The 281,340-nt window shown below is 48.6% G+C and overlaps 9 protein-coding genes, 2 long non-coding RNA genes and 1 other non-coding gene across 19 annotated transcripts; 6 read left to right on the top strand and 6 right to left on the bottom strand.

Annotated features, from left to right (window-relative positions):
- Positions 1-1,528: 1,528 nt before the first annotated feature.
- On the bottom strand, positions 1,529-27,680 carry FLNA (filamin A). Of its 3 annotated transcripts, none has more exons than XM_045538230.1 (48): positions 27,597-27,680; positions 23,250-23,739; positions 20,008-20,256; positions 19,809-19,906; positions 19,561-19,708; positions 18,791-18,909; positions 18,620-18,697; positions 18,365-18,527; positions 18,081-18,281; positions 17,416-17,553; positions 17,210-17,333; positions 16,947-17,083; positions 16,652-16,845; positions 16,405-16,518; positions 16,170-16,313; positions 15,469-15,592; positions 15,226-15,386; positions 15,050-15,140; positions 14,801-14,970; positions 14,458-14,575; positions 14,076-14,338; positions 13,211-13,808; positions 12,944-13,117; positions 12,703-12,865; positions 12,462-12,622; positions 12,200-12,370; positions 11,697-11,820; positions 11,451-11,607; positions 10,612-10,801; positions 10,430-10,453; positions 7,954-8,201; positions 7,746-7,841; positions 7,491-7,593; positions 7,263-7,403; positions 7,031-7,159; positions 6,680-6,853; positions 6,418-6,579; positions 6,123-6,326; positions 5,894-6,046; positions 5,655-5,777; positions 5,284-5,550; positions 5,003-5,140; positions 4,638-4,753; positions 3,960-4,092; positions 2,999-3,175; positions 2,616-2,834; positions 2,325-2,528; positions 1,529-2,014 (listed from the first exon to the last, which is right to left on the bottom strand). In XM_045538230.1, the coding sequence occupies exons 2-48, from the start codon at positions 23,620-23,622 to the stop codon at positions 1,827-1,829; spliced, it is 7,944 nt and encodes a 2,647-aa protein (XP_045394186.1). In that variant the 5' UTR covers positions 23,623-23,739; positions 27,597-27,680; the 3' UTR covers positions 1,529-1,826. The 3 variants fall into 3 exon arrangements, with proteins under 3 accessions (XP_045394186.1, XP_045394185.1, XP_045394187.1); XM_045538229.1 differs by lacking the exon at positions 27,597-27,680 and adding an exon at positions 26,914-27,002; XM_045538231.1 differs by lacking the exons at positions 10,430-10,453; positions 27,597-27,680 and adding an exon at positions 26,914-27,002.
- Positions 27,681-31,304: 3,624 nt separating this feature from the next.
- On the top strand, positions 31,305-33,730 carry EMD (emerin). The gene is made up of 6 exons (XM_045538233.1): positions 31,305-31,558; positions 31,704-31,808; positions 31,964-32,041; positions 32,245-32,378; positions 32,856-32,905; positions 32,982-33,730. The coding sequence occupies exons 1-6, from the start codon at positions 31,477-31,479 to the stop codon at positions 33,313-33,315; spliced, it is 783 nt and encodes a 260-aa protein (XP_045394189.1). The 5' UTR covers positions 31,305-31,476; the 3' UTR covers positions 33,316-33,730.
- A 9,131-nt stretch (positions 33,731-42,861) lies between these two features.
- On the top strand, positions 42,862-46,919 carry LOC123628482. 2 transcript variants are annotated; one of them, XR_006731655.1, is made up of 5 exons: positions 42,862-43,378; positions 43,916-44,271; positions 45,903-45,999; positions 46,400-46,624; positions 46,770-46,919. It is a non-coding gene; the product is annotated as an uncharacterized LOC123628482 (long non-coding RNA). The 2 variants fall into 2 exon arrangements; XR_006731654.1 differs by having other exon boundaries at positions 43,916-44,404.
- Positions 46,920-49,835: 2,916 nt separating this feature from the next.
- LOC123628481 lies at positions 49,836-53,415 on the top strand. Its single transcript, XR_006731653.1, has 4 exons — positions 49,836-49,885; positions 52,348-52,529; positions 52,795-52,887; positions 52,963-53,415. It is a non-coding gene; the product is annotated as an uncharacterized LOC123628481 (long non-coding RNA).
- On the bottom strand, positions 52,715-85,364 carry TKTL1 (transketolase like 1). 2 transcript variants are annotated; one of them, XM_045538227.1, is made up of 13 exons: positions 85,268-85,364; positions 84,881-84,990; positions 81,290-81,405; positions 80,338-80,529; positions 80,126-80,253; positions 75,508-75,701; positions 67,123-67,287; positions 62,314-62,470; positions 60,866-60,996; positions 58,091-58,174; positions 54,944-55,040; positions 54,669-54,788; positions 52,715-53,069 (listed from the first exon to the last, which is right to left on the bottom strand). In XM_045538227.1, exons 1-13 carry the CDS (start codon positions 85,347-85,349, stop codon positions 52,897-52,899), a joined length of 1,749 nt encoding a protein of 582 aa, XP_045394183.1. In that variant the 5' UTR covers positions 85,350-85,364; the 3' UTR covers positions 52,715-52,896. The 2 variants fall into 2 exon arrangements, with proteins under 2 accessions (XP_045394183.1, XP_045394184.1); XM_045538228.1 differs by lacking the exon at positions 84,881-84,990 and having other exon boundaries at positions 81,290-81,387; positions 85,266-85,364.
- An 11,717-nt stretch (positions 85,365-97,081) lies between these two features.
- Positions 97,082-111,909, top strand: TEX28 (testis expressed 28). Its single transcript, XM_045538226.1, has 3 exons — positions 97,082-97,797; positions 110,714-110,849; positions 111,553-111,909. The coding sequence occupies exons 1-3, from the start codon at positions 97,082-97,084 to the stop codon at positions 111,907-111,909; spliced, it is 1,209 nt and encodes a 402-aa protein (XP_045394182.1).
- Positions 111,910-112,202: 293 nt separating this feature from the next.
- LOC123628478 (long-wave-sensitive opsin 1) lies at positions 112,203-125,614 on the bottom strand. Its single transcript, XM_045538225.1, has 6 exons — positions 125,429-125,614; positions 120,853-121,149; positions 118,063-118,231; positions 117,228-117,393; positions 114,880-115,119; positions 112,203-112,413 (listed from the first exon to the last, which is right to left on the bottom strand). Exons 1-6 carry the CDS (start codon positions 125,583-125,585, stop codon positions 112,303-112,305), a joined length of 1,140 nt encoding a protein of 379 aa, XP_045394181.1. The 5' UTR covers positions 125,586-125,614; the 3' UTR covers positions 112,203-112,302.
- A 19,030-nt stretch (positions 125,615-144,644) lies between these two features.
- LOC123628939 lies at positions 144,645-144,751 on the bottom strand. Its single transcript, XR_006731818.1, has one exon. It is a non-coding gene; the product is annotated as a U6 spliceosomal RNA (small nuclear RNA).
- A 23,935-nt stretch (positions 144,752-168,686) lies between these two features.
- MECP2 (methyl-CpG binding protein 2) lies at positions 168,687-227,285 on the top strand. Of its 3 annotated transcripts, none has more exons than XM_045538220.1 (4): positions 168,687-168,815; positions 173,475-173,598; positions 224,602-224,952; positions 226,066-227,285. In XM_045538220.1, exons 2-4 carry the CDS (start codon positions 173,573-173,575, stop codon positions 227,150-227,152), a joined length of 1,464 nt encoding a protein of 487 aa, XP_045394176.1. In that variant the 5' UTR covers positions 168,687-168,815; positions 173,475-173,572; the 3' UTR covers positions 227,153-227,285. The 3 variants fall into 3 exon arrangements, with proteins under 3 accessions (XP_045394176.1, XP_045394175.1, XP_045394179.1); XM_045538219.1 differs by lacking the exons at positions 168,687-168,815; positions 173,475-173,598 and adding exons at positions 205,079-205,094; positions 208,467-208,714; XM_045538223.1 differs by lacking the exons at positions 168,687-168,815; positions 173,475-173,598 and having other exon boundaries at positions 224,924-224,952; positions 226,066-226,120; positions 226,230-227,285.
- Positions 196,953-197,411, bottom strand: LOC123628477 (60S ribosomal protein L39-like). Its single transcript, XM_045538224.1, has one exon. The coding sequence runs from the start codon at positions 197,304-197,306 to the stop codon at positions 197,151-197,153; it is 156 nt and encodes a 51-aa protein (XP_045394180.1). The 5' UTR covers positions 197,307-197,411; the 3' UTR covers positions 196,953-197,150.
- An 11,268-nt stretch (positions 227,286-238,553) lies between the features above and the next one.
- IRAK1 (interleukin 1 receptor associated kinase 1) lies at positions 238,554-247,432 on the top strand. Its single transcript, XM_045538216.1, has 14 exons — positions 238,554-238,780; positions 238,864-239,031; positions 239,150-239,281; positions 239,409-239,506; positions 239,694-239,882; positions 240,108-240,172; positions 240,394-240,508; positions 241,293-241,411; positions 241,784-241,991; positions 242,425-242,490; positions 243,802-244,038; positions 244,774-245,164; positions 245,640-245,786; positions 246,264-247,432. The coding sequence occupies exons 1-14, from the start codon at positions 238,645-238,647 to the stop codon at positions 246,323-246,325; spliced, it is 2,133 nt and encodes a 710-aa protein (XP_045394172.1). The 5' UTR covers positions 238,554-238,644; the 3' UTR covers positions 246,326-247,432.
- A 29,337-nt stretch (positions 247,433-276,769) lies between these two features.
- Positions 276,770-280,887, bottom strand: TMEM187 (transmembrane protein 187). Of its 2 annotated transcripts, none has more exons than XM_045538218.1 (2): positions 280,615-280,887; positions 276,770-278,143 (listed from the first exon to the last, which is right to left on the bottom strand). In XM_045538218.1, the coding sequence occupies exon 2, from the start codon at positions 277,909-277,911 to the stop codon at positions 277,111-277,113; it is 801 nt and encodes a 266-aa protein (XP_045394174.1). In that variant the 5' UTR covers positions 277,912-278,143; positions 280,615-280,887; the 3' UTR covers positions 276,770-277,110. The 2 variants fall into 2 exon arrangements, with proteins under 2 accessions (XP_045394174.1, XP_045394173.1); XM_045538217.1 differs by having other exon boundaries at positions 280,589-280,659.
- Between the last annotated feature and the right edge of the window lie 453 nt (positions 280,888-281,340).

The raw sequence follows: 281,340 nt of genomic DNA, 5'->3' as shown, positions 1-281,340 counted from the left end.
GAGGGGAGGGGAGGGGACGGGCCCTCCTGGATAGTCCAGCTCAGCCCAGGGCTGGTTCCCCCTGGGGTCCCTGCCAGGTGGGGGCTTGGGAGAGCATGTGCGGCAATCCCCTCTCCTCTAGGTGGCGCTGGCACAGGGAAGGGGGCAGTGGGCTGTGGGTGACTCAGGGCAGGAGGGGGTGCCCCAAGGGTGCAGAGTCCTGGGTACCCTGTGGGCTGGGGGGAGGGGGTGGGGCCTCAGGGGCACCTCCCAGCCTCCCCACTGGCACTGGACATTTCTGGTCCTGGCTCTGCTGCCTCCTGCCCCCTCTCCAGGTGCCTTCTGGAGGCATCCAGAGAGGGCCTGCCTCCCTTCCCCTCTGGGGCCATTGACGGCAGCAGGAGCAGTAGAGGGACCGTGGGGTGGGGGTAGGAGTTTATCCAGCTTTGTCCTGCCTGCTCCCTGGGGAGTGTCTCCCTGTGACTGGCCACCCAAGCCTAGGGCAGCAGGACAGCCCCAGGTGGAGATAGAAATGAGGATCCTGCCACAACTGAGGCTGTGCCCGCTCCCTGTGCGCACACCAGGGCAGGGAGGAGAGTAGGGTGCTGATCCTCAGGAGGCCAGATTTGGCATGTGCAGCTCCGAGTCAGCCTGTCCTCTCCCTCTCCCCTCCCCTTTGTGTGCCTGTCCAGGGGCCGTGGCTTCATGCTGACTCCGAGGCATTTTCCAGCAAAGGCATGGCTGGAGTGTCAGGCACTGAGGAGCTGGCCTCAAAGCTGAGCTTTGGCCCAGACTTGGTTCCTGGCCCTCTGCACGTTTCTGGGGTGCTGGTGGCATCCTTGGAAGGAGTTTGGGCAAGGGCCAAAGCTGCCTGCAGCCATTGGCTGGGGGCTGCAGGCAGTTTTGTGGGCTGATGAGGGGACATCTGAACTGTGCAGGTGGTATCAGGAGCCAGGAGGGCTTGGGATAGTGTGTTTTGGGTTGACTTTTAGGGTGTGAGACGCGCGGGCTGGTATGGTAGTCCTTGGGCAGGGAGACAGAGGCAGGAGTGTTCAGCAAGGGGCCGAGATAGCTCTAGTGCACTAATGGCAAGAGAGTTGTGGCAAGGTCTGTCCAGGGAGGGAGGACAGGACAAGCAAGGACACCTGAGGCCAGGGTGTCATGTTTCCCCGGGATTCCCCTTGACTATGTGGTCACCTGCATCAGGGAGCCTTCCTGAGCCTACCCTACGCAGTAATGGGCCCTCCCTCCCAGCGCTTTGCATCCCTACGCCTGGCCTTCTCCTAGGCCCTGTTCTGGGGTCCACATATACCCCTGTCCTCACATTGGTGTGAACCCAGGGAGGAAGAGAGGAGGCAAGTACAGATGGAACTTTCTGGAGTCAGGGGTAAGGTGAAGCAGGAGCCCCTGGGCACTTGGTCAGCAGGAGGGGCCACCTGGAGGTGCAGCAGCCTGTGCATGGCCCATACTTTTATCTGCCCAGTTGGCACCCTTGCCAGGTTGGCCTTGACCTAGCCCCCTGCCCCCAAAAGGCTGCAGCCACCCAGAGGACAATGGAAGCAAAACTTTATTTCTCTTGGCTAGGGAAGAGAACCAGTGGATAGTCATGCACAGGACCCCCATCCCTCACTCCTCCCAAAACCAAAGAAGACAGGCGGCGCCACCAAATGGCTTCCTCTGCCCAAGTGAAGGCCAAGAGGCCAGAGGCTGCCGGGAGAGGCAGGTGAGCACAGCGCAGGGCGGGCGGCCACAGTGAGGGGGTGGCTGGGGGGGGGCTGCTTGGGTAGTGGGGCAGGCATGGGGACACGTCTTGTCATGCGAGCTGCTGGCTGGCATGGGCACCAGGCTCAGGGCACCACAACTCGGTAGGGGCTGCCTGGGATATGCTCGTCACCCCACTTGACCACCAGCGTGTACTCCCCCTTGTCCTTGAGCAGGTAGGAGACGCTGTAGAGCCGGCTGCCCACGTGCTTCACCAGGATCTCCTCGCAGGGTGTTCTCGGGCCATGGACTCCCACCAGCAGCATGTTGTTGCCTGAGGCGGGAAGGAGCCTCAGTCACAGGCCCAGCCCCCTTCCTTTGGCTGTGACTGGGCGAACCCCTCCTCCCCAGCCTGTTCGAGGGTGACAGCCCTTCCTAAAGAGCTGCCAGTGCTCTCCCCTACCCAAGCCAGCATAGGAAACTCCAGCTCCTCCAGGGCATTTTCTTGAGAGGCAAAGGAGATGGCAGGGAGGAGGAGTGTTAGCCATGCCCCCAAAGGTTCCCACTCCGGCCAGACGCTGGCCATCCTGTTATTTTTGGCCTTCTCTTTCTGGAAGGCCAGGACGGGGGTCTGTGCTGCCCACCTGCTTTGCTGCAGTCTACTGTGAAGCTGCTCTTCTGGCCTATGTAGGCCTTGCTCAGCCCCAGGCCCTTGGCCACCACCTTGCTGGCATCACTAGGACTTGGGCCTGGGGTCCCATGCTGAGGGGCACCAGCAGCTTTGGTCAGGGAGTCCACAAACACTGATGACGTCTCATGGAGGCTGTGGTTGCTGACGAGACGGGGGCCTACAGAGCAGAGTAGGTAGGGCTAAGAGCTGGCTGGAGTGCCAGGCATTGGGTGGGCAGGAACCAGCAGCCTGGCCCTAGGCTCACCTGTGACTTTGGCCTTGAAGGGGCTGCCCCCAATGTGGTAGGGGCCACCATACTTGATGGAGATGAGGTAGCTGCCAGGTGCCATGGGAGTATAGGTGACACGATAGCCCTCAGGGCACTCCTGGCAATCCATCTTCACCTTGGAGGGGCCGTCGATGGTCACTGACAAGGCACCAGCTCCCGCATTGCTCGTGTTCACAATAAACTCAGCTGGGCTCCCTGAGAGCATGGGAGGTCAGGGAGAGAGCCAGCCTGGCCTGCCTCCCTGTCCTCAGCCACCCAGTGCAGGCTTGTCACCTCCAGGACCTCCTGTTGTCACCAAGAGCTTGGAGACAAGGCCCTAGCAGCTGCATCCACACCTGAATCTGTGCCCAGGGACCTACCTGTGACACCACCTTCTAGGCCTGCTCCATAGGCAGACACCAGGCCTGGGTCCCCTCCATGCCCAGGCTCCCCAACTCGGATCTTGAAGGGGCTTCCAGGGATGTGGGTGCCATTGAACTTGACATCAATCAGGTAAATGCCATTCTCCCGTGGGATAAAGCGCACAGCATACTTATCTGAGGAGCAGAAGGGTACACTGTGGGCCTGAGGTCCCTCCTCTGTAACCAGCAAATGGAATCTTAGAGGAACAGCCTCAGCCCTGACCCTTCCTGTTTTCTTCACCCAGTGGCTCCTTGGGGCCCACTCTGCTGCTTCCAGGGCCATGCTGGACACCCACAACCTGCAGCACAGACCTCCTGAAGGCCGAGGGCTGAAGCTTTAGACACTCGAGCAGCCGCTGTTGAGGCTCATTTGGACAGAATTTTTTTACAAGCAAGACACACTCCTCATTGCCTCCTCAGAAAGGTTGCCGTGAACACCACATCCCTGGTGTGTTAACTGGGGCTCAGAGCCACGCAGGAACTTGCTTCAGGTCATGCGGCTGGGAAGGGGCATGACGAGACTGTGCAGCCAGTGACACAGCCCACTGGTTCCTCCTGTCTCCAGAGCTGCCGCAGGCCTGTCCTGTCAGCGCCAGGCCCCTGGCTGTAGGGCTGGGCAGCCCTGTGGCTGCACTTTGGGCCGCTCCCTCTAGAGACTGCATGGTACTGCATGCAGAAGGCCTTCCCAGTGGCTGTGGCCGGCAAGTCAGATCCCCAGGGGCTTGGGTCACCAGTTGAGGAAGGGTTGCTTGGCTGAGGGGGCCCAGGAGTTGGGGCCCCGTCTTGGCTGCTTACAGAATCTGTACCTTCCTTTTGTACTCAGCCTGCTTCCAGCCAGCTGGGCAAGGCTTGGGGAGGTCTGCTGCCCCAGCGGGGCCGGGGCAGATGGCTGGGTGGCCGGGCAGGGACAGGGCCTCACCTTGGTCAATCTCTGTGACATAGCACTCCTCCAGGGCTCCCGAGGGGCTGTGTACCTTGGCATCGATTGCCCCCTTGGCCCCATTCAGGCTGACTGCAAAAGAGGCTGGCTGGTTGACCTTTAGCCCTGACTCCTGGAAGCACAGCAGATGCGGTTAGAGGGGTAGCTGGGGCAAGGGAGGAGGGCAGGGCCCCAGAAGCAGGAGGCCCATGGCTGGCACTTACCCATCTGGCATCCAACTTGGTTTAAAGAGGGAGAGCCACTGATTTGCAAGGGACAGCAAGCCATGGGCACACCCCGCCTCCCGAGCTCCCATCCCCTAGGCCCACGTTGTACAATCATATACACCCAGGTGGCTGGAAGGGAGGGTGGCCCCACACCGTGGGCAGCACCCAGCCCTGGCAGGCTGTCCCTCTTTAAACCTCAGCCCTGGTGCTCAAGGGGCACAGGCTTCTGTTCAAAGCCTTTAGACCTGAGACACGAGAAAAACTCCACGCGGTGGGCAGGGTACTGCCTGCCAACCCCAAGTGTGGGCTGCACCTGGCCAGAGCAGAGGCCTGGTGCCCAGAGCTGGGTCAGGCAGGTCACTCAACACAGGGCCGAGGCCTGCTCTTTGTGGTGGCTCTGGTCTGGCCAGGCCCAGGGGCCCCAGGCGGGCGGTTTCTCTCAGTGCCTCACCTGAAGACTAGAAACAGTAAGGCGGCGGGCATCGCCAGACGGAGAAGCCACGGGCACCACGAAGGGGCTGTCAGGGATGTGCTCCTCGTTGAACTTGACTGAGACCTCGTAGTCACCTGGGCGGAGAAAGAGCACAAGGCTGCTGGGGGCACCACATACATATCCCCAAGGGCCACCCAAGGAGAGCACACTGGAAAGCCCCAGCTCATGAGCATTTGGGCCTTCTACCTCCCACAAACCTGCCCGGGTGGCTCTGGGACCTCGAGGTGGAGGGTAGGAGCCAGGAAGGGCTGTCTGTGCATCCCCAGGGACCAGCACCCACACTCGGGCCCCACCTCCTCCAACCCCAGCCAGGCTGTCAGTACCTGGCTCCTGGACCACATAGGCCACACCACAGGAGCCATCCTTGCGGTCCTCAAAGGAAATCTCAGCCTTGCTGGGACCCTCAACGGCAATGGCCAGGCCGCCGGCACCAGCTTCCCTGGTCCAGATACTGAATTCGGCTATGGGAGAAAGTGTGTTCCCATGGAGAGTTACTCCCTGCCCTCAGCCCCCTCTAAGCATGGCCAAGATCGACGTGGCTGCCGCCACTTCCCCCGCCCGCCCCACCCAGGAGAGCGAGAGCTCAGTGGGTAAGCAGGCCCACCTGGCACTCCAGCTTCGGCCCTCTCTAGGCCAGGGCCCCCAGCGCGGACCTTGTGGGCTCCTCCTTCCCCCAGGGGCCCCACAGTGAACTGGAAGGGGCTCCCTGGTACATGCTGGCCCTTGTACTTGACGCTGACTGTGTGTGTGCCCATCTCGGCAGGCACAAAGCGGATACAGTAGGTGTGGTTCTCCCCTTCCACGATCTCGGCCTCGTGGCTCTTGCCTGATGGACTGGTCACCTGGGCTGTCATGTCCTGGATGCTAATTTCTGCAGGTGGGGGACAGCCTGGTGAGCAAGAGCCCTGGGAACTGCCGCTCTGCTTGGGGCTGCTTGAGCCCCAGGACCCCTCCCCAGGTCCCTACAGCCCCTACCAGGGATCTTCAGGCTGAGGTCACAGTGACTGCCAACGTTAGCCACTGAAGGGGCCCGTCGCCTGCGTGTGATGCTCTCTTTCACCCTGCCCTCGCCTGTCACCTTCACAGAGAAGGGGCTGCCTGTAGGAAGAAAATGCAGTCCATGCCCCACACAGGTTATACACCACAGGTGGCCCTGAGGGTGTGACAAGGAGGGCTGCCAAGTGGCAGGGAAGGCACATGGCTACTGAACTCACCAGGTACATGCTGGTCAGCAAACTTGATGTTGATGATGTAGTTGCCAGGCTCTGTGGGGCAGTAGGTGACCCTGCAGGTGCCATCCTCCAGGTCCTCTGTGTTGATGTCCACCTTGCTGGGGCCCTCAATGGACAGGCTGAGCCCACCATAGCCTGGGGGATGGACACTCCTGAGCCAGGGTGTCAAGCACAGTGGTCCCACCCCAGCTGGCAGGCAGCCACCACCTACCTGCATCTCGAGTGTCAATGATGAACTCCGCAGGCTCAAAGGTGTGGCCTTCACGGAGGCCCTGGCCCGAGACCCGGACGCGGCTGGCATCCCCGATCTCTGACTGGCTGATCACCACTGGGATGGGGCTGCTTGCCACGTGCTGGCCATTCTTCTTCACATGCACAAGGTGCTCCCCTGTCTCCTTGGGCACGAACGAAATCCCTGGGCAAGGGCAGGGCTGTCAGCTGGGGAAGGTGTGGGCCCCACAGGCTCCCCCCGTTCCGAAAGAGACCTGGCACCCTTGGCCTCTCACCCACGTGGCCGTTACGCAGCCGCTTCAGCAGACAGGGCTCCTCCCGGCCTGAGGGCGGCACCACGGTGGCGGTCAGCAGGCTGAGGTCTGTCTCTGAGATGTTGATGGGGATGTCAGCAGCAGAGCCCACCTTCAGGTGGGACATTCGCATCGATTCGTCACCTAGTGGGGGGCAGACCATCCGTCACTGTGCATCCAGCCACAGGAGACTGTCTCCGCCCTGTCACCTGTTTCCATCACATCACTACTCAGTGCCACCCACCTGTGACCCTGGCAGTGAAGGGGCTGCCTGGGATGTGCTGCTCGTTGTACTTGACAAGGATGCTGTAGTCACCAGGCAGCACGGGCAGATAGGAAACACTGCATGTCCCATCCTGGTTGTCAGTGCAGCTGATTTCTGCTTTGGATGGACCCTCGATGGCCAGTGACAGGCCCCCTGGAGAGAGTTGTGGGACACCCTGCTAGGCCTGCATGGGTGAGGAGCCCTGATGGCCAAGCAGAGGCCAGGGCAGCAGGCCAGGGAGCGCCATTTGGGAATGGCTTCTGAATTTAGCCCTTGGCTGGGTCAGGGCCTCCTGGGCACATAGCAGATCGCAAGAGAGCCATTGCTCACCTTCTCCTGCATCCTTGGTGTTGACGGTGAAGGTGGCAGGCTTGTTGACCACTCCATGGGTGAGGCCGGGCCCATAGGCAGTGACATGGCCACAGTTGACGTAATCCACATAGAACTGCAAGGGGCTCCCTGAGACAGGAAGAAGGACCTCATGGAACGGCAGCCTTGTGTCTCTCCCACCCTCGTCTCTCTGTGAGGTGGGGCGGGGTGGGCAGAGGCAGGGCGAGCCCACCTGGAATATGCATGTTGTCATAGCGGATGTCCATCTCATGCAGGCCGGCCTCGCTTGGTGCGTACCGCACAGTCACAGTGCCATCCTTGTTGTCGGTTATGGCGGGCTGTGCCACCTTTCCAGAGGGCATTCGGACCTCCCCTGCAGGGCAGCAGGGCCGAGGTCAGGGCAGCCCGCCAGCACACCCCGGCCTCCTCAGCTCCTGAGCTCCTTCCCGGTCCCACTCACCGGTGATCTCTCCCTTCTTGATGGTGAAGGGGATGACGAGGTCAAAGGGCCTCAGGCTTGTCACATCCAGCCCGTTGACACCCACCAGGGGCCTCTCTGGGGCCTGCAGTGGAGACAGAGGGCCTGGGTGAGGGGCCGGGGGATCTGGGGGTCCCCCTCACATGTAGTGAAGCAGGGCTTCACAGAACACCAAGCTGGCCAGCCCCAGAGTCCCCCTGGGCTGGGCATGCTGGGAGGAGGCGGGCCAGGCCATACCCAGGTCTGCTGGCCACCCTGGGCGTAGGTGTACTGTGGGGCCAGCTGCTGAGACCGTAATGGGGGCTGCGTCGTGGGCTGGTCCCCAGCCAGAGCCTGCAGGGCAAAGCAAGAGAGCTGGAGACTATGCCGCCACATAGGGGCCCCAGGGGGACAGGCCAGGACCTGCCCAGACCCCCCTGCTGATCCATCCCCGGCCCCTCCTCACCGTCACTTGGAAGGGACTGTTGGGCACATGTTCACCACCAAAGCGCACACAGATGACATATTTGCCCGGCTGAGGGGCTGTGTAGAAGATGTCAAAGGTGCCATCTTCATTCTCCACCACATCCACGTCTACCTCTGAGCCATCAGGGGTACACACGGTGCAAGTCACCTTGCCTTTGCCCGCTGCCTTTGTGTCCACAGTGATCACCGTCTCCTCCCCAATCTGGATGGTGGGGCCAATGCCAGCACCTGGTGGGGCAGGGTGGGTCCCCAAAGGGGGGCCAGAGCATGAGCTTGGATTCAGGCTGCTCCTGTCTGTCTGCCACCCACACGGGCCTCTTACTGCCACCACCAAGCACAGCCAGGCCTCCCACCCCACCCTGACCAAGCTGGGATGGCGAGTGGTTTCTCAGAAGGCAGGAAGGGTTCTCCTGACCACCTCAAGTGCCCATGTGGGAAAGGCCCGATGGGGGGCACCCAGGTGCCTGGGAGGAAAATGAAGGGCCCACCCCGGCACAAGTATTGACTACCACCTCCCTTGCCAGCTCAGCCTCAGCAGGCACCGTGGCCCACACTGAGGAACGCCAGTGCTCTGGCTGGGTCTGTGGCTGCCTGCACCCTTGTGGCCTGGCCCCGGCCCCCAGTGCTGTGTGTGGATGCGGTGAGGCAGAGTCCTGCTGCAGCGTGGGGGGGATGTGACACTCGCCTCCCTACCCCCCAGGCCTGAAGGTGAAACTGGAGTTTCCTGACAACTGAGAATGCTCACTCAACCAGAGGCTCGCGGTGAGAAGCAGCCTGGCGCAGGCGGGGGCAGGGAAGCAGGGAGGCAGTGGGGTTAGCACCCGAGTAACGCAGCACAGCAGGCTTGGTAGAGTTGTGGCAGCACCCAGGGGGACAGGGGACAGGAGGCCCAAGCCACAGCCACCATTGCTAGGTTGCAAGGGCGGAGCAACTGAGCAGCGTCCAGGGCCCCAGAGTGCCCGAGGAAAGGGGAGGGACAGTGACGTTATGATCTGGGGCTGAGCCGTGGAGGCTTGGGGGGCCGTGGGCTGTGAGGCCTGGCAGTGAGAGCATTTTTTGTAGCCTGGCCTCCCTCCAGGGAAGCAGCTGGGAGCATAAAACCCACTTGAGGGCCAAGTTCAAGGGGACCTGCCACCAAGTCCCCCTATCTACCAACGGTTCCTGCTGCACTAGGCTGCATGCTGGCCTTCCACAGCCCAGGTGGCTCTCCTGAGCTCTAGACCTGGCTGCCTGCTACTCATGCAGCCCTGGGAGGCCTCGCTCATGCCTGCCCCACATCATCTAGCTAGTGGCATGGGCCCCAACCTCACTGGTACCCCGGCTCCCCCCATTCCCCGCCCAGCCCCCAGACCATCAGCAGGTCTTGGCCACTCCATCTTCAAAGTATACCTCCTAATTTGGCTCCCCCATGAAGCCCCATAGCCACCAGCCTGGCCCAAGCCAGCCCTCTGGCTTACCCAAGAGCAATGTCAGCCCTGCAGCTGGGCTCTCTGCCTCTATTCTGCACACAGCTAGGGGGACTGAGGTCACTCTGAGTCTTGCTCCCGCTCCCCTGGTCCCCAAAGCCTGTAATCAGCACCCCCTCCTAGTATCCCCTGCTCCCCTGCCCTATACACACACACCTGTCATCTCAGATCCCATTGCCTGCTCTACAAAGTCATCTAGCTCCTGCCACAAGACCGTAGCCACTCTCTAACCCTCTCTCTGGCCACTTTGCCCGAGTGCCAGGCCTATAGCCTTTGGAGGCCCTTGAATAATTGTAGCCTTCTATCAGCATCCCTGGGGTGGCCCTGGCTGGGACAGGTAAACCTCCATGCCTAGTTGGACACTGAATAACGTCACTGCTGTGGGGACAGGGGAAGGGAGGGAAGGAGGAAGATGGGTCAAAGAGTGCACTTTGGGGCTCTGAGGCTGGGCCAGGCCCCGCCATGCTGGCCGCCCAAGCAGTCGACACTGGCGCTACTGCACTACCAGCCAGTCCCACCCGCTCATGCACCTCCCCCGGCCCGGGACACAGAGGCCCCTGGGAGGTGGGGATGGGGGTCTGTGGATCTGGCCAGGTCTGGGGACTTCCATTGAGTGGGGCAGACCCTTTGTCCCCTCAGCCCACGCAGGAGCCCTGTGCTTCCCTGGGGTGCCAAGATCCCCAGACCCCAGAGTCCCCAGTGGGGTGCCTCTCAGGATGCACCTCACCCCAAAGCTCTCAGCTGCAACCCGAGTTCTCAGATGGGGGAATAAAGGCCCAGAGAGGGGAAGGGCTAGAACGTTCATGCTCAGCTCCGGAAGCCTCCCTGGGCCCTAACCCTCCAGCCCATGGCCTTGTCTTGTGTGCCCCCCCCACGCTGTCCCTGCCTAGAGCTGCAGCTGGAACTGTCCTGGGAATTAGCCCCGAGAGGAAAGGAAGCTGCCCCTCTGAGCAGGAGGGGCATTGGGAGTGGCCCCAGCAAGCAGCTTACCTAGCCCGTGACCTCCGATTGACACTGAGGTGAGAGGGCAGAGAGCAAGGAGAAAGGTCAGGTGAGTCACTCAGGGGGGCGGCCCCCACTCCCACACGCCGCCCCAAGCAGCGAGCCCTTGCATACAGGCACACCCAAGCCCCGTGCGGAGCGCCACGGTGGCCACTGGTGGGCTGGCTCACCTGTGACCGTGCATTTGCTGGCGTCCCCAGTGGGCACAGCACGTACGCGGTATGGGGAGAAAGGGATCTCGTCACCACCATACTTGATGAGGATCGTATAGCGGCCTGTGACATCTGGCACATAGGCCACTGTGTATGTGCCATCATGGTTGTCTTGGATGTGCGTCTTCTTGGGCTTGCCTTCTGGGTCCTGAGTGGCAGAGCACAGGGGAGGTGGTTGGCCCAAGCCTAACCAGGCCTAGGCCTGCCTCAGGCCCTCCCGAAGGAGTGCCAAGTACCACTGCCACAGGGAGAGCTTCCGGGCTTCTCAACTGCTGTGGCCCCAAATGGCCGCCTGCACTTGGCATTGTCCTTTATTTCCCCAGGGGCAGAGTCCAGAATGGAAACCATAAAATACCCAACATTCCCCACATGACAACAGACGTGGCCAGGGAGCTTGGTGCCCATCCTGCTTTACCCAAATCCCTGTGACATTTCTTGGCTCCCATCCTCGGCCCCAGGGCCTGCTTAGGAGCTCACCCGAGAGATCTCAGGGTTCTCTCCTGATACCTGCCCCATGAGAATATTGCAGGTGTGGAAATGGAGGCACGAAAGGCTTCGGTAATGTGCTCAAAGGCGGCGGTGAGCAAGTGTGTGTGTAAGCCTGTGCCTGTCACCTCCATTCTAAGGTACTCACAGCTTTAACGCAGCAAAGGCAGAGGACCTGCCCTTCTCCACCGTCCCTGGTGCAGTTCCCCAGGAGACGAGACCCGAACTGGCCCAGCTTCCCCGCCCTCCAGCCCCCCAGGCCTGGGCCCCTTGCCTCCCTTTCCCGCTCCTGCAGCTGCAGGCCAGCTCACCGTGATCTGGACAGCCAGCAGGCCTTCCCCCGCGTCCTTTGCATCAATGGTGAACTCCACGGGCAGGCTGGCGGGCACACCGGTGGTGTTGAGCCCAGGGCCGCTGGCCTTTACCTTGCTTGCGTCGTGTGTAGGCAACACCTTTACCTTGAAGGGGCTGTGGGGCCGGGGTGTCATAAGTAGTCAGACAGGCTCTTTGCACCCAGCCTGGGCCTCTCCCGATGGGTGATGGGTCCTGCCTCTTACCTCCGAGGCACCTCCTCTTCTCCATACAGCACTGAGATGCTGTAGGGCCCTTCTCGGCTGGGCACGTAGTTGACAGTCTGGGTGCCATCAGCGTTGTCCACCACGTCCACCGGCTCCACCAGGCCTGGCCCCAGTCCCAGGGACAGAACCTCAGCCAGTCCCCTGGGCCCCCACCCCTACTCCCACCACACTGGATGGCCAGGCTCAGCCCCAGGCCGAGACCCCACCTCATCATCAGCTGCCTAACCCTGGGAATGGCCTGGAGCCCCTGTGGCACAAAAGACACCAATGTGGAGGTCATCTTGGACCCTTGCCTGCCTTCCCTCTCACCACATCTGCTCAATAGCCACATCCTTTCTGTTCCACCACCTCCTGGTCTCCCCCCCACTGGCTCCACTGTCACCCGAGGCTCTTCTGCCAACTACCTGCACACCTGCCAGTGTCTTTCCCCAGCCTCCTCAAAGAGGACCCTGCTCCTGGCTCCCAGGTATGTGAAGACTCACCTTTGGGCCCTTGCACTTTGACCTGCAGAGGGGCCACACCAGCCTTGCTCGTGTCTACTTGGAAGGACTGCGGGAGGTTGGCGCGGACCATGCCTGGACTCAGGCCAGGCCCAGAGCACTTGACCTTGGATGCATCAGTCACATCGTGTACAGGGACCTTGAAAGGACTGCCTGGGGGTTGGGATAGGGGGATGGCAGCTGCATAAGACAGAGTGGGGATGAGTGGACAGTCCCAGCCACGCCCTGGCCACCACCTCCTCACCTGGCACTTGATGGCCACCATAGGTGACGTTAAGGCTATAGGTGCCGGCCTCATAGGGGATGTACTCGACTGAACAGCTGCCATCCTTGTTATCCATGCAGGACATCTTGGCCTCAGAGGGGCCCTCTACAGCCAGGCCCAGGCCCCCTGTGCCAGCTCCCCTGGGCCAGATAGATAGCTTGTCATCCTCTGGTGTTCCCAGGCCCATCAGCCGCCCCTGCCTCCCGGGCAGCTCACTCACCTGGTCTCCACAGTGAACTTGTTGGGCTTGTTCGTGGTGCCGCTTTGGATGCCCGGCCCATGGACACGCACCCGAGAGGGATCGCAGCCCTCCGTCACGGGCACCTGGAAGGGGCTGCTGGGCACCGGGCTCCCATCGTAGGTCACATCCACAGAGTGGAGGCCTGGAGGAGGGCAGGCCAGGTCAGGAGGAGCCTGGGCTGGCCCTGCCTGCCCCTGCCCAAGGGAGCCTCAGCACGTACCCTCCTCATAAGGTGTGTACTCCACTTTGTACGTTCCATCGCCACAGTCCTGCACGTAGGTCTCAGTCAGGTTGCCTGAGGGATTGGCCACACGAGCCTTGACGTGAGGCCCTCCTGTCTGTGTCAGAGCCCGGGCATCCACACTGAACTCGGTGGTGGCCTCACGGAAGACACCTACAAAGGGACACAGGGAGGAGGCATAGGGGTCTAGGGGCCTGGCTCCCCACGTGCACCGTCCCCCACATATCCCATGGTGGGTACCCTCACCTTGGCCCTCAATCCCAGGCCCATAGCACTGGACGCCTGAGGTGTCCACTGCAGGCTCCACCTGCAGCTTGCTGGGGAAATTGGGCACGGGCTGGCCACCGTACTTGATGGTGACGGTATAGGCCCCGGGGCAGAGAGGAATGTAGGTGATGGTGTGCGTGCCATCGCCGTGGTCCTGGATGTACACCTCGGCCGGCAGGCCCGCCTCCGAGCAGATCTCGATGGTCAGCTCCGCGCTGCCGGCGCTTGAACAATCCACTTGAAACTGGCCCACCTCGCCAGCAGTAGCCCGCTCCAGCCCAGGGCCAGAGCACTTGACCTTGGATGCATCAAAGCAAGGAACTATGTGCGCCTTGAATGGGGAGCCAGGGATGTGGGTGTCAGCGAAGAGGATGTTGATGTTGTAGTCCCCAGGCTCAGTGGGTACGTAGGACACAGAGCATGTGCCATCCCCGTTGTCCAGGCACTCGAGCTGTGCCTCACAGGGGCCCTCCACTGTCAGGCCCAGGCCACCTGTACCAGCGCCCTTGGTGTCGATGGTGAAGCGGGCAGGGGAGCCTGCGCTGCCCCCTTGTAGCCCCGGGCCAAACGCCTTCACCTGAGGGAAGGGGGTGTCAGGAACCAAAGCCACCTCCCTGACCCCAGACCTCCCGTCTGACCCTCCATCCACCTCCTTTGGCCCCGGCTTCCCACCCCCACCAAACAGGGACACAGGCAGGCCTGGGCTGCCTGCCAGTTGGGCCATCCATCAGTCGTAAGGACAATAGAGAAAGGGCAAGGACGAGTCTGGAGAAGATGGGGTGCCCCCTGGGCCCTCCGAGAGTGTACTTGACTCTGCCCTCAGGGCCCCCCACATCCCAATTACCTTGCTAGGCTTGGTGGGGGCCACGGCTTCCAGAGGAAAGGGGCTGCCAGGCACGGGCATGCCATCATAGGTCACCTCCACCTCATAGGGCCCCTCCTCACGGGGCACGAAGCGCACCACACTGTTGTCAGCCCCCAGGCCTGGCTCCACCTTGCAAGGCACTGCTGTACCAGAGGGGCCCACAATCTTGGATGCTACTTTGCCTTGACCACCGGCACCTTTTGACTTGACTGTGAACTCCTGGTCTTTTCCAATATCCACCTCTGTTGAGATGATGAAAGGAGGGAGAGAAAGAACTGTGAGATCCAGCTCAGGCACCCCCTGGGGTGACACTCTGGCTGGGAGGTCCTCAGTGACCATGACAAGGGCCCCAACTACTTACTTTCTCCCAGGCCAGACACCTTGATCTTGCTGAGGTCCAGGCTTGGAGATACTCCCACTGAGAAAGGGCTCTTGGGGATGGGATCACCTCCGTAAGTGACATTGACACCTACAGGACCCTGGGAGGGGTACAGAAGTCATGGGTCAGGGCCCTGGTTTCTCTGGCCTGCAGTGGCCCCACCTGGGCTGTGCTCCCCAACACCCCTCCTGGCCCTCCGTGCCTCTCCTCTCCCAGGTGGGAAACAGAGGGGGCAGTAAGCGCCCTGCAGCGGCCCACCTAGGCCGCCATGTAGGGTCAACGACCGCAGTGGAGGGGTGTGGCTGAAGGGGGGCCAGATGGCTACCTGCTGCACAGGAGTGTACTTGACCGTGTAAGTGTTGTCATGATGGTCAATGACATCCACGTCTCGCACTGCATCCCCTTTGGCAAGCCCTGAGAACTGGACATCCAGCTTGCCCTTGCCAGCGGCTTTGGCATTGACCGTGAAGTGGGTGGGTTTGCCAAGCTCCACACCTGAGGAGACACAGTGACCATGTCCCAAGCCCTCCCACCCTCAATGCCCCCCAACCTCCCACAGGGTACTTGTCCTCACCTGTGCGACTGAGACCAGGGCCCTCGGCCTTCACCTTGCTGGCATCATGGGAGGGCTCCACTTTGACCCGGATGGGGCTGGTGGGGGTGGCCTGCAAGTGGTGGGAGGAGAAGGGCTGAGAGGAGAACAGCCCCTTACACTCTGCAGTCGTAGGAGCTGGGAGCAGCAGCACCTACCTGGTCAGCAAAGAGGACCATAATGGTGTAGCTGCCAGCTCCACGGGGTGTGTACTTGACTGTGAAGGTGTCGTTGTCATTGCGGATGATGTCAAAGTCAATGTCGGCCTCAGCGGGGCCCACCACTCCAGGGGCACACTTGATGCCGATGCTGACATCCCCTGCAGTGGGGGAAGGAGCGGAGGCTGGGACCTCACAGGGATACCCCGCCCACCTGCCCTCCTGCCCACGGCCAGGCCTTACCCTGGCCAGCTTCTGTGCAGTCCACAGTGAAATAGGTGGGCTCATGGGCCTTGAGCCCTGTCTTGGCCACTCCCGGGCCATATACCTTGACCTTGTTTGGGTGGCTGCCAGCTCCCACATTCACCTGCAGGGCACAGGGGCAAGTGTAAGGGTTTGGAGGAAACGCAGAGGCTCCCTTAGCCACCGCTGACTGCTGACAGGCATGCAAAATGCTACAGCCGCCTCAGGAAGCGTGTGGCAGTTCCTCAAATGATTAAACAGAGTGACCATAGGATGCTGCAGTTCCACTCCTAGGTAACTACATGTCCACACAAACACCTGCACCCAGGTGTTTATAGCAGCACTATTCACAATAACCCGAAGGTAAAAACACCCTAAGTATCCATCAGCAAGTGAATGGACAAACAAAATGTGGTCTTCCGTGCAATGGCGTGTTATTCAGCCACGAAAATGAATGAAGCGCTGATCCCTGCAAATGCAGAGATGGAAAGCAGGCCAGGTGCTGGGGGAGCGGGAGTTGGGAGGGCGGGAGGTTCTGTTTAGGATAATGACAAGTCCTAAACTTATTAATAGATTGTAGTGATGGCCACTCAACTCTGAATGTACTAGAAACCAGAGTTGTCTGCTTTGCACAGATGAATCGTGTGCTATGTGAATTTTATCTGTGGAGATGGGCTAAAAGCCCATGAGGTCCAGCTCACCCTGAAGGGGCTGTTGGGGATGCTGACACCTCCCCAGGACACCATGGCTGTGTGCTTCACCGGCTTCCTGGGCACATAGGAGCAGCTGTAAGTGCCGTTGCCGTTGTCCTTGACTGATGCCTCCACAGGGCAGCCCTCATTGTCCTGCAAGGAAGGCAGGAGCAAGGGGCCCACTGGTCAATGCCCAGGCCTGGGTGCCCAGCAGTGCTACCCCCAAGATGAACGGGCACTTCACCTGGACTTGGACCCGGAGAGGGGCCTTGCCACCATGCTTGGCATCCACTGTGAACTCCGCTGGCTTGTTGATGGCCACGCCTGTTTTCTCCAATCCAGGCCCACGTGCCTTCACCTGATAGGAGACCACCCAGATTTCAGGGGACCAAGTCAAGGCCACCAAAGCCACAAACCAGGCAGGGTAGCCAGAGGGACAGAGTAACAGAAGCAGGAGGCCAAGACTCAGGCCATTGCTATGTGCCCTTTACCCTGTCTGGGTGGAAGTCCTGGGGTGCGTCGCGGATGTCAGCCATGAAGGGGCTGAGGCGGATGTCCTCGCTGTTGCACAGCACATGAACAGCATATTCACCAGCCTCCTGGGGCCAGTAGCGCACGTCACAGGAGCCATCACCCTTGTCGTCACATTCGATCTTGGCCTGTGAGGGGCCTTCCACCGAGAAACCTGACAAGAGCCACCAGTCCCCTCAGTGCCCTGGAGCCTCAGGGTGGGCTGCCCTTGCCACCCTCTGTCCCCAGGTGCCCACGCCGCAGCCTCCAACTTACCGAGGGTGCCTACATCGTCCCCAATGGCCTCCACCACAAAGTCTGCTGACTTGCCAACGACACCGCCCTCCAGCCCAGGGCCCCAGGCCCGCACCTTCTGATTGCCACACTCAGTGCCCACCTTCACCTCGAAGGGACTGAAAATGGGAGAACCACACAGGGGAATGCTGAGGGCACTGCCCTGCGGACCGGGCAGGAAGGTGGGGACAGGAGGGAGGATGTGGAGTGAGCAAAGCAGGGAGAGAAATGCCCAGGGGCCTCACCTGCGCCCGATGTTCTGACCACCCCACGTGATGGTGACTGTGTATGTCCCGGGAACCGTGGGGTAATACTCGAAGCCATAAGTGCCATCGCCCAGGTCCTTCTGCTTCACACGCTCCTCACCCTCTGCCAGACAAGGAAGACCTCAGGCCTACCCAGCAGCAAACCCCGAGTCTACTGCCACCCACCCCAGCCCCGGCCAACTTACTGGGGCCCTTCACGGTGACCTTCAGCTCCCCACTGCCAGCACCCTTCGTGTACACCTTGAAGTCAGCTGTCTCCTTCACCCGCACACCTTTGGGCTGAAGGCCCCGGCCAACGGCCCTGCAGGCGCCGGGGTTACAGGCTGTGGGCAGAGGGGCCGGCTGAGCTGGTGGGAGCTGGGGCTGGGCCTCCCCCTCCCTTGCCCCCACAGGACCAGGCCATCAGGACTGGAGGGTCCCTCAGAGCTTGGCTGGTGAGGGACATGCGAGAAAGAACTGGAGTAACAGGACCCCAGGACATGGCAGGCCTCCTCCCACCTGCTCCACACCAGCCCGGAGTTCCACCCAGCCCTCCCTTCCAAGAAGAAGACAGATTCAAGTACCGTTGACCCTGTGGGCAGAGCAGAGAGCAGCAGGTTTCTAGACAGCTGGAGCGAGCTCTTCCGAAGGTGAAAGCATGGAGAGGAGAGAGATGGAGAGCGGCGAGGAAGAGGAGGAGGAGGAAGGGTCCCAGCAAGGGAAGAAAGACAGCGCGTGCCCAGACAGTGGAAGCTCAGAGACCAGGGGCACCCGGGCAGGGCTGCGGCGGGAGCAGCCCCTACGGGCTCCCTCTCCTGTGGGAGGCTCAGGCTGCAGTGCCACAGAGGAGGGTGGCCAGGGCCAGGCCTACCTTGGCCAACGGTGACAGTGTAGGGGCTACGAGGGATGGGCACACCAGCGAACGTGACGTGCACTGTGTGGACGCCCTCCATGGTGGGCTGGTAGCTGCAGCGATACGTGCTGTCACCCCGAGCCTCTAGCTGAGGCTCCACTGTGCCTTTCTGTCCTGCAGGGTCCTGGATCACGACCTCCACCTCGCCCGTGCCAGCTCCTGCCACAAGGCACCAGCTCAGCTCCTGGGCCCCAGGGTGACCCTCCCCATAGACCAGCCAGGCCTCAGCAGCCTCCCCTCACCTGCTGTGAAGATCTCAAAGTAGGTGGTCTTGTTGGCGATGTTGCCACTGGGCTCCAGGCCGGGACCTTGGGCAGTCACTTTGCTGGCATCACCCTGTGACTTATCCACATACACCTCAAAGGGGCTCTTGGCGATATGCTGGCCAGCAAAGAGCACAGTGACCTGTTCCCAGGAGGGGCAGACCATGAGGGCAGGGGCAGGGTTCTCTAGCCACTGTCTGTAGCCACCAGCCTCCCCACTAGCCAAGGGCTCACCTTATGAGTCCCCGTCACCTCGGGGACATACCAGACAGAGAAGGTACGGTTCTTGTCGTTGTTGGCAGTCACTTTTGCCTGTTGTGGACAGGAGCCCATGAGCCTTTGCTATCACCGGCCCCACCCAAAGCGGGCACTACCGGGCCCTCCCCTGCCAACAGGTGGCCCTACTTCCTCCTGGTGTCCAGCTGGGTCCTCCACATACACCAGCACCTCGCCCTGGCCGGCACTTCTGGTCTCCACGGTGAACTCTGCCCGTTTCTTCACCATATTGCCCGTGGGCTCGATGCCTGCCGGCGGAGGGTGAACAAGCCATGGGCCAGCTACTATGGCCACAGCCGTGCCCCCCGCTGTCTTCCCCAGACACCAAGGCAGGCAGGCAGCCAGAGCCCCTGGCCCTTCAGAAGTACCAAGGGAGGCAGCACTAAAGGCTCCGTGGCCCTGCCTGCCGGCTGCCCAGTGGGTACATTGCAAACTGGGCGAGTGAGTTCAGCATAAACCCGCACACCGAGGCTAGCCTCTGGACCCGGCGCTGCTCCTGCTGCCGGGACAGGCCTGTGCCTGTTTTCTGGAATGCTCAGGTTTGCTGCGCTGGTGTGGCTGCCCAACCCTTTGCCCGGGCCCCTGCTCCCGTGTGATCCCCTGACTGGGTTTCAGGTCCCTGCTACCACAACCTGGTTCATTTCCATTTACAGTGAAATGGATCTTCCCTGTGGCTTCACCACAGGTTTAAGTCACTTGAAGAACTTACCAGCACTCTCTTGTCTAGTCAAGTGACCAGTTTTAACCGGTCCTAACCCACTCCTGTCTGACTCTTGGGTAGTGTTTCATCACCTAGCCACTATGTGACCCAAGATCCCTTAGGACCTCGAAGTTGAGAGACCACTGTCCCATGGGGAGGACAGCAGTACACAAGTGCACCCCCGGCTGGGCTCCCTCACCTGGCCCGTAGGCTCGAGCTTTCTTTGGGTTCAGTTTGGGCCGCAGCGGAGCCCCTGGCTTCAGCTTGGCTTTGGGGAACTGGGACAGGTAGGTCATGACAGAATGCTCATCCACATTTGGGTCCACGATCTCCTCAGGGGTGATCACCTGACATAAGCAGAAACCAAGAGCCACTGGGCCTCTGAGTCTCTCCCCATGGCAAACATGGCCCCCCAAAATCCTCGGGCCGGGCCGGGTGGGGGCGTACCTGTGGGATGCCCAGCCAGTCGTCCGCCTGCTGCATGGCTTCCCGCGCGTTGTTCACAGGCTTGCTGGCGTCCCAGGAGTCCCAGTCAGGACACAGGCCTGTGGCACAAAGCAGGTTGAGTCTGGGGGCTGCAGGACCCCCTCGCAGGCTGCCCACGGACAGCCCCAGCCCCATCTTCCCCACCCCCGTGCCCCCTCACCCGGAGCACAGCTATCCACAAGGGCACCCAGGGCCCGGCCACTCTGCCAGTCCCGACTGAAATTGGTGATGGGCAGCTGCGGCAACTTGTTCTGGATCCAGCCCAGGAGCCGCTGCTTGGGTGTCTGCTTTTTGGCCTCCTCATCCTCCTCCTCATCCCACATGGGCATGGAGATGGAGTAGTGCAGGATCAGGGTCCAGATGAGGCCTAGGATCAGCTTCAGGTTCCCATCCACGATGGCCTTGCTGTCTGTGAGGCAAAGGAGCGCAGTGCTGGGCAGGCAGAGCCAGGCTGGCGTTCCTACCCTATCCCCACAGTCTTGGAGGGGCCAGACAAGGGCTGTGGGGTCAGGGAGAAAGGGGAGTCCCCCTCCAAGCCAGGGGCAGGGTGTGGATCAGGCCCTCTCTGCCCAGGGCCCCTATGAGGGGTCTTCAGAGGGAAGGAGACTTCTGGGGAGACATAGACACACAATGATAACGCAGTACAATAAGGGGCCATTGCTGGCAGCCCCAGGGCCCAGAGGGAGGGCGGAAAACAGATCTATTCTGTACACAGCTGCCAAAGTGGGGGTCCACCACCCATCTCCAGGGGCCTATGGGGAACCAGGAGTAGTCCAGCCCCAGCTGGCCCAGAAGCCAGGGCCCTGACCTCAACAGCTGGGCTGGGGCCGAGGAAGAGGAAGACTGGCTGGCACAGGGTAATTGGGAAATATAATTGCTGCTCCGGGGTGGGTGGGTGGTGTGAGGCAGGGGAAGTAGAAGAGTTGGGCAAGGACCCTTTGGGTGAAGGGGTTGAACCCCACCCCTCCCCACTTCCTCTCCACCCTGGAGCCAAGCTGGGGGTCAGGAGGCTGCAGGGGGTGGCTATGGGCCTGGCTTGGGGGAGGGGCCAGGAGCCCAAAGGAACGAGTGGCTGGACCACATGGCCCTGACTCACTGGGACCCATTGGGAAATGCTGGGGTGATGGTCAGGAGACATTGTAGGGGCCCCATCACCCAGCCAGAGGAGGAGGGAGTGGGCTGGGTTGGGCACTAAGGGCCCTGCTTGTGAGCTTGGGTGGCAGAGGCCTTGGGTGGAGTACCCATGTCCCGCTGCCTCAGCACAGCCCACTTGCTGCCGCCTACTGTCTGCCCCACTTGCCACCAAACGGTCCCCTGTGCCTCAGGCAGCCGCCATGCTCACCACAGGGGAAGTGGTTAGGGCGGGCACCCTGCACCCCCATCATCATGGCAACCCCTCTGGGCTCCACCCAAGGCCACCCCTGGGTCTCAGCCTTCTGAAGGGGGGTGGCTGAGGCTTTCTAAGAGTTCATCTTTGGAAACCCTGTTGGCCTGCCCCATAATCAGAGAAAATACTTGTCTGGTGAGTCAACTCATGTGGGCAGGGGTGGGCCTGTGAGAAGGGGATGGACACCATCAAAAGGGCCATCAATGGCAGGTGGCCTCCCAATCCAGGCAGTACCTGGGGGAGCAGCTGAGCTGCTTAAAGCAGAGCAGCTTCCCCTGTTCCCAGGTTGGTCCTGGCCCCCAACAGCTGCCTTTCGCTGTCCCCAAATGGCAGGAGGGAGAGTGGGGAGGGGGATTCAAGAGAGAAGACCAAGGGCACAAGGCCAGGACGCAAAGCCAGCCAAGGCTTTCCACCAGGCCCTGACCCCGCAAAGCCAGCCAAGGCTTCCCACCAGGCCCTGACCCCGAGAGTCCTGGGTCCAGTACAAGAGCCCACAGTGACCTGCATGAGCAAAGCAAGGCCTGGCCCCCCAGCCCTGGTAGGTAGAGCTGGGCCCTCCCCCTGGTCCATATTAGGCCAACCTATGCTGGGCCCATCCCCCTCCCAAGAGAGGGTGGGAAGGACCAGGGCCCACAGCGGGGAGACAGCCTGGCTGGATGGCCCCGCCCCATCCCACCCCCTTTCCCTAGCCCAGGGCCAGCCGGCCCCCTCCCTCCCCTAATCACTGCTGCTTTCCAACATTTTTTTGCCTTATATGGCAAAGCTCTGGGAACCAGGCCTGCTCCAGCCAGCTCACAAGGAGGAGGGGAGAAGGGAGGAGGGAGGAGACCCCCCCCAAAAGAGCTGGGGTGTGGCCCGCCTCCCCACATCCGGTTGCCCCCCCCACCCAGGACTCAGAGATGACTCAGCTTGGCTAGACAGAGGCTGGAACTGGGGGGTGGGCCTCCGCCTTGCCTCAGCTGGCATTCCAAAGAAAGAACTTCGGCTCTTAGGACCTACTCTCTGAGTGGCTAGAGGAACCCAAGTCTTGGTCCCTCACTTTCTTGGGCTCAGCAAAGACCATTCCAGAGCCATACGGATAACTGGAAGGTCCCTTTCAATTCTGAAGAAAAGCGGGTTCATTCCTCTCCCTGTTCCACATTCCCTCGAAGTCACCAGTTCTGCTGCCTGTCCCTGACCAGCCCCCATCTTGAGACAGGCCTGGGATGCTGCAGTAGGCCTGATCAATGCCAGCCTCTCCAGCCCAGTGACACAGACGCTGGGCTAGCAACGGGCCAGTGCACACTGGAGCATCTCCCAACAAACTCCTGCATTCTAGATGCAGAAAACCAAGGCCTACATGGAAGCAACAGTTGACGCAAGATGAACAGCAAAGTTGGTGTCCAAGAAGACTACCAGCCAGGTCCCTCACTCAACCACGCCCAACTCACCTCCGGTGCAGTTTTGCTAGCTATGCCTCTCTCTGGCCCCCAAGTTCCCCGGGGGTCAGGGGGATCTAAACTGGAATTTGGAGCCATCTCCAATGGGTGACCCATGTTCCAGGGACCGAAGAAGCCCAGAGCCATAGACAATGGGACCCACAAGCTCCAGTCTCCACTTTGGAACCACAGGGGCTCCTGAAGGCTAGAGGGCCTTCTCTAAACTGCTGTAGGGGGACAACCCAGGCCTCTTCCTCCTTGGGGATGGGGCGCGGGGTGCAGGGGCAGGAGCCTGGCCAGTGCCCGTCCCCCAGGCCCTCTCTCACCACGGCCGCAGCGGCGGGGGCGCGGCCTGCGGAGGATGTGAGCTCAGCCTGGGCGCGGGCCAGCCGGGGCGCAGCGGGCGGGGGCACGTAGCGGTTCGCACACCCGGCCGGCCAGCCCGCCCGCGCGCCTTTGTTCTCGAGGCCCGCGTGGAGCAGGGGAGTCCGGGGGCCCAGGGCGCTGCGCTGCAGCCAGGGAGGGGGGATTTGGAGGGGCCCGGGGGGGATGGAAGGACGCACGGAGTCCCCGTCCCCGCCCGCCCGGCGCCCTCACCTATGGACACGAGCTTGATGCTCTCGCGGTCCAGGAACTCGAGCGCCACGGACACATTCTCCAGCTGCATCTGGCGGAAGGTGGGCCGCTGGTTGTGCTTGCGGTGCATCTTCTTCTGGCTGAGCACCTCGAGCAGCGCGATGAGCCTCAGCCCGTCGCTCAGGTCCGTCTGAAGGTTGGCGATGCGCTTGCTCACGCACTTAAGGTGCTCGTTGCACCAGCGCGTGAACGTGTTCTGCTGGATCTTCTTCCACGGCGCGTCCTCCGCCAGGTCCTTCTCGGTGGCCGGCATCTCGGCGTCCCGCGTGTCGGCTCCGCCGCCCGGAGCCGCGCCCGCCGCGCTCTGGCCAACCCGGGAGTGGGAGCTACTCATTTTGAGGCGCGAGGAGCCGGGGGGCGGTGCTGTAGCCTCTGTGAGGGGACGGCCCTTCAATTAAAGTCGCAGGCACCTCGGCGCGCACACGAGGCGAGGCAGAGAGCGGACGTTGAGCTGCGGAGAGAGCGAGCCCTTTAAATGCGGGCGGAGGGCGGGGCCAGGAGGCGGACCTCCTGCGGGGCGGGGCCGTGGGGTGGGGTTTCGGGGCCGCGCCCGCCCCACCCCGCCCCGCCCGTTGGAATGCCCCCACTGGGCCCCCGCTCCCACCGATGCGACCCGAACGTCAAGCGTGGAAGAAGGTCGATGGGCCCCGAAAGGGGCAAAGATGTTCCCAGGCCCCAAAGCCTCGCTCCAGCCCTGTAGAAAACGCGCCCCAGAGCAAGAAAAGGCCGAGCAGCGTCTGGCACAGGACCGCTTGGCCTCCAGTCGGCACGCCTTACAGGGACTTTCCTTCCCCAAGGCCCCTGCGGGGGATGGGGTGGCTGTGGTCCCTGAGTCACTTGGGCTCCGCCCCGTCCCTGCACCCCACTCGCGCCCCCTGCGGTCGTCCCCCTCCCCCGAGCTCCCGGCTGCCCAGGCAGCAGCGGGCAGGGGCGAGATCCTAAGAGCGAAGCCTTGGAGAGCGCCGGCCCCAGCAGGCACCGCTGGGAGCGCTTTGCGTGCGCAAAGCCAGGGAAGCGGCTGCCCAGCTGGGTCCCACAGAGCCTCTGCCCCAGGCCCGCCCTTCCCGTCTGCACGGCCCTCGCCTGCGCACCTGCACCCGCTGCTTCCCGCCGCCTCCCTCTCCCCTTCCTTCCCTCTCCCCATCTCTCCCTCACTCCTCCCTCGCTCCACCCGGGAGGAAATGGGGCACTGGGCCAGGAGGCCGCCAGCACTCCAGGAGCAAGCAGCCTTCGAAGGGGCCCGCGCAAGCCAATGGGCACGGGCAGAGGGCGCCGTGTCATGCGTGCAGAGGCAGCGTAGTGTGTCTGCCTAACTTTCCATGCTGTTCACCTGGGGGCGAGGGGGGGGGACTTTCTTCTTCAGTCAGAATGGCCCCTAGCCCAGCGTCACCCTGGCCCAGAGTGGCTGGGTAGGGGGCTGAGGGAAATGGCCTTCCAGACCCAGAGGACCTGCTCAAGGGTTCTCATAAGGCTGAGGCTGGGTCTCGGTGGGCTTCAGGTGTGGTGGCAGGTACAGACGGGGCCCAAGGACAAGGAGGCCAGAGGACCAGGGGTAGGGGGAGTATGAAACATGTTGCCAAAGCTTGCTAAGAAGCCTGGATTGTGTCCCCAGAGCAGTGGGAAGCTATTCACTCAAAATGAACTTTCTGGTAGATAACTGGAGATGGTGCAGAGGCTGCTTTGCTGAGACGGAGACCAGCAAAAGTACAGGGGCAAGGGCACTGTTGGGGACACTCACTGCCACTCTCTTCAGTCAAGAGAAGCCAGCCTACCTATGGCTTCTTCCCCAGAGTAGACTCTTCCTCTCAGTCCTGTATACCTCCCCTCTCTAGGATGTTCCCTTCTCTATGTCTTTTTTCTAGAAAGGAAGGTCTCTTTCCATACTGCTTGATTCTAGTAATAATTAATTAATCTGCTAAAGACCAGTGGGAGAAGGAAGCCCTGGGTTGGCCAGCATGTCATGCCCAAATATGGTTGGCTCTCCCATAGCCTTGGTGGTGCAGTTGCAAGCCCAGCCAGCATCTCCCCTGCCTATCAACACGTGGACTTCGGGGCTGCCTGTAATCCCACTGTTTTTTCCCACCAGTGGTGGTTGGGGGGGAGCCAAATGGCATTTTTCTAAGTACTGAGACCCACCCCCTGTACACTCTCTCCTCTCCTGACCACTTTCAGACACACCTACACAAAACGCACCACGCTGTTGTGTCTGGGAGCTGGGGAGGTGGGAGGGAGAGCTGTGAAGGCAGACCCCATGCAGATCCCTCCCTACCAGGCTCCTTTCAAGACAGACTTGAAGTTGTCCTTCTGATCCCCGTGCCCCACTGAGAAACAAGTTCCCAGGGCTGGAATTACATCAAAAATTGATTCTCTCTCCACTAAGTGCCATCCAGTTGGGTCATCTGGGTTCATTCCTTAATATTCAGGGAGCAGGGAAACTGAGTCAGAGTAACTGACCAGTACTCAGTTCCAGCAGAAAGGGTGTCAGAAGGTGGGTGTCCTGGCTTCCAGCCCTAGGTTTTCCCTATTTAGAGAAAACAAGGAATGGGAGTGTAGAGGGTTCTTCTCCAGGGGGGGACACAGTATCACCACCAGATGTCGCCCGATCCCAAAGCCCCCAGATCGGACAGTCCTGGGAAGTCAAAATCCAGCTCTTTCATATTTTCCCTTATTTGGAGTAGATTCTTGGACGTTAGACACACCCCGCCCACCATACCACCCCTGGCCCTCAGACCCCAGGCCAGGCCCTCCCACGGGGAGCTATAGCCCCAAGGCCAGGGGCTGTTCAGCGGGGATCCTTTAGGAGTCCTTTCCAGGCCTTTGTAGCCAGGGGGCGCCAGGAGGGAAGGAAACAGAAGATTGGCAAGGAGAGAAGAGACCTGGGCTGGTGCGGCAGATGAGGGGCCCCATTTTCCAAGCTCCCACTTTGACAGTGCAGCCTGCAGCACTTACAAATGGGCCTGCCAGCGGATTTCACCTAATTTCCTGGCCCAGGTGGCATGGGAAACTGGGGACTCTGCTGCTTACATCTTGGCTGGCAGTGAGCATCCAGCCCAGAGCCAACCTGGGACAAGGCCCAGGGCCCAGGGCCCAGGGCCCAACAGAGGAATCTAGCCTGGCCACACCCCTGCTATGGCTCCACCGCAGTCCCAGAACCAGCTCTCCTGTGTCCAAAGCAGCTGTGGACTTGCACCAGCAAGGGACCCACCCTCCCAGCCGGACACACTGGCTTAGAAGTGCCTTTCCAGGGAGGGGCCGCTCACCCTCAGCCTATGCAAGGTCCTTGTGTCCTGGGGTCTTTCCCACACAGGCATGCAGTGGTCGGTTCATGGGCAACTGCGCAGGCGCCAGTCTCCTGCCAAAGGCCCAGACACCCTCTCTCTCTCAGGGACCCCCATGGCTTTGGGCTCCCACACTCGTGGGACAGACACTGCCCATGGGCAAATTACGGAAAGCAGTGCCCGCACACTCACTCCCCGACGTCAGGGGCGCCTCCATCGTGCTAGTGCACCCCAGCCGAACCTGGCCTAGGCCTGGGCGCGAGCCGACGCCTGTATTCTCGGACCTCTCCGCCCGCCTTCTCCACCCTCGTCCTGGCCAGCGCGGAGCCGAGCTGCGGAGGCCTCACCTGCTGTCCCTGCGGGCGGCCGGCGACCGCGGGGTGGCGCTCAGCTTGCCTTTGCGCGGGTGCCAGGCGCCTCAGGGCTCCGCGGGCGTCCGCTGCGCGCCGCGCGCCTCCACGCGAATGGGCCACCGCCACCCGCCTTCTTGTTGGCCGCACCCCCGCCCCGCGCCCGCCCCGCGCCCAGCCCGGCCCGGCGAGAAAGCCTTAATTGGTAAAATCGCCCAGGAGCCGGGGACGGGGATGGGGGCGGGGGCGGGGACGCGCCGTGAGCTCCAGCGACCCGGCCGCCTGGCGTCGCCGCCCCCCATGAGCTCACCGCCCCTCGAGGGCCGCCAGGCCCCAGGGAGGGGTCTCGCCTCCAGCGCCCGCAGGGTCTGCAGGGCCCACATAGGCCCAACTGCAATGACGCTGCATGGCTGAGTTTGGGGGAGCCAAGTGATCCCCAGCTGGAAAGGCCCAGCCCCAAGGCCACCTCCTCCAGGAAGCCACCCACAGTTACAGTCCCCTGTCTCTTCCCCAAGCCTGGGCTGGCCAGGCAGGTCGGATTCTGTCCCCCAGGATGGGGGACAGTAGGCTGTTGCAGGTGTTCACTGAGCACCTACCACCGCAAGGCTGGACCAGGGACCGGAGCCCTGTGATGAACAAGCTGGGCCTGGGGCTGTGCTGGAGACAGCAGCAGAACTTACTGAATTTCCAGGGGCAGATTCCATGCAGTCCCAAAGCCTGGGAGTGCGCAGCAGGGTGCGGCCGGAGGGCCAAGTGTCTGTGAAGCTGGTGGGCACAGCCACACCCTGGCACTGCCAGCCTCTCTCTTCCTCTTCTACGTGCCCATTTCCTGGTAGCTTCAGATTCAGCTCAAATGTCACTTCCTTGGGGAAAGCCACATAAAGCAGTGTCATTTTAACATTTTGCCCAGAACCCCGAAGAAGAATTATTTTACATTTTGAGCCAGCACACAGACACAAACGCAGACATAGGTAACTGAAACAGACGTTTCACAAAACAGTACTTCCCCTTACTACCTGTAAAGTAGTACCTGTAAAGTACTCTGATATTTTTCTATTCCATTCTACTTCACTTAAAAAGAGAAAGAAGGAAGGCAGGCAGGGAGGGAAGGAGCTTGGTCACACTTGCCAAGTGAACTCGGCAATACCCAGTTTAACACTAATAGCAAGGTGCTGGCCATCTTCTGGGCCTCACTGCATCTGCTGCTGCCTTTGCTAGCTCTGCTGCTGCTGACGTTTCTCACCTTGACTCACCATGGAAACCTCCAACAGTCCCAGGGTCTCTGCCTGCCGCTGCTCCATCCAGTGGGAGGCCCCTGCTGGGGGGGGGGGGCGGCGGCGGCAGTGAATTATCTTCACTTGCTGGATGAGAAGCCTGAACTCAGGCCCATGAAGTGGCTGTGCTGGGGTTCACAGCCAAGGCTGTCCTTTGAGGGGGGAACCCCACCTACCCACAGGCACCACAATCCAAGCCAGGGGTACAACAGGTGGGGGGAGCACAGAAGAGGTGGTGGATGCTTGGCTGAGTCTCAGGACCCCCTCTGTATTTGAGCCCTCTCTTTACACTACTGTCCTCCTCCCACTCTAAACACAAGCAGTTCCTTGTCTCTACTTTTCCAGGTCTGGGGAGGGAGAAATGAAGGTTTGTACTGCACCAGCTGTTCCCTGGTGAGGATCATAATAAAGATATTTTCTTCCTGTGTTGAAGATGTCGGAAAGCTGCTAGAATTGGCTCCATTCCTGCTGCAAAGCCAGTCTGAATCTCCAACCAGCCATGCCAACAGTAGTAACAAGATGAACCGATGTGTGTTCTAGGGCTTGAAAGCAAGGCTTCTGGTTAGCTAACCATTCACCGTTTTCCTTGGTTTTCACAGTCTTCAACACATTAATGTCACAGTAATCATTGTCTTATAACTTTTGTTACCATCTGAGCAAATATTTCAAAGCATTTTAATACAAGTTAAAAACCCAAAAATCTTTAAAATCTTTGCAGAGAAAAGTTAAATATTGTTTACTATTAAGATTCTGAGCTTAAGGAATATGCGAACAACTCAATGAACAATCATCTCTTTGTACACAGATACTGAAAAATATTTTCATGTTGATATTTTTTCAGCTTTCAATCTTGCTAGGCTTGCAAGTTATACAATACTGTATACTGCTCAGAAGCCATTCCCCATCCTTAAAGGGGCAGCTCAGTTTTCTTATTCTTGACCTAGAATTGGCTGTACGCCAATGTCTCCTCTGCCTGCCCTTCCCAGAAGAACCCCCTGTAGCCCTCAGATTTCCCCGTACACCCTTCCCAGCTCCTCTGACAACTGCAACCCCCCACCAGGGAGCTCTGAAGCCATGTCATCCCTCTGAGGACCAGGTCCTGGCCAGGGGAATGGTCCATGAATGAATTGCTGTACTCAGGGCCCTGGACAAGTCTCCTCTGACCTGAGATCCTGATTCTTCCTAAGATTGGGGGGGGTCGTGTAGAGCCTCTCAGCCCTGATGGCCAAGATCTCCCCGGGCTTCTAGGGGTCTGGGATGGAGCTGCACTGCAATGGAGCTGGACGTAGGCTTTAGGTACCCACAGGGTGGGTGCAGGGGGACCATTACAGTTGTTTCCTGGTGCTGTCTGTGGTGGGACTTCATTGTGGGGCAACCGGTTTGGGGGCATAAAAGGCAGAATGCTGAGGCAGGTGCGGGTGGGGGGTGTTCCTTAGGGAGAAGGCAAACCTAGAATTCCTTGACCTCATAAGGAAACAGCTTGGATCTGTGTGGGGAGGGGTGGCATGGGGGAGGACTGAGCAAGCACTCTGTACACACAGGCCTCTGGGAGAGGGGCCAGCATTGCAGAAGGTTTTGAGAGGTGCTGGGGAATCTGATTCTGTCAAAACTAAAAAATCCATGAGGCAGCCCCTGAGTGGCCTGGAGTGCAAAATGCCAGCCCCTGCCCAAGGCTCCTCTGCCTCATGCTGCCACACATGGTGTCTTCGAAGACTCACATGTCACCTCCTCCCACATTGCTGGGGACAGACCAGAGCCTTGCTTTTACTCTAAAACCTAGCCACAGGCAACTGTTCTTCATTAAGGTCTTAGTCTGTGGCGAAAACAGGGCCCCATCTCCTCCCCTCTCTATGAGCAAACCTCCATGTACAAATGATATGTGACCCTCACCAGCTGGGCCAGCCAGTCTGTATCTGACCAGAGACCTCCCTCTTCTGTCACCACCCCTCATTTGTGAGACCAGGATGGCACCTCTTCATGCTCCCAGTTCTGGGCCTCCCAGTGAGGGACACCCTGGTTGGTCCCACACTCCATTAGCTGGCGTTGTTTACAACGTGACCATCACCCTCTATCCAGTCTGCACGGGGCAGCCCTTTTCTGATGAAGGCCCTGGCTGACTTGTAGCCACAGTCCAGACTCCTGCGCAAGCCACAGCAGCTTCCCATGGTTCGCCCGCCCCGTGGCTGGCCATGCGGGGCCATTCTGACTTAAGAGGAAAGCCCCCTCCCCCACTCTGCCCAGGCCCCAGGTGAACAGCATGGAAAGTTAGGCAGACACACTACGCTGCCTCTGCACGCATGACACGGCGCCCTCTGCCCGTGCCCATTGGCTTGCGCGGGCCCCTTCGAAGGCTGCTTGCTCCTGGAGTGCTGGCGGCCTCCTGGCCCAGTGCCCCATTTCCTCCCGGGTGGAGCGAGGGAGGAGTGAGGGAGAGATGGGGAGAGGGAAGGAAGGGGAGAGGGAGGCGGCGGGAAGCAGCGGGTGCAGGTGCGCAGGCGAGGGCCGTGCAGACGGGAAGGGCGGGCCTGGGGCAGAGGCTCTGTGGGACCCAGCTGGGCAGCCGCTTCCCTGGCTTTGCGCACGCAAAGCGCTCCCAGCGGTGCCTGCTGGGGCCGGCGCTCTCCAAGGCTTCGCTCTTAGGATCTCGCCCCTGCCCGCTGCTGCCTGGGCAGCCGGGAGCTCGGGGGAGGGGGACGACCGCAGGGGGCGCGAGTGGGGTGCAGGGACGGGGCGGAGCCCAAGTGACTCAGGGACCACAGCCACCCCAAGAGCGCCGACTCTGTCCGCTCCCACGCCCAGGCGGATCTTTGCTTGTTCCCCTCGCGCGCGGACCCCGCCCATCTCTCAGGTCTGGCCCAAACGCGCCGGCGTGTGACATCTGGCTGGCTGGCCGCAACCCTCCCCGGGCGCTCAGCCCGGCCGGCTCCTGAAGCTAGAGGAGTCTGCGCCACCTCTACTCCCCGGCAGGCCCCGCCCCCTTCCACCCCTAGCCAATCCGGTCGGCCTGTGACGTATGTGGTCGCCAGGCCCGCCCCCCAATGCGCGGCCCCGCCCACTCTCCAGGCCAGACCGGTCTGCGCCAGCGGCTCCACGCGATTTGGCTCCGCCCTGCGCAGCGCGCGCAGCCTGCGGTGCCCGCGGCCGTGAAGCGAGGATGACGCAGGCGTGACGCGAGCGCGGCCGCTCCCGAGGCGCTCGCGCTATCCCCGCCGCGCTTCGAGGCAGTCGTTGCTTGGCCTGTTTCGCCAGGCCCGGGCCAACCTCAGGCCTTGCCACCCCGCCCGCCATGGACGACTACGCAGTTCTGTCGGACGCCGAGCTGGCTGCCGTGCTGCGCCAGTACAACATCCCGCACGGGCCCGTCGTGGGTACGCGGCGGCTGGCGGGACCCCTCCCGGAACCCGCTCCCCGCGCTCCGCCCGGCGCCTCCCCCGTCCCCTCCTCGCGTCCCCCACCCCCGCGCTCTCCCCCCGGCTCGCGACCCGCGCCCCTCACCGTCCCGTATCTGGCCAGGCTCCACTCGCAAGCTCTACGAAAAGAAAATCTTCGAGTACGAGACCCAGAGGCGGAGGCTCTCGCCCCCCAACTCGTCCGCCTCGTTCTCCTTTCGGTACTCAGGTGAGACCCCCTCCTGGCTGCCTCTGGGGATGGGGCTTGGGAGACAGGAAGGATGGGGTAGCGAGTGCGTAGCAGAGCGCTAGTCCCGAGGGGCACTGGGGGGAAGGAAGGGAAACCTAAGGGGCAAGTGGTTCTGTCTCTTCTCTTCAATTTAGACTCGGATTCAGCGTCGGTGGATTCAGATATGTACGACCTGCCCAAGAAAGAAGACGCCTTGCTTTATCAGAGCAAGGGTAAGGCAGGGTGGGGTGGGCACCTTGGCAGCTTCATCCCACTATGTCACGGACTGTGGTCACAGGGAGACCCTGAGACCTCAACCCCCACCACTCTTCAGCCCTAGAGGGGAAAAGGCCGTGAAATGGGATTCAGATTAGGGCCATCTGGCCAGGTGGGGGACACCAATGCCCCCTCTGCTATCACTGCCCCCCTTCCCAAGGCTATAATGACGACTACTATGAGGAGAGTTACTTGACCACCAGGACTTATGGGGAGCCCGAGTCTATGAGCACGTCCAAGGGCTTCCGCCAGCTTGTGACTCCACTCTCAGATGCTGACACCTTCCACCACCAGGTGAGCTGGTTGGCAGGCACCCTGTACTTGGGTATAACCTAGAGGATCATGGCTGGGTTTGGATAAATCGAGGGGACCACTGGGTGCAAATGTTGTCTCCTAGGCCTCTAGGGAGAGTTAGGGTCAGCAGACACCTGTTTGTTCAGGGCCCCAGTTTGGTGAACCATCAGAGCTATTTGACTAGAGCACATGGGATGTACTTTGCACCCTGGTCTGGGATCTAGGTTTGAGCTCTTTCTGAGCATCCTGGGGGAGAAAGGAGGATGCTGGGGCATGGACAGCCAGGACAGTCACTGAACACGGGTGGTAAGACCCCATAGACCAAAGGCCGAGAACCCAGAACCGTTGAGGGGTGGAGTGGGCTTGGCCTTTAAGCAGTGGTCAGAGTGGGCTAGCTGGGGAAGCTTGGACTGAGGGGCACAGCAGGGCCATATTGGACCTGCCAGCCAGTCCCCTCACCCCGATTCTCTTCTGCAGGTGCGTGATGACAATCTTTTTTCTTTTCCTGAAAAGGAAGGCAAGGATAGGTGAGTAGTAGAGAGGCCCAGGGGCTGGTTCTGGACTCAGGCTCCCTGGCCCACCTGCTCCCCTCTTTTACCACAGGGAACGCCGCATGTATGACCGGGACAGTGCCTACCAGAGCATTGCGCACTACCGCCCTGTTTCCAACATCTCCAGGAGCTCCCTGGGCTTATCCTATTATCCTACATCCTCCTCTGCTTCTTCTGTGTCCTCATCTTCATCTGCCCCTCCTTCATGGCTCGCCCGCCGTGCCATCCGGCCTGAAAAGCAAGCTCCTGGGGCAGGTCTGGGCCAGGATCGCCAGGTCCCGCTCTGGGGGCAGCTGCTCCTTTTCCTGGTCTTTGCTGCCTTCCTGCTCTTTGTTTACTACTCCATGCAGGCTGAGGAAGGCAACCCCTTCTGGATGGAGCCCTGAGGGTCTCAGCTTTAGAGCCAGGTCTTCTCAGAAGTCCTGGCCGACTGCCTTAGCAGTGTTTGCTGGGGGTGGGGGGTGGGGGGTGGGAGCTTATCTGTGTTCTAACTTGCAGGGGTGGGCCTAGCCCGGGGCAGTGCTTATTTCCCCTGCTTTGTCCTGCCAGGGAGGCAGCACACTCAGGCCCTCCTGGGTATGTTGGACCTGGGTGTCCCTTCCTCTGGAGCCTCCTGGCCCTGCTTCCTCTGACCCTTACAGCCTGGGAGAGCAAGACCTCACTCCTACAGAGGAGACTGTCGTGGTGGTGGTAGTTGTCATGCATGCCTCCTGTTCATTGTCAGCTTGTTGGGGGGATTAACCAAAGGCCACCCTGACTTTGTTTTCGTGGACACACAATAAAAAGACCATTTATTTTTAACGTGTTGGCTCTTCCTGCTGGGGTAGGGGTTGGGGTCCCATGGCACAGGCACTGGGGCTTAGGTCTCAAGGATCACTGTCTGGTTTTGTTGGTTCTGCATTTTCACTTTGGTCTGGTGGTAGTGGTCAACTGCTACCCATAGATGTTTGTGTTTTGTTTGTGAGTTTTATTCCCTGACTCATTCCCCAAAGCACTTGTTAACAACTTATAACTATGGCACAACAGTGTGTAGAGAGAACCCACTTGGAAGTGCAGGTAAAGCTAAACGTACAATACCAGTAATCTGCCAGTGTTGTCACTGGGAAAAGCTGCCGTCAGGCTCCATGTCCAAGGGCGTGGGGATGGAAAGCAAGCATCTCGGTAACGGGTGGTTCCTCAGCTCTTGGAACTACTGCATGTTTAGTGACGTGGGCAAAGCTCCAAAGACTGAAATGCCCGATCATCTCTGCATACTCAAATTCTTCACCTGTCTATATTCTCACTTATCTCCCAGGTTTTCTGCCTTAGGTATGTATTTCAGTCTCCACAGTTTACATACATATTTCTTAAACTGGAAAGCAAGTGCTGAAGAAACCCAGGATAGAACGCCACGTGATGCCTTAAACGCCTGGTTCCAGCTGCCAGCAGAAGGCAGGGAAGCAGACAGGCAGGTGTCTGCTCTGGAAGCAGGCCCTCACCTGTCATCTCCCTGCTGTGGGCAGCAGGACTCACCCTGGCCTCCCACCTGGCACAGGACCCATGCAGTGCCTATGTATGCACCCATGGGCCCCTGAGCCTTCAGGGGCTCTTGGCTGTCTATGGGTACACAGTTTGTGGCAGGACTGGGACCCTAGCTGCTCCTGACCTCTTTGCTGCACTCTAGTCTGTCCCTCCCCACCATTTTTTGTGTGTGATTCTAAAAGTAATACCTGCATGATTCTGTGCATTTAAAATACCCAGAAAAGAATGAATCACTTCTAATTTTCTTACTACTCACACAGTCTTAGCCTCCCTTGTTTGACTGCTGAAAGCCCCTCCCACCAGTGCCCAGCCACTAGCTGCATGGACTCCCCGTGCCCCTGCCCCTCACCATCCCAGTCCCAATACAAGGTCCTGAAAGCTGGCCCTGCAGCTAGCCTGAGGCCTGGATTACCTATGGTGGGTGGTAGGCATGGGCAGAGGATGCTATCTTGACGATAGGACCTGATGGTGTCATCAATGAGCCTGTATACATGGGGGACAAAATAAGCAGGATGCCTCCAGGACCTGAAAAGGACACAGTGACATCCTTCTGTTTCAGCAGCTGATCACAAATCAAGTACATTGAGAGGAACAACGAACCTCACCTGTGAGTACAGTCCCCCAGCAAGCACTCACTACCTGGAGCTGCTGTTGGATGGCAGCCCAGTGAGGGAGGGGCAGAGACACAGGTGGAGCCCAGCAGGAACCCACGTGGGGCCTGGGCTGGTGGAAAGGTTGACATCCCAAAGCTCAGGAGTAGCAGCTGGGGTGGAGAGGAACAGGCGCAGGGTTTGGGGCATCCCAAGGAGGGGAAAAGAGATGTCCAGGTTTTAGGACAAAATGGCCTTCTCTGGGCCTCAGACCCTGGACCTGCAGCAGGTGGGGAGGATGGGGCAGCTGGACGTACTTGGCACCACTGTGACATGTAGCAATGAGGGAAGGTGGAAGGAAGGAAACAGTCACCACCTGTGTAACATAGTCTCTCCCTTTTTCTTCATTCCAAAACGGCTCCTAAGACTGGATCAAAGACAGAGGGGGCAGGAGGCAGCAGAGCCAGGACCAGAAATGTCCAGTGCCAGTGGGGAGGCTGGGAGGTGCCCCTGAGGCCCCACCCCCTCCCCCCAGCCCACAGGGTACCCAGGACTCTGCACCCTTGGGGCACCCCCTCCTGCCCTGAGTCACCCACAGCCCACTGCCCCCTTCCCTGTGCCAGCGCCACCTAGAGGAGAGGGGATTGCCGCACATGCTCTCCCAAGCCCCCACCTGGCAGGGACCCCAGGGGGAACCAGCCCTGGGCTGAGCTGGACTATCCAGGAGGGCCCGTCCCCTCCCCTCCCCTCCCCTCCCCTCCCATCATGCCCGGGTGGCAGGGACACAAGTGGGCGGCAAAGGCAGAAGACACTGAACTTGGGGGAACAGGCCCCTGGGGACAGCCCCGGTGAGAGGCCACAGGCCAGACCAGGCAGTGAGCTGGAGGCCACCCAGAGAGGCAGGAGGGAGGGAGACCAAGCAGATGAGACCAACAAAAGGAGCACTGGGGACCCCCACCCTAATGGGGGCAGATGGCCTGGTGACCCACCCACACTGAGGAAAGCCCGGGGGGCCCCAGCAGGCTACTGGGGGAGACGGAGGGTACACAGGCTCAGCCCCCTCAGCCAGGCTCTCATACCGGGTACTTGGTCGAGACCCGGTGGGGGTGGTGGCGAAGCCCCATCAGGCCCCAGGCCCGAGCCCTGCCGGCCAACAGGTGTCCGCAGCAGAGGGGAGATCCGGGCCACACACCCTCCCCAGCCTGGCCACATCTCACCTGCTGAGACCAAGGAGGGGAGGGGACGGGCTGCTTGCGCCCAGGTGGGCACAGCCCTCAGAAGCTGCAGGTTTTGCCTCAGCTGAGTCCAGGGAGGGGCGGGCAGGGCAGGAAAGGGGATGGCCCAGCTGCCCGCCCCTGCCCCCAGCCACACCTTGCACCTCAGCTCTCCCTTCTGCCTCCCACAGCCCAATCCTCCGCTCCCCGAGGACCAGGATGCAGGGAGGGGACCCGGGAGAGGAAAGGAAAGCAATGGGCCCTCAGGGCGGCGCTCCCACCCACCCTGCAGCAAGGGAGGCCCGGCACTTGGATGACAATGGGAACGCTGGCCAGGAGTCCCTCGGGGTCCCCGCGGGGACCCCAGCACAGGGAGGTCTGGGCTCCACTCTAGGGCTGTGGGCTCCTCTGGGTGCACCTGGGAACGTGAGGGGGAAGCTTAGGGGACAGGCCTGGGGGACAGGGACAGGCTGGGCATAGGGCAGACAGGGCGCCGGCCCCACCTGGGGCTGAGGACAGGAGTGAGTGACTATGGGAACACTGCCGCCACCACCCACCCCAACTCAGGAACACGCTGACACACAGAGGCACCCAGACAGCCGCGTGGGGGTGCCCTCAAACATCAAGGGAGGGACCTGGTGGTCCGGGCACAAGGGCAGGCAGTAGGGATGCAACTGAGGAGCAGACAGCGTCGGTGGCTGGCGGAAGGTGCCCGACCAGGGTCCCAGGCACAAGGCAGAGGGCCCCAGCTCCGGGCAGGATCCCTCCGAGCAGGTGCCGTACCCACTGAGGAATCCCAGAGATGCTGCGTGCCCTCCCCAACCCCCGCCTGGGCCCCCAACAAAAGGTCAGCGTGTGTCCTACCCTGACGTGGTGTCCAGGGCGGGGCACTCACAGGCTGGGACACCCCCGAGACCAAAGAGGACCCCCAGCCCCAGCTGACAGCGGCCTGGGGTCTACGGGAGGCAAGCAGGAGGCAGGGCACCAGCCAAAGAGGGCACCATGCCAGGGCATTCTCCAGTTGCCACCAGGACCCAGTTCCCCACAGGTACCAGGTCTCCTGGAAGGCAGCATCTTGATCCGGAGGTCCCAGACCAGGGACGGCCGGTGAGGTCCTGGGTGGCCCTGGGTACCGGTGCCAAGGGGCGGCTGCCCTGTCCCGAGAAGCCCCTGGGTCCTGCCTGGGCCAGCAGCAACTGCTGGGGGTCCGGTGCTTCGGGGCTCCGGCCAGGGTGCTCTGGGGACCTCGATGGAGCCAGTGGGCCGGGCTGGCGGGCCACTAAGTCAAGGTGGGTGTGTGGGTCAGGACGGGGTTTGGCTGCTGTGGTGACCGTCCCATCTGCAGAAAAGGCCACTAGGAGGGCACCCCGGGCAAGGGTGCCGTGCAGTTAGGGGGAGGGAGGACCCTGCCCCCACCCAGGCCCCCCGAGGCCCTCACGCCAGGGGAAGCTGGGGCCCCCCACGCTCTCCCTCCCAGCAGAGCCACAGGACGGGAAGGTGGCACGGCTCAGTCAGAGGAGGGAAGGAAAGAGCAGGCAGGCAACAAGCGGTCAGATGCCCCAGGAGTGTAGGGGCACTGGGCCAGACCGTGTCCTGAGGCTCCTCAGGACCCCTCGGGCTGACCCCACGGGCCACAAACACATTCCTCGATGGAAGGCCCAGCAACCTGCTGTCCTGGGCTGCAAGGAGTGCAGGGTGGCTTTGGAAGGTTCCCAGAGCTCTCACCAAGGGCCTCGGTGTTGCCCAGGGACAGGAGCCAACAGGAAAAGCACTTACCACCCACAGAATCTCTGTGACAAATTCAGAGGCACTAAAAGCGTCATCAGGAAGTCACCTCTGAGTCCCAGCCAGGAAGGATGGGGCACGTCTCCATGGAAACGAGACACAAAGGGCCTCCCTCGGCCACAGCAGGAAGCTCCTTCCAGACCCCTAGGCCAGCAACCATCCCCACCTGGGCCACCAGAGCCCAGTGCCAGGCGACCTGACATTGTCATTGAAGAAAAGGACACCATGACAACGTGCCACACAACTCTGTACCCCCCGGCCCCTCCCCTTCACCACTGCAAGGGAGGGGGAGAGGCCTGCCTGTCTGCAGAGAGAGGTCGCAGCCACCTGGGGCAGAGAGGGGGCGGGGTACTCAGAGGCCGAGGAAGGGGCTGCTGTGAGGAGAAAGGACCTCTTGCCCGTTCCCAGGGCTGTAGAACCTAACGCCTAACCCTCCAGGGCTGGCAAAGGCTTCCTGTGAGAGGGCCAGAGAGCACATACTGCAGACCCCGCGGGCCTCAGGGAGTCTCTGCGGCATACTCGCCTCTCTTTGGGTTTCCTGTGATTTGTTTTGCAACCCTTTAAAGATGGAGAAGCTGGTAGGGCATCATGGCTCACGCCTGTAATCCTAGCACTCTGGGAGGCCGAGGCGGGAGGATCACTTGAGGTCAGGAGTTTGTGACCCGCCTGAGCAAGAGTAAGAAAGACCCCATCTCTGCTAAAAAAAAAAAAAAAAGAAAGAAAGAAAGAAAAAAATGAGCCGGAAACAGTAGCACGCACCTGTAGTCCCAGCTACTCGGGAGGCTGAGGCAGGAGGACAGCTTGAGCCCAGGAGTTTGAGGCTGCAGCGAGCTATGATGAAGCCACTGCACTCTAGCTGGAGTGGCAGAGTGAGATTCTATCGAAAGAAGAAAAAAGAAAAGAACAGAACAGAACAGAAAAGAAAAGAGAAGAGAAAAGAAAAGAAAAGCAGGCAAGCAAAGAGAAGACAAAGAAGTAGAAGCTGCTCTCCGCCCTTTCAAACACGGGCCCCATCCAGTCTTGGCCCTGGCTTACACCGAGGACACATAAGGGAGGCGGACCTGCTCAGGACCTGCAGCGACACATCATGGTCCTCGTGCAAGGGTGACCCTCGAATCCTTCTTCGGGAACTTCTGACCTTGTGCCTGTCGTCTCCCCTACCACCGATACAGGTTTGACCTCTGAGATCTATAAAGAATACAGCGTTTAGGAGATGAAGTTATAAAAAGTCTGTGACTTGGTCTTGGGGACGCTCTCTCCCACCTGTGTCCCAGGGGAAGCCCAGCCCTGAGCAGCCATACAGAGAAGCCCCGTGGGGAGGAACTCAGGCCTCCTGCCCACAGCCACGGGAGCCAGCTCAGACCAGACAGCAGGGACCCTGGCTGACGCCGGGCCCTGGGCCTGGGACTGACCCTGAGCCAGAACGACTGGATCCCAAGAAGCCCCTCTCTCACAGCCTGTCCCTCAGAGACGTGGCAGATAAGGAGCATTTGTTGTGGAAAGGAGCTAAGTTTGGTGTAATTCCTCACGCAGCGGTCGGGAACTAGGACACGACTTTAAATGGAGACCACTGCTCCACGTGAGCCAGGAGCAAACAAACCGACGAGCAAGCCCAGAAGCCAGTAGGAAGAGCCTGGAAATTTTGATGATGCAAAAACTAAAGTGCTCTGCCCAACCAAACACGACCCTCAAACCACAAGTCAAGAGGCAAGCGATAACACGGGGGAAAATAGCAGCAAGATGTGACTAAGGGCTCACATCGTTCACATACAGACAGCTGGGACACGTGGACAAGCAAAAGCCCAAGACCCAAGAGCAAACGGGAGAGAAGACGAAGGGAAACTGACAGGCAAAATGCTTCTCCACTGGGATGCAATTCTTTGGGAGACAATCTGATCGACTGCACAGCAATGAGATGAGATGCTCAGTCCCCAGAGCTGCCCTCCAACTAGATGACAGGCCGTCCTGGAGCCAAAGACCAACCAGGGCAAAGGCTGGGCAAAGGCAGCTGTTGTCTGGGGTGGGTGGGGTGCCAGGCGCTGAGGGGCGTGTACATCGCCCATGCGCTGGGTCCCCCTTGGTGAGGGAAGTGTGGCCGGAAAGGGGAGGCTTCTCCAGAAACTCTGGGCTACAACCAGCGGGAGGGAGGGATGGCTCCTGCTTGCAGCCACTTCCAGAGAAGCCACCCATCTTCTCCATGGGGCTCCCACTGACCTACCTCCCCCAGGAGACAGTCAGGCTGAGAACTGAAAGGGCCCCAGCCGCAGCCCAGGCATGTGCCCTCCTCGGTGGGCCACACCTCTCTAGTGACACGCTGAAGGCTTTCTCGTGGTACCACCCCCCACCTCCACAAACCTGGAGACACCTCTGACCAACCACCACCTTGCCCCCAGGACTCGCCTGCCAGCTCTGCCCACCTCTTCCTGGGGGGTGCGTGTGTGTGTGTGTGTGTGTGTGTGTGGAGGGGTGTCCGTGCACCCCCCGAGCCCCCAGACACGCTCAGAGGCGCGTTCTAGACACAGTGGAGTGGGAAGGAGGGGCCCTGGGACGGCAGAAGCTCACAGAAGGCGCAAGAGAGCTCGGAGGCCAGGACCCGGGAGTGGCCCGAGATGGAATGGCCAAGGTCCCTCAGCAGCCGGCTGGGGTCGCCACCCTCCTTCCACCCTTCTCCAAATCACCCTGGGGAGCACAACGTCTCCTTCCCGGCCCTTCTAGAAGGCCAGACTGGCCCTCAGGGGCGGCACGGAAACAACGCTGCCCACAGCCCCGCCCGGGTCCGGCTCTCGGCGAAGGCTTCCCCCTCGGCCTGTTCCCGGGGGAGGACGCAGACACCACGGGCTTCGGGAAAGGCGGACTCGGCGCGTCCCCTGCACGGCCGGGCCCAGGAGCAGGGAGGCGCGGAAGGCGGTGCCGAGGCGCCCGGGGCGGGCCCGCGCCCTACTCCGCCTCCCCTCTTCACGTCCCGGCAGCGCGCCCGCCGGAAGCACCGCCTCGCCTTCCTGGCCGTTTCCGCCTGACTCCGCCAATGATCTCGCTCGGCTCGGGAGGAAGCCCCGCCCCCGCGGCCGACTGGCGCTCCCTCGTCCCGTCAGATCCACCGCGCCGCGCGCGCGCCCCTGAGGACGCCCTGGGCGCGGCGCGCTCCTTTGGCCCGCCTGGGCGTCCGCGAGGCGAGGGCCCGGGCGCTGGCTGCCGCTGGGGTCGCGCGCGACTTGCCAGCTGTGCGCGCGGAGCGCTGCGGCGCCGCGGTTTGGGTGTGGACTGGTTCCGTTCCCATCGTTAGAGTCACGGGAAGTTTCTGGTTGTCGAGGGACGTTTAGGAGGCCGCTAGCCTCTCCCCGCAGGTCCCCCAGCGTGGGCATCTTGCGCAACTGAGGTGCAGTCTCAGGGCCCAGACGCGGCCTCGGTACCATCTGAGAGCTGCTCCAGATGTCGCCCGCGGTGCGTGCACTCGTGCGCGCCTGTGTACCCGCGCGTCTCTGGGCATTGCCTCACCTGCCTAGGTCCCTGGCCCTATCGCCACAGCCTGTAAACCGCCCTGTTCAGTCTCGAGGGTCTCTCCTGTTGACCTTGGATAGACCCAGCCTCCTCCCCCCTCCTCCCAGTCCTTGACAGGCAGTAATCTGTTGTACCTGGCCATAATTTCCTCATGCTAAATGCAACCACACAGCACGTAGCCTTCTGGGGTGGGCTTCTGTTCACTGGGACGAATGCCCCGGAGATGCTTCCGAGTTGTGTCCGGTGCTGATAATTGTTCCTCTTTACTGCTGTGTTTTCATTTAGTGCACGCTTGGGGGAAGCACGGTTTGTTTGAGCATCTGCCCTTTGAAGGACAAGTTTCTTCTTTCCAGTTTTAGCTACAAATACACCAGCTGCGATTGTTTCCACTGGCGTCTTCAACGCCTGAGGGTGCAGTGGCTGGGTCCTTGGGAAGTGGCTGTGTAGTTTTAACAGAAACGGCCAAAGTGTCCTCCAGAGCGGCTGAACCAGTTAACTTCACCACCCTGCACATTTTTAGAGCAAATCGTGAGAAAATTTTTATGAAACAACGTTATTTTAAGCAACACTGTTTTGTTGCCCTCTTTGATCCTTCTGTGCAGTCACCAACGTGGGCATTCACAGTTTTTAAAACCCATAATGCTATACCCTTTTGTGGTGGTTTTCTTTTCACTTGGAACAATTCTTTGAGATCCTTCCGTGTCAGCACACAATCCTCTAGCTAGCTCATTTTTCTCTTGGCTGTGTGGTATTTGATAGGATCCCTGAACTATTATGCCATTTACATAATGAATCCTCATTTGATGTGCTTTTAATTAAGCCATCGTCATGTTTATTTTGCCTCTGCTATGAATGCTGCACCCAACAGCCTTGAACACGTGTCGCGTCAGTCTCTCTCTAGGATAATTACCTCTCGGTGGGACTACCGGGTCAAAACATAACGTGTGCTTAAAACTTTTAACAGACATTGAGGAATTGCCTCCCCCAAAGACCCTGGCATCCTACGTCATCCTGCCTCACGTTGTACCCACAGTGTTTATCCACGGCCTGAGTGACACCTTTTGGGTGAACAACTTTTTATAGTGTCCGGAAATTGGATGGGAGAACCACAGCTTTTTATTCTTCCCTTCTTGCCTTCCCGCTCCCGTGCCCGTCCCTACCAAGGAGTCACTAGGATGCCTCCTCCAGCCTTAAATGTCCACGCATCCTTGGTAAACATGCAGTGCCATTTGGAAATACCTGTACGTCCTCGTGCACCATATCTGTCACCGTGCTCTAGTCTCATTCTGCTGACTGCTTTTGTCATTCACCAGGGCATCTCAGCTCCCTCCCTGTGGCCCTGGAGACAGGTGGGTGATGTTCGCGCTCCTGCACAGCATTTCATCCCTGGATCCAGCATATCCGATCATCCCCACCCCGAGAACGAACCCCTAGTGCTTCAGCCCCTGCTGTGCACAGCCCATGTCACCTTAGCGACCTGAGAGTTTCTCTTGGTGACATACCAAGGGGTGGGATTGCTGGGTGAACGGGCATGGACACACTTTATTCCAATAAATGCCACCCCTCGGCTTTCCAGACCGGCTGTGGGGTTCACATCCCACAGGCACTAGCCGAGAACGCTCCTCCTCCCACGGCACCCTCGGAATTATCCACCTTCTGATGTTTGCTATTCCGCTGGGCATAAGGTGGTATCACGTTTTCTTTGATTTTGCATTTCTCCGCTGCACCCTGGGCATGAGCATCTCTTCACGAAGTCATCACCCATCTGGGATTCTGAGTCTGGGAACCACCCGTGCCCTGCAGGAGGCTGTCATACACCACGGCTATCCGTCCTTTGTCACGTAGGTTGCAGATCTTTTCTCTCAGCCTGTGTCGTCAGAACCGCTCTGCTGGTTGTTTCTGGCTGTCAAGGAGCTATACGTTTGTATATGATCAAATTTATTGAAGTACTGGTTTATGATTTCTGGGTTAGGTATCTTTCATGGTGCCCACCCCCGAAAACATCATAACACTGGTCTGTATTTTCTTCTCTAATTTTCACAGTAGTGATTTTGCTCGTAGCCATTTCACCATGTAGACTTTACACTGTGGCTGTGGTGTGAAGGAGGGTTTGGGGCAGACCCTGGGGGGCTTTGCGAACACCTCGTGGGGTCGTTCAGCCCTTTCTTCCCCTGCCTCGGTAGGGCCATGGGTTCCAGGTGGCCGAGTCACAGAGCGGCCTGAATCCTGAGCCATCTCTTGCCACAGAGGTGGTTTGGAAGAAAACCAAGGGTGGCTTCTGACTGTGGCAGGAGCCATGAGATGGCAGGGTCTGGGGGTCTCAGCAGCGGGCTTCAACAGCAGTGGCTAATAACGGTCTGCCTTCCTACTCTCTGCAGGACAGCCAGTCACCTCCAAACCATTATTCACACACTAGCCTCTTCCCGACGATCGTCGCTGCCACATTCACACTAAATGCCCATGCATCCGTGGACGTGCATCTCAGCCAATTCCCTGCAGTGAGCATTTGCACCTTGTCATACCTAGTGGATCTGCCGGCTCCCTCATTATGATGCTTCAGACGGTTTCTGTCATCCTTGGGCATTTTGTTCTCTGAGTGAACCTCCCCGTCAGCTTGTCTGGGACCACGAGACACCCACGTGCCTCGCTTCTTGGGACTCTGGCAGCAAGACGGGAAGTGCCCGATTCGATTCTCAGCATTGCTTTGCTCCAGAAGACCTTGGACTTAGTCCAGGTAGGAGGAATCAATTTCCTCTGCTGGCTGCAGCTTTGCTGCCAAGCACTTCCTGCGGTGCCGGTGCGGAGCTGGGCCGGGAGCGAGGAGCACCGGACACAGTCTCTTACCTCTGGAACCTTCCTTCCCATGGGTGAGACATGGCCAAACAGCTCCTTCCACGGTGCTGTGCGCCAGGGTGGGACCGTTGCCCAGGTCCGGAGAAGAGATGATGGAGCGTAGGGTAGTGGCAGTGGAGAAACCCGCTTGCATTTGCTTGCGCAAAAGGGACGTCTATTGGAAGGCTCCAAGGGTGGCTCCCAGGCAGGAAGGACAGGAGCGAGGCGTCCCTGGGAGCCGAGCCCGCAGGTGGAAAGCGGCAGTTCCCCTCTCCTTGCCGTCTAGGGTTGCCAGATTCCTGGGCGCCTGTCTGGGCTCCAGGGCCCCCATGAGTCCCTGCAGGCCTGTATGCGATTAGCAAAAGGCACCCGCCCTCTTGGCAGGTATGCGGCTGGAAGCGAGGACAAGGAAGGGATTTCAGCAGTCCCCTCACTCCCAAGGAAGGTGTCCTTGTGTGGGAAACAGCCTGTGCAACTTTCTGGGGGACCTGGGCCTCTGCCTGCCGCATCTTCCCTCCGCCTGAAGTGGCCCGGAAAATTCAGAGAGTGAGGACACTCTAGGCAGGATTTCTGGGTGCCTGTTGCGAATTCCAGGTGGACCTAAGCTGGGCGGGTCGGCCCCACCGACCCAGTGCAGCTGTGGCCGGGGGTCTAGGTCACAGGAGCCAGTGCTGACTAGGCAGGGACCCAGGGTGGCGCCTCTCAGGCACCCAGCAGCGCCTGTCCTCTTGGCCGGGGGCTGGGGGGCTGGGGAAGTGGTGTGTGTGTGTCCCCAGTCCAGGTTTCTTTAGTTTTTTTCTTTTTTTATTAAAAAATATTTTATCGGCCGGGCGCAGTGGCTCACGCCTGTAATCCTCGCACTCTGGGAGGCCGAGGCTAGCGGATTATTTGAGCTCAGGAGTTGGAGACCAGCCTGAGCAAGTCGTCTCTACCAAAAAAATAGAAAGAAATTAGCTGGACAACTAAAAATATATATAAAATTTAGCCGGGCATGGTGGCACATGCCTGTAGTCCCAGCTACTCGGGAGGCTGAGGCAGGAGGATCGCTTGAGCCCAGGAGTTTGAGGTTGCTGTGAGCCAGGCTGAGGCCACGGCACTCACTCTAGCCTGGGCAACAGAGTGAGATTCTGTCTCAAAAAAAATATATAGGCTGGGCGCAGTGGCTCACGCCTGTAATCTTAGCACTCTGGGAGGCTGAGGCGAGTGGGTCGCTCAAGGTCAGGAGTTCGAGACCAGCCTCAGCAAGAGCGAGACCCCGTCTCTACTAAAAAAATAGAAAGAAATTAGCTGGACAACTAAAAATATATATAAAATTTAGCCGGGCATGGTGGCACATGCCTGTAGTCCCAGCTACTCGGGAGGCTGAGGCAGGAGGATCGCTTGAGCCCAGGAGTTTGAGGTTGCTGTGAGCCAGGCTGAGGCCACCGCACTCACTCTAGCCCGGGCAACAAAGTGAGACTCTGTGTCAAAAAAAAAATATATATATATGTATATTTTATCTACTCTTTATTATTATTATTATTTATAAACCAGTAGACCCCCAGGAGCCCAGTCCAGTTTGGAAGAAAGCACGGAAAGGAGCAATTATAGGACTGTGGGTTGCATCATTTCGAGGGTACCTGGGCCACAGGTGAGTGAGGGCAGTCCCTGGGCGGGGCGGGGGGGACAAAGGGCAGTGAGGACACAGAGGGCTGAGCAGGTGCCGAGGCGGGGCTGCACAGGAGCAACAGGCTGTGCCTGCCTGTCTGGGCACGTGAGTCTTGCCGGCCTGGCCTCGGGGACAGGAGGCCTTGTGCCCTGGGACGCTGAGCCAGTGGAACTGAGCTCCCCACCTGCATCCAGAGTTCCTGAAGCATGACCTCTGGGGCCAAAAGGAAGAGGGGGCTGCACCTTGCCCCTCAGCACAGGGGCCCAAAAGCCAGCAGGTCCATCCCAGCTCGGGTCTGAGCGAGCAAGCGAGGAAGACTGCCTGTCTTTTTTTCTCTTTTTCCATTTTATTTATTTATTTATTTATTTTGTTTTTATTACAGCCCAGTAGTTCAAGAGGTAGAACTGCCTGTCTTGCAATAGGTGCCCTGGGCATTCGCGGGCAGGGCCTGCCTTCCCATGGCCTGCCTTCCCGGCAGAGCAAACCCGCCCTCCCTAGAGGGGACACTTCACCCCAGGATTGCCACACGGGACTCCCAGAGGTAAAGCTGAAGATGGCCAGCAGCCTCACGTTGACCGCGCCGGCCACCATGCTCGACGTGCAGCAGGTAGGTCAAAGAGCAAGGGTAGACCGGCCTGTGGCACTGCACGGAGACCTGCTGACACGATTCTCGGCGCCGGCCGAGCGTGTTTGCTCCGAGCCGGGCCGCTGCCAAGCGCCTCAGCAGTGCTCATCCCCCCCCATCCTCACAGCAGCCCGCGGAGCTGGCTACCAGTGTTAGTCACCCCCATGTTCCAGATGAGGACACGAGAGAAGCATGACACAGAAGGCTGAAGTCGCTTGTTCAGAATCACTACATGGCAAGTAGCAGAGGCAGGATATGGACCAAGGACATTGGCCTCCAGGGCCTGATCGTTTTCCTGACTATGCTCCACTGCCTCGGGCTCCCCCTTCCCTCCCTCCGAGGTTCCCAGGGTGTGTGTGTGTGTGTGTGTGTGTGTGTGTGTGTGTGTGTGTGTGTGTGTGTAAGGAGTGGGAGGTGAGCCTGGCTGAATATCCCCCAGGCCTTGGGCCATCATATGAGAAAGGGAGGAGGGTATGAAGAGAACCAGTGCTCTCTTGTCAAGCTCGACTGGGTAAATTTTGCAAACAGAGATTCACACTGCCTTTGAATTCTCATGAGATCAGAGAGCAGGTCTCATGGACTTTTACAAATTGTGTGCATAACTGTGATGTCAAGCTACTCGGACTCCTCAGGTTTTTATGTAAAACAAAATTTTTTTTTAGACACAAGGTCTCTGTTGTGCCACCCAGGCTGGAGTACAGTGGCAAGATCATAGCTCGTGGCAGCCTCAAACTCCTGGGCTCAAGCGACCCTCCTGCCTCAGCCACCGGAGTAGCTGGGACCACAGGCAAGCGCCACCACACCCGGGTAATCTTTTAATTTTTTTGTAGAGATGGGGTCTCGCTGTTTTGTCCAGTCTGGCCTCAAACTCCTGGCCTCAAGCAATCCCTCTGCCTTGGCTTCCCAAAGTGCTGGGATTACAGGTGTGAGCTACTGCGCCCAGCCCCTCCGCGAGTCTTTAATAATCTCTGAGACACAAGAGTATAAAGATAGAAAGGAAGGAACAATAAAAGGTATAAATAAGTTTAAATGTGCAGGCAGATTTGAAAAAGAAGTGAAAAGAACTTTTAGAAGTCAAAAAGCATAGTCATCCTGTAGCCCCAGCTACTTGGGAGGCTGAGGTAGGAGGATTGCTTGAGCCCAGGAGTTTGAGGTTGCTGTGAGCTAGGCTGATGCCACGGCACTCTAGCCAGGGCAAGAGAGAGAGTCTGTCTCAAAAAAAAAAAAAAAAGTTAAAATAGAAATTAAAATTTAAAAAAAGCGTAGTCATTGCAGTGAAAATCTCGACCAATGGGGTCAACAACACATAGATGCCACTGAAGAGAGAATTAGTGATCTGGAAGATGATACCAAAGAGATTTCCTCCTGGTCTGTTCTCCTTCATAGCTGATGATACTGCTTCCTCCTTCCCTGAGAAATGGCAGCAGCCCTTCCTCAGAGATCTGAGCCCTAGGTCTTCAGTGCTCCTCATGCTTGTTTATAGGCTCTTGATAACCCCAACATCTTCCCCTGCCCCTTGATCTGGAAGTGGTAGCTTCTTCCTTTATCCAGTTCAGTATCCCTTTTCGCATGTTCAGCCCTCAAAACCCCGAGTAAACAATCCCTTAAATTAAGTCCCCTGTCTTGAGAGTCTCGGTATGTTTTTGTGTCTCCTGAGTGGTCCATGATTAACCCTGAACTGGTCCTGGGGGAGGTTCCAGAAGACAGGCCTACGTACGTGGAGGTTTGGATGGGTCTGCTCATGCCTTTGGGCTGGAGTGCAGGGCTCAGCATTTTGCCAATGGGGAGCGGGGCGCTAGTCATCCATGGCCTGCAGCAGCTTCACAATTAATCCAGCTGCCACTGTTGGCTGACGGGGATCAAGGGCCAACACAAGCCAGTGCCTGGGGAGCTCGAGTCACTGCTGCACCCGACTGTCATGGCGGCCATGGAGGGCTGTGAGGACTGGTGTGGGATGACTTCTGGGGCTGGACCTGACTGTGTACAGCAAAGACGTGCTGACCTCGGGTTCCTTAACTCTCAGCTCAAGTCACAGGAAGAGAACCAGAGGGCTTCCAGGACAGCCCTAAACATTCTCTTACTCCTTGTACCTGCAGGGCTGACGGTTCTGACACTCACACACGAAGTTGAATTGTGTGAGCGCCAGAATCCCAATGTGTTGAACCCCCAGCCTCGCCACATTTCTCATGTGTAACGTAAGCAGTGGTTGGGGAGGATTCGGCAATGGAACCTGGAATGGGGACATCTTGTTGGCTTCAACTGAAGCTGAGACTCGGGAAGCTGCCACTCCCTCTGAGCCTCCCTTGCCAGTGGAAGTGGCTTGACCTCTTGTGTCTGGGGGACTGGTGTTCCTTTGCTGGAGAACTGTCACAACTTTGGACAGGAGCCTTGTAAGGGGAGACGTGTTACCCACGAGACCCTCCATAACTACAACCTGTTGCCCTCAGACCGTCACGTCAGGTGCAATCTGCCGTGCTCCAGGTGCGCACTAATGGGGGGAGGGCATATCATGCCTGCCCCTATATAGCACCAGGTCCACACTATAGCACTTTCATGCCCTGACTAGTTTGTAATTCTGCTTGCCTGTTTTCCTCGCCCAAATAGGGAATCACGTGGAGATCATTTCACATTTCCTGAATGCAAAAGCCAGAGATTTTGTAATCCCAAACTCAGCCTGGAAGGGCAAGGTAGCATAGTGGGGCGGTAGAAGGAACCTCTCACAATGTTCCCTAGTAAGTCAGGGCACCCCAGGGTGTTGTTGCTTGGGTATGCGTGCCATGCTGGGAGAATTCAGTCCCGAGAGCTCAGTTGCTTTAGAGCTCTGAGCGTGACGAATTCACTGCTCTCCATGGCTTCCCTTCCGCTTTCGGAGTCCAGCAGGGCCTGGGTTGCACACTCCACCCCCACCCCACCTGCACCTCCATCCCCTTCTCCACCCGCCTCGGGCGTCCCTTCGCTCTGGCCATACCTCTGCCCTGCACCGCCATTCAGCCTGCCGTTAGGTGCAGTGCCCGCCAGGTAGCGCCCGAGTGGCTCGGCTCCCCAGCGGCGCAGGGACCTCACTGCCGGTCCAGCTTAAGCCCCTTCCCGCGGGACGCGGGCGACGCTGATTGGCTGTGGGTCAGCGAGTGACGGGACAAAACCCTATGGCGTGACCCGGCCGCTGCCCACGTGTGGTTTGGTCCCGGTCGCCCGCAGCGGGGCGGCGCAGCAGGCGCGGGCGGGAGCGAGGCAGCATCAATGGTGGGTATCCAGGCGGCTGGGGCGGGACAGGCGAGCAGCCAGGGCTGCAGAGGAGGAGGAGGGCTGGCAAGGGAGAGGACAGGCGGGTCGGAGTCGCTGCCAACCCCAATATAATCCCAGTGATGCTGGGAAGGAGCGTGCAGGTGGGACAGCCGGTATCCGCGGCCCAGGGTGTGGCCGCGAAGTAGGAACCTGCGAGGTAGGCAGGGTAGGCCTAAATGGGGACATTTCGACAGCATTTCTAAAATTCTCACCGCAGCCCTGTTAGATAGTATCACCATCATCAGCACCATCATCCCCTTTTGCAGATGAAAAAACTGAGGCAAAAAGGATTCCCTGGCTACCTAAGGCCCCACAGCCAACAAGTAGCAGGTTTGGGGATTAAAGCCAGCCATGGGACACCACCTGGGCACCTGAGTCCCTGCTGGTTGGCTGTTCCATGGGAGGGAATCAGAGCAGTACGTAGATGTAAGTCTCAGGGGTGAGGAGGCTGGCTCCAGAGGCCAGGGTCCATGGCATCTTTCAGGGAGTGTTCCTGAGTATTCTCACGACAAGTTTGCAATGTCCCTGCCCGCATCACTGTAGTGTAACACCTTGGCTACTCAGAAGCTACACCCAGGCCAAGCTGGCAAGAGGGCTCCCTCTCCTCCGGTGATCATGGCTCCCACGCCCCATTACTTTTCACTTTTCTACTGTTTCTGCTCAGAACCTTCTAGGGGCCTGAGTTGAGGCTTTTGGACCCTTTCCTGCATTTTCGGATTGCACTTTTGTCATGGATATTTGTTGCTCCATTTAGGCTGCCACAGTGCATTTGTGTGCACTGTTTCTGTTGTAGATATCACTAAATTTGGCATTTTACAAGCAAGCACAGCCACCCACGTTCTGGTTTGTCTGTTAATAATGGCTTACCTTATAGTACACGACACTTTACCCATCACAGATCACCTTCACAGTCATTGCCTCGTTTACTCCTCACAAAACTTTAGACACCCCCCACAGGCACTCAAAAGGGTAAACTGAATTGCCATATGACCCAAGAGCAGTGAAAATCTACATCTACCCACAAACTTGTATGTATGAATATTCACAACAGCACTATCCACAAGAGACAAAGTGGAAACAACCCAAATGTCTACCAACTGATGAACAGCTAAAATGTGCTAGATCCATACGATGGAACATATGTGGCCAGAAAAAGGAATGAGGTTCTGAACCTCAAATGCACGCTGCTAAGTGGTATGAGTCCCTTTACACGAACTATGCAGAAGAGGTCAATCCATGGGGACTGAATATAGATCAGTAAGTGCCAGGGGCTTGAGCGGGGGAGGGAGAATGGGCAGTGACTAATAATGGGCACGGGGTTTCTTTTTGGGGTGATAAAAATGTTCTAAAATTGAATGTGATGGTTGCACTCCTAAAAACCACTGAACTGTACACGTTAAATGAGTGAATTGTATAGAGTGTGGGAAACTGATTACCTCAAAATAAATTTTTTGCTTATTTGCATTTTCCCAATTTTCTACACTCAGTGTCAACTATTTTTACAAAATAATTTTTGAAATCTTATGAAATAAGCAGAGCAATTATGCTCATTTTACAAGCCAGGACACCAGTAACTTAAATAGGGCAGGAGTAGAATACGTAGGCCCTGAGGACTCCCAAGTCCCAGGGTAGTTCTTCCATCTCTATACCACACATTCTAGAATTCCTGAGACAAACTGGTCATGGCTCCAAAGAACCCTGATGACCACTTAATTAAGGCAATAAAAAGGAATGTGACATATCAGGCACATTTAGTATGATTTTCTTTTTTGAAACACAGTCTCACTGTCACCTGTGGCATCAGCCCACCACCACCTCAAACTCCTGGGCTCAAGTGATCCTCCTGCCTCAGCCCCTACCCCAGTAGCTGGGACTACAGGTGAATGGGCCACCACACCTGGCTAATTTTTTTCTATTTTTGGTAGAGACCGGGGTCTCACTCTTGCTTAGGCTGGTCTTGAACTCCTGAGCTCTAGCGATCCTCCCACCTTGGCCTCCCAGGGTGCTAGGATTACAGGCGTGAGCCACTGTGCCCAGCCTCCAGTGTAATTCTAAATTTAGTTTCAAAGCTCAGGTCCACCTTTATCTGTCTGGTACTTTTCTTGTATTCCAGCCACACAATTTATGTGCTCAGATGACAGGAAGGAGTTGGCTCGGGGTTAGCTTTTCGGGCCGTACACTGTTGTCTAGTGAGTGCTCCCTCTGCAGCCCATTATCCTTGTCCAGGCTTACTGCTGGGGCCGTGGCTCTTTGCTTCTGGTTTAGATAGGAGCCCCTTCCCTGTTTTGGACTTTACCGCAGAGAAACTGAATTGCACAGAAGGCACAGACTGAACAAAGTGCCTGGTTTTGAGATGCTTTATTAACACTCAACAGTACAGTGTGTAGACTACAACTAGTTGTGCGCTCATCTCTTCACAGAACGGTCACCACAGGCAGCACGGGACATCCTAACAGCTTTCACTGCTGCCTCACAGCCTCCGAACCGTGGAGGGGAGATGAGGGCAAACATCGAAGGAAATTCCAGGGCAACTGCAGGCACACATTACCCAGGAAGCTGAAGGCAGGAAGGCAACGCATGGAATCTCAAACTCAGAACAGCAGTATGTATCATGGCGCTATAGCGCTGTAAAAGTTACGTTTTCTCTGCTTGCAAGGGAAACACACATTTAAGAAACTAGTACTCTACACTGATCCCTGAACCAGTTACCTGTAGTCTCGTCAGAAAATTTAATATCAGGTGGTTGCTTTGTTACCTATTTTGTCACTTAAAATCTTATTACTCACTCTAATGATAAGAAAATGATAACATTTGTATATGCAGTTACAGTTTAAAAGAAAAGTAGTTAACTTGAATTTCTGAATTAGGAATGAAGAAAGGTGTTACCTGGCTTTGCTTTTGAAAAGAACAAAACAGTATGTGTTTACAAATGATGGTTTTGGAACAAGAATAGATGTAAGGTAAACATTTCAGTTTATTACAATGCGTTTCACGGCCGCGGTAATGTGTCTGGCACTGATTCCAAACATATCCAGCAGCTCATCCGGCTTCCCATTACGAGGCACTCCTGACACCGCCAGCTGATGAACCAGGATGTCAGGCTCCTTGGAGACGGCTGCACACACAGCTTCCCCAATGCCGCCTGGGGAAGCAAGAGACACTGGGATCTTTTCTGGAAGTGGCTAGTTAGCCTTAAAGCCCCATCATATAGAGGCTTTTGAATTTGCTGGTTCCCAGGGGAAAATTTTTTTTACTAGTCATTGATCATGTAAACAGTCATTCTCAGACAGGCTGGAAGAGTTCTTCCTCTAAAGTTCAAGTCTCCAAATTGCTCCCACCGCCCCCCTACCTACAGCAGCCGCTGCTCTCTACCTGGGCTCCATGGATGGGGAGCTTAGGTTCTTAAAGCTGTCAGGGATCTGAAAAGGATTAACACACTGCCACACTAGAAAAAAAATGTTTTTCCTTGGGGCCATGGTGTTGTATTGTGAAAAGAGAATAAAAACTTTGAAAACAAAATGATCCTTTCTAATTTAATGAAAAAATTTGTTATTTTTTAGTTTTCTGTGCATGAGTTATATGCAACTTGAAAAATAATTCTTGAGATTCCTAAGGTGAAGAGACGTGTGAGTTACATATACTTCACGAGGCCCCACGCTCAAAACTAGCATGTTAAATACAACTCACATGGCAATTAATGTGTTAAAACCAACAAATGAACTGTGCAGGAGAGAGTCACTAGCAGGCCTGAGGCCGCTGGCTCGCAAGGTTGGCCCTTGGCTGGTGCAAGTTCCCTCCACTGCTGTGACACTTTCCCTACTGATGAGGGCGGGCCCTGCACCTGGAATGTTTGTACAAACAATGTGGTTTATGCCAAACACCTGCTTTCTTGCTGGGAGTTGGGAATTTTTGGTCCGTGCCTGGCCAAAGCTGCCAACATGACCAGACCCTGATAAAAACCTGGGGTGCTGAGTGTCTAGTGGGCATCCCTGGGCATAACACAGTCCACGTGGGATGTGTTTTTGTTGTGCCACTCATGTGGGAGGGGGAGGGATGGGGAAGCCTAAGGCAGGGCTTCTCCAAACTCCACCTGCGGCTCCTGCCCTGACAGGTCCTGCCACATGCCCTTTCTCTGTGACCGACCTTAGCTATGGTGTAACTGTGTGCCAGGTCCTGTGAGTCCTTCCAGAGAATCACACACCGTCAGTGCAGTCCTGGGGCCCATGACACAGGATGAAGTTCCTCATTGCGTCACACTGTCTGCCCTGCTTAACTTTCTTGGGCCCAAACATCACCTAGCTCCCTCTCCCTGGCATCCTCTTTTCCTGTGTTTGCCGTGTTCTCTGCTTGTAAGGCACTATTCCCACTTTTTTTGGTGGGGGCAAACTATTAATCATTCAAAACTCAAACTGTAAAGCTTTTCATGACTCCTTCCTACCCACAATGCTGACTTAGCCACTCCTCTGTGTTGCCACTGACCCCCCCCCCATGCCCCGGGCACCCCCTTGGTGACCAGGCACTGTGCAGTCTGCCGGGGACACACAAATGCATATGAGCACGCACGGCTCCACACTTAGGGAACCAGTTCAGGCAGGTGCAGAGAGACCCCTAGATCGCTACTCCTGCAGAAAGCAACAATGAAGGGATGCTGTCTGAGGGGTAGGGCCACCGCAGGTGATGCCCGAGAGAGCAGGGCACATCTCCAATCAAGGGAAACACCATGCCTGATGCCCACACACACCTTCTGGGTAATGATCCTCCACTGTGATGACCCGGCCGCCTGTGGCTTTTGCATTGGAAATGATGGTGGCAGCATCCAGGGGTTTGATGGTAAACAGGTCGATGACACGGATAGAAATATCTGGAGAATAGCAATAACTAGCTTAGTATATGATGCAAACTTAGAATAAAGAATACACAGGGATAAAAATAAAAGGATCGATCGAGGCACACAAGGTAGCTGAAGTCCGACCTCTCCCCAGCTTGAATTTTAATGTTCAGACATAACCAACTCACCTTGTTTAGAAAGATCATCAGCAGCTGCTAAGGCTTCGTGCAGAGTAACTCCAGCTCCAATAACTGTGACTTTGTCGTTGTCACTGTGGCGGACAACCTGGTGTAGCACCAGCAAAACAAAATGCTGTGGTTACTACCTGCTTCATACAGAGTGCATCTCAAACTAGGGGGCATGGTGCTCTGCTATACTGCTCTTCCCCAATACTAACAATTTCATCCCTTAATAATTCACTATTAAAAAAATCATGTCGGGTGCAGTGGCCCATGCCTGTAATCCTAGCACTCTGGGAGGCCAAGGAGGGAGGATCACTTGAACCCAGGAGTTTGAGGTTGCAGTGAGGTATGATCATACCACTGCACTCTAGCCTGAGTGACAGAGCAAATCCTGTCTCTGAAAAAAAAATCATATGCATTTAAAAGCCAGGACACTCTTTTTTATAAGACCTATTTTACATCTGCTTTACAAATTCATCTGCCTTTCCTCTTGCTTTAGAGTGAGTTCGAGATTAAATTTTTTTTTTTGAGACAGAGTCTTGCTCTGTTGCCCAGGCTAGAGTGCCATGGCATCAGTCTAGCTCACAGCAACCTCAAACTCCTGGGCTCAAGGGATCTTCCTGCCTCAGCTTCCCAAGTAGCTGGGACTACAGGCATGTGCCACCATGCCCTGCTAATTTTTTCTGTATATATTTTTAGTCGTACAGATAATGTATTTCTATTTTTAATAGAGATGGGGTCTCGCTCTTGCTCAGGCTGGTCTTGAACTCCTGACCTTGAGTGATCCTCCTGCCTCGGCCTCCCAGAGTGCTAGGATTACAGGCGTGAGCCACTAAATTCTTATATAATACAAACACAAAATGACCCTTTAACAAAGAAGGTGGATTTCAAACTAGGCTCTAAAACGCAGAGGGCCAGAAGCAATCGTACCACCCATCTGCCCTGGAGCACAGATAAGTACCCTGCCTCACACCCACCAAGGGGTCTCGGAAATGTACAGCCTCTGGACTGGTTTGAGAGCTTACTGCAACATGCACACAGTTTGGACCCCAACAACTAACAAGTTAATGGAGAACATGCTGGGCATTTGCAGCGTGCTGTGTGCTAAGCGTCTTGCATGCCTAAGTTCTGAGAACCCTCAGTCTCCCTGTAAAATCTATCAGTAGTAGGACCATTCTGTAGCTGAGAAAAGTGAATCTCAGAGCAGGAGGAACTGGCCCAGGATAGGGCTGATGTCAAAGCCCTTGCTCTCAACAACTTACTATTCTGCGAACAAAGACAGTTCCCAGGCTTATTTCATACAGTTTTGTTGTCTCCAAAGCCACCCTGAAGGCATATGGAATTATTCTTCATTTTATCTCTCTCAATAGGTTTCCCTGTAGCTTAAGAACCATTGCTGATAGTATAAACAGTTGGGGTTTCTAAGCCTCTCCACTCTTTGAAGATGTTGTTGCCTTTAAAAATAAATGTAAATGCACATAGACATACACACACATCTATGTCCCCTTTGCAAAACCCAGTCCTTAATTATCCATGCCATGCACATTATCACACACATTGGAACTCACATCCTTGACATCATCATGAAATTTACTTGTTTTTTCAGGAGAAGGAAAATATGAGGAAAAAGAAGACAGGAGAGAAATGAAAAAGCTCTGCAAACCATATAAATGTCAAGACACTCTCCCCACGAAATAGAACTTGTAGTTAACACTAAAGGTGAACACTAAAGCTTTTGCATTCAGTGTTATTTTCTAGTTACCTAATGGCACACAGTGGACAGTTCCAGAAAATACCTGCTTTTTTGTGGCACTATAGCCATTCAGAGCCACTAGTGACTATGAATTCTGGAGCAGCCTGCCCCTTAGCAATCAAGTTGGATGTTGACTGCTGACTTCTTCAAGACTAGCTATCGGTATTTCACATATTTAAGAAGAATATTAATGGCATTATAAAATGCTTTTAAGATAAAAGCAGGACTTGTATAAAACATACATAAATGCCTAGGAAAAGGCAGGAGGGAAAACATGCCAAAATGTCTGTAAGTCCCACTCTCTACGTGGTGAGTCGAGTCATTTATTTTCTCCATAGACTTTTCTGGCTTTCCCTACATACGGCCCTGACAAGCAGGCAGAGCAGGAGGGGGACGGTTTGGTGGGCAGGCCCAGAGAGGCTAGGCTCACTACCTGGGCCTGAATCCAGGTTTTGGTGCTCACAAGCTGTAAACCCTTGAGCGAGCTGCTTACCTTCTCTGATCCACACCTACAGGCCAGGCTGATAATACAAGCTTCTCACCAGAGCTTGCAAGAGCCCAGCAACGCCAGCTTTTATCAGCAGGCCTGCAGGCGAGTCTATATCCTATGTGCAAGACCAACCTCAGGGCCACAGAATTTCCAGTAGAAAGATGGTCCATGTTCCCTTTTCTGCCTGGCCTTAGATCTGCAAAATCTGAACCTAAGGGATCTTTTATTCATTGAAAACAGCTATGATACATTACAGCCACCAAGATACTCAACTGGCTTCATGTTGTTATTATTTATCTTTAAGAGTTCAACAAAGGCCAGGCGCAGTGGCTCACGCCTATAATCCTAGCACTCCGGGAGGCTGAGGCGGGTGTATCGTTTGAGTTCAGGAGTTCGAGACCAGCCTGAGCAAGAGCAAGACCCCGTCTCTTCTAAAAATAGAAAGAAATTAGCTGGACAACTAAAAATATATACAGAAAAAATCAGGTGGGCATGGTGGCACCTGCCTGTAGTCCCAGCTACTTGGGAGGCTGAGACAGGAAGATTGGTTGAGCCCAGGAGTTTGAGGTTGCTGTGAGCTAGGCTGGCGACATGGTACTCTAGCCTGGGCAATAGAGTGAGACTCTGTCTCAAAAAAAAAAAAAAGAAAGAAAGAAAAAAGGAAAAAAAAAGAGTTCAACAAAAAGCGACTCCATTTGGAAAGAAGAAAAGTTCAGGCCAAGATGAAATTGGGAGAATGTTCCTTCCTGAGGAAAAGCAAATAAAGGTCACAGTTTATTTTACTTTTTTAAAAAAGCAGAGCAAAGAATGGACAACACCTCAACTGTGGAGATACCTTCACTAGGATATTTAGAACAGTTCTGTTCGCGTGAAATGATACCGAACAACACTGGAGGACTGAAGCCCTTACCTTGGCCTGTCCGATCTCAAAGGTTTCTCGTGGGTTGTAAATAACTGCCGTCTTGGGGCGGGTGGTCCGAATGAAGCACATTCCCTAGGGTAGAAATGAAAACCAGAGCCACAGTTTAGAAAATCAAACTATAGGCCAGGCGCGGTGGCTCACGCCTGTAATCCTAGCACTCTGGGAGGCCGAGGCGGGTGGATCGTTTGAGCTCAGGAGTTCGAGACCAGCCTGAGCAAGAGCGAGACCCTGTCTCTACTAAAAACAGAAAGAAACTATATGGACAGCTAAAAATATATATAGAAAAATTAGCCGGGCATGGTGGCACATGCCTGTAGTCCCAGCTACTCGGGAGGCTGAGGCAGGAGGATTGATTGAGCCCAGGAGTTTGAGGTTGCTGTGAGCTAGGCTGATGCCACGGTACTCTAGCCCAGGCAACAGAGCGAGACTCTGTCTCAAAATTTTTAAAAATATAATTAAAAAAAAAGAATCAAACTATAAATTTCCAGCTAAAGGACCTTTAAACAAGTGGGGGAAAGGAGGACTGAATAGTTCTTTTTACTAAAAACAAAGTGTACACCTTGGAGCAAAGGACAAGCATCTACAACCACCGGCAAACAGGTCACACGTCATCTGATCATGCCAGGCGAAGCCCAAGCAGGACCCTAGCAGATGCCCTCAGTGCGAAGCGCACCGCACTACTGTGTCTATTGCCCCGGGAAAGACTTCCCACGTACACACCCACCTGTTCTGTCTCCACAGGACACAACGTCAGGGCAGGAGCACTGACTCATGTTGACTAGAAAGCCCAGAACACAATGTTTAAAAATCAATTTTTACCACAGTGCCCTGTTGTAATGGTTTATCTTTAGAAAGACTTTAAATATCTGAATACGAAATGACTCGCCCTTTTCCCAATGAGAAGATGTAAATACATTTTGTTATCAACTTGAACACAGACACTTAGTATAAAAGAATATTCAGGTCATATGTGCAGCACTTCATAAACTCTGACAAAGGCATCACCACGTCATTATCACCCAAGCCCAGAAGCCTCTTTCAGTCACTGGCCACCCCTAAGGAGCAATGTGTACTCTCATTTCTATATCGTAGTCTTTATTTACCTCCTTTGATCTTTCTAGAAATGAAATCCTGTGGCATGTATCATAAAACAGAACAAACTCCAAGATGTAGTAAGTAAAAAAGCAAGTACAGAATAATGAGTACAGTTTGAACCTACTCGTAAAACAAATCAAAGAAACATCTGTCCGTATGTGTTGCAAATGCTTAGGTTGGGAACTCACAAGATCTGCCCCAACTGTACCCAGGGTTACCTGCGCAGGGGCACGGGTAAGGCACAGGGGTGGCGAGGGCGGCATGGCAAATGTTAGCTGGAGAGGCTGGAAAGGTAAAGACTGTGCTCGCTTGTCCCCTGCAGCTAAGTTCTGGATAGGAATTTAATTCTGTGCCTCTGATGCCCTTGTGTGAGATCTCAGGAGTAAAAGCAAGGCTGAGGCCACACTCTTTCCCTTCTCAGCTGTTTCTGAGGGCGAGCTAGGGCCCGGGCCTCGGCTTTGGCTGCAGTAGCGTCCTGCCACCCACTCTCCAGCTCCCTGGATGTCAAAAGGCAGTGCCGGCCGGGCGCGGTGGCTCACGCCTGTAATCCTTGCCCTGTGGGAGGCCGAGGCGAGTGGATCGCTCGAGGTCAGGAGTTCAAGACCAGCCTGAGCAAGACCACCGTCTCTACTAAAAATAGAAATAAAAATTATCTGGACAACTAAAAATATATATAGAAAAAATTAGCCGGGCATGGTGGCGCATGCCTGTAGTCCCAGCTACTCGGGAGGCTGAGGCAGTAGGATGGCTTAAGCCCAGGAGTTTGAGGTTGCTGTGAGCTAGGCTGATGCCACGGCACTCACTCTAGCCTGGGCAACAAAGTGAGACTCTATCTCAAAAAAAAAAAAAAAAGGCAGTGGCAACAGTGGCTTCTTTATCCCTGGCTACAGCAACCAGGGTGTGTCTTAAGTCCAACAGGCCCAGCAGTGGCCTCAAAAGTGGCTTTTCCACTGCTGGGTTAACACTTTATAGTTTGGGATCCTGCCTGTAGCCCACTACTGTGACTTCATAAGCAACATTTGCTAAACCTCTTCTGGTTTAGAATACCCAGAGTGGTCCCTGTTTCTTGTGCTGAGCCCAGATACAGGCTGTCAGTTTTGTTCAGTATCCTTCTGCTTGAAAGTACTGTTTGATACAAAGCAAATGTGTTTGTGTGCATAATCACCTGTTTTTGCAATGGTTGCATTTTTAAAAAGAATCCTAATGCCAAATTTTCCATAATGCATTCACTTTTTTTTTTTTTTTGAGACAGAGTGTCGCTTTGTTGCCCTGGCTAGAGTGAGTGCCGTGGCGTCAGCCTAGCTCACAGCAACCTCAAACTCCTGGGCTTAAGTGATCCTACTGCCTCAGCCTCCTGAGTAGCTGGGACTACAGGCATGCGCCACCATGCCCGGCTAATTTTTTCCATATATATTTTAGCTGGCCAGATAATTTCTTTCTATTTTTAGTAGAGACGGGGTCTCTCTCTTGCTCAGGCTGGTCTCGAACTCCTGACCTCGAGCAATCCACCAGCCTCGGCCTCCCAGAGTGCTAGGATTACAGGTGTGAACCACCGCGCCCGGCCATGAATTCACTTTTGTGCTAAGAAAAAAATCCAATCATTGCTATCAAACTAGTATCAGAGCCCAGAAGCATTTTCTATCTTAACCAGTGTCCCCTTAAAAATACCTTGGCATTGGCCGCCAGATAAAGAGCGTGCTCCATTGAGACAGCATCACTTGGATAGAAAATAATGCAGTTGGGAATGGCTCGGAACATGGCCATATCCTCCAGTGCCATCTGGGACGGGCTGTCTTCACCTGAGAAAGGCACAGTCCAACAAAAACATGAGCATAAACCTACCAGGAACCTGCCCTCCATCTCCCACTCACTCTTGAGAAGCAGTAACTCTTACTGCTGTGGGTGTCCCCAACCAAGGCACAGTCCTCCGATACAGTCCAATTGTGGTGCCTATTGAGCTGGTTATAATTCATACTGAGCTTTCGCAGGCCTACTTCCCTTGAGATCGTACCGTAACACCTCAGGTTAGGCTCCTAATTGACCTTTCAGATCCCTCAGTGCTACTATCCAAGTTCACTGAGCACTGGTGGCCTGAGTCGGCCCTGCTGGGCCGCTGGCCCTGCCCTCCTTTGGAGGGTCCACTCAGGCTTTGGCCTTCCTTCTCTGCTCTCCATCAAGAGACCGGGCTTTGCAGATCCAAGTGGTCTCTTTCATTTCTCCAGGCCTTCAAAGTAGTTGAACATAACACCCCTTTGGGTGCCTTCAGCTTGACCCAGATGGCCGTGGCTCCCTCATGTGCACTTGCAGCATTCCAACAGCAGGCGTAAGCGGCCATGTCTGCCCAGCTGATCTGCCTACCACAGGCCCGCCAGACGGCTCATCTTTCCCATGTCCTCACTGCTGTCACTCATGAACTCAACTCCCTGACATTTCCCAGGTGAGAAAACCCCTGAGACCTGTTTTTGGCTTTTCAGGGCCCTCCATCTGCTAGCGACATGCACTTCTTCCGTCAGACTCTCTCAGGTCAACCCTGGACTTTCTGCCCTGCTGCTGCCACACACCTTTCCACCCTCTCCCTGGCCTCCCTACTTCCTGTGCTTCTCTTCTAGCCTGCCCATCAGGTTAGCATTCCTGAACAGTGCTGCTGTTGGCCTTATTTCCCTTGCATCATGCTCCCCAAGGGTTCCCACTGCCCAAAGCAGGAAGGCACTGGCAGTCACCCTCGCCCCCATGCCATCCGAGCAGGCCCCACACCAGCTGGAATCCTCCTCTCTTCCCTCCGCCCATGCTGCCCACCCCCAGTTAGACTGCGACCAAAGTGAGGGCGGGAGGGGCTGCTGCCCTCATCATCCCCTATACATGGCCCAGTACATAAAGACACTCGGGGCAGACTACTTCTCAGTGCAAGGGAGGCACTCTACAGCAGCACCAAAAGATTCACTTCAAAAGCTTCCCAGAGCATCTGACCTTTTAAAATATAACATGGCTTTTGTAAAAGAAGTCATTAACAATCAAACTTTATGGAACCGTAAGAAATTCATGGTTCCACCAACCACATTCGAATCCTTCCTTGTAAAGGCGGAAGGCTATCAAGAGATGGCCCACAGAACTCCTACCGACAGATACTCCACAGTGGGAACCAATGAGGTTGACGTTGGTTTGAGAGATGACTCCCATCCGGATCTGATCAAATGCTCGGGTCAAAAAGGCACCAAAAGTGTTAGCAAAAGCAATGGTCCGACCACGGGTGGCACAGCCCAGTGCCATGCTCACCTGTAACACAAAGAACATGGATCAGAAAAGCCCTGGGCCCTGCCCACCCCCTGGTTTAGACTACACGGTCCCCATGATAATAACCCCTGCTCTGCACTGCCACACCGCTCTGCAGCTCCAGTGTGCCTCCCTGCCATTCTCTTTTCTCAAGCCCTCTGTACCCCTTCCTGCCCCCTCCTGCTCAGATGGTACCCTCGCCTCTTATCTCCTGGGGATGGAGTCTCGCCCATCTGCCCCTGTCCACTCCTGACCTGCACTCCCTGCACCTCCCTAAGCCCAATGTGCCCACTGACCACCCTGAATCTCATCCATCCTCTTGCTTTCTCAAAGTTATCTGCAATCGTGCAGTCCTCCTTCCCCTCTCGTATCAACTTGGTTTTCTCCCTTTCTCTTGGATCCTTCTGTTACCATTTAAATACACGCCAGTACCTTTCATCTGCATTCTCCCACCGCTACCTTACCCTTCTTCCAGAGACTGCCCCGCATCTACATTCTCTTTCACAGAAAACTTCCTGTTAAGCTGTCTATAGTCATCGTCCTTGCTTTCTCATCCTCCACTCTCTCCCCAGCCTGCTTCATCTAGGCTGCCACCCCATGACGGACCTCAAAGCTGCCAGGCGCAAGAGGTTACCTGACCTCAGCTGGCATCTTATTTGACCTCTCAGCAGCAGTAAGCACAATAATTCACTCCTTTATTCTCAAAGCATCTGCTTCTCCAGGTTTCCATGACATTGCAACAGTCTAGTCCTGCTGTCTCACTGGATTTGCTGGACCGCGTGCCTCTTCCCAACAGGCCTTTGGGGTGGGCCCTCAGGGCTCCACGCTCACACTCTTCCCCATTTGCCCTCTGGCTCTGCAAAGCCAAATCTGGCCCAACACCACTCTGACCTGCATTCTGGTCATGCCTCCCACTTTATATCTCTATTTCTTACCTTCCCCTACAACTCCAGGCTCATATCCCCAGCAGGTTTCAAACCAGAGTATAAGCCTCTTCAGGGATAAAGCAAGACTTTCCAAGGGGAATGTGGCCATAGATGATTTCCAAGCCAAGACCCCCCGCCTCGTCCCGTCCATATCAACTTGGTTGCATTCGTCTGCCCCAGAGAAGGCCTGTGCTCCTTCCCACTGTCTCCCTAACAGTCACCTCCAGCAAACTAACTTCCAAAGGCACTCTCTCACCCACCGCACTCTCACAGTGAGGCAACATCCCTGAATGCAAAACCTCCACATCGAACTCAACGGGACAATTTGAAATAATTACGCTGATACTGAGAAAGTGAAGAGGTGAAACCATCAGATGACAAGTACTTTTGGAAGTCAGGTGGTTCCCTATTCTTTCAACAAAATTGAGAAGAGAACCTAATGAAACTGTCTACAAATAACTTTTATAACCAACTTTAAAGGAAAAAAATCACTATGTGATTTTTGGCTTATAAATGGAAAGGAATTCAAAGAATTGAGTGACATTCCTACAACAAAACTTCCCTTTACATCGACTTATTATGTGAATAAGTTTTCTTAGCACTTACACCGTTAAAATGAAAAACAGGAAAAGAATCTGTTTTGAATCTCATCACATTCAAATTACAAGTTTATCTATTGATACATAAACTAATAATAATAGCCATAACAATAAGAAAAAAATTCTAATGCTTAGAGGCCTATAGATATAAGAAAAAAGCTATCAATTTACATGCATATTTTTGCCGCAAAGAAGAAAGTCAGACAATTCATAAAAGGCTTTCATGCATAAAAATATACTGGGGAAATGGAATGGAAATAAGAACTGAAGTAGAAAAGGGGACTTAATTTCTGACAAAAGAAGAGTCTTACCATAATCTTTAATTGAATGATTTGAGTATTAATACAAAATATCAAAAATTGGCTGGGCCTGGTGGCACATGCCTATAATCCCAGCACTTTGAGAGGCTGAGGCGGGAGGATCACTCAAGGTCAGGAGTTCAAGACCAGCCCAGACAACACAGGGAGACCTCATCTTTAAACAAATAAAAAAATTAGCCAGGCATGGTGGTGCATGCCTGTAGTCCCAGTCACTTGGGAGGCTGAGGCAGGAGGATCGCTTGAGCCCAGGAGTTTGAGGCTACAATGAGCTGTTATTGCACCACTGCACTCTGGCCTGAATGACAGAGCAAGACTCTGTTTCTTTAAAAAAAAAATTTAGATGTTAGGGGCTGGGTATAGTGTTTCATGCCTATAATCCTAGAACTTAGGGAGGCCAAAGTGAGAGGATTGCTTGAGACCCGGAGCTCCAGACCAGCCTGGGCAATGCAATGACTACATATCTACAAAAAATTTTTAAAAAGTTAGCTGGGCATGGTAGTGCATGCCTGCAGTCCCAGCTACTCCAGAGGCTGAGGCAGGAGGATTGTCGGAGCCCAGGAGTTTGAAGTTGCAGTCAGCTATGATTGCGTCACTGTACTCTAGGCCTGGGTGACAGAGTGAAACCCTGTCGCTAAAACAAAAAATTAAAAACAAAATTTAGATATTAGCTTAAAACTAAGAAAAAAGGTGTGTAGCTTAGAAAAACACATTCAGTGATTTGGAGAGCAGACACACTTGAGAACAATTGATCTCTGGCTGACCTACCTGACAGCACTGTACTCTCCCCTCCTTTGCACACCTAGCAGGTACTCTGACTCTCTGGGTCCAAACAGAGCTCCTGATGGTCCTCCCAAACCCACTCCTCCCCCAGTCTTCTCAATTTCAAGAGGTGAGGCCAACCTCACCCAGGCATCCTGGACCACACCCACTACCAACCTTGGCTCCTGCCCTTACATCAACTCCTGGGCATCCTGCCAGCTCTCATGTCAAGGAAGTTTGCCATAAGTCTGCTTTTCCCCAAGCTCACAGCTACTGCCCTGGTCCAGGCCACCCTCTCCTTCACCTCCTTCCCTTCCCCGACAAAACCATTCTCCACATTGCAAGGTTTCCTGGCAAACTGCAAGAGAAGCCGAGATGCTGAAAGTGGCCCATAAGACCCTGTATGATTTGGTCCCTGGAGACGTTTCCAAGCCAATTTCCTTCTGTACTCATCACACTCCTGCCGCTCTGGCCTTCCCTCGGCTCCCTGAACACTCCAAGCTTGGGCCTGCCTCACAGGTAGCTGTACCCTCTGCTGGGAATGCCAACACCCACATCTGTGCATGACTGATTCCTTGTCACCTGAGTCTCAGCTTAAATGTCACCTCTTCTGAGAGGCTGTCCCTGATTGTCCCTTGTCATGCACTTACTGTAGCTACCTCTTTCGGCACGGCACTAAATATTACCTCCTGGCCCCCTTTTTTACGAGTTTTCTTCCAAGTGTGAGAACACATCAACAGGCACAGAGTATATGGTTGTTGATTAAAGGAGTCAATGACTTGGGGAGCCAGCTTTTTGACACGAGAGTCAGTCCAGAAAATTATGGATTGCATTATTCCCATTCACAAAATGAAATGAAACCCACAGAAAAACATATTTTGCAACTGTGATGACCCACTTTACTGAACAGCGGTGCTTAAATCTCAACATCAATGGGGCACTGGCTGTGAGTGCCCATCTAAGCAGGGCTGCTGCTTGGCTCCAGTCAACCAGCATTAGGAGGCAATGGCAGCCTGCACTAGCAGTTCTTCCCATTTTTCAAGAAAATCCAGAAATTTGGATTCTATATGCAAATCCCCTAATTTTTAAATGCTGAACTAATTTTTAAAAGATTTTAAATATTACTTGTTCCAAGTAAAGTATTGCTGGAAAATAAAGTATTTCAAGAAAAACCACATGCTTTCCCAGTAGCTACCTAGAAGAAGAGAAAAAGTCAAGTGGCAGAGTTTCTTAGAATGCATTTAGAAGGAAGGTATAATTTTGTAGAACTACAATTTGTCATCTGTCTTGATGATAAATTTGCGACTCACCAGTAATTTCTTTTAGGGTCATAAACAAGGATTGCTAGCCAATCTTAATATCTCAGATCACATGACACCTGCTGGCCTATGGTTTTCTGGCCAGAAGAAAATCACTGAGGTACCCAGTGCTGTTTTGGCCTCTGTGACATAAAGACAGGAGGCGGGCATCATGCTGGCACAGAGCTTTAGAGGTCAAAGGTTTACTTGCATTAACTCCCTTCTCTCTTGAGGGTCGGACATGTGTGCATGCACACGAGCGACTCCCTGCGTTAATACAACTCTGAGGTGAGACTGAGGCACACAAAAGCAGAACAGTTTTATACAAGGTGCCAGCTCTAACTACTGGTATTCCTGAGACTGTAACTGGTGTGACACTTGCATTTCTATAATGTATTAGGCCCTGTGCTACAGCGGAGAGAGGAAAAAACACATTCCCTGTGGCTCCTCAACCTATTTGCCTCTGGGTGGTCGTCAGGTTGCCTAGTTATGGGCTGTACTGGACAGAAAGAGCCACTAGGGAGCTTGGGACACTTCAGCCCCCGGCCTGCTGCCCCTGGCCTGCCTGGGGAGGGAGCTGAGAAGTCTACCATGCCCCTCCTAGAAGACCTGCCTCCTGTTTCCCTGGAGACTTTTTTCCAGTCCCTTTGCTTTTATAAATGAAAAAAAAACTGTAACACAAGGTGGGCCTCCTGTGTCCTGTGGGCCACTGACAGTTAGCAAGAAGACCGGAAAGAGATGCTACACACTCACTGTGTTTTGCTCAGCAATAAAACACTTGATGAACCGCTCAGGGTACTCTTTCTTGAATATCTCAGAGAAAGTAGCGTTCTTGGTGTCACCATCCAGCACAATGACTCTGTCATTTGCATGGCCCAGCTTAGCCAGACCAAAAGCACATGCTTTCAGAGTAGCCATCTGAAGAGAGAAAAAGTCAAGTGGTAGAGTTTCTTCGAATGCATTTAGAAGGAAGGTATAATTTTGTACAATTACAAATTGTCATCTGTCTTGATGAAAAAAGTAAATTTGTGACTCACCAGTCATTTCCTTTAGGGTCATAAACATGGATTGCTAGCCAATTTTAAACTCACACTTGGCTCATCTGGTATCAATTTCTCAGAAATGTGTCTCACAAATGGCTGATATCGTACCCAACTTTTTCTGGAATTGTGCTCTTTTTAGTTAATATCCTCCTACTCCTACTTCCCAAACAGGAAAAAACCCCACGACCCATCAGTGAGATTTCAGACATTAACAGTCCTTATTGTACTCTTTCAATTACTTTGCTACGTTAATTGGTCTACTGCCTAAAACTTTACAGATGGCATTTTATTTGAAACATTTGCCTTATTTAAATTTATTCTGTCTCATCCATATAGTTTATTTAAAATTTTAAAATTTATTTTCCATAATGCAAATGCCTCTATGGCTCTTTAATTATAAAACTAATATTACTCACTGCAAAAAATTAAAATACAGAACTTTAGAATCATGACATCAATGATAAAGAATTCAACTATAATATTACTTGAGATTGGACTGAATTTATAAATTAATTTCGGGAAGAACTGACATCTTTACAATATTGACTTTTTCTATTAAAAAACAAAGTTTGGGCCGGGCGTGGTGGCTCACGCCTGTAATCCTAGCACTCTGGGAGGCTGAGGCAGGAGGAATGCTTGAGGCTAGGAGTTCAAGACCAGCATGAGCAAGAGCAAGACCCCATCTCTACAAAAAGTAGAAAAACTAGCTGGGCATGGTGGCATGTGCCTGTAGTCCCAGCTACTCAGGAGGCTGAGGCATGAGGATCACTCGAGCCCCCAAGTTGGGAGGTTTTAGTGACCTATGATGACACCACTGCACTCTGGCCTGGGTGACAGAACAAGACCCTGTCTAAAAAACAAAAAAATCCCACAAGGTTTGGCAGCCTCTCAAACTGTTAAACACAGAATTACCATATGAACCAGCAATTCCACCGCTACGTATATACCCAAGAGAAAACATACATCTATACAAAAACTTGTACACAAATGTTCAAAGCAGCATTATTCACAATAGCCAAAAGGTAGAAATAAACCAAATGCCTAACAGCAGGTGAACGGATAAACAAAACGTGGTCTATCTATAAAATGTGTTATCCGACTACAAAAAGCAATGAGTTACTGGTACATGCTACATATGGATGAATCTCAAAACCATTGTGCTAAGGGAAAGAAGTCAGACACAAAAGATCACTGTACCTCAAACTCCTGGGCTCATGATCTCATTTAAGTGAAATGTCCAGAAGAGGCAAATCCAGAGAGACAGAAAGTAAGTTAGTGGTTACCAGGGGTGACAGGTCGGGAATGGGGAGTGACTGCTAATGGGTATGGGGTTTCTTTTGGGGTGATGGAAATGTAAGATTGACTTTGGTGATGGTTTCACAACCCTGTCAATATGCTAAAAACCACTAATTTGTACACTTTAAATGGGTATAAAGCTGTTAAGAAGGCAAACAAGGTTTGCCTCTTCATTTGTCTTTGTTCTTTCATCCAAGCACTCTAATTCCAGCACTTTGGGAGGGCGAGGCGGGAGGATCACTTGAGGCCAGGAGTACAAGAGTGGCGGACTAGCTGAACACAGTGGTGAAAACCTGTAGTCCCAGCTGCTCAGGAGGGTTGCTTGAGCGCAGGAGCTCAGGACTGCAGTGAGCTGTGATCGTGCTACCACACTCCAGCCAGGGCAACAGAGACCTTGTCTCCAGAAAATAAAATACATAAATAAATAGGAGGATACCGAGTGAAGAGGCCATTTGCCTCCTGTTCCTCTCCCCCAGTCCCCAAGTTCCCCTCCTCCCCAGAGATAACCATCAACAACAGGTTTGCGAGGCGACCTTTCAGAAACGGTCTACACACAAATATTAGGTTGGTGCAAAATTGTGGTTCTAGCATTGTTGAAATTTGCCGTTTGATGCTGGAATACATTCTTAAAATAAATGTGGTTATGTTATCCATCACTGTAATGCGTGTTTTTCACTATGTTTTTTTTTTGCTATTGCCTTATTACTTGCTGTTTATTTTACATTTATTTTAGACCATGAAAATGATGTTAGACAAAAAGCAAACTCGAGCGATTTTCTTTTTTTTTAAACCCTTCATATTTGGCAATACAGTTTCAACAAAGCACCCTAAAAGTTCCACTGAAGTTGTGTATGTCACAACTACTAAAACTCTTAAAATAAAAACTCTCATGGTCTTTAAAGGGAAAGAGAAACAATAACATCTTCCCTATTTCATCTACTTCAATGCCATCCAGGTTTTAGCCACACTACCTAATGGCTTATTTATTTTTACTGGGGAGACAGTTCCCTGTGAATTGTGGATTAAGACAAACCTGGTAAATCCAGGCCTTATTATTTACTATTTCTATGACCTGAAGTGGCTCTCTCAGCCTTAATATTCTCACCTATAAAACGAGGGTAAAGTAACAGTAGCAATCTCACGGGGTTGTGGTGAGCAGAGACAAGCATGTGAAGTGCTTAGCACATAGTGGAAGCTCGGTAACTGATTGGTACTAAATACACTACACGATAAGGCCTTGTGCAAGCCGTATCGTGTACAAGCGCTACTCCAAGACCTTTACATATACTGACTTTTTCAATCTTCACAACTATGACAGAGATAGATATTACTATTATCCCCATTTAACAGGTGAAAAACTGAAGCAAAGAGGTTCAGAACTTGCCTAAGTTTACCTGGGATTTGAATCCCATCAGTCTAGCTCCAGAGTCCTTACCCTCAACCACTGCACTGCAGTCCGCCTCCTGAATCAACAAGCCTTCTTAGAAAAGGAGAAGGGAGAGGGGCGGCCAGGCCTGGTAATGTCGAATTATTTCAGATGTTAAGGAGCACCCTAATATCTCAGATTAGGGCTCATCCCGCTCTCCCCTGACCCATCCCCATTTAAGATACTCCGAGGAACCTTTATGAATTTCGAAGTTTATGCTTAGCCAGTTTTACATTTGAAGTCTTTTTTTTTTTTTTTTGAGACAGAGTCTTACTCTGTTGCCTGGGCTAAAGTGCCATGGTGTCAGCCTAGCTCACAGCAACCTCAAACTCCTGGGCTTAAGCCATCCTACTGCCTCAGCCTCCTGAGTAGCTGGGACTACAGGCATGCGCCACCATGCCCGGCTAATTTTTTCTATATATATATATTTTTTTAGCTGTCCAGATAATTTTTATGTCTATTCTTAGTAGAGACAGGGTCTTGCTCAGGCTGGTCTCAAACTCCTGACCTCAAGCGATCCATCCGCCTCGGCCTCCCAGAGGGCTAGGATTACAGGCATGAGCTACCGTGCCCGGCCTGATGTCATCTTTTGAAAGTTCTTACTAATCAGTCTCATGCAGAGCGAGGTGGGTAACAGAGGAAAAGGCGACAGGAAACCGGACACTCAGCAGGCACAAGAGCAGCAGCACATGCCTGACTCACTTGGGGTTTTTTAAAAAGAGAAAGAACATCTTCTGACAAGTAATAAGACGTGACCTTGACCATATGGGAACGGGATCCATCCTCCACCCCACAAAACCGAGAAAAGGATAGCAGGAGTTGGTGTGAGCAGGACGTGGGGAGTGCCTCACTCCTGACAGCATGGAAACTTCGTTCATCCCCCTCAATGCCTCTGACCTACGATGCAGTGTCACCTGTAGAGATGGGACTCCACCACCTCTGGGCTCATCTTCTCGATGTGGGCCGGCCGCACAGTCCATCAGTGCTTCGGAGGACCCACTGACTTCTCTCCTGGGCAATTTCCCGCTCCAGCTCCTGTACCCACTGCTGCTGCAGCCCCATGCTAGGCTGGGCCCCAGAGGGGTAAGTGAGGAGGCACCTACCCGCTGCCTTCCTAGCCCAGAGCCCTGGGGAAGTGCTCCCGGCACCTCACAAACAGACACATCTCTGCCACTCCAAAGGGCTTTCCCTCGAGCAATTTTCTTGTTGTAAAGCAGTGGAGGCAACTCATAACATCAACAACGCATTTGGCCCAGGAACTGCTGACGAACATACAGTGCAGTCGTGGTTCAAGAAGTTTTGCAAAGGAGATAAGAGCCTCGAAGATGAGGAGTACAGTGGCTGGCCACTGGAAGTTGACAACGACCAACTGAGAGAAATCATCGAAGCTGATCCTCTTACAACTACACGAGAAGTTGCCGAAGAACTCGACGTCGACCATCCTACCGTTGGGTTGTTTGGCATTTGAAGCAAATTGGAAAGGTGAAAAGTTTGATAAGTGGGTGCCTCATGAGCTCACCGAAAATCAAAAAAATGAAATGTCGTCTTCTCTTATTATACGCAACAATGAACCATTTCTCTTCTCCATCGGATTGTGATGTGTAATGAAAAGTGGATTTTCTATGACAACTTACAACAGGTGACGACCAGCTCAGTGCCTGGACCGACAAGCTCCAAAGCACTTCCCAAAGCCAAACTTGCACTACAAAAAGGTCATGGTCACTGTTTGGTGGTCTTCTGCCACTCTGATCCACTACAGCTTTCTGAATCCCAGTGAAACCATTCTATCTGAGAAGTATGCTCAGCAAATCGATGAGATGCACCAAAAACTGCAATGCCTGCAGCCGGCATTGGTCAACAGGAAGGGCCCAGTTCTTCTCCATGACAATGCCTGACCACATGTCGCACAACCAACGTTGAACGAACTAGGCTACTAAGTTTTGCCTCGGACACCATATTCACCTGACCTCTCACCAACCGACTACCACTTCTTCAAGCATCGTGACAACTTTTTGCAGGGAAAATGCTCCCACAACCAGCATGATGCAGAAAATGCTTTCCAAGAGTTCATCAAATCCCAAAGCATAGATTTTTATGCTACAGGAATAAACACTTATTTCTCATTGGCAAAAATGTGTTGACTGTAATGGTTCCTATTTTGATTAATAAAGATGTGTGTGAACCTAGTTATAACGATTTAAAATTCATGGTCTGAAACTGCAATTACCTTCACACCAACCTAATACTTGGTGAGCATCTTATCTTTTGCATATAAGGCATACAGTTGGCCGGGCATGGTGGCTCATGCCTGTAATCCTAGCACTCTGGGAGGCTGAGGCGGGTGGATTGTTTGAGCTTAGGAGTTCGAGACCAGCCTGAGCAAGAGCGAGACCCTGTATCTACTAAAAAAAAAAAAAATAGAAAGAAATTACCTGGACAATTAAAAATATATAGAAAAAATTAGGCAGGCATGGTGGCACATGCCTGTAGTCCCAGCTACTCAGGAAGCTGAGGCAGCAGGATTGCTTGAGCCCAGGAGTTTGAGGTTGCTGTGAGCTAGGCTGATGTCACGGCACTCACTCTAGCCCGGGCAACAGAGCGACACTCTGTCTCAAAAAAAAAAAAAAAAAGACATACAGTCTTCTTTTGGCTTCTAGTTGTATAAGCATCTTAGTATATATAGATTGTATATGATTATTTTTAGATATTTTAATTTCTATTACTATTATCAAAGGAATATCTTACTATTATATATACTAATTATTTAATATAAGAAAGGAACTGATCTTGTATATTAGTTTTGCTACAAGCTCTCTTACTGATCGGTCTCTGTTCTTATTTCTAACCATTTCTGGTAGATTCTCTTGGGTTTTTCCAGATATACAACTCTATCACCTGCAAATAAGGATAGACTTGCTGTCTCCTTATTGGTACTGACTTTTTTCTTTTTTAAGACAGGGTTCTACTGTCACCCAGGCTAGACCTACTGGCATCCTCATAGCTCACTGCAACGTCAAACTCTTGGGTTCAAGTGATCCTCCTGCATCAGCCTCCTGAGTAGCTGGGACTACAAGCACATGTCACCACACCTGGCTTAGGTACTGATTCTTTTATTCCTTAACTGCAAAGACTAACACTTCCAGAGCAGGGCTGATAGGTGCAAAAGGGGCTCCAGATTTAAGATGTCTACATCTAGAGTCAAACTGAGGAAGTATCTCACTGGTCTTATTTTGTTTTACTAAGGTTTTTTTCCTTAAAAAAAAAAAACACCACCAGAAATGTTGAATTTTATGAATTGCTTTTGTTTAGCATGTATAAATATGATCATAATTTTCCCCCTTCCTTTGACCTAATAATATGACAATGAATTGTATTAGTAAGTCTCCTAATAATGATGAATCATCTGCATTACTAATTTGAACTTCACTGATTCATACACTTCTTTTAATGTACTAATGGAGTTGAGATTGGTTAATGTTTTATTTAGAATTTTACATTAATATTCATAAATGAGGCTAGTCTACATTTTTTTTCCCCTTTGGGCTAGCTTTGCCACATTTTTGCTTCATAAATGAATTAAGATGACACTTTCCATCTTCTTCCATATTTGGAAAGGTTTGAAATAGCTTAGGGATTACCCATTCCTTGAAGGTTAAAAATAAATCACTCTTGTAACTTGGTGAGCCCAGTGCTTTGGAAGTATAGCTCTTGGACAATTTCCCAATTTATTTCTATGGCTATTGACCTATTTAAGGTTTTTACATCTCTTTTAGTCAATTTTGATATTTTATGTATTCCTAAAAATTGTTTAACATGTGTTCATACCAATTAGCATGGAGTTGTTTATGGTTTTCTTATAATTCTTTAAATGTTCTTTGTAACTATGGTTATCATCTCTTTCCAATGACTAAGTTTATATATGTTTTTTGTCTCCTTGAGTAGGCTAGCTAATGGCTTGTCTATTGTATTAGTAATTCAAAGAGCCAGATTTGCACATTAATGTGATTTATTTTTGAACTTACTTTTTTTTGTTTGAGACAGAGTCTTACTCTATCACCCCGGCTGGAGTGCAGTGGCATCATCACAGCTCACTGCAACCTCCAACTCCTGGGCTGAAGCGATCCTCCTGCCTCAGCCTCCCAGGTAGTTGGGAGAACAGGTGCTCACCACCCCACACTTCGCTAAATTTTTAATTTTTAAAATTTTTTTGTAGAGATGAGGTCTCACTATTGCCCAGGCTGGTCTCGAACTCCTGGCCTCAAGTGATCCTTTCTGCCTCAGCCTCTCAAAGGGCTAGGATTATAGGCGTGAGCCACTATGCCTGGCCCAAAATCATTTATTTTTAACCTTTATCACCAGGCTAAGAAAATAAGCAACTCTCAAAATTTCTCCAAATAAGGAAGGATCAGAAACATGTTCTTCCTCCCAGGCTTGCCACCCTATTTGCCCTAGATCCTGAAGACCCTGCCTATTTCAGTTCTGCTATAACATACCAGAAGGCAGGATATAAAAATCGTAAAAAACAAGAAGGCTTTATCTTCAGGGTTTCATGCATAATTTGATTCCTTTTCACAAAACTGGTTTTGATGAACTTCCCTGCTGCCCTGTGTAATCCAGAGAGTATGTCCAAAAGATCAGCCCACCTGGGCCACCATCCTTATAGCAGACACAGAACTGTGGCAGTTTCATGCACAGTAGACTGTCAGCTCACAAACCAAAGTTAGGAAGCAAGAAAAAGTTGCAGGCCGGGTGCAGTGGCTCACGTCTGTAATCCTAGCACTCTGGGAGGCCAAGGTGGGAGGATCGCTTGAGGTCAGGAGTTCGAGACCAGCCTGAGCAAGAGCGAGACCCCGTCTCTACTAAAAATAGAAAGAAATTATATGGACAACTAAAAAATAAATACAGAAAAAAAAAATTAGCTGGGTACGGTGGTGCATGCCTGTAGTCCCAGCTACTTGGGAGGCCAAGGCAGAAGGATTGCTTGAGCCCAGGAGTTTGAGGTTGCTGTGAGCTAGGCTGATGCCACGGCACTCTAGCCCAAGCAACAGAAGTGAGACTGTCTCAAAAAAAAAAAAAAAAAAAAAAAGAAAGAAAAGAAAAAGCCACACAACACCAGGTGCTAATAAATAGCAACTGACCAATAAAAATATTCAGACCTAAGTGTGAAAGCAGAGAATAACAATCAGAGCTACTAAAAGAGATAGTAAACCCATCTTTGTTGCTTATAACTGCTAATTAAATGTCATACTGTCCAGTAATTTGTTTATCCATGGAGATCAGAATAAATGAAGAATCCTGTGTATTTAGGAACAAAATTGGAGAACAAAGCAGTTGATGTACATGATTTATCCAATTATCCACCTTTTTGCCTACCTTGTCACCAACTTTGTAAGCAGGTGGAGAGATCATTTCTATACCCATGATGCTGATTTGAGGTGAATCCTCAATAGGGGGTTTTGGTACAGGATTCTTGTTGGTCTGTATCTGGCTCTCAATTAATTTGATAATGGCATCTGCTCTTTCTTTTGCCACTGGCTTTCCATACCAATTTTCTGCATCCTCAACGTCTGTAACAAAACAAATAAAAGACATTCATTCTATACATATTTAAAAGGTGCCTATCAGGTCATCTGAAAGACATCCCGATGGAAATGATGTCAGTCTAGGACTCACAGGAGTAAAAACCTGGCACAGAGGGCCTGCGATGGCATTGAAGTCAGATAGAACAGCCTGGACCAAATCCTGAGGCTCTTGAAGGGGCCACTGGCCCAGGTGCTGTGAACGGAGGGGAGAGTGAGGGAGACAAGTGGGACAGACTATGGAGGGCGGGTCTCATGGATATGATAAGGAGTTTGAGTTTTATCCCGAGCAAGATGGGAAACCACTGAAGGGTTTGGAGTGGAGAAAGCAACTCATCAGATCCATTTTAGAAAGACCATTGTGGCAGCAGTGTGGGGGCTGGTGTGGAGGGGATGCTAGCTGTACGCGGAAAGACTGCTGGCAAACTGCTACAGTCTGGGAGAAATGAAAGGGCGTGGCAATGGTCATGGGAGTAGAGATGGGGAGGAGTAGTGGATCTGACATACGCTCTAGGGGACCAGGTATGTGTGGGGGGGCATAGCAAGGAGAAATGGAGGCAAGGACAATACCCAGGGTTCTGCCAGGAGCACGCTGGCAAAATTGTCATTTATTGAACTTGAGGTATCAGATAAGACTATTTTGGTGTGGAGTCATAGAACGGTTTTATTCTAAAAATTCTATATTAAAAAAAAGGAACCACACCCTTTCTAACTATTTAAACTTGAGATAAACAAGGTCAGATGTCAGCCTTGAAATGTGCAAGGAGTTACTCTTTCAAAACTCCCTCCTTCCCCAGATCCCAGTTCCATAGCTCCACTTCCCAGAGGTGATGCTTTACTAGTTTTCTGTGTGTTCTTCCACACAGTCCAGGCCTAGGTAAGCATGTTTGTACACATAGCACGCTTCCTGACTCTGACTCTATCCTGACCATGGAGATTGTCCCCTGCCAATCCTCTCATGGACTGTCTTCCCAGCCGCTCCCTCACGCAGGTAGAAAGCCACTGTTCATTTCCGGGGGGGGGGGGGTTCAGCTTTCCCTTCCACCCTAGCCAGACACTGTTGGTGAAGGCAAGACAGAGCAGGGGCCTCCAGCACATATTACAGGCATAACCACTGTTCACTAAACGGGCCCTCTCCACTGCCTCCTTCCCTGCTGCGCACCTTTCTCTAGACTTCTCCATGTGGGTGAGCATTGTTCCGAGAAGCAGCTCGTGCTGACCCTGTAACCCGAAGGAGGAAACAGCTGGATAAGCACAGCCTTGGTAATTGAGTTAAAGACAAACCTCCTTAGAGATTCAGGAAGGAGATTCAGCTGAGGGACTCAGCAGAGCACAGCCGCTGAGCTGCTGCTCTCAGAAACTCCCGCAAGCTCGGCACAAGGATCCCATAGGTCGGAGCCTGGCGGATTGAAGCCACAGATCCAAGCCATAGGTCAGAGCCAGGGCCTGGAGAAACTCCAACAGAGCAGCCATGATGAAGATTCAAGCAGGTTTCTGAGTCCTCGAGCATGGGAAGAAAGCCCTCAGAATTAGGAGGAGAACACAAGGGAGCAGGATGTTGGCAGAGATCAACCCTCAAGAGGCTTGCAGTCCAGTGAGAAGGGCAGGTGGAGTGGCTTATTTCTCTCTACCCTGTTTCTCTGGCAGGCAGTGGGCTCCTGAGCTGCTGGAGAGCTCTTCTACCTCACAAGCCCCAGAACTGCTGCTGTCAGTGAACTGGGAGCTTCGTGAGGACAAACCATCAGGCAGCTGGCGCCCTTGGGGTCACTTCCCATCACTGCAGACCCAAGCCAAGACAGCAGGCGCCATACTGCTTCTCCACACACCGTGCACATTTGTCCTTCCCAGGGGGCCTCAAGCCCCTCGCTTTTTGTCTCATTCTATGAAGCCAACTCGTTCTATGAAGCCAGTATCACCTTGATACCAAAGTCAGAAAAGGCCACAACAAAAAAAGAAAACTGCAGACCAATATCTCATATTAATACAGATGCAAACATTCTCAATAAAATTCTAGCAAACTGAATTCAGCTGCACATGAAAAAAAATAATCCACCACAATCAGGTGGGCTTCATCCCAGAGATGCAAGGATGGTTAAACATACACAAACCCACAGCAAAACATCATACTCAACAGGGAAAAATTGAGAGCATTCCCACTTAGAACTGGAACCAGACAAGGTTGCCCACTGTCACCAATTCTATTCAACATAGTGTTGGAAGTCGTAGCCAGGGCAATCAGACAAGAGAAGGAAATCAAGGGTATCTTAATGGGGAAAGAAGAGGTCAAACTATTTTTGCTGATGATATGATCTTATATCTCGAAAACCCTAAAGATTCTGCCAAGAGACTCCTGGAATTGATAAATTCAGCAAAGTTTCAGGTTACAAAATCAATATACCCAAATCAGTAGCATTCCTCTATGCGAACAACGGTCAAGCTGAGAATCAAATCAAAGACTCAATACCTTTCACAATAGTGACAAAGAAAATCATATACCTAGCACTACATTTAACCAAGGAGATGAAAGACCTCTACAGGGAGAACTATGAAACACTGAGGAAGGAAATCACAAGGGATGTAAACAAATGGAAAAACATCATGCTCATGGATCAGCAGAATCAACATTGTTAAAATGTCTATACTACCCAAAGTAATTTACAGATTTGATGCAATCCCCATTAAAATACCAATGTCATTTTTTACAGATCTAGAAAAAAATAATTCTATGTTTCATATGGAACCAGAAAAAAGACCAAATAACCAATGCAACCTTAAGCAAAAAGAACAAATCAGGAGGCATTGGGCCGGGTGCAGTGGCTCATGCCTGTAATCCCAGCACTCTGGGAGGCCGAGGCAGGAGGATCACTTGAGGCCAGGAGTTCGAGGAGGCATCACTGTATCAGACTTCAAGCTGTACTCAAGGCTATAGTAGCCAAAAACAGCATGGTACTGGCACAAGAACAGACATAGAGCAACGGAACACAACAGAGAACCCAGATATAAAACCATCCTCATATAGCCATCTGATCTTTGACAAAGCAGACAAAAACATACACTGGGAAAAAGAATCCCTATTCAATAAATGGTGCTGGGAAAATTGGATAGGCACATGTAGAAGACTAAACAGGATCTGCACTTCTCACCACTCACAAATATCAACTCATGATGAATAACAGACTTAAACCTAAGGCATGAAACTAAGAATTCTGGAAGAAAATGTTGGAAAAACTCTTATAGGTATCAGTCTAGGCAAAGAATTTACGAAGACGACCCCAAAAGCAACCACAGCAACAACAAAAATAAATGGGACCTGATCAAATTAAAAAGCTTCTGCACAGCCAAGGAAACAATCAATAAAGTGAACAGACAACCTACAGAATGGGAGAAAATGTTTGCATGCTATATATCTGATAAAGGGCTGATAACAAGAATCTACAAAGAACTCAAGCGAATCAGCAGGAAAAAAATCAAACAACCCCATTAAAAAGTAGGCAAAAGACATGAACAAAACTTTTTAAAAAAAGATCAACTAATGGTCAACAAACATGAAAAAATGCTCAAAGTCTCTAATCATCAGGGAAATCCAAATGAAAACCACAATGGGATATCACCTAACTCCAGTGAGAATGGCTTTTATCAAAAAATCTCAAACAAATGCCTGTGTGGATGTGAAAACATACCAACAGTTACACACACTGTTGGTGGGACTGCAAACAAGTACAACCTCTATGGAAGGTAGTATGGAGATAACTCAAAGAACTAAAAGTAGAGCTACCATTTGATCCAGCAATCCCACTACTGGGTATTTACCCAAAGGAAAAAAGGACATTTTATAAAAAAAGAAAGATACCTGCACCTGAATGTTTGTTTATAGCAGCACAATTCACAATTGCAAAGATGTGGAAACAACCCAAGTGCCCATCAGTACATGAGTGGATGAATAAAATGTGGTATATGTATACCATGAACTACTACTCAGCCATAAAAAAATGGTTAACTAATACCTCTTGTATTTACCTGGATGGAACTAGAGACCATTCTTCTAAGTGAAGTATCACAAGAATGGAAAAAACAAACACCACATGTACTCACCATTAAATTGGAACTAACTGAACAACACTTATGTGCACATATGGAAATAAAACTCATCAGAAATCAAGCAGGTGTGAAGGGGATGAGTAAATTCACACCTAACAGGTACAATGCACACAGTTTGGGTGATGGGCACACTTATAACCTTGACTCAAACTGTACAGAAGCAATTTATGTAACCAAACATTTGTACCCCCATAATACTCTGAAATTTAAAAAAAAAGTCCTCTCCCTAGGCCAGTTTAGGCCTCCTTCTGCCTCTTCTGTTGTGCACACAGATGTTTTTAATAACCACAAGCAGGAAAGAAACACTTGCTTACTTGGTAAGCCGCGGCCCTTGAAGGTCTTGGCAACCACAGCAGTGGGCTTGCTCTTCACTTGAGCTGCCTGCCAGAACACCTGGCACAGCGCCTCCACATCACGGCCATCCACCACGAAAGTATTCCACCTGTCAACAGAGGAAGAGGCCAGGTTACAAGAGACAAAGGATGGTGGGACAGAAAGAAGATAAAGCAAGAGAAGATGTGGTTACCCAAAGGCTTCACAGCGCTTCTGATAGATATCTATGCAGTGCTCAGCAGGCAAGGCGCCACTGTGTCCCAGGCGGTTCACATCAAAGATTGCCACGAGATTGTCCAGACCATAGTAGGATGCAAAAGCCAATGCTTCCCAGATGGAGCCTTCTGAGGACTCGCTATCTCCCATGAGGCAGAACACCCGGTAGCTAGAGCAAGACAAGCGAGGTTTAGGACCTTCTCTTGGGCTGAGGGCTCATCTGGGCCACCCAGCAAATGTACTTCATGAAGAAAACCAAAGGAATAACCTGGAGAAGCTGCTTTAGATCAGATCCCTAAGACTATTTCCCTCATCAGCTCTGCCCAAACCCAGCAGCTGAAGAAATGAAGCTTTAAAGGCTTGGGCCTCACGAGGTGGGCTTCTCTTTCTGCTAGTTCTCCCATTCTAGCTGTGAGCCTATTTTTAGGTTCTCCTGCTACTTCTCCTGATCAACAAGCATGATGACAAGAGGGGAATGGGAAAAAAGCAGTCCCCTTAAATCCCCAAACCATTTACACATACATTTTCTTATATTCTATTTCAAGTTCCATTTTAAAGCACTGCCACCTTTTATTTCTGATCTTACAGCTCATTCACAATAATCCCAACAGTCAAAACATTCTACACCTCAGGAGCACATGTTCTGCTATAAACATTAAACTCCCCCACAAAAAAAATGAATGTTTATCTCCCCACTCAAGTGTTGGAATGTTTTAAAAAGTTTTTAACCCTAGGATAAGAACTAAGAGGCAATAACGGATGAATTTCAACAGACTTGTGGGAAACAGAGCAGAGGGGTTGCCATAGGATGGAATGGGGACTGGCCTTATAGGGCTCTTCTCCACCCCACGGAGCTGGGTACCTGTCCCGAGATCTCCAGAGGGCGCGTGGGTCGGGGCAGTTAAGTGGTTTCTGGGTAAGCACCTTACCTGGCCTTGTCGAAGTACTTGCCAGTATATGCCATGCCGCATGCGGCCCCCAGTCCCTGTCCGAGCCATCCTGTTGCCACATCAACAAATGACAGTCTCTGTGAGAGAGAAGGGACCTAATGAACTTAGGCACAGTTGCAAGACAGTTATCAGGTCAACTTCCAGCTCTGGGTGCAGGCCGCTCCTGTTGGCCACATAGCAGTATCCCATCAGAACAGCCACCTGCACCCTGCTGGGTGAATTCCTCTTCACCGCACCCACATGCACCCCAAGTTTCAGGTCAATGTTACAGGTGGACCACAGGTCAAGAAGAGAGCCTGGCCTGGGCTAGAAATTGGGGTTGACAAAGAAGATGAAGACATCCATTGTTCATGCCCAGGGAGCTATAGGTAATCCACACAGTGTGGTGAGCGTGACTGGAGTTTTGGGAACACAGGGGAGGGAGCCTAAGTGTAAAGCAGGAAACACCTTTTTCCAGCCACGAACAAATCACACGTTGAATCTTTTAGAGAATATGGGTACTCAGAATGACGTTCCACTACCATTCCGCCCTCCCCTGCAACATCCTGTTTGTATGCACAGGGTTATCATTGTCCCAATAAGACAATCAGGCCCTCTGAGGGCCACAAGACTATGCCAAAGGTCTGCTGCACTGATGGGAGAGGCTCCAGTTCTAAGCTTTCAGACACACTGTATTTATTCAACAGCTTCTGCTGCCACTATCCCGGCATGGCCTCTATCATCGCAGGGCCCTCCTTCCTGGCCTCCCTGCCTCACCCATAGCCATTCTCAACCCAGCCACCAAGGGGAGCCTGTTAAAACTTAAGCTGGCTCATGTCTCTGTTAACTATCCCAGGTCTTCTTATCTCCTGTCAAGTAGAGCTCAACTTCTTGCACTGGACTGCCCACTCCAGCCCCCATCACCTCCAAATCTCCCCTCCCACTGCTCCAGCATCCTGGCCTCCTTGTTGCCCCTTGAACACAACGGGCGTAGGCTTGCCTCACGGCCTTAGCACTTGTGGCTTCTTCTACCTGAGTGCTCATGCCTAGATATGTGCACAGCTCACTCTCCGATCACTTCCAAATCTCTCCTCAAACGTCAAAAGCAAGATCTTTCTGAATCATTCTTTTACAACTAGTGCCTCCTACCCCCTCTACTTTACTTGATTCCAAATGCTCAGCTCCATCTGACATACTATCTATTCATTCATGAGTTTGTTTCTTGTCTATCCCCGTCTCTTTTCAAACATCAGCTCCATTCAAGCAGAGATTGGTGTGTTCATCACTGCCACAGATGAATGAATGGTACTTGTTATTCTCTGATCTCTCTCCCTTCTTGCTTCCTACCCTCGATTCTTTCCTGGGCTCTTTTGAACTTCCCTGGTGTTCTCTACATGCTTTGTGTTCTCGGACTCCTTTTCAGTTTTGCATCTCTAGCTTAGCAGAACTGTCCCACTGAAGTCTCTTCTGGCCAAGTCTCTAGCTCCATCTTCCTCCCCACGGCACTGATCTCACTCCTGTAACAAGCTCTGGCTCCCAGCTGCCTTGCACACCCTTGGAGGCCCTACAATACTATGGACCCAGCCTGGGCTCAGCACTCAAACCAACTCTGCCTCCCCCACTGTGAAGCATGGGGCAAGCAAGCCCACCTTCTAAAGGCTTCACCTTATGGGTACAACGGAGACAAGAGCCTGCTTTAGGTGGCAGGAGGCTGTAAGGGTAGACTAAGAATGGTGGGGGTGAGCGCGATGTCCGGCATTGTGGAAGTGCCCCCACATGGGTTCCCTTCTTTCCCCCAAGAACCCACATGCTGTGGGAGAACACAGGGAGGCTGAGGGCTAGAACGTGTGTAAGGTGCTATCGGCACCCAAAAAAGAAAGACTTCTCTCCCAGATGGTACTTCTCATCTTTGTTCCAGCACAAAGTGTGCTTCAAGAACAAGTTTACAAAAAGGCCTTTTGGTTGCTTTCCAGGCCTACCTGGCTGGAGAAAACAAAAGAGCTGATAAAACAAAAACAAAAGCCTGGGTAGTGGGACAGGGATCAGAAGCCCCTCCACCCTGCAAAGTCTGCAGCACCACGACAGCTCTAAGGGAATCCAAGAACCTGATAGTCAGTGACAATGCCAGGCCTTAGCAGTCAGCCTCTTAATGTGTGATATTCTGCATTAGACACTTGCACCTAAAGAGACGACTGCTTTGGGAGCACCCGCCGTGAAGGCCCTAACTGTTCTCCTGCAGTGTGTCCATTTACTCCATTCCAAGTCAAAATCATGACAAACGGTGCTTCCTGTGCGTTTTCTCTTTTCTTCCTGATTTTATCTGTTGGCTAAATCTGATGCACACACAAATTCTGGCAACTGAACAGTACCCAGTGTGTTTTTATCCCTTTAAGGCCAATGACTCTGATAGCAGTGGTTATATGATAATCTACACATTCTTCCTTTTTTTAAACCAGAAATCTGAACACCCATATTGTTTGTATATCCAAATTTTTTCAATTTTTTTTGTAAAGAAAGTTCAAGGTTATAGACAAATTGTAAGACTAGTACAATGAATTCTCACACACCCTTTACTCTGATTCACCAACTGTTACCAGTGGACTACATTTACTTCATGTCTCTCTTTACACACACATAAAATCTATTTTTTTGCCAAACTGTTTCAGACACCAAGACAAAGGTCACAATTATGACCCCTAGGCTGCGGTAGGGACTGGGCTGCAGAGCTCTAACCTCCCCACCCCCCCGCCCCGGGAAAAACTGCCTTTCATGAAACTTAGGAAGGGGGGCACACGGCAGGAGGTGAGCAGCAGGTGCAAAACTTCACCTGTATTTACAGCTGCTCCCCCTCCCCATTGCCTGCGTCACCACCTGAGCTCTGCCTCCCACCTCCCCCATCTGTGGAAAAATTGTCTTCCATGAAACCGGTCCCTGGTGCCAAAAAGGTTGGGGACCGCTGTGCCCCTAGGTACTTCAGCCATACCCGACAGTTTGACTTTGTCTTTAAACTACTTCCCACTGCCATAATCTGGTATTTCTTCTTTATTTTAAATTTTTTTATATTAATTATTATAGGTACATAATAGTTGTATGCATTTATAGGGTACATGTGACATTTTGATAAGGCATACAATGTGGATTAATCAAATCAGGGTAATTGAGGCATCCATCACCTCAAGCATTGATCATTTCTTTGTGTTGGGAACATTCTGATTCCACTCTTTTAGTTAAAGTGCCCCCTCCCTTATTGTTGATTATAGTCACTTTGTTGTTCTATCAAACATTGTTCATTCTACCTAACTATTTTTGCACTCATTAACTATCCCTACTTCCTAATCTGGTATTTCTGTTTGGACATGGTGCTGCACCAGCCAGGTTTTAAGTGATTTCCTTCAGGACACAGCATACTTTCAGATGGCATCAAACCAGCAACACATTCTCAGATTGACCTTGTTTTTAAGGTTCCTTTTCTTTCCTGTCTCCTAACATCATGAGGTAGCTGGTATTTATATCTAGTCTAATGAGAAGGCACCCCAGCAATTTCAGGCCAGATCTGCAGAGAAATGGAAGGGAAAGCTGACTGATAGGGACAGGATATCCTTCCAAATCATACACACTTTTCCTCAGGCTCAGCAAGTTGGATCCACTGAGGTGGCCCGCCTCTGTCCAGGCAGCCCAGAGGATGGGAGCAGCATAGCCCCACCAAGGGGGGCTTCAGTGTGAGGTGGGGTGAGGCAGGGTACCACCAAAGGAAAGGAAGCACACCTGCCGCCACAAGCCACCCTTCCAGCTACACAAGCCACATGGCTTCAAGTGGTCTTCACTAGAACACCTTTTAGATCGTTACGATGCCAAAAAGGAAGAACCAAAATGACAAACAGGGTCCATTCTAGGCCTTGTTCCTACATGGTGGCTTTTAAAAATGGGCTTAAGAAGCAAGCACTGGAGCAAGCCCTGGGCTCCCCTGCTGGCATACCTTTGAGAGGATGAATCGGTCATTGTTCGGGTTCTCCGGGTCTGATTGTTTATACCTCATCGTGTGGAAGAACAGCACAGACATGATCTCAGCAGCACTGCTGCATGACATGGGGTGGCTGAAAGGCAAGGCATGACACAGGTCATTTCTCACAGCCAAGTGATTTCCCAGGGACTCTGCCTCAGCACATGTTCTCCTCAGACCAGAAGCAGCAGTCATTTCTCCCAGCCCAGGAAGAACCCAGCCAAGGGGAAGGGATGCAGGACCACAGCTTTCCGAGCTCATGGCTTTGAAGCACACTTTAAAGAACAGTAACCTCATGACCTCCCTCCCTGCACACAGCAAGATGCTCTGAGACCAGCCCCCTTCTATCAGTGGAATATCCTGCACTTGGGGCAAGCTCACTGTGACTCCAACTTGAGTATTCTTTCACTTGTTTGAATTCATTTACAGTACTTCACCTGCTGAGAAAATTTCGGAAGCACTGCTGATGAGAAACACCGTGAAGGTCCCATCCTACTACCTAAAATGCATTTAAGAAGTGAATGGTAAAAGACTGAGAAATGTCTCATGGTCAATTAACTCAGGTCCTTTCTGAACACCACCAAAATAACTACTGTTCTTAAAAACCAGCCTGCATTTGAGTCCAGCCAGTCCCTAATTAATTAAAAAGGGGGAGGGGACAGGACAAAACCAAATCCCTGGAGTCCTGCCCCAACTGTTAGAAAAATAAGATTTTAGGCCTAGTTCATTCACGTTAACAATCTCATTTCAAATTTCACAATCAAGAAAATGAGGACTTAAACCTTTTACCTTGCAAGTGTCCCTCACATGGATGATTTATATTTAAAAGCCATAGAGATCCCTTGAGAAAATGCAACCCTCTGTTATTAATTTTGAGACTGAAAGGAGCAAAATAAACATGTAACAATATTTCAAAAATATATGGGTCTTAACTACGTTCACTGTCCTTTTACTATCATAGCCCAGGCTCCAGGGTAAGATTCAAAGAGAGATATACTAAGCACTTCCTCTGACCACAATAGGATGAAGTTAGAAATCAATAACAGAAGGAAAACTGGAAAATTCATACATTTGTGACAATTAAGCAACACATAGCCAGTGGGTCAAAAAAAATCACAAGGAAAATTAGAAAATACTTAGAGACAAATGAAAACAAAAGCACAAGATACCTAAACTTCTGGGAAGTATCAAAAGTAGTGCCTAGAGGGATTTTTTTTTTTTTGAGACAGAGTTCCGCTCTGTCACCCAGGCTAGAGTGCAGTGGCATCATCATAGCTCACTGCAACCTTAAACTCTTGGGCTCAAGCGATCTTCCTGCCTCAGCATCCTGAGTAGCTGGGACTACAGGTGTGCACCACCATGCCCAGGTAATTTTTCTATTTTTTGTAGAGATGGGGTCTCACTCTTGCTCAGGCTGGTCATGAAGGGAATTTTTTGAGACGGGGTCTCACTATGTTGCCCTGGCTGGTCTCTAACTGCTGGGCTCAAGTGATCCTCCCACTTCAACCTCCCAAATAGCTGGGACTATAGGCACATGTCATCACTCCTGGCCCAAGAGGGAAATTTATAGCTGTAAACACATTTTTAAAAAACACCTAAAACCAATAACCTAACTTTACAACTTAAGAAACTAAAAAAAGAAAAAACAAAACCTAAAGGTAGCAGAAGCAAGGAAAATATAAAGATCAGAACAGAAATAAACGAGAGAGACTAGGAAAACAATAGAGAAAAAAACCAATGAAATCAAAAGTTGGTTTTTTGGCCAGGCACGGTGGGTTCACGCCTGTAATCCTGGCACTCTGGGAGGCCGAGGCGGGGGATTGTTTGAGCTCAGGAGTTCCAGACCAGCCTGAGCAAGAGCAAGACCCCATCTCTACTAAAAAAAATAGAAATTAGCTGGACAACTGAAAATATATAGAAAAAATTTAGCCAGGCGTGGTGGCACATGCCTATGGTCCCAGCTACTCGGTAGGCTGAGGCAGTTGGATGTTTGAGCCCAGGAGTTTGAGGTTGCTGTGAGCTAGGCTGATGCCACGGCACTCTAGCCGGGGCAACAGAGCAAGATTGTGTCTCAAAAAATTAAAAAAGAAGTTGGTTTTTTGAAAAAAGATTTTAAAAACTAGCTAAACTAAGTAAAAAACAGAGAAGACAACTGAAATCAGAAGTGAAAGTGGGAACATTACTACCGCTTCCACAGAAGTTAAAAGGATAAGAGTGTATCATGTTAACTGTATGCCAACAAAAGGGTTAACGTCTAAGAAATGGATAAATTCCAGGAACACAAAACCCTGTATGACTTAATCATGACAATAAAACGTGAACAGACTTACACATATTAATAGTAAGAAGACTGAACTGGTAATCAAAAAACTCCAGACAGGGCTGGATACAGTAGCTCACACCTGTAATCCTAGCACTCTGGGAGGATAGAGGATTGCTTGAGCTCAGGAGTTCGAGACCAGCCTGAGCAAGAGTGAAACCTCCATCTCTAATAAAAATACAAAAAATTAGCTGGGCGTGGTGGTGGTGCCTGCAGTCCCAGCTACTCAAGAGGGACTATGGGAAGACTGCTTGAGCCCAGGAGTTTGAGGTTGCTATGAGCTAGGCTGACGCCACGGCACTCTAGCCCAAGTGACGGAGTAAGACTGCCTCAAAACAAAAACAAACAAACAAAAAAACCACTTCCTACAAAGAAAAGCTCTCTACCCGATGGCCTCAGTGGTGAATTCTACCAAACATTTAAAAAAGAATTAACAATCCTCTTCAAACGCTTACAAAATACTGAGGGATCACTTCAAAACTCATTTTATGAGACCAACATTACCTTGGCACCAAAGCCACTCTATAAAAAATTACAGACCAATATTCCTTATGAATATTGATGCAAAAATCCTCCACAAGATACTAGCAAACCCAACAACTCATTTTTGCTCTGATTCTTACCCGCCGACCGCTTCCTTTTCATTTCTTTTACCCTGAAGTCCTGGGTTAGAGTCACTCTATTCGTCCCCTGGCACCCAGTACAAACGCTTACACAGGAAACCTCGCTCCCCGCTAAGATGCAAACCACAGCTAGCCCGATCTGATCCCAGGGACATCGCCAGCCCGTCGGACTCAGATCTGGATTCTTCTCTCCTAATGGGTAAGGCTGCGGGGGGAGCAAGGGGAGGGCATCCAAGCACAGGCTGGCCACTTAGGCTGGCGGGGATAGTGCCTCAAGGGCGTTGAAAGGTGGTGGCTGGACCCCAATGGCCCGAGATAAATCCTCTACAACCAAGTCCACCGAGCTCCCTTTATTCTATGGCGTCGTCGCCGCCAGGCCCGCCGCTGCCCCACACGACGCGACCTTAGACGAGGGAAACTTACCCAGAGCTTGAGGCGCACGTGGCCCTGATGGCATGGATGCGCAGGCGGTTGGCCAAGTCTCGCAGCACCTGCACCGTCTTTTCATCGGGCCTGGCCTCGTCTGCCATGGCACTGCTCGCTTCGGGGTCGGCCGTGGCAGTGATCTCCTCGGCGTCTTCAGAACAAATGTGGCTTGGGGTGCTCCGCAACGGTCATGTGACCGTCGGCAGATTCCTCCGCGCCGATCCCTCCGCGCGGATCCCTCCGCGCCGCTCCCTTCGCTGCCCACTTCAATGCATTTCAATAGTTGTCACTTTGACGTGCAACATTATTCAGAATAATTCCATTTCTTTTTGTCTTTTCTCAGGCTGTCAGTTGTCAAGGGGTTTCCCTCTGCCAGCGAGCACAGGGTCTTCTTTGGGGTGGTAAAAAAGTTCTGGACCTTCGTGGTCGCGGAGGTTGTACAACGTACTGAATGTACTCATGGGACGAATTACACACTTGAAAGTAGTTACAACAGTGACGTTTCCATTCTGCTCATTTTATCGCGATATATAAAAAGTCACGGTGGAATTTCAAAGTTGGCCGATGGCTACCCCCTCCCCCATAGCAACCCAGGCTCTAGGTAGCCGCCCCCTCCCCCCAGCATGTTCTAGAAATGTCCTTTCTAGAATATTCTTTTTTTTTTTGACAGAGTTTCGCTTTCTTCCCTAGGCTAGAGTGCCCTGGCATCAGCCTAGCTCACAGCAACCTCAAACTCCTGGGCTCAAGCAGTCTTCCCATAGCCCCTCCTGAGTAGCTGGGACTACAGGCACGCAGCGCCAGGCCCGGCTAATTTTTTCTATTTTTAGTAGAGAGGGGTTTTGCTCTTGCTCGGGCTGGTCTCGAACTCCTGACCTCAAGGGATCCTCCCGCCTCCGCCTCCCAGAGTGCTAGGATTATAGGCGTGAGCCACCGCGCCCAGCCTCTTTTCTAGAACATTCTATAGGGCAAGCTCCAAGCTCCATGTGCCTGTTGAAGTGGCGTTGGCCCAATGCCAGCCTGTAATGTGACCAGGTAGCCTGACTGCAGTGAGCTCCTGGAACTGACTTTGCCTTCAAAGATGCCATCTCCACAGCAATATACCCAAGTTCAATCACTTGGGAGCCCAAGTGCTGCATCTTAGTTCAAAAATGCCAAATTCCTGCATGAAATTCCCAGAGTGTCACCTAAATGCCATTAGGTTCCCATGTTCTTGCTGGGTTAAAGGGTATGTACATTTAAAATTTTAATAGATATTGCCTAATTGCTCATCAAAAACCCTGAACCTGTATATACTCCTACTTGCAGAATGTATGAGTGCTCATTTCCCTGCATCCTCATCAACACCAGGTATCATTAGACTTTCTCATTTTTGGCATTCTGATGGATGAAAAAATAGTAATCATTGCTTTCACTTAGCATTTCTCAATCACCTTGCAGTTGTGCAGGTTGTTTTGTATTTCAACCTGTCTGAAGTGTCCATTACTATCCTTTTATGTCTTTATATCAGATTATCTGTTTGTAGTTTACAAATTTGCAGTTCTTTATATATTATGTTGATTATTCACTTATCTATTGGAGATATTCCAAGTCTTTTTTCTCATTCTGTTGCATTTTTCAATGGTAAAGGAAATACTTTATTTTTAAGAAAAAACAAACCCTAAATGTTGCTTCTTTTTAACATTGGGTTTTCTTCTCCATGCAGAAGGTTTTGAAATTTTTTATGTAGTAAAATATGTAAATCTTTTCTTTATGGCATTTTGGTTTGAGTCTTGCTTAGAAAGCTCTTCTTTACCCAAAGATTATAAAAACATTTCTTGTTATGTCCTAATAATAATTTTATAGCTTTCTTTTTTATATTTCTTTGTTCTGTCTGCACTTTATTGTTGCATAAAATATAAAGTAGCACTGTAACTTAATATTTTTTGAAGTAGTCCATTTTCCCAATTCCATGTTTAGTATTCTTTTTCAAAATTTTGGTAGCTATTATTTTGCATTTTCTCTTCTAAATAAACTTTGGAATCAGCTAATTTAAGATTCACGAGACATTCATTCCCCCTGGGTTTTTAATTGGGATTTCATGGAAGGTTATTATGTAGAGGGATAATGTCTTTACAATACTGAGTCTTCTCAAGAATATAGCATATAGCCATTAAAAATCACATCTTATTGGCATCCTATTTTATATGTTCTGTTTGTCCTGAGGTCTTCTCCTTTTTCTTCCTTCTCTTCCTTTTGTTGGATTAATCAAGTTCCATTTTCCGCCCCCTTGGTTATTTGGATGCTATGTACATATCTGGGTTGTATACTTCTGTTATTTTTAATTTTTTCCACCAATATATTTTCCCCTCAATTTTGAGTTTCACATTGTATTTATTAATATAAAATCCCCCCAGAATAAGTCATTAGCAAACTTTTATTTTCCCTGTTTATAACTAGCTTTTTTTTTTTTTTTTTTTTTTTTTGAGACAGAGTCTCGCTTTGTTGCCCGGGCTAGAGTGAGTGCCGTGGCGTCAGCCTAGCTCACAGCAACCTCAAACTCCTGGGCTCAAGCGATCCTCCTGCCTCAGCCTCCCAAGTAGCTGGGACTACAGGCATGCGCCACCATGCCCGGCTAATTTTTTTTCTATATATATATTGTAGTTGGCCAGATAATTTCTTTCTATTTTTAGTAGAGACACGGTCTCGCTTTTTCTCAGGCTGGTCTCGAACTCCCGAGCTCAAACGATCCACCCGCCTCGACCTCCCAGAGTGCTAGGATTACAGCCGTGAGCCACCGCACCCGGCCTTACAACTAGCATTTTAAACAGTTATTTAGATCTTTTTTTGGAGAGGGGGTTACATTTTATGTCTTTGCCTCACCCAAGCGAGGTTTAGAGGCATGCCCTCCCCCTCTACAATGCTCACCGTGTCCATTAGTTGTGAGTTTTACTTAGATCTTACATTTATCAACAGTATACATAAATATAGTTTAAAGCAGGAATCAGCAAACTTTTCTGTAAAGGGCGAGATAGTAAATACTTTAGGCCACATGGTCTCTGTTGCAACTAACCAACTCGGCCATTGCTGTAACATGAAAGCAGCCATAGGCAATCCCTAAATGAATGAGTGTGGATGTGTTCCAATAAAACTTTGGTTATAGACATTGAAGTTTAAATCTTATGTAGTTTTCACATGTCACAAAATATTCTATTTTTTATTTTTTCCAACAATTTTAAAGTGTAAAAACTATTCTTAGGTCATAGGCCATATAAAAATAGGCAGACGACCTTTGGGGAATACTTTGCTGACCACTGGTTCAAAGAGTTTAGTGGTTCTATAAGGTTTATTACCAAAAAAAGTAGCAATCTTTGGCCTTTAACCACCCAGTTATCCACTTCCCAGAATCAACCACTTTCAATGTTTTTAGCTGTTTCTTTTGGTATTTACCTCCAATTCTCTAAATAATTTGTTTATAGTGTTATTTCTTTGTTTTTTAAATATATATTAGCAATTACCAGTTGATTTCTCACTATAAAAGATGATGATGGCTGGATACCATGGCTCACTCCTGTAATCTCAGCACTTTTGGAGGCTGAGGCGGAAGGATCGCTTGAGGCCAGGAGTTTGAGACCAGCCTGGGCAACATAGTGAAACCCTCTCTATACAAAAATTTTAAAAATTAACCAGGTGTGTTGATAGGGGCCTGTAGTCCTAGCTACCTGGGATGCTGAGGTGGGAAGTTGGCTTGAGCCCAGGAGTTCGTGGTTACAGTGAGCTGTGATGACACCATTGCACTCTAGCCTGGGCAACAGAGTGAGACCTTGTCTCTATTAAAAAAAAAAAGATGATGATATAGCTCTTTCACCTGCCCCCACCAACACACACTTCCTGTTCCCCATCCTTCTGGTCCTGTGTATGATGATTTGGTTAGATAGTTCTGTGGTGTTGACATTATGAAATCCATAGAAACATTAGGCACAACTGAGTAATGACTATGATGACTCTTCGTTTCTCTCCCAACTTTTTGTTTTCCTTGGAGTCACCCCCTTTTTGCTTGTTCTCTATTACTGATCACTAGTTCAAGATTTCCCCCAATTGTCTAAATCTCCTATGCGTAAGTTCAAAGATGTCTGGCATTCTAGTAGTTTTCATTCCTTGGAGCTGTCTTGGAGCCTTTTGACTTGCTCTCCAGGACTGCTGCCAAGCCATTAGCTTGGGCTCTCCTATCATCCTGGAGATTGCCTCTCTTTTGGCTTGGGTTCCCTGTTTTCTAGATCCCATCTCCATCTCTTCCTTAGAATACTGCCTGATTTGGTGGCACACTTTCTCGTGTAGCTTCCAGAGGAAGAATGTAGAAGAAGTAAACTATTTGAGTTCTTTCGTGTCTGAAAATGTTTCCAGTCTAACTTTGTAAGTTGACAGTTTGGGTGAAGAATTCTAGGTTGGAAAATCATTTTTTCCCTCAGAATTCTGAAGCCATTACTTTATCGTCTTCTATTTCCCCCATGCTGTTGCTTTAAAGTCTGAAGGTACTCTGACTTCTGATTGTGACCTTTTTTTCCCCCTCTCTGACAGTTACTCAGTGTATTGAAGATATTATTCAACTGTCTTCTGGATTTCATTGGTGCTATTGAGAAGTCAGCTTGCAGTCTAAAAATAATGTTTGTAAAGGTAATCAGCTTTTTATTTCTGGCTGCTTTTAAGATCTTGTGTCTAGGTATGGACCTATTTCTGTCTTTCCTGCTTGGGATATATTGGGCTTTTTTAATTTGTGGATTTGTGTCTTTCATCAGTTTTGGAAAGTTCTTAGGTAGTATCTTTTATTTTATTTATTTATTTTTTTGTTGACACAGAGTCTCGCTCTGTCGCCTGGGCTAGGGTGCCGTGGCATCAGCCCAGCTCACAGTAACCTCCAACACCTGGGTGCAAGCAGTCCTACTGCCTCAGCCTCCCGAGTAGCTGGGACTACAGGCATGTGCCACCACGCCTGGCCAATGTTTCCTATATATATATATATGTATATATATATATATATTTTTTTTTTAGTTGTCCAGCTAATTTCTTTCTATTTTTCTAGTAGAGACGGGGTCTCGCTCTTGCTCAGGCTGGTCTCAAACTCCTGAGTTTGAGCCATCCTCCCATCTTGGCCTCCCAGAGTGCTAGGATTACAGGCGTGAGCCACCGCGCCCAGCCGTATCTTTTAAAATATTGCTGCTATTTCATTCTATCTTCTCTTTCTGGCATGACAATTAGATTTTTGTTAGACCTTCTCACACTATCTTCCATGTCTTCTATTTTTCAAATTTTCTATTTCTTTGAGCCTCTGTGCTGCATTCTGGATACTTTCTTTAGCTCTGTTGTACAGTTTATTAATAGTCTCTCCAGTCATATCTAATCTGCTACTAAATCCATCTATTGAACATTTAAGGTTTTTTTTTTTGAGACAGACTCTCACTCTGTTGCCCGGGCTAGAGTGCCGTGGCGTCAGCCTAGCTCACAGCAGCCTCAAACTCCTGGGCTCAAGCAATCCTCCTGACCCAGCCTCCTGAGTAGCTGGGACTACAGGCATGTGCCACCATGCCTGGCTAATTTTTTTTATTTATGTTTTTTAGTTGTCCAGCTAATTTCTTTCTATTTTTAGTAGAGATGGGGTCTGACTCTTGCTCAGGCTGGTCTCGAACTCCTGAGCTCAAACGATCCTCCCTCCTCGGCCTCCCAGAGTGCTAGGATTACAGGCATGAGCCACCACACCCAGCCAAACATTTAAAAAAATTTTAAACCGTGGAATCTGACATATGTACATAAAGGTACAGAAAACATCAACATATATTTTAAAAAATAATGATAACATGAACGCACGTTTAACTAGTACTCAAGGCAAACACCCCAGCCTCCACGTGTTCTCTCCAGTCATAATCCCCTTCTCCCAGCTCAGTGGAAACCATCATCCTGAAGTTTATGTTACTAACATCCATGCTTTTCTGTATAGCTTTACTGCTTGTGCAGGCATCTCTACATAAAATCATTTTGTTTGGCCTGCTTTTGGAATTTATATAAATGGAATCATACACAATATGGATTTTCTGTTTGGCTCCTTCAACATTATGCTTGTGAAATTCATTTGTGCTTTTCAAGGATGTAGTTCATTTTCATTGCTGTACAGTTGTATATTGTTGCATATATTACAGTTTCCTTACACATTCTACTCTTGATAGGCAGGTGAGTTGTTTCTAGTAGTTGGTTTTTGGGAACATTAGTGTACCTGTCTCCTGGGGATATTGCTTACGAATGCAATTGCTGGATCATTCAGTATGCATATCTTCAACTTTATACTACCAAATGCTTTTCCAAAGTAGTTATACCAATTTACTCTCCCACCAGTAGTGATTGAGAGTTCCTCTTGCCCCACATCTTTGTTTAACACTTATTATTGTTTGCCTAAATTTGGCCAATCTGCTGGGTGTGTAGTGGTATCACACTGTGTTTTTTTAACCAAGGTATAATTTACTTACAGTAAATAAAATACCCAGAACCAAGGTGTCTATTACATATAATCACTTTTTTTTTTTTTTTGAGACAGAGTCTGGCTTTGTTGCCCGGGCTAGAGTGAGTGCCTTGACGTCAGCCTAACTCACAGCAACCTCAAACCCCTGGGCTTAAGCGATCCTTCTGCCTCAGCCTCCCAAGTAGCTGGGACTACAGGCATGAACCACCATGGCCGGCTAATTTTTTCTCTATATATTTTTAGTTGGCCAGATAATTTCTTTCTATTTTTTAGTAGAGATGGGGTCTCACTCTTGCTCAGGCTGGTCTCAAACTCCTGGCCTCAAGTGATCCACCCGCCTCGGCCTCCCAGAGTGCTAGGATTACAGGCGTGAGCCACCGCGCCCAGCCATAATCACTTCTGACTTGCCACCAGGAGAGCATTTTTCAGATCGCAAACTGTTGCGAAGGTACTTACAGTTTCAAAGTAGAAACAAGACTGGGCGTGGTGGCTCATGCCTGTTATCCCAGCACTTTGGGAGACTGAGATGGGAGAATCACTTGAGGCCAGGAGTTCAAGACCACCTTGGGCAACATAGCAAGACCTCATCTCTACAAAAAAGTTTAAAAAAATTAGCGGGGCATGGTGGCACACGCCTGTAGTCCCAGCTACTCAGGAGGCAAAGACAAGAGGATTGTTTGAGCCCGGGAGTTTGAGGTTGCAGTGAGCTATGATCATACCACTGCACTCCAGCCTGGATGACAGGGTGAGCTCCAGTCTCAAAAAAAAGAAAAAAAGAAAGAAACAGAACAGAGGTTTCATCTGAGCTGGCCCCACCTTCCTCTTCTAGATCCTCGTCCCCTACTCTGCCCTGGTCTACTGGACTCCAGCTATGTTGCTGTTGCCATATTTATTTTAGAGGTGAGAAAACTGGGCCTCTGAGTGGTTTATTAACTCGCTCAAGGTCTCAGGGTGGTGGATCACGGATTTGAACTGGGCTCTATCTCAAAGGCAATGTTATTCCTCACCATGTGAGAGACTCATTATTTTGTGTTACAATAGACTTTTCCATCCTGGGCTGTCAGCTCTATGTGAGCAAGGAATTTATCTGGCTTCTATGCCACATAGTAGGCCCTCAAGAAATACGTGCTGAATAAATGATTGAATGAATGAATGAACCTGGTTAGGATGCAAAGTTCTCTGGGAGTCGCAATATGGCAAACCATATGTGTTAATGGGAATGAGTTTATTCCATACTTTACAAGAACAGTTCTTTACAAATGAGAATCACATTGGTAATTCTTTTTTTTTTTTTTTTTTTTTTTTTGAGACAGAGTCTCACTCTGTTGCCCGGGCTAGAGTGCCATGGTGTCAGCCTCGCTCACAGCAACCTCAAACTCCTGGGATCAAGCAATCCTCCTGCCTCACCCTCCTGAGTAGCTGGGACTATAGGCATGCGCCACCATGCCCGGCTAATTTTTTCTATATATATTTTTAGTTGTCCATATAATTTCTTTCTATTTTTAGTAGAGACGGGGTCTCACTCTTGCTCAGGCTGGTCTCGAACTCCTTAGCTCAAGCGATCTTCCCACCCTGGCCTCCCAGAGTGCTAGGATTACAGGTGTGAGCCACTGTACCTGGCCCACAGTAGGTAATTCGTGAAAGGGAAAATAGAGGGAGAGGCAGGGCAGTTGTGGAGGGGAGATTCTAGCCATCTGGGGGTCGTAGGTAGTAAGGTACACCCTTAGAGCAAGGAGTCAGATGCTGAAAAGGAGGGGAGAAGAGCCCAGAAGATGAACTTGACCTCCCAGTGTGCATTGGCCCCATCTTGAATGCACGAATGTTGTATGCATTAGTATTCATGCATATGTGTGTTTTCATGGAGTGAAGTCATGATGTGTCCAATTCTCCTACTATTTGCAGGTCACAGAGTACCTATTTTGTGATTTCTTTTTTCCAGATGCAGGCAGAATACAACAAGAGCGCAAGTGCAACCCTCCCCTCCAATGTGCCTTCATGCAGGTCCTTGTCCAGGGAAGAGGGCCCCAGTGGCCACTGCAGCCTCTCAGATAGGGAGCTTGCCCGGAACTTACAGGATGGCATCAAACACCGCATCTTCTACCTGTCAGAGCAGCTGAGAGTGGAGAAGGCCATCCGGGACGAGAACACAGTGGGCTACCTCAAGCTGGTGTCCAAAGCAGACCGGCACCAGGCCCTGCACATCCGGCAAGCCTTTGAGAAGGTAAACCAACGTGCCTCTGCTACCATTGCCCAGATCGAGAGAAGGCTCCTCCAGTGTCACCAGCAGCTCCAGGAGCTGGAGGAAGGATGCAGGCCCAGAGGCTTAGCGCTGACAGCAGAAAGTAACCTGGACAACTGTGAGCAGCCCAGTGAGAAGGCCCCATTTTCCGAGTCCCCCAAGCTGGGTAGGGAAGACTGCCTGCCCACCAACCTGCCCAACGTCATCAAACCCTCCCCGGGCTTGCAACAGGGGAAGTTGTCAGAGACAAAATGTGTGGCTCGGCAACAAAACCTGCTGTTGCAGAAGGTAAAGGAAGAGCTGAAAGAAGTCAAGAAGTTCCACATCAGCCTCAAGATGTCCTATCAGAGCCTAAACGACAAGTATCTGAAAGACCTGCAGGTGTCGCTGGAGTCCCTTCAAGAGGAGAAATGCAGGTGAGGCGGAGCCCTTTCTCCTGCCTTGGCTCTGGGAACGGAAGCGGCCGTGGGGGGGGGCAGCCCCCAGGACCCCTCTGTGGGAGGGTGAAAGGAGCTGAGGCTTGGGCTTAGAGAGTCAGGGTGAGGGGTAGTGGGAAGAGAAGGGCCAGCAGGTCCTGCAGTGGAGCAGGCTGGTCCTCTTCCTGTGGTCCCACACCTGCCTTGTCCCTTGCTGGCAAATGAGGCTTCAACTCTGTGGTTCCTGCCAGGTGGTTGTGGCAGTGGCTGCACAGAGTCACCAGCCCTGGCTCTGCAGAGGCAGGAGACAGTGCAGTGGTGGCGAGAGTCCCTCAGATGCCTCTGGTCGTATTCAGCTGGAAAGGTTTGACTCAGGACTGGAGTCGCCTTGCCAGCCCTGATCTCTTCACTTGTGCTTGTAGCTGAGCTGGGGTACAAGGTCAAGTATCTGATATTGGTTCTGAAGGTGACTGCCTTTTGGTGAATGCTTTGTCCCCACAGTGCAATGGCTCGATTTTATTTTCCTCTAAGAGAAGACTAGAGCCCACCAATAGAATAAAAAGGCAACCCCCATCTCTCCATTCCTAATGGGACCTTTCTCTGGGTTCCCACTGCCCTTCAGGGGCGCCACACTCTCTCCCCCTCGCTGCAGTCAATGGCTAATGAATGCTACTCCTTCCAGCTTCCTGGCAAGGGAGTGAGGGATTCCCTTAGGTGAGCCAAGATTCTCAGCATTTTCATGAAAATAAGAACTCTGCAGTCCTTTTAGTGCCTACATGTACGTGGGAGAAGAGGTGAGTGGGAATCACCCTCTTCAGTTTCCCAGGGAAAGCTTCCTAGCGTTCACGTGGCCTAAGAATTCATCAAGTGCAGCTGAAGAACATTACTTACACTAGCAAGTGAGATAACCAGTCAGAATTACTGGTTTCTTTTTTTTTTTTTCTTTTTGAGACAGAGTCTTACTCTGTTGCCCAGGCTAGAGTGCCATGACATCAGCTTAGCTCACAGCAACCTCAAACTCCTGGGCTCAAGTGATCCTCCTGCCTCAGCCTCCTGAGTAGCTGGGGCTACAGGCATGTGCCACCATGCCCAGCTAATTTTTCTATTTTTAGTAGAGATGGAGTCTTGCTTTTGCTCAGGCTAGTCTCGAACTCCTGAGCTGAAGCGATCCTCCTGCCTCGACCTCCCGGAGTGCTAGGATTGCAGGTATGAGCCGCTGCACCCACCCAAGAATTACAGATTTCTTTTGGAGGATTTTTTTTTATAGGACATGGCAATCAAATCTAAAATCTTGGGAACGTTAAGGACTCTGTTGTTGAAATGACATTTTACAAGGTTAGATTTGTATTAAGCAAGAGTAGAGCTTGGTGGCAGTTACACATATCCCTGTATTTTTCCGTACTGCACAGGCCTGTGGGACTGCTGTGCTCAGACAAACTCTTAACTCCTATCAAATCAGAATCTTTCAGTTGGCCTCTTGATGCAGGGGGTGACCACAGGGGAGCAGGGCAATACCTCTCTCTCGTTCTCTCTCTCTCTCTCTCTCTGATTCTACAAACTTGCACTTCTGACCCAGTAGCTCCTGCCAACGACTGCGACATGAGTGTGAAATAAGTTTTATTGTGTTCAGTCACTGAGATTGCTGGTTGTTTGCTACAGCAGTTAGCCTGCCCTGACCAATACATATCCCAAGCAAAAAAGCAGGTCTGCAGGACTCAAATTTCCCAGGAGGAATGGACAGAGGCCTGAAGATGATTTTCGCTGTTAGCATGTGCTCCCAGATGAGCCAGGGCACAAGGTCAAGTAGCATTGTCCTCCTGTAGTCTTCAGACGTCCACTTTATAGATGAGGAAATAGAGTCTCTGAGAGGCACGTGCAGGCCACCCAACTGGTAAGTGCAGACCTGAGAGTGTTTCACAGCACCCTGGCCACGTGGCTCAGTGGGAAAGTTAGATTTGGGTGTGTGTCAGGTGAGATGCAATGAGGAGGTGAAAAGAAAATGCGTGAAACCGAAGAAACGTATTATTCACAGATCCCAGAGACATTCAGCTTTCCTGCAGGGCTTGTTGATCAGCTGGTTTAAAGAAAACATATAGGAAGGGGCACTTGTGTGGGACATTAGGTTTTATTGTGGTCAGCAGCTGTGGGGTGTGTTGGATTTTTGGGTCAGTGAGACAGGAACAAGTGGGTTATATGGTAAACGGCCACCTGGGGCAGGGGAGTTTTATCTAGGCCAAAGGTGACAGGGTACAGCTGGGTTTCAGATGACTTATGGCAGCCTAAAAATGGATGCTGAGGCTGTAACTATATTGAACAAATTTATGACAAGGACTTTCTTTTCTCATATTGAGATAGAATTCACATAATGTTAAATTAACCATTTTAAAGTATACAATTCAGTGGCATTACATACAGCCACAATGTTGTACACAACCTTCGCCTCTTTCTAGTTGCAGAACATTTTTGTCACCCCAAAAGGAGACCCCCAGACCCATATGCAGTCAGTTCCCATTGCCTCTTATCCTTAGCTCTAGCTATTCAGTAACCTCTTTTCTATCTCCATGAATTTGCTTATTCTGGGCATTTCATATAAATGGGATCATGCAACATGTGGCCTTTTGTGTCTAACTTCTTTCACTGAACATGATGTTTTCAAGGCTCATCCACGTTGCAGCATGGATTAGTACTTCGTTCTTTTTATGGCTGAAGAATAGCCCCGTGCATGGATAAACCATATCTTGTTTATCTGTCCATCAGTAGATGGATATTTGCGTTGTTTTCACCTTTTAGCTATTGTGAAAAGCTTGGCTACGGGCACTAGTGTACATGCATTTGTTTGAACACTAGTTTTCAATTCTTTGTGGTCTGTACCCAGCAGTGGAATTGCTGGGTCCTGTGGTGACTCCAGGTAAATGTTCAGAGGAACTGCCAGACTGTTTTCCACGGTGGCTGCACCATGTTACCTTCCTGCCAGCAATGTACAAAGCTTCTAATTTCTTCATGTCCTTACCAACAGTCCTTATTGTCCTTTTTCTCCAATGGATGCGGTTGTGAAGTGGTATTTCATTATGAGGGCTTTCTTTCCTTTTTATTTCTCTGAGTCTTTTGATGGGCAGAAATTCTTTTTGTGCATTTTTTATTGTGGTAAATAAAAACCACATAACATAAAATTTACCATGTTAGCCATGATTCTGAGAAGTGCAGGGTCTCTCTCACAGCCTCAGTTAGACTTGGGAGGCTTGGGACTGGCCTAGTGGCCCTGGGGTCCTCCTTCAGGAGATCTGGATTTGTGGGTCCTCCCAGGGGACACTCCTGCTTCCTCTGGAGTTGCTCGAGGCTCCTGCTACACTCTACGGTCTGTACCGAAGAGAAGCCTCGGCCTGGATGGGGAGTGCGGAAGCCCCTGACTCCTGCAATAGGGTGTCGTGAACTTGAGGATTTGGGACAGAAGGGTCTTTGCCAGACTTCTCTTCCCTCTTGTGGAAATAATTAGGTGCTTCAGCTCTCCATGAAGCTAGCAGTGAACAACTGGCTTTGCTGTCTCCTCAGCAAAGCCGGTCTCATGGGGGACCAGAAGGCCCTGCTCCTCAGCGTCTCCACGGGTCAGAAAGGAAGAAGCCCGAGAGATTCAGAAAATGTCCATTTGTAGAAGAGACGGCACCCAAGGAAGGCCTGGGGAGTCTTCAAGTGAAAGTCTTGGCTGATCAGATCTCACCTGGGCACCTCCCGTGAGGGGTTGCGGGAAACCTTCTCGAGCCTCCTAATGAGGGGGCTCTGGGAGGGTCCTGAAGGTCCTGCTCCCCTCTCTCTAATAGGAGGCTTGATGGTGAAAGGAAGTGGCCTCCTGAGACTGCGCATGGATAAGCCCTGGAGTTGGGGGGCGGTGCCAGCAAAAAACCATCATTACTCCCCGAGGCCCGCAGCCGGTCCCAGCCGGCCCAGCTCCACAGGCAGCTTGCCTGGTGGCACGCACTTGTCTGGCATCTGCTTTCATGCGGGCAAAGCCCTCCTCTTTCTTCTTCACCCATGCAGCCCAGTGGGTGGGTCAGTGCCTGGGGAAGAGCTATTGCTGGGACATCTATGTTGAATGAATAAAATAGTCATAGGAGAAAACCCATCAAGAGGGTGACATTGCTTCTTACCCTATTCTTGTTTCCCTAGACCAAACCTTGGACTTGGTGGTCAATTCATGCCACTGCATCCACTCGCTCAAAGCTCCACTTGATGACAGCAAAGCAGCTTATTTGGAAATAGGGCTGTTGCTGATGCAATGAGTTAAATCAACACAAGGTCATACTGGAGTAGGGTGGGCCCCTGATCCAGTATGACTAGTGTCCTTATAAAAAGGGCACATTTGGACACAGACACACCCAGAGGGAGAACGCCATGGGAAGACAGAGGCAGAAGTCGGGTGAGGCAGCAGAAGCCAAGGGACCCCAAAGGTTGCCAGCAACCCCATGCCCTGGGAGAGAGGCCTGGAATGCTCTCTCCCGCACGGTGCTCGGGAGGAACCCACCCTGCCGGCACCTCCGTCTCAGGCTTCTGGCCTCCTGAACTGGGAGAGTCCGTTTCTGGTGTTCAAGCCACTCAGAGTCTGTGGTACTTCATTAGGGCAGCCGCAGGCTCTGCTCAGTCTCCTCACAGGTCTGCCCAGACTACTATGTTCACTGGCCTCTCCATTTATTCTTTTCTAAAAGTTGCTTTTTTAAATTGAGGTGATTTTTAAATGTGAAATTGCATTTAAGTTTAGGTGTACAACTTAATACGTTTTAATAAAAGTGTACCCCTGGCAACTAAAACCTCAATAAAGAACTTTTCTGTTGCCTCAGAAAGTTCCCTCATGCCCCTTCTAGTCAATGCCCACCTCCCATACGCAGCCACTGTCTGGTTCCTGTCTCTCCAGCTCTGTCTATTCTAGAATTTCATATGCATGGAATCATACAGTATGTAGTCTTTTTTTTTTCTGAGACAGAGTGTCACTTTGTTGCCCTGGCTAGAGTGAGTGCCGTGGCGTCAGCCTAGCTCACAGCAACCTCAAACTCCTGGGCTCAAGCGATCCTCCTGCCTCAGCCTCCCGAGTAGCTGGGACTACAGGCATGTGCCACCATGCCCGGCTAATTTTTAATATATATATATATATTTTTTTTTAGTTGTCTGACTAATTTCTTTCTATTTTTAGTAGAGACAGGGTCTCGCTCTTGTTCAGGGTGGTATCGAACTCCTGACCTCAAGCGATCCACCCACCTCGGCCTCCCAGAGTGCTAGGATTACAGGCGTGAGCCACCGCGCCCGGCCTTGACCAAGATCTTGACCGGACCTTATCTTCCTCTTCTTTCCCTCAGGCAGCAACTCCTGGGTTTCTTTCTCCTGCTGCCCTCTCCTCTCCACCAATGTCACGATGCGATGTCCCACTGCCCCATTACTGTGGTTCCGTCATTTTCTAGCAACTTCTCCAGACCATCTCCACATATCTGCTGGTCTTGTTACATCTCTCGTTCATGAATTGCTGGCAAAGGTTCAGCGATAAGAAGCTGCTCAAGTCATAAAGCAGATTGGTGGCTGCCGGGCACGGGGGTGGGGGGCGGGGCAGGGCAATGGGGGGGTGACTGCTTAATGGATTTTGGGGGGGAGTTGATGAAAATGTCTTGGAACCAACCAGACAGCAGTGGTGGCTGCATAAACAACACTGTAACTGTGCTAAATGCCACTGAATTGTTCACTTTAGAATAATTGTACATTATGTGAATTTTACCTCAATGAAAAATTAAATTAAATAAAAAGAAACTGCTCAAGTGCCATACGGTCAAGAACCTCGTTCTTGCTTTGTGTCTGTGCCTGTGTGCACAGATGGGCATGCACGACACTTTCCTGCAGTCTGTCTTGTACTGAATTCTTCATACAGTGAAAATGTCCTGAAGTGAATCTGCCCGGTCCTTGTGCTTGTCCTTCCCTTCTGGATACCAGGTCTTTGGGGGTATCCAAACTCTAGCCCCTCTGTCCAGCAGTGTTCTGGTATGATTCATTTTGAGACAAGGTTTGGAGATAAAAGGCTGCGGTTAACAGAGGCTTCACTATCGCTCTGGGAGTCTTGGCCCCAGGGATCCAGTCTTGGGCTGATGTCTCTCAAGGTATCTGCTCAGGCCTCTTGCAGGCTCAGGTCATGTTGACCAGGTGGCACGAGAGCTTTCATTTCTTCCCAGACTTCTCCTCCTTCAGGTTGGGGCGTCCCACATCTTTGGGTCTCGGAGGAGGCCTGACCTGAGGTCTGAGCTGCTCTCTGAACAGTTTCCTGCCATCCCTGTTGTGCTGAAGCAAAGGGCAGACATCCTATTAGTTTATCTATAAATATTTCAGTGTGTACCTGAAACATGGATCTTTTTGTTGACATAGCCTAAATACCACACCTAAATTTTTTTTTTACTTTTTTTTTTCGAGACAGAGCTTCATTCTCTTGCCTGGGCTAGAGTGCCGTGGCGTCAGCCTAGCTCACAGCAACCTCAGACTCCTGGGCTCAAGCGATCCTCCTGCCTCAGCCTCCCGAGTAGCTGGGACTACAGGCACGCGCCACATGCCCGGCTGATTTTTTCTATGTATTTTTTTTTTAGTTGTCCAGCTAATTTCTTTCTATTTTTAGTAGAGACAGGGTCTCGCTCTTGCTCAGGCTGGTCTCGAACTCCTGAGTTTGAGCGATCCTCCCACCTCAGCCTCCCAGAGTGCTAGGATTACAGGAGTGAGCCACCACACCCAGCCCACACCTAATTTTTTTAAACAATTCCATAGTATTAAATATGCAGTGTTGCTTTACTGCCACATACATGTCATACATTCCCTTTTATTTCTGAAGGATATTTTTGCTGGGCACAGAATTCTCAGTTGGCATTTATTTTCTTTTTGAAATACTAAGCATTTTGAAAAAAATGTTCCCTTTTCGAACTCCTGACCTCGAGTGATCCTCCTGCCTCGGCCTCCCAGAGTGCCAGGATTACAGGCTTGAGCCGCTGCCCCAGCCAGTTGTTCCCTTCTGACTTTCATTGTTTCTGTTGAAAAGGCAGCTGTCATTCTATTGTTGCTCCTTGGGACAAAATCAGTCTTATTTTCCTCTGGCTCCTTTTAAGATCCTCTCTTTCTCTTTGGTGTTTAGTGCTTTTGCTCTGATGATGCTTGGTGTGATTTTATTTGCATTTATCTTGCTTGGGGTTTGCATTGCTGTTTGGGTTTGTGACGTGATGTCTTCTGTCAATTTTGGAAATTCTCAGCCATTATTGATTCTACCCTATTCTCTCATTCCTCCCCTTCTAAGACTCTGGTTACATTTACGTTAGACCTTTTCACCATATGCCTATGTCTCCTAGGTTCCTGTCTGCGTTTTCCAGCCTTTTGTCTCTATGCATTCTGAATACTTTCTTCTGAACTGTCTTCCAGGTCACTAAATTGCGTGGGTCTAATTTGCTTTTAAACCCCTCACTGACTTCTTAAACTAATGTATTTTTTAGTTCTCCATGGGTTCTTTTTGGAGTTCCTAGGTTTTTTGTTTGTTTGTTTTTGACACAGTGTCTCACTCTGTTGCCCAGGCTAGAGTACAATGGCATCATCATAGCTCACAGCAACCTCAAATTCCTGGGCTCAAGCAATCCTCCTGGCTCACTGTCCCAAGTGGCTGGGACTACAGGCATGCGCCACCATGCCTGGCTAATTTTTCTTTCTTTCTTTTTTTTTTTTTTTTTGAGACAGAGTCTTGCTCTGTTGCCCGGCTAGAGTGAGTGCCGTGGTGTCAGCCTAGCTCACAGCAACCTCAAACTCCTGGGCTTAAGCGATCCTACTGCCTCAGCCTCCCCAGTAGCTGGGACTACAGGCATGCGCCACCATGCCCGGCTAATTTTTTCTGTATATATTTTTAGTTGGCCAGACAATTTCTTTCTATTTTTAGTAGAGACAGGGTCTCGCTCTTGCTCAGGCTGGTCTCGAACTCCTGACCTCGAGTGATCCACCCGCCTCGGCCTCCCAGAGTGCTAGGATTACAGGCGTGAGCCACCGCGCCCGGCCAAATTTTTCTATTTTTTGTAGAGACAGGGTCTTGCTATGTTGCTCAGGCTGGTCTTGAACTCCTGACCTCAAACGATCCTCCCTCCTTAGCCTCCCAAATTGCTAGGATGACAGGTGTGAGCCACCCCAACTGGCCTGGAATTCTTAGTTTTCTGCTGAAATTCTTAACATTTTTCATCTTAACAAAAAAAGAAACAAGAAAACCATCTCCACCCAGGCATGGTGGCTCATGCCTGTAATCCTAGCACTCTGGGAGGCTGAGGCGGGAGGATTGCTTGAGGTCAGGAGTTTGAGACAAGCCCTGTCTCTAATAAAAATAGAAAAAATTAGCCGGGCATGATGGCACACACCTGTAGTCCCAGCTATGCGGGAGGCTGAGGCAGGAGGATCGCTTCAGCCTAGGAGTTGGAAGTTGCTGTGAGCTAGGCTGATGTCATGGCACTCTAGCCCAGGCCACAGACAGAGACTCTGTCAAAAAAAAAAAAGAAAGAAAGAAAGAAAGGAAAGGACGGGGAAGGGAGGGGAGGGGAGGGGAGGAGACGGAGGAAAGAAGGAAGGAAGAAAGAAAGAAAACCATCCTTGGAGCCTATATCTATCTCCACCACCCCCTCCCCACCAACCCCCACACTGTGGCTGAGACCATAGAAGACCTACATGTTAGAAGTATACTGGACACTTTTCAGAAATTATTTAACCTCACAGGAGCTTTTCTTATAGCTGATCACTTCCTTTTTGAAAAACCCTGTTCTTCCTTAGCTTCTGTGACACCATAGTCTCCTGGTTTTACTCTGTCTCTTTTGCTAGTTTCTCTTCCTCTATGTGACCTTTAAATGTGTGAGTGCCTCAGTCTAAACCTTTTCCTCATTTACACACTCTCTCTGGGGAATCGCCCACAGCGGCAGTTACCATGTGCATGTCAATCCCCACATCTGTGTCTTGCACCCCAGTACTCTGTCCGTTTTCGCTGGGCTGTTTCACAGGCAGCTCAAACTCAGCCTGTCCCAGGTTGAAGGCAAGCTTCGCTAATGCTCACCGATCTTGCCTGTCTTCCAGTCTGTCAGCCCAGCTCAGGCCAAAAGCCTGGGAGTTGTTCCCTCCCCTCACCCTTTCCCTCAGCCCCAACTACCAGTCACCAAGTTCTGCTCCTGAGTCTGCTTCAGCCTGACACGAGAGATTTGGGGATTTTGGTCCATGGGGTTTTACCTGGTGATTGGATTATCTGAGACTGACGTTAGAGTCATTTGAGGACTCAGGATCCTGGATGGCTGAACTTCTCTGCTGCCACCAGGCAATGCGGAACGTCTTTATGGGGTAAATGGAGGTGACATGGTCTGGCTGAGAGATCCTGTCCAAAGCCAGGTGGCCCTGAAGGGCCAAGTACCACTTTGGATTCTCATGCCCAATGGCCTTGATCTCCACTCCATTTCAGTCACCTGCTCCATAATTACACACCGGACCTTGCCATCCCCTCCACAATATTCCTTATCTCAGACATCTTCAAGTCTACCCTCATCTTCTGCAGCTCCTGTCTGTCCTCCTTATCTCTCAGTGCTGTCTTACCTGTTCTTTGCCCTTCATTCACACATTCACATCCTTGGCCCCACCTTTTAATACTATTAACAACAACAACCATCACTTAGTAAGCACTTCTGTCTGCCAGGCAGCACGTCAGTGCTTTATATGCACCCTCTTGTGTAATGCTTGAAACAAACCTAATGGGTCGATGGTATTATTATTATTGTCATCAATATTCTCAACCTCTCTGAAGCACAAAACGGTTAAATGACTTGTCCAAGCAAGTGCCAGAGAGGAAACTTAAACTTAGGGCAACTTGATCCCAGAACCAGCCCTCTGAACCGCTTTCCTGCAATCCACCTGTAAGGTTGTTTTTGGAGTGGCCAGCGCCAGAGAAAGAAAGACAAGTAGAGTTGAAAGGGATAAGTAAAGAGGCTTTATTGGGGCGCTCCTGGGTGAGGGTAACGAGTCCCAAGAGAGGGACCGGGTGAGTTTCACAGTCCCACGGAGTGGGACCGGAGAAGTCGCCCCGCCCAGAAGTCTGGGTGGGCTTATGTATGTTTTTTAGGGCTGGGGGATGGGAGTTTCTCCAGAGGGAGGGTTTTGGTGGGAAGAGTGAGGAATTTCTTTGTTTCAGCTTTAGGGCGGGTATTGAGGAATAGGAGGGGCTTCTTCTTTTTTCATTAGGGAAGGCAGGGGTGCCTGCCACCAGCCTTACACCACTCATTTCAGTCACTCTGACTTCACAGGGCACATAGGGCCAGCAGGTTCCCAACACCCCGCACCTCCTCCCTTCAGAATATTTCTCTCTCCCCTTGGCTTGCAGCGGTGACTTCCAGCTTCTACCTGTGCTCTGCTTTCCGTCCTTGTCAGTCTCCTCAGGGACTTTGGTCTCTTTCTTGTATCCGCCATCCTGCATGCTTTATTAGATTCTTTCTTTCAGTGAATAAATATGATCTCCCCCTTCCCAGTCAGGCTTCTGAAGAGTTGTTTCTATCGACTGTCCTGCACTGCCTGGCCTCCCACTCCCCCTCAGCCCACAGCTGTCTGGCCTCTGTTGCCGCTCACCCCAAGGTCTCAAATGCTTTCCTTCTTAACGTTCAGTCAGCGCTCTGACCTCCTTACCTTACCAATTACATTTGATGCTGTTTACCACTCTGCCTTATTAAAGGCTTCGTAACTTCAGCTCCCAAGTGACCCCACTATTCAGGTTATTTTCCTACCACTTTGGCGTCTCCTTCATTGGCTCTTCCCCCTGCTCCCCAGGACTCCTCACTTCGCACATGTGCTCAGGCCGAGCTCATCCGTCTCTGCCACGTTAACCTGCCATCCCCATGCTACCTGGCCCCTCCTATAGCCATTTCTCCATCTTGGATTTTTCCTCCAAGTTGCAGGCCATTTGGTTCTAGCTCAGTTTGCCAAAAGCTAATTCTCAGAAATTATCACGAATACATTCTTTTGGAAAAAATGATAAAGTTTAGAACCATTCGTATTGGAGAGGGTGGTCCTGACAGCTTTGGAATATTTTGAATTGTTTTGGTTGACTAGCCATCATTTTGTCTTTACAGAGCATTTTCTAGAGTTGTCCATTTCCTTCTGTGACTGTAGGAGCTGGAGGGAGAGGGGTCCTTGACCAAGGAAGCGATAGGGAGAGTCAACCATGTCACAGCCAGAGGGCAGAGAGGAGAGACTGACTGAGAGAATACCCTTGTGAATACATTGCTTATTAACATCTTATTCAATAATCTCAGGAATACATTCAAGAATATATTCATATATTCTTTCTTATATTGATGAAGAACCTATTCACCAGCTGCATATTCATGAAGAATATATTCATGCATATATACTTGAGCATAGTTGATATCTTGAATGTTCTTATGGCCAGACCTTTCATGTAGATGGAAAGACACTGATGAGGAAGTGTTTTGGGGGTGGGCACCCTGCTGACCGACTCCCCATCCGTGCAAGCAGCGGCCTAGTCCATGTTGTCAGCCACCCATCTTCTCAACAGGGACCTTGGGCAGAGACAAATGGAATATTCCTTGAAATGCTGTTGGGAACTGGCTGTCTAGGGAGTGTCTCCCTGTGGTGTCAATCAAGCCCTGGCCTTCCCGTGTGCACAAGCACCACTGTCTACGCCAGGCCTGCGGCCATCCTCCCTCCATGCGGCGGCTCCTTCACTCTGGAGCGCCTTCCCTCTTCTCTGGCGTCACCGCGGCTCGCTTGGGTCAAGACTTGCTTATCTCTGCCCCAAATGACATGCCACATGGCCACTGTCCTTCTGGCCTGTCCTTCTCGGCGCCCAAACGAGGAACTTCAAAAAAGATTTTAGGTTATGAAATATTTCAAACCCAGGGGAAATGTAGAGAATAACATGATTGACAGCCCCAGCTTCTTCAGCTCTTAACACTGGCCAGATTCATAGCTTCAAGTCTTATTTTTTAAGAAACTTTAAAGGATTCAGTTGAAGTTCTCTCATTACCCCTTCCCACCCCATTTCCCTTCCGCTGGCCTCCTTGTCCTCGTTTGGGTGCTCATTTCCGTGTGTACACAACAGGTAGTAATGTTTTGCTTGTGGTTTTTAACAGTTCTATTGAGATATAATTTACATATCATAAAATGCACTGTTTTAACTACATTTCAATGGTTTTTAGTAAATTTACTGAGTTGTACAACTATTACCACAATCCAATTTTTTGTTTTTGTTTAAATAACAGATTTATTGAGATATAATTCACATCCCATAAAATTCCAGTGGTTTTTAATATATTCACAGAGTTGTGCAATCATCGCTACTATCTAATTCCACAAAATTTCATCATCCCCAAAGGAAACCTTGTCCCCATTACAGTCCCTCTCCACCTCCCTCCTCCAGCCCTGGCACTGCCTCATCTGCTTCTTGTTTCTGTGGGTTGGCTTCTTCTGGACATTTCACAGAGATGGAATCACACACTATGTTGTCTTTTATGATTGCTCAATCTCTATAATCAGCATGTTTTTATAGAGTAACTACTGCATGCTAAACACTGGTCCTGGGATATTTGTGGAATTTAATAGCATATGCAGAGCGTTTAGGTTTTAGTTTCTACCACTTCTAGTCTATGGCCGTTTTCATAAAGCTGTTACAAAAGAATAACTATATATAAAATATATATGAATATCAGCGTGCGTGTGACTGATCTGTGTGTGGGTGTTCCTAGGCAGACCTGGGGGAGGAGGCAGGCTTTGACTAGAGTCTGGGGAGAGAGGAGGAAGTCAAAATTGGATCCCAAGTCTAGTACAGGTGCAGGACTGCTGTCAGTACGAGCTCTGGGCGAGGTACTAATGGAATATTACTTTCTCTTTTGCTCCCAAGACAAACGCTGATGGAAGAGCATTTGAATGACCACCTGCAGGGCCACCTGGATGAGATTTACCACCTCAAACAGAATCTGGCCTGCACTGAAGAGAAAATGGCCTATCTGTCCTATGAGAGAGATAAGGAAATATGGGTGAGAACCTCATGGGGGAGCCTTTCAAGAAGTGGCCAGTGAGAGGGATGTAGGGATGAGTGAATCCATTCTGATACCCCTAAACCAAAGCAAGACCCAGATCTTTGAGCCGTATACCCCTGCCAAGGGTTCAGTGGGAACACACATGCTTGTTTTAGAGCTAGCAGTGTCCAGTCTTTATGTGCATGTTTCACTTCCCACCATCCGGCTTAGTTGCTTTGGGAACTTTGGCGCTGCAGTGCTCAACCTTGAGGGCTCATCAGAACCACCTGGCAGACTTGTTCCAAGGCGGTGGCTGGGCCCCAGCCCAGAGCCTATGACTGTGGCGGGGCTGCTTCTGCTGGTGCTGTGGGTGCAGGGAGTGCCCTCTGAGAACCCCTCCTTTAGACCTGGCTTCCCTCTCCTGACTCTTTTCCATATCCGGAGCTCCTACTCCTGTCCTAGGTTAGCTCTGTCCCCACCAGGCCCTCGGTCTTAGGAGACAATGGACAAGGGAGTGTGGTTGAGTTAGACGAGCCCTGGCTATTGCTGACGGGCCCTGGCAGCAGCTCTGTCTCCTCACCAGATGTGCTCTAACTTCTCCGCTTTCCTCCTAAGGTATTCAGATCCATGATACTTGCTGCACCCTCTTTAGGAGCCCAGTTAAATGACCACAGTTCTGTTCTGACTTCTCGTGAGTGTGTGTGTTTTTTGTCTCCTGCAGGAGGTCATGGAGACTTTCAAGAGCCGAATATCCAAGCTGGAAACTTTACAGCAAGTCACCCAACTGGAGATGACAGAGCACCTCAGAAGCCGTCCCCAGGAGTTTTTGTTCAGATTCTTGGGCCTGCTCCTCACACTGGCCTCCCTCCTCTTGGTCTCTGTGTCCTCCATTTGTTCCCTCCCTTTGCCGCTGTTCCACTCACGCCTGCGCACTTGCACCACGCTCGTGCTGCTTGGGCTCGGAGCCCTGGCCTGGCAGAAGCGGCATGCCATCTCCACCTTGAACTGGCAGGTGTGGGTCCCCTCCAGATGGAGACTGTACTCCAAGGACTCCAATCCTCCATCAGATGGACCTTAAGAGGCCTGAGTTTGCTAGTTCTGCCCTCCCCAGACAGCCACTTTGCAGTTCTTGCTTTCTGACTCGGTGACCACCAGCCTACGGAGATGTGTGCAGACACCTACCTGCCTCGCACTTCCATTTCACCACGATCCTTCCATGCCATCTGTAGACATGAGGCTTGGAGAAAATTAAAGTCTGTGAAGCACTGCTTTCCCCTTTGTCCCCCTCATGCCCTCTCCAGACCCAGGGCCTGAACACTCAGAGGCTTAGGTGGCCCCAAACTGCAGTGGAAGCCTCTGTGACTTTGTTGGTTTTGGCAAAGAGAAATTACAGTTATTTCATAGGGAGGGAGGAGAAGGGGAGGAAGAAGTGGCCAAAGCCCCAGTGGGTGGAACGGGCAGGAGGCAGACCTTATGCAGGTGACACTGAAGAGACAGATGAGACCTCTGTTTTGGAGGCGCTGGAGAGTTCAGAGCCATCATCAACCTTCTTCCCAAAAAGCTGCAAGATGCAGTTTCGAAACTGGAAGGACAGAAAGTGTTATTCAGCAGAGCAGGAAGGGCCAGTGCACTGTGCAAAAGGTAAGGCTTGGGGCATTCATTAAGTATCACCTTGATGATTTAACATCTTCCCTTCTGCCATTCAGAATCGAATCAGGAGGATCGGGGAAGGATCAGGTTACCCCTTGCACATGGGTCATCTAAGTCATTTAATTTAGCAGTTGATGGTGACCATTGTGAATTGAATTGTGTCCCCCAGAAGGATATGCTCAAGTCCTAACCATTGGAACCTGTGAATGTGTCCTTATTTGGAAATAGGATCTTTGTAGATGTAACGAAGATGTGCATTAAGATGAAGTCATACTGTATTATGATGGGCCCTGACCTAATGACTGGTGTTCTTACCAGAAGAGGAAAATTTGGACACAGAGACACAGACACAGAGGGAAGAAGGCCATGTGAAGATGAAGGCAGACATTGGAGTAATATGTCTTCAAGTCTAGGTCCACCAGGGATTGCCAGCAAACACCGGAAGCTGGGAGAGAGCCATGGGGCTGATTCTCCCTCGCAGCCTCCAGGAGAGACACCTTCATTTGCCAGCACCTTGATTTCAGACTTCTGGTTTCCAGAACTGTGAGAGAATCAATTTCTGCTGTTTAAGCCACCAAGTTTGTGGTAGTTTGTTATGGCAGCCCCAAGACACTCATACAGTGACCAAATATGATGTCAGCTAAGGGGCGCAGACATACAGTGACTTGTTTCCAGACTGTCTGGCAAGGGGCTTAGAGGCATTTTTGGGAAAAGGAATGTGACTGTTATCTTTCTTCTAGTCGGTCAATTTTGGGGGGAGGCGAAGCCTAGGTAGGCAGTGGTCTAGCTGCCTACCTTATCTCTTCAGCCAAGAGAGTCTTCTGGTACCAGCAGGGCTCTGCTCTCCGCTGGTTCATCCCTAAAGAGATCTGGGCCCTATTCATTTCTCAAATTATGTCTCATATCATCACTGAACTAAGCACAGTGCTTTGAGAACCCAGACCAAAGGTGGTTCCCAAAACTTTCAGGCCTACTCTTGACTACCTCCAGCTCCCTCAGTCTTCAAAATTCTCTAAAATAAAACACATGATTATTGAAATTAATAATGTAAGAAATGGGCTGAACAGCAGAAATCGACTCAGCTGAAGAGCCGGCAGACAGGGCTGAGGAATTCATGTGGCTGATTCTTCCACATCCACTTACTGAGCGCCCCCTGCATGCCAGACTCTGCTCCAAGGGGACACAGCAGTGAGCACGAAAAGCAAAATTCCCCGTCCTCATGGAATGTCATTCCAGAAAACTCTCAGAATGCAGCGGGACAGGATAACAGTGTGGAAGGGTGAAAGCAAAGTGCAGAGCCATCTGTCTAGGAGGGGAGTTCTGGAAAGGAGAATGGAAAGAATCAAGTAAAGACTGTCCTTAGCAAGATAGTTTAGGATTTCTAAAACCAAAACAAGACCTAAAAAAAGATCCTCATGCAAGACAGGAAACAGGGGTCTCTGAGCATCCACGTGCCAACGGAGTTCCTGGGACTCGATTGTGGGCCTGGTCCTACTTACTATTTCAAAGTTACCAGGAAGGAGTCATGCCTAATGAACTGTACTAACCTTGTCCCTGACTTGTGCAAGTCAGGGCCAAGCCAAAGGGGATGGAGCCATTGAGTGAGTCGCTTGGAAGGGATGGATTTGGTTTGGTGAAATGGGAGGCTCCTGTGGACCCTTCTGGTCACCATCAAGTCACATGCCAGCTGCACTTTAATGAAGCGTATGAAATGATTCAAGGAAGAGTAAGGCAACTTGCACTCGGATGATGAACCTCTCGAGGTCACCTGAAACCTACCGGGAGGGATCTAGGAGTCAGGAGCAACTCGCTGCTGAGGCCCAGTGCACCGACTAACGGTGGCTGCCACTGGGCGAGGCCAGAGTAATGCCCCCTGAACTAACCCACGAACTCACGAAAGCTCTTGAACTCTGGGTCAGTGCATCCAAGAAAGACCTGCTTTTGTTCTTACAGGAAGACAAATTTGAGAAGTTATGGTTTGAAAATGGGAAGCTGAAGGTTGAGAGAAGAGTTGAGTCTGGAAAACCAAGAGGGGCACACCTAGGGTAAACGTCGACATATTCACCAGGTCCTAGAGCATCTGAATTCCAGGGGAGCCCCTGAAACTCGACAGCCAGAGCTCTAGGGCCACCAGCACGGAGGAGTATACACAGCGCACACAGACTTTGGCAATACCACCCTCAGGCTGAGACGTTAAAGGACACCAAGCCTTCTGCTAATGGCCAGGTGGAGGTCTGCTGAGGCCGGGGCCATGCTGAGCCTTTTCCTGCGGGATCATTATCAGCCTCCCCCAGATGCCCCATGAGCTCCTCATTAGACACACAATTCCAGGTGGGATCCATCACTGCGTTCTTCCAGGAGAAACAGTACTTCGAGTTTGATCAATGGCATTACTTACCTGCCGATTCATAAAGACATAGATAATGGGGTTGTAGATGGTGGCACTTTTGGCAAAGTAGGCTGGCAGGGCAGCCATCAGAGGGTGGAAGGCGTAGCCAGGGTGGGCAGCAGCGAAGCATGCAAAGAAGGCGTAGGGTCCCCAGCAGACACAGTATGCCATGATCATCACCACCACCATGCGTGTCACCTCTTTCTCAGCTTTCTGGGTGGACTCAGATTCTTTCTGCTGCTTTGCCACCTGAGAGATACAGGGACAGTGAGTGGGGGAGTCACCCAGGGCTCTGTATCTGAAAGCACTCCATGGTGCTATTGCTTGGGTGAGTCAGGCGGGGGGCAGCGATAGGCAGGGACAGGGAGTCGTGAGGGGGAGGAGATTGCCCACTTGCTACCCAACCCTACCAGCCAGCAGCCACCTTCCACCTCTGAGTCCCAGCACGACCTGCCCCAGGCACACACGACAGAGCCCTTGTCTGGCTCTTCTCGGGCAGTTCTTCTAGGCTTTGAGGTAGCAAGCAGCCGTGCCTGGTCTAAGATGACCCCCAGAGTCTTCAAAGCTCTGGCTTTAGCCGGCAGGAGTTTGGGTGTCCTCTCCTGTGCTCGGGTCTGGGTGTGGAGGCCTCAGCTGGTCACCAGAGACAGAGTGAAGAATGAAAGCGCCAACAAGACGGAAAATGGTGGTGGGAGGGTGAAAGCATTTGGTGTTTCTCTAGTTAAACCAGTGGCTGGTGAGGAGCCCAATGGCAATGCCATAGCAATAAAGACAATTCCCTTGGGCTTTCTTTCTTTTTTGTTGTTTTTTTAGAGACAGGGTGTGGCTCTGTTGCCTGGGCTGGAATGTAGTGGCATGATCATGGCTCACTGCATCTTGGAAATGCCGGGCTCAAGCGATCCTCATGTCTCAACCTCCTGAGTAGCTGGGACTACAGGTGCACACCACCACGCCCAGCTAATTAAAAGATTTTTTTTTTTTTAGAGACAGGGGTCTTGCTATGTTGCCCAGGCTGGTCTCAAAGTCCTAGCCTCAAGTGATCCTCCCGCCTCAGCCTCCCAAAGTGCTGGGATTACAGGCGTGAGCCACCGCGCATGGCCCTCTTGGGCTTTCTGGACCAGGATTGGCCAGTCTGTGGACTGAATCCTGCTCCTGGACTCCTTGTGAGGCATAAATGTTCCTTCCAAGGGAAGCTGAGGGCAGCTGTCTCGGGGCAGGGGGAGGAAGCAGACAAATGGCCTCTAGGCACAGGGACTTAGGGGGAAGTCACAGAGGCCAACCACTGTCTGCCATGGGCAGGGGACTGATGGCAGGCAGCTGAGTGGGGATGAAAGAGGGACTACGGAGATTGGTATCCTGGGAGGGCTGGGACAGCAAGGCTGGGGAACCCATATGGCCAAAGCCATGGCCAAGCCTCGGCTGGATACCTGCAGGAGCCTGGTGAAGTGAGGAGACCTTATCACAAGCTCGTGGACTCCCCTAGAAAGAGCTTGGAAGCACAAGCTGATCCAACTGTGGGCATAGGCCGCTTCAGATAGGAAAGACACCACCCTGAAGGGCCTTCCACCACCTATGCCAGGCAGGTCCTGCCAATTCACAGATGGCACATCTAATCGAGCTAAGTGTAGGGGAATTGATTGACAAGGGGGTGACTCCTCTGCAGGAGGGGAGCGCAGAGCTCTCGGGCCCGCAGGCCCAGCCTCGCTCTCCTCCCTCACTCTGATTTCCAGTGCAGCCCAGCCTATGGGTGGGGGTGTGTGTGGCGCCCCTGGCTGTGGACAGGATGGGCTTCCCAGGCAGAGGGCCAGACACAGGAGGGTGGGGAGTGGGGCTGGGGGGCAAGCAGCACACTGGAGTCCATTCTCTGGCTGCCCCAACAGCCCCATGAAAGGGACAAGGATGCCCCCTTGGCAGCCTTTTACAAACACCCTTTGAGTTGCAAGTTTCATCTGCTGATCTGCCCGCTCCCCGCACTCCATGGGAGAGGCAGGCGTTCCCACCCCAGAACTGTCCTGCGTCAGCGGAAAGGCACAGCCCTGCTGCCTTACTGGGCTCCTCCAGGAAGGGAGGGGGCAGTCCCACCCCATCCCACAGGGCTGGGACAAGAGAGCCTGGGCTGAGGCTGCAGCCAGCACAAGAACCCCAGAGTGCAGCCCCAAAGGAATTGCCTGACTGATTCATGTCGCTGGATCTTACTTAATATTTTCTTACAGGGGCAGAATCCTCTTATCTGAGGATTTTTAAAAAATAGTTCAGGAGTCTCAGGGGACTGATTTGGGGGCAGAACAGCTTGGAGGGAGGAGGGTGCGCTGGTGATCCTCTGGCCCGCGTAGGTGTCCTGCCAGCGGGAGGCTTACCGCTCGGATGGCCAGCCACACCTGCAGGTAGCAGAGTATGATGATGCTGAGGGGGATGATGCAGCACGTGACCATGAGCACTATCATGTAGGACTGCACCCCGGGGTACGAGCTGCCGCTGAACACGTCCGGGCCGCACGATGTCTTCAGGCCGTGGGGCCAGTACCTGGAGAGAAGAGCCAGCAGCTGGGCGTGGTTTTTGAATTGAGGTGAAATTCACATTACATGAGATTAACCATTTTGAAGTGAACAATTTAACAGCATTTAGTCCATCTACTTCCAGAACTTTTTATCACCCCAATCCTGCCCCCTTTGACAAAGGGAGGGTGAGGTTCCTTCTTGCTCTGACCTTCTAAGAACACCTATGAACACCTGAAGCTTTTTTCTGACTACAACTAAGGGATTTGCTCACCAGGTGGCCACAAGGATAAAGTGAGATAACCCCGGGTAGCATCCCCCAATCAGCCTGGCCAGGACGCAGATGACCTACAGGCACAGGTGTGACTGCAACCCAAGTAACCTGTGAAGGCGGGCTGGGGTGGGCAAAATGTGCAAGAAAGAGGCTTGGAGTCCAAATGTGCCCTGAGTTCGGTCACAGCCGTGTGTGCTCCCACGAGCTGCTCACGCTTAGGAGAAACAAATGTCTCCAGAGGCTCGGGGACCGTGGAGCCCATTTCTTTGTTCTATGTTGCAGCCAAACAGGTTCATACATTCACAGACGTTGCATGCTCAAAGGGGCCCACAGATAGGAAGGGATTTGCCCCAAAGTCACAAAGTCTGACCCTCCTTGTTCCATCGCAAACAAGCCACCTTCCTGGCACCCTTGCACCCTTACCTGCTCCAACCAAAGATGGGCGGGGCCGTCCACACAGCAGCCCAGACCCAGGAGAAGGTGATGCCCACGATGGCCAGCTTGGCATCAAATCTCACGTTGCCAAAGGGCTTGCAGACCACCAGCCATCTCTCCCAAGAAATGATGGCCAGGGACCAGAGACCCGTGATCCCTACAGGGGAGAGCAGACAGATGAGGACTTTGAGCCGGAGCAAAGGAGGAACAGCTTCCAACATCACCTCTTCCTTCCCAGACTAGCTGACAGCTTTCGAGACAGAGAGGTGTCTCCCCATGTGGCTGCAAGACCTAATTCTCTAAAAAGTGTTTTTGGGTGCAGGGTGCAGTGGGCCTCTTGGCCGGCGGCCAGCTCGTCAGTTTACTTCTCTTTCCTTCCCCATCTCATTCTGCCTCTTCTCCCACCCTGCTCCCCACTGACCCCAGTGGCTTAATTTCTCCTGCTTTCCGCTTCTCTTTCCCCTTTCTTTCCTCTTGACCTCAATTGCTTTCCCTCTGGAGCAGGAGCTCCGAGCTCCTGGTTTGGCCACGGAGTTTCTTGCTGACTCAGTAATGGAATCTTTTTTTTTTTTTTTTTTGAGACAGAGTCCCGCTTTGTTGCCCGGGCTAGAGTGAGTGCCGTGGCATCAGCCTTGCTCACAGCAACCTCAAACTCCTGGGCTTAAGCGATCCTACTGCCTCAGCCTACCAAGTAGCTGGGACTACAGGCATGCACCACCATGCCTGGCTAATTTTTTCCATATATATTTTAGTTGGCCAGATAATTTCTTTCTATTTTTAGTAGAGACGGGCTCTCGCTCTTGCTCAGGCTGGTCTCGAACTCCTGACCTTGAGCGATCCACCCGCCTCGGCCTCCCAGAGTGCTAGGATTACAGGCGTGAGCCACCGCGCCCGGCCAGTAATGGAATCTTGAAGCTGCAAATCTCAAACTCACTGAGCTCGGTCCTCACCGTCCGCACATCCATCCCCACGGAGGGAGCAAGCAAGAGCCACAAGGCCCTGCACCTGCTCACCTGCCAGCCCTTCCTCTGACGCCATCCACAGAACTCTTGATGGCCACCTCTACACCAGTGTGACCACACTGAGGTGCTGTTGTCCCAGCCAAGAGCAAGGAGACAGGATGTGTCTAGTAATCTGTGCCCCTCGTTCCAGCCCATGCCCACATTCCTGATCCACACCCCTCCCACTCTGTCCTGCTTAGATGCCCAGGGTCTGTGTGTGGCATTCAGGGCTGCTCCATAGACTGAAGACATCTTCCTTTCAGCTAACTTCTCGTGGACACTTGGAATTTCCTTCTATTATGAACATAGCAGTGTTAGCAGTACCCGTGACTCAGTCGGCAAGAGAAGTCACAGATGTCATATCAATTTACAGAGGTGGCAGACATTCTGAAATATCATTTTTGCTCATCCCTACTTTGAAATCTCAGCAGTTTTGTTAGGCCAGATCCTGTTATTTAACACTTTAGTACAGAATGGTGTCACGAATACTTTTAGTAAATGCTTTAATACTAATACTTTTCATGAAAGACTATGTTACTAATTAATATTTAATACTTTGATAACTATTTTTCAATATAATTGGCTGCCTCTGTAGCCTATAGATCTCATTTCATGAACTTGCAAACATTCTTCTGAGATGGGGTCTGCAGGCTTCCCACAGGGCCAAGGGCGTCTGTGACACCAAAACTGGCACAGAAGCACTGGCTGCTTGGCACCCGAGTGCCCCAAGAACAGACCATGAACAGAGCCAAAGGCGAGTGGGACACCCTGGCACAGGCAGAATCACACATGGACACAGATGTAGGGAAGGGCTGAGTGACACTGAGGTCACGCCCACTGCAGAGCACTTGGACTTGGGGCATGGCCTTTCCCTGCCTGAGCTTCCCTGGCTTCAGCAAGTGCGCTGTCTGGCCTGGGCCGTCATCTGCACAGGGAGGGGCAGTCACGTGAGGTGGGGCGGGGCCGGCAAGAGCAGGAGCTGCTTCTATGGATGTTGAGTGCCAGGCAAGGCAAGTGGGGCCTCCCACCTCCAGTCTCCGTCCTCTGAAATAAAGTCCCAGCTCCTCAGCATGACATCCAAGACCTCCCCTCTCCCCCTGACTGGACCACCAACTGCTCCCGGCCTCTCCTCAGCCACCCTGCCCCAGCCCCCTTCCTGCCCAAGAGCACTTCGGGCGGCACTGTGTGGTCACTATGTGGGCATGAGGCCCTCTTCAGCACAGAGCCCGGCACACGGGCACTTAGCCACTGTTCATCGAGCTGAGCGGAATGGTGGCCCACAGAGGTATCAGTGATGCGGACGGGGAAAGGGATCTGGGCTCTCGTTGCAATGTCCTGAGAGCTCTAATGGGAATCGTGTCTTTTGCAGAGGAAGAGCAGACACAGGGGAGCTGAAAGGACGTGCGTCCCTGGTTCGGGTGGGGGTTCTGTCCAGGGCGCCCGCATACCGTGCTGGGATTATCTGGCTCAACATCTGTCTTCTCCCACGCCAGCCCCACAGCCCCAGACCGGCTGTCCCTGGGCAGAGCCTGACTCAAGAGTAGGAACTCAGGGTGTGTTGGACTCAAGCAAGCCAAATTTAAAGTGGGTGCTCAGATGGAAGCCTTCAGAACCCTGTGAGCCCCTCCTCCCGCCCCTCTGATGACCCTGTGGGTCTGTCTCCCTTTGCATTTGTGCCCCACATGCATGCACTGCCGGCTCGGGGTTTGCTGTGTGAGTGTTGTTTTTACGTGCACCAGGCTGGGTCTCCCCTGAGCCTGGGCCCTGACCCGCTTACCACACAGGGAGACAGTGTAGCCCTCCAAGACACACAGAGGGTGGCCCAGCACGAAGTAGCCATAGATCTGGTTCACAACACTGATAGTGCTGGCGATGATGGTCTCTGCTAGGTCAGCGATTGCCAAGTTCACCAGGATCCAGTTCAGAGGGTGGCGCAGCTTCTTGAACCTCATGGTGGCCACCAGCACGAGCCCATTAGTGAAGACGGATGCGATGACCACAAAGATCATCCAGGCGCTGGTGAGGTGGTACACCCACCTGGGAGCAATGTGGTAATTGGGGCCTTCAAAGGGGCCTGGAGGCAGGAGGCACAGAGTAGAGAGGAGCTGGGCAGCAGCGTCACCCACCCGGCCCACCCTGATCTCGCCCTGGCCCGCTCTGTGGGAGCCTCTCCGCGGCCCTCTCCACCCTCCTGCCCGACACCCTCATTTGTGCAACCGGCTCTTTCCCTCTAGCTTTGCCCATCCTCAACCTCCCCTCCATCCTGTCTTTCCTGCCAGAGGCTGTCACCTGCTGGTCATCCGCACTGGCACCTTGAATCTGACAGAACTCTCCCGCACCCCTGCCCCCTCCCTTCCCCCAGCCCCACTTCCTGCGCTGCTTCCCAGGAACGCTCCGCAGCATTCTGTTGTCACGTCTTTGCTCCCAGAGTCCTCTGCCTTCCCACGGACAAACCCTTTCGGACTGGAAAGCCCAGCTCAGAAGCCTTTGCCTTCTGGAAGCCTTTCTATTTCCCCAGCTGCTGTCAACTCAGCCCCTTGGGAAACCTGAGCGTCTGCCACACTCTGCCACGTACTGTAGCACCCCCATGAGTCCCTGTGTTCAAACCCTAACCCCCAAGACCACTGGATTAGGAGATGGAGCCTTTGGGCAGTGATTTAGGTCACGCAAGCGGAGTGGGTTGGGGCCCTCACGAATGCGATTAGTGCCCATGTTGAAGAAGCCCCAGAGCGCTCTCTAGTTCTCCAGCTCTCTTTCTGCCATATAAGGACACAGTGAGAAGCTGACACTCTGCAACTGGGAAGAGGGCCCTTGCAGGACCCAACCATTCTGGCACCCTGACTTTCGGCTTCCAGAACTGTGAGGGATAAGTTTCTGTTGTTTAAGAGCCACCCAATCTATGATAAATTTTTTTTTTTTTTTGAGACAGAGTCTCACTCTGTTGCCCTGGCTAGAGTGCCGTGGCTTCAGCCCAGCTCATTGCAACCTCAAACTCCTGGGCTCAAGCGATTCTCCTGCCTCAGCCTCCCGAGTAGCTGGGACTACAGGCATGCGCTACCATGCCCGGCTAATTTTTTCTAGATATATATACATTTATTTTTTTTTTAGTTGTCCAGCTAATTTCTTTCTATTTTTAGTAGAGACGGGTCTGGCTCTTGCTCAGACTGGTCTTGAACTCCTAAGCTCAAACGATCCGCCCGCCTCAGCCTCCCAGAGTGCTAGGATTACAGGCATGAGCCACCACGCCCGGGGTATGGTAATTTCTTATAGCAACTGGTACTAAGACACAAACACAAGTCTTGTCTCCCTCACCAGAGACTGTGCCTCAGGCATGGTCACATATAGCATCCAGCATACAACAGATGCTCAGAAAATGAATGAATGAGTGAATTAATGAAATTCATATACTGGAGTCCTAAGCCCCAGTACCTCAGAACGTGACCATTTTTGGAGATAGAGTCTTTATGGAGGTGACTAAATTAAAACAGGGTTATTAGTATGGTCCCCAATCCAATATGATTGGTGTCCCCTTATAAAAAGGGGACATTTGCACACACACAGGACATCATGTGGAGATGAAGGCAGAGAGCAGGGTGATGCTTCCACAAACCACGGGCTGCCACAGATTGCCGACAACCCCGGACACTGGGGAGAGGTGTGGAATGGATTCTCCCTCAGAGTCACTAGTGAGAACCAACCCTGCTGACACCTTGGTCTCAGACTTCTGGCCTCCAGAACCGGGAGACGATAAATTCTTGTTGTTTAAGCCACTCAGATGCCAGTATTTTGTCATGACAGCCCTAAGAAATTCATACAGAATAAAAAGGAGGGGTAACACATCTTGATTGTAATACAGTAGCTCTACACCTTTTTGTGTCGGAAAGACCTTTTCCGCCACCATCGTTTCTGGCAGAACACAGTCCTTGCTGCCATATTAGATCTCTTGGCACACCTGTGAAAGCATCCACAGAGAGTCTCCTGGATTTATCAAGATTCTCTGGTTGTGTGTTACAAAACTCCAACTCGAACTAGCTTAAGAAAAACGGGGACTTCCTGGCTGTGGCTAGGAGAGACAGGTAAATCTCACCCCTAGTACAGCCAGGCCCCATGACACCTCTTCTTCCTGCTGTGCCTGGGCCCCATTTGTGCCTAATACAGGGAGCTCCCAGAAACCCATTAACAATATCTGCAGCCACGCCAGGCGGCCCAGGACCCCAGGAACCCCCAATGTGAACAACACGGACAGACTGTCGACAGCTCAAGACCTGCGTGGGGTCAGTGTCTGTGCAGAAGGGAGCGGAGAAGAGCGATGGGGCTGCTGATGGACCCAGGAACAGAGAACCCCTAACCTGCCAACAGATTGTTCCCAGAAAGCGCAGCAGGTTAATTTGAGAAGAGTAGCTGAAACTGAGAGGTGTTCGGGATCCTCCAGTTGCAGGAAAGTGCAGAGGAGTAGAACAATCTGGGTGCTACAACCTCTCAAAACAAGGCAGCCATCAGAGTCCCTGACAGGTCCCTGACAACCGATGGAGTCCAAACTGGGACAAGAGGGGCAAAGGAGGGTCCACGCAGGAGTCGGGAGGGGAGAGGAGCTTCTAGCAACCCTCCTGTTTGAGCCCTTCCTTTGGCTCTCCCTTTGCTGTGACAATGGGGCCGGTTGTCATCTGTGGCGTATATACCATGCTCTGTTAACCTATATCATGCTCTTGCCCTATAATCCTATCTTTCTTTCCTCAATAAACTTCATCTCCGTGCTTCCAAAAAAAAAAAAAAGAGGAACTTCTAGCAACCAGAGCAGTGTCCCAGTGTTCTTCCCCCTCCTGAAAGTTCCAGAACTCATTTCATGAAGAAATGAGCAAGAGAATCAAAGTCAACGTCTAGGCAAAGTGATTCTAACAAATACAGGAAGAGAGGGAATCAGGTCGGGGCTGGGCAGGCAGAGACGCTAGACTTCTTCAAATACACTCTCTTTGCTAGATTTCAATTTGGAAACTTCAAGCTATTATATTACATAATTATAAAACAAAATTAAAATTTAAAAAGTAATCCCTGAAAATCAAAAACAAAATAAATGTACCTAAATGCATCTCCACTCAGTGGCATACCCACACGGAGAGGGGCCTGACTACATGACCTAGTGGTGTATACCCTAAGGATAAAAAGACCTGTAAAAATGTTACGTTTTTGGTAATCACATTATTGCTGGTAGTGCTGGTATCGTTATTTCGAGACTATTGTGTGTGTGTGCTGTGAGATAAACAAATGAGTAATTATTTGACATTCTAATTCTAATTGTACCCAAAATCCTTGAGAACAGATGTAAAACCCATTGGCAGCTACAGGGAAGGCAGGTCATTATTTTGAAAACAGAGAAATAGAAGGGAAGAATCAAGCATTTATCTCACCTCTAGTACACACTGTACCCCTGGGGAACCCAAGAGTAGAAATGAGAGCGTTTTCTCCTTATCAAAGTAGACAGCTAATAGATAAAGACAGAGTTAGGTGTCAGAACGTCATCATTTTGCATCCGCAGTGGTTTAATTGGTCTGGGCATTGGGTGTCAGTAGCTGCCAACACCCCAGAAAAGAGACGATCTCCTAATAAATTGGTCTTGCCAAAACACAGATAAGTAGTTCAAATCACATAATTGTATGACCCTATATGTATGTAACTCCAGGCTTCAGTTTCCTCTTGAATAAAAATGCAGGTCTAGGAACAACCAGACGGTAGCACACGGAATTATGGTTCCTAATATCTGTATTCTTCCAATAAAAAAATTATTCACACACACACAAAAAAAACCTGCTCTCTGTCGGGCCTAGGCCTCTCTCCCACGACTGCCCTGGGCGCTGAGCAAGCCTCTTCTCCACAGAAGGGTGCAGCTAAAGGCTGCATGCCCCAGGCTCGAGTTGGACTAGATGACTGCTACAATCCCTTTGGACCCTAAGGTTCTAGAACTTTCTTAACCTCTGCTTCTGTCTTCCCCAGCTTCCCCCTATGGGGCAAGGCAGGCCTTCAGGACACCCCTTCAGCCCCTAGGTGTTTGTAAAGACAGACCCGCTCCTCCCCCAGGAAGCTCAGGGTGTTTTCACGTAACTGGAGCTCACTAGCAATGCACACAGCGATCTCGGGGCCACCCTTGAGTTTATAAACTCTTCCCTGGCGCTGCATTCTCAAAGGGTTTGGGAAGCCTATGTGGTTTGAAATACATATTCCATATTAGGGTGTCCTTTTGTATTAGGAAAGGAACCCCCATTCATGTCATCATAAAAGGTAAGGAGACGACCTTCACAGTGAGCTGGGGTGTGCAGAAGAGAGATTCCCTCGGGTGGGGCGGGTGCCTGCTCGCTCACCTCTGGTGGCGTTGCTGTTGGTGTAGGTGAAGATGCTCGACTGGGTGCTGTCTTCATGGCTGTCCTGGGGCTGCCCGCCTGCGAACCTGTGGGGTCCCCATTGCTGGGCCATGGCTGTGGAAAGCCCTGTCCCTGATGCCCTCCAGCCCTGGCGCATTGCCTGGGGGTCACAGCACTTTATACCAGCCTGTGAGATCAGCCCGGGCCTCCTCACCTTAGAAGCTCCCAAACCCTACACCATCTGATCTCTTAATTGGGCCTGGGACTTAGACCTTCTCCTCCCAGCTCCTTTGAGGGCAGCTCAGAGGGATAAACCCCCAACCGCCTCAGGTGCCCGTGGGAGCCACTGTGGCCCTTGCTTATGTTTATGTGTCCTCTGTTCCCTTCCACTGTCCAGCGCCTGCTTTTAGGTCACACAGACCCAAGGGGCAGGATTTTCAGGTTGGGATGTAGCGGGGGAAGCATCCCAAAGCCTACAGCTGCCTTTCTCATCTGGTTCTTTTGAAAGCCCTGGGAGACTATTCGGGGCTGAGGTGTGGAACTAGAGCCTCCTTGCGGGGCAGACAGTTTCTGTGGGCCCAGATGGGTGCAACGTGAGCCACTGGGGCTCCTGCTCCCCCGGGCTGGGGGGAATACTCTGGCAGTGTGGGTCTGGGCTCTCCCTTTCAGCTGCCCCCCACTCCCCATGAGCTGCAGGTGCCTGTGAGGAGCTCAGCTCCTGCCTGCCCAAGTCCCCCTTCCCCTGAGTCCGTGACCTTTCCTTGGGCTGCCCAGCCACAGCCTCCATCTCGACAGTCTGGTTGCTGCTGGCTCCGCGCTTGGCAGGGGCGCTGATTACCTGTTATTGCCCAATCCGTTAGTCTCACCTCAGTTTCCAACCCAGGACGCTGTTCCCCCTCCACAGGCTGTCCTTAGGAAGCACATCCTCTCTTGGGGCTTCCAGCAGCTCCCCGCCACTCAGTCCCCAAATTCAGCTGCCTTCAGGTACCTCCCCTGGCTTTGCTCCTTATGCTCAGTGAAGCCAGGACGTGGGCTTGTGGCCTTTGCATCTCCTTTCTAGAGGCCGTGACCCTTCAGCACTCCTGGCTCCACGCCTAGGGCTCCTGGCAACACGGCCCCTCCTGCAGGCCCATGGGAAACCCTGGCTGCCAAGCTGAAGGCCAGAGCTGTGTGCAGCCCCAGCGAGGCTACCTGTAGCAAGAATGGCTTTTAGCATTGGTCGGTGCCTGCCACATGCCAGGCGCTGGGCTGGGGGCTCTGCGTGGAATGGAAGGAAAGAGTCCTGGCCACAGCCTAGAAAGCTGGGCCCGATGGCCAATGGCACCTGGTAAGCTGTGTTTTCACTGACTACAAGAGAAGGTACACCTGGCACTGCTACTCCTGTACACCCGAGAGAATCAAAAACTTATGTCCACACAGAAACTTGTACAGAAATATTCATAGCAGCACGATTCATAATAGGCCAAAAAGTGGAAACAACCCAAAAGTTCATGAACAGATGAATGAATAAACAATATGTGGTCTATCTGTGCAATGGAATATTATGTGTCCATAACAAGGAATGCAGTACTGAACCTTGAAGACATCACGCTCAGTGATAGAAGCCAGACACAAAAGGCCACACAGCGAACAAGTCTGCGTCTACGACATGTCCAGAATAGGCAAATCCACAGAGACAGAAAGCAGAGTAGTGGCTGCCAGGACGGGGAGGGGAGGAAATGGAGACTGACTCCTTAATGGGTATAGGAAATCCTTTGTGGGTGATAAAAATGTTCTAAAATTAGATTGTGATGGCGCAGCCACTGGGAAAAAATAATTTGGCAGCTCCTCAAAAAATTAAACATAGAATTATCATGAGATGCAGCAACTCCCCTTTTGGGTATATACCTAAAGGACTTGCAAGCAGGGTCTCCAGGAGATATCCACACACCGTGTTCACGGCAGTATTCACAGTAGCCAAAGGGTGGAAGCAACCTGAGTGTCCACTGATGGACAAATGGCTAGACAAAGTGTGGTCTGTCCAGATAACGGACTCTAATTCAGCCTTAAAAAGGAAGGAAATTCTGAGACATGCTCCAACATGGCTGACCCTTAAGGACATTGTGCTCAGTGACATGAGCCAGTCACAAAAGGACAAATACTGTAGGATTCCACTTGTGAGAGACCTAGAGTAGTCAAATCCGTAGACAGAAAGTAGAAGGGTGGGTGCCAGGGGCTGGGGAGGGGCACAGGGAGTCGGTGTTCATGGGGACAGAGTTTGGGTTTGGGAAGGTGAACAAGGTCTGCGGCTGGACGCTGGGGGTGGCTGCGCAGCACCGGGAATGTGCTTAATGCCACTCAACTGTACATGTTAAAGCAGTTTAAAACATGAGATAGTGGTAGTGGCTGCACAACTCTGCAAATAGACTAAAAACCACCAAATGTCTTTCCTCTTCTCATCTTTCAGCTAAGTGCTTTTTTAGGGCCTAGCCAGATACCCCTCACAGCAAGACCTCCCTGAAAACCCCAGCCTCATGGCCCCTTCCCTGAAGCCCCCATCTTGCAGCCATGGCTGCCCTGAGGTTTTGCTCCACCTGGGACCCCCTAAATTGACTTTCCACTCTGCCTGTGAGTAGCACAGTCTCCTGCAGTAGCTTACAGGGGGCCAGGCACGCAATGGCTGCCCAGTAGAGGCTTGTGAATGCTTAATGACAAGGGCATCACCCACCTGCTGGAACTGTCCAGTGGTACAGCACTCACTTATCTCCTCTAGCATGTTCGAGACTGTGGAGGGCCCACTACAGCAGGACCATGCTTGTGGGGTGAGCTCCCAGGTCACTGTGCGTGCCCACCACCTCCTTGCAAGGTGAGTGTGGTTGTTGTCCCTGTTTTACAGATGAGATGCCTGAGGTATGTCCAAGACCATGGGCTTCACAATGTAGCTTGATGTAACAAGGTCAACTCCCTAGAACTCAACCCCAGGTCGTTGTGATTTCCAAGTCCATGCTTCTCCCTCCTCCTGGGTCCCAGAGAGCTTTATCTGCCTGTCCCCACCAGGGTCAAAGAATCAGAGGCCATGACACTGTGAGACCCAGAAATGGGCCTCCTCTGAGATCACCTGCCCAACCAGGTCCATTCTGAGCATGGGATGGCTGGTCAGCCTTGTCCCAACAGTACCACCAACTGGCCAGGTGGCCTTGGACAGGGACACCCCTCCCTCTCGGCCGGAATTCCCCTTCTGCGTGCAGGGAGATAACCAGTTCTGCCTGGCCTCCCCCAGGAGGCTGCTGTGGGCGTTCAGGGCTGCCACATCTTTGGAAAACCTTTGAGGCGGTGACGTGCTGTCTAGGTGGGGCTCCAGCAGAACAGGAGCCATGGAGCTGGCCCCCTGCTGCCCCTGCCTGCCCTTGTCCGGGATTACGCTAATGCCTGAGCCCAGCGCCATCCCACCCGTGTCTTGGGGAAGGAGACTAGAGGCCAGGAAGGCAGGAAGTTCTGGACGGTCAGGGCCCTCGCACAGTTGGGTGCTAATCGAGGATTAGGGCTAACAGAAGATCAAGTCCCATTTTAGCTTAAAGCAGATTACTGCCCTAGAAAGTCAGCCAGCACTCGTGAGGGCACGTGTGTCCCCAGGCACAGTGCGAGCTCATTTGGGGCCCCACACTCTTGCGAAGGGGTGGAAGCGGAGGGAGCTAGAGAGGGAGGTGGAGAGCAGGGTGCGGCGCCGGCTGGGTGAAGAGGAGCCGGAGCGGCGGCGGGAACAGAGCTGGAGAGAGCGAGGGCTCGGCCCCCGAGGAAAGACAGGGCGGATCTGTCCCTGTGTCTCCCACCGTCGCTGCCCGCTGGGGCCCTGGCCAGGTTGGAAGATTAGATGTTGGACTTGTCTCTAATCCGACTACTCCTAAGCGCCTCCCCGCGGAGAGCCGATTAGGCGCTAGAGGAGCTGCCGCCGTCCTGAGTCCGCTCAGCTCGGTGCAGTCAGCCGCTATGGCTACAGACAAGGAGCCAGCTGCTCATTTGCCTTTGACACCTTTTAAGTTGTGATCAAATATACATAGCATAAAATGTACCACGGCAATCGTTTTTAAGTGTACAGTTCAGTGGCATTAAGCACATTCACAGTGTTGTGCAACTGTCACCACCGTCCATCTGCAGAACTTGTTCATCTTCCCAAACCCAAACTCTGTCGCCTTCAACGCTAATTCCCAATTTCCCTCTCCCCAGCCACTGACACCCACGACTCTGCTTTCTATGAATTTGGCTACTCTAGGGACCTCGTATGAGTGGAAGCCTACAGTATTTGTCCTCTGTGACTGGCTCACTTCACTTAGCATAATTTCTTCAAGAATCATTCATTGCCTTTGATTTTGTATTAGGAATAGATTTACATCCATTGGATTTTAGCTTTTTTTTCCTTTGAGACAGTCTGTCATTCTGTCACCCCAGGTACAGTATAGTGGCTTGATCATACCTCACTGCAACCTCAAACTCCTGGGTTCAAGGGATCCTTCTGCCTCAGCCTCCCGAGTAACTGGGACTGCAGGCATGCGCCACCATGCCCAGCTAATTTTTTCTACTTTGGGTACAGACGGGGTCTCGCTCTTGTTCAGGCTGGTCTCTGAACTCCTGAGCTCAAATGATCCTCCTGCCTCAGTCTCCCAGAGTGCTGGGATTACAGGTGTGAGCCACCGCGCCCGGCCGGATTTTAATTTTTCTGTGGTTAAGTATGACTATGTTTCTTTTTTGGTTTCTGGCCCTCCTACCTTGTTTGAAAATGTCTCCTCACCCTAAGTTCCTCAGAAATCTGTAAACATGCACCATAGGTAAAGTCAAAAGACAAGAGTAGACTGTTTCCACACTTCTGTTGAATGTCCCCATGTCCTGACTCACTCACCTCAGAACCTGACAACGGTCGGATTTTCCTCACCCTTCCCAGCTGTTGGGTTCCCCAACCCTACCAACACTTTCTCCTTGATATAGTCTCCACGTTCACAGCTCGGCCCCATAATCTCACCCTGTGTGCTGCAGGCCTCCTAAGTCCCTGTCCTTCCAGCTGCTCAAGGTCTCAGAGTGTGTGTCACATCCACCTCTAGAGTGTCATGTCCTCATTAGGACATTTACTTGCTGTAAGGCTTAAATGAGCTCATCCTTTTGAAGAGTCTTAGCACAGTCTTTGGTACAGAAAATTCAGTCAACAAATCATTCAGTGGATACTTATTAAGTACCTTTTGCGGGCCAGGCACTGTTCTAGGTCCCTGGGATACATCTGTGAACAGACAGATATCCCTATCCTCTTGCAGCTGCAGCTGCTATTCCAGTAGGGGGAGCCAGACACAATAAATAAGTAGAGATAAGTAGGATGGGGAACAGGAAAAGGAAAACAGGATGCAGACATTGGGGGTGCCAGGGTGGAAGGGGGATGGATGCCCATCAGGTTGGGCCTCCCTAAGACAGGGCCATGTGAACCAATACTCGAGGGAGAGGGGGAGGGAAGGAAGGAGGCAGGAAGCCATGCAGAGATCAAGGAGGGCATCTCAGGAGACAGACCAGCAAGTGCAAAGGCCCTGGGGCAGGAGTATACCTGGCCTGTTCAAGGACAGCAAGGGGACCAGGGTGGCTGGAGCAGAATGAGGGATTGGTGAGGAGGAGCAGGAAAGGTTGGAGGGGATGGGGGCCAGATCACGTGTGACTGGGAGGCCATTTTCAGCACGTAAGCTTTCACTCTGAATGAAATGGGGAGCACTGTATGATTTTGAATGAAAAGTGACACGATCTGACTTAAATTCTAACAGACTCACTCTGGTTGCTGCCAGGGAGCTGTAGGGGCCGGGGCAGAAGCAGAGGAGACCAGCTGGGGACTACTGCAGTGCTCCAGGTGGCAGACGATGACAGCTCCCATCAGGGAGGGGCCCGTGGGATGGCAAGAGGTGGTAGACTCAGGAGAGCTGTTGAAGGTAGAGTCAACGGGATTTCCTGGTGGCTTAGGTGGAAGTAGTTAGAGGAAGGGAGGCATCAAGGCCAACCCCAAGGATGGAGTTGTCCTCAGCTGAGAAGGCAAGGCTTCAGGCAGTGTGGGTTTGCATTGTGGAAGGAGGGTGTGAACGTCAGGAACCCAGACGTAAATAACCAACATGGGGAATGGCAAGCTGCCCTCACCTTAGGTCCACAGACGTTACTCAGAGAGAATATTATGAACAACTTTATCTCAATCAATGTGAAAATTTGGATGAAGTGGACAAACTTAGAAAAACACAATTTAGGACAGGCATGGTGGCTCACACCGCTGAGATGGGAGGATTGCTTGAGGCTAGGAGTTCCAGACCAGCCTAGCAACATATTGAGGCCCTGTTTCTACAAAAAAAAAAAAAATAGAAAAATTAGCTGGTCATGGTGGTGCACACCTGTAGTCCCAGCTACTTGGGAGGCTGAGGTGGGAGAATTCCTCAAGCCCAGGAGTTCAAGACTGCAATGAGCTATGCATCCTGCCACTGTATTCCAGCCCGGGGCAACAGAGCAAGACCATCTCTCAAAAAAAAAAAAAAAAAAAAAAAGAAAGAAAGAAAAATACAACTTACCAAAATGGGCTCAAGAAGAAAATTGGAAGAGTTCTGTTATCTATTAAGGTCATTGAACCTGCCACAAAGAGAATGTCTCTGTTCCATTTCTGACCAAGGTTCAAATTGGTTTTGAGCCTAGATATGCCTTTTTTGGACCATCTTCACCAGTAATTCTCAGAAGTCTTGATTCCTAAACAAACGAATAGAATCAATATGTAATAGCTGGAAAGTTTTGGTACAAATGGCCAAAATTTGAATGGGTTAAAATTTGTCGTGCCTCCACCCCCTAAATCAGCTAGTCACATGGTCACCATGGAGGAGAAACACAAATTTTGTTAGTTTACAGTATTGTGAAATTTTACTCCAGAAAAACCTGTTGGGCTTTGGTTGCTTTGTTTTCTTTCTTAATTTCTTCTTCCTTGTATTTTTAAATCAATTTTTCTTCTTTGACTTGGAAAAAATGTTTTATTTCCAAATCTAATCCATATTTACAATCTAGCTCAAAGCTCATCCTTAAACTGGACAGAATTTCCACTACAATTAAACTATTTAGTATTTGTTTAGTTATAAAGAGCCTTCAAAATGATATGCTCCCAAACGTCCATCATAAAAAGACAAGTACTGTATGATTCCACTTCTAGGAGGTCCCTAGAGTAGCCCAATCCCTAAAGACAGACAGTAGAGTAGTGGGGGCCAGAGAATGGGGAAGGGGACAATGGGGACTTGGTGTTTAATGGGGACAGAGTTTCAGTTTGGGAAGATGAAAAAGTTCCAGAGATGGATGGTGGTGATGGTTGTATGACACTGTGAATGTACTTAATGCCACTACACTGTACACTTAAAAATGGTTAAGATGGGCCAGGTGCAGTGGCTCACGCCTGTAATCCTAGCACTCTGGGAAGCCGAGGCGGGTGGATCGCTCAAGGTCAGGAGTTCGAGAGCAGCCTGAGCAAGAGCGAGACCCCATCTCTACTAAAAAAAAAATAGAAAGAAATTATCAGGCAAACTAAAAACATATATAGAAAAAAAAATTAGCTGGGCATGGTGGCACATGCCTGTAGTCCCAGTTACTCGGGAGGCTGAGGCAGGAGGATCGCTTGAGCCCAGGAATTTGAGGTTGTTGTGAGCTAGGCTGACGCCACGGCACTCACTCTAGCCTGGGCAACAGAGCAAGACTCTATCTCACACACACACACAAAAAGAGGCATGTTCATGGGAAATTTCCATATGGGCTTATTACATCGAATGTGCATTTACACGTGTCTTTATTACATGCATATTTCCTACTATCGCCTGGCAAAAGAGATACAAGTTGAGCCAGGAACATCTCTGTTGTGTCAGAAACTGGTGGGAAAATGGCAAAAGGACACGCGAGCCAGCTTGAAGTGGCTCCTACTGGCCACACTGGTGACAAATTGAGCATCAATAAGAGTTTATGACAGGAAGGGATTGAAACACGCTGAGTCTGTGAAAGTCTCTGACTCAACGTTTTAAAACGTTTTTCTGGTGAGCTGCTGCTGCTAAGACCTTTTGCATTGTGGGGTCTTTTTCTTCTTACGAACGCAGCACTTTGACTTTTGTGTACTCTTGTTTGTACTGCGGGCTTTCCTCTCTGCCAGCCACCAGCACAGGGACCCTTGGAGCTCCGGGACAGCGGGCGCCTTGGCGCTTCCTCGGCTCCCGGGCGCCCTCTCCTGGCGCCGCCGCGCGGCTCGCGCCTCTGGGCCCCTGGGCGCGGCCGCCGAGGGCCGCCTGCGAGTTCCGCGCCGGCTCCGTCCCTCCCGGCTCGCCTGCGGTCCCTCCTGCTGTGATCTGCCCGCCGTGGCCGCGTCCCCTGGGGCTGGATCCCTTCGTCCCCGGCCCCCGCGCTGCCTCGCCACACCCTGGCGGTTTCTGACCGTACAGGTTCTTCTGGCCTCTGCTCCTCCCTGCGGTACTCGGAGTCACGGTCGGCTCTGCTTCCTGGTTTCAGGGAACACGGGCCTGGGGCGGATTCTTTCTTCTTGTGTTTTTATGGCTTTTAGAAGTGGGAGAATATGGGTTTTTGCTGCCTTCCCACTCCTGCCTGCACCCAGAAATCTCATTATTTTTTTTTCTTAAAAAAGTTTTTAAATTGTGGTAAAATACGCATAACAAAGTTTTCCAGCTTAAGCATTTTTAAGTGAGCGCTAGTACATTCACGGTGTCTTCATTATCATTTTTCTATTAAGATCATTAATTCAGTTTGTGAGCCGGTGTATTTTTATTTTAACTCTCACAGACAGTGGAAGTCAGACGAAAGCCTAATTTATCCAATACATGTGCAATTAAAATATCAAGACTTATACACACAATGACGTGATCCCTTTTTTTTTTTTTTTTTTGAGACAGAGTCTCACTTTGTTGCCCAGGCTAGAGTGAGTGCCGTGGCGTCAGCCTAGCACACAGCGACCTCAAACTCCTGGGCTCAAGCAATCCTCCTGCCTCAGCCTCCCAAGTAGCTGGGACCACAGGCATGTGCCACCATGCCCAGCTAATTTTTAATATATATATATATTTTTTTAGTTGTCTGACTAATTTCTTTCTATTTTTAGTAGAGACGGGGTCTAGCTCAGGCTAGTCTTGAACTCCTGACCTTGAGCGATCCACCCGCCTCGGCCTCCCAGAGTGCTAGGATTACAGGCGTGAGCCGCCGCGCCTGGCCATGTGATCCCTTTTAACTGTTTTCCACTGTTAGGGAAGAAACTTCTAACAGAACCCCAAGACAAACGTGTTCAAACAGTACCTAGTTCTGGTAGTTCAGGGCCACAGGTGATTTTTGTGTGTGTATTTCCTTTGTCTGTTATTGTGTGTATGCCATTTGTCCCGTCTTTTGTACATACTACAAGAAGTAATTTTTGTTTCCATTGTTCTAGAATTGTTTCCTCTGCCTTTGTTTCAGGGAGACAGAATAGAAAACTTGGCCCCACTAGGTCGGACTGCAGCCCCTATCCGTCTGGGGGTGCCTCTCCCAGGTTGCTTGCTCCTTCCTCCAGGTGGTCAGGGCAGGCTGCAGCCCGTCTCCTCTTCAGTTTAGTCCTTGCTCTGTAAGGCTGGGTGTCTTGCATCTGGTTATTTGAGAGTTACCTTTACAAGTGACATTTTTGATAAGCTGGCAATTCCAGATTCAAAGTATCCAATTATAGCGTGGGAGGCAAGAGGACGGGCTAGAATTGACTGCTGCAAAGAAACTCTTTGCTCTGAAGCCAAGCGGCCCCTGGGGAGAGGCACAGCATGTGCTTTGGCACCGCAATGCTGAGGGATGAGCTGTGCCAACCCACATCGGTCCAGTTCCCAGCCAACTTGTTATAAAACTCCACCTGAGGTTAGTTATAAATGTATTATAATTTGAATGAATAAAAGTCAAGATGAATATGCTCTCAACCCAAACTCCTTTATCGAAGACAGTTGTGGTTGTCTGAAGCTTAACCCATGGGTTTACAAGCACTCTCTGAATTGCAATCTGTGGTCATTGTCTTCAGCTTTTCTGAGCATTTTCTGCATTGTGATACTTCCTCTTGCCATGGTGGCATCTAGGAAATCTAATGTGGTCCTAGATATCAGTGACTTGTGCCATCAGTCTGCACAGGTCTAACCTGTTGAATGGAGAAATAGAGAAAGAACAAGAAGAAAAGTTTTCATTGTATGGCTATTAGAACACTACAGACAATGCCAAAAAATATTCCAGAAGAGATAACAACAGCTGGCTCTCCCTCGTCGGTCCCACTCATTCCCTGAAGGTCCTTTTATTATTATTTCTTGTTCCACTGGTCTTGGGCCAGCAACCTGCCTGAGAAAGTCAGCTGCCTCTGGATGGGATTTGTCATAGGAATTTTGAGCTTTAGGTCCTCTACAAATGAGTCTGCCTCAAAAAAACCTAAGTTTTGCAGGTAGTTGCAAGCTATTCCCAGGAGTTTACCATACACTCTGCCATTTTGCCACCCCAAAACTTAGTGGCTTAAAATAACATCAATTTGTTATTTCTTATGAGTTTGTGTATTGACTGACCTATGAGGAGTGGTTCTTCTGCTCCACCCTGTGTTGGTTAGGGTCACTCACGTGACTTCATTCAGCTGGGAGCTTAGCCAAGGCTGGAACATCCAAGATGGCCTCAGTCCCATGGCTGGCGGTTGGTGTTGGGCTGTATTATTCTCTTCCACATGGAGTCTCCCCCTCCAGGGCCTCGCTCTCCATGTGGCCTCTCAAGCAGGGCAGCCCAAACTTCTTTCCGTGGTGCTGGCTTCCAAGGGGGCAAGTACAGAAACAGTGAAACTTCTTATGGCCTGGGCCTGGAAGTCACCCAGTGTCAATTCTGCCACATTCTATTAGTCATAACAACTCACAGAGCCAGCTCTGATTCCAGAGAAGGAGGAATATACTCCGCCCCTTGTTGGGAAGAGTGTCAAGTAATATTGCAAAAGAATGTGCAGAGTGGGAGCAATTGTGGCCTCATCAAGTGAGAGGTGTTCTGTCCATCTTCACATTTAAGGGAAAACCCAAGGAATAGGAAGATGCTCTTGCACGGTTGGCACTGGGCTCTCTGATAGGGGAGGGAAAGCGTGGGTCTATGACTGTGGCACTGCCACTTTCCAAGTATGGATATCCACATTGTCACAACTTGGTAAGCCTTGGTGTGGATGCAGTGGCTAGGCTGTACACCATGACACTGTCCTGCTGGACCATTTTTTTCCAGCTACCTTGAGCCTGACAATCTCCATTTTGTGGGTCACCAAAGCTATTAACAGACAAGGAGATTTTAAACCTCAGAATACAATCTTTCAGAAGGTAAAAAGTTGGCTGGATGCAGTGGCTCACACCTGTGATCCCAGCACTTTGGGAGGCTGAGGCGGGAGGATTGCTTGAAGCCAGGAGTTCAAGACCAGCCTGGGCAACATAATAAGACCTCACATATACAAAAAATAAAAAAGTTAACCGAATGTCATGGTACACGCCTGTAGTCCCAGCTACTCAGGAGGCTGAGGCATGAGGATCACTTGAGCCCAGGAGTTTGAGGTTGCTGTGAGCTATGATGACGCCACTGCATTCCAGCCTAGGTGATAGAGTGAAACCCTATCTCAAAAAAACAAAAAGGCATTGTGCTGAGAGTGCTTGTGCTAGCTCTTGCATAAAAATATAAACATTTTAAAATTCATCCCAAGAAATTATGCAATTACCAAAACATACTGTGTTTTTGAATTGAAGTGAAATTCACATGACATAAAATTACCATCTTAAAGTGTACAATTCAGTGGCATTTAGTACATTTGCAATGTTGTACGACCATCAGCACTATCTAGTTCCAGAATATTTTCATCATCCCAAACATAAACCATGTATCTATTAAGCAGTCACTCCCATTCCTCACTCCCCCTGGCCCCTGACAACCCCAGTCTGCTTTCTGTAATCTATGAATTTACTGATTCTGGATTATTTCATATAAAACAAATCATACAATATGTGGCTTTTTGTATTTGACTTCTTTCACTGAGCATATTTTATTTTTGTTTTGTTTTGTTTGTGAGATGGGGTCCCACTCTGTTGCCCAGGCTGTGCAGTGGCATAGTACACTGCAACCTCCGACTCCCCAGCTCAAGCGATGCTCCTGCCTCAGCCTCCCAAGTAGCTGGGACTACAGGCGCCACCATGTCCGGCTACAGAGCATAATGTTTTTGAGACTTATCTAAATTGTAGCATGTATCAGTACTTCATTCCTTTTTACCAAAACGTATCTAAATTAATGACATTTTAATACATTTACAGGGTTGCTTTTATAATCCCTTTGAGTTGTTTTTAATAACTGTGAAGCGTTCTGACCGTGCCTCATTATTCCCGACATCCTCCCTTTATTTCCACGCACCATACAGCGGGTTACCCAGGCCAGGCGAAGGGGCAGACCCTGATGCTCCCAAGCAGCCGTCCCCCCAAGATGGTGGTGTGAGGACGCTTGGCAGCACTGTTATTAATTTGAGGACTGATCTTGGAGAAGGCCAGTATCAAAGAGAGTTGCCAGAGACTGGTCAGTTGCTTAAGATAAGAGCACAGGTGCCCTAGAACAAGAAATGCCCATGGCCTTGACAGTGTAACCAAAGTCCCAATATTTGATAACAACCCACAGGAGAAAGTAACGTGATAACCAGTAGGAATATTCGCTCCTCCATGGAGGAAGAGCCTTTGCTCCTGTTTTGTTTGATTGCTTGTTTTCTCGTAATTGGCAGCAGCTGTGAATTAACCATGCCGAGGGGTAGCAAAAAAGCACCTCCGTGAACAGAATTCGGGGAACTGTGATTTCCTAGTAGGGTGAAAAGAAAACCTCTGGCTCTAGGTAGAATATGTGGTATTGATCACTTAAAGGACCTTTTGATTCTGCACACCCAGGCCTCTCCACTCTATTATACGGAAGCTTTTAAAGCATTTCTGTGTATTTATGTATTAATAAATATGCACATATACAGTCAGAGTAAAAGATGTTCAGACAGTAATATTATTTAAAACTTTAAGACTTTAGGTTTTAAGGTAAAATTTTAAAAGTCAGGTATAGCACAAAACAATGTTTATACTACAGTGATTTTCTGGATTTAATTTGAGTTCTATGAGGGACAATTGTGTTTATACTTTTCGGTTTTTAATTCTATTTGTCTATTTTTGCTATTGTTGTCTGTGCTTTTGAGGTTTATTTAAAAAATCCTTGCCTATTCCAATGCCATAAAACATTTCCCTTATGTTTTCTTCCAGTAGTTTCATAGTTTCGGGTTTTATATTTAAGTCTTTAATCCATTTTGAGTTGATTTTTCTATATGGTGAGAGACAGTGGTCTAGGTTCATTCTTCTGCATGTGGATATCAGTTTTCCCAGCATCATTTATTGAAGAGACTGTCTTTTACCCAATGTGTGTTCTTGGCACCTTTGTCAAAAATCAGTTGGCTGTAGATTCATGAATTTATTTCTGTGCGCTCTATTCTGTTCCATTGGTCTATGTCTGTCCGTCTGTCTGTCTGTCTCTCTCTCTCTTTGAGACAGAGTCTTACTCTGTTGCCCAGGCTAGAGTGCGGTGGTGTCATCATAGTTCACAGCAACCTCAAACTCCTGGGCTCAAGCAATTCTCTTGCCTCAGCCTCCTGAGTAGCTGGGACTACAGGTGCGCACCACCATGCCTGGCTAATTTTTTCTGTTTTTAGTAGAGACAGGGTCTCGCTCTTGCTCAGGCTGGTCTCGAACTCCTGAGCTCAAGTGATCCTCCTGCCTTGGCCTCCTACAGTGTTAGGATTACAGGCATGAGCCACTGTGCTCCGCCTATGTGCCTGTTTTTATTCCAACACCATGCTGTTTTGGTTACTATAGCCTTGTAGTATGTTTTGAAGTCAAGTAGTGCGATGCCTCCAGCTTTGTTCTTTTTGCTCAGGATGGCCTTGGCTATTCAGGTCTTTTGTGGTTCCCTATGAATTTTACGATTTGTTTTTCTATTTCTGTAAAGAATGTAAGCGGGGTGCAGTGGGTCACGCCTGTGATCCTAGCACTCTGGGAGGCCAAAGTGGGTGGATTGTTTGAACTCAGGAGTTTGAGACCAGCCTGAGCAAGAGCAAGACCCCGTCTCTACTAAAAATAGAAAGAAATTATATGAACAGCTAAAAATATATATAGAAAAAAATTAGCCAGGCATGGTGGTGCATGCCTGTAGTCCCAGCTACTTGGGAGGCTGAGGCAGGAGGATTGCTTGAGCCCAGGAGTTTGAGGTTGCTGTGAGCTAGGCTGACGCCACGGCACTCTAGCCCGGGCAACATAGCGAGACTCTGTCTCAAAAAAAAAAAAAAAAAAAAGAATGTCATTGATATTTTGATGGAGATTGCATTAAATCTGAAGATCTCTTTGGGTAGTTGGGCCATTTTAATAATATTAATTCTTCCAATTCATGAACATGGGATATCTTTCCATTTGTTTGTGTCTTCTTCAATTTCTTTCATAAATGTTTTACAGTTTTCAGTATAGAGATTTTTTTCTCCTTCTTGGTTAAGTTTATTCCTACGTATCTTATTTTTTGTAGTGATTATAAATGGAACTGTTTTCTTTTTCTTCTTTTTGTTTTTTAGAGATAGAGTCTTACTATGTTGCCTGGGCCAGCTTTGAACTCCTGGGCTCAAGCGATCCTCCTGCCTCAGCCTCCCAAGTAGCTGGGACTATAGGCATGGGCCACTGTGCCCAGGTTGGGAATTGTTTTCTTGATTTCTTTTTCAGATAGTTTACTATAAATGTATAGAAACACCACTAATTTTTGTATATTGATTTTGTATCCTATGACTGTACTGAATTTGTTTGTTATTATTGAGTTCTAACAGTTTTTGGGTGAATTCTTTAGGGTTCTGTCTATATAAGATCATGTCATCTGCAAACAGGGACAATTGGACTTCCTCCTTTCCTATTTGGATGCCTTTTGTTTCTTTCTCTTGCCTAATTGCTCTGGCTAGTACTTCCAGTATTATTCTGAATAGAAGCTGTAAAAGTGGGCATCCTTGCCTTGTTCCTGAGCTTAGAGGAAAAGCCTTCAGTTTTTCCCTATGCAGTATGATGTTAGCTGTACATTTGTCATAAATGGCCTTCATTTTGTTGAGGTACATACCTTCTATATCTAATTTGTTGAGAGTTTTTATCATGAAGGGATGTTGAATTTTGTCAAATGCTTTTTCTGTGTCTATTAAAATGATCATTTCGATTTTGTTTCTTTTTTCTTTTTTTTTAAGTTTTCTCAGGAGGTTGCATTCTTTTTGTTAATGTGATGTATAACATTTATTGATTTGTGTATGTTGAACTATCCTTACATCCTTGAGATGATTCCTACTTGATCATAGTGGATGATGTTTTTATTTTTATTTTACTTATTTATTTATTTGTTTTTTTTTTGTTGTTGTTGTTGTTGTTTTTTTCCTTGACCGTCTTTGTCAGGCATGGATGATGTTTTTAATGTGTTGTTGAAGTTGGTTTCCTAGTATCTCATTGAGAATTTTTGCATCTGTGTTCGTTAGGGATATTGGCCTATAGTTTTCTTTTTTTATTGTGTCCTTGTCTGGTTTAGGAATCATGGTAATGCTGGCCTTGTAAAATGGGTTTGGAAGTATTCCTTCCTCTTAAATTTTCTGGAGTGGTTTAAGGAGAATTAGTAGAAATTGTTCTTCAAATGTTTGGTAAAAGTCAGCAGTGAAGCCATCAGGACCTAGGCTTTTTCTTGATGGAAGATTTTTATTACTGATTCAATTTCCTCACTCACTACTGGTCTGTTCAGATTTTCTATTTCTTCATAATTTAATCTTTGTAGGTTGTATGTGTCCAGGAATTTATCCATTTCTTCCATGTTCTCAAATTCACTGGCATATAGTTGTTCATAATAGTGTCTTATGATGCTTTGTATTTCTGTGATGTCAGTTGTGATGTCTCCTTTTTTTTTTTTTGAGACAGAATCTCCCTCTGTTGCCTGGTCTAGAGTGCCATGGCGTCAGCCTAGCTCACAGCAACCTCAACCTCCTGGGCTTAAGCAATCCTCCTGCCTCAGCCTCCCAGTAGCTGGGACTATAGGCATGTGCCACATATGCCCGGCTAATATTTTCTATATATATTTTTAGTTGTCCAGATAATTTCTTTCTGTTTTTAGTAGAGACGGGGTCTTGCTCTTGCTCAGGCTGGTCTCGAACTCCTGATTTCAAATGATCCTCCTGCCTTGGCCTCCCAGAGTAGTAGGATTATAGGCATGAGCCACTGCGCCCGGCCTGATGTCTCCTTTTTAATCTCTGATTTTATTTATTTGGAACTTTTCTCTTTTTTTCTTTCTTAGTCTAGCTAAAGGTTTGTCAATTTTGTTTTTTTTTTTTTTTTTGAGACAGAGTCTCGCTGTGTTGCCCGGGTTGGAGTGAGTGCCGTGGCGTCAGCCTAGCTCACAGCAACCTCAAACTCCTGGGCTCAAGTGATCCTCCTGCCTCAGCCTCCTGAGTAGCTGGGACTACAGGCATGCACCACCATGCCCGGCTAATTTTTCTATATATATTTTTAGTTGGCCAGATAATTTCTTTCTATTTTTAGTAGAGACAGGGTCTCGCTCTTGCTCAGGCTGGTCTCAAACTCCTGACCTCGAGCGATCCACCCGCCTCAGGCTCCCAGAGTGCTAGGATTACAAGCATGAGCCACCGCGCCTGGCCGTCAATTTTGTATTATCTTTTCAAAAAGCCAACTGTTTGTTTTGTTGATCTTTCAAATTTTTTTAGGCTATATTTTGTTTATTTCTGCTCTGAGTTCTATGATTTCCTTCCTTCTACCAATTTTGGGCTTAGCTTGTTCTTGCTTTTCTAGTTCGTGAGATGCATGGTTAGGGTGTTTATTGCAAATCCTTCTTCTTTTTTGATGTAGGCGCACATTGGTATGAACTTCCCTCTTAGAACTACTTTTGCTGTGTTCCATAGGTTTGGGTATAATGTGTTTCCATTCTCATTTGTCTCAAGGAACTTTTAAATTTCCCTTTTAATATCTTCACTGACCCATTGGTTATTAAGAATTGTGTTGTTTTGTGGCCTAATATATGATCTATCCCAGAGAATGTTCTATGTGCTGATGAGAGGAATGTGTATTCTGCTGTTGGATGGAATGTTCTATAAATGTCTATTAGGTCCATTTGGTCTATGGTGCAGTTTAAGTGCAATGTTCTTTTGTTGATTTTCTGTCTAGATGATCTTTCCATTATTGAAAGTGAGGTATTGGAGTCCACTACTATTATTGTATTGAAGTCTATCTCTCCCTATAGATCTAATAATCTTTGTTTTATCTGCTTGGGTACTCCAGTGTTGGATGCATATATATTTATAATTGTTATATCTTCTTGCTGAAACAATCCATTTGTCACTATATAATTACCGCTTTGTCTCTTTTTTTTACAGTTTTTGACTTAAAGTCTATTTCATCTGATATGAGTATAGCTATTCCTGCTCACTTTTGGTGCCAGTTCGCATGGAATAATTTTTCGCATCTCTTCATTTGCAGTCTGTGTTCATCTTGAACAGTGAGATGCATCTCTTCTAAACAACACATACTTAGGCCTTGCTTTTCTATCCATTCTGCCACTCTCTCTCTCTTTTAATGGAGAATTTAATCCATTTACACTCAAGGTTATTACTGATAAGGACTTACTCCTGGCTATTTTGTTAATTGTTTTCTAGTTATTTTGTAGATCATTTGTTGCATTCTTTCTCTCTTGTTGTTGACCTGTGTGGTTTGGTGGTTTTCTGTAATGCTATGCTTTGTTTCCTTTTTCTTTCTCATTTGTGTATCTACTGTAATTTCTCTCTTTTTGTGTGTGGTTACCATGAGGCTAACATAAAGAGCCTTGTAGTTATAATAGACTATTTTAAGCTGATAATGACTTCACTTCTTGGTTGCATAAAAATACTCTGGACTTTTTTCCATCTCCTGCACAATTTTTATTTTGGTTGCCTTAATTTATATCTTTATCTTTCATATGTTTCTGAGGCACTAATTGTAACTATTGATGTTTCTGACCTTTTTGACTTTAAACCTTCATGCTAGAGGATCGAAGGATTTACATAGCACATTAAGGCACTGGGGTATTCTGAGTATGGTTATGGATTTATCTATACTGGTGAGTTTTATACTTCCATATATTTTCAGGATATTAATTACCATCCTTTAGTTTCCTATTGTAGCACTCCTTTAAGCATTTCTTTTAAGGCTGGTTTATGCTGATGAATTCCCTCAGTTTTTGTTTATCTGGAATGGTCTTTATTTCTCCTTCATTTCTGAAGGATGGCTTTGCCAATGTAGTATTCTTGGGTGACAGGGGGTTTTTTTGTTTTTGTTTTGTTTTTTTTTTTTTTTTGCTCTCTGAATATGTCATCTCATTCTCTTTTGGCCTGCAAGGCTTCTGCTGAGAAATTTGCTGATAGTCTAATAGAAATTCTCTTATATGTGACTTGACATTTTTCTCTTGCAGCTTTTAGGATTCTCTCTGTCTTTGACTTTTGACAGTTTAGTTATAGTGTGGCTGGGAGAGGATTCTTTTTGAGTTGACTCTTACTGGAAACTTTTGAGATCCCTGGGTCTGGATGTCCATATCTCTACCAAGATTTGGGGAGTTTTCAGTTATTATTTGGTTAAATACGTTTTCCAGTCATTTTTCCATTTCTTCTTTCTCTAGCAGTCCTAAAATGGAAATGTTTGTTTGCTTAATGGTGCCCCATAACTCCCATAGGCGTTCTTCATTCTTTTTTAGTGTTATTTCTTTTTGCCCTCTGACTTGGTAATTTAAAAAAACCTGTCTTCAAGTTCAGAAATTTTTTCTTCTGCTTGATCTAGTCTGTCAGTGAAGCTCTCAACTGTATTTTTTATTTTATTCATTGAATTATTCAGCTCCAAGATTTCTGTTTGGTTGTTTTTTGTATCTATCTCCTGTTGAATTTCTCATTGAGATCATGAATTACTTTCCTGATTTAATTGAATTGTTTGTATTCTCTTATATCTTGCTGAATTTCTTTAAGATCATTATTTTGAATTCTTTTTCAGGCATTTAAAAAATATCCTTTTCTTTGGGATCTGTTACTGGAAATTTATTGTGTTCCTTTGGGGGTGTCATGTTTTCTTCCTTTTTCACATTTCTTGTGTACCTACGTTGATATAAAAATATGGAACACTTCATAAATTTGCATGTCATCCTTGCACAGGGCTCATGCTAATCTTCTCTGTTTTATTCCAATTTTGGTATATGTGCTGCCAAAGTGAGCACTTCTTGGCTTTATTTTACCAAGTGAAGTACAACTACTGCCACAACTTGATAAGTGGGATCCACATTTTTTTTAAGAGACAAAGTCTCACTATGTTGCCCAGAATGGCCTAAAACTCTTGGGCTCAAGCGATTCTCCTGCCTCAGCCTACCAAGAAGTTGGGACTACAGACATGCATCATTGCACCTGGCTCCAAAAATTTTAATCACAAAAATGAGGAGGGGCTATAATTTGGAGATGAATGCGATGACCAGGGCCTTTGCAATCCAAAGCCACCAGATCCTGGCTTACATGTCCATGGAATTCCAAGACTGATGGAGACTTGTGGAGTCTTGCCAACTGTTGGCACCTGTCCAGTGTCCTAGTGTAGGCAGAAGAGGCTGGATGAACCCTAGGGATCAGGGGACTTCCTCTTTGCTTTCCCAGTCCCATCAAGGTCACAGGCCACTTCCCCATTTGTCTCTCCTATGTTGTTAAAGCCCTTTAAATATTGGGAACCATATTTAACACAGTAGGGATTCCTGAAGCTTCTTCATAACTCTTCAGTAATGCTATATTGCCTGATAGTGATATATGTTTCCTTGTTTCTTATCCTGTGAGTTAGCAACCAGGAATTGCAGCAATGGAAGGAAAACATCCAGTTTTCCATTTCCTCTCATCCAAAAACATTTTTATAGACAGGGTATATTTAGGAAACAGGACTACTGTTTAGATTTTTGCTAATAGCCTAATTAGTTTTATATGGTTATTTATATTTTAATTTTACTTATTAGAGTGTAAAATCAAAACTTCTATGATTTGATTGATTAATTTTTCTCTTTTCCCACTTGAGTATTTAGAAATTACCTTTGTGCACAGGAAAAAAAATGATGATTTTGTTCCCAGAAGATCAATTTCTTTAATTTATTTAAAATATCTAAACAGGTTACCATGTATATAAGAGGGTGGATCCACATTGTATAGAGACTGTAGTTTATACAATGTCATGTCCCTCTTTAAGAAAAAATAATTCAAAATTAGTTGCAAATTAAATGTGTATTTACTTAGAAAAAGTCAAGAAATCACAGCAAATTATAAATTTTAAAAACCTGACAAATATAACAAAAGCCAGCAAAATGTTATTATTGTTGCTGTTATTATATTTGGAATTGATCTATCTGTATTATCTTTTTTCCCTACGCTTTTGCTGCATAATCTTTGACCACATCTTCATATGACAATGATTTTGTAACATAACTCTCTCTGGAGGGAATAGAAAGATAAGGCAGTCTTTCTTCTGCTCTGGTTGATTGGAATGTAGCTGTTGGTAGTGTAGCACAATCTCTTTCTGATTCACGTACAACTAACTGCCTCAGAAACTTCCTCTACAGTTTCTTGCTTAGGAGAGCTCCTTGTCCCAGGACCAGCTCTTTGGGTGTGGCCTATGCTGTGGCCCGTCAGCTCACCCAGGGCTCAGTGTGCCCGTCTCCCTCTGTGGGGCTGCTGGGTCACTGTCCCTGCAGCAGCTGGCCTTCCCTGACCAGATCCTTGGTGTCCCCAGTTCTTTCCATCCCAGGACTATCCTAATGACCTTGAAGCCTGGTTGCAGCCTCCCCTAGCCCACTTATCCTCAACCAAGCAGGGAGTGGCACAGTGTCTTATAGTTCCTTCTCCCAGAGGTCAGAGAAGTCAAGCTACATGATGAGGTCCACCAGCCCCGGTACTACCACACCCCGGTACAGGGTGTGGGGTGGCCGAGGCCTCTGGCACCCTGCTGGGGTAGCTGCCTCCTCCTCAACTGTGTGGAGACAGTTTGGAGAAACGCTAACTTTGAGAATTTCTCTTAAGGTGCCAGCACTTTTATAGCATCAGAGTTTGGGGCTTACATTTTAAAATGTTTTACTCCTGGGAGTCTTTGAAATCAATCAAAATAAGAGTTGCATCAGCTGTGAGAGCTTCAGCATCCTCATTTGTTCATTCCTCTAGAAGTAGGCGAAGGCGTCTAGCAAAGGAAACTCCTCTCCTTTAGTATTGTTACAGTCACACCGATGTATATATACACACACAAAGAAAAAGAAGCCTTTCCCTCACCTAGCAGAAGAATCTTACTGAACACCCCGGAATGCTGGACTGTCAAGGGTGCCTCCTTAAGGCCGTAAGTCCCTCCCCTGTGACTGTGCCCAGCCTGGGGGTCTTCTATGGGTACAGTTTCATGGTGTCTCCTGGGTACAGAGTTCATCAACTTGGGAAGCCCTGGGTGAAGACTGACAGGTGGAAGCGTGGTTTTTATTGGAGCGGACAGAGGGCAAGCTGGGACTCAGTGCTGAGGTTTAACCCTCATGCTGGCACCTGCAGCTTCTCCCGCTATCCTGCAGCCTTAGTCCCATTTATGTGTTTTCCTGGGGTTCCTCTGGTTCTTCAGAGGGGAGGAAAGAAAGACAGTCAGGACCAGCCTTGAGGAGCTCGGTAGAGGTCAGGCTCATAGGGGCTCCGGGCAGGCGGAGTTGTCATGACTCATTGCTTCCCTCCCAGTACGAGACTCAGATGCCCTGGACTGCCCCCAGAGCCAGACTCTTCCCCAGGAGTCCATTCTTCTAGGGGAGGCTCTCCTGCGAGATCCTGTTCCGCTTCTCCAGCTACTTGCACGTATTTTCCCTAGAGAACACAGACATGCAAAACAGCCCGGTCCCTGTTGCTGGTGACTCAGTAGTGTGCACAGCCATAAGGCCACAGAAAACAGGCAGAGCCAGGTCTCCAGCTATAGCTACACCTGAACTGCAAACAGACCCCTGGGTCCACGGAGAAGGGCTGCTCAGCTGGCTCTGGCCCAGGCAGAAAGCACTGGCCCGCAGGCGTAGTTATTCTGGTCTCCGACTCAAAGTACAGAGAACACGCCTGATGGTGTTACAAACAGATTTTCTAAGACTTCAATCTGGCAGAAAGGACACCTCACCCAGGCTTCCAGTTTCTAAATTGTAAGACAAATGTCCTAAAGGGTCTTGTCAGTTTTGTATACTGGAACATAGCCAAGATTCACAGAAACAGGACTTTTGGTCACTCACCCTAAAAGATCAGAGGAACTCGGCCGGGCGTGGTGGCTCACGCCTGTAATCCTAGCACTCTGGGAGGCCGAGGCAGGAGGATCACTCGAGGTCAGGAGTTTGAGACCAGCTCTGAGCAAGAGCGAGACCCAGTCTCTACTAAAAATAGAAAGAAACTATATGGACAACTAAAAAATAAATACAGAAAAAAAAATTAGCTGGGCATGGTGGCGCATGCCTGTAGTCCCAGCTACTCGGGAGGCTGAGGTAGGAGGATTGCTTGAGCCCAGGAGTTTGAGGTTGCTGTGAGCTGGGTTGATGCCACGGCACTCTAGCCTGGGCAACAGAGTGAGACTCTGTCTCAAAAAAAAAAAAAAATCAGAGGAACTAATCAAAACAGACCAGAGGACCAGAAACTTCACGTGGCCACCAGACTTTGACAGATGAGAGCTCACAAGCTAGTTTGATCACTGCCACCGAGGTTCAACTCCCCCGTCAGTAGCAGCTCTCCTGGGAAGGAGAGTGAGAGACCTGAGGACACTCACAATGCACCTCTGGGACTGCCCAGGCCAGGGCTCTGCTCTGATGGCAGCTATTCTGAGGCCAGTGACCTTGGGGAAGACGGATAAATAGTGAAAGTGGCAATCTCAGCCAAGGAGATGATGAGCATATGTCCAAGTGCAGTGAGGCAGCCATCAAAAGAGAAAGCTGGCTGAAGGTGCAGTTCTCAGGGACAGACTTTAGAGGAAGAGGAGTGTTCAGATGAGTTTTTGCACCTATTAAAAGGTGCAAAGCAGGTTAGCTTCCCAAGGGCTAAACATCTGCCACATCTTTGAGTCATGTGGGTTAAACCTGGGTCATGTTGTCCCAGATACATCTCCAAGAAACACCAAATACGGGAACCTTAATAAGAAATAACGAGCAGCATGCTCGTGATCTCCAATCAGAAATACAGTGCAAAAAAAGTCTGGTTTTTTATCATGACAAAGTTCTGCTTAAGTTTGGAGAAAATGCGCTTTTCCTTAAGTTTGAAATACAGTTTATCTATTTGTGGATGGGATCTCTGTGTCATTCCCACTTCAGATACCAGTCTATACTGTTGCCGGGAGGATGGTGACATGATTGATGACAAAAGGAAAAACTTCATACAGATGTCTCCATAGAGCAGGGGGCAAAGCAGTGCCGCCTGTCAGAGGCAGAAGCTTCCCTAGCACAGGACTAATGACATTTAAAGACCTCATCAAGAGAAACAAGCAAACAAAAAAGGCACATATAAACCATATTATGAATGGAAATGGGCATATAATCACAGATGCAGTAAAGATTTTAAAATAATGGATATTGTGAATAACTTTATGCCAATACATTTGAAAATGCAGTTGAAATGAACAAATTCCTAGCAAAAGAAATCACCAATATTGACTCCAGAAAAATCAGAGACCCTAAGTAGTCATATAATCATAAAATATTTTTATTAGTATTTAATAACCAAAATCTTCCCTCCATGCTGGGTGTGGTGGCTCACGCCTGTAATCCTAGCACTCTGGGAGGCTGAGGCGGGAGGATTGCTTGAGCTCAGGAGTTCGAGACCAGCCTGAGCAAGAGTGAGACCCTGTCTCTACTAAAAATAGAAAAATTAGCTGGATGTGGTGGCACATGCCTGTAGTCCCAGCTACTCGGGAGGCTGAGGCAGGAGGATCGCTTGAGCCCAAGAGTTTGAGGTTGCTGTGAGCTAGGCTGATGCCACGGCACTCTGGCCCGGGCAACAGAGTGAGATTCTGTCTCAAAAAAAAAAAAAAAAGGAAGACCCAAATAATTGAGATATATTACATGTCTATGGATTGGAAGACTCAATATTGTAAAGATGTCAATTTCCCCCAGATTGATTTACAGATTCTGTGTGATGCCTATCAAAATCATAACATAACAAGCTGATTCTAAACTCTATATGGAAATGCATAGCTCCAAGAATAGGAGGCAACAAACAAGGGGAGGACTTGCTTCCCCAGATATGGAGCTTAATTTTAGAGTTATGGCAGTTAGTACATGGTTTAGGGGCAGGGGTAGACTGGATGGAGAGCCCAGAAGTAGCCCCTTGCTTATGTGTACACTTGGCACACAACAGAGAGGTGGCAAAATGCACAGAGAGGTTACTTCCAGGTAGAAATGGCAGATTGAACATCTGCATCTAACTCTGCACCCCGGGAAAGCCGAAGTGAAGCAATGTTTTGGAGAAGAATGGCATAAATCTGCGCGAGAGGGGCGGGCAGGAGATGAGACCCCAGCAACAAGGCTTCGGGAGCCAGGCAACACCTCCCAGAAAGCCAGGTGGCAAGCTGGCAGACAGAGAGCTGAGGGCCCGGGAACTGGAGCTGGGGTGCAAGGGGCACTGGGTGACAGCCAATTAATAAGCACTTAGAGTGCCAGGGGCTAGGACTGCTTCTAGCACCGCCAGTCACATGTCCTCTGAAACCCCTCAGTCCCAGGCAAACCTCCCTGCCCTGTGCCACTGGGCAACTGTGCCTCCTCCATCCTGGACTTTATTCTCTGGAGAGGGCAAAACAAGGGCTCAGTGGACTGTGGGACATGAGTGAAGTTCTCTCAGGAAGAGGGTGATGCTGTGAATGTTGTGCAGAGACCCCTCCTCCACTCAGCCCCCAGAAGTCTGCAGCCAGGTCCCTGCCCTCAGCGTCTTCTCTGGGGAATGAAGGAGGCTGACCCCCACGGAGTCCAGGGGGCAGAGCCCCACTGACCGTGCCCAGAGCTTCCCATCACTCTCCCAGACGGGAAAGGCCCACAACATGCCCCGCATGTGGATGAAAAGAGAACCTCTCCAAGGTCCATCATCATGACATTTGAGAGCACTGAGGACAAAGGGAAGAGTGGATAAGCTTCCAGAGGGGGTTTACTAGAGAGGCAGGAATCAGCGTGGCCATTTTGTATTTTTTTAACGAGATAGTCAAGTGCTGCCACGAGAGGAGAGCCTCAGGAGAGGCTCAGGAAAAATCCAAGTGTATCATCCCCATGGGGCCCAGAGATGGGAGGTGAGGCGCGCCACACAGGGCCACAGGCGGAAGGCAGAGGCCAGAGGAGGATTAGGCTTTGTCGGGGTTTCCATGGGCAAGGCAAGGCAGGGGCGGTGAACATTCAGGACTGGCTAGGTTGAATGATTTCAGGAAGTTTAGGGCTCTGGGGTGTTCCCTAGTTGTCTGGCACCTGCCTCTGGGATGGTTAAGGCAGAGGAATGTTGCCTCCCGGGGTGTGTGCCAGGTAGACAAGGAGGCTCTGGACGGGTTAGTTTGCATAGCAAAGGCTCGCTCCTGGCTGAGGCTGCCACTACGTAAGGATTGGCTAGCCCTGGGAGGGGCAGTCTCTCTCCAGCCAGAAAGGTTTTCTTGTTTTTGTTTTTTGAGGTTTTTTTTTTTTTTTTTGAGACAGAGTCTCACTCTGTTGCCCAGGCTAGAGTGCCATGGCATCAATTCAGCTCACAGCAACCTCAAACTCCTGGGCTTAAGCAATCCTCCTGCCTCAGCCTCCCGAGTAGCTGGGACTACACGCATGTGCCACCATGCCAGGCTAATTTTTTCTATATGTATTTTTAGTTGGCCAGATAATTTCTTTCTATTTTTTTAGTAGAGAAGGGGTCTTGCTCTTGCTCAGGCTGGTCTCGAACTCCTGACCTTGAGCGATCCTCCCGCCTTGGCCTCCCAGAGTGCTAGGATTACAGGTGTGAGCCACCGCGCCCAGCCGAGGTTTTTAAAAGATGTCAAAACATCATAATATATGGATAATTTATATATATACACATACACGCACGCACATGCACACAAATACAGCGGCAACACCTGGGACAAGGAGCAATTCCTTCCAAATGCTGGAGTAAAATAGTTTCCAACCTAGAATTCTATATGCAGCCAAATTATCAATGGCATCAATAATAGACAGAATAGAAACATTGTCGGACATGCAAGTTCTAAAAAATGTATCTCCCACACACTCTTGGGGAGTTGCTGGGGCAGACAAGCGTGAGGAAGACAAGGGCTGCAGGGACAGCAGCTCCAGCAGGGAGAGAAGTGAAGCAGACCCCAGGTGGTGGATTCGCCTGCCTGCAGGTCCCGGGCTTGAGGGCAGCCAGTCTGGATCAGAAAAGTGTGGCATAAGAGACAGATATGTGCGGTTTCTGGTCCCCATCCCAGCCCTGTTAGATGCGTGACTGGGAACCCCTGTTTCCCAGGAGTCGCTCGTGACCTTGCCCACTGGCTTCCCCAGAAGGGAACTGTCAGGAAAGCCGAGGCCAGACCACAACCCAGAAACTCTGTCCAGCTTCCTTCTCTCGTTCACCTTGACCCTAGAGCCACGGGCTGGCCCTGTCCTAACTCACCGCTCGCGTTTTCTATTCATCACCTTTCCTGTGCATTTCTACAAAGTGAGCTTCCCTGTCACCCTGTCTAAACTTGCAACCCTCCCACTGCCTGTCATTCTAGACTCTGGAGCTAGAACAGTGAAGAAATGCGACAAAGATGCTATTTCCTTCTTAACGCTGACAACAAAGGTGGTAGAGGTGCAAGTCTGTCTGGAGAATTTATCTGTTCAGTCAACTGGCATCTGAGTGCTGACGATGGGCCAGGCACTTTGCAGCCCCCTGCTCCTGTGGCACCCGCCTTTTAGTGGAGGAGACAAAAGCGAACACACCTCTAGAACCTGTACCATTCGAATCAGTGATAGGTGCCTAGAACGGAGGCAGAGCCAGGGTGTAGAGCAGGGCAGTGCAGCGAGGGCAGCGGGGGCAGTGGGGACAGCTGCTGCTCCAGGCACGGTGGGCCGGGTGGGCTCTGCAGACATTTCAGTAATTGATTCTGACTTCCTTTGCAGCTTAATATATTATCACTTTTTGTAAATTTCTCATTGGCACTAAACAACATGTATTCTCTGTAGTGTACACAGTTTGATACATCATTAGAAAGCCACAGTCACAGATTAGAGTTTTAGCCAGCTTGTTTCCTTCTCTTGGTTTTGCCCCAAGAATAAGATTGTTATATTTCTGATTTCTGCACATTTCTTCTTCACATGTTTCCAGCAAATTATGCTTTCTCTCCTCTAATGAAATGCCACTCAGTTCATAAAGGTTCATTATAGTTATCTATTTATGGTAAAGTGGTCTCCTCATTGACATAAAATTATTCTTTTTCAATACCATTTAATGTTCTTTGAGTTTTCCTTTGTCAGACACTATTATTGCTTTTTCCATTAATTTACAGCTATTCACCAAACCGAAGGAGGTTGCTGAGAGCAGACAGTTCTCTGAAGAGTTCAGACAATTGTTCAATTAACTGGCACTTCTGAGAGACAATCCAGTGACCCTTTACTTGGATGGGAGGTCCATAGGGTATAGGTAGGCTGAGGGGGTGTCTTCAGTAACTTGTTCACTTGTAATCATTTCCATTTTAGAAATAAGTGATTATGTGAAAGGGAACGCTCTGGAACCTGTGCCAAGATGCTTGATGACAAAGTCTAGCAAACCCAGACGCATGGAGCAACAGCAGTGCAAAGAATGGTGGCGAGCAGTAACTCCGAGTAGATGTGAGAAAGTCAAGCATCTGTAGAGCTGTTAGTCTAAAATGGAACATAAAAGTCTGAAACTGTGAGGGTACAGAAATAATAATTCAAAGAATAAAATCAGAGATGGGGGAGAGGAAGTGGGAGAAAGTTTAAATGAGCTGATTTCCTTATCTTTCAAGAAAAATCAATCTTATCAATAGATTGCCCAATGTTCCCTAATGTTGATCAGTCAAGATTTGAATTAGGCGGGTGCGGCGGCTCACACCTGTAGTCCTAGCACTCTGGGAAGCCGAGGCAAGAGGATCCCTTGAGCCCAGGAGTTTGAGGTTGCTGTGAGCTACAGTGATGCCACTGCACTCTACCCAGGGTGACAGAGCAAGACTCTGTCTCAAAAAAAAAAAAAAAAAGATTTGAATTATTATTTAAAAGGTATAAATAAAACCACTAGAAGATATAAGGTAATGATATAAACAGAAAATCCAGAGGAGCAAGGGCTGGGAAGGAGGGGAGATGGCAAGGATGAACGTGCTCATCTCCTCATCTTCTACAGCAGAGAGTTTGGCCTATTTGGCCTCAAATCCATTCCTCATGTCTGCTTCCACATGTAAGGGGCTTCAGAGTTGCCACTCCATCCTAACAAATGAAGAGGAGCTGAACAAACTGAAAAAATCAACAACTCTTTTTAGCCCGAACCACTGCTCTTGACATTGGAAAGACAGGCAGGTAGACAGAGAATCCCAACCTCCTGGGGCAGAACCCTTCATGGGAACCGCTGCTGGGGCAAGGGAACCTGAACTTTAATCGGCAAATTGCTGAAGGCTGGGTATGGACATAACTAGGACTTAAAAACCTCCCGGGGTAGGGGGAGACAGTCATAGGGAGGGCGCCATGCTTTGGTGAGTTTTATCGCCAGGAGCTCGACCAGGTTCTCACAGTAAATATCGTAGAAACGTTTCCTTGTTCTTCTGGCAGGGGGACGGAAAAATGAACCATTTTGGAACCATTACATCTGACTTCTCACAAGTAATGCAAGCAAGACAGTAGAGTGAAATATTTAAAGTTTTGAGAGAAAAATTCCACCAACGTAGAATTCTGTACCCCATGAAATTATTCTCCAAGAGTGAAGGAGAAATACTTTCTCAGACGAACAACAATGAGGGAATTGGTTGCCAATAGACCTGCATTGCAGGAAATGTTAAAAGAAGTTCTTTAGAGAGAAGGAAAGTGACATAGGTTGGAAACTCAGATCTACATAAAGAAAGGAAGAGCATCAAAGAAAGAATAAGTGAAAGTAAAATTAAAAACTATTATTTTTCTTATTATTAATTGATCTAACAGATAAAAAAGTTTGTTAGGGGGCGAGGGCAATATACGTAACCTAAACATTTGTACCCCCATAATATGCTGAAATAAAAAAAAGTTTCTTAGAAATAATAATTATAACACAATAATGTATTTGATTATGTATGCTTATATATAATCACATATATGTGCTTATGTATCCTTATATATAGGTAGAATAAATGACAGCAATGATACAAGGCATGAGAGGGAGGAATTAGTATTATTTTGTTATTATAAGATACCCACACTACCTGTGAAGTGGTACAGTGCCATTTGAAAGTGGCCTTGGATTAGTTGTAAATGTAAAATTAACATGTAATGAATGTATAGCAAACTCCAGGGCAACTGCTTAAAAAATGAAAAAAAAGTATAACTGATATGCTAAGAAAGGACAGAAAATAGAATCATATAAAATGTTCAATTAAAACCACAAAAGACAGAAAAAGAGTGGAAAACAAAAATAGGAGCAAAGGCAAAAAATAGAAAACAGTACCAAATATGGTGGGTATTAATCCAACTATAACAATAATCACTTTAAACATGAATAGTCTAAACACACCAATTAAAAGGGATTGTCAGAGAGGGTCAAAAAACATGACCCAACTATGTGTTGTCTATAAGAAACTCACTTTAAATATAAAGACACATATAGATTAAAAATAAATGGATGGAGAAAGATATACTATGCTAACACTAATGAAAAGAAGGCAGGAGTAGCTATATTAATTTCAGGCAGAGTAGACTTCAAAGCAAAGGAGAATTATCGGGGATAAAGAAGGGCATTACATAATGATAAAGAAGTCAGTTCTTTGGAAGAGATAATAATCCTTAATGCATAATCACCTAATAACAGAGTGTTAAAATGTGTGAGGCAATGACCGATAAAACTACAAGAAAAGCTAAATGAAACCATTATCATAATTGGAAATGTCAACACCCTCTATCAGAAATGGACAGATCCAGCAGGCAGAAAATCAGGAATGACATAGTTGAACTCAACAACACCATCAATCAAATGGATATAATTGACATCGATAGACTATTAATACTTCATCCAATAATAGCAGAACATACATTCTTCTTAAGCCTATATGGAAGATTCACCAAGATAGACCACATTCTGGGCCATAAAGCACACCTTAACAAATCTAAAAGAACAGAATCATACAATGTCTTCTCTCAGACCACAGTGGAATTAAACTAGAAATCAATAACAGAAAGATAACTGGAAGATCCCCAAATACCTGACGATTAAACAACATGCTTCTGAATAACACATGGGTCAATAAATCTCAAGAGAAATTTAAAAATATTTTGAACTAAATGAAAATGAAAACACAGCTTACCAAAATTTGTGGGATGCAGTGAAAGCAATGCTTAGAGGGAAAGTTATAGCATTGGACACACATATTAGAAAAGAAGAAAGATCTAAAATGAATAATCTAAACTTCCACCTAGGGAACTAGAAAAAGAAGAACAAGTTAAATCCAAAGTAAGCAGAAGAAAATAAATAATAAAACTTATAGCAGAAGTCCATGTAAATGAAAAGAGGAAATGAATAGAGAAAATCAATGAAATCAAAAGCTGATTCTCTGAAAAGATAAACAAAACTTATATGGCTCTAGCTAGTTAAGAAAAAAGAACACAAATTACTAATATCAGAAATGGAAGAGGGGACATTACTACAGATCCCATGGACATTAAAAGGCCAATGAAGGAATACTATAAACAACTCTATGCCCACAAATTTGATAACTTACATGAAATGGACCCTTTCCTTTAAAGATACAATCTTCTAAAACTCACACAAGAATAAATAAACAATCTGAATAGTCCTATATGTTTTAAAGAAATGAAATCAATAATTTACCTTCCAAAACAGAAAGCACCAGGCCCAGATGAGTTCATTGTTGAATTCTACCAAACACTTAAGGAAGAAATTACAGTTATGTGCTGTATAATGACCTTTCAGTCAATGATGGACTGCATATACGATGGTGATTATAATATTGTATTTTTACTATACCTTTTCTATGCTTAGATATGTTTAGATACACAAATACCATTGTGGCCAGGCACAGTGGCTCACGCCTGTAATCCTAGCACTCTGGGAGGCTGAGGCGGGTGGATCGCTTGAGGTCAGGAGTTCGAGGCCAGCCTGAGCAAGAGCGAGACCCCATCTCTACTAAAAATAGAAAGAAATTATTTGGACAGCTAAAAATATATATAGAAAAAATTAGCCGGGCATGGTGGCGCATGCCTGTAGTCCCAGCTACTCAGGAGGCTGAGGCAGTAGGATCGCTTAAGCCCAGGAGTTTGAGGTTGCTGTGAGCTAGGCTGACGCCACGGCACTCTAGCCCAGGCAACAGAGTTAGACTCTGTCTCAAAAAAAAAAAAAAACAAAAAAACCCACAAATACCATTGTGTTACAATTGCTTACAGTATTCAGTACAGTAACAGGCTGTACAGGTTTGTAGCATAGGAGCAATAAACTATACCATATAGCCTAGGTGTACAGTAGGCTATACCATCTAGGTTTGTGTAAATACGCACTATGACAAACTCTCCTGACAATGCATTTCTGACAACATATCCCTGTTGATAAGCAATGCATGACTGTGTGCCAATTCTCTATAATCTCTTACAGAAGACAGAAGCTGAGAGAATACTTTCTAACTCATTTTATAAGGCCAGCATCACCTTAATACGAAAACCAGAAAAAGACATTCCAAGAAAACTACAGACCAATATCTCTCATGAACATTGATGCAAAAACACTCAACACAATATTAGCAAATCGAATCCAACAATGTATAAAAAGAAATATACAATATGACCAAGATTTATCCCAGGTATACAAGGCTGTTTCAACATTCAAAAATCCCAGCCTGAGCAAGAGTGAGACCCCGTCTCTACTAAAAATAGAAAGAAATTATCTGGCCAACTAAAATATATATAGAAAAAATTAGCCGGGCATGGTGGCACATGCCTGTAGTCCCAGCTACCCGGGAGGCTGAGGCAGTAGGATTGCTTAATTAAGCCCAGGAGTTTGAGGTTGCTGTGAGCTAGGCTGATGCCACGGTACTCACTCTAGCCCGGGCAACAAAGCGAGACTCTGTCTCAAAAAAAAAAAAAAAAATCAATTAATGTAACCCATCACATTACAGTCTACACAAGAAAAAAATCACACAATTATATCAATAGATTCAGAATAAGCATTTGATAAAATTCAGCACCCATTCATGATTAAAGGCTTTCATTAAACTAGGAATAGAGGGCAATGTCCTCAACTTAATAAAGAATATCTACAAAACCCTACAGCCAACATCGTACTTAATGGTGAGAAACTAGAAGCTTTCCCACTAAGATCAGGAGGAAGGCAAGGATGTCCTCCCACTACAGCTTTTCAAAACCATACTGGAAGTCCTAGCTAATGCAATAAGACAAGAAGAGAAAATAAAAGGGTTACTGACTGGGAAGGAAGAAATAAAGCTATTTTTGTTCATAGATAACACGATCATCTATATAGAAAATCTGAAAGAATTGACAAAAAGCTTCTGGTATTAATAAGTGATTATAGCAAGCTGGCAGAATACAAAGTCAATATACAACAGTCAATCACTTTCCCATATACCAGCAATGAACAAGTGGAATTTGAAATTAAAAATGCAATATTATTTACATTAGCACTCCCCAAAATGAAATAGATTTATTTAGACATAATTCTAACAAAATATGTACAAGGGCTATATGAGGAAAACTACAAAACTCTGACAAAATAAATCAAAGAAAAACTAAATAAATAGAAATTCCATGTCCATGGATAGGAAGACTCAATATTGTCAAGATGTCAGTTCTTCCCAACTTGACATATAGATTCAATGTAATCCCAACCAAAATCCCAGAAAGTTATTTTGTGGATATCATCAAACTGATTCTAAAGCATATTTGGACAGGGGAAAGATCCAGAATGGCCAACACAATATTGAAGGAGAAAAACAAAATTGGAAGACTGACACTACCAAATTTCAAGCCTTACTATGAAGCTACAGTAATCAAGACAGTGTGGTATTGGCAAAAGAACAGACAGATAGATCAATGGAACAGAATAGAGAGCCCAGAAATAGACCTTCGTGAATATAGTCAACTGATCTTTTACAAAGGATCAAAGGCAATACAATGGAGAAAAATAGTCTTTCAGCAAACGGTGCTGGACAACTGGACATCCACATGCAGAAAAATAAATCTAGACACAGATCTTATGCCCTTCACAAAAACTAACTCAAAATGGATTATGAACCTAAATGTAAAACACAAAAGTATAAAATACTAGAAGATAACATAGGAGAAAATCTAGATGACTATGCGTTTGGTGATGACTTTTTAGATATGACACCAAATGCATGGTCCATGAAAGAAAGAATTGATAAACTTGACTTCACTAAAATAAAAAAAAAATGTCTGCTCTGTGAATGACACTGTCAAGAGAATGAAAAGACAAGCCACTGACTGGGAGAAAATATTTGCAAAAGACATATCTGATAAAGGACTTTTATCCAAAATACACAAAGAACTCTTAAAACTCAACAATAACAAAACAAACAACCTGATTAAAAATGGGCCAAAAATCATCCCTAAAGAAGATATACAGATGACAAAAAAATATGAGAAGATACTCCACATCATATGTTATCAGGGAAATGCAAATTAAAACAATGAGATTCTACTACATACCGACTAGAATGGCCAAAATCCAGAATACTGACAACACCAAATGCTGGTGAGGATGAAGAGAAACAGGAACTCTCATTCATTCCTGGTGGGAATGCAAAATGGTATAGCCACTCTGGAAGACAGTTCGGGGGTTTCTTATAAAACTAAACATACTCTTATCATACACCCAGCAATTATGCTTCTTAGTACTTACCAAAAGGAGTTGAAAACTTATGTCCACACAAAAACCTGCACATGATGTTTATAGAAGTTTTATTCATAACTGCCAAAACTTGGAAGCAACCAAGTACTTCAGTAGGTGAGTGGATAAATAAACTGTAATATTCCATTGACTGGATGTCCCAATAAGTGATAACATTGTATGATCAAGACTCACCTCAGGAACAGCCAGGGCCACTGAGTTAACTCATTCCGCACATAAGGGGAAGAGAGGTGGGTCCCATCCAACAACAAAACCTATGTCTCCATGTTTTGTGCATAGGTTGACTCACTGGTGTCATTTCATAGCATGCTTGGATATCTTAAAGCAAGTTTTCTATAGTTTGTAGAGTGTGATAATATGATTTTTAGCATACATGCACAAGATAGGCCAAGAAAATGTTGACAACATGTTGCCCAGGCTGGTCTCTTTATGAGAACCTTCTCTGTGGTTAACCTCCCTCCCCCCAATAACTACTTTTTCTGTCTCTTTGATCACAAGTTGCTTGAGATCCATGGGGGCTTACGGTTGAGCTACTGCCACTATTCGATGTCACCTTTAGACCTAACTCTGTCCAGGTGGAGCAAAGGGCTTCCCAGAAGTCCCTGGTAGACTTGCCTATACTTCTCATGGCCATAACTAGGTCACTGGACACCATAGTTCATATGAGGATTTCTTCCTGAAGCACACAGAGAAAAGAGTGGGTGCCAGAATATAACCAGGGCTCTACCAACAAGGCAGAAGGAGGATCTAACCCCACTGTATCTGCTTCTCTTTGAGGCTTGATTCAGTTCCGTTGATCATTCGTCTGTTTTGGCACCGAAGCTGCACTATTTTCAAATGCCAGGTCAAGAAGAGGAATGTTAGGATTATGTTTCCGTTTTATAAGTCTAATTTGATGACCCCTGAGACATTTGAAAAGAGAACTTTCCTAGCATCAAGGTCCCAATGGATTCTCTTTTCTTACTATCAGTTGGTGAAATTATGATATATTTTACTTTGCTTCTTATTTTGACCATAGCTTTCTTGCACAGTTCTTTTTTTCTCAGTATTTCTAATTGCTTTTCCTTATTTTTTGTATTATTTACCATCATCATATCCAACTTCTTCAAACTCCCAATCACATCATCTATATGTTCAGTTCACATATATACTCTTTCAAAAAAATATTCTTGGAGTCCTCTCTCCCAGAGCCTACCATTCCCCTACTCCAACCTGGTGTTTCCTATCACTGTTCTCCTGGGGTAGATCCACTGTCTTGTGGATCCCACATCTTCCTTTGTCTTGGCTTGCCCCCTTGTTTTGCTGCAGAACATCCTCAAGTAGCTTCCTAAGAAAGTATATTTGTGAGGAAAATTGTGTTAACTATTGCATATCTGAAAATATATATATATTTTGAAACAGGGTCTCACTCTGTTGCCTGGACTACAATGCAGCAGCATGATCATAGCTCACTGCAACCTCAAACTCCTGGGCTCAAGCAATGCTCATGCCTCAGCCTCCTGAGTAGCTGGAACTACAGGTGTTCACCAGCTAAGTTTTGTAGAGACAGGGTCTCGTGATGTTGCCCAGGCTGGTCTCCAACTCCTGGTGTCAAGAGATTCTCCTGCCTTGGCCTCCCAAAGTGCTAGGATTACAGGTGTGAGCCACTGTGCCCAGCTAAAAATTCTTCTTCATTGTTTGCTGGACTTCCTAGATCACTCTTCAAAGTCCTTTTATTTTCTCTCATATTTTTTGTCTCTGCTGTTTGGTTCTATTTTCTGGGAGACTTCTTCAGTTTTATCTTTCAATATTTCTACTGAAATGTGAACTTCAATAATCATATTTTAATTTCTGACAATTCCTTCTTGTTCCCTGATTGCTCTTTTTACAAAATATTCTGTTCTTGTTTTATGGTTACAATGTTTTCTTGTCGTTCTCTAAATGTGCTAATTACATTAGAGTGATTTTTCTCATATATTCCCTGATTTTCTCGGATTCCAATTCATTTATTTTCTATATGTCTATCTTGACTGTTTTTCATGTTGAAGGCTTTCTTCAAATATCTGATGACAGTGGTTGGTTTACATTTAATAAAGAGGGCTGCATAATTATTGTGGATTTAATCTGCTGTTGGGCAAATAGGTACGTTTTCCTACTCTGTCTCTCCTCTGGGTAGGGCAGGGAGCTGAAGAATAGAGATCATATACTCCAAATGTTAGAATAAGAAAAAAAATTGTTCAGGGGTAGTCAACATCCATGCTGGAAGCCTTAGCTTCCATAGCCATTTCAAGTGATTTCTTTAGCGAGAACTCTCAGGTGTTTTCCCTGTGGGCCTGTGCCAGTGTCCAGCTCAGCTATCTGGTGGGGAGAGGAGGTTCCAACTGGTATAGTCATTCTGTTTTAGAGCCATCAATTAATCCCCATGTGTTCAGTCCTATTTAATTCTATCATTTCTACCACATGCCCACTGACTCCAGCAAACTGGCTCCCACTTCCTCTGTAGCTCCCTCGTCAAATATTTTTGCCTGGATTTTTCCTGCCTATTTTATCCATCCAATCAATTTCCATCTGCTTTCTAAAAAAATGTTGAACTCTGTCCATTGGTGATAACCTCCCATCTTGACCACATTCTCTTCATTCTGATGGGTCTATTTCTTTCTGTTCCTTTGAGTGAGCTTCTAAGAGTAAAGAAGGAAAACTGTGTGTGCACACACATAAACGCATGCTCATGAGTGCAATTGCAAGATGTCTTATATCAGAATTAATTCGCCGGGCGCGGTGGCTCACGCCTGTAATCCTAGCCCTCTGGGAGGCCGAGGCGGGTGGATCGCTTGAGGTCAGGAGTTCGAGACCAGTCTGACCGAGACCCCGTCTCTACTAAAAATAGAAATAAATTATCTGGACAACTAAAAATATATACAGAAAAAATTAGCCGGGCATGGTGGCGCATGTCTGTAGTCCCAGCTACTTGGGAGGCTGAGGCAGTAGGATGGCTTAAGCCCAGGAGTTTGAGGTTGCTGTGAGCTAGGCTGACACCATGGCACTCACTCTAGCCCGGGCAACGAAGTGAGACTCTGTCTCAAAAAAAAAAAAAAATTAATTCATTTCATATCTATTTTTCTATTTTCTAATAAATGTAGTTGACTATTAATTTTGCTAGATGACCACATTTCCATATCTCCTAGGTTTCAATATGTAGGACTCTCATTGTTGCCCATTTCTGAAAAGTTTATAATTTTAGTTTTTGTTTCCTCTTTAACCAAAGAGTTATTTTGAAACCTGTTCTAAAACTTCCAAGTGGAGAGTGGTTTTGTTTTGTTTTGTTTTGTTTTTCTTTTGCCCATCCTTTTGTTTCTCATTTTTAATTTTATTGTATTGTTGCCAGAGACTGTGCTCTACATGAATTCTACATTTTGGAAATTACTTAGATCATTTTTTGGTGGGTCTAATGCATGAACAACTTTAGGAGATGTTCCATAAATATTTGAGCACATTTGTGTTTCTATTTTTTGTGGTATCATTTGGGATGCTAGTTCCAAAATTTTGGACTGTTTTATCCTTCTCATTTTTCATTGTCATTTTGGATTTACTCTTCTAAAATATATTTTTTTCCTATCAGTTCAAGAGATTTTTTTAGACAAATGGAGTAGATGTTTGTGCTCTGCCATTTTTTTTTTTTTTTTGAGACAGAGTCTCACTCTGTTGCCGGGGCTAGAGTGTCATGGCGTCAGCCTAGCTCACAGCAACCTCAAACTCCTGGGCTCAAGCAATCCTTCTGCCTCAGCCTCCCGACTAGCTGGGATTACAGGCATGCACCACCATGCCTGGCTAATTTTTTTTTCTATATATTTTTAGTTGCTCAGCTAATTTCTTTCTATTTTTTTAGTAGAGACGAGGTCTTGCTCTTGCTCAGGCTGGCCTCGAACTCCTGAGCTCAAACGATCCATCCGCCTCAGCCTCCCAGAGTGCTAGGATTACAGGCGTGAGCCACCGCCCCTGGCCTGTGCTCTGCCATATTGATAAAAATCCTTCTGGTTGTGAGTTTCCTGTCAATTGCCATCCATACTATATTTTCCTGGTTTTTATCTTCTACAGTCCCGTTATTAAGGGGACCTTAAAATGTTATAGTCCCATTTTTAATGGCCCATTTTTAGTTCTACTAGTAAATACTTTTGATTATAGTGTATTTTTATACTGTTCAATGACAAGCATGAAATTGTATCACTTAAGTCCCATTTATTCAGCCTAAAAAATTTAGCAAAACCCCTTTATTGTTTTAATCTTTCAAGAATTTCTTGATTTCTAGTCTTGTATACTACTCTTCCCAATCTAGAGTTAACTTGTTACAGTCCATAAAAACTCTTGGATTTTGACTGGGGCAAAGAATTCCAGATTAATTTATGAAGAATTGACATTTTTATTATGGTCACTCTTCCCTTCAGGGAATATGGTAGTTTCTATTTTTCTATTTTTTTCAGGTCTTCTTTTATGTTTTTCAGTAAAGTTTTATAGTTTTTAATATATGTTTTGGCATTTCTTATTAAGTTTATTCCCAGCTGTTTTATAATTTTTGCAGTGAGAGCGAGTTGAATCTTTTTTTCCTCATTACATTTTGCAGCTTTTTATTACTGGTTGGGTTTATATGTCGGCATCCTAACACCAGGGAATTGACTTGGGATTAATGAGCCTTTCTCCTCACAGTGCCATGGATGAGGTTTAAAAGAGAATGAAAGAAGGACGTATGTGGGTTTAAAAAAATTTTTTTGATTGACACATTGTACATATTTCTGTGGTACAATTTGATGTTTCAATACATATCTATGTTGTATGATGATCCAATCAGGGTAGTTAGGGGATTCATCACCTCATGCATTTATCATTTTTTGTGGGGAGAACTTTCAAAAGCCTCTCTAGCATAATATTTTACTGTTAACCATAGTAACCCTACTGTATAATGGAAGCACAGAATTTATTCCTCCTATCTAATTGTAACTTAGTACCCATTGACCAACCTCTCTCCTCATCCTCCCTTCCTCATACCCCTCCCAGTTTCTATAATCTGTGCTTCTATGATATCAACTCTTTTATTTTTAACTACACATATGAATGAGATCATGTGGTATTTGTCTTTCTGTGTCTGACTTATTTCACTTAACGTGATGTCCTCCAGGTCCATCCATGTTGTTATAAATGACAGCATTTCATATTTTTTCATGGCTGAATAGTATTTCATTGCATATTATACCACATTTCTCTATCCATTCATCCGTTGATAGACGCTTGGGTTGATTCCATATCTTGGCTATTGGGAATAGTGCTGCAATGAACATGGGAGTGCAGATAGATATCTTCAACACACTGATTTCATTTCCTTTGGATGTACATCTAGTAATGGAATTGCTGGATTGTACAGTTGTTTTATTTTTAATTTTTTGAGGAACCTCTGTAGTGTTTTCTGTAGAGGCTGTGTTATTTTACAATCCCAGCAACAGTGTGTTAGTGTTCCCTTTTCTCCATATCTTCACCAACACTTGTTTTCTTTTGTCATTTTGGTTACAGCTGTCATTTTGGTTCTGACTGGAGTGAGATTTTATGTCACTGTGGTTTTGATTTGCATTTCCCTGATGAAAAGTGATGCTGAGCATTTCTTCATGTACCTGTTGGCCATTTAAGTGTTTTCTTTTGAGAAATGTCTATTAAGGTCTTGCATCCATTTTTAAATTGGATTATTTGGTTTTTGCTGTTCAGTTGTTTAAGTTCCCTATATATTCTGGATATTAACTCCTTGTCAGATGTATTCTGTTTTATTTTACATGAACGATAGTGCACAATAGATCTTGTTCTGTTTCTTGCTTTGTTCCCACTTAATGCTACCATTAAATATGATGTTTGCTCTAAGTTTTTTATAGATACCTTTGATGAGATTAGGAAAGTTTTCTTCTCACAGTTCTCTAAGGTTTTCTTAATCATAAGTAGGTGTTGAATTTTGTCAAATGCTTCTTCTATATTTATTGAAATAATCATAGGATTTGTCCCCCTTAAATCTGTTAAGGTTGATTTTTAAATTTTGAACCATCCTTGCATTCTTAGGATAAAATGCAATTTGGTTATGATATATCTCATCATACACTACTGGATTCAGTTTATTTGTCTAGAATTTTTGAACTTATTTCCACATCCTGTGTCATACTTTCCTTGGCTCATTATAGTAGTTATATTAGTCTAATAAATAAGTTTGGAGAAATTTCTTTCCTGTGTGTGCTTGGAATTGCTCTCTCTTTGAAGATTTGGTAGAAGTCATCTGTAAAGCTCTCTTGGCTGTTTTGTGTGTATGTTGGGGGGGTAAATTTTTAAATTCATAGTCAATTTCTTTGTGGTTATAGGGAGTCAATCCAGGTTTTCTATTTCTAGAGTCAGTTTTGATAAGTTGTGCTTTTCTAGGAATTTATTCATTTTGCTTATGTTTTCAAATTTACTACCATATATTAATAGTTCACAATATCCTTTTTTAAAAAAAATCTCCTGCTCAATTCTAATATAATTTACTTATCTCTTTTCTCTTTATATCCAGCTTGTTAGAGGGTTGGTTAGCTTTTGTTTTTCAGCTTTTCAAAGAACCAGCTTTTTTATTTTCTCAATCCTATCATTTGTTTCTATTTCATGAATTTTTTAATAATTTTTATTTCATAATATTAGGTGTTACAAGCATTCTTGTTATCTCGATGAATTGTATTATGCTCGAGTCAGGGCTTTTAGTGTGCCTGTCACTAGAATAGTGTACATTTTTATATGCGTGGTAAGTTTTATCCTATTTCATTAATTTTTGCTCATCCTTATTTTTCTTTCTACTTTCTCCAGGTTTATTCTGCTGTTTCTTTCTGTGTGTGTGTGTGTGTGTGTGTGTGTGTGTGTGTGTGTGTGTGTGTGTGTTGAGACAGGGTCTCACCCTGTCACCCATGCTGGAGTACAGTGGCATCATCATAGCTCACTGCAACCTCAAACTCCTGGGCTCAAGCAATTCCCTCACCTCAGCCTCCTGAGTAGCTGGGACCATAGGTGCATGTACACACCCAGCTAATTTAAAAAAATTTTTTTTTTTTGTAGAAATGGGGTCTCACTATGTTGCCAGGCTGGTCTCAAACTCCTGGCCTCAAGTGATCCTCCCACCTTGGCTTCCCAAAGTACTGGAATTACAACCATGAGCTATTGCCACTGGCTTTTACTGTTTCTTTTAGTTTCTTGAATTGGGTATTCAGCTTGTTGAATTGTTGACTGCTTTAGCTGTACCTCTAGATTTCAACATCACATGCCCAAATGCCACATCTCCACTTTCACACCACTGGGCACCCCAAGCTTAATATGGCCAAAACAGAATGCTTGATCTGCACCTCTGAAAAAGTGCTTTTCCTGTAGTTTTCCTCATCATGGTTAAAGGCACCCCTATTCACCCAGTTGCTCAAGCCCCAACCTCAGGAATCATCCTTGTTTCTTCTCTTTCTCTATATCCTACCTCCAGTCCTTTTGTTCAATTTTGAAAATATATCTTGAATCTCACAACTTCTCAAAACTCCACTGCTACCATCCTAATTAAAGCCACATCATCTCTCTTTCCTAGATTGTTGCCAGGGCCTCCTAACTGGCGTCTTGTTCCTAGTTTTGTCCCACTATAGCCAGTTCTCCACTCTGCACCTACACATACATCTAATAATGTCAGCTTCCAGCTCGAAATCCTCCAAGGACTTCTCATGTCAGAATAAGCTCCTAGTTCTCCTGGTGGGCCTGGCTGCGTCTCCAACCACATTCCCTACCACTCACCGGCAACATTGGCCTCCTTGTTCTTCCTCAACATGCCAGACATAGTCTCTCCTTAGGGCCTTTGAACTTGCTTGGAATGTTCTTTCCCCACATATCCATATGGGGGTATAAAATGAGGGCAAAAGCCAGTGAATATGTAAATAGAACCCCCTTCACTCTCGCTTTACCTATCTCAAAGCTCTTATCACAATGTGAAATTATATACTTATTTGTATGTTTAGTACAAATCTTCCCCACAAGAATGTTAGCTTATTGTCTTGTTCAGTACTGTGCCTGGCACATAGCAGGGGAGCCAAATCATAATCAGAAGGTTCCTTGTTAAGTATAGAATTAGCACAAGGAACATTGGATGGATTGGATGATGAGTCTTATGGGGTAAGGTCACCTGAAAACAAACGCTCCTGTCCTGAACAGGAGTTGGCTAAAACTTTTCTCATATTCTTAAATATTTTCCTGAAACAGAATTTCTGGATTTAAGCTCCAAATCACCTCTTTCAGGAAGAAGAGGAAGTGCTGGATCTCAGCTCCCAAATCCCGTCTTCCAGGAAGAGCTAAGTGGGGCTTCCTCTGTGCTCCCATTGCCCCTTATTCACACCTCCACCAAACCATCTGAGCCACACTGCCTTGGCGTGCACCCTCTTCTCCCCGCCAGAGTTCTGTGAAGTCCAGGGCTGTGACTTGCTGTCGGTTTATTCCCCACTATGAGACTGTGGCACCGGGAAGGCTCAGATGAAATAAAGCAATTGGTAGGCCTCTTAAACCAGGGTCCCTTGGCCGGAACGTCAGGATCCACGGCAGGCAACTTTGCTGCTTCTACTGAATATGGTGATATTGAGAAAATGCGGGTGCAATGAAACGCCTATTGCAGCATACTAAGTACATTTGTGGATAGCGGGTTAATCGCCCAGTAGGGCCACGCAAACAAGACGTTCTGAGCCTAGGCCTTCACTTGCCCCAGCATCCGCAAGGGCCCCATTAATCCTTAACATTCAAATTCCGCCTACTAAACCAGTCCATCCACGCCCAAGCCGCCTCTTTTCTCCAAGTGACTGCCGACCGCAGCCAATCGGCAGCTGGACAGGGATCCGCCCCCTTTTCCCTGGCTGAAACGGGCAGGAACTCCCCACCAATTGACGGCGGCGCCGCTGAGGCTCCGGCGGGGCCTGGCCGTCGCAGCCAATAGCGCGCGGGCTCGCGGCGGCGCCGGGGGCGGGGCGCGGGCGCGCAGGTGCAGCAGCCGCAGGCCGACCGGGAGGGCGGGGCGCGACGTCGGCCGTGCGGGGTCCCGGCGTCGGCGGCGCGCGCGCTCCCTCCTCTCGGAGAGAGGGCTGTGGTAAAAGCCGTCCGGAAAATGGCCGCCGCCGCCGCCGCCGCGCCGAGCGGAGGAGGAGGAGGAGGCGAGGAAGAGAGACTGTGAGTGGGACCGCCGCGGCCGCGGGCTGGGACCCTTGCCGGGGGGCGGGTGACAGGGGCGGGACGTGGCGCGGGAGGGGCCCGCGGGGTCGGACGACACGGCTGGCGGATGGCGTCCCTCCTCTCTACCCTCCCCCTCCCGCCGGTGGCGGCTCTCCCCTCGGCCCGTCACCCGCTTTCACGGGTGACCGTCCTCGGCGCGGCCTCCCCGGAGCGAGCTGCCTTCGCCTGGCGCCCCCCTCCCTCCTGCCCGCCCTCGGCGCACATCCCGGCCCCGGCCTCGCGAGCGCCCCTGTCGCCGGGGCTTCGCCTGTCGGGGCTGCGCGCGCTCCTGCCCTTCTCGGGGCTTTGGGCCGCGGCGCCGTCGCGCGCCCGCGCCCGCGGCCCCGGCCTCTCCCTGGATCGCGCTCTTCCCTCTCCCTCCCTCGCGCGCCCCCCTCTCCCGTTACTCGGCCCCCCCCACCGGCGCGCGTGCGCAGTCCGCCTCCCGTCGGGAGAGTGCGCCACAAGGGCTCTTGCGCTCTCACCCCCATCTCTGGGCTTTGCCTCCCCCTCCTTCTGGCCCATTCCATGACTTTCTGCCCCCACTGCGACCAAGTCGGTCCACCAGCTTCCTTCCCCATCTAGCAAGAACAAGCAGGTGGGGATTATTGTCTACCCACAAAAGGGACTAGACATTATGTTCCTGGGTCCCACAACTCATAAAGAGGTAGTTATAGTTCCCATCAGGAACCGTGGGTAAGGGATGGTGCGTCCGGCAGCACCTGAGGCTCTTCTGTGGGAGCGTGCCCCCAAGGTGCTCGGGTCTTTTAGGGGTGCTGTGGCCTCGGAATATGAGTGCCCTCCCATCCTCCCCCCCCTCCGCCGGCGATCTTCCAGTTACATAAGTGGAGTGGGACATAGTATGTAACGGGCTCTCATTGCCCTGGTGCGCTCAGAATCACCAGTACCAGATGGGACAAGTTCATCGCAAGGCTGTGGCTCCTGTCGATGTCCCTAAAAGTTTCTCTTTTTAGTTTGGTTGTAACTGAATCACCCAAACTGAAACTCAGGTGACTTTTATGTGGCAGTGACAATGTTGCTGTGGTTTTGCACTGAAGACTTAAGGTCATGATGAGTCTAAAAAGGTTAGACTCACGGAGGAGACTGTTTATGACATTGCTAAGTATGGGCCTCGAGGGGGGAAAAGCTCACTGTGGAATACCTCTGTGGCGGTTGCTTGTGTTGAGAGTGTGTTTGGGTGTGGGTTGGTCACAGCAGAAATGGGCTCCACCACAAAATTGATATTCCTGACTCATGGTCAGGCAGATGTGCGCTTCTGGTGATTTCCAGGAACAGGAATGGGCTCTGCTGAGCCATTTGCACGTGTGTCTCTGGTGTGTGGGATCAGTATCCCCAATTGTGACATGATAGGACTGAATTCAGGGGGTGGTTGGTGATCGTGGAACCAAACCTACTGGTGTGTGATGCTAAGTGGCTTAGATGTAGGAGTCTCTCAAGTTTTAGGCATTTTGTTATACTGTAAAAATGAAGCATATACAGGCCTCAGGAGTAAAATTGTGCTAATAGGCAATTATTACTCCCGAGAATTTTGGATTCTATGGCTGGAATTTTCATCTGGATCTCCAGTCATAAAGCCTAGGAAACACTTGGTTTTATTTTCTTACCTGGATATGTCAGAACCTTAACGAGCACAATCTAGTAGAAGTATAATTGATTAAAATAAGTTGCCATAGATCACTCATTTGTGGCAGGTCAGCTAAGTGGCTGATCACTGGGGTGGGTATATTCACATCTACACACAGACTCACAAACCTCACTTCACAAAGATTCCAATGTTTGTGCATCTGAGCTTGAGACATGACAACTTGAGGTTTTTGCTTTGTTTTTCATAGTTGGCAATGTGTTTGCCTCTTCCAGAACCCCTCCGTTTGTCATACCTCTTTTAACAGCTCAGGCAGTTTCCAGAGTATAGTTTCTCTGCAAAGTGCCTGGTGGCATCTGAAATCAGCGTGTCCTGACAGCTTGAAGAAACTGTGTACGGCTTTCTTGCCAGTACTGGCCTATTATACCTTCCGGTTTCCTGTTATTAAAAATGTGCCTGGAATGCTTTAAACCTATAGTACCAGGTCTTTGTTTCACATGATAGGAGAGCATCATGGAGTCAACTCTACTCCAACTTTTGTGCTGTTTGAATCCTGAGGTAGGTCTGGGGCAAGGACAGATCACTGTGAATTCAAAGGGTTGTGATACTCGTATTCTGTGTTTTTATGTTTATAATTTCCAGCCCGAGTCGTTTCCCCTGCCTGCCCTGCCTCCATGCAACCTAATCTAGTGGGGCAGGGAGGCAGGCTGCAGAGTTTAAAAGAAAAACTGACTAGATGAGCCCAATATGATATTGCCCCCACCCGAACATTCCTTCCTCCATGTGGAGATGGAAGAAGTTCATTTCTTTAACCTAGAATAAATAGCAGAGATAAAATTGTTAGTTTCTCACTTGAGCCTGGTTTCTACCACTGATGTACCTACTCGGGACTATTTGCATGATAAATGATGTGTACTATAACCTGAAATAACGGTGAATATCCGTGGAAATCTTTTAATTGGCTAAGAGAAGTTTGTTGCCAGGCTGCCTGAGTTATCTCTGAGAAGGAGAAAGTCACAGAAAATGTTTGACATTTGTAGTAACCAGTGTTTTAAGTGTACAGGGGTGAAGCACAGTCCTAGACTGGTGAGTTCCAAGGAGTGTGGCAGGACACCTGCTTGTTTTCACTGCCCTCTGCTCTGGTGACATCCGTGCACACCAGTCTTATGGTGGCTGACAGATGAACTCTTTTTTCTTAGGTAGAGCATTATTGCCAGGCTGCAATGGAAGAACTTTGTCCTTAGTGCTTCCAAACCAACCGTTGCCAGTCAAGCTGCTGCTGTTCTGTCAAACCCCTGTGCCTTTACATCATTTTGGGTGGGACAGATGTAAACAGGTCCCTCCTCCTTCTTGGGCTTGCTTACAAAAAAGTTGTGCTCTTCTGCTTTTTTTACCTGTCCTTCTCTGCCTTTCTTTGCAAGGAACCTTTTCCTGTTGAAAGCTTGATTTGCATGCCGTTGCTTAAATACTAGGTTCCACCACTTTTATGGTAGGTATGGTATGTGGGATTACTGAGTGGGAGCAGGAATTTGGGGGTGGGCAGGGCATCCCCACTCCCATATCAAGGGAGGGTGACTATTCCGTTAGAGACTAAAGCCTGTCCTTTATAACTTCTTCTGGGTCTTCTGGCCTATGAATGTGTCCTCACCATAGTGTGTAGCTGTTTTGCAGTTTCTGTAGGTGTCTCGACTCTCATTATTGCCTCTGAAACTGACTAGACCAAGCTTTAGTAAGAATGTGCTTGTCTTCCTTGTCTAAGAACAGCTGGAGGTGTTATATATATGAACTTTCTTTATTGGATTTTCACTTAACTGTTCTTATTTTCTGGCTCTTTTTTTTTCCATGAAATCTTGAGTTAATCAGTGATCTTAAACTTTCAGGACTAGAAGGAATCTTAGTCTAGTTCCCTCAATTTACAAGTTAAAAAACTTGTTTGTGAGAAGTTGGGACTTTTCCGGGGCCTCCCAGCCAGGATACTGATTTAGTTTTTATTATATAGCTAACGAAGTAATATTATTAACTTGACTCCTGGGATTTCAAAGCATTCTATGACTTGACGGTTTATGGGAATTATAAGGCCTCACTGAACCCCAGAAGATAATTCTAGGTACCATCCTGGTAGCTGTAGACCAGTAAAAGACTTGATTGGTGTTGCCCTTCTTCTGAGTATGATTACATGAGTAATTGTGTGAATAGTCTCTAAGTTGCATACTCTGAGCTTTTGTTTTTAGTCTAAAGATAAAAGTGCTACTCTTGGGCCAGCACTGGTATTAGAGGTTAGCTAATTAATATGGGGCAGTTTAGGTTTTAACAAGGAAATGGTGATTATCTTGATGACAAAAAAATATAATGACAAAAGTCCTTTTTTGAACACGTATTCAAAAGCAAAGGAGAAACTATCAGACTAATAACTCAGTTTGTTGAACTCTGAGATTTACTGATCTGAGAGGCTTAAAAGTGATTGCTCTGAAATAGACTTGCTTATTTTGGATGATGGCTTTGGATATCCCAGGGTGCTTGGTTTCCTTTGGTACTGCTTTTTTTCTCTCAGGGTTAAAAAGCCCCTTTACGTGGTGATACAGCAGCTTTTTCCAAGTTCAGCTGCTTGAAAAAGAAGGGAGACTTTGCTGTGTGTTCTTTTGGGGATGATGTTTTGATGTCGCATGTCCTGTTGAACATGTATTCTCTCCCCGAGTATTTCTGCATGACGTGGTGGAAAAAAATACTTGCCAGAAATCACCACTCATGGTATGTTTTGTAGTGTCGAAGCATCCCCCAGAGGTGACAAGACTTGTGATATTGTCAATTCTAAAGAGCATGAATCTTGACTTTATTTTGGCACTGTGTGTTATGTGCCAGTAATTTGCAGTTTATCCTTTGTTTCTAGCTAGGTAAGCTGGGAAATAGCGTAGTACTTTGTCTACGTGTTTATCTTCAAAATGTCCCAAATAGCCCTGGGAAAAAGGTTGTGCAGCTCAATGGGGGCTTTCAACTTACGATTTTCTTTGTTTTAGGCTCCATAAAAATACAGACTCACCAGTTCCTGCTTTGATGTGACATGTGACTCCCCAGAATACACCTTGCTTCTGTAGACCAGCTCCAACAGGATTCCATGGTAGCTGGGATGTTAGGGCTCAGGTAAGTAACCTTCCTTTTTTTTTTTTTAGTATATGTCCTGGTTTGGCCATCTGTTTTTAAAAACAAAAGGAAAAAAATATATACAACTCTTGAACAGTATAAAAGTACCCCAAAGACTAAAGATATAACTGTGCCAAACTGTGCCATATAATAAAAAAAAGTCACTTCCCTGAGCCCTGAAAGGTCAGTTTGGGTAGGGTTACTTGGTAGCCACAGCGTGATCTGAGGGCGGGCGTCAGATTAGAGCCGGAACTGGTGATCTGCAACTTCAGTTCACCTTGAAGCAGATCAGCTGACCTGAGAGCGCTTGTACTGAGCTCTTCACCTGTGCTGCTGCTGTTGCCTAGTGGTCTTCAGCATGATGCTTTGTTTGTTTTGATTTTGAGTAAATGACTTACTGGTCAACGTTAGTGAGCAGTGGTAATGAATTTTCAGATAGGGGAACTGGCGCGTGGTCCCCTAGAAGGACGCCCTCCTGAAAGCTGTCACAGACCAGCAGGGCCCATGGCTAATGGCATATGCTTGCCACATTCCTCCCGTGGCAACTCAAGAGACTACCTAGACACACATCTGGCTGTTGGGGCTCTAGAGCAGGATGAATAATTTTTGAAAACCTAGGGGCCCAAGTCATTCTATTCTAGGTCTGACACTCAGGTGCTGCATCAGTTGTGCTTTGTACTTCTTTGGCACCATTGTGTGGTCTTTAGTTTTGTAAAAATGAATGGTTCCTTAGTTTCTCAACTGTCAGGCTCAACATCTCAAGCTTTTGTTTTTTAGACAGGTCTTGCTCTGTTGCCCATGCTGGAATACAGTGGTGTGATCATAGCTCACTGCAGCCTGGAACTCCTGGGCTTGAGCTATCCTCCTGCTTAAGCCTCCTTAGTAACTAGGACTACAGGGCTCGTGCCACCATGCCTGGCTAATTTTTGTATTTTTTGTAGAGACAGGGTCTTGCTATGTTGACCAGGCTGGTCTCTAACTCCTGGCCTCAAGCGATCTTCCTGTCTCAGCCTCCCAAAGTACTGGGACTACAGGCATCATCCACCCCACCTGGCCCACATTTGATGTTTTGACACCTGGATTTCAAAAATTCTGTGTGATAAAGCAGAGTGTTCCTATTGAATTTTCTTGTTTCTCTTCCTAAGAAAAAAATGTGAGTTTTCACATATGCTGCCATTGTGATTCCAGCTGAGACCCCAAGTAGTACTTTGTTGTGTCTCTGTAGTGATTTCTGACACCTCACTATAAAGATGTTGTAGATATCCGTGACCAATAGCCTGTTTAGGGATTATGCTGGGGGCAAGGTTTGGGTGGAAGAGAATAGAAGGTGTAGAAGGAAGTGAAGGGCATCACACTGACTCCAAGTCCCAAATTTGGTTCCGCTCCTGATCCTGTGACTCAAATTGTCATTCCCCTTTACTGCTACAGGGTGTGCTCTGGGCTCAGCTGACAGGACGTTCTTTGTACTCCATGTATTTATGCTGGTGGGAGTTGTATGGCTAGTGCTTTGTGCTTTGTCTTGGAAATTGTGTGGACTAAATGTAATATGGGCAGTGAATGGGTTTCTTCTGGTAGATGTTAGGCCTGGGGGGTGGTTTGTATTTTTTAATAGTCTTTTTCTCAGATTACAAATGTACTTTATAAAAAAGGCAACAGTGACTTTATACAGTTTTTCCTAAGAAATGTAGAAAGGAAGAAGTTTTTTTTTTTTTAATCTCTTATTACTTATGAATGGGAAAAGCACAGCCATTTGAGCTTCAAGGAACTTTTTTTTTTTTTTTTGAGACAGAGTCTCACTCTGTTGCCTGGGCTAGAGTGTCATGGTGTCAGCCTAGCTCACAGCAACCTCAAACTCCTGGGCTCAAGCGATCCTATTGCCTCAGCCTCTCGAGTAGCTGGGACTACAGGCATGCACCACCATGCCCAGCTAATTTTTTTTTTTTTTTTTTGAGACAGAGTCTCACTTTGTTGCTCAGGCTAGAGTGAGTGCCGTGGCGTCAGCCTAGCTCACAGCAACCTCACACTCCTGGGCTTAAGCGATCCTACTGCCTCAGCCTCCCGAGTAGCTGGGACTACAGGCATGTGCCACCATGCCCGGCTAATTTTTTTTTTGCTATATATATTTTTAGTTGGCCAGATAATTTCTTTCTATTTTTAGTAGAGATGGGGTCTCACTCAGGCTGGTCTCGAACTCCTGACCTCGAGCGATCCACCCACCTCGGCCTCCCAGAGTGCTAGGATTACAGGCGTGAGCCACCGCGCCCGGCCAACCAGCTAATTTTTTATATATATATTTTTAGTTGTCCAGCTAATTTCTTTCTATTTTTTTAGTAGAGACGGGATCTCGCTCTTCCTCAGGCTGGTCTCAAACTCCCGAGCTCAAATGATCCACCCACCTCAACCTCCCAGAGTGCTAGGATTACAGGCGTGAGCCACCGCGCCCAGCCTTCAAGGAACTTTTAAGGGAATTCTGAAAAGACAGAACCTGTGTTTAGTAGATAAATGCTTGATATCTTATTATTGTTCTTCTTTTACCTTTTAAAAAATTGTAAAAATAATACATGCCTTTATAAAAAATCAAATCACTTAAAAGTTTATCGAGTAAAAAAAATGAAAGGTGTCTCTTAACTCTCTGCTCTCACTACTGAGAGTAACTAACTGCTGTTAATACCTTAATGTAGATCCTTCTACGTCTTCTAAGACTACAAATATGCATTTTTTGTGGTTTTAAGAAACAGGATGGTATTACATATACATTTTCTGCATCTGTCCATCTCACATATTTATCTCTGCCTCATTTCTTTTAAATAGCAGTGTAGTCTGGCGCTGACTTACCATCATGCATTTCGTCGTCCCTCTATTGGATTTCCCAATGGTTTGTTATTAAAAATACTGGGAGATTGAACTTCCTCATGTACCAATATTTTTGAAGAATGGCTGCCTAGACTTGGAGTTGCTGGTGGGTACTGCCACATCACCTTCCAAAATGGCTATCCCAGTTCCCACAATAGTCTGAGAAAGTGCCATTTTCCCATACCCTCTCAGAATTGGATATACGTCTTTTAAGTTGGTGCTCCTTGGATTGTTACTGAAGCTGAACCCCAGTAATCATTGGTCATTTGTATTTGGTCTTTGTGAATTGCCTGTTCTTGTTCTGCATTCATTCTTCCATTAGGATATTTCTTTTTAAATTGATTTGTAAGAACTCTTAATGTATTAAAGATATTAATTTTTTGTTGTGGAGTATTCTTCCTACTTTGTCATATGTCCTGATTCTGCTTGTCTGTTACAAAAAATTTCTGTTATGATTTCTTCTTTTGCTTTTATGCTTAGAAAGTCCTTTCCTACCCTAAGAATAAATAGTCACCTCTATTTTCTTTCTTTCTGAAAAAATTGATGATGTACTATATTCATATATACAAAAGAACCTCATAGGTAAGTTGTTCTGTGTTTCTCCTGTGTTTTTTTTTTTTAAATACCTGTGTGGGAATGAAGAAAAGTAAATAAATACATATCTGTTTTTGTATTTAACTATGGGACAGGATGAAGTCTAGAGCCCACTTAGCCAGTTGTGTCTTAGCCATTTACCTGTTTTTGTATTTAACTGTGGGACAGGAAGAAGTCTAGAGCCCACTTAGCCAGTTGTGTCTTAGCCATTTGGTGAACCATCATCTAGTCTTCATCTGTAACAAATGCTGGCTTCTTCAAGTGAACAAAGTATCTCTTAAACTTTTTCCTATTTCTCTCTATAAAGTTGCTTTTTTTCTTTCTGAATTTTTTCTTTGAGAGGCTTAATGACAGGCGCATCTCCAGATGACCACTCATTCACCCGACAAATATTTGAGCACCTACTTCGAGCCAGGAGTAGTACTAAGCCCTGGAGGTGGGGCCTTCTCTTTGTCTGGGGGCAGAGTTACAGTGCTCATTCCAGAAGACTTGAGAAAATAGCAGATCATCACAAAAGCAGGTTTTAGATAAACGAGGAGGAACCCAGAGGAGTGTGTATATGTGTGCATGTTTTAAATTCTGACGTGTAAGTTAGAGCTTTAAAGGTAGACTGTGACATAAGTGTAATTTGTTTTCCAACTCATGTAATTGCAGGCTGTTTTGGTCTTAAATTATGATGATGGTAACTTTTTTTTTGTTGAAACACTTCTATATTCATCTAGCTTGGTTGGGATGGAATAAAAGTTGTGTACTGGTAAAAAGAGTAATTTTCTTCTATGATTTTTGAAGCTTTTCTGCAATAGCTGATAAAAATAAAGACAGGCTTTTAGTGAATATATTCTTAGGGTAACAAGTGTAATTTTTGGAATTTGCATCATTTAAATCTAATAAATACCCTCAAAATTGGATGGAATTCTGACTTGGATTAAATTTTTTTTTTTTTTTTTTGAGACAGGATCTGTTGCTTGGCGCTAGAGTGCAGGGGCATCATCATAGCTCACTGCAACCTCAAACTCCTGGACTCCAGTGATCTTCCTGTCTCAGCCTCCTGAGTAACTAGGACTACAGGCGAACGCCACTACACCCAGCTAATTTTTCTATTTTTTGTAGAGACCGGGTCCTACTGGTACTCAGGCTGCTCTCAAACTCCTGGCCTCAAGCGATCCTCCCACCTCGGCCTCTCAAAGTGCTAGGATTATAGGCATGAGCCACCTCGCCCAGCGAAAATATTTTTTACTTGAAGGAGAAGGGATATAATAAATGACTTACGATTAAGGAAAAGACTTCTTGTATAAGGCTGGGTTATTTTTAATGATTTTTTTGAATAGTTAGTTATATAGATACAGAATGAAAAAGGTGATATAAAAAAATTATATAGTAAAAGACCTCCCTGCTATCCTGTCCCCAAGCATTGATTTCTCTCCCTGGAGGCAGCCACCATTACGAACTTATTCTTTAAAAAAAAAATGTGTGTATTACATTTTTATTATGGTAAAATATACATAACAAAATTTACCATTTTCATCATTTTTAAGTGTACAGTTCAGTGGCAGTGAGTACATTCCCACTGTTGTACAACCATCACCACTGTCCATCTCCAGAACTCTTTTCATCTTGCAAGACTAAAATTCCATACCCATTAAACACTAACTCCCAGTTCTCTTCTCCTCCCCCCACCTCCTTGGCAACCACTATTCTGCTTTCTGTCTCTATAAATTACATGTGTTTGTGTATATGTTTTATGTGGGTGTATACACATGCAAACAAGGGTGTGTGGGGGTGTGTTTTTGCACAAACTATAAAATATGCATGTTTGTAAAGTTTGCTCTTTTAGTGTATCTTGGAGATTGGAATCAGTTCATATAGAGCCATATCATTCTTTTAAGGATTGGGTTTAAATAGTCTATTATATGGATGTACCGTAATATAGTTAACCAGTTTTCTGTTGATGGATATTTGTGTTTTCAATTTTTAAAATTTTATTAATACTGTAGTGAATAATCTTTTACATATACCATTTTGCTCACGGGAAAGTTTTATCAATAGTAGAAATTCCTAGAAGTGGAACTTGCTGGGCCAAAGTGTGTGTGCATTTTAAACTTTAACAGATACTGCTAAATCAAGAGTGGCCTTTTAATTGCAGACTGTTAAAGAAAAAAACTACATATGAGTAGATAAGTACACAAATTTATGACTGCAATATTATTTGTAGAGATAAGAGCTGTTAATTAGGCTAGGAAGTGGTTTTTAGCATTCAGCACTAGAAAGCAAAACTTCGGAAGCTTCTATTTTATTACATGTGATCTCATGTGAGCATGGTATGTGAGGCAGGACCTTTTACTTGACAGGGAACTTCAGCCAGGTTTTTTTGTGGATCTTGAAGAAAATGGATCATCTTTGTTTTGGGAGCATTCTAAGTTGTGGTAGCTCCTTGGGACTCAGGGTTAGAGAGTCTCCCTCAGCTGGACCTCTGCCTCATTTGTGTTGTGATATGCATAAGGAGTGTCCTGGAAGTATTCAGGGCCAAGTTGCTGTTGCTTCATTTCTCTCTGACTTTTTTTCATCTTCTCCTGCCCTTGGATGTTATACTCTTTATATTGCAATAAATGAATAACTACAGGTTATTCATTTAACTTGTAGTAACTGAGCATGTATTATGTGTCAGTTACTGTGCTAGCTGCTGGGAACTGTCCTACCCTCAGCAATCTTCTGGTCTAATGGGTGGTACAGAAAGGCAAATGGGCCATGACTTTTCCAGGGGCCAACTTCTGTAATGGAAATAAGTACCAGCCACTAAGGGAACACATAAAAATTAGGGGGGATCCCACCTAGACTAGGGGGATGGGGTCAGGGAAGAGACGTCTTCGAAAAATGACACTCGAGACCCGAACAATAAGGAAATATTAGCTAGGTCAAGGAGAAAGTATTAATGAGGAGAGATGCGTGAGTCTTGTGGAAGGACCAACGCGGTTGGAGGCTCAGACAGGAGAGAATCTCTTGGGCCTGTTCAGAGTAGTTCAGTGTGTGGAAATGACGCAGGAGCAGCAAGCCAGGCCATGTGGAGAGAAGTGTTTCCATTTTCAGTTTGTCCAGTTAACAGATGTTCAGTCACCACCACACCAGGTATGCTGAATAGGCCCGGCTTTCCTTTCAGACTACATCATGCTCTGAGATGTTCCCCGGGCCCCAGAAGGCAATGCGAGGTGCCCTATCCATCCATCCTGTCCCCCTTCTACTCCGCATTGCTCTGGAGGCCATCTGCCATAAGCCAACTTCTTGTTGCCTTCCTTCCCCACCCATTGGGCCCCCGAGGCTCCCACTCCACTCCAGGTCTGTCTTTTTTTCTTTTTTTTTTTTTTTGAGACAGAGTCTCACTTTGTTGCCCGGGCTAGAGTGCCGTGGCGTCAGCCTAGCTCACAGCAACCTCAAACTCCTGGGCTCAAACGATCCTCCTGCCTCAGCCTCCCGAGTAGCTGGGACTACAAGCATGCGCCACCATGCCGGGCTAATTTTTTTCTATATATATTTTTAGCTGTCTAGCTAATTTCTTTCTATTTCTAGTAGAGACGGAGTCTCGCTCTTGCTCAGGCTGGTCTCGAACTCCTGAGCTCAAACGATCCACCCGCCTCAGCCTTCCAGAGTGCTAGGATTATAGGCGTGAGCCACCATGCCCGGCCTAGGTCTCTTCACAGAACCTTTTTTCTCTTCCCTTCTGCCCCACAAGACCCAGGGGACCTACGAGGACAGGGCTTCCGCTTTGCTAGCACAGTTTGTTCTCTCTCGCTCAAAAGTGCTGCTCATGTGGTAGCTACTCAAGTACTTTCCACACGGACTTAGGAAATGTTAGCAGTTTGGCGTATTCGTGTTAAGCCTCCTTTTATGGAACTCAGATACGACAGATCGAGCTGAATCCCGGCCCATGGTTGCACTCTCTGCCATATCTCCCCAAGGTGGCCTGTCCCGGACCTAAAGGTGATCAGGTTACTTTCTGTGAAGGTTTATGTTGTATCATACATGACAGTGTGTAGTATTCTAAAGAGCTTGCATATTTTTACAGGATGATACGCTACTGTATGAAACATTCTGCAACTTACTCTTTTCACTCAATACTTGGCTTTTCAGCCAGGTCCGTGTTGCTCTATGCAGACCGTGTTCATTCATTTGACATGTCTCCTTATGCCTTGGAAACAATTTTTACAACAGAAGCCCCAACAGAGCCCTGAGGGAGAATAGGATTGTAAAGAAACAAGGATAGGCATCTGGTTTATGTTTACATCCTTTGGTCCTGTTAACCAAGAAGAAGAAATTTTTATTTCTGTGTTTGTGAAAGCTTTACACCAAAAAAAGACATCCATTTTCTAGACTTATTAATAGGACAGTCCACAGGTTTTATTTTTAGATTTGAAAGAAAGCAAAGCATGCTTCTGAGATATACACATTTCCCTTTGTCCCCGTCTCCTTTGCAAGATTCCACATTGCTGCTAAAACATGAACTTGAGCATTTTCAAGCATGAGCTTACTTTCTGTGTGAATCATTTTTGAAAACATTAAAGAAAAAAAAACAGTAAAACATTTTGGTTTCTTTGGGACTTCTGGTAGTACGTAATTTTAAACATTATTTTTATAAGTTGTATTTAAAATTTTTCTACGCATAGTAACTTATTTTTAAAATATAAATTTCAGTGTGTTTCTGGGTTTGTGTTTTTGTAAACAGCAGAAGGTATTAGTCCATATTAAGTACTAATTTTCTCTAATATTTTCAGCTGTTTTTGGAATTACACTTGGCAAAAAAAGACAAATGTCTGCAGTTGTGACAGTTTGTCTTTTTGTTCTTTTTAACTCCAGAATAAATAATTCTAGTCAACAAGTGAATGTTCTTGACTTGTAAGAACATAGGAATGATTAAAGCCATCATAACACTGAAGTAGTTAGGAAAGGTTGAATGTCTGTTTTTTACGTGCTACCACTCTATTAAAAATGTTAATATAGGTTGTAATCAATTGTATAAAATTTTTTAGTCATCCTTTCAGGTTTGTCCTTTCAGACAAAACAAACAAAAACACAGTATTCAGCCCACTCTTTATTTAATTACATAAGTAAAACATCATTATAGAAAACTTAGAAAATGCATATAGCTACAGAGATAATATTTGGTGCATATCTTTCTAGACCAAGGGCTCTGATTCTGGGGTTGAGAATTCAGGGGATCTGTGACCTTTGATGGGAAAAACATTCCATCTTTATTTCCACTAAGATTTCACTGAAAATCCAGATTTCTTTCCATGGCAATTGTAGGCAACAGACCATGGTAGTATCAGGAGTACCTGTGACTGTCACCACTAGAGATCAAAGATGCTTTCATATCATATTAGAGTTGTTACAGATATTTTGAAATATATGTTTATCACTGCCTAAAACTTAGGGTAGTTATTAGACCTATCTCTAGATCTAGTTATTTAATGGTTTACTGAAGAAACACGTTATTCTAGCACCAATTCTCAAGTACATTGTTAATCAATTTCTATACATTTTATTACTATTTTACACTTTTCAAAACATTCTTCTGAAGAGGGATCCACAAGGCCAAAAGGGTCCATGGCAGAAGGTTAAGAACACCTGTTCTGTACATGATACCATATGCCTACAAATGTGAAAGCAGCACTTGAACTAGGTGTGGTGGCATATACCTGTAGTCCCAGCTACTTATGAGGCTGAGGCGGGAGGATTAGGAGGATCACTTGAGGCCAGTCTAGGCAACATAGTGAGATCCCATCTCTCCAAAGAAAAATGAAAAAAGTTAGCACTTGACTAGTCAGTTATGTGGGGGAAAGAGTTCAAGGAGGCTAGTCAGTGGGGGAAAGCACAAGTACAGGAAAGGAGTCAAAATGACATTTAAAACTTAGTTCGTCTTATTATATCAAACATTTATGAACACATTTAGTGTTTTGCAGACACCATGGGGAGTTTAGTGCAACTAAAACTGCTTAAGAATACTTAATATCACATAAATTACTTGGTAGATAATAGCCTTAAAGTTACTTTTGCTGTTGGCATTTTAAACATCCTTCTAGAGTCTTCCTTATCTGCCTTTGTGCATGCACACATACTGTTTTACATGATAATATATGCTGTTGTAACTTTTTTCCTCGACGATATGTTGTAGATATGTGTCAATAAAAATCGATTTATATCTTTACTTTTTCCTAGAATGAAAATAACTTAATTGCATTTTATTATAAAAGTTATGCATTTGGTGGAAAATTTTTTCAGAAAATACAGAAAGAAGAAAAGTAAAAATTGTCCATAAATCTACCATCTAGAGATAAATAACATCTGGATAATATTTTATAGCATCATTTTTAATGACCAAATAACATTTCATTATATGGTTACGCCTTGATTTAGTTAAGGGGCATTTCCATTGTTTCTGTGTTTTCATCACTCTGAATGATGATATATCTGCATGCTGTTGGTGTCAACTCTGTTTTTGTATCTCAGACCTCTCTCTTGTGCTCCACATTTGAAGGCCTCTTCAGCATCCACTTGAGTTGCTCATAGGCATCTCAAATTTTAACAAGTCCCTAACAGAACTCTGGGATTTCTTTTCTCATTCAAACCTACTCCTCTTCCCGTTTTCTGTGTTTCAGTAAATAACATTCACCCAATTATTCAATCCAAAATTCTAGGTCTCTAGGAGTCATCCTTGAGTCTGCTCTTCTTCCCTCACCATCCTCTAATCTGCCATTAAGTCCTGTGAGGCCAACCATTTCTCACCAGCTCTACTGCCAGTACCCCAGTCCAAGCCACAAAACACCTCTCGGATGCAATAAGACTCTGGATGACATATTGAACAGCTTCTTCACTGACATCTTGTGAAACACTACATGTTTCATAGGCTGTTTGTTATACTGACACTCAATTCTAAATGATAGAATTATTCCACACTTAGTATCTTTTTCATCTGGCCAGTACAGTTCAGGTTAAGTACTGAGTTCCAGTCCTGCTCCATGCTAAAGGATATGCAGTTCATCAGGCTGTCGTCCATACATTCATTCCACAATAGCATAAGGTATCTACTGTACCCCAGGCCCTATGATAAGCAGGAGGTAGGGTGACCTAGACAGGTTTGGTACCTTTCCTCATGGAGTTTGGTGGCAGAGACAGATTTTAAATAACTATATGAGGCCGGGTGTGGTGGCTCATTCCTGTAATCCTAGCACTCTGGGAGGCTGAGGTGGGAGGATCACTTGTGCTCAGGAGTTAGAGACCAGCCTGAGCAAGAGCGCCTCTACTAAAAATAGAAAAATTAACTGAGTGCAGTGGCGTGTGCCTGTAGTCCCAGCTACTCAGGAAGCTGAAGCAGGAGGATCACTTGAGTCCAGGAATTTGAAGTTGCAGTGAGCTATGATGACACCACTGTATTATAGCCGGGGTGACAGAGTGAGACTCTGTCTCAAAAAATAAATAAATGAAGTAAATAAATAATTACACAAGTACTTAAGTGCTCAGAAGGACAGGTATGGGGATGGGGCTCACTATGATCTTACACAGTCATGCACTACACAAGGATGTTTTGGTCAATGGTGGACTGCATAGGTGATGGTGGTCCCATAGGATTATATAATAATATATCAATTTTTAGTGTACCTTTTCTGTGTTTAGATACACAAATACTTATTGTGTTACAGTTGCCTACAGTATTCAATACAGTCACCTGCTATATAGGTTTGTAGCCTAGGAGCAATGGGCTGTACCATATAGCCTTGGTGTGTAGTAGGCTACACCATCTAGATTTGTGTTAAGTATATGATGTTTACACAATGACAGAATTGCCTAAGGACACATTTTGTAGAATGCATAACTATGTAATGGGGGAACAAGTCAGTCTTGGGAGGGTTAAGGAGGCCTTCTCTAAGGAGGCAGCACCAAAGCTGAACTTTGTGTTCAGCTGAGGGTTGAACAAAAGTGGGCAAGGTGCAGGAAGGCTTTCCAGAGGGAGAAGAGCATGTGTGAAGGCCCTGAGTCTGGCAGGAGCTTAGGCTTGTGTGGCAGGAGCAGAGGGGCAGTCAGAGAGGACAGCAGGGGCTGGATCATGCATGATTTTGGACGTTAACATCAGAACAATAGGAAATTGAAAGGTAAGATTGTTTGGGTTTTGAATTTTTATCAAAATATTATAACTGCTTGGTAATAAGTCAGAGATATAACAAAAGAGGTTATGATGAAAACAACAGTCTATATATCCCTTCCCCTTCCTGTTCCCTGACCCAGAGATGTCAGTTTTTAACTGTTTCTGGTTTTAATTCCTTTGATGGTTGCCTTCAAAATTAAATCATATGCTTATATTAAATACATCTTTCTTGCTTTGCCAACTTTAGGGAATTATATTAACTCTCTGAAATGAAAGAGGATGACTTAGCTTATATTATCTCTCCATGTTGAGATTCATATTTACATTTCTGTGTAACAGTGTTTCTTGTTCCATCAACTTTAGTCCATATGGCAGTTCCCCTCTGTATAAGATGGAGGACATTAATAACTCTGCTTGCCTTTCTACCTTCCCTCCCCAACTTCTGCCTCCTAAAAGCTATACTTGACCATATCCATTCTTACAATCGTTAACATTTATTTTCTGCCCAGCAACCATAGCCAAGTTATAGGTTAACTCTGAAGTTGGAAAATCAGTCAGCATCATTTACATTATTATACATATGTGAATATTTTTCTTGGCAAGGCCAAGTAATCAATGAATGCTAGGGTTTCATTTTCTTCTTTATAGGTCTATATCACTCAAAGGAGAATGACCAATCAAGGTCAAACGGATTCTCTTTTCTTAGACTCTGTCACCTGCATAAAATCCTTGCTAGGATTTAATCTGCTTCACATTCAAACCTTGGCTTTCCTCTATAGCTCTTTGTTTTTTTCCCACTGTTTCTGATTGCCTTTCTCTTTTCTTTAATATTCCTTGATTGTGTTGTAAAGTCCTCTTAGTCATGCGGTTCCCTCCCCACCCAGGCCTTCCTTTCTGAGCTCTCTTTCCTTCTTATGCAATCTGGACAAATATTTGCCCTTTAAGGTTGCACACAATTGGTACCTGGATCTTCCCTTCATTGAGCTCTTGGGTTGGAGCAACTGCATCCCAGAACCCATATCTTTTACTTGGCTTACTCCCTCATTTTCTGGACTGCATCGGTAAATAACTTGCTAAGATTGAGTACATGGGGAAAAAACTCTATCCCAATCCATTTCCTCTTCCCCCATTCCTAATAAACCCTGATATTATTCACCTTTCTACCTTATTCCCAACTTTAGAAAGGATCCTTAAGTCATTCCACACATTGCATTCCCTTGGCAACTGTCAAGGCTAGCACATTGACTGCCACACTAGAAAAAAATTTTTTTTTCTTGGGGCCACAGTGTTTTATTACAAAAATAGAATAAAAACTTCAAAAACAAAATGATCCTTTCTAATTTAATGACAATTTTTAAAATTTTTTATTGTTTCCTGTGCATGAGTTATACGCAACTTGGAAAAATAGTTCCGTGAGTTACATATGCTTCACGAGGCCTCAGGCTCAAAACTAGCACGAGTTAAGTACAACTCACAGGGCAGTTAATGTGCTAGACATATGCTCTGAGTTGGTCCACTCAGACTGAAGGGAAGGGCTTTGATGGCACATTCAGGGAAGACTTTCTCTCACTGGAGTAAATAAGGAAGGTGCTGCTGGCAGCTCTTTTGTAACCTCGGATTGCAGGATCAAACCTGATGATAATGCTTACTCAACAAGGAAGGTGGAGCAGGAGATGGGAAGGTCCTGGGTCTTGATGCCCTTGCTTAGCTGATGATTGCACTGTGGCTGGAGCCTGCCCTAGCTCTGGACTACCAGTTATGTGAGAGAATAAACTTTCTTACTGAATAAGCCTGCTTGTGTTGGCTTTTCTGTTCCTTGTAGCCAAAAGCATCATAACAACAGATAGGTCTTCTGAGTCATTGCATGTCTGAACTGCCTTTCTTCTGCTCCTTATACCTTATTGGCTGAATTTAGGATTTCAAGTTGAAAATCATTTTCCCTGCTAACTTTGGAGGCATTTTTCCCATTGTCTTCTAGTATGCAGAATTATGAATGAAAACCATACCTGATGTCAATCTGATTATGGTTCTTTTGTAGGTGGCCTTCTTTTTTCTTTCCTTCCCTGGAAGATTTTTAGGATCTTCTCTTTTTCTTTAGTGTCCTGAAATTTCATGAAAATGTGTCTTTTTCTTTCGTTTTACTGGGGTCAATTCAATCAGAATACTTTTGTCTATTGTCAACTCTTTTTTTTTTTAAATACTAACTTCCATCCTTTCATTTTCTCTATGGGTACTAGCTATTTAATTTTGGACCTCCTGTATTGGTCCTCTGTCTCAGTCTTTTCTCATATTTTCCGTTTATTGGGGATTTTTTTTTTTGCTCTGAATTTTGGAAAATCTGGACTTTATTTTTTCTAACTTACTGTGAAGCCTGTGTGCCTATTGCCTAGATTTGACAATTGTTAACATTTTGGCATATTTGCCTGGTCTGTATAGATAAAGTGCATTTTGGGGTTTGGAGTTTTGTTTTTTGTTTGTTTGTTTTTTATTTTTTGAGACAAGTTCTCACTCTGTTGCCCAGGCTAGAGTGCAATGGCATGATCACAACTCATTGTAACCTCAAACTCCTGGGCTCAGGTGATCCTCCCTCCTCGGCCTCTGGAGTAGCTGGGACTACAGGCACATGCTACCATGCCTGGCTAGTTTTTTATTTTTTGTAGAGATAGGGTCTCACCATGTTGCCCAGGATTGTCTCGAACTCCTGGCCTCAATCAGTCCTCCCACCTGTGCCTTCCAAAGTACTAGGGTGCATTTTTATACCTTTTTGATGACCATTTGAAAGGAATTCACAGACATCATGACATTTCACACATAAGTACTTCAGCATGTATCTCCTCAAAATAAGGGCATTTTCTAATATAAGTACAGTACCCCAATCACATCTTTAAAAATTAACAGTAAGCAAGGCACAGTGGCATGCACCTATGGTCCCAGCTACTCAAGAGGCTGAGTTGGGAGGATCACTTGAACCCAGGAGTTTGAGACCAGCCTGGGCAACATAGCAAAACCTTGTCTCAAAAAAAAAATTAACAGTAATTCTCTAATGTTATCAGACACCCACTCTAAATTCAAATTTCCCCCAAATGTCTCTTATAGCTGTTCTGTGAGGAGGCTACAAAGCGATTAAGATTTATGCATTACATTTGAATATGCCTCCTTTGTCTCTTCTTAACAAGAACAGCCTCCCCACCTCCACTTCACCTGTGACATTGCCTTTTTGAAGCCGTCAGCCCAGTTGTCTTCTAGAAGGCCCACATTGTAAGTTGTTGTTTTTTTTTTTTTTTAGAGACAAAGTCTCACTGTGTTGCCCAGGCTGGCCATGGACTCCTGGCCTCAAGTGACCCTCCCACCTTAGCATCCCAAGTAGCTGGGACTACAGGCACACTCCACTACATCTGACTGGCCCACGTTTTAGACATCTTTCTCCTAAATGAGAAGTTAGGTCTGCATGCTTGTTTAGGTTAAACATTTTAGGCAAGAATATTTCTTAGACAATACTGTATATGTCATATAGCATCAGCTCAGGAGGTACTTAATAGCTGGTTATCCTGTGGTTTGTGATGCTACGTTTTACTACTTATTTAAAGAAGGAGGTGACTGCCAAATCTCCAATTATAGATATACAGTTTTCCTGTTGTAATTGATAAATAATCTGTGATGTGCTGCTTTGGCATCATACAATATCCTGTTGCCCAACAGCCATTCATTTGGTGGTTTTAGCATTCATTGATGGTACTTGCCTGAATCCATTATTACATTGGGGGTTGTAAAATGATGGGTTTTCTAATTCTGTCATCTCTTCTACATTTAATATTGGCATTCCTCTATAAAGAATTTTCCCTCATCAAGTAAGGAGGAATTATATTTCCTCCTAAGAAGATAGCATAGACATAGATGCTTAATCTTTGTTTTTAATTACTAAATTTCAGAGTAAGGAGTTGGAATAATAGTCACCTCATATTGTGACAAAATATTTGATGTTGTGGTTTTTCTTTTTTTCCTTTTTCATGTCAGTGTGGCCTCATGGAGTTTTATTTATTAAATGGTTTACAGTTCAACTACAGTCATTATTTTTGTGATCAAATAATTCCAAATTTGGTCAGTGAGAGTCCCTTCATGCTGGTGCCTGTGTTCTCTTGGCACGCCCTCATTAATTAGTCCTTGAGTGATTTCTTATTTTCTGGCACAAGATATTCCATCCCAATTGTGCTTTTCCTGTCCAGAACAGGTTCCAAGGAGCTCTGGTTCCTTTTGGTGGGAAATGGAATTTAGAGTCCAAAGTGTGGATGTTAGATGTGCTCATTCTTATTGGGGTGACATTGCATCTAGGCACTTTCATTGGCTAGAAAATATATTGATTTTTTTTAAAAGTCTTAAATACATAACAGTATCTTCAATGGCAATTTAACATTGTAGAGTTCTTCTTTAACTTTTACCCTTATATTTTTCTTACACTGAAAATGATTCCTAATAACATTGATGTAGGCAGGGCGTGGTGGCTCACGCCTATAATCCTAGCACTCTGGGAGTCCGAGGCGGGAGGATCGCTCAAGGTTAGCAGTTCGAGACCAGCCTGAGCAAGAGTGAGACCCCGTCTCTACTAAAATTAGAAAGAAATTAGCCGGACAGCTAAAATAGAAAAAATTAGCCAGGCATGGTGGCACATGCCTGTAGTCCCAGCTACTTGGGAGGCTGAGGCAGAAGGATTGCTTGAGCCCAGGAGTTTGAGGTTGCTGTGAGCTAGGCTGATGCCACGGCACTCACTCTAGCCTGGGCAACAGAGCGAGACTCTGTCTCAAAAAATAAAAAAATAATAAAAAAAAATAACATTGATGTAGTTACTTACTTGCTTTATCTTGTAATACACATAAAATTATAAAATTTATAATACCAGTATTACTATTAACAATAAAAATACTGAATGAGGCTTAAGATTTCTTTCTATCCTTAGCATATATCTTACTAAGGATGTAAAATCAAGATTATTGTTCAGAAGTCATCTGGAAGTTCACTTCTGGTAGTGGTGAGGTAGCTCATTTTGGACTACCCCTCTTACAGATAGTTAAAAACTCTGAACAAAAATAAAAAACAAGCCAGGTACAGTGGCTCACGCCTGTAATCCCAGTGCTTTGGGAGGGTCTCTTGAGCCCAGGAGTTCAAGACCAGCCTGGACAACATGGTGAGACCCCATCTCTGCAAAATAATTTTAAAAATTAGCCAGGCATGATGGCACACACCTGAATTCCTAGCTACCTGGGAGGCTGAGGCAGGAGGATCGCTTGAGCCCAGGATTTCGAGACTGAAGTGAGCTGTGATCGTACCCCTGTACTCCATCCAGCCGGGGCGACAGAGCAAGACCGTGTCTCTAAATGAATGAATGAATGACAGCTATTTAAAGGCACTGGAGAGTGACTAAAAGCAGACAGAAACTGGAGGGAAGTTGATACTTAGAAGAAGGAAACTGCATTGGGTGAATTTCCTGTTTGCAGTGGCTTTTCACCTGAGAGCAGTCTCAGTCAGTGCTGCTGCAGGGAGGCTAAGACTTGGATAGAAACCTGCAGTCTTGGGTTGAGGAGTCAAAAGACAGTTCAGAACAAGCACAACAGCTGGAAACTGAGGGGGGAAATCCTGGAAAGCAGATAGCCCACAGGCAAGGGGCCCAAATTCTTCATATAAACTCAGCTGAACTCCAGCTGAGGCAAAAGAACTGAACAGAGATTTCAGCTGCTACTCACTATAGGGAAGACTGAGTTTTGAGTTCGAGTTCAGCAAAGTTAACTGCCTGCTAGAATAAGCTAAAAAATCAGAACTCTTCATTGGAACATAACAGAATCTGAAGTCTGACAGTGTATCATTCACAATGTCTAGACATTTAAAGAAACAGGAAAATGTGACCTTTACTCGAGCAGGAGTCAGCACATTTTTTTTCCATAAACAGTAACTATTTTAGGTTTTATGGGCCTCATGGTCCCTGTTGCAGCTGCACAATTCTGCTCTTGTATGAAAGGAGGCATAGACAATATGTAAATGAATGGGTATTGCTGTGTTCAAAATAAAACTTTATTTACAAAAACAGCCAGTGAGGGGCAGGGTAAAAAAAATAAAAACAGTCAGAGAGTCAGATTTGGCTTGTAGGCCATACTTTGCCTACCCCTGTTCAAGAGAAGAGACAATCAGTGGAGACTTATCCCAAGGTGACCCAGACCCAGACCCAGATGTTGGAATTAGAAAGATTTTAAAGTCACTATTATAAGGACATAAAAGAAAATATGCCTATAATGAAAGAACAAATCAGTAGCCCTAAATCCATTCGTGTCAATTACATTAAGTGTAAGTAGACTAAGCATTTCATTTAAAAGGCGGAGATTGTAGACTGGATTAAAAAGTAAGACTCAACTATATGTTATCTATAAGATACACAGTTTTAATATTAAGACATAGCTAGGTTGAAATAATAGAATGGGAAAAGATATACAATGCAAACAGTAAGCATAGGAAAACTGGAATGGCAATACTAGTATTAAAAAATGTATGTATCCATCAGACAAGGTGGCTTACACCTGTAATCCCAGCACTTTGGGAGACCGATGCAGCAGGATTGCTTGAGCCCAGGAGTTCAAGACCAGCCTGAGCAACATAGTGAGACCTTGTCTGTACAAAAAAAAAGTTTTAAATTAGCCACTGTGGTGGCATGTATCTGGAGTCCTACCTACTCAGGTGGCCTAGGCAGCAGGATTGCTTGAGCCGAGTAGTTCAAGGTTGCAGTGAGCTACAATTGTGCCACTGCACTCTAGCCCCAGTGACAGAGTGAGACCCTGTCTCAAAAAAATGTAGATATCAAAGGATATTATCAGAGATAAAGAGACATATTTCATAATGGTAAAAGAATCAATTCATTAGGAAGACATTAACAGTCATAAATGTGTATGTGCCTAATTACATAAATGCAAAATACATGAAGAAAAATTTGGTAAATTTAAAGAGAAATAGACAAGTTCATAATCATACTTGACAATTTTAATACCCTATTCTCAATAATTGATAGAACCACACCAAAAAATCAGTAAGGATGTAGAAGATCTGAACATTACCAGCCACCCTTGACCTAATTGCCATTTATAGAGTGACACACTCAACAACTATAAAATACACATTCTTTTCAAGGGTATGTGGTATAGTTTAACAATGTATCATTTGCTAGACCATAAAACAAGTATCAGTAAATTTCAGAAGCTTAACATTCTACAGATTATGTTCTCTGATCAGAATGAAACTAAATTAGAAATCATAATAATAAGATCTAGGAGAAGCCCCAAATATTTGAAAATTAAACAGTACACATTTTTCTTTTTTTGAGACTGGGTCTTGCTCTATTGCCTGGGCTAGACTGTGCCCAGGAGTTGGAGGCTGCGGTGAGTTATGATGATACCATTGCACTCCAACCTGAGTGACAGTATAAGACCCTTTTTTTTTTTTTTTGAGGCAGAGTCCTGCTCTGTCACCCTGGCTAGAGTGCTGTGCCATCAGCCTAGCTCACAGCAACCTCAAACTCCTGGGCTCAAGCAATCCTTCTGCCTCAGCTAGGACTACAGGCATGCGCCACCAAACACCCGGCTAATTTTTCTATTTTTAGTAGAGACGGGGTCTCACTCTTGCTCAGGCTGGTCTCGAACTCCTGAGCTCAAGCAATCCATCTGCCTCAACCTCCCAGAGTGCCAGGATTATAGGGGTGAGGCACCGCATCCAGCCCAACCTGATTTTTAAAAGGGGGAAAGATTTTATTGGTTACTTAACAAAGGAAAGTATATGAGTGATGACTAGTATAGCCATGAAAATGTACTCAACATTGGTCATCATCATCAGAGAAATGCAAATTACAACAAATTGCAACTGCAGTGAGATACACCCCACTGGAACGGCTAAAATTTTTTTTTTTTTTTTGAGACAGAGTCTCACTCTGTTGCCCAAGGCTAGAGTGCCATGGCGTCAGCCTAGCTCACAGCAACTTCAAGCTCCTGGGGTCAAGCAATCCTTCTACCTCAGCCTCCTGAGTAGCTGGGACTACAGGCATGCGCCACCATGCCTGGCTAATTTTTTCTATATATTTTTAGCTGTCCAGATCATTTCTTTCTATTTTTAGTAGAGACAGGGTCTCACTCTTGTTCAGGCTGGTCTCGAACTCCTGACCTCGAGCGATCCTCCCGCCTCGGCCTCCCAGAGTGCTAGGATTACAGGCGTGAGCCACCGTGCCTGGCCGTGTATGAACTTTTAAATGCATCAAAATGGATTGATGGATCGATAATGATAATGGTAGAATCTAGATGAATATGTGGCTGTTCTTTGTACAACGTTTTCAGTTTTTCTATATGTTTGAAATTTTTCTCTGTAATATGTTGGGAAAAGTCAAGTCACTTGGACTAATTCTTGTCTGTATTATCAATTTGTTATACAGTTAGATTTATTTGTTTTCTGTTTCGTGGTTTCCTTTTTTCCCTCTTTATTTTTGGATTATATAAAGTATTTCAGTGCTTCAAAAGTCAAGCCTAATTTAATATGGGAAATTGCTACTTCACCCAGCTTTTGTTTAGTTAATTGTGGGTTAACAAAAAGTTATAGTGTAGTAGTGATTCTTTATATTAATTGCCTGTGTGCACATAAACAACATGTATGGTTTTCACAATTTTATGTTTTACTCTGATTATATTTGTTGAAGTGCAATTTGATATCCATTGACTCTAATAAAACAGGCTTGAATTTTTAAAAAAGGTTTAGCTGGGTGTGGTGGTACACACCTGTAGTCAGAATATTTTCTCATTGTAGACAGTGCCATACTACTGAGGAGGCTGAGGCAGGAGGATCACTTGAGCCCAGGAGTTTGAGACCAGCATGGGCAACATAGCGAGAGCTGCCCCCCCATCTCTATTTTAAAAAGAAAGAAAAAAAGATTTACCTGGACAAGTTGCATTTCCATCTCTATCCCTTTGGTCCTATTTCCCTTCATCCCTTATAAGATGATCATTTTTATTAGTGTCTTGCTCATCCTTCTAATGGTTCCTTTTGTAAAAATAAGCTAACATATGTATTTCCCCATCTTTCTTACACAGAAAGTTAGTGTACTGGATATACTGTACCACATCTTGTTTTTATTTTGCTTTTACTTAATCTATCCTAGAGATTACAAACCCCCCACCTCCACCCCTGCCACTGTCAGCATAGAGATCCTCCTTTTTTATGCCAGTGTGGAGCTCTTCCTTCCTCATTTTTTTTTGTTCCCATTGCACAGTGTCCATTATATAGACAAAACATGCTTTAGTTGAACAGTTCCCCATGAATGGATGTTTGGGTCCTTTTTAGTCTTTTCTTATTGGAAACAGTGCCACACTGAAAAACCTGTGCATGTGTTATTTGGTATTTGTAACCCATTTTTAATCTCTGAGCTCTTTTATTGTCTGTTTCTTTCTTGTTTATGGATGTTTCTGTTTTGATTTTATGGCTTTATTATCTTCTAGGATTTCTCTGAGGATATTATCTGTTTCCTGTAGGGACAGAATTGGTCTCTTCCATAATGCTGGTTCTCTTCCCCCAACCCTGGAGAGCCTTTGGGGTTGGGGAGAGGAAGCCTGGGTAGCTGGCATGCTGTCCCTGCTCTGCTGTGGTAGGATCACCTGTTTCCTGCTGAGTGCGGTTTGGAAGAGGAGATCTGTGGGGAGACAGGGCAGGTTGGTAGGTAGACTCTGCTTTAGGGGAAAGAATATAGGGGCCATTCCCTCCATAGGGACCCTCAGAGGCCAGAAAGAGTTGGGCGTCCCTTGGGCTGCCACCAGCTACATCAGGCACCTTGGTAGGGAGGAAGGGAAGGTTCTATACACTGATTTAGAAAAGACCCTTTGATTTCTTGCCTGAGGAAGGAAGTGGCACCTTGTCATTCCAAGTGTACTCTGCTGACCAGTCCCAATAGCATCAGCCTCACCTGGGAGCTTGTTGGAGGTGCCCTGCCCCAAACCTTCTGGATCAGGATTGGCAGTCAGTAAGTCCCCTTGGGTGATTTGTGTGCAAATGAGAGTTTGAGGGACACTGCTTGCCCACTTGTCTGGTCTGGTCTGAGAGCCTCTTTGGAATTCTGACAGGTATGCGGGCTCCCGTCTTCTTTGTAGTTCCTTCGTAGTATATTCTACTCTGTTCCATTAGTCAGCATGTTCCTGCCTGCTTCCGGCATCTAGAAATTTGCTAAACATATCTGTTTATAAGTCTCCTCCTGCTTATTGTCTCTAAAGTTTCTTCCTTTTTATGTTAGGTCATTAAATATGAAATGTTTGATTTCAAATCAGAAATTTAGTTTATTAAATCTAAAACAAGAAGCAGTACAATTAAAGTATGTGCCTAATGTATCGACATAGTTTTGCCATCTTAATGGTAACTTGTTTATGCCAGCAGCAAAGAAGCCTGGAGAGCGAGTGGCAATGAAATTGCGAAAGGTGTTTTCCACAGCTTGTTAAGAATTATATATTTTTCCTTGCAAGAAGTGGTCCAAAGCCTGGAAGAAGCGGTAGTCAGTTGGTGCAAGGTCTGGTGAATACAGTGCATGACAGAGAGTTTCCACGTCCAGCCTTTGTAGTTTGAGCAGCATTGTTTGTGCAACATGTGGTCAAGCATTGTCTTGCAAGAGGATTGGCCTGTCTCTATTGACCAGTCTCAGCTGCTTAATTGCAAGCATCCTCATCATTTCATCTGATTGGTTGCAGTAGACATCTGCTGTAATCAGTTGACCAGGTTTCATGAAGCTGTAGTGGAATAATACCAGTGCTGGATCATGAGACACCATTAGCTTTTTTTTTGATGAGTATTTGGTTTTGGACTGTTTTGGGACTTCATCTTTATCCAACCATTGTGCCAAAGACTTACAATTATCAAAAAGAATCCATTTTTCATTACATGTAACAATATGGTATAGAAATGGTTCGCCTTTATGTCGTGACAGCAAAGAAAAGCAAGCTTCGGGATGATTTCTCTTCTGATGCTCGTTTAATTCATGCAGTACCCATCTATCCAGCTCCTTTACCTTGCCGATTTGTTTCAAATGGCCCAATATTGTTGGAACAGTAACGTCAAACCTTGCTGCTAATTCACGTGTACATTGAAATAGGTTTGCTTCCACTGTAGGTTTCAGCTCATCATTATCCACCTTGGTTGCCCATGTGGTTCATTTCCAATATAAAAATCACCAGAACAGAACTTCTCAAATCATTGACATACTGTGTGTTCATTAGCCACATCCTTCCCAAACACTTCGTTGATATTTCAAGCTATCTGCGCTACACTGGTTCCATGAGAGAACCCATATTTGAAAATAACATGAATTTTTGACTTACTCATAGTTTCACAAAAGTTGCTCTAAAAGGCCAGGCACAGTGGCTCACACCTATAATCCTAGCACTCTGGGAGGCTGAGGCAGGAGGATTACTTGAGGTCAGGAGTTCAAGATAAGCCTGAGAAAGAGTGAGACCCCGTCTCTACTAAAAATAGAAAAATTAGCCAGGCGTGGTGGTGCACACCTATAGTCCCAGCTACTCGGGAGGCTGAGACAGAAGGATCGCTGAAGCCCAGGAGTTTGAGGTTGCAATAAGCTATGATGACGCCACCGCACTCTACCCAGGGCGACAGAACAAGACTCTGTCTCAAAAAAAAAAAAAAAGAAGAAGAAGAAGAAGAAAGAAAGAAATCGAATCTCCTCCTCACTCCTTTCTTCATAAAAAAAAAAAAGTTTGAAAAAAAAATTTTTTTTTTAAACAAAAGGTCTCACATATTTATTACTGAACCAGCTTATTAGTACAGAGCATATAAACAAAGAGAAAAATCACTTTTCCGAATGAAATGTGTCTGTCCGGATATTAGTGACATTTCCAACTTGATATGGTAACATGATAGTGACCTTGATACAGCATAAATATGTGTGCCATTATATCATGTGCAATCTTTATAGACCCAGCTTGGTTCTTCTCCAGTGTCTCCTCTTGGAATTGTACCTGATTTTATTGCCAGTCTTCATACGAATCCATTGGGTAATGGGACGATTTTGTTTCTGCTTCTTGGCCAGAAACCTCTTGATTCTGAAAGTCTTGTGAGAAGACATGGCGAGGGAGACTCAAGGGGATGCAGCACAATGGCAGAGGAAGGGAGGAAAAGGGCTGAAAAAAATTTTTGAAAGATAATCACAAGCCAAACCATGCATTTGAAAGACTGAGGATGTACCCTCACAATAAAAATAGGAAGTGTCAAAGTGAAATGTCAGAGATATCAACTGTCAAACTTAGTACTTAAGGAAATCAGACATTTTCTACTTAATAACCTAATATGTCTGTGCTTATATTTCTTTGAGGTTTGAAGGGCCAGGTGGCAAATGCATGCACACAGTTGGCTATCCTCTAATGAAGCATTTTAAGCCAGGAATAACACGCTCCATTTACGTCTAAAAACTAGCAAGAACCCTATCTATAATATAGTGAACTTAATTAGAGGTAATGGGGACAGGAGCCAGATTGGAGTGGAAGGTAAAGGAGTGGAGATTGGGTGTAGACAACTCTTTAAGAAGTTTTGCTGTGATGAGGACCAGAAAAATGGGGGCAGGTGGAGGGAGATGAGGGTCTTTTTCAGATGAGTGGATATGAGAGCATGTTTGCATCCCTCTGGGAATGGCCCACTAGAGAGGGAGCACAAGAAGGAGATGAGGACCTGGAGGAGCAGAGTGTTTGCATGACAAGGGGTGGGGCGGTGGCATCTAGAGCAGCCATGGGAGGATGGGCTTTGGGCAGACACTTCCTCTTTGGTAAAGACAGGGAGGGTAGAAGCCACACGGACCATTAGTTAAAGCTCAGAAATCTAATGAGAATTAGAGCTCAAGTAGAAGCTAGTGAGTTTACCAGGTAGTCAGAACCAAGTAACCCAAACCAGGTGGCTTACACCAACAGCAGTGTATTCTGCTGGAGGCCAGAGATCTGAAATCAAGATGTCACTGGGCCCCACTCCTTCCAGAGGCTCTAACGTGGGATCCTTCCTTGCCTCTTCCAGCTTCTGGTGACTGTTTGACAATCCTAGACTTTCCTTGGTTTGTGGTCACATTACTCCATTCTCTGCTTCTGTTTTCACATGGCCTTCTCTGGGTCTTCTTTGCTGGATGCCTGTTATTGGATTAGGGCCCACCACAAATCCAGAATGATCTCATACCAAGATCCTTCACTTAATTGCATCAGCAAAGATCCTTATTCCAAATAAGGTCACATTCACAGGGTCTGGGGGTTAAGATGTAACGTACCTTTTTGGGGCCACTGTTGAACCCATTGTAAAAGCCTATCCATCTCCAGGATAGATGGGCCCAAGGAAAGGCCAGGAGACCCCTCAAAATCGTTGTTTTCACTGGACTCCAGGGTATAAGCAGATGGGCAGTGGCAGTCAGTCCTACTCCATATATAACAGTGTGACCACAGTAGTTTAGCCTGAAGCAGTTCACAGTAGACTTAAATGAGATGCTTACCTTGTCCTACATAGTCTTCACAATAGCACCCATATAACTCCTGGCTTTGAGTGACAATGCACGCTTTTTCGGGTTGCCATAATTCAGTAGATATAAACAGGACAACCCTCCTTATTTGGTGGCTAGTTTGTGTGGTTAAAATCAGGTGTTCCCTTAAGTCCATTGTCAAACTTCTCTTGTACCTTATTCTATGACTATAGACATGGAAACAAAACATTATTAATAAAAAGCAAAAGTACTTATGATTCTACTCTTAAAGACAACTTTTTAAAGATGCCTGTGCTGTGAAGGCTAGCCACATCTTTTTATTCTTTCTCAAAGTCAAGCAGCTTTTGCAGTGGCTAGTGCTGGTGCCAGAAAATTTATCCCTAATTATTTTATCTTTTTTGTCATCTGCAAAAGCAGAGATCCTCCTATGTTTCGAGGTCACTGCTTCTAGTACCCGACTCCAATACTCCTTTGCCCTTGTGGGCACCTGGAATCCATTGATGGTTCCATCTTTTCTCAGGCCTTGCCTCCCTTATATCTTCACTCATCTTCTTCCCAGCTTAAATGTCACAGTCAGTCATCACTGCTCCCTGGTGTACCACCTCAGCATTGTTATACTTCTTGCTTTGTTATACTCAGTCAGCAAAGCCCCAGCCCTGGTGAAATTCAGTCATCTGCCTGCCCTGAGCTTGCTCTATTTTGGAGCTGAATATGACCCCAGACTGGTCCCCTTTTAAGTTCATATCCATTCCAGGTGAATTTCATGCTACCCAGCTGGCCAGCATACTGCAATTCCCCAGTCTCTCTTTACCTCTCCCACCCTCCTCCTCAGCTGTCACACCTCCTCAAAGCTGATGTCTCAGTTCTTAGCTCCCAGAGAGCACAGAAGCAATCACAAGAGAACATCTCCAGGCCAGCATCTGCCTCCTCGCTCTGCTTCCCTCCTGCTATCAGGGAGCCCCTGTCCTGGGCCCACCCTCCCTCCCATTCTGAGGCATCTCTCCAGCCCTCTACCATGCTCTCCCACATCAGAGATCCCTCCCTCGCTGCTGGGTCCTTCCCATCACCCTAGAAGCCTGCTGCTCCCAACCCCACCACCCTTCCAGCTTCTCTGCTTCCCTTTACCAGCAAGACTCCAGTCCCTCTCTCCACATTCTCTTGACCAGTTAGTCCTTTGCTGCCACAGCTCTGCTAGGCTGCTCTGTGAGGTCTCCAGTCATGACCTTCGTGTTCTTAAATCTGCGGGCTGATTGTGACTTCTCTTCCTGGACCTGTGTGCCTCTGTTGAAACCTGTATTCACGTGAGTCAATCTCTTCCCTCCCTTGAGTCTCTGCTCTGATGTGCACCTTCTCAGTGGGGCCTACCCTGGCTACCCTGTTTTTTCCAAACCACAGTTCTTTGTCCCCTTCTAACAAATATGTGACTGACTGTGTTTATCTTAACTGTCACCTGTGGAGCAGAAGCTCAATGGGTTAGGGTCATCCACTTGATTCACAGATGTAGCCCAAGTGCTTGGAATGGTGTCTTGCGTCCATGGGTCCTCAGGAAGTCCTGGGTGAGTGTGTGAATATCTATTCCTCAGTCTACCTCTGCTCCCCGTGTGATGTTAGAGGGCCTCAGGCTCAGATTTCTCTTCTCTACCCTTACTGCCAAAGTGATTTTCTCCAGCCTCATGGCTCTCCATCCCATTTATAAGCCACCCAAATTAATGTCCACAGGCTGACCAGGAACTCCTGAGGAACTCCCGATCCTCCCCATACCTTCTCTTTCCCTGGTCTTCTCCTTTCCTGTAAATAGCAACTCCATCTCCCTGCTTCTCAGGCCAGAAACCTGGTATCCACTCCGTTCATCCACAGGTCCTGTTCACTCCACTTGCAAGATAGATCCAGCATCTGATGCATTCTTCTCACCTCCACTGCCCCCGTCCTTGTCCAAGCGTCCTGTTGCTGCCCTTGTCCCCTGGTTCTCTGCTCAGTTCTTCAACGTGCAAGCCAGACCGTGACACTCTTCTGTTCAGAACCTTCCAGTGGGTCCTCTCTCACTCAGTCACAGCCCAAGTAGTTACAGTAGCCTGCAAGGCCCAATAGTGATCACGTCTCCTGCTGTTCTCCCATCATTCACCCATTGCAGCCTCACTGGCCTCCTTGTTCCTTCCTGCACCCTTCAAGTACACCCCTGCCTTAGGGCCTTGACCCTTACTCTGCCCTCTGTCCCAGGTGTTGCATGGCTCCCTTTGTAGTTTGTTTTAGATCTACTCAAATGTCACCTTCCAGTATGGCCCTCTCTGACCACACCCCAGTAAACTGAAGCCTGCCTGCATTCCACCGGTTCCCCTTGCCTAGCCTAGCATTTGTCACCATCTGCGGTAAGCTCTTTTACTGGTTCGCTTTGTTTGTGCTCTCATCCTCCCCCTTCCCCCACCAGAATCTGAGCCCCAGGAGAGCAGAGATTTTTTTTGCCTCTTCCCTGCTATATCCCCTGTGCCTAGAATCATGCATATTTATTGAATGAATGAATAAATTCTGCAGTGTGACCCTGCCCTAACATTTTGTCTTATAAGAGGAACAGAAAAGAATGCAGCCTGCACTGCTGATGTTTGGCTCATCAGCTTGTACATGGCTAACAGGAACAGTATTGTTTATGGGCTAACCAAGCCTGTGGTCATGAGTCAGAAGGTACACAGATAGGGCAAATATGTGGAATTTGAGTTACTTTTTTGGGGGGTTGCAGTTATCTGAAAACATGGAACAAATCGATGAAAGTCTAAATAGCACCCACATGTTTCCCCCTCTTTTTAAACATACCTCCTTTATGAGTATAATTTAACAGCACAGTTTCCCAATGCAGCTTTGCAAAATAGGAGAAAGGAATTTTAAAGGCTGTCAGGTGCCTTTGCAATCTGTGGCTTTGTATTTGTGTGACATTTGTGTTTTGCCAACAGGTGTACTGCTTAAAGTACCCATGAGAATGGCCTCCATGGTTTTCCACTTGACTGGATGGAACGTTAGGAACTGATTATTGAGAAGAGGCTGACGCTACCCACTCTAGCTCCCAGGCCTCAGGAACTTGGCCACCATCCCTTTGGGCCTTCACTGACCCGTGCAGATACCTTTTGCAGCCCCTGTAGCCAAAAAGGACAACAGCTTTCTGGCATGTTGTTCTTTCCCTAATGGGTTATGAACTCTTTGAGCACAGAACCATGTGGAACTCCCCTGGGGCCATCCTCTGTGTAGCATAGCACCTGGCAAGTCGGAGGCGCCCAATAACTGAGTAAGGAACAAGCAATTGATGGAGCCTCTCCTGGAATGGTAAGGGGCAGGATTTCTGGGCTCACAGAGAATCTGGTTGTTGACGTCTAAGTATGCCTGTCACCTGTGCCTGGTGTCCATGTTCGCTCAGTAGGCTTAGGCTGCTTGTTTCACTACTAGGTGGCTGTAGTTCAGGAGAACATTTTCTATGCTGTGGCCAATTGAACTTTCTGGGTCTCAGCAATTTGAACCATGTTTTCTTTTTGTTCTTGTCAGGTTAGAAATGAAAGGAAAGGAATCTGAAATTGTAGGAGGTGGTGTGTTGTGTAATTACTTCTAAGTTTTTTATATTTTTGCAGTGAGACAGGTTTGCTTTGAATAAATAATGCCGTGAGCTTATCACATAGAAAGGCCTATGTGTTGTGCTCAGTACATTCTGAATTATCTGGGTTTATTTTTGTCTCTCAAATTTACTTATAAACAATTCAAAGGCTGCTTTTTTAACTAATAGAAATAGGAAGAAATAATCTCATAATCTGTTTTGTCATTTTTTTTTAATGGCTTGAGTTATAGTGATTTGGTAACTTGGTAAAAAAGCAGTGTAGTGAGTAAACCTCATATATGGTATATCATGAATATTTTGTTGCCTTTTTTTGACTTCTGACCATCTTGATACCTTTTTTTTTTTTTTTTTTGAGACAGAGTGTCACTTTGTTGCCCTGGCTAGAGTGAGTGCCATGGCGTCAGCCTAGCTCACAGCAACCTCAAACTCCTGGGCTCAAGCGATCCTCCTGCCTCAGCCTCCCGAGTAGCTGGGACTACAGGCATGCGCCACCATGCCCAGCTAATTTTTTTCTATATATATTTTTAGTTGGCCACTTAATTTCTTTCTATGTTTAGTAGAGACGGGGTCTCGCTTAGGCTGGTCTCGAACTCCTGACCTCGAGCGATCCACCCGCCTCGGCCTCCCAGAGTGCTAGGATTACAGGCGTAAGCCACTGCACCCGGCCCATCTTGATACCTTATTTGTATTCAAAGAATCCTCCATTGTGTATATTTTGGGTAGGAGGCAGTAAACCCTAACTTCTACTTAAGAAAGCCTAAAGATGGAGGCGGGGGCTTGTGTACTTTTTTCTCATGTGCCATGAAGTGTGGAAGTAGGTTGTCCATAGCTACTGCAGTGGCTCTGGAAGTATCCAGGATCCAGGGCCCCTTGGTGGGTGACTTCTATTCTCAAGGTTGCCTGGTGGTTGCAAGATGGCAGTTGCAGCTCTAGCCATTGCATCCACCTCTCCAGGTAGGAAGGAGGAGGGCAGAGGGGAAGGGCAAAAAGGCACTTGACATCTCAACCTCCAGGCCCATTTAATAAATTCCATTTGCATCTGCACATCCATCATCTTTCACTAGGAAACAAACAGCTCTAGCAGCTCAGTGGCTATAACAGCAATCATTTATTTCTCACTCATGGGTCTGGGTCAGCTGCAAGATGGGGTTCAGAAATGTTCTCAAGCCTGTCGTTCCAGGACCCAGGAGGGAGAAGCAGCTGCCAGGGGAAGTCTCTTCGTAGGCGGAGGTCAGGAGCCCAAGAGGAGTGAGCAGAGACACAGAGGCCTCTTAAAGCCTTTTCCTCCCCCAACCCGTCAACACGTGAGCAAGCCCAGAGCCAGTGGGTGGGAGGTGTGCTCCGCCCATAGTCAACAGGGCAAGAACAGGCATGAAGGAGAATGGTGAACAGGAGTGCACTCTGCTGCCATCTCGTTAGCCAGAACGTAGTCCCATGGTCTGCTGGGAAGTGGGAAATATCTTTCCTTAGCCTACCTTAGTAAGGCAGATGGAGAACGTGGGTTTTTGTGGGGAGGGGGGCAACTGGCAGTGCCTGTCACAGGAGGATGGATGTATTCCCTTCTCTTGTTCCCTGGAAGCTTGGGGATGGCAGTGAGGCCTAGGCTTGGCCAAACCCATTCTGCCCTCAAGGACTTTGACTCTTGAGGGATAGTAAGTGATTGATTAGTCATGGTACTAGCACCTCGAGTCAGGAAGCCAGCAGCAGTGGCTAATGTCCAGTGATGATGTGGCAGTGGTGCCCAGGGTGGGTGTCCCAACCAGACGGTCCCTTTAATATAACCTTGGCTGTGTTTTCAGTTGTGCAGCCTCTCTATTTCTGCTGCTTTTCTTAGCCCAGTTCTCAAGTCTTCTCTCCATTTCCAGATCTGCTGCCCAAGAACTCCTTTGTGATTGAAGTTAGCCAGAGTTGATTTCTGTTGCTTGCAACCCAGGACCTTGATGCAATGTGCAGGGTTTGGGCAAGGTAAAAACACACTTTCATGATTTTACCTCAAGTATAGTGGACGAGTTTAGGTTTTTTGAGTCATGTTAGCCGTGGGATTAAATCCCAGCTCTTTCGCCCTGCTGGGGATCTCAACAGTCAAGTCACTTACCCTCCTTGAGCCTCAGTGTTGCCTTCAGTTAAATACTGTTTATGTGTGTTGCTGAGCCTTCAGTGAGATTGTATGTAAAGTGATGATTGTGAAAGTGTTGGGAAATAACTTGGGAAAATGTCCTGGTCTAAGCTTTTTGATTGGCTCTCTGTCATTTGGATGATGGGATAATTTAGGAGCACTGTGATAGCAGCTCAAGGAGCCCTTCTGGAAAGAGTGTGAGGAAGGGCAGGGATGAGTCTGAAATGTTTGGCTTGGGAAAAACAGTTTGGCTGCAGGTCACTGTCCAGTAAATCATCCTGGGTTTAATGCCTCTGGTCCGTGGGTCCAACTATCTCAGGCTATTCAGTAGTCTTTTATTATGAAGTACATGTGGGCAGATTTTTAAATTTCCTTCTCAGTCTAGACTTGAATACAACAGTTCTTATTGCTAACTTACCACTAGTCACCATTAATGAACAAAGAAGATGAACAGGAAATTCATAGAAGAGATGCAGATGGCCAGTGAAGATAGGAAAAGAGTTCTGCCTCTGTGCAATCAAAGGGATGCAAATGAAAACAAAAAAGATGCCTTTTTTACCTATCAGATATGTGAAGATTAAAAAGAATGCAAAGACCCAGCATCAGCAGATACTCATACCTGCTCCTGCTTCATAGCTTGTTAATGTTCTGCTTGCTCCTTACTGTGCCAGGCCAGCCTCCAGGGCACAGCCAGGTGAGGCCTTTCTGTGTATACAGGCACATTTGGATTCACTGTTGAACAAGTGACACATGTGTATGGTTCATAATTCAGGCATTTCAGACCCAAGAGTGACACTCGGAGCAGGGCACAGTGGCACTACCTGTAGTCCCAGCTACTTAGGAGACTGTTGTGGGAGGATTGCTTAAGGCTGTAGTATACTATGATTGCGCCTGTGAATAGCCACTGCACTCCGGCCTGGGCAACATAGCATGACCCCAGGTCTTTAAAAAAAAAAAAAGTGACACTTGGTCTGAGTGTCCTTGTTGCCCTGGTCTTCCCAGCCACCCAGGCCCCTTTGCAGCGAACAGCTGCTTCCAGGGTCTTGTATGTGTCCTTTGAGGTGTTCTGTGCATGTACAGGCCCATCTAAACCTATTTTTATTTTCCCTGCACCTGCTTAGGCTAGTGTGGGGTAAGTTATATTTTTTCCTAGGAATTTGTCCATTTTGTGTGAGTTACTAAATTGACTAGCATAAAGTTGTTCATATTATCATTTTTAAAACATTTGCAACATCTATAATTATGTTTCGTTGTATCTTCTCCCTTTTTGCCTTGTTTTGGTAGAGGTTCATTGGTTTTGTTATCTTTCAAAGAGCAGACATGTAGGCATTATTATCCTGCATTACTCTGCATCTGTTTTCTAGTTCATTAAGTTCTACTTTTATCTTTCTTAATTTTTTTTTCTGTGCTCTTGGAGTATATTCTCTGTTTTTCTAGCTTCTTAAATTGTAAATTTAGTTCATTGATTTTTCAACCTTCCTTTCAAATATAAGCATTTAAGGCTAACCCTCTGGAACTACTTCAACAATATCCATCAAGTTCTGATATTAATAGTATTGCCAGTTTAAGTCAGCTCAAGGGGTTTTTTAATTACCTTTATGATTCTTTTTTGACCCACAAATTATTCAGAAATGTATTTTTAAATTTCCATACACATGGGTTTGGGTTTTTTCCCTAGTTACTTTTTTTTTTTAATCAACTTCTAGCTAAATGGTACTTGGGTCCAAGAACTTGGTCTGTGTGACACCAGTCCTTGCAGGTGGTTGAGAAGTGCTTTATGACTTTGTCTACAACCAGCAGACAGAACGTGCCACCACCAGGTATGGGTGCAGGATTCTACGTATATTCATTACCTTGGTGTTCATTGTGCTGTGAAAATATTTTCTCTTCTTACTTTCACTTTGCTTATTTATGAACTGCTAGGGAATATATTAATATGTTAAAATATCCTACTGTAGTGGTGGACACATCAGTTTCTCCACACAGCTTTGTTAATTTTTTGTTTTCTTATTTATTTTGAGACCATGTCTTTAATTTTCTAAACAGAATTATCTTCCTGGTGAATTGAACCCTTTGGCATTATGAAGTGACCCTCTTTGTATTTAAAAATGCTTTTGCCTTGGATTTTATTTTGTCTGATAGAAGTAGCTCTGCACCACCTGTGTTTTTGATCAGCACTGCCTGGCATATCTTTTCCCAGCTTTTTTCAGTGTCTTTATGGGTTAGGCATAGCTCTTGAAAGTGGCAAATAACTAGATTTTTTCAAGATCCATTCTGTTTTGTCCTTTAACATCTATTTGATTACTGATGTATTTAGATTCATTTATACCATCTTACTTTGTGCATTCTATTTTTCCACAGTTTTTAGTTTTTTTAATTTTTTTTCTCCTTTCTTGCTTTCTCTTGGATATTTTTTTAAGAGACAGGGGTCTCACTGTGTTGCACAGACTGGTATCAAACTCTTAGGCTCAAGCAATCCTTCTGCCTCAGCTTCCCAAGTAGCTGGGATTATAGGCACGAGCCACCACACCTGGCTTGGATTTTTTTTTTAATTGTGGTAAAATACCCATCACCGAAAATTTACCATCTTAACCATTTTTAAGTGTATAGTTCAGTGGCATTAAATACAAATTAGATTGAGTTTTAATTGGTATCATGTGATATACATGGTGCTGTGCCATGCTTATTCATTCAACATTAAAAATAAACATCACCATTGTTATGGATTGAATGTTTATGCCCTCCCAGAATTCATATGTTGAGGCCCATAACCTGCGTATGATGGTATTTGGAGATACGGGGTCTTTGGGAGGTAGTTAGGGTTAGATGAGGTCAGGAGGGTGGCTTCTTATGATGAGATTAGTATCCTTATAAGAGACATCAAAGAGCTTGCTCTCTCTCTCTCTCCACCATTTGAGGACACAGTGAGAAGGCAGCCATCTACAAGCCTGGAAGAGAGCCCTCACTAGGAACCGAATCTGCTAGCACCTTGATCTTGAACTTCTAGCCTCTAGAACTGTGAGAAATAAATAAATTTCTGTTGATTAGGCCACCCAATCTGTATGATTTTGTTATCATAGCCTGAGCAGACTAATACACCCATGTTGTCAAAAGCTATAAACATCCCTTTAAAGGCTACCTAACATGCCGTCATATTCTGTGATGTATCCTCTGTCTTGGCCTTTTAGCAGCTCCCTACCCCTTACATCTAAAGGCAACCACATCTCTGTGTTGAGGTTTCCAAAAGAGTAGTTTATGTTCACAATCTCTACTTCCCCACTGGTCCATTGGTCAGCCCCTGGGATCAGATCTCCGTTGGGCCCCTCCACTCACCTCACCCTCACATGCAGCAGTTCCTGACGAGCTGCTGTCTGTCCTTACCCACACTCTTCAGATGAGAACTTAACCAAATTCAAGATTACCAAATTTGATTTTGCATTCCTGAATTCTTAAAGGAAATACATATAAACCTAGAGGTGGTATGTTAAATAGGAGAACCTAAAACTGAGTTCATCTAGGTTCAAGTGCCCCCAAATTTTTGTCCCACCAAACAGTTTCATGGATGTCTATAGATTGGTTCCCTTATGCCTCAGGTTTTTTTTGTTTGTTTGTTTTGTTTTGTTTTGTTTTGTTCAGACAGAATCTCACCCTGCTGCCTGGGCTAGAGTGCCGTGGTGTTAGCCTAACTCACAGCAACCTCAGACTCCTGGGCTCAAGCGATCCTCCTGCCTCAGCCTCCCCAGCAGCTGGGACTACAGGCATATACCACCATGCCCGGCTAATTTTTTCTACATATATTTTTAGTTGTGTGGCTAATTTCTTTCTATTTTTTAGTAGAGACGGGGTCTCGCTCTTGCTCAGGCTGGTCTCGAACTCCTGAGCTCAAATGATCCGCCGGCCTCGGCCTCCCAAGTGCTAGGATTACAGGCGTGAGCCACCGCGCCCGGCCTATGCCTCAGTTTTATACCTGGTTTTGGGAGCACAGAGAAGTCAAGGTTAACGTTCATCTGCTGAAAATGATCTTAAATTAAACTAGGTATTATTAATAAACAAATGTCTCTTTCAGCTCCAAGAACCTCTGGTCTTCCGGAAGGGGGTCCTGATGATTTTCCAGAAGCAGCTGGACTTCTTTGGGTCCTCTTCCACCCAAGGGCTCCCATTCCTTCTGCCTGGTTTGGTTCCTCAAGCCATGGAGTGGGCCAGGCTGCTGTCTCTTGAGCCCTCTTCCTCCAGTCAGTCCATTAGGTGGCGGCAGAGAGCACTGAAAGGAAGTACAAAAGAAAGAAACCTTGTTTTGCTTCATGTTAGAAAAAGGTTTGTGGGGTTTATGTACGTTTTAGTCAGATTTTACTGTGCAAAGCATATGAAAGATTTTTGCCTTCTTTTCTCCCTTCCATTCTTCTCAACCCACTGCCCGCCCTACCACCCCCATGCCGCCTCCAAGATGAGGTGGACAGATCAGAAGATCCAACAGCCAAGCACCATGTCCTCTGTTCTCTGTCATCATTGATAGCCACACCAGTCACCCGAGCCGGAAACCCAAGAGGCTGGTGCCCTGCCCTTTACTATCCACATCCGGGGAGCCACCAGGCCCCACCCATTGTTCTTTAACTATTTCTCTCACCTCTCTCTTCTTTCACCCCTTCCACTACTGTCCTGGTTCAAGCCCTTGTCTCTTTCTAGGACTCCTGCAGTAACTCACAAGCTTCCCTATACCTTTTTGTCTTCAACATAATCCCTAGAGTCAAATCTCACTCCCCTGCTTTAAACCTGCAAGTGCTGCCCCTGCCTTCAGATGCCATCAAGGCCCCTGATGTGGCCCCTGCCTGTCTTTCTGGCTTCTTCGTTGCTGCTGCTTTTCTCAGATGTGTACCCCTCAGCGATGCAGGACTGCTTATAGTTCTTCCTAAATACCATGCTCTTTGGTCCTCCTGCCTTTGTCTGTGGTTCCTCCTGCCCAAGTCCCCTTCTCTTTTCCTTTTCTTCCTCTGTCGCATTTCATCATCCTACTTATTTCTTATTCCTTAAGCTTCAGCTCAGGTATCTTTCCCAAAGAGCCCTTTCTAACCACCCACTACCCATCTGGGTTAGATTCCCACCTCTCCATGCCTGTACCTCATACCAAATTCTCAGCAGCTCTTTGATTGTTTCACATCCCATGTACCCCAGGAGCAAGAGGAGGAGCTGTGACACTCACCTTGTTCCCCACTCCACTCATACCTCTGTGAAGGATTAGGTGCCAGGCCCACAGTCTTTGTCTCTCTGTCCCAGTCCCTCCCACCCCATGGGTGACGTCAGTGGATATGGAGACAGCCCTCCTAGTGCCTGGCCTCCTGTCTCCTTGACCGCCTCTGGTCCAGTAACCTCAGCCGCCCACTCCCATGGTCATAGCCTGGACTTCATCACCACTGAAACTGCTCCACCCACAGAGCTCTACCTCATACACCTCCGCCTATCCTTCTAGCTCACACTGCCAGACACTGTTTCACGCCCCCTGGGATTTTGTCATTCTTCCCTCCTCTCATGAATTGTGCCCATCACCATATGAACTTGTTTTACAATTTACCATCTTAACTAAGCACTCCCTTCAGCTCACACCCTCCCCAGCTCCTGCCCAGTCTCTTTCTCCTCGGTTAACCAGATTCTTCAAGCATTCTCTCTGTACTCACTGACTCCCTTCCTCACCTCCTACTCTTTGCTCAGCCCCCCTCCACAAAGGCTTGTTTTCTCACATTCCATGAAATAGTCTTATCAGTTCCCAGTGGATGTCCACATTGCTGTGGCCAGTGGCAGGTCCTCCTCCTCCTTGACACAGTTATTCACTGCTTCTCAACCCTTTCTTTGTGTTTCTTCTGGGACCCCACACTCTCCAGATATACACTGGCCATCTCACCTCACACCCTGAGCCCATTTCCGTGTTTAAGAGAATTCTCACCTCACCTTATGAGTTTGATGGGAGGCCAAGTGACCTCTGACTGTAATCGAATCTCTGAAAATGCCAGATGCTTGTGTACGTAGCTTCCCTTTTAGTCAGGGCAACAGTTGGCAAACTATATCATGAAGGCCAAATCCAGCCCACTGCCTGTTTTTGTAAAGTTTTATTGGAACCCAGTTCCACCCATTCTTTATGTATTGGCTATGGCTACACTCTTGCTACAACAGCAAGTTGAGTGGTTGTGACAAAGACTGTGTGGCCCGCAAAATGGAAAATATTTGCTATCTGGCCCTTTACGGAAAAAAATTGCCCAAACCTTGTGAAAGGGTATAGGTGTTTGTCCTGGGCTCCACCAGTCAGACTCACCCACTGAGAGGAGGGGGACAGGCAGGAGGAGCTCCCTCTCAGCATTGGGGCCACAGTGGCCATGGTGCCAGTAGCCAGTGCTGCTCATGTGCAGGGTGGCAGAGGCAGTGCTGGCTGCCCTAGGCCAGCTTGGCAGAAGGATTTGGAGTATTGTTCTTAGCTAACTGAACTCAAATGTATTCCTCCAATCCTCTAGGAGTTCTCTGACTACCCAGTAGTCTTTTTTCCCCTAAATTTTTTTATTGTGGTAAAATACACGTAAGACAAGATTTACTATCTTAACTGTTTTTAAGTGTACAGTACTGGTATAAAGCACATTTGTATTTTTGTGCAGCCATCACCACATCCATCTTCAATAGCTTTTAATCAGTTCTTGTCTGCATAAATCAGCTAGGTTTCCGTTGATTGCCACCAATAATCTTGACAGATACGTCTGATCTTCCTTCTGCTGCACTGACTCCTCTTTTTCTGTCTCTTTTGCTGACTCTCTCTCCTCATCACAGCTCCCAATAGTGGATGGAGGCTTTTCCACACTCACATCCAGGGTGCCCCCACTCACTCACCTGAATTCCAGACTCATGTGTCCAACTGCCCCTGTAGGACTCTAGAAGGCTAAACACCTCAGTATCAAAAACATGAAATAAAGAAGTCCAAGCCTTGGATCTCCTACACTCACCCTGCCCCCAGTACACATGCCCTTCACTGATGGCACCTAGACCTGCCACCCATGTCCCTGCTTAGACTCTGCAGTAGTCTCACATGGCAGACTCAGAGGTCACTGCCAGGATCCCCTATGGGGACTACAGTTAGCAGTCAGCCTCCAACTGCCTGTTCCTTTAGCTGGCCTCAGCTGCAAGAGCCTCCTCACCTGAAGTCATGCCATTTCCAGGTCAGCACCCTGTTGACTGAGTAAAATGAGGGTACAAAACCCTCGTAGGGCCATCTCACACTTCGACGTCTTCCTCCCACCTACTTTTATGAATGTCAACCCCTGATAAACATCTTGTACCCCAAACCATGACCCAACAGCTGCTTTTTCATCTGATCAGGTCACTTCACTGAGAAAAGCCCTCTCAAAATAAAACCCAGAGTCTGTTGCGTGAAGGAGGGCCAGTTTCATGTAGTTGCCAAGGGTTTAGAAGAACCTGTGCTTGCTTTAATGCTATACTGTCATCATCTCAAAATTCTTAATTTTTGAACAGAGGCCTTGCATTTTCTTTTTGTACCAGGCCCCACAAATGATGTGACTGCAATTACCTCAACAACCAGATAAAACCTGGTCCCTACCTGCCTCTATGAGTGTATTTTCTACCATTCTCCCCCTTGCTCACTTGGTTCCAGCCCACTGTTCTTGCTCTTCCTGGAACATGCCAGATTGTTGCTGGACTAAGGACCTTGGCTCTTGCTGTCCTTACGGCTGGACCCCTCTTTACTCAACCCTCCCCCCACTTCCTTCAAATCTCTGTTCAGATTTCATCTTCTCTGAGAGGCTTTGACGCCTACTCATCTCTCTGATCTCACTTTTGACCTCACCACTCACCACCACTGCACTAAGCTGCCTCGGAATTTTGTAAACATTGTGCCTGGTATTCTGAGGTTTTCCCCTTGGAAGAATTCTGAGGTGCCTCAAGAATACTTCATTTGTCCTTGAAGTTGAGTATGTTGGCTAGAGTCTGTTGAGTGTTCTTTATCAAATTTTCCTGGGAACATCGTGTATTCTTTCAAGCTGCAGATACAGCCTTCTTCGTTTCAGGTCAGTTCTCTTACATATCTTCGACAACATCTTCTGTTCCCTTCGTTAGGTTCTCTACTTCATGGACACAAATTATCCTTATGTTGGGTTGTCTTTGTCTCTCTTCCAATGCTATTAGCTTCATCCTAATTGCTTTAGCTTTTGTCTTTTTCATCTGCATTCACTTTGTCTAATTTGATTTTCAGCTATGTATATGCTGTTTCTGGCTGTTTTTCTATGTGTTTATTAGTTCCACAATGATGTATTTTGGTCTGCAGTTTGTCTAGGTTAGAAATTTGACTTTTCATCTTATTCTGTTTTATCATCTCATCTTTTATTGGGAACATGTTCTTATAAAGTCATGGGGAACTTCCTTCTCTTCCTTGTGGTGTATTCTCTTCTTGGTGGGAGACTTTGCCTTTCCTGAGCCATCTCCCTTGCTGTGTCTTTTTTTTTTTCTTGTGGCCATAATATGTTTGCAGAGTTACCAAGTCGCTTCTTTTCATCTTGGCTCAAGCTTGAATGGCTCTACATGGTCATTCTGTTTGCTTTGAGACAGTGGGGGAATTCTTGGCTCTCCCTTCCCTAGTCTCTTGGTATCCTCTCACTATTTTTCCCCTGAGCTATAGTGCGCAGGCTTGTTATCTTGTGTTCAGAGAGCATTTGCACACTGGAGGGGGTTACAGCCATGTAGTCTTTGGCAGTATCTAGAGTCTTCTCTCTGTTCTAAGAATTGTGTTAAATGTCTTACACTAAGGCTCATGCTAGCTGCTTGAGCGATATGTATACCATTTCCATAGGGATGGGGACTCTGGGTGGTTCCATAAATCTGTGTGTACCCAAGAGCAGTTGCTTCCCACAGAGTGGGCCTGGCTCGCTGGGCACTTAGCTATTTCTCCCACACCTAGGCAGAGTTTCTGTAGTTCCTGATCCTAAAAGGAGAACATGAAGGACTGCTACTTGGTTACTTCTCTCCAACTTACTGGCTGCGAGTTCTCAGGGTGTCCTTGACTCCCTGGCATGGTTTCTGGGGGTGGGGGTAGGGTTGGGGTAGGAGCCGGATCTTGCTGCTGCATTGTTCTCTGGAGTCTCCTCTTAGACTGCTTTCAGTTATGTCCCTTTCCTTTGTTTGATGAATTCTTCCTTCACACTTCCTTTCCCCACCTGTCTTTGTTTCTTGCTTTACTAGAGATTGGAAGAGAAGAATTCTGTGAGGAAGTTTGAATCTAATTCTCTAATCCACGTGGCAGCACTTCTGTTGTGTGGTGTGTGATGCGATTGTAGGAAATAGTCCCTAGAGCAGTGGTCACCAGAAGCAAGTCACAACCCCATCTGCCCTCCCCCATTCCCAGTACTTTCTCCGGCTGTTCTCAGGTGCTTGTTCTAGGTAACTGTCAGTTCACAAAGGAAATTCAGTTGGGATCTTGACTGGAATGACTGGTATTTAGTCTTCCCATTTTATTTTCTACCTAGTTAGTATTTGTACACAGAGTTGATTTGCTGATAATTTGTTTTGTCCCCAGCCATGTTACTTACTTTTCTTCCAGTCCCTAGAGTTGTTTATGGGATGGAGCTTTAGCCTCTGCTGCTTCCCCTATGGCAGAAGCTGGGGTCAGGGTGGAGACCAGGGTGCTATTGGCAAATCACTGAGACAAGTAGAATCTCCATCCATATCAATGTGTCTCTTTCTCTTTGTCCCAGTAGTGCCCCTCCACTGTTCAACAGTACCCAGGGAACCCTGGCCAGCCTGTCACTGGCCTTTCCACCTAGGGCACTGGTGGACTTCAGGCCCTTATATTTGCCACCAGCTAACTGTGCTTCAGCCAGCCTGGTTCATGGGTCTAGTTTTTCTGATCTGGAGGATTTACTGGAGCCCTGTTGGGGAATCCTATCCTCATATCTCCCAAGAGTTCCCTCCTTTGCTCATGTGTTTAATTGTGGTAGAGTCATGTGCACGCTGCTTCTCTCACATTGATCCCAACTGCACCACATTCTGTGCCATTTTCTCAAAGTTTCTCAGCCACTGATGGCACTCTAATTGTTTGCCAGCACTAACAGATATTTCCCCCTTTCTTCCATTTTATTGGTCGTTTCAGTCAGGACCAAGGTAAAGTAAACATGGGGGCTCAGATGTCAGCATCAGGAAACACAAGTTTGTCCAGCATGCAGATGTGGAACGGCCTACACTAGTAAGAGGCAAGGTGACAGAAACAAGGGCATTGACTCCAACTTAGTTATGAGATATTAAGACCAGGTGAGCTGGCCCTTATGCAGAGTTCTCTCTTCCTTTACTAGAGATCTGCCTTTTTTGTTCCCCGAAATATTTTGCCTTCATGGTGAAAACTTACTTGGTAGATAGTCTGTTCTTCGATAAAAGCAGCCAACACTTTGATAAAAGTCTGTAAGACTTATTTACATAAACTATGCAAAGGTAAGAAAAAAACAATGTTATTAATATCAACAGGAAACGGAGAAAGTAATGCCAGCGTCTGTGGAAACAGTCTGTTTGAACCTTGAAGACTAGGTATTTGGAATTGGAGGCACTGGAGGCCAGCCTGGCCCTGGTGACTCTCCAACTGCTTGTGTGGAGGAGCAACATGAGAACCCTGCTATTAATAGTATGTATAGGCAAAGGCACAAAGGAAAGTGATGGAGAAGTTGCTAGAGAATAGAGAGCTAATCTTAAAAATAGAGGCTTTTAACTCCAACACGGTGGCATGCACCTGTAATCCCAGCTACTCAGAAGACCAAGGCAGGAGGATCACTTGAGCCCAGGAGATTGAGTGTAGCCTGGGCAACATAGTAAGACCCCATCTCTCAAAAAAATTTTTTTAATAAATAAATAACTTTTTAAAAGTACAGGCTTTCCAGGAGAAAGATATTATTATTCAACTTACATGAAATGTCCAGAATAGGCTGATTCATAGAGACAAAAACAGATTAGTGTTTACCAGGGGCTGAGGGGAGTGGGAACAGAGAGCAACTGCTTAATGTAACAGGGTTTCCTTTGGAAGTTATCAAAATGTTCTGGAGCTAGATAGTGGTGATGGTTGCACAACATTGTGAATGTACTAAGTGCCACTAATAGGTAAATTTTATATAATGTGTTATTTTATCATAATTTTAAAAAATGGTCAAATGTCCTCCGAATATTTAGCCAACAACCTTCCACTTGGCTAAATGCCTAGTCATTAAACTTCTTAAATTCCTTTCTGACTGTCATAGTTACTGTGTCCTGGGCTTGACATTCAGTTTGACATTTAGGTCAGCTTGGTTCAGTCTAGCATATATCACCATAGGTCCCCACATTGGCCTCTTTCTCAGATGAATAGCCCAGCTGCCTGTCAGGGCTCTGTGCCACAGCCAGATGGACTTACTCAGAGACAGCTGTGTGGGCTCTGAGCACTGCCCAGGCATCACAAAACCTACCTTTATGATTTAGAGTAACTGATGAAGTCACCTGATGTTTTAATGGGGTTTTTTAAAAATTTAGATATCGATAATTCATATCCCATGAAATTCACTCAATTTATAAAGTGTACTATTCAGTGTCATTTAGTACATTCACAGTGTTGCACAACCATCACCTCTTTCCATTACATTTTTGTCACTCCAAAAAGAAACCCCAGACCCATTAGCAGTCACTTCTTATTACCTGAAGCCCCTGGCAATGACTAATACACTGTCTGTCTCTATGGATTTTGCTTATTCTGGACATTTCTTATGAATAGAATCATGTACTGTGTGGCCCTTTGTGTCTGGCTTCTTTCACTAAACATAATGTCCTCATGATTCATCCATGTTGTAGCATGTATCAGAATTTCCTTCTTTTTTGAGACTGAATAATTTTCCTTTGTATAGATAGACCACATTTTGTGTATCCATTCATCTGTCAATTGACACTGCATTGCTTCCACCACTTGGCTATTGGGAATTGTGCTGCCATGAACGTTGGCATACAAGTATCTGAGTTCCTATTTTCAGGTTTTTTTGGGTGTATGGCTAGGAGTGGAATTGCTGGATCATGTAGTAACTCCATGTTTAACATTTTAAGAGACTGCCAGACTGTTTTCTACAGCAGGAATTTTTTTTTTTTTTTTGGAGACAAGGTCTCACTGTGTCACCCAGGCTGTTCTCGAACTCCTGGGCTCAAGTGATCCTCCTGCCTTGGCCTTCTGAGTAGACAGCATCACAGGCTCACCACTGTGCCTGGCAAGAATTTATTTTTAATGTGTTCTCTTTTTTTACCCATGTGTGGTGGACTTGTTAAGATTTTCATTTTACATACCTATAAAAGTGAGATTTACTGTATGTCACTGGTTGCCTTTATTTGGGGAAGAATCTGCTTTTGGTTGGCAAGAACTGTGTTTTATTTAGCTTTTCAAAACATAGATGGTTTCTTGCATCTTCTCAAAAGTGGAAGATTAAAAAATGGACTGTGAATTCAGAGCAGGGCAGCTGAAGCTCAGGCTCTACCATTGTAGCCTTCCAGCTGAACCCCAGTCCCTTCTCCCCAGAGACCACTGAGACTCTTCCAGTGCCAGTTTGATTTTTCAGATTTTTAAAGGGCTGCAGGTGGTGTCTCACGATGCTGCAGCCTTTATTTATTTGTGCAGAGAAGCCGCCTTCATTCTGAGATTCTGTAGCTTATACTGGAAGTAGAAAGAATTGGAAGCACCAAGTGAATGACACTTTAGGATGAAAGCAGCCAGTGCAAGGGGCTAATTCTCTCCTCTGATCCCAGACTGTTTACCTGGGGGGAAGTAGCTGCTACCCTGCCCTTAGATCGGCTCTTTTTTTTTTTTTTTGAGACAGAGTCTCGCTCTGTTGCCTGGGCTAGAGTGAGTGCCGTGGCATCAGCCTATCTCACAGCAACCTCAAAATCCTGGGCTCAAGCAATCCTCCTGCCTCAGCCTCCCGAGTAGCTGGGACTACAGATGTGAGCCACTATGCCCGGCTAATTTTTTGTTTCTATTTTTAGTTGACTGGCTAGTTTTTTCTATTTTTCAGTAGAGATGGGGTTTCGCTCTTGCTCAGGCTGGTCTCAAACTCCTGAGCTCAAGCGATCCTCCCACCTCGGCCTCCCAGAGTGCTAAGATTACAGGCGTGAGCCACCGCACCTGGCCTAAATTGGCTCTTTATGTGGTGCCATGGAGTAATTGGAAATGAAAGGTGCTGAAAAATGCCATCTCCTGAAATTGGCCTAATGCAAACATGAGTGAAATTAGGAAAGGTCAAAATATTGCTGAGGCTCTGGAAGTTTCTCTGAAGCTCACTCCATGGGGAAGGGAGGGGGCTGGATTCCAGTTCAAGTAAAAAATACCTTTCATCTGCTGCTTTCTAGGCTTTTGTTGTTTTTTTCTTAACCTGAAAACCTCCAGGATTAGCTGGTTATTCCTCAACTACGGTTGTCTGGCCAGTCACACCTGCCAGCTGTTGCTTGCATCCCTGTAATGTGTGGGAGCCTTGGGTCAAATGAGCACCTGATACAGCCTCCTGAGACTGCCTTGTGGGCATTTTGGGGCAGGATCACTGTAGGTTACTTTTATTATGAAAATGTGGGCAGTTCTCACAGTTAAACCCCTCAGGGTGAGTGGGCGGGGTGGCTCACACCTGTAATCCTAGTACTCCGGGAGGCTGAAGCCAGAGGATCGCTTGAGCTCAGGAGTTCGAGACCAGCCTGAGCAAGAGCGAGACCCTGTCTCTACTAAAAAAATACAAAGAAATTAGCTGGACAACTAAAAAATATATACATATAAAATTAGCCGGGCATGGTGGCGCATGCCTGTAGTCCCAGCTACTTGGGAGTATGAGGCAGTAGGATTGCTTGAGCCCAGGAGTTTGAGGTTGCTGTGAGCTAGGCAGATGCCACGGCACTCTAGCCTGGGCAACAGAGTGACTCTGTCTCAAAAAAAAATAAAAAGTATAAAAAAAAAAAGTATAAACCCCTCAGGGTATAATGATTTGGCCTGAAAACAAGATTCCTGCAACTGTGATTTTCCTTGCTAGATCAAATGAAGGATTTGATCTAATGTTTGCCTTCTAGGAACAAAATCACTGAATGACGTTTTATTACTTAAGAGCTTTACCTCATGTTTTGTAGATACTTAAAATTTGTAAAGACCTTTCTGCTTCAATGTGATATGTGCATTCCTGGAAAAAATCTCATGTTCTGTAAATTATACAATAAAAATATGATTTTTTGTAGGAAAAACTGGGGTGGGGTAGACTACTCCAAACCTATGTGGTGTGGTAACCAGAGCTCACTAATGAAACCCTGAACAATTCTGCTGAAAAGAACACCAGAGCACAACGAAGTCTCTGTTGACATTTGCCCCCAGCCTTGCTGCCGACCCTTTTGGCTGTAACCTGCAATTGTGCTCCAGGTCCTTGATGCCATTCGCTCCTGTACAAATGAGCTGTTTGGGTCCTAGGCAAGGCCATCTTTGGCAATGCTTTTTTAAACACACAGGAAATATCTTTATACCTTCTTCATTCACACTCACAGCTTCACCATATAGGTGTAACATTGTGGAAAGCATTGTGGTTATTTGAGCCACTAAAAGAAGGCACTTCCTCAAGGTTTCCAGCTTTTTCCTCTTTATGTATTTGTGTAACATGGAGCCTTTCTCTTTAATAAAAAGCTTGCCTGCCACTGCTTCAAAATATTACTGTCAATAAGCACAGCTTCAAATTATATTGGTGTCATCTCTGCCTTTTTAAACATGTTCCCATATTGGCATTGTGTCTATCCCCCACACCCATTTAACATTTGAACATTAGTAGCAGTCATTGTGCTGTTTCACTCCTAAATATTTGAGCATGGCTTTCCTAAGAGCAGACAGTACAGTTATGATACTCAGGAACCTATTCACATTTCTCCCAAATGCCCCATTAATGCCTTTTTTACTTATTGCCTTTGCGCCGGAAATCCGGGATCACATGTTACGTTCAGTTTCACCTCTTCAGTCTCCTTTAATCGGGAACCTTCCTCCAGGCACCCACCACCACCTCTTGTTTTCTCTTGTCTCAGGCTGTCTTGAAGAGTCCAGGCCCATTGTTATGTGGAATGTCCCTCTCTTTGGACTCTTCTGACTGTTTCCTCATGGTGTGCTTCAGTTACCCCTTCCTGGTTACTAGTTCATCTCAGGCAGTACTTTGAGAGGCCAGAGCTCAGTTTGGTGGCCTATTAAGGTGGTGCCTGCCAAATTTCTCCATAGAAAAAGACCCCATATTTTCCCATGCTCTGTAGCCCATGTACTCCTTACTTTCTTGCCAGCTTGTGTGTATCTTGTCTAGTGTCTTCTGGATGTTCAGTCCAGCATTTTCAGTTGTTTCAGAAGGAGGCATGTCTGTATACCTGACTGCCACATTGCTGGAAGCCATCCATCCTCATAGTGTAACCATCCTCCATACTGCTGCCCCTGTGATGCCAAGGCCCTCGGTGACCTCCCCTGCCTCATCTCCAAACCACCAGTGTCCAACAGGCCAGCAGTCATTCTCAAACTTATCATTTGTTTATTCACTTATTCAGAGCCTGCTTGCTTTCAGTCACCCTTGTTTGCTAGAAGCTTATGGTCAAAGGCAAATAGCTATCAAAAGAAGCACGTGTGGCACAGTGTCTCTGTTGTGGTTATTCATTTGGCATATATTAAGTGTTGTTCCTATACCTGGCATTGTGCATCGAGGGGGGAGATGGGGGTTGGCACGCACAGGGGTATATTCTAAGTACACTGGTAGCCTTAGGGCGCTCTGGTTTATAGAGCAGGGAGGGAAGGGAGAGAGAAGAGGGAGAAGCAGGGAAGTCTTCTCAGTAGTGCTGTCTTCACTGAACCTAGAAGAGGAAAGTTCTCCAAGTAAAGAGGGGAGGGGCGCAAGGGCTTCAGGCCCAGAGCTGCTGATGACACAGGGTGGGCATCATTGGTTACTTTTCCTTCTAGGAAGGAGCATCACAGTGGTGATCGGTTAGGAACGATAACCATTTTGATATTGTTGCCTCTGCCCATCTGGCGTGGCATGCCCAAGCCCTCCTTGCCAGCCTATGGAACTCCAGCCCACACACTCCTGGTTAATTATCCCCATCTCTGCTTCCACTGTGCCTGGAACAAGCTGTTTTTAGGGGGAGGGTGTTACTATTTCTTTGTTACCTATTTGTACCCACTACCAAACTGAGCTCTGGAAGGTGGAAGAATGATGCTAATTCAGCCCGTAGCTTCCTAGCTCCTGGCGGGAGCTGCCTCAGAACAGAGGCAGTGTGAACATACATGCGTGTTGTGACTCGACAGTGAATTGAGATAAGTTCCTTTGTCTAGTTCAACTTCAGTTTTTTCCATCTGTAAGACTCAGGAGTTGAATAGGTGGTTTTTCTGAGGATACTCCCAACTCTAAAATGTATGAACTTGTGAACTAAGTGTTCTGTTTTCCTCATAATCATTTTGAGATCGTGTGTGCCTATGTGCATGTGTTGTGTGTGGTTTGAGTTGAGGGAGGATGAAGAGGAGTGTTTGATTTCTTTGAAACTAATCTTGTATTTCAGCAAATGCCATAAACCCCCTGGGGAGACAGCCTTGGGGAGTGAGTGCCTGCAGTGAAGGCCCATGAAGGTGGGCCATGAGTAAATTCATTGGGATTACCTGTTTTGTATCATTTTTACCTCTACTGCACACTCAGCAGAATCCAGGCTTCTCTGTGGGCGTTTATTATTTGTTTTTAAATGTAGAAGTAGCAGTCAGAAAATAAAGTAATAAACACCTGTGTGCCCTTCATTTCACAGAATTAAAAATCACCATATTATATTTGCTTCAAGTAATTTCAATTTGAAAGAACTAGAATGTTACAGATAAAGGCCCTTTATTCCCCATCTTCAGTGCTGTTAAAAGCTCATTGTGCACTTAAAAATAGTTAAAAAAGTAAACTTTGTATTGTATATTTTACCACAATAAAAAACCTAAAAAAAAACAAAACAAAAAACAAAAAACCAGACAGTTAGTTTAGGCCTAAGTCAGAGTCTAAGCACAGCTGAGTTTCCCCTGCTTATGGGTAGGAGCTGAAAACCTGTTTTCTCTCCTTGACCTTCTACCCATCACTGTGGGTATAACACGCCACCCACCCACTCCTCGTCCAGTCTTCCCCTTCTCAGTCAGTGGCACTGCTGTCCTCCCAGGCTTTGGAAGTGGTCCCTAACTCACCCCTAGCCCTCACCCTCACACCAGTCCACTGGCGAGCTCGGTCACTCCACCTAGACAGGTCCCAAATCTGCTGCCCCCACCCTGGGCGGTGCTCAGACTGCTGCTAGAAGCTTCTCACAGGTCCTCCCTGTTTTCCTCTTGCACTCCCCTGGCTTTCTGGCACCACAAAATGCCCCAGAACCAGAATCACCCATTTCTCCCAGGAGCCAGTCTGGTGTATTTACTGCCCTTGGACTGTCATTGTTGGCCTTAAAATATGTCATACTGTGGGTGTCCAGAGCACTGTGGTCAAAAGTCATTTGAAATAAATCTTTTGTCTGTGGTATGTTGTCAGTTGATATACAATTAAACTCTTCTGTTTCTGTTTGCATTCAATGTAATGGGGGGTTTGTTGCTTTTTGTTTTAATTTTATTTTCAGTTATGTAAACATTTACGTGATTCAGTAGTCAAAATTACACTCAGAGGCGTGTTCCACTAGGTCTAGGTCTTGCTCCTGTGCCTGTACCTCGTCTTGTTCCTGCCCACGCCATGCAGGGCACCACTTTCGCTAGTCCTGCTATGTCCCTCCTTAATCCTCCTCCTTTCTCGCAGAAAAAGGAGCATACAATACACGTTTTTTGCACTTTGCTCTTCTCACTGGAAATCACTCCACAGCAGTTCTTAGAGCTCTCCTTTAGTCCTTTTGTAGCTTCACAGTACTCCAGTGTGTGGGTGTACCATAGTTTATTCAAGAAGTCCCCTGACAACGGGATCTGAGGCGTCTGCAGCCTTTGGCTAGTAAAAATAATGCTATAGTGAATAACATCATGCATATATTGTTTGGCATTTCCACGGGTATGTCTTCAGCAGAGATTTCTGGAAGGCATTCCTTTGGTCATGTGGTTTGTACTTGCCCTCATGGTGGTCAAGATATCTGGGAATACAAATGAGAGTTTCGAAGAGGCCAGACCTTTCCCATTTGTCCAGTGTTTTTCTCTGACTTCAGGACTGTCCAGGTTCCAAGGAGCAGCCTGGCATTAAGCAGTGCTGTGGGAGATTGTGTGGAAGTGATTCCTGTCTGTCTGCAACTCTGGCCATTCTCTCAGCCCATTCTGCTGGAGAGCTCCCCTTCTTTCCTCCTTTATGGGGGGGGCTGCCTAGTGGGCCAGTCCTGAAGGCTGAAGGGGTGGGCTACAGGCCACACCTAGCTTTCCAGGGTTCTTCCTCATTTCTCATTAAGAACCCTAAGACTCAGATATTTGAAAAGTGATCTCTGTGCCAGAAGAGATTAGAAACCCCTACTTTATGGCGAGAAAAGGTACCCTGTGGGCTGTGGGATGCATCTGTGTGTGGAACAGCTCTAGGTGACCCCAGCAGCCACGCTCTGAGACCTAAATTGCTGGAGGAAGATACAGGATAGGGAGGAACTCGGGCAAGTCACAGTGAGGCCAAGATGTTCCATCTATTCTAGGACCTTGTCATTAGACTAGAGCCTCTCCTGCCTCCCCAGACCTGATGTGACAGTTCTAGAAAGGTGTATTCTCATAGCTTCTGAGTCCTGGACCTAACGAGCCTTTGATAACTCACCCACCCCATTGGAATCCTGGTTGCCCGACGGTGCTTGCCAGTGCGTTCCATGGTGCTTTCCTTGCACAGTCTCCACGGTGTAGACAAGGCAGTGCCGGCACTGACAGCCATGTGGGACAGGGGAGTTGTGGGGCTGAGAACACAGAGGACAGGAATAATTATGCCTTTTCCAAAATGAGCTAACTAAGGGACTAGCAGGCAGCCGTTTCTTTCCAAGGCTCCCTTGGCCTGGCCCACAGCTAAGAGCTGCAGGTGGTGGCAGTGTTGCTGAGGCTCTGCAGTCCTTGGGGGTCTCGACGTGACATACTCAGATGGGTCACTAGAACATCTTGGCCAGACACTGATCCTGGGGCCTGGGGCCTCACAGTGGCCATATCTGAAGTACACAAGGAAGGGACCCTACCAGGCTAAACCGATGTGTAGAGAAGGAGCTGCTTCTGTCAGCATAGAAGAACAGGGAAGTGTCCCACCATGGAATGGGGTGGGTGCTCTTCTGCGCCAGCAGGAAGGGCACACATGGCTCTGCCGAGACCACACCTTTTTCCTTGCCCTTCCCTCCAAGTCTGCTATGGCTAAGGCTGTTCCTGTAAGAGAACGTCCCATGACAAACACTCACACAACCTGGAATCGCTTCTCTAATCACATCAGAACCCTGGGTAGCAGTTCCTGGTTGCCTGAGCTAGCTAGTATTTATATAGTGCCTCTGTGCCTTTTCTCCCATCATTCTCACAGTAAGGATGCCTCTGGGATGGGTTACCCATTGTTGAGATGAGGAAACTAAGGCACAGAATGCTAGGGCATTTGCGCAGCCCTAGCATTTTGGGGAAGTGGCAAAGCCAGGGTTTGAACTCATGTTGGCTGGCTCCAAACCTGTTTGTTCTTTCCATGACACTGCACTGTGTGCCACCTCACAAGTGGGCAGTGCTAGACCATGCTCCATCAGTAAGTTGTAATGTGCCTCAGTGAGCACAAATTTGATAGATGTGTTAACACATTTGAGTAAACCGAAAATATACTCAAGCTTGGGCCTTCATGAAGGGGACTCCCACTCCCATTTTGGGTGGGCAGCTCCCTTTCCCCAGTTGTCAGCTGTCAAGCCCAGAGGCCCTTAGGGTGTGACTCAGAAAGTGGCCTCCACCAGGCGGTATGCTGACAAGCCACACAGTATTTCTGCTTAGAAGAAAGACACCTATACAGGTCACTCACTCCTTGCCGATTCAGGTCAAAACCACCGGCAAAGAAATCCTTAAAGAAATCTTTGGGCCCCATTGTCCTGGGGAAGGGCATCAGGACCTGAGCATACAGTGGCCTGGGGCCGTGCATGTTGGTGGGGTGCCCAAGCCTGCCCTTGCTCACTTTTTCTGCAGCCTGATGTGTTTTCTATGATACTTACATATTTGTTTAACACTTCAGGGAAGAAAAGTCAGAAGACCAGGACCTCCAGGGCCTCAAGGACAAACCTCTAAAGTTTAAAAAAGTGAAGAAAGATAAGAAAGAAGACAAAGAGGGCAAGCATGAGCCTCTGCAGCCATCAGCCCACCATTCTGCTGAGCCAGCAGAGGCAGGCAAAGCAGAGACATCAGAAGGGTCAGGTTCTGCCCCAGCCGTGCCAGAAGCTTCTGCCTCCCCCAAACAGCGGCGCTCCATCATTCGTGACCGGGGACCCATGTATGACGACCCCACCCTGCCTGAAGGTTGGACACGAAAACTTAAGCAAAGGAAGTCTGGCCGCTCCGCTGGGAAGTATGATGTATATTTGATCAAGTAAGTAAGGGTAACTCCTGTCTCTTCAGGGTGGGGAGAGCTGGCTGGGTGGGAGGTCAGGGACAGTGATGCCTTGGAGGGATAGCTCTTTGGTGCTCATTAATCAGGAAAAAGCATGTGCATAACCCTACCTGGAGGGGACATAAATAATGACACCAAGACCAGGTATGCTTCAGATGTCTGTGTACAAAGGTCACTGCCCTGAGTGGGGAGTTCTTGGGGTAGCAAGCCCTTTGCCCTCTCCACACCTCAAGTCCTTATCTGGAGATGGAATAGCAGTAGAATCTACACTGATTTTGTTTTCCTCTGCATATTGGTGTTGAAAAAGGTGTGCTCTCTAACGGCCTCTGAGAAGAGACAGACAAGTTCCATGTGCCTTTCCAGCTGTCCCTTTTGTATTTGTCTGGCTTTGGACGGACAGCTGGGCATTTTCTATTGAAGCAGAGTGACCATAACTTCCAGGGGCAGAGGTTCAGAGGAGTGGTGAAGAAGCACATGTCAGTTCAGCCCCTTAAATGATCCCAAAAAGGTTAGCAATTTTCAAAAGACATTTGCGGACAGCCTCATTTTAATTCCACAGTTCTGAGAAGGTTGAGCAAAGCATTATCTGTTGAAACCAATTCCCAGAGAGGCTGAGCACCAGGCCTAAGTTCAGATACAGGAATATTCTGGTGGCGGATCAGGCCCAGGCACCAATCAGCAGAATGGCCCCCAGCCTGATGGGCTCCGATTATATCGGGCCAGGCCCCTTTGGTTGCTGGATTGTGGAGCAGCCTGGGAGGGCCAGAGCAGCGGCCTTGGTGACAGCAGGTGCTTGGAGAGCATCCAGACAACAGCTGTTAAGCAGCCAGCACCCAGCTGTTTTCAGCATCGGAGCAGGCCACGTAGGTGCCCACTTCCACCAGGCGACCTGATTCCTGCCCATGCTGCATTGCTTCACCTATAACCCTGGCTGTCCCCTCTTTAGCTCATCCTGGCTTTTCCTAAATATGACTCTTATTCAGTAGTAATGTTTATCAGAGAGTTGGTCACCACCATCCGCTCTGCCCCATTTCTGACATTGCCGTGGAAAGCTTCTAATTGTTCTTTGTGTCTCTCCATTTATTCCCACAGTCCCCAGGGAAAAGCCTTTCGCTCTAAAGTGGAGTTGATTGCGTACTTCGAAAAGGTAGGCGACACATCCCTGGACCCTAATGATTTTGACTTCACGGTAACTGGGAGAGGGAGCCCCTCCCGGCGAGAGCAGAAACCACCTAAGAAGCCCAAATCTCCCAAAGCTCCAGGAACTGGCAGAGGTCGGGGACGCCCCAAAGGGAGTGGCACCACGAGACCCAAGGTGGCAGCGTCAGAGGGCGTACAGGTGAAAAGGGTCCTGGAGAAAAGTCCTGGGAAGCTGCTCGTCAAGATGCCTTTTCAAGCTTCACCAGGGGGCAAGGCTGAGGGGGGTGGGGCCACCACGTCTGCCCAGGTCATGGTGATCAAACGCCCTGGCAGGAAGCGAAAAGCTGAGGCTGACCCCCAGGCCATTCCCAAGAAACGGGGCCGAAAGCCAGGGAGTGTGGTGGCAGCTGCTGCTGCCGAGGCCAAGAAGAAAGCCGTGAAGGAGTCTTCCATCCGGTCCGTGCAGGAGACCGTACTCCCCATCAAGAAGCGCAAGACCCGGGAGACAGTTAGCATCGAGGTCAAGGAAGTAGTGAAGCCCCTGCTGGTGTCCACTCTTGGTGAGAAGAGCGGGAAGGGACTGAAGACCTGCAAGAGCCCCGGGCGGAAAAGCAAGGAGAGCAGCCCCAAGGGGCGCAGCAGCAGCAGCGCCTCCTCGCCCCCCAAGAAGGAGCACCACCATCATCACCACCACTCAGAGTCCCCAAAGGTCCCTGCGCCACTGCTCCCGCCCCTGCCTCCACCCCCGCCCGAGCCTGAGAGCTCTGAGGACCCCACCAGCCCCCCTGAGCCCCAGGACTTGAGCAGCAGCGTCTGCAAAGAGGAGAAGATGCCCAGAGGAGGCTCACTGGAGAGCGACGGCTGCCCCAAGGAGCCAGCTAAGACTCAGCCCGCGGTCGCTACTGCCGCCACGGCCGCAGAAAAGTACAAACACCGAGGGGAGGGAGAGCGCAAAGACATTGTTTCATCCTCCATGCCAAGGCCAAACAGAGAGGAGCCTGTGGACAGCCGGACGCCCGTGACCGAGAGAGTTAGCTGACTTTACACAGAGCGGATTGCAAAGCAAACCAACAAGAATAAAGGCAGCTGTTGTCTCTTCTCCTTATGGGTAGGGCTCTGACAAAGCTTCCCGATTAACTGAAATAAAAAATATTTTTTTTTCTTTCAGTAAACTTAGAGTTTCGTGGCTTCAGGGTGGGAGTAGTTGGAGCATTGGGGATGTTTTTCTTACCGACAAGCACAGTCAGGTTGAAGACCTAACCAGGGCCAGAAGTAGCTTTGCACTTTTCTAAACTAGGCTCCTTCAACAAGGCTTGCTGCAGATACTACTGACCAGACAAGCTGTTGACCAGGCACCTCCCCTCCCACCCAAACCTTTCCCCCATGTGGTCATTAGGGACAGAGAGCAGTTGAGAGGACACTCCCATTTTTGGTGCCATTGGTGCCCTGCCTACAGCTCCCCCAGCTCCCCTCACCTCCCCCCACTCCCAACCACGTTGGGACAGGGAGGTGTGAGGCAGGAGAGACAGTTGGATTCTTTAGAGACGCTGACGGAGATGGCCAGTGGCTATGGCCAATGTGATCCCACCCATGGTGGCACGAGTCTGGCCCCACACCAGCCCCAATTCACAACTGACAAGGACATTTCACAGGACAGGAAAATGGCACCTGTCTGCTCCAGTTCTGGCATGGCTAGGAGGGAGCCATCCCTTGAACTGCTGGGGGTAGACTGGCCTGAGCCGCAGGAGAGGATGGCCCAGGGTGAGGTGGCATCACCCATTCTCAAGGGACGTCCTCCAGTGGGTGTCGCTAGAGAGGCCATGGAGGCAGCAGGACAAGGCGTAGACAAACTGGCTCAGGGTTGGGGCCGGGTTGAGCTCTGTGGGGCAAGAGGGATTCCTAATCTCTCGAAGCAGTCTGTGACTGGTAGTTAGGGACTTAGTGGACAGGGCAGGGGGCAAAGGGGGAGGAGAGGAAAATGTTCTTCCAATTACTTTCCAATTCTACTCCTTTAGGGACAGCTTAGAATTATTTGCACTATTGAGTCTTCATGTTCCCACTTCAAAACAAACAGATGCTCTGAGAGCAAACTGGCTTGAATTGGTGACACTTTGTCCCTCAAGCCACCAGACGTGACGGTGTTCAGAACTACCTGGATCTGTATATACCTGCGCTTGTTTTAAAGTGGGCTCAGCACATAGGGTTCCCACGAAGCTCCGAAACTCTAAGTGTTTGCTGCAATTTTATAAGGACTTCCTGATTGGTTTCTTTCCTCCCCTTCCATCTCTGTCTTTCTTTCATTTCATCCTTTCCTTTCTTCCCCTTCCTCCCAGTTCATCCTTTCTGTTCCAGGCAGCCGCAGTGCCCAACCATATACCAAGCTGGCAATTGTCAGCTCCAGTCCCTAGAACTCTCCCTGCCCTTTGCCGTCCTGCTGCCAGTACCAGCCCCACCCTGTTCCAAGCCCTGAGGAAGCCTTGGGCTCTGCTGAGTCCAACCTGGCCTCTCTATGAAGAGCAAGAGAGCAACGAGGTCTTGCTTTCCTACGTAGCCCCCTCTTCCCTGGTAAGAAAAAAGCAAAAAGCTTTTCAGACCCTTGTGAACAAGAAGCCTTTTCACGCTTCTACTCTAGAGAAGTGGGCTGGAGAAGCTGGGCCAGATTTGGTAGCTGAGGAAAGCACAGAGGCCCCCAGTGGCCTGCCAGAGTCATCAAGTGGCCCAGCAGGGACTCCCTGCCACCTTCACATTGGCCTCACCCAGAGTCTAGCATAGTGCAGCAGGACAAGTGGACCCCAGAACCCGAGCCAGGACCAGCACCTGGGCCCCCAGCCCCTCCTCTGCTCCTCCTTTTCTAATGGAAATGTTTGGCTTTTACTCACTGGAGACTGGGTGGGGCCAGAAAACCAGGCACTTCAATATCTCGTCCATGGGTGTGGTGTGGGGTTTAGAGGGTTGGGCTTGCTGTGGGTTTTTAACTGATGAATTTTCATTTGGGATCCCATCTTTTTAACCTCTGTTCAGGAAGTCCTTATCTAGCTGCATATCTTCATCATATTGGTATATCCTTTTCTGTGTTTACAGAGATGTCTCTTATATCTAAATCTGTCCAACTGAGAAGTACCTTAACAAAGTAGCAAATGAGACAGCAGTCTTATGCTTCCAGAAACACCCACAGGCATGTCCCATGTGAGCTGCTGCCATGAACTGTCAAGTGCGTGTTGTCTTGTGTATTTCAGTTATTGTCCCCTGGCTTCCTTACTACGGTGTAATCATGAAGGAGTGAAACATCATAGAAACTGTCTAGCACTTCCTTGCCAGTCTTTAGTGATCAGGAACCATAGTTGACAGTTCCAATCAGTAGCTTAAGAAAAAAACGTGTTTGTCTCCTCTGGAATGGTTAGAAGTGAGGGAGTTTGCCCCATTCTGTTTGTAGAGTCTCATAGTTAGACTTTCTAGCATATATGTATCCATTTCCTTATGCTGTAAAAGCAAGTCCTGCAACCAAACTCCCATCAGCCCGATCCCTGAGCCTTTCTACCCGCTCTGCTGTTGACCTCCCGCTTCACTTCTGACTCCTCCCCAGGAAGGGAAGGGGGGTCAGAGGAACAGGCGAGTCCTTCGGAACTCCTCTTCCTCCAAGGACAAAAGGCTCCTGTCCCCGCAGTGGCCTCGCACTCCCAGCACCCCCAAAGGACAACTATCATGCAAGTGCAGCATCCAGCCAGGTTGTCACTGAGAAGATGTTGGTTTTGGTCAGTCGGGTTTTATGCATTATATTTAGTCCAGTGAAATGTGGCTCCTGGACCAGCTGTGAGGAGCTGGCTTCTTCGTCGGCTGCGTATGAGCTGGTCCTGGTAAGAGGAGTGCAGGGGCCCACCAGGCTCCCCTGCCACTCATGATAGTTCATTCAAGGGCTGATTGGGCATCTGTGGTTGGGAACACAGCATTTGAAATGTCGTTTTCTTTCGATTGGGGCCCACCTACAGCTCCCTCACTCCCCACTGCCTTTCCTTCCAAAGCTGCAGGTGGTGCCTGAGGCTCCTTAGGGTCTTCTCTCTCTCCCCCCCCTTTCTTCCACATTCCCTCTTCTTCCCCAAATAAAGGCAGCACGGTTTATCACCCTGGCAGGCAGGGGCCCTGCAGGTCCCTTGCTGCCCCTGCCTCGGGGTCAGGTTGACAGGAGGTTAAAGGGAAAGCCTTAAGCCACAGGATTCTCACCAGCTGTGTTGGGCCGAGTTTTGGGGTGTGACCTCAACTTTGTCTGTACTTGAACACTATGAAGATTGGGAGGCACTTTTCAGTGAAGTTGTGAGGAGTACAGGAATGAATTGACCAACAGCTTTCAAATACCCATGGGGCTAGGTCATTAAGGTCACATCCACAGTCTCCCTCACCCTTGTTCTAGTTGTTAGCTACTACCTCCTCTCCTGACAGAAGACTGTATGTCCTCAAGCTCCTCCCAGGTATGCATATCCCGGCCCTGCCCTGCCTGTTGGTGGGCTTATCATAACCAGTGAAATTGCCGGCCTTGACAATGCAATGAGCTGGGGACCCTTCGCCACAGCCAGGCTCTATCTAGTACAGCCTCCCTCCTGATGCTGTATTGCCATATCAAAAGGCACAGGGGACACCTAGAAATGCCACATCCCCCAGTCCATCAGTGCCAAACTAACCAGGGGCCCCAGCCTGTCAGCTCACTGGATGGTAGCAGCCCAATACAGTCTGTTTGGTGGCATCGTTCCAGGCCAGAGGCCACCAACAGTGGAAATGGGAACTGGAGCAGCCCCAGATTTTCACCTGCTTCTCTGCCCAGCTTGTCATTGCTGTGACAGAGATCATGAAAGAAGGTAATAACCAGAAACAAACTGCCAAGTTTGATGGGGAAGGGAGTTTCCTTAGCTGACAGGATCTCTGAATTTACAACAACTTTTAGTAAGTGGCTCAAACCCAAGAGAGAGGAAAAGGATATCAACTGAATCCACCAAGTGGGATCAGCTGGATTTTGTTTAGCCCAAATGGAGCCTGACAGCTAGAGCTCTGCATCCCCTCTCTAACCACAGCCCCCTTTCCAGAGCATTCCAGCCAGGCTCTCTGGGCTGACTGGGCTGGGGGAAGTCACAGGCACCAGTCCTTTGAGAAGACCTTTGTGCATCAATTCTAGGCTGTGTTGTTGCCCCAAATTGATTTTCTGATTCGAGTTCACACCTACAGATCCTAGGACCAATGGCCTAGACTTCAGGGAATAAGCTGTTTCTAGAGCCCCTGGGGAGGATCGCATAGCAAGTCTCCCAAGTTCTTGCCATGGAACGGGCCTGGAGCACCTGCCACGGCACAGAAGCAGCAGCGTCCCGTGTCTGGGGCAGAGGCCTCTGCTCCCTCCGTGCCCTCTTCCTGCTCTGCCTCTCTGCTGTCCGCACCATTGAACTAGCTCCACTCTGAATGTTGATTCTTTCCATTTTCGTGTCTTTCTCTTTTAGATACTGTATCAGTCTTTAGAAAAGGCATACGTAGTCTAATTGTTATAAATCGCTAGGATACTGCCTCTCCCAGGGTCTAAAATTACATATTAAAGGGGGAAAACTGAACACTAAAACTAGTTCTCAACAATTTAGAACGAAAACCTAGAAAACATTTGGCAGAAAATTGCATTTTGATGTTTCTGAATGAATAAGAGCAAGCTTTTGCAAAAATGCTGATCTAAAAATACTAGTGCTTGGCCTGAGATTTTTGGTGAGCGTTATACAGGCAAAGGCAAATCTAGCCTGAAGCCTCCCGTATCTGAGGAGGTGGAACCAGGGGCCTCCTGAGCCTTTGGGCCATTTTGTCATTGGAAAGCCAGTCTCTCCTTGGGTAACAGTCCCTGAGGACACAGCTTCTGACCCTGTCCTGTGTGGGTAGTATGAAGGTTAGCCTGGTCCCAAAGCTGCAAGAGCCCAGCTCTTGGTACGGAAAGCGGAGTGTTCACCAGTGACCCGGAAGGCCCAGCACCACCCTACTTCCTGCTCTCTTCTCATCTTGACAGCCTGCCCCCGCACCGATTTGTCAGGAAAACACCCAGGAAACTAGGAAGACAACTCTGCCTGTGGTGTGCCCTGCCCTTGCTCTGGGGCTGCCCCTTGCACATTCCTCCTGCTTCGCTCTCCACTCTCCGTGGGTCTTGGGCCTCGGGGAACTGGCTGTGTGGCGCGCACCCTAGCGCTCCCCTCTCAACTGGCTCCTCACCCCAAGCCTCTCGCTGCCTCCCCAGCCACCCTGCCTGCCCTGTCAGGAGGCAGAGGGAGGACACCCCCCACCAACTCTGCACAGGCAGAGCCCAGACCCTCACAGAAGGAAATCCCACCTTTGAATTGAAGAGCATTTGGGAAACTTGCAAATCGCTTTGCTCCCCAGCTGCCCCTTCTGCCTTACCTTTCATCAGGTCCTGCTCAGCAGCGAGAGCTCCTGCCCACCGATAGTCCCTCTCCACAGTGTCTGTGTGTCAAGTGGCAAAGCTGTGCTTCCTGGTAACCCTGATTATACCCAGTAACTTACAGACTGTACGCATAGGCCTGCTTTGTCTCCTCTATCCCGGGCTTTTATTTGGCTTTTTAGTTTTGCTTTTAATTTTCCTATCCCTTTTATTTAATGCACCGATTAGACACACAAAGCAGTTGAATTTTTATATATATATCTGTATATTGCACAATTATAAACTCATTTGCTTGTGGCTCCACACAAAACAAAGACCTGTTAAAATTATACCTGTTGCTTAATTACAATATTTCTGATAACCATAGCATAGGACAAGGGAAAATAAAAAAAGAAAAAAAAAGAAAAAAAACGACAAATCTGTCTGCTGGTCACTTCTTCTGTCCAAGCAGATCCGTGGTCTTTCCTCACTTCTTTCAAGGGCTTCCCTGTGCCAAGTGAAGGAGGCTCCAGGCAGCATCCAGGTTTTGTACTCTCTTTCTCTTGTGCTTGTGAAAGAGGTCCCAAGATTCTGGGTGCAGGACAGTTCACCTCCGTGGGCAGGTACAAGAGCACTCCCTTGACCCACTGAAGTCCAGAATGTAGTCAGCACAGCCTGGTTCCCTTCCACCTCTGGGAGGGGGGAGCTAGAGTCCACTGGGGTGGCCTGACTCCCCCCAACTCCCTCTCAGTGACCCGGTCAGGGTGAGCCCATGTGAAGAAGTCGGCTAGCAGGCCTCCCTGCCAGTAGGGCTCGAAGCGGGGATTGGAGGGGACATGGCAGGCCTGTCCTGTCTCTGAACCTGTGAGCTGCACCAGGTAGAACGCCAGGGACCCCAGAATCTCGTGCACCAGTCCAGTGAGTCCCTCCAGGAAGTAGTGAAGACTCAAGAAATGTCCCTTCTTCTCCCTCATCCTATGAGTAATTGCATTTGCTTTTGTAATTCTTAATGAGCAATATCTGCCGGAGAGTTTAGCTGTAACAGTTCTTTTTGATCTTTTTTTAAGTAATTAAAAACACCAAAAAAAAAAAAAATCCAAAAACTTGTTCTTCCAAAGCAGAGAGCATTATAATCACCAGGGCCAAAAGCTTCCCTCCCTGCATTATTGCTTCTTCTGAGGCCTGAATCCAAATGAGACACGGTGGAGTGGCCAGGCTACCCTCAGGCCTCTTGGAGGACCAGGCCTGGGGCAGCCTCTGGGCCCACATCCGGGGCCTGCTCCATCATGCGTTCAGTATTAGCAGTGGGTCTCGATGTTCTTTCCCACCCAGCCTGGGGTGTGGGCAGAGGAGTCCGTTGCCGCTGATGTTTGGCCACTAACAGGTGGGTGTCCGAGTGTGTCCACATGTGTGCTCTCTGACTGACGTGAAATCAGCGCCCGAGTTAGCCTCACCCGGTGTCCTCTAGCCCCACCCGGATGGAGCGGAGCCCACCCAGTTCAGTGTTTCTGGGGAGCTGGACGGTGGAGTGCAAAAGGCTTGCAGAACTTGAAGCCTGCTCCTTCCCTTGCTACCACGGCCTCCTTTTCCGTTTGATTTGTCACTGCTTCAATCAATAACAGCTGCTCCAGAGTCAGTAGTTGATGAATATATGACCAAATATCACCAGGACTGTTACTCAATGTGTGCCGAGCCCATTCCTTGTGCTGGGCTCCCCGTGTATCTGGACACTGTACCGTGTGCTGTGTTTGCTCTCCTTTCCTTCCTCCTTTGCCCTTTCCTTGTCTTTCTGGGGTTTTTCTGTTTGGGTTTGGTTTGGTTTTTATTTCTCCTTTTGTGTTCCAAACATGAGGTTCTCTCTACTGGTCCTCTTAACTGTGGTGTTGAGGCTTATATTTGTGTAATTTTTGGTGGGTGAAAGGAACTTTGCTAAGTAAATCTCTTCTGTGTTTGAACTGAAGTCTGTATTGTAACCATGTTTAAAGTAATTGTTCCAGAGACAAATGCTTCTAGACACCTTTTCTTTACAAACAAAAGCATTTGGAGGGAGGGAGATGGTGACTGAGATGAGAGGGGAGAGCTGAAGCACTGATTCTGCCCACATCAGCCAGAAACCACCCAAAGAAGTTAAGCCTGGGAGCCCCATTCTGAGCGAACAGACCGAATAGCTGATGTGTTGCCATTTTTGAAGTCAGAGCAAAACCAGTTTTGGTTCCGCCCAGTGAATTCCTTTTTGCCTCCCCTCCCCTGAAATCATTACTGTCATTCGTTATCTTTAAGGAAAGACAAGGTTGATCCTTTGAGGGGAGCCAGGAGGGGATATGTGTGCAGAGCTGACGTTGCCGAGGAGGGAGGGAGGATGGGGTGAGCGCCTGGCTGGTGCGCTCCACTGTGGGCACAGGTCAGACATATGTTGGCAGATAGATTGGCCACTCCCCACCTGATGCAGCTCTTCCCGGACAGGGTGGGCATCCTCATCTCCAAGGCATGCCGCATGGGCATTACCACTGGAGACACTTCTGTCACACCCTACCCTGTCCCCCAGAGCACAACACTAACATGACGTCTGTAGTCCCCATGATCCGGGGCAATAAAATGACGGTGGAGGGGCCTGCTCTCTTTTTCGCTGTCATCCAGTCCCCAGCGAAATTTGGACATGAGAAACCCCCTTCCCTTTCTATGGCAAAAACAGATCCTTCTCAGAGAGGCCATTACCCTCATTAGACATTGTTTTGGGCTCCCGTAGTGCCTGATGGCCCCTCCTCTGAGAGGTGAGGACAGTCCTGACTGTAGTGAGCATTTGCACGTGGGGTGTAGTAGCTGGAGGAAATAGGCAGGGTGTCTGTCCCCTCCTGAGTCAAAGTCATGCACCCCTGTGCCAGCCTGGAGGTCAAGGTTTGTGGACAGTGCTGCCAGTGTCACAGGCCACCCTGTGCAGAAGGGAGCCAGCTCCAGCCCAGAAACCCATCTGAGGCTGGGAGAGGTGCACTTGGGGCACGGGGAGAGGCCGGGACAGACTTAGCTGGAGATGTCTCTAAAAGCCCTCTATCGCATTCACCTTCAGTTTTTGTGTTTTGGGACAATTACTTTAGAAAATAAGTAGGTCGTTTTGAAAACAAAAATTATTGATTGCTTTTTTGTAGTGTTCAAAAAAAGGTTCTTTGTGTATAGCCAAATGACTGAAAGCACTGATATATTTAAAAACAAAAGGCAATTTATTAAGGAAATTTGTACCATTTCAGTAAACCTGTCTGAATGTACCTGTATACGTTTCAAAAACACCCCCCACTGAATCCCTGTAACCTATTTATTATATAAAGAGTTTGCCTTATAAATTTACATAAAAATGTCCGTTTGTGTCTTTTGTTGTAAAATCAAGTGATTTTTTCATAAGGTTCTTTTACTATTTGAAAAGATGGGCAGCACGCAGTTTTATTTTATTTTTGTAAGTTTTTTAATACATGTGAAAGCAAAGAATACTCAGCATGCCTTTCTAAGTGATGCGTTTGCACCTTTTGTTGGGAAGTACTGTATCCTGTGCTGTTAGCATTCTCGATAAACCTCTCTGTGAAAGTGACTCAAGGTCTGGGCTTTCATTGTAAGATAGAAGTCTTCCCTCCAGCTCACATGACAGCACGGTGGTGTGTTTCCTCATTTGATCTGGCTGTCCCTAAACGCAGATAGGCACTTTCAGGACTGCCACGAGAGGAAAGGGAAGCCACTTCACACGCTGGCCTTGGTAGCACCTTCCTTGGCTTGCTCTGGCATGTGGCAGGAAGGGCCTGGCATGAGTCTGCCTGCAGCGCAACTTTCCTGTTGCTGACCTGTATGGTAAGGGCGCCTCCTGGGTCTGATGTGCCATGGTGCTCTGAGACCCCGTAGGCCCTGGCTCCTCCTGTGTTCCGTGCTGGTAGAGACCCTCACGTGGCCTCTGCTGACTGCTAAGCTGGCTCCCTGAGCAGGCAAGAGCATGCTGACAGGCGGCCCAAAGGGAGACACGTTGTCCTGCCTTCCCATAAGGAGCTGCCTCACCAGGTTGGTACTGAGCTGGAGGAGAAAACTCCACCGGGCAGCAGGACTGTGGATTAGTCCAGCTTCACGTGCAGATGTGGGCACACCTACTAGAAGGTACTCTAAAGTCCTGGCCTTGAACGTTAAATGAAAGGGTGGAAGATTCAGCCTGTATTCGTTGAGCATGTCTGTGCCAGGGCCATTCCTGGAGCTGATGTTTGAGCGGTGTGCAAGTAGGACCAAGGCCCTGCTCCCACAGAGGTCAGCGTTTGTGTGAATGATAATTTCAGATACTTGAGGTGGCACATCTCAGTAAGGGCTGTACCTGTGGGAAGCCACTGAGGCTTAGGACATAGTTGGCTGTCCCTTTGGGAGTGGCCACAGTGGCTGCAGCTTCAGGGAGCAGGCTCCAACAGGGGCCGGCTGTGTGCCTTGGGCAGACCTCATTTCTAGTAACAGCCCTAACTAAGTCTCCGGGAGAACAGGCTGGGGCTGAGAAGCCCCTTTGCCTTCAGGATCAAGAGGGCAAGGGGGACTGTTGGGGGAAGAGATCCAGCTGGAGAAACGAAACAGTCCCCATTGCCGCTCGGGGGTCTTCTCTGTCCAGTGGGGGAGTCAGACAACTACAGAGGCTCAGGGCTCCAGCTCGAGAAGGACGTGCATGAGAGGAAGGGTGCAGGGGCTGCGGCAGCTGCCTGTGGGGCTTAGGACACCTTCACCACAGCTGCTCGAGCTCAACCTTGTCAAACAAGAGCCAAGGGAGCAACCAGTGCGAACTCACTGCTGTGGGGGACAGCATTCTTGGCACATTTGAGAATACCCCGGGGAGTTCTGAATGGCTTAAGGCCACTGATTTGTGCAGAGGGTGGGCTAGACGTGAGGTGGGCAGGCAGGGGGTGCATTGTAATGCCCTTGTAGGCAACACCAAAGGGCTGGGACTGCACAGGAGGATCTGGGGAACCTTGGGAAGGGCTTAGGCAGGAAGGTGTGGTGATTTGATTTGGGCCTGAGGAAGACCATCTGGACAGAGACAACCAGGGACCCCTGTCAGGAAGGCAGCACGTTCATTCAAGGTAAGACGCAGTGGTAAGGGCAGTGGGCCTGCGGGGAAGGGGCAGACTGCAAAGATGTTCCGCGAGAGCAAGATAGTGTCTGCTGAGACTTGGGACAGAGGAGTGGCCAGGGAAGTCACAGAAACCCAAGGGCCGAGAATGCTGAGGGAACGGGCAAGACTGATGTGGCCTCGGGTCAAACAGGCTGGGACGAGGGTGGGAGAAGCTGCTGGACTCTGGTGTCCTCACAGGCCCAGAAGTGCGACACAGAAGGGAGGAGGGACAGCAGGAGCTGAAAATCGTGCATGCAGGGTGGCGCAAAGCCCTGTTAAGAGACATAAACACGTTTATGTGCTAGTGGGAAGGAGCCAGCAAAGAAGGAAAAAAGCAAAGAGCTAACAATTGCTGACGCAGGTTGCTGAAGGAGTGGAAAAGATGGGATGGAGGACACAGGAGGCGGCCTGGTGTACGAGCTTCCAGACGGTTCTTCCTGCATCCAGCCTCACCACCAGCTGATGAGAGTCAGTGGCCGGGGGTGGCGTTTCTGTGCCGCATCTGCCCTCGTCCTGCCTAGAACTCTGCCGACTCTCCACTGCCTCTCAAATAACTGGGCCTCCCAGTGACTGTCACCGGGCTGGCGTGAGCCACCTTTCCGGAATCTTCCATTGCTTTGCTGTGCCCTTTGTCCCCTAGTGCTGGGAGCCGCTTTTTATCCTTCAGAGTCCCACTCAGACGGCCCCTCCTCCTGGAAGCTCGCTCCGCCCGCCCTGCCGGGGTGAAGCGTCGCGGTACCGGCCTTGCGCTGACTTGTCTCGTCGCGGACGCGTTGCGGCGACGGGGGTCCCTTCCCCCGGCGCGGCGAGGGACGCACGGCGCCCCCGTGCGGCGGAGGGGCGCGCCGGCCGCCGCGCGCGAGATGGCTGCGGGCCCGGGCACCGCCTCTTCCGCCCCGCCGGGCGTCGCACGAGGCCGGCTCGAAGGGGAAGTGAGTCAGTGTCGGCGGACCCGGCCGGCCCAGGCCCGCGCCCGCCGCGGCCTCGAGAGGCCCCGAGAGGCCCCGGCCCGGCGGCGGCGGCGGCCATGGCCGGGGGGCCGGGCCCCGGGGAGCCCGCGGCCCCTGGCGCGCAGCACTTCTTGTATGAGGTGCCGCCCTGGGTCATGTGCCGCTTCTACAAAGTGATGGACGCCCTGGAGCCCGCCGACTGGTGCCAGTTCGGTGGGTGGCGGGGGGCGGGCGGGCGGGCAGGGGCGGGGGCAGCGGGCTCCTGGCGCCGAGGCCTGACGCCCCCCTTCCCGCAGCGGCCCTGATCGTGCGCGACCAGACCGAGCTGCGGCTGTGCGAGCGCTCCGGGCAGCGCACGGCCAGCGTCCTGTGGCCCTGGATCAACCGCAACGCCCGTGTGGCCGACCTCGTGCACATCCTCACGCACCTGCAGCTGCTCCGCGCGCGGGACATCATCACAGCCTGTGAGCGTGCGCGGCCCAGGGGTCCCGGGGCTGGGGGCATGGCGGGACCCCCTAGGGCTCCTCCCCACCCCCAACCCTGACCTGGGCCTCAACCTTCCTTTGCTTCCTTGGCACCCAGGGCATCCTCCCGCCCCCCTTCCGCCCCCAAGCACTACTGCCCCGAAGCCTAGCAGCATCTCTGCACCCCCTCAGGCCGAGGCCTGGAGCCCCAAGAAGTTGCCGTCTTCAGCCTCCACCCTCCTCTCCCCAGGTAAGAGGGCCCTGGTGTTGGGCTTGACAGACCTGAGAAAGGGACCACCTTGACCATGGCTAGGACTGTAGATCCTGCTGCTGATCTCTGCCCGCCCCTCACTGGTGTTTCCGTGAACCTTTTCCAGGCCCCCAGACCCATTCACAGCCTGAGCTCGGCCTGGTCCCAAGCCCTGCTGCTGTCCAGCCACCACCACCACTGTCTCCAGCCTCTTCCTCTGCCAAGGTAGGTGCTCCCTACCTCCAGGCAAGGTCTGAGCCAAGGAGGGAGAAACTCAGCCTTCGGTGCACCGCAGAGCCCCAGCCAGCCAAGCCGGGTCAGCTGGGAGGCAGCTGGCGGGGGGGGGGCTTGTAGCCCTGGACAGAGTGGGGGAGACCAGGCCCTCACCTGATCCAGGGTCTCTTCCCCACAGCCAAGCCCGGAGAGCCCAGCGCCCCTCCTGAAGGGGGCCCACCCCTCTCCATTCTGCTGGCCCCTGTGTGAGATTTCCCAGGGCACCCACAACTTCTCAGAGGAGCTCAAGATTGGGGAGGGCGGCTTTGGGTGCGTGTACCGGGCGGTGATGAGGAACACTGTGTATGCGGTGAAGAGGCTGAAGGAGGTGGGTGCTGCGTCCTGGCCAAGGCCCCACGAGGCCATCAGACAGCCCTCACTCCCCTCTCCAGTCCTTCCCCCTGGTGTCCCCCACGACTCCTGCAGGCCTGTGATTTCAGTGCAAAGTCCCTGGCCCCCCACATGTTCTGGAAGGGGCTGACAAGCCTTGGCCACAAGAGCCTGACGCTGCCCATTTTCCCTGCCCCTCCCCCGCCGCACCTGGGGGCCGCAGGAGGCTGACCTAGAGTGGGCCGCAGTGAGGCAGAGCTTCCTGACCGAGGTGGAGCAGCTGTCCAGGTGAGCCTCGGGTTCCTTTCAGCTGGGGACAGAAGGAAGGCTGGACCAGGGCCCTGTCACGCTTCAGGACACGCACCACGGGATCTGGCTTTGTTGGGTACCTGAAGCCTGCCAGGCCGAGCCTCACTGAGGGGCCAGCAGGGACTGCCCAACGAGTCTGGCCAAATGGAAAGAGGGGAGCCCGAGGGGCCAGAGTGCTCAGGCCCCACTTTTTCAAACAGGTTTCGTCACCCAAACATCGTAGACTTTGCTGGCTACTGTGCCCAGAGTGGCTTCTACTGTCTCGTATATGGTTTCCTGCCCAATGGCTCCCTGGAAGACCGTCTCCACTTCCAGGTGGGCTCGCCCGGCCCGGCACACTTGCCTGGACCCACAGCACTCTCGGCACCTGGGCAGGCTTGGGCGTGGGGCTGGGGGCTTCCAGCGTCGTGTTTGGGTCCTGCCGGCTGGTAGGCCTGGGCTTCCGGTTCCCTCCCAGCACCTAGCTCAGGGTTTGGCCTGAGGCCGGTCACTGTTTTCTACAGAACTCTTGCCCTGGTCTGTCCCTGGTTGTCCTCTAAAAGGGGGACTCTTGACTCAAGCTTCTCTTTTTTGTAATCAGAGTAGCTGAAAGGTCTTGTCAGTATAGTCCTTGAGGCAGAGGGGCCAGTGGTCAGCAGGCTGCACCCTCTGAGACCTGGCCCCGTCTGAGTGGGGCACCTATGAGACACAGGGACCGAGCGCACACGGGGTGACGGGTTCCTTGTCTTCTCACTTAAGCCATGTTGGGGGAGGGTGCAGAGAATGCCTCCGACACCTGCCGGCCACCCAGGGATGGCGGAATGGACTCTGGGAACCGAAGCCCATCAGATTCTGTCATGAATCCCCAAAACACATTCCCCAGCCATTTCCCTGGCCTTGGAGTGCTTTACAAAGCAGCGGGACAGCTTAGTGTCCACCCACTTGTGAAGGACGTCATAAAGACTTTGGTCCTTGTTTTCCAGAAGGGGAAACTGAGGCCCAGAGAGTGAAGTGGCTTGTTCCAGGCCACGCAGTGACAGGTGGAGGGAGGGTTGGTGGTCAAGGAATGGTTACCCCCAGCCCCTCCCCCCGCGCCCCTTTGCTCCCTTTGCCTCCCCAGACCCAGGCCCGCCCCCCTCTCTCCTGGCCTCAGCGACTAGACATCCTTCTGGGCACAGCTCGGGCAGTTCAGTTTTTACATCAGGACAGCCCCAGCCTCATCCATGGAGACATCAAGAGGTGAGGAGGAGCCCACAAGAGCTGCAGGGACAGAGCCCGAGTGCCCCCCGTGAGAACCAGCTGCCCTGTCCCACAATGTGGGGGACAAGCACAGCCTGGGACCTCAAAGTTGGGCTTTCTTGGGGCATTGAGCACCCCGGCATGGCCCAGGTGTGGAAACAGGCGAGAGATGGGCCCACTGATGAGCAGAGTGTGGGGGCCGGGAGCTGTTGGCCCGGCGCCTGGGACACCCACGGCAGCACCGGCCGCCTTCTGTGGGCAGGGCACCGGGTCGGCAGCCTCGAGTCCAGTTTCACCCGGGCCAGGCAGGTGTTGGGGGCAGAGCAAGCTGGCGCTAGGGCCAGCCTGACTCCACTCCCTTCCCTCCCCAAGTTCCAACGTCCTTCTGGATGAGAGACTGATACCCAAACTGGGAGACTTTGGCCTGGCCCGGTTCAGCCGCTTTGCAGGGGCCAACCCTAGCCAGAGCAGCACTGTGGCCCGGACGCAAACCGTGCGGGGCACCTTGGCCTACCTGCCCGAGGAGTACATCAAGACAGGGAGACTGGCCGTGGACACTGATACCTTCAGCTTTGGGGTGGTGAGCTGCTGACCCCTCCACTGGCGTCGGGGAGGAAAAACCACAAGTAGGCAAAGGCGAGAGGGCCTGGAGAGTCCACTGCAGGCACTGGAGGCCAGCCTGGTGCGAAGCTAGCAAAGCTTCAGTTCCAGGGCCCCTCCCTCCCTTGCATGGTTCTCGTCCTCACCCTGCAGCTCATGCTGGGTTTGTAATTTTGCCACCTTTTCCTTCAAGTGGGCCCTCCAAGAGGCCTACGCTTTGGTCCCATAATACCCGGCTCCGTCCCTGGTGGGAGCCAGTCCTCATCTGCCTGTCTCAGGGCCACACCCCTGTCAGCCCCAATCCATGTCCATCCCAGAGGCCTCTGCTCTGCATGTAGTCTCTCCCTGCCAAGGCCTGGGGCGACGCCGACCCGGAAGCCACTGCTACGCTGTCCGTCCTGCCTTCTCTCCAGGTGGTGCTGGAGACGCTGGCAGGGCAGAGGGCTGTGAGGACGCACGGTGCCAGGACCAAGTATCTGGTGAGCCTCCTGAGGCGGGGCGACAGCAGGTGCACCCCAGAGGGTGGAATGATCCGGCATGCACAGAAGCCTGTGCCGCTACTGACTCACCTTTGGAAGTGGGCAGGGCCCCAAACTGCCACCTTTGCCTTGCCCAGGAGAAACCTGTCTTTCTTCTGTAGATGCCACGGGCCTTGCACAGAGCCCCCTGGGCTGGGTGTAGGAAAGGGGGGCAGTCCTCCCAGCTTGAGCTGGGAGCAGAAGGCAGGGGCCTGGGGGAGGCGGCGGTGGAGAGTTGGGCCCCCCTGGGCAAACTGGGCAAGCGCTGGGTGTGGATGCCCCATGTCCTTAACTCCTTCGCTCCTGTCTGCCTTGCCATGGACTGAGATGGGCAAGAGATGGGAAACCCAGGGCGGTGGGCCCCTGCTTGACGGTGGCCTTGGAGCAAATTCCTGCCCTTGTCTGGGCCTCAGCTTTCCCACATATAACACAGGTTTAATACACGCGCAGCACTCACACAATTCCCGGGCCCAGAACGTGCTCCGCCAGTGTTTGCTCCTCACTCTGTGCTGCTCCTGCCTGCAGCTATTCTGTGTGTTACGGGGTCAGGGCTGCATCGCAGTGGGGACTCGGCCTCTCCTTCTTTACCTTCTGCGCTTGTCAGTGCGTCCTGCTGGCCCTAGAGGCTGCTCTCCACTGTCCTCGTTGCCGTCCTGGAGAAGCATACCAGACTTTTCAGAGGTCTTTTTCTGGACCCTTCCCCATTGGCGCTCCATCCTGCAGCCAAAGTGACCTTTCAGAAAGCCCTGTTGCCTTTTGTCTGCACTTAGGGTGAATGCCCAGTCCTTTGATGTGGCCTGACCCCACAAATCCCCTGTGCTTGGGGAGCACCCTGCTGCCTGCCCCAGGACCTTTGCATGTGTATGTCCCATTCCCTCTGCCTGAAGAGCCACCACCCACCCAGGTGGTTTCCCCTGGTCTGTCTCATCTCAAAACTCAAGATGGCCTCTTGTCCCATTTCTACTCCCAGGGTTTCTTTGTCGGGTGTTCCCCTTCTTGGCTCTGCCCTTTCTGGTAGTTCATGCCTTCAGATCCCAGCTCAACTGCTACTTGCTCAGGTCTTAGTTGAATGTCCCATGGGCCTCTCCAACAAGTTCATAGGCTTATATTTGGCATCTCTTTTCCCCACCCGGAAGTCAGCTCTGTGAAGCCGGAGCCCAGGGTGTCCTATGTGTCGTGGGGGCAGCACTGGGCACGCGGTGGGTGTTTAATAACTCCATAGAAAGAAGACCACAGGATTGGGTGGCCATGCTCACAGCATCTGTCCCACAGAAAGACCTGGTTGAAGAGGAGGCTGAGGAGGCGGGGGTGACCCTGAAAAGCACCCAGAGCGCACAGCAGGCGGGTCTGGCAGCGGATGCTTGGGCCACTCCAGTCGCTACCCGGATCTACAAGAAGCACCTGGACCCCAGGCCTGGACCGTGCCCACCCGAGCTGGGCCTGGGGCTGGGGAGGCTGGCCTGCTGCTGCCTGCACCGCCGGGCCAAGAGGAGGCCCCCCATGACCCAGGTAGCCCTGGGGATACAGGAAGCCATTGAGAAGCCTGCTGCCATGGGGACCGTGTGGCCAGCTGGAAAGCCCACATTCCTGGCCCTGCTCTGCAGTGAGCAAAGCACGGCTCCTGCCAGGTCTCTTTCCGGAGACGAGTTTCCAGACATCCCTTGCTTGCCCTTTGGTCTTTCCCAGGGTGGTGCCCCACTGAACTGAGGGGCCCGGGCAGTCAGCTTTGCTGGGCTCGCTCACCTCTGACCCCAACTCATAAAGACGGGATGAAGGGCTTCTACCGCGCCCCCTACTGGGTGCATTGCGCCACTGCATCTGCCTTTGTCCTGCCTGGTTCCCCACCTCTGGTGACTGTTGAGAATGGAAAAGCCCCATTTGAAGGCAGCAGGGCAGTGAGATTCTTTCTAGAGGAGAAAGAGAAGCCATTCTCAGTCTTTGGCTTTGGTAGCTGTGATTCACAGCGGTCCTTGTGACAAGGACAAAGGGGCAAGGCACAAAGCTTTCCCAGCTGCAGGGTGTGCCTGCTTAGTGGTTCCTGCAGCCCCCAGAGCAGCTGTGCGGCGCCAGGTGCGGCAGCCTGAGCCCTGGGACATGTCACTGACGACCTGGAACAGCCCTGCGGTTTGACCACAGAATGCCAGGCCATTGCTGCCATCTTCCTGAGGCCAAGGCAGAACCTTGCCTGGCACGTCCAGGAGCACTGGCTCTGCTGTCCCTGAGAGCCCCTTCCTCTCCCCGCAGGTGTATGAGAGGCTGGAGAAGCTGCAGGCCGCAGCAGCAGGGCTGCCTGGACAGCCGGAGGCCGCGAGCTGCAAGCCCCCTTCCCCGCAGGAGAACTCCTACGTGTCCACCACTGGCAGTGTCCAGAGCGGGGGTGCGCCTTGGCAGCCCATGGCAGTGTCACCGGGAGCCCCAGCCCAGGCTGCAGAGCCGCTCCAGAAAGGCCCCAACCAGCCTGTGGAGAGCGACGAGAGTGTATACGGCCTCTCTGCTGCCCTGCACTCCTGGCACTTGACCCCGAGCTGCCTGCCAGGCCCGCCACCCCTCGGGGAGGCTGGCTGTACTCAGGGGGACACTGCTGGAGAGTCGAGCTGGGGCAGCGGCGCAGGGCTTCGGCCCACAGCCGTGGAAGGTAGCTGCGGGGACAGATGCCCAGAAGAGGGACCAGGGGCCTCCTTAGGCAACAGCCCCCATGCTCCCAACCCTGGCCTTCTGAGGAACGAGAACTGAGGCCGGATGTTCAGCTCACTCTGTCCCTAGCAAGCTTGGGGCCACAGGAAGGAGCACAGAGCATGGCCTGTTGCTGTCCGGTTTCCCTCCCCAGGTCAGGCCCCTGCCCCGGTGGACTAGAGGCCAGGAGCTCACTGCCCAGCCCCTGTCCCCACCCCGCTCCTGGAATCCAGGAACAAGGAAGGCTCTGTCCAGGGTAGCCCGAGAGCCGGTCCGTGGCACAGCCCCCTCTGGGCCCTGCCCTCAGAGTTCGCCCAGGCATTCTGTCCTGAGGCCGGAGAGGCAGGTCTAGGCTAGGGTCTGGAAAGATATGTGGTGCTGGAAGTGTCACTGAGGTGTTCCCAGGGACAGCTAAGAGGGTGCTATCTCCACCCCAGGATTGCCCCTGGGCAGCTCCGTGTCCTCATCAGAGCCACCACAGATTGTCATCAATCCAGCCCGACAGAAGATGGTGCAGAAGCTGGCCCTGTACGAGGATGGAGTCCTGGACAGCCTGCAGCTGCTGTCATCGACCTCCCTCTCAGGTACCCGGGGACGCTCCAACTCCGCCTTCCTGGGGCCACCCACACATTTGCAGCGGGCTGGCCGCCTGGGCGCTCAGGCACACTTCCTCATGCCAACCCCCAACAGCAGCGCGTTTGTTCTGACTGCGCAGACCAACAGGGCCTTGCTCAGTGAGGGTGTGGAACGGCCAGGCAGGCCGCTCCCTCTAACGGTGTCTGCAAGCCCAGCCTGCCCCCCACGCCTCCCTTAGGAGCTGTCCTGAGGTCCCTCACCTCCTCACAACAGCGCCTTCCCTTAGCCTGAGGGTGCTGTGCCCACCCCCAATGCTTCTGGAAAATACGAAGCCCCAGCAAGAATTTTCCATTCCAGGTACTATCTGAAGAGCCACTTCTTAGAACTAGAAACCCTCAGCTCCTGAGAGGACCCCAGGAGCTGAGGGCTTCTGGCAGAGGGAACCTCCTCCTATTTGCTAAGGGGCATTTCCTCCTCTTCTGTAGGCTTGGGCCTGGGACAGGAAAACAGGCAGGGGCCCGAAGAGAGTGATGAATTTCAGAGCTGATTTGTTCACCTGGGCAGATCCCCCAAACCCGGAAGTCAAAGTTCTCATGGTCAGAAGTTCTCATGGTGCTGGAATCCTCAGCAGCCCACAGGCAGTGGGAGTGGGGCCCCATCAGGGGAGAGAAAGTGGTGGCCCCCGTTGTCCTAGGGGTGTGGGCACACGCAGGGCCCCGGGCCAGCCAGGCAGGTTTGCTGGAAGCCGTTGATAAGGGCAAGATGTCTCAAAGACCTGCTGTCATGTCAGTTCAGCGTTCCTGTTCCCGGGGAAAGGAAAGCTGATACCATCTAGGGGTGGGCGGGGTCGCGCTTGTCAAAGGCTGCTGGCAGCACAGGCTGGGGAGGAGAGGGGAAGTGGAGCTGCTGTGCCGAGGGTTGCAGCAGGGACCAGCTCCTCCGAGAGCGAGACAGGGTGTCTGCAGCCCAGGCCTGCAGCAGCAGCTCTGAGCCCACCTCTTTGAACTTTTCTGAAGTCCTAAAGAGAAAGTGGCCGCTCTGCACAACAGTACATGAGGCCCGGGGCCCTCCCAGCCACTTACAATTTGGAAAAGTAAAAGTATGGCTGTCCTGTGGTTCAGTCCACTAGCAAGAAGTGAGAGTTTTGAGATCCCCCAGAGAGGCTAGCAGGACACCCCCTCGGGCCAGTGTCTGCAGGCTTTACTGGAGACCTGCGAGCTAGCCTAGCGTGACAACCTGCTGGCCAGGCCACCCCTGGGCACTACAGATGGACCCCACGCCAGGTCAGGCTGCAGAGGCCCCACACTTAGCCTCGGACACTGATTGTGGCAGAGGGGCCACTACCCAAGGTCCAGCTAGGCCCAAGCCATGTGTAACCTAGACAGCGAGAAAGCCCCAGGAAGGCAAGAAGTTGGGAGCAAGGCAGGGAAGGGAAACATTTTCAGGGGAAAAAAAAATGTGACTCACATTTTTAGAAGCAAGTTGGGTTTTATGTAACTGAGTGTCCTCTCGAGTGTCTTTGGAAGTAGCCTGGCAGTAGCCCAGGCTTATGGTGATTTTGTGTTCACAACCATGAGTCACACTACATGCCCTCATGAAGCTAGGCATTGGTGAAGTCCAAGTTGTCCTTGAGTAATAAAGACTTATGTTTTGATCTCTGGCTGTACTTGTGGAGTTCGTTGCACTGAAAGCCTTGAGCTTTCCCCGTGCTTTGTATCTCAGGGTTCTTGAGCATCTACCTGAAACTCCAGACCACCACCACTACCACCACCCCTGCTCTTGTTTCCACTCCCAGTTAGCCACACCCAGACTGGTGACAGATCCATAGTACTGCTACCCAGGACTTTCATGTGTCATTAAGTTTTTCCTGACATATTTCTTGTTTTTTGATGCTGTTGTAAATGGTATCTTTATTTAGTTTTCTTATTGATCATTGATAGTATATAGAAATACAGTTGAGTTTTGTGTATGGACCTTCTGTTCTATGACTTTATTTAAATTCACTAATCAGTTCTAGTAGTGTTTTGGTAAATACCTTGGGATAGTTTATGTACACAATCATTTCATCTGCAAATAAAGTCAGTTTTACTTCTTCCTTTCCAATATGTATGCTTTTTAGTTCTTTTTCTTGCCTTATTGCACTGGCTAGGTCTCTAGTCAAATGTTGAATAGAAGTGGTGAAAAGTAGACATCCTTGCCTTGTTCTCACTCTTAGGTGGAAAGTGTTGTCTTTCACCATTAAGTGTGATGTTAGTTGTAGGATTGTCATAGACATATTTTGTCAGGTTATCTTAGTTTTCTGAGAATTTTTATTATATTAATACATAGTTGTTGAGTTTGGGGAGTGTTACTGAATTTTTTCAAATGTTTTTTCTGCATCTGTTGAAATGATCGTATGATTTTTCTCTTTTATTCTGTTAATGTGGTGAGCCACATTCATTTTCAAATGTTTAAATAACCTCGAATTCCTTAAATAAAAACAGTACTTGGTCAGGATATGTTATTCTTTTATATACTGCTGAATTCCGTTTGCTAATATTGCTTGAATTTTTATATCCATGTTCATGAGGGATATTGGTCTGCAATTTTCTGGTAATATCTTTGTCTAGTTTTGGTATCAGGGCCTCAAAATCAGTTGGAAAACGTTCTTCCCTCCTCTTAGATTCTTAAAGGGCTTGTATATGCTTGCTGTTATTGATTTGATAGATTCACAAGCGAAGCCATCTGTATCTGGAGTTTTCTTTGTAGGAAGGCTTTTGATTACAAACTCAGTTCCTTTAATTAGATGTTGGGCCATTCATGTTTTCTGTTTCTTGTGTGATTTTTGATACTTTGTGTATTTGTGTCTTTTAAGGAAGTTGTCCATTTCATTAAAGTTGGCATAAAGTTGATAATACCCCCTTGTCATTCATTTAATGTCTGTAGGATCCACAGTGACACCTCTTTTATTCCTGATGTTGGTAATTTGTGTCTTGCCTTTTTTTCTTGATCAGGCTAGATAGAGGTTATCAATTTTATTGATAATTTCAAAGAACTAATTGTTGGTTTTATTGACTTTTCTCTTGTTTACTTTTCATTTTGTTGATTTCCACTGTTTATCATTTCTTTTGCTTATTTTGGATTTAATTTGCTTGTCTTTTTCCAGCTTCCTAAGGTATAACCTTAAATCATTGATTTTAAACCTTTTTTCTTTTCTTATACAGGCACTTAACGCTATAGATTTCCCTTTAACCACAGCTTTAGCTGTATTTTATATATTTGGATATATTCTATTTTTGTTATTCAATTCATAATGTTTTCTCATTTTCCTTGTGATTTCTTCTTTAATCAATAACTTAGAAGTGTGTTGTTTAATTTACAGATGTTTGAGGATTTTTCAGGTTATCTTTTTGCTATGTATTTCTAATTTAAGTCCATTATGTCAGAGAATCTACTCTGTATGATTTCATTTCTTTTATATTTGAGATTTATTTTGTGGCCTAGTATATGGTTTGGCTTGGTGAGCGTTCCAAGTGTGTTTGAAAAGAGTGTAGATTATTAAGTAGTTGGGTAGGGTGTTCTAAAAATGTTAAGTCAAGGTGGTTGGTAGTGTTGTACAAGTCCTCAATATCCTTGCTGATTTCCTGTCTACCAGTTCTGTCTGGTGGACAGAGAGAAAAGTACTGTAGTCTCCAACTGCACGTGTGGATTTGCCTTTCTCCTTTCAGTTCTGCTAGAGTTCACTATGCGTATTTTGAAGCTCTCTTACTGAGTGCATACACATTTGTGGTTGTTACATGTTCTTGATAGATTGACCTTTTTATTATTATGAAATGCCTCTCTTTAGTAATGTTCCTTCTTTTGAAGTCTGCTTTGTCTGGTATGAGCATAGCTACCCCAGCTTTCTTAACTTATTTTTTTTATAATATCACTTTTACATTCTTTTCTTTTAATCTATCTGTATCTTTATACTTAAAGTCCATTTATTATAGACAGCATATGGTTCAGTCTTACTTTTTTAACCAGTCTGACAATCTCTGCCTTTTAATTGGTTGTTTAATCCATGTACATTTAATGCTTGGGCTTAAGTCTGCCATCTTGTTATTTTTTTTCTATTTGTCCCATTTGTTCTTTTTATTTTTATTTTTATTTTTTTTGAGACAGAGTCTCGCTTTGTTGCCCAGGCTAGAGTGAGTGCCGTGGTGTCAGCCTAGCTCACAGCAACCTCAAACTCCTGGGCTCAAGCGATCCTACTGCCTCAGCCTCCCGAGTAGCTGGGACTACAGACATGCGCCACCATGCCCAGCTAATTTTTTCTATATATATTTTAGTTGGCCAGCTAATTTGTTTCTATTTTTAGTAGAGACGGGGTCTCGCTCTTGCTCAGGCTGGTCTCGAACTCCTGACCTCGAGCGACCCACCCACCTCGGCCTCCCAGAGTGCTAGGATTACAGGCATGAGCCACCACGCCCGGCCCCCATTTGTTCTTTATTCCTTTTTTCCTCTGTTCTTGAATTCTTTGGGATTAATCAAGTATTTCTGATGTTCTATTTTTTATCTGCTGTTGGCTTATTAGCTCTAATAACTCAGTGACACTGTTGGTTCTGCCCAGGAGCCCCCTTCCTGCACTGTGGTCTGGAAAGTGCCCCAGGCAGAAACCCAGGGTGCTTGTACGGGTCACAACATTTGTCTTCTGATCACAGTCCTGCACTGCCTGTTGTCCAATATCTGAAAATAGTTGTTTTGAATGTTTTGCCTAGTTTTTTAGTTGTTTATAACTGGTATTAGTTATTCCAATATGGCCAGAATTGTAAGTTCCTCCTGTTTTCTGAGGACTTCTTCACTCCTAAGGTCACCCCATCTTTCTCCTGCATGATCAATTTCTGCCTCGCTTCTGGGTCTACTTTTATCAAACATGTCCATTCCTGAATAAGAAAAAGAAAACTCCTTTGACCCAACAACCCCCTCCAACCACAACCACAATTCTCTGTTCCTCTTTATAGCTAAACTTCTCAAAATAATTATCTATTTTCTCACTTCTTCCCATTCCCTGTTCAACCCCTTCTACTCTGGCTCCTACTCCTACCACTCCACCAAATTAACATTTGTCCAGGACACCAGGGATCTTCATGTTGCCAAATCCAGTTGGTCCTCTTTCTGACTTCATCCTACTGGGCCTCTCAGCAACATTTGACATCAGTACCCGCTCCCCCTCTGACTGCTCTCCTCTCATGACCTCCGTGACATTGAACTCTCCTGGTCTTTGTGTGCTTTGGTGGCTCTCTCCTCTATGCAACCTCAAGGTATGAGTCCCTCAGGGCACACCCCCTGGGCCCTCTTTGCTACCTACACTCATTGCTCCCTCATTCTCATAGCTCCAAAGATCACCTCTATATTGATAATTCCCAGATGACATCTCCAAAGATGATCTGTACTCTGAACTTTTGGCCCATGTTTCCAACCGCCTACTGGACATACCCTCTTTGATGTCTCCCAGGCACTATAATCTTAAATGGCAAAACAGACTTTGGATTGCCCTTTGCCTCAAGCTTCCCATCTTGGTATGTGACACTACCCCCACTGTCCACCAAGCTGCCCAAGCCAGACCTTTGGAAGGTAGGGAAGGTAGAATTTTTCGAAAGACTTTTTTTCTTTTTTCTCTGTTGCCCGAGCTAGAGTGCTGTGGCGTCAGCCTAGCTCACAGCAACCTCAAACTCCTGGGCTCAAGCGATCCTCCTGCCCCAGCCTCCCAAAGTGCTGGGACTACAGACATGTGCCACCATGCCTGGGTATTTTTTGTAGAGATGGGGGCCTCAATATGTTGTCCAGGCTGGTCTCAAACTTCTGGCCTTAAGCGATCCAGGGAGGTATAACTTAAAGGTAGAGAAGTACACACAAACTACATGTACAGCTCAGTGACTTTTATATACGTACACAGCCTTGTGACAGCCACCGTGTAGACCAAGATATAAGTCTGCTCCAGTTATCTCTTGCTACGTACCAAACCACCCCAAAATTTAGGGGCTGGAAATGATGACAATGTTTGTTTTGCTCATGAACCTGCGATCTGGACAGGGCTCAGTCCAGGGAGCTCATCTGTTCCACGCTGTCAACTGTGTGGTGCAATGGCTGGAGCTGGAACCACCCAGCGTCCCCTCACATGTCTAACTGTTGATGCTGGCTGTCAGCCCAGGACCCTGCTGGGGCTGGGACACCTCCATGTTCCTCTTCCTCGTGACTATGAGGCTGGGTTCTAAAGGGAACATCTTGAGTAAGAGCATGGTGGAGGCCAAGTCACCTTTGACGGCCTGGCCTCAGAATCAGGTGGCATCACTTCTACTGCACCGTATGTATCCGAAGCAAGTCACCCAGCCTGCACTCAGGGAGAAAGGTATTTCAGTCCAAGTTTATCGATGGGAGGAGTACCAAAGAATTTGCAGACACGATTAAAACCACTGCAAGGACACTCTGTCACTTTGGAAAGGTTTTTTGCATGAGATAACCACTATCCTGGCTTCGAACACATAGATTAGTTTTGCATGTTCTTGAATCACATGTAAATGGGATCATGGAGCACGGACTCTTGTGGTTGCCTCCTTTCACTCTGCATACTGTTCTGAGATGCAGCCGTGACGTGGCAGGTAGCGATAGTTTGTTTTTCATCCCCAGGTAGTATTCCGTGGTATGAATGTACCACATTTTATCCATTCTACCCTTGATGGACGTTTGGGTTGTTTTCAGTTTGGGGAAAATGTAAATAAAACTGCTATGAACATTTTTGTACATGTCTTTAAGTGTGCACTCATTTCTCTTGGGTGTCGTGTCAGCTTGGAAGATGCCGTGGGAGCTGCAGGAGCTGTAGGCGGCCTGCACCAGCCTTCACAACACAGAGATGCCTGCTCCTTCCCTTCGCCTTAGAAATCCCGGGCTGGGGCTCCAGTGGCCAACCCTCACCCAGGACCTCACAGAGAAGGGAATTCTGTGAACTACAAAAGTAGCACAGGCACAAATCCCTGGGAGCAGAATCACTGGGTCATAAGAAATGTATCATCAGCTGTAGTACATCCTGCCAGTTGTTTCCAGAGCAGCTGTACCAATTTACGTGTCCCCAGCAGTAAATGGTGTGTGGGATAAACTGGATGTCCATGTGGGAAAAAAACGACATCTTGATGTCTGCCTACCCCTAGACACAAAAATCCATTTGAGATGTAGCACAGACCTAAATGTGAAAGCTAAACCAATGAAGTATCTAGAAGTTGAAGGGGAATATCTTCATGACCTTGGGATAAGCAGAAATCTCTTAAACAGAGCACAGGCAGCAGCGACCACAATGGTTTGAGAGTTCCAGTTGCTCCACATCCTCACCAGCACTTGGTATTGTCAGTGTGTTTTATTTTTAGTCATTTTAATAGGTGCAAAAAGGTATTGTTGTGGTTTTAATATTCATTCCCCTAATGACTAATGATAATGAGCACCAGTTCATTTACTTACTGGCCTTTCTGTGAAAGGCATGTTCAAATCTTTTGCTCATTGTTTAACTAGGTTGTCTTTTCCTTATTAATATGTAGTATTTGGGCCGGGCACGGTGGCTCACGTCTGTAATCCTAGCACTCTGGGAGGCCGAGGTGGGAGGATCGCTCAAGGTCAGGAGTTCGAGACCAGCCTGAGCAAGAGTGAGACCCCGTCTCTACTGAAAATAGAAAGAAATTAGCCAAACAACTAAAATAGAAAAAATTAGCCGGGCATGGTGGCGCATGCCTGTAGTCCCAGCTACTCGGGAGGCTGAGGCAGTAGGATCGCTTGAGCCCAGGAGTTTGAGGTTGCTGTGAGCTAGGCTGACGCCACGGCACTCTAGCCCGGGCAACAGAGCGAGAGTCTGTCTCAAAAAAAAAAAAAATGTAGTATTTGTTCACATATTCAGGATACAATCTTGTGTATCATCACAAACCTTTTTCATTCAGTGATGACCTCTGAAGAACAGGTGTTAACTTCAGTGCAGCCCAATTCATCATTCTTTTCTGTTGCGGTCGCTGCTGCCTGTGCTCTGTTTAAGAGATTTCTGCTTATCCCAAGGTCATGAAGATATTCCCCTTTGACTTCTAGATACGTCATTGGTTTAGCTTTCATATTTAGGTCTGTGCTACATCTCAAATGGATTTTTGTGTCTAGGGGTAGGCAGACATCAAGATGTCCTTTTTTCCCACGTGGACATCCAGTTTATCCCACACCCGTTAGGAAAAGACTGTCCCCACTGAATCAAATCGAGGCCTCTGGCAGACAGCTGGCAGCTGCATTCGCAGAGGCAGCCTTCTGGCCCCTGGGTTCTGCCCCGTTAGTCTGTGTGTCTCCCCCGCACCAACGCCACACTGGCCTAATTCCTGTAGCTTTATAGTCCATCTCTGTGGTGAGCTCTTCAGTTTGTTCTTCTTCAAGTTTGTCTTAATAAGTTATTCTAGTGCCTTTGCATTTCCATATAAATCATAGAGCAGTTGGACCCCTCAGGTACTGCTGGGGGGAATGTAAAATGGTGCAGCAGCGACTTTGGAAAATGGTTTGGCAGTGTCTTAAAATGTTAAACACACACTTAGAATTCACTCCTCGGCATTACTCAACACCTAGGTATTGCTCAGTACCTAGGAGTGGAATTCCAGTGCGAATTCATACATCCGCACGGACACCTGTACTCGCGTGTTCATGGCAGCTTTAGTCACGGTGGCCAGGTGGCGGAAACAGCCCCGGTGACCGCCAGGTGGGTGGATAAACAAACGGAACACTCATCAGTGGCTATTGTCAACACTGGGCAACAAAGACGGACAAACTGCTGAGCTCAGAAGAACTATGCTGAGTGAAAGAAGCCACACGTACTGTGTGACCCCATTGCTACAAACTCTAGGGACAGAAAGCTGCTCAGTGGGTACCTGGGACTGGAGGCAGCGATGACGGAGGCACCAGGCAAGTTTCGGGGGTGAAGGACGTCATTCTCTTCATTGTGGTGATGGCTTGGCAGATAGGACCTTCAAACTGTCTGCTTCAAATATGTGCAGTTGATTTTATGTCAATTATACCTCAATAAAGCTGTTTTTTTAAAAAAATACAGTTTCTCTTTGAAGCAGCATATTGTATCATTTTGTTTTGTTTTCCCCTCCAATCCAACCTGACAATCTTTGTGCATTTACCCATTTATGTTTGAATGTATTTGCCAACGTGGTTGTGTGGTTTTTTATCATGATAAAATGTGCATAACGTAATATTCATCATGTTAACCACTTCAAGTGTACAACTCAGTGGCAGAAGATACGTTCACAATGTTGTGCAACCATCCGCAATATCTATACCCTAGAACCTCCTCATTGTCTCCAACCGAAACTCTGCACCCCTTAAACAAAACTCCCAGCTGAGCGCGGTGACTCATGCCTGTGATCCCAGCACTTTGGGAGGCCGAGGCAGGAGGATCCCTTGAGGCCAGGAGTTTGAGACCAGCCTGGGCAACATAGCGAGACCCTATCTCTACAAAAATAGTTAGCCAGGCGCAGTGACGCTTGCCTATAGTCCGAGCTGCTCAGGAGGCTGAGGCAGGAAGATCGCTTGAGCCCAGGAGTTTAAGGCTACATTGAACTGCTGTGATCGCGCCACTGCACTCCAGCCTGGACAACAGAGTGAGAACCTGGCTCTGAAAAACAACAACAGCAATAACTCCTCATCCCCACACACATCTGTACTTTGTTCCTCACCTCCCCCACTTTTTTTTTTTGCCTTCTGTGTGTGTGTGTGTGTGTTGTTTTTTATAATCGCTGCAGCACTTACCCGAAGGACAGTCTGGCCCTGACCTCCCACAGCACGAGCTCGCACAGGGTCCCAGACAGCAGCACAGCTGCATCGTCACCCCCCTGACTTTGGCATTCTTGTTTGCATATATTTTAAACCCCAAAAGACATTACTGGTGTTCTAAACAGTCCATTTCTACTTATATTTACCCACATATGTATGCTTTCTAGTGCCTTCCATGCCTTCTTGCAGATGTTTTTCCATCTTGAATCAACACTCATTCTCAAATTACTTTATTTCTTGGCAGAAAATAGGGTCAAGAAAATAATGAGAGGATAGCGTCATCCCAGTAAGAGGCATTAAAGGATACGCGTAAACACCCACTCTCAGCTGTTTTCCGATCTTGACTCCTACAAACATCATCCAAGACCCTCTATGGATCCCCCAAATAGAAGGCACTAGATTTTGTGTAACATTTTAAATAACAATATGCCATAGATCAGGGGTCCCCAAAGTATGGTGACTTGTATAATTATTTCATTCTATATGACAATGGAATAACAATAGTAATAAAGTGCACAATAAATGGAACATGCTTGAATCATCCTGAAACCATGTCCCCCATCCCCAGTCCATGGAAAAATTGTCTTCCATGAAAACGGTCCCCGGAGCCAAAAAGAACGGGGACTGCTGCTATATTCTCCTCTACAACACGGGGGAAACGTGCACCTCCTTTGTGTGTTCATTAAGAGGGCCAGGGTGAACGTGCTGGGGTTCTAATAGCTTTGTTAAGATATAACTCACATACCATAAAGTACACCTGTTTAAAGTATGCAATTCAGTGATTTTTAATATATTTGCAGAGTAGTGTAACATCACTATAATCTATTTTTGCACACTTTCATCATTTCAAAAGAAACACAGTACCTTTTTTTTTTTCCAAAAAATTTAGGGGGTACAAGTACTTTTTGTTACATAGATGAGTTGTATGACGCTGAAGTCAGGGCTTTCAGTGTACCCGTCACCAGAACAGTGCACATTGTACCCAATAGATTTTTAGCCCTTGCCCTTTCCCACCCTCCCCCTTCTTGGTTTTCGATGTGCATTACACCAATTTAGGACCATGTGTACCCATCATTTAGCTTTCGCTTAGCGGTGAGAACATGTAGTATTTGTTTTTCCATTCCTGAGATACTTCACACAGGATGATGGTCTCCAGCGCCATCCAAGTTGCTGTAAATGACATTATTTCATTCCTTTTTATGGCTGAGTATACTCCATGGTGTACTCAGTAGTACCACATTTTCTTTCTCCGTTCATCAGTTAAAGGGCACTTAGGGTGGTTCCACATCTTTGCAGTTGTGAATTGTGCTGCAATAAACATTCAAGTGCAGGTGTCTTTTTGATATGACTTTTTCCCCTTTCGGTAGATACCGAGTAGTGGGATTGCTGGGTTGAATGGTAGGTCTACTTTTAGTTCTTTTTTTTTTTCTTCTTGAGACAGAGTCCCGCTTTGTTGCCCGGGCTAGAGTGAGTGCCATGGCGTCAGCCTAGCTCACAGCAACCTCAAACTCCTGGGCTCAAGCGATCCTACTGCCTCAGCCTCCCGAGTAGCTGGGACTACAGGCATGCGCCACCATGCCCGGCTAATTTTTTCTATATATATTTTAGTTGGCCAGATCATTTCTTTCTATTTTTTTTTAGTAAAGACAGGGTCTTGCTCTTGCTCAGCCTGGTCTTGAACTCCTGAGCTCAAGCGATCCACCCGCCTCGGCCTCCCAGAGTGCTAGGATTACAGGTGTGAGCCACTGCGCCTGGCCTACTTTTAGTTCTTTGAGGAATCTCCATGCTGCTTTTCATAGCAGTTGTACTAGTTTGCAGTCCCACCAACAGTGTCTAAGCATTACCTTTTCACCGCTTCGGCGCCAACATCTATTGTTTTTTGACTTTGTCATAATGGAGATTCTGACAGAGGTAAGGTGGTATCTCACTGTGGGTTTAATTTGCATTTCTCTGATGATTAGTGATGTTGAACATTTTTTCATGTTTGTTGGCCATTTGTCTATCTTCTTTTGAGAAAAATCTGTTCATGTTTTTGCCCACTTTTTGATGGGCAATTTGGGTTTCTTTCTTGCTGATTTGTTTGAATTCTTTGTAGATTCTGGATATTAGCCCTTTGTCAGATGTACAGTTTGAGAATATTTTCTCCCATTCTGTAGCTTGTTTACTCTGTTGATTATTTCCTTTGCTGTGCAGAAACTTTTTAGTTTAATTAAGTCCTGTTTGTTTTTGTTGTTGCTGTATTTGCTTTTGGTGTCTTACTCATAAATTCTTTGCCTAGGCCAATGTCTAGAAGAGTTTTTCCTATATTTTCTTCTAGAATTGTTATGGTTTCAGGTCTTACATTTAAGTCTTTAATCCATCTTAATTTTTGTATATGGTGGGGGGGGTCCTGTTTCATTCTTCTGCGTGTGGCTCTCCAGTTTTCCCAGCACACGTATTGAATAGGGCGTCTTTCTCCAGTCTATGTTGTTGTCAATTCTGTCAAAAATCAGGTGATCATAGCTCTATGGTTCTATTCATGGGTTCTCCATTCTGTTCCATTGCTGTACATCTCTACCTTTATACCAGTGCCGTGATGTCTGAAACACCCTACCTTTTAACCGTCACTCTCCGTCCCCAGACTTCTCATGGAGGCAATCACTAATCTACTTTCAGTCTCTGTAGATTTACCTACTCTGGACATTTCATATAAATGGGATCATACAAATGGGATCTTTCGTGTTTGACTTCTTTCACTTAGTATAATGATTTCAAGGTTCATCCATGTTGTGGCATGTGTCAGCACTTCATTCTTTTCATAGCTGAATAATATTCCATTGCATGGACCGACCACATTTTGCTCATTCATTCGTCAGTTGATGGACGTCTGGATTGTTTCCATTTTGGGGCTACTATGAATGGTGCTGCTATGAACATTCGTGTGTAAGTTTTTGTGTGGATGTGTTTCCATTTCTCTAGGAAAGGAATTGCTGGGTCATATGGTAGCTTATGTGTAACATTTTGAGTATCTGTCAAACTGCTTCCAAAAACGCTGCACCGTTTTACATTCCCACCAGCGGTATATGATGGTTCCAATTTGTCTATGTCCTTGCCAACACTTGCTTTGCACACCCTTTTGATTATAGCCATTCTAGTAGGGATGAAGTGTTATTGTGGTTTTGATTTGCACTTCCCTAACGAATACTGATATTGAGAACATCTTTGGAAGTAGGATCAGTTTCCTTCAGCATGAAGAACTACCTGTAATACTTTTTTTCATTCTTTTCTTAATTTTTTTTAATTTTTAAAATTTTGTTCTACCTGTAATATTTCTTATAGTACAGGAAGGCTGGCATTGTATCAACCTCAACCATTGTCTACAAATGTATTTATTTTGCCTTCTTTTTTTTTTTTTTTTTTGAGGCAGAGTCCTACTCTGTCACCCTGGCTAGAGTGCTGTGGCATCAGCTTAGCTCACAGCAACCTCAAACTCCTGGGCTCAAGCGATCTTCCTGCCTCAGCCTCCCGAGTAGCTGGGACTACAGGCATGCACCATCATGCCCGGCTAATTTTTCTACATATATATATTTATAGCTGTCCATATAATTTCTTTCTATTTTTAGTAGAGACAGGGTCTCGCTCATGCTCAGGCTGGTCTCAAACTCCTGAGCTCAAACAATCCTCCCTCCTCGGCCTCCCGGAGTGCTAGGATTACAGGCGTGAGCCACCGCGCCCGGCCTATTTTGCCTTCATTTTTAAAGGGTATTTTGCTGGATACAGAATTCTAGATTGGCAGTTTTTTCTCTTTCAGCGCACATAAAGATATCTTTCCATCGCCCTCCATTATTTCTGTTGAGAAGTCAGCCATCAGTCTCATCATTGCATCATTGTAGATAATGTCTTTTTTTCCTCTGGCTGCTTTTAGTAATTATTTGCCTTTGATTTTCAACAGTTTGACTGTGATGTGCCTAGGTGTGGTTTCCTTTGTATTTATCCTGCTTAATGGTTGTAAACCTTCTATAATCTGTGGTTTGCTGTCTTTTTGTCAGTTTTGGAAAATTCTCAGCCAGTATTTCTGTAAATATTGCTTCCATATTTTCTGCTTGTCTTTGGGGGAACACGCACTTCGAGTCATGCCTGTGTTGGTGGTTATGCAGTGCCTTCAGCTTTTTAAAAATATAGATTTTGTCCAACTTCTATAGCTGTTTCCAGTGAGAGTCTGATCTAAACTACTCTATCATGGTTAGAATGAAGTCTCCAGAAGTTATTCTTAACTCCGCCCATGCCCTCACACACACCCCACCCTCAACACCAGATAACTAATACATCTTGTCTTCTTCCGAATTTTATATTTCCTGCATTTCCCTGCCCACATCTCCAGCGCCCCTGCCCTGGCCAGCCCACCAGTGCCCCTCTCCCGCATGGGAGTCCCCCTGTGCCTCTCTCTCCAGCCTCCTCTCCCGCAGCACGCACGGGGCACACCGTGTTCCAGCCTCTGCAGTCATCTTGCAGTTCTGTGGACATGAACGTGACGTAAGGGGCACTTCACAAAGCTAACTTGTTTTTCTGCTTCCGGCTTCAAGACAGATCTGGCCCCAGCTGAGCCAGAATGAAGTCAAATCAAACACATTCCCTTAGCTTTTCTCTCGGTTGAATTTATGAACTATACTCAGTTCCACCGTTGGTGATGTTTGGTTTCTTTTTTTCTAAAAATCTCCAAGAGCCATGCTTGTGGTCTATAGGACACCAGTTGCTGTAGCAACCTTGGGCAAGCACTTTGCGAACGGAAGCTGGTTTTACCCTGTCAGCAGGAGGGTCTAGAAGGAAGCTGCCATAAGTGGAGGCTGCGTATTAAGTAGAGCAAAGGACAGGCTGGCAGAGGGAAGGGGACCCAGTGATCTCCGAGGGACAGGGGAGCAGAGAAACGACGCTCCCCTAGTGAGAAACTAGAAGAGAGGGTCGACTTCTTTCTACCACCTTCATTTTTTATGAGCTCACCGGATTGCAAAAGCAACATCAGAAATACACCCTCGCTGTTGTTTTTCTAGGAGAGAATGAAAGTCGGCAGGCGAAACCCGTGAATGGAGACCTCCCTCTTGGGTTGGGTTTTCTGCTGAGTCACTGGCGTAATGGCTACCGGAGACGGCTGACTCCCCTGTCGCAGCCTGTTTCTAAGGCAACCACCGAGCAAGGCGAGAGCGAAGCCAGTCTGGTCTCAGGAGACTCAGAAACCCCGCCACCATGTTGCCTTTTGTTTTTCTATCCAGAACATTTTTAGAGCCTATTGAAAAAACAAAAACAAAAAAACCCAAGCTTTCCGAAATTTTAAAAACACCTGCTCATTAAAAAAAAAAAAAAATCCAAACAAGGCAGAGGTGTACAAAGAAAAACCCCTTCTCACTTTACCATCGAGTCCCCCTGCCTGAGAGTGGCTCCAGCCGCCAGTCTCGGATTTAACTCCCACTTCTCTGGGGATTTCACACCTTGCCAGTCTCGCTTAATGCAAATCAGGACTGTTCCCTGTCAGCACAGAATAACTTATGTCGCCTGTCCTCCACGGAGGGTCAGTTCGGTTGTTTCCAGTTTCTGTGTCTGTGTTTTTACCATCACAAACCATTCTGCATCCTTGCACGTCTATTTTCGCACTTAGGCAAGTGTATCTTTAGGCGAGATCCCTGGGAGCCAACGTGGCCTCCAAAGCATTGGGTATTGGCAAAAGTTTCACCTTAGCAAATCTAATAGGTAAAAAAAAAAAAAAAGCAAATCTATTTTATTATTTGCATTTCTTTCATTATGAATGAAGTCGGACAATCTTTTATCGTCTTCATTGGCCTTTTGAGCCGTGTAGTCACATATCTGACAATCTCCGTTGTCAGATTTCCATTAGCTTGTGAGTCTTTCTTATTGCTGGGGAGAGTTCTTTCCACATTCAAGACTGTGACTCATATGTGTTGCAAATATTCTCTCCTGGTTTGTGATATGTCTGACTTTGTTCATGGTACTTTCCACGCAAAAATTGAGTCATCTTGTACAGCTTCTGCCTTGCATGTCGGCCTTCAAAATGCTTTCCCCACTTCAAGAGCATTTTAAAAAGCTACTCATGTTTTCTTCTGGTATGAGTTTATCTTTTTAATATTTAATTATCTTCTGATAGATATACACAGAGAACTGTGCCCAACAGAGGGACACATTGTTTTCAAAGATACATGGAACATTCAGAAAAATACTGTGCTGTTGGCCACAAAGGTCAACCAATTGCAAGGAGTGGAAATTCGACAGACCACGTCACTGACTGCAGCGCAAACAAAACAGAGATTAGCAAGGAGAAGATAACACCCCCCCCAAAATTGTTCCCGCCTTTTATAAGGTCACAGAGGCATTAGCAAGGTGGAGAGCCAAGCAAGCCTGGAGTGTGACAAGAAATGAGCTTTTCCCAGCCCTGGGAGGCCCTGCCTGGCTGAGGTGGAGGTTGTGGGGCTACATCTGTCCCTGCCTGGGTGGCGGTGTAGCTTTGCACACTGTTCTGGATCTTCTGCTAATTAATTTCAGAGCCCAACACAACCTATATTTCTACCTACCTATCTGCAGCCGCCAGAGCCACTAGAGATGCTAAAGGGGACCCCCCAGCACGGCGTTTGCCCAGTTGCAGCTGTTGGCTGTAGACTCCCCAAAATCACCACCAGGAAAACCTGTTGTTCAGGCAACGCCGTGTTTACTGGACATACTGCAGTGAGGAAGAGCACCGGCTAGACAGAGTCCTGTTGCCTGTGAGGAAACGCCCAGAGCCTTAGACGGCCCAGGGGGAATTCAAGGTGGGAAGCTGCGGTCAGGTGACGTTCATGACACAATTGCTTTGGATTGGTGGACACAGCCTAGGGGCGGGGCTCGGCGAAGCATGCTCTCTTAGTATTGGGTCACTCTCATCTTTCAGGAGCAAGGATTTTTTGATCTCGGAAGCTATTACTTTCTCTAGTTCCCAGTATTGTTTGACATAGGGATGGGAAAGTATACCTGGTCCCCGAATTGTTTAGCACTGAGACAGGAAGGCACGTTCGCCCCCAGTATTGTTTCACACAGGGCTAGGAAACGATGTTGGCTTCAGACATCACAACTAAGCTCCCCAGTGGAGAACAAAAGAACAGAAGGCCATGGCCAACTCCTGCTCCCCTATAAGACCATTGAGATCACCTGTTGGTCCTGCTAAGCCAAGATCATTGCTGCCAGCAGTAAGGGAGACCACAACCTTGACAGCGTTACAAGGGTGAGGTTAAGGGGCAGATGCTTTTTTTTTTTTTTGAGACAGAGTCTCGCTCTGTTGCCCGGGCTAGAGTGAGTGCCGTGGCGTCAGCCTAGCTCACAGCAACCTCAAACTCCTGGGCTCAAGCGATCCTACTGCCTCAGCCTCCCGAGTAGCTGGGACTACAGGCATGCGCCACCATGCCCGGCTAATTTTTTCTATATATTTTTAGTTGGCCAGATAATTTCTTTCTATTTTTTAGTAGAGACGGGGTCTCGCTCTTGCTCAGGCTGGTCTTGAGCTCCTGACCTCGAGTGATCCTCCCGCCTCGGCCTCCCAGAGTGCTAGGATTACAGGCGTGAGCCACCGTGCCTGGCCCCGATGCTTTTAATAAAGATGTTTAGGGACTGGCTTAAGACAGGTCTTTCAGTGAGGGGATCTAATTGTGACTGAGTAAAACTGGCTACAGCAAGGTGGGGCTTTGAAGGTGACCTTGAAGAATAAATGGCCATCTGACAGAGCCCAGCTGAGCAATCTGTTGTTGAGTAGGAGGCAGTTAACCCGATGGGGGCTAGTTGAATCATCTAATATTTGGATGAATGGATCTTCAGGAAGTTCCTGAAATAAACAATAAAGTTATTTGTAACTTCCTTTTCCTGGACTAGAATGTCCTGGGATAGTAAAGTCATGTTAATCCAGGAGTCAAATAGTAAAAGTCTAGACGCTGGGTGACACTGAATGGTTTCAGTTCTCTGAGTAGCTCACATTTTGAGGTCAAACATGAATATCTCACATTCTGAGGTCAAAAGCTGCTGGAAGTGGGGGCGTGGTGGCTCACACCTTTAATCCCAGCAGTTTGGGAGGCTGAGGCAGGAGGATCGCTTCAGGCCAAGCATTCAAGACCAGCCTGGGCACCAGCAAGAACCCCTTCTCTAAAACTAGAAATAAAAAGTATTAGCCAGGCATGGTGGCGTGTGCCTGAGGCAGGAGTTGGAGGCTGCAGTGAGCTATGATCATGCCACTGCACTCCAGCCTGGGCAATAGCGCGCAGCCCTGTCTCTTAAAAAAAAATCTGCTGTGTTTGGGGACAGCTACCTTGCTTTGGGGCCTGCTGAGAGGTGCAATTGATCAGACCTGGCCTGACCAACACCACCAGCTCCCACATCGGGCAACAAGGAGCACAGGGTGGGTAACATATGAGGGGAGCAAAAGGGGGGTGCTTCTGCAAAGCCAAGGGAGGGGTGCCCCAAGACAATCACTCCTTGAGAGGGGAGGTGCTTGAATTGTCTGTCCCTGTCTCATCTGAAAATGGCTGAGCTCCAGGTGCTGTTGTTTGGCATGTCAAAGAGGTGGCAGGATTTCAGCAACCCAAGCAGTTAGGATCTCCTACTGGGGGGGTCCCCAGTAGCAAGAGCCATGGGGAGGTTGCCTTGTATTTCCTTTTCGATTGCATTGGCCAATACTTACAGGGCAGTGTTAAATAATACTGGTGATCACAGGGATATTGTATTGCTCTTAACTAATGAAAATGCTTCTGGCGTTCCACCATTAAGCATAAGACTGCTTTGGGCTTGAGATACATACAATCAGCTCACGAAGCTATCATCTGTTGCAGATTTCACTTTCCAAAAATGGTTGGAATAATATTTCCCATCCCAATTGTCCTACCTGAACATTTCCACTCCCCCATCAAGAGGTAGAGTCCCTTTGAACCTGGGTGGATATCTGTGGCTGCTTTGATTAAACAGAGTGTGGCAGAAGTGACTGTGGTGACTTCCAAGGCATGAAAAGCTCCCTCTCTTGGAACCAGACACCATGCTGTGGAGGCGGGTAGCAAGGGGAGGTGCTTGTGAAGAGGAACCAATGTGCTCAACCCTCAGCCCTAGCGCAGCTCCCAGCAGGCAGCCAGCACCCACTGCCTGGCTTGCCGGCCACGTGAGCCAGTCACCTTGACAATGGCTGCTCAGCAGAGTGAGTGCTCAGAATTGTTTTAAGCCACTGTTTGGAGGTAGTTTGTTACGCAGCAATCATTAACTGAAGCATCATCTATTCCAGTGTTATTCCTGTGTTAGAATTAGCCAAATGTGGTGGTGCCTGTAGTCTTAGCTACTTGGGAGGCTGAGGCAGGAGGATCGCTTGACCCCGGGAATTGGAGTCTGCAGTGAGCTGTGATGGCGCCTGTGAATAGCCACTGCACTCCAGCCTGGGCAGCATATCGAGACTGTCTAAAAAAAAAGAGAGAGAGAATTGGATTTTATCAAACACCTTTTTTTCTTCTTTCCTTTATTTTATCTTTTATCGTGATAAAATATACATGTAAAATTTACCATTTTACAAACTAAAAAGTTTATGCACAGCAAAGTAAACAATCAACAGAATGAAAGACAAACTTCAGAATGGGAGAAAGTATTTGCAAACAATACATCTGATAAGGGGTTCATATCGAAAACATTTTTAAGGAACGCACACAACTCAACAGCAAGAAAAGAAATAACTGCATTAAAAAATGGGCAAAGAAACTGAAAAGACATTTCTCAAAAAAAAAAAAAGACATGCAAATGGCCGAGAGATATATGAAAAAACGCTCAACATCACTAATCATCAGAGAAATGCAAATCAAAACCACAATGAGGCTGGTCCAGTTGGTGGTGTTCACAACTAATTGATCACAACCAGCTACAGATTCCTCTGTTCCTTCTCCACTCCTACTGCTTCACTTGACTAGCCTAACAAAACCCACAGTGAGATACCACCTCACACCTACTGGAATAGCTCAATAGCTATGATCAAAAAGACAAGCAATAACAAGTGTTGATGAGGATGTGGAGAACAGGGAACATTCACACATTGTGGGAATGTAAATTAGCACAGCCACTATGGAAAACAGTATGGAGGTCCTCAAAAAACTAAAAATAAAACTGCCGTATGACCCAGCAATCCCACTACCAGGTATATATACAATGAAAATGGAATCGTTATGTACGAGTGATACCTGCACGCCCCTGTTCATTGCAGCACTATTCTCAGTAGCCAAGATAGTCAACCCAAGTGTCCTCCAAGGAGTGAATAAAGAAAATGGGGTAACATACACAATGGAATACTATTTGTCCTTAAAAAAGAGGGAAGTTTTGTCATTTTCGACAACGTGGATGAACCTGGAAGACATTGTTAAGTGAAATAAGCCTGGCACAGAAAGACAAATACCAGACGATCTCACTTATATGTGGAAAATAAAAGGTTGAACTCATAGAAGCAGAGAGTAGCACGGTTGTTCCCAGGGGCTGGGGGGTTAGGTGAAGGTAGGACAGGGTTGGGGAGAGCTGGGGGAGAGGAGGATGGGGCGATGTTGGTCAAAGGACACAAAATTTCAGTTGACAGAAGGAATAAATTTAAGAGATTTATTGTACATCATGGTGACTATAGTTAATATCAATGTATTCTTGAAAATTGCTAAGAAAATAGATTTTAAATGTTCTCAACACAAAAAATACATATATGACTTAATGGATATGTTAATTAGCTTGATTTAGCCCTTCCATAATGTATACAAATATGAAAATATGTTGTACACTATAAATATATTCAACTTTTATTTATCAATTTAAAAAATTTACCATGTGAACGATTTTTTTTTTTTTTGAGACAGAGTCTCACTCTGGTGCCCGGGCTAGAGTGCCATGGCGTCAGCCTAGCTCACAGCAACCTCAAACTCCTGGGCTCAAGCGATCCTCCTGCCTTAGCCTCCCGAGTAGCTGGGACTACAGACATGCGCCACCATGCCCGGCTAATTTTTTCTATATATATATTTTAGCTGTCCATATAATTTCTTTCTATTTTTAGTAGAGACAGAGTCTCGCTTTTGCTCAGGCTGGTCTCAAACTCCTGAGCTCAAACAACCTGCCCACCTCGGCCTCCCAGAGTGCTAGGATTACAGGTGTGAGCCACCATGCCCGGCCTGAACCATTTTTAAGTGTACAGTTCAGTGGCATTAAGTACATTCCTGGCATTGTGCAACCATCCCCACCATCCATCCACAGACCTTCCTGATCTTCCCAAACTGAAATTCTGTCCCTATTAAGCAATAGCTCTTCATCTCTCACCCCCCCAGGCCTTGGTACCCACCATTCTACTTTCTATCTCTATGAGACGGACCATGCACCTCATAGAAATGGAATCCTGCAGTATTTATTTTGGAAACGCGACGCATGTCAGTGTTTCTCCGTGGTGTTGACAGTCTCCGCGTGTGGGTGTAGGGCGTGTGCATGTCACCTGTGGCAAGTCTAGAAAGCAGCTTCGGTCAGTCAGCGCAAAGAGCCTGCGCTGTGCCAGCCACCTGTCTGGACCCTTGTGCTGGGGCAGCAACCAGGACCCCCAAAGAGTCTGTCTTTGCATCGCTAACATGCTCCTGGGGGAAGAAGGTTATTCCAGCTTTATAAAACACATCTGGAAGCTTTTCTTTACTTTCTTTAAAATGCTGGGATTGTTTGTGTCTTCAAGGCTGGAAATAATTCATTTGAGGATTCTCTAGGCCTGAGGCTGTTACAGGGGTGTCTGATAATTTGCCATTTTTTCCCCCTGCTCAGCTGTTGTTGGGGTGTCCCTACTTCCGCAGCTGCAAAACTGTGTGAACAAAAGTGTTCCTGAAAGCCCTGCAGCCCACAGTAGCATAGTGGGCTGGGCAGGAAGACAGGAGAGGCTCCTTTTGGAGCAGGTCACACTTTCCAGTCGCTCAGGATCTGGGGACACGAGAGGGCCAGCCCACTGCTCAAACCCTGAACGCACTTCCCTTAGGGTTAAAATGGTTCAAGAGCTAAGAGCCCTCCTCCCTCCTCCCCTTCCATTCCTCCTGCCCTCCCCCTGCTCCAGCCCTCAGGGCCCCGCCCATGCACTCCCCTCCCCGCTCCCCTCATCCTCCCACTATAAGGCATAGGAAGAGATGCTCTTCCCATGTCGTGGGGAAATGGGAGATGCAGCCACATGAGCAATCTCGCACGCACACAAGAATGACCAGCACTAAAAACACTGATGACCCCAAGCATCGGTGACGATGTGGAGCACGTGGAAGGTTCACACACGGCCAGTGAGAGTGCAGAATGGTACAGGCTCTTTGAATAACTGTTCGGCAGTTTCTTATAAACTTAAACTTCACCCACCCTAACCAAGGAATTCCACTATAAGGTGTGTGCCAAAAAGAAATGAATGCATAGACCCGTGCAAAGGCGTTCATAGCTGCTTTATTTGTAATAGCCCCAAACTAGAAACGGACCTATGCCCATCAATAGATGAACGGATAAACAAAATGGTGTCTCTCCATACTGTGGGATACTACTCGGCAAGAAAAAGGAGTGAAGGGGGAGCGGTACCCCTGTAGTCCCAGCTACTCAGGAGGCTGAGGCAGGAGGATCGCTTGAGCCTGGGAGTTCAAGACCAGCCTGGGCAACATAGTGAGACCTGGTCTCTACAAAAAATTTGAAAAAAGGAAGGAAAATTCCAATATGGGTATGAATCTCAAAAACATTATGCTAAGTGAAAGACACCAGACACAAAAGACTGTATGCTGGATGCTTCCATTTACATGAACTTCTAGAACATGCAAAACCAACCTGTCATTTTTGCTGCAGCCTCCACGTTGCGTGTATGAAAGATGCAAGTTATATATTAATATGTGCACACTTCACTGGATCATGTAATATAGCACAATACAAATGTTTCAATGTGTCAGCTTCTAAAGCTGTACCTTTCACTGGAAGGGCCACTTTAACTGTCTCCCACTGGTTTTCTCATGTATATGTAGCTACTAATAACTACATTACCAACGTAGTTCTGAGTATATTAGAATTCTCCTTGTGATCTTAGAATTTGTGCTGAGTAGAGATTTTGCGTTATCCACTCTGCTGCGCTCTTGTTGTCCTCTGAGACTGTGCTCTGTCTGCTGCCACGTCCGAGGGCTGAGCTGCTTCCTGTGTCATGGCTCCGATGCTGTCACATCTAGAGATGCCGCTCGTGGACGTGGCGCACATGCAGTGTGCAGAGCGCCACACTTGCCTGTCACCAAATCTCCGGTCAGGGGCCTGCCCACATTTTCTGTGTCTTCATGGAGCTGTCTCCTGGTTGACCCAAATGCCTGCGAGGGAAGCCTCGGAGAAACCTCTTTTCACCATGTCTCTTTCTCCCTAGAGGGCTGGCCGGTTTTGCTCTAGATATTTTGAGCCTATTTTAACATTATTCCTAAAATGTTTTTGTTTTGTCCCAGTCTATTTTGTCTGATATTAATATAGCTATGCCAGCTTTCTTTTGGTTAGTAGCTGCCTAGCATTCATCCTTTCACATGTAATCTTCCCATGGGCATATGTTTGAGGTGTGTCTCTAGTAAACAGCATATGCCTGCAAGTTGTGGTTTTGGTCCAATCTGACGATCTCTGGAACCTCTGACAGTTGCCAATCTGAAGTCCTCAAGGAAGTTACATCTGCCGTTTGCTGTGTCTATTCCAGGAGAAGCCCCCAGTGGGGCTGGCTTGGCTTCCCCACCTGCTCGCACTGTACCACGTACAGAGCAGTCTGGGAAAGCAGCCATTGCAACTGTCGAGACCAAGCGCAGGGGACTCCCTGAAGAAGCTGAGATGCACAGCAGCCACCCTGTGTCCACACTTGACCCGTGACACATCTGAAGGGCGGTTGCCAGGGGCTGGTGGGGGTGCGGGGCACCGGGGGGACAGAGTTTCAGTTTTACGAGATGAAAAGAGTTCTGGAGATGGATAGTGGTGATGGCTGCACAATGTTATGAATGTATTTGACACCACTGAACCACACACTTAAAAGTGGGTAAGATGGGCCAGGAGTTCGAGACCAGCCTGAGCAAGAGGAGACCCATCTCTAGCAAAAATAGGAAAATTATCCAGGTATGGTGGTGTGCACCTGTCGTCCCAGATGCTCGGGAGGCTGGGGCAGGAGGCTCGCTTGAGCCCAGGAGTTGGAAGTTGCTGTGACCTGTGATTGATGATGCCACTGCACCTTAGCTGGGGCGACAGAGAGAAACCCTGTCTCAAAAAAAAAAGGGTTAAGGCCGGGCGTGGTGGCTCACGCCTGTAATCCTAGCACTCTGGGAGGCCGAGGTGGGTGGATCGCTCGAGGTCAGGAGTTCGAGACCAGCCTGAGCAAGAGTGAGACCCCCGTCTCTACTAAAAATAGAAATAAATTATCTGGACAACTAAAAATATATATACAAAAAATTAACTGGGCATGGTGGCGCATGTCTGTAGTCCCAGCTACTCGGGAGGCTGAGGCAGTAGGATCGCTTAAGCCCAGGAGTTTGAGGTTGCTGTGAGCTAGGCTGATGCCACGGCACTCACTCTAGCCCGGGCAACAGAGCGAGACTCTGTCTCAAAAAAAAAAAAAAAAGAGTTAAGATGGTAAATTTTTTGTTATATGTATTTCACCACAATAAAAACATTTTAAAATGTATTTTCAAACTGAAATTTGGATCCGAAATGCTGGTGGCAAGGGCTCCCTGGAACGCAGTTACAAACAAGAGCTACAGAGGGAAATCCAAAGCCCCAAGGCAAACCCTGCCTTGGCCACTTCCGACCTCTATGAACTTGAAGGTCATTCAACTTCTCTAAACTTACTTTCCTGGACAGTAAGCCCTCAATGACTTTTATCTCCTGCCACTAGGATTCCTGTCCTATTGTACAGCTGTAGCAACGGTCCATCCTGCCTCCCTTGCAAGTTACCAACGACTGAGTACGTGATTTTATAGCCTCAACCTAAAGGAAAAAACTGAAGCAGAATTAATATAAGAGAGTTTATTTGGGCCAAATTGGAGGATTGCAAACTGGGAAACACACTTCCAAACAAAGTTTGGGAGATGCTCCAAGTTGGGGCAGTTACAACCAGATTTTTGAGGACAAAATGAGGAGGTGGCAGGCACAGTGGCTCACGCCTGTAATCCTAGCACTCTGGGAGGCTGAGGCGGGAGGATCGCTTGAGGCCAGGAGTTCAAGACCAGTCTGAGCAAGAGACCCCATCTCTACTAAAAATAGAAAAATTAGCCAGGCATGGTGGTGCACCTGTAGTCCCAGCTACTCCGGAGGCTGAGGTGGGAGAATCATTTGAGTGCAGGAGTTCAAGGCTGCAGTGAGCTATGATTGCATTACTGCAATCCAGCCTGGGCAACACAGTGAAACCCTATCTCAAAAAAAAAAAAAAAAAAGAGGCGGTTTAGCAAGGTATAGCAAGGCCTGGTCACACAGAAATGCCATTGGTTAACAGCACTAAGCTGCGCTTCAGAATAGTCATTCTCAGTTTGTGATTAACCCAGTTTCTTGAATTCTTTACAAAAGTAGAAGGGCTGATTCTGCTGAGAGAGAGTATAAAAATGAAAATAAAAATTTAATTTTTAAAAATCAGGAGGGTCCAGGAATTTTGGGGAGTAACTGTGGCCTCAGGCCCACTCCCCTTTGGCCGCTGTAATGGAGCTAACCTCAGTTTGTGTGATTTCATTCTCAGTGGAGTAGCTCTACTCTTGGCGACCAGCCTACACACTTTGAGAGAGGAAACTGAGGCACAGAGAGCTTAACTCACCCAAGGCCTTCCAGCTAGTGATGTGCAGAGACCAGCCTCTATTTTTAAAAAAATTGTGGTTAAATACGTATAACATTTATCATCTTAACTATTTTTTCTTTCTTGTTTTTTTCTTTTCTTAATCATTTTTAGGTTCAATTATATTAAGTACATTAATAATGTGCAGCCATCACCACCATCCTCCCCTAGATCTCTTTTCATCGTGCAAAACTGCAACTTTGTCCCCATGGAGCAGCAACTCCCCAGGCCTCTCCCCCAGCCGCTGGCTCTCACCATTGTGCTTTCCAGCCCTGCGAGTCTGACTACTCGAGGTACCGCCCAGAAGTCGAATCACATAGTATTTGCACCGGCTCATTCCACGGAGCACGACGTCCTCACGGGTGCCCCGTGCTGTGGCCCGTGTCAGCATTTCTTCCTGTTCAAGGCTGAGTCGTGTCCCGTTGCCTGGAGAGACCGCATCTGTGTGTCTGCGCTTCCCCCCTCGGACACTCGGGTTGCTTTCACGGTTTAGCTCTTACGAATAACGCCGCTGTGAACTCAGGCGCAAACATGTCTCTTGGAGGCCCTGCTTTTAATTCCTTTGGGTCTATACCCAGAAGAGGAATTGCTGGATCATATGGTAGCTCTATGTTTAATTTTTTGAGGCAACCTTGATTTTCAAAGGCAAACGAGAACAAAATGAGCTTCTAGGTGACTCCCATCAGATTAGCAGAGAGTAAACCCTGTGACAAGGCCAGGCGCAGGTGAGGCCGCGGTGCAGCGGGAACTCCGCGGGGCAGTAACTTCAGCACGCGCTCTGGCGAGGGAGTCGGCACAGGGCTGCGCAGCAGTGCTGTCGTGAACAACACCAAACGACGACGAGAATGTGGGCCGGGGAAAACCTGCCACCGATCCGGCCCTGCAGCCGGTCCAAAAGGACCTGGACAGTGTGTGCATTTATAGAATATGGAAACACGAGGCAGACAGTAGTCCCATCACTCGTGCATGTACCACATGTGGGAGAGGGATGCAAGGGACATAGACCTAAAGCTGGATGGTGGCTCCAGTCCTGAGCTGGCCGAGATGGTGGTGCAGACACCCCGGCTTAGGCCCCAGTGCAAGTCAAGTGGGGCCAGGAAGAGGCAGAAGTAAAACAAGAAGTCAGCAGTTCCGAAGACAAACAGCAAAGTTCAAAGCGAAGGGCAGGCAACAGAAGAAAAGACTAGAAAAACATGAAAAGATTTGAAGGACTGGGCTCCCGTGGATCTCTGGATCCACAGAGGCCTGGCCCCGGAAACAAGATGTCCACGAGCTGGGCCAAGGCAGTGCCTTCCAGCCACCTGGTCACTGAGCAGAGAAGCAGCACCCAGGACACCTAGGACGAAGGCTGCTTGTCTTGGCACAGAATGCAGACTGCAAAAATAGACCAGGCTGGATCAACCCCGGTCCTAAGTGCCTCCACTTTGAAGCCTCCAGGGCCGGGTGCGGTGGCTCACGCCTGTAATCCCAGCATTTTGAGAGGCCGAGGCAGGAGGATCACTTGAGCTTAGGAGTTTGAGACCAGCCTAAGCAACATAGAGAGACACTGTCTCTACAAAAATTTTTAAAAATTAGGCAGGCATGATGGCACACACCTGTAGTCCCAGCTGCTTGGGAGCCTGGGGCAGGAGGATCGCTTGAGCCCAGGAATTGGAGGCTGCAGTGAGCTATGATGACGCCACGGCACTCTAGGTGGGGTGACAGAGCGAGACTCTGTCTCAAAAAAAAAAAAAGAAAGAAAAGAAAAAAAAAAAACAGCAGCACTCCCCAATCACATGACTATTTGGGGACTTGCTTGAGAATGTAAACTGCCTACATTATATTTATCCAATATTTCTACCCACAGGGACCTTCAAAGTAGGCAGGGAAATGCTTTACCTGTTGGACGCGCCTGGAGAACAAAATCTCCTTTGCTGTCCCCGGCCACAGCGAGACACCTTGCACGGGGTGCTGGCATTTCCTCTCCTCAGTAGAGCGTGCTCTGAGCTACACCAGTTAACTGTGGCTGGGCACGCTGTCACATTAACAAGATGACGGCTGCATTGTTTTATATATAAATACAAATTTTAGGTATTTACTAATAAATTTATAGTGATTATTTATAACAATTTTTCTTATCAACAGTGCAGTGTTCACATAATAATTTTCTAATGAAGATTTTATAACAGAAAAGATCTGAAGTGCCTATAGGAGATGTTACAATTTAACAAAGCTAGCTGACTGAGCAGGCACCCAGAAAACTGTTTTAAGCAAGGCCAGACCCCCAAAAGCTATGACGAAAAAGACAGACATATATGACCACGTAAATCTTCAGCCATGTTGCCTTAAGATAGTCACAGAGTGAAAAGACAAACAGTAGACGAAGCAGGGCTGAGGGGAACTTGAGTTCCAGATCCCCAAGCGTCCCTACGATCCCACTCCTGAGACTCGGCCCGACGTGTGCCGTTGCCAGCACTGTGTGAGGTCCTCAAGGCAAGATGGGGCCTGTACGTTCCATGTGAACTGACGGGCACAGGGGAAAGTGTGGGCAGGTCACTATGAGGCCCAGGTAGGGGAGGTGACAACGATGACTGTGTCCCGATCAAGCCGCATACATGTGTACTATCGAATCCACGTGAGAGTGTACATGTCACTTCGTGTGGAGAGACACATGTGAAGGTGGTGGGGCCACCAGAATCCTGACAGTCCCCTTCACTGGCTGTGGGTGACGTTTACGTTCTTCTGTATACTTTCCTGTATTGCTGGTTTGTTTTCCCTACAATGAGCCCGTATTATCTACACAGTCAGAACAAAAACAATAAAACCATTTCTTGGAGGAAGAAGCCCAGTGGCAATACTATTGCCACTCCGTCCAGGGAGAAGCAGCGTGGAGAGCAGGCTAGGCGGGGCGGGTGCTCGGGTTTCTAGTCCTGTGTTGTAACTTTCAGCCAAGTCAAACTCCTGGAGTTTCAGTTTCTCTATCTGTGAAATGAGGGGGTTGGGACAGACGATTTCTAAGATCCTGCCCAGCTTTGAACCTCTTAACCGTTAGGGCAAAGGTAAAAGAGAGGCCCCAACTGGGAGCCATTGGCTCCTCAGCTGTGCAGGGACTTGGTGGAGGAGCAAGATCGAGAACAGTGACAAACACAGACACACCAACAGCCGATGTCCCTGAGAGCCCCGTGCAGAGCCAGAGGAGGCACAACCGCGAGGCTCGAGTCTCGTCCCTCCGGTGGTGGCTCAGGGGACGCTGGCATCTGCGAGCCTGGGCCGGGGCCAAGGCACTCTGAGGTCCCAGCCCCAGAAGCAGGGTTCATTTGGGCAGGGACGCAGGAAGCTGTGTCACTAAAGCTGGCCACACTTTGAGACACACTGATCAAAAAAAGGGCGTGGGGAGAGAAGGTTCCAGGCCGTGGCCTGCCATGCTCCTGGGTTGCTGGATTTAGCAAATAAAAATACAGGATGCCCAGCCGAATTTGAATTTCACCTTGACAATGAATAATGTTTTAGTATAAGCATGTCTCATGCAACATTTGAGACACATTTGAGCTAAAACATTATTCATCACCCTGCATATAATCTGGCAGGGGAGAGGAGAGTAGGTAAGGCGTCCTGAGGTCTCCAGCCCTCCTGAGGTATCCCCTCCACTTGGGCCCCTCCCCAGGGTCTCCCCAGGCCCCCCGTGGCTCCACACCCACCCCATGCTCACAGCGGTGTGCACAGTTCTTCACGAAACTGCCCTGAAGCACGCTAATCTGGGTGTGCCACCTGTTTCCTGTGGGACCCTGCCTGACACAGGAGTGAGATGAAAACCAGAAGGCTCTTGGGGTTACTAATGACATAGGTATTGGTAGAAATAATAAGTAAAATAGTATTGGTGCATGCGGCTCAAAGGTGTGGAATGAACAAGTCCCAACAATTCAGTGGATCCACTCTGCCCGTGAGAGAAACAGCTGTGAGCAGAGAGATAACAGAAGAGGGGTCACTTGGACACCAGATGAAGACCCTGGTTCCCGTCCCCCACCCCCACTCCCATATCTAATGGAGCCCTGAAGGAAGCCCGCGCTTTCCTCTCCCTCCCTCTGGCCTCTCTGCAGACGCCCACCGCCCTTTCCTCTCCTAGGGCACAAGGGGCCTTTGAGACAACTTCAAATGGAGCAAAGCTGTTTCCGCGCAAGTGCTGTGCCCTGAGGGAGGGGGAGGAGCAGTGCTCTTGGGCCCTTGCGTGGCAGCGTTTCAAGAGGGTTCTTCAGGCTTAGCCCCGTCACCCCACAACCCACTTGAGATGTGCTCAGCCAGGACAGGAAGTGCAGCCCAGGTGCCCTGTTTCAACACCATGTCAACCCTCGGGGCACTGAGCAGGTGCACTTGGGTGGCCCATTCTGAAATGCCATTTGGCAAGGACAGGGCGTCCTCTGTCCTCTGCCCTCACCTTTGTAGCTGATCACTTATCCATTTAATTTGGGGATAGCCACTCAGACGGGACCAAACTCTGTACCAGTGAGTAAGAAAAGCCTAAACCAGAAGATTCTACTCAGTATTTGAGGCTACAGGGACAAGACGGCTGGAGTCTGGCACTGGAGAGATCTCAGCTGAAATGAGTCGTTGACATCAGCTTTCTTCCGAAGTCCCGTTTATGGGCCCGGATGCTTTTCAGGTGAAAGGTGGTGACACTGGCCTATACAGAACATATTGTCAAGCAGGAGGAAAGAGTGCACAGAGGGGAGAGGCCCCCGGGGCTCTGGAGAGGGCAGTCCAAGTGCAGAATCCTGAGCGCCTCTTTAGCCCTGGCATTGGCCAAGGGATGACCCGGCATCCTGACCCACAAACTAGAGGGTCAGACCCCTGGCTCAAGGGCTCAAAAACTGTCATCTGCATGAGAAGCACACTGGGGGGTTTAAAGATGTCAACTCCGGGTCCTTGCTCTGAGACGCCACCAGGAGATCATGACTCAAAAGGACCTGGGTCTCTCCAATGACCCTTCAGTAACCCTAGCCACTAAGGACATCTAAGCCACACCCTGTCTCTGAGGGTAGACCCACCAAGCAGCTTTCAGTTGAGAATTCAACTTTTGACATTTGTGTTCGTTTCTCCATCTAGACACACCCTACCTTGTTCCACAAAGCACTTGAAGTGATGTGTCTTTCATGTGACCTGCCTATAGCTAACACGAACACCAAATTAGCTTGGCAGTCACAGGTGTTGTGGGGAGTTAAGTGATTTCCCCATTAGTCTGCTGGGCATGTGTTTAGTGTGACTCAGTCTCCCTGAATTAAGTCACCTCTGGGGACACTCACTGGTAGCCCCAATGGCTGGCTTGCCTAGCTGTTGCCAGACCACACCTATGACTTGACACCCCAAAGACACTGCAGACAGCCTCGCTCTCTCCAACTGCGAGCATGACGGATTTCTTGGGGTTATTTCCACCATTCCCTGATGCTTTATTTCGAAACATTTCAAACCACAGAAAAGTTGCGAGAATAGTATGAGGAGCTTGTACACATCCTGCACCTAGATCTTTGCTTTACGTCTTTGAAAGTAAGCTGTAGAGGTCATCACGCTTCACGCCTGAGTACTGAAGCTTGTCACTTCTAAAGGAAGGACAGTCTTTGGTGTAATCATCATATATTATCACACCCAGGACACCAGCACTGGTAACAGAGTGTCATCTGACAGTCCATTTCAATGGGGGGGGTCATCAGTTTTAAGTATTAATAGCTTCTTTCCACACTTTAATGTGCCTTCCCCTTAGGATGGAGTCGTTGGCAAGTGCTTAAATTTGTCAGAAACAAAAACGCAAAGTGGAACTGGAGCACGTCACAGACCTTGGACCAGAAGTGGCCTGTGAGGCACTGGAAGAGATGCCACCGTGCGAGCTGATGGTCACACAGCTTGAGGACCATGAAGCCCAGGCAGGAGAGCACTCCTAGAGCTAGGTAGGTGGCCGAGGAGGTGCTGCCATACCGCCGGTGGGCACGCAGGGCCTGCCCCACGGTGGCCACCACGTGAACACCCAGCGTGACCTCGAACCCGCGGGGGTGCAGCAGTGCAAGGCCGTAACTGGCCAGGGAGAGGCACTCGATGGACAGGAACAACCAGGGCTTCCAGCCCCTGTCTAGGTAGAAGCACCAGGCCAGCGGCCACGCGAAGATGGGCAAAGTGAGCCACTGGTCAAGCACCGCGGCCGGCTGCGTCTGGGTCCAGATGCGCAGCCACTGCACGGGGCCGTAGAGCAGCGCCATGCCCGCGAAGACGGCTTTCAGGTAGCCGGCCCTCCCCATCTCCGCCGGGCACCCTGGGGCGCTGCTGTTCCTCCGCAGCCAGTACACACCCAGAAGCACGTAGGCCAAGTTCACAAGTGAGTTGAAGGGCATGGCCAGGAAGGCTGGCAGGCCGGCCACGGGCACTTCTGCGTAGTGCTCATAGCCCACTTGGACGAAGACGCCCTCGAAAACGCCTGTATAGACGGTGGCAGCACAGAGGCAGCCTGCCACGGCCACGTGGAAGAGGGCCTGCCCCGACTCCGGCTTCATCTGGAACCCTCAGTGTGACCTGGGGCAGACAGCTTAAAAGAGCAGCAGCCAGCAGCCGCTGCGATTTCAGAATTCAGATAAACAGCTTTTGAAAAACACTCCTTGGCTTCCCAGCTGAGCCAGCAGGAAGACGTCCCGTGATTTCCGACGCAGATGCTGCGACCTTGCCCCGGAGGAAGGCAGGAGCCCTGCTGATTGGCTGGCACGAGTGGAGGACCGTTCTGCCTTTTTCCTTTGTGGTTACAAAAAGAGTGTGGTTAGAAAACAAACAGCCAAAAAAGAGCCTCCATCTTCCCGACTCTGAGCCTCGGGAATCCACCAACGGTTTTCATCAGACAAAACAAATAAAAGTCAAACGATACCCACAGTATGTTCACCTTCTTACTCATGGTCTCTAGAAGCCTCTGGAATTCTCTACTGCCTCTCTCTCCTGGCACCTATGCTGCTCTTCTTTCATCTGTGTACTATAAAAATCCTGCTCATTGTCCTAGTTCCCTTAAAGCCACTGCATTTAGAGACTTAAACCTTTCCTGGGTCTGTCGTTCCAACTCAGAATGTAGAACTTTCCAGGCCAGCCCCAAAGCTCTTTTAACCAAATACCCAGTTGAACTAGAGACCATTAGATTAGGTCCGAGTTCTGGCTCTGAGGCAAGGGACGGTGCGGAGCTGGAGGGGGACGAGGATCACCCTGCCTCATCCCTCTGCCTTCCTGCGACGTGCTGAGCCCCAGGTCACCTTTCCTCAGCCCACACTAAAACCTTCCGTTTCCTGTAGTGACAGAACTAGAGACACAATTTAATTACCCGACTGCCAACTGCTCTGGGGCTGGCTGTGGTGTGAGTTAGCCTAGTAGCTGAGAAATGTATGAATATCACGGGGAGAAGAGGTTCAATGCTCTGAAAAGGACTCACAGCCAAGAGAGTGGGCCTCAAGTTCCAGGTAGCCAGACTGTTTCAGTTCCAAACCTCGGCTGTCCCACTTACTAATTGTGTGACCTTGGGCCTTAAGCATTCTGGGCCTCAGTTTGCTCACCTGTAAAATGGGGATGCTACCAGGGTTGTCGTGTGGATTAAATGGGTTCTTTTTTTTTTTTTGAGACAGAGTCTCGCTTTGTCACGTGGGCTAGAGTGCTGTGGCGTCAGCCTAGCTCACAGCAACCTCAAACTCCTGGGCTGAAGCGATCCTCCTGCCTCAGCCTCCCGAGTAGCTGGGACTACAGGCATGTGCCACCATGCCTGGCTAATTTTTTCTGTATATATTTTTGGTTGTCTATCTAACTTCTTTCTATTTTTAGTAGAGATGGGGGGGGGGTCTCGCTCTTGCTTAGGCTGGTCTCGAACTCCTGAGCTCAAACAATCCACCTGCCTCGGCCTCCCACAGTGCTAGGATTATAGGTGTGAGCCACCGCGCCTGGCCAAGGAAAGTGACTCTTCTTTCCTGCTGCCAAGGCAGAGTCCACTCGACCCAGAGCACAAGCTTATTGTGACGTGTACTCAAACCACCTGTCCAAGTCCCCGAGGAAAACCAGGCTGCTTACTTTATGGCCTGGCTTCTCCTTACCCATGAATTGCCATGACCCTTATTATGTGACACTGAAAGCTTTTCACAGCTGCCCCTCGTGCCTGGCCCTCGGGTCTGGGGTCTTTTAGGGAAGTCCTGCACAGTGAGACAGTCTCCTGGCTCACGGGCTTTCTACATATGTATGTGTTCCTGTGTTCCTTAGACTCTCCTGATTCCTGGGGCTGTATGCTTTCAATCAGGAGCCACTGTCACCTCCAGGTGAAGGAACAGTGGTGGCCTCTTTGGCCTGTAGCATTTATGACAATCACTTGTTGTGCCCCCCATGACCTTCCTTCCTGTCTTTCTGCAGGTAAGGGAACATAACTTACACACAAGGTCAACTGGCCCACCCAGAGTAACCATAGTGGTTCCTGAATTTGGGGGAGAGAAATGCTGACTTCAGTTAAGGTCCTTGGACCAGCAGCTCAGCTTTCTTATTTTACAGGGGAGGGCCAGACAGGTAAGGTGACTGGACAAGGTCACATAGGGTGGTTGGTGGCACAGCAACCCAAGTAGGGGCTCTTCTCCTTTGGGTGTGTCACAGGCCTCTTTGGTTTTTCTCAAATGGATACTTCCAACTGCATAAAGTAAAACACAGAGAATTGCAAAATAAATTTAATATGTTCAAAGACAGTTTTTAAAATATTCTTGAAAATGTGTGATATGGTAACACATATGCTTCTTTACTAACACATTAAATTACAAGATCTACCAGCAGGATGAATAACTACAGTAACTTCAACGTAATTATTTAGCCTGCCAGTAGAGCTTGTAATTTGATTAATTTAACTTCTAGACATTCACAACAAAAGCTATGCGATGTGAAATGATCTGTCCATTTCCACTGCTGACAAAGTCACAGGTACCGCTAACGCTCTGTGCTCTGCTACCTACATTTGTAATTTCGGGAAAAGCCAAATTCCGGCCAGAGGTTATTGAAAATAAAGATGAAATAAAGATGAGCTAAAGTGGAGAAATATCATCTGCTCTCACTCCAAGCTCCCGGACACCAGCTTGGGATCCCTGCGCTACAGCCTGCGTGTGTCTGTGGGGATGACGCCAGCGCCCAAGCGGCCTCTTGGAGAATTTGGGACCTGGAGTCGATGCCAGTACCCACCTGTCAAGGTTGATGTTAGAACTTACAGTATTGGCGCGAAAAGGCCAGCGATCACCATACGGGTATTTTGCCTCTCGATTTGCAGGGGGAAATTCAAATCTCGAAAAAGGGCGGACCCGAAAAGCGGCCGTGCGCCTGCGCGTGGGGCGGGACGTGGGCCTGGGAAGCAGGCGGGGCGGGGTGACGCGAGGTGACGCGGGTCTCTGCTGCGCTCGCCCGGTTGCTTCGGGAGCCGCCGGCCTGGCTGTGCGCCCTGCTGCCGACCGGGCGCGGAGGGCCGGCGGGGGCGGCCCGGCTCATTTTGCTAGGACACGGGCGGGGGCTCCCGGGGGCGGGTCCAGTGGGCCTGGGAGCCTGGGAGCGGGCGGCGGCTCCGCCCCCGCGTGTGCTCAGCTGCGTCATCGCCCACTCTCGCGCCGCCTCCGGCTCCCCCCGTGGCGGGCCTTGGCCCGCCTACTGCGGCTACTGGGTGTGAGGGGCGGGAAAACGCCCGCTCCCCAGCCGTAGGCGCGAATGCAATGTCTCCTTTCCGCCATCCTCAGCAACCCGTGCCCCTGTCCCCACTTCTGGTTAAAGGCAACTCCTTGGGCGTGTGTCCCTTTAGCGACTCGGGAGACAGCTCCCAAGGGGGGCGGGGCCGAGCGCGTCTGATGGGTTCGCATTCTCATCCGGGCATTCCCTAGATGCCACCGCCGCCATCTTTGTTTTGTGCTGATAGTCTCTATTGACGCCCGCAGACGGCCGGGCGAGGG

This window comes from Lemur catta, chromosome X (assembly GCF_020740605.2).
Source record: "Lemur catta isolate mLemCat1 chromosome X, mLemCat1.pri, whole genome shotgun sequence".
Taxonomy (NCBI): Eukaryota; Metazoa; Chordata; class Mammalia; order Primates; family Lemuridae; genus Lemur; species Lemur catta.
The sequence above is the reverse complement of the archived record's forward strand: the minus strand, read 5'-3'. Positions and strand labels throughout refer to the sequence as shown.

What these genes read in the sequence shown, in the direction of transcription:
- LOC123628477 (XM_045538224.1), bottom strand. Translation starts at nt 197,306, where the DNA reads ATGTCTTCTCACAAGACTTTCAGAATCAAGAGGTTTCTGGCCAAGAAG.
- FLNA (XM_045538230.1), bottom strand. Translation starts at nt 23,622, where the DNA reads ATGAGTAGCTCCCACTCCCGGGTTGGCCAGAGCGCGGCGGGCGCGGCT. An exon ending in CTTCACTGCCAGGGTCACAG is followed by an intron (nt 6,580 to 6,679) that starts GTGGGTGGCACT and finishes GCCCCCCACTAG; the next exon opens with GTGACGAATCGATGCGAATG. An exon ending in CTATGTGGTCCAGGAGCCAG is followed by an intron (nt 4,754 to 5,002) that starts GTACTGACAGCC and finishes TTCTCCGCCCAG; the next exon opens with GTGACTACGAGGTCTCAGTC.
- IRAK1 (XM_045538216.1), top strand. Translation starts at nt 238,645, where the DNA reads ATGGCCGGGGGGCCGGGCCCCGGGGAGCCCGCGGCCCCTGGCGCGCAG. An exon ending in TCGGCCCACAGCCGTGGAAG is followed by an intron (nt 245,165 to 245,639) that starts GTAGCTGCGGGG and finishes TCTCCACCCCAG; the next exon opens with GATTGCCCCTGGGCAGCTCC. An exon ending in GTCATCGACCTCCCTCTCAG is followed by an intron (nt 245,787 to 246,263) that starts GTACCCGGGGAC and finishes CCTCTTCTGTAG; the next exon opens with GCTTGGGCCTGGGACAGGAA.
- TKTL1 (XM_045538227.1), bottom strand. Translation starts at nt 85,349, where the DNA reads ATGTCTGTGCTGTTCTTCCACACGATGAGGTATAAACAATCAGACCCG. An exon ending in TTATTGCTGAGCAAAACACA is followed by an intron (nt 62,471 to 67,122) that starts GTGAGTGTGTAG and finishes TTTGTGTTACAG; the next exon opens with GTGAGCATGGCACTGGGCTG. An exon ending in TTGAGATCGGACAGGCCAAG is followed by an intron (nt 55,041 to 58,090) that starts GTAAGGGCTTCA and finishes GTGCTACACCAG; the next exon opens with GTTGTCCGCCACAGTGACAA.
- TEX28 (XM_045538226.1), top strand. Translation starts at nt 97,082, where the DNA reads ATGCAGGCAGAATACAACAAGAGCGCAAGTGCAACCCTCCCCTCCAAT. An exon ending in CTTCAAGAGGAGAAATGCAG is followed by an intron (nt 97,798 to 110,713) that starts GTGAGGCGGAGC and finishes TTTGCTCCCAAG; the next exon opens with ACAAACGCTGATGGAAGAGC. An exon ending in AGAGAGATAAGGAAATATGG is followed by an intron (nt 110,850 to 111,552) that starts GTGAGAACCTCA and finishes TGTCTCCTGCAG; the next exon opens with GAGGTCATGGAGACTTTCAA.
- LOC123628478 (XM_045538225.1), bottom strand. Translation starts at nt 125,585, where the DNA reads ATGCGCCAGGGCTGGAGGGCATCAGGGACAGGGCTTTCCACAGCCATG. An exon ending in CCCATCTTTGGTTGGAGCAG is followed by an intron (nt 117,394 to 118,062) that starts GTAAGGGTGCAA and finishes TCTTCTCTCCAG; the next exon opens with GTACTGGCCCCACGGCCTGA. An exon ending in ATGTCTTTATGAATCGGCAG is followed by an intron (nt 112,414 to 114,879) that starts GTAAGTAATGCC and finishes CTGTCCTTCCAG; the next exon opens with TTTCGAAACTGCATCTTGCA.
- MECP2 (XM_045538219.1), top strand. Translation starts at nt 208,503, where the DNA reads ATGATTTTCCAGAAGCAGCTGGACTTCTTTGGGTCCTCTTCCACCCAA. An exon ending in TTGCTTCATGTTAGAAAAAG is followed by an intron (nt 208,715 to 224,601) that starts GTTTGTGGGGTT and finishes TTAACACTTCAG; the next exon opens with GGAAGAAAAGTCAGAAGACC. An exon ending in TATGATGTATATTTGATCAA is followed by an intron (nt 224,953 to 226,065) that starts GTAAGTAAGGGT and finishes TTATTCCCACAG; the next exon opens with TCCCCAGGGAAAAGCCTTTC.
- EMD (XM_045538233.1), top strand. Translation starts at nt 31,477, where the DNA reads ATGGACGACTACGCAGTTCTGTCGGACGCCGAGCTGGCTGCCGTGCTG. An exon ending in GTTCTCCTTTCGGTACTCAG is followed by an intron (nt 31,809 to 31,963) that starts GTGAGACCCCCT and finishes TCTTCAATTTAG; the next exon opens with ACTCGGATTCAGCGTCGGTG. An exon ending in CTTGCTTTATCAGAGCAAGG is followed by an intron (nt 32,042 to 32,244) that starts GTAAGGCAGGGT and finishes CCCCTTCCCAAG; the next exon opens with GCTATAATGACGACTACTAT.
- TMEM187 (XM_045538218.1), bottom strand. Translation starts at nt 277,911, where the DNA reads ATGAAGCCGGAGTCGGGGCAGGCCCTCTTCCACGTGGCCGTGGCAGGC.